We start from the raw sequence: 279255 nt of genomic DNA, 5'->3' as shown, positions 1-279255 counted from the left end.
GGAGGGGACCCCCAAAGGTCACCCAGTTCAACCTCACTGCAATCAGCAGGGACATCCCCAGCTAGATCAGGTTGCCATATCTCCAGGGAAGGAGTTTCCACCACCTCCCTGGGCAACCTGTTCCAGTGCTCCACCACCCTTGTAGTGAAGAACTTCTTCCTGATATCCAATCTAAATCTGCCCTTCTCTAGTTTGCAGCCATTGCCCCTTGTCCTGTCACTGCAGACCCTTGTAAACAGCCTCTCTCCATCCTTCCTGTAGGCCCCCTTCAGGTACTGAAAGGCTGCTATTAGGTCTCCCCAAAGCCTCCTCTTCTCCAGGCTGAAAAACTCCAGGTCTCCCAGCCTGTCCCCATAGCAGAGGTGTCTGACCCCCTGATCATTTTTGTGGCCCTCCTCTGGACCCCCTGCCTCAGTTCCATGTCCTTCATTTCACCATTTTGTTTTGCTAAAACCAGCCCATGCTTCCATCTGCAACTCCACAATTATTTTTGTTGTCATTAAACTCCACTTAGTCCTAAACTTGCTGACATCTAAAGATCTAATCCCCAGTTTTAGAATTAGAATTAACCAGGTTGGAAAAGACCATTGAGATCATCAGGTCTATCACCCTACACCACCTAATCAACTAAGCCATGGCACCAAGCACCCCATCCAGTCTCTTCCTAAAAACCTCCAGTGATGGTGACCCCACCACCTCCCTGGTGATTTGACTTCCTGTGCCATATATATGACCTTACTCTTGCTAGTATTTAATGTTACATCAGATGCAATTTTTCACAGTCATATACTTTCTAAGACTTCATATTTTTGCTGGGTTTGTACAGTAAATGTGCTGATCTCCTGCTCATTACCTCTGTTTTCTTTGTGATTAGTTCACTGTCCTAGAATAGTATGCTTTCTCACGTGTGCAGCACCCTCCACTGTGAAATTGCTTGCCTGTTGCATACTTATACAGGGGTGCCACAGGTCTCAGACCAGTCACTTGCTGTGGGGCATAGCATTACAAGAGATAAGGGCCTGAATCATAGCTATCCTCAACTCCTTTATTCCAACTTCACCCAACCCATTTTGACCACTTCCAGGCTTTGCTAGATGAATGTAAAACACTGCAAAGAGACAGTGGCTGGGCAAACACACTGATGGAAGAAAAGTAGTTTCATATATGATTATCTATCATGGATATCACAGGTCTAAAGAAGCATTTGAACACATGTATACTGCTAACAGTATGATTTCTGAGAGTTATTTTTCTGTCTTCTCTTTCCACCCTCCTTTAAAGCATAAATTCTGTACAGTAATTTCTATAGACATGAGCTGGTAACTAAATACCAACTGAGACAGTGCTTGTCATCGCAGCAGTCAGTGCTCCCCTCTGCCAGCATCCCAGCACCACAGCCCAAGCAGCTGCTCAGCTGGACACAGAGCAGGCCAGCTGGAGGATGCCTGCCTCTGGAATGTGGATCACCAGCATTGCACAGCTCTCGCTTGGGTTCAGTTGCTTTGCAGCACTGCCCAAGTGCAGCTTACACCAGGAGAATTCCATTTAGGACCAAACTAGCTTTGTCAGAGACTAGTAAACTGGCAGTCACCATCTTACCTGACGTAGGGAAGTTCTTCTTTTTTATACCAACTGTTCTTTTTTCCATCTTCTTACCAGTGTGGGGTTTTTCTGTGCTGTCTGTGAAATGACACAAACTTTCCAGAGTTTTCTTCTTCAAACATATGCAAATTTCTGCCACCTTCATCAGCATTTTCCTTGTGCATAGGTTATGGCTCACATTAAAACTGAACCAGAATACCTTAAAACATGCAAAGCACTGGGTGGCAAAAGGAAAATAAGTTTACCTTAACCCATCCTTTATCACTCTTGGCAGACTGTACCGGTTCAACTGACATTCTGGATTCTCTGACTGATTTCTTTCAACACCTGGGGGTTTTCATTGTTTCTTTGCAAATAGGTATGCCTGCTCTACACTAAAACACATTAGCTTGGGTTTAGAGCTTTCCCCCCATTTTTTTTTCCACAAACACTGTTCTGTTGAAAATGGAGTCCTAGGGCACTGGCTCTCCGCGTGTCTTTGTAAATTGACTCTGCTTTTTGTTGTTGATGTTGTTGTGTGCCCTTCCTCTTCCCTCTGTCTTCTTCATATTTCTATGGATAGAAGACAAAACTGAGCTGGTTATTGAGACAGTATCATTTATTTGTGTTCTTTAAGCAGGCTGCAGCAGAGCCAGAAGATAATGGGCACCTCATTTATTCAGGCTTTGAATGATCATATTTAATTCCCAGTGACAGCTGTCTTCACCACATTAGCATTGCAAATGAGCTCTGTTTTGTAATGGCCTTCTATTGAACATGATTCAATTATGTGTGGTCCGTAGCGAGGCAGGATACGGTCTTAGTATCTATAGCAATATTTCTGCAAGCTGCTGCTCTTTACACTGCTCACATTTAAGCTGTCTGTTTACCACAATGCTTTCCTTGAACTACACTGAACTCCCTTCATTTTTCAGCTAAATAAAGAAGAATGAATATCATTTGTAAAAAAACTGTTATCTGGTCAGACATATTACACACCCCACCTCCTTTACACGGGCCTGGAATCAGGAACCACTTGTTAAAATAAACGCTGCTATACTTAAAACATTTCTATTACAAAAGTCATTAAAGTGGATTTAAGTGACTATGCAGCATTTGGTGGTACTAAGTACTACAGCCCAATGTTCCCTTGAATTAAAATTGTAATAGCATCCCAACCAAGTGCATTTTCTCTAAGTGTCATAGTTTTCCAGGGAAAGGGCAACAAGGCCTAACATTTATAAAGCAAGCTAAAAATCACAAGATTCAAAAAAATCCAGTTTCAAAAGGTCTCAGGGGTCCTATTTAGTGTGAAATGGCTAAATCCTATGCACCATGTATTCCACTTTTTTCTCCATCTTGGGCTGGCACGTGCAGGTGACATTTCAAACTAAGCTAGATGACAAACCATAGCTTAATAAATGTGTGCATTTGTTATAATGCAAAACCCTTTCCAAATCTGATTCCACATGTAAGGAAAGTTCTCCTAATGTGCCTGGCAGCCTCAAAAAGAAAAGCTTCCTCTGCATAGATCCAGCAAATATATGCTTCAGTCTAGGAAAGGCAAAGCACAAACCTTACTCTTTTCTCCAGGATTTCCACCTCTGTGATAAATACATTAAGCTCTTGCTGCAATCTCATTATATACATACTAATTCTACGGCCCCAAGGCTTTCTTCACATCCTTCATCTTGATGTTGGAGAGGACCAGTAGCAGAAATACATTATCTACTCCACAAACTGAAGTGCTGGGCCGTCATTCTAAAGCACAGAATCATAGAATGGTTTGGGTTGAAGGGACCTCCAAAGGCCATCTAGTCCAACCCCTCTGCAGTAAGCAAGGACATCCTCCATTAGATCGGGTTGCCCAGAGCCCTTTTGAGCCTGAGTATGTCCATGGGTGGGTCCTCAACTGCCTTCCAGGGCAGCCTGTTGCAGTGTTCCACCACCCTCATGGTAAAGAACTTCCTCAAAACGCCCAACCTAAATCTACTCTTCTCTAATTTCAAACCACTGCCCCTCATTCTATCACTACAGGCCTTCATAAACAGTCCCTTTCCAGCCTTCTTGTAGGCTCTCTTCAGCTACCAGAAAGCCTCTATCAGGTCTACTCTCAGACTTATCTTCTCTATCTGAACAAAGGTTTTTTTAATTGTACACTTTCGCAGGCTTGGGGGAAAGGCCAGGCCCTTCCCCCCCAACTGTAAGTAGAGGGAAGAAAATTGAAGGGAAAGGAAAAAAAAAACTCACAGCTGAATTAGCAAAGCAGTGGGTGCTGTATATTTACAAAGCAGTTTAGGGAAATGCAGGGAAATATATACAGAATTTACAGTATTTACAATATATACAGAAATATACAACAAAGTAACACAGAAATGAGGGTTCCCTCCTCTGCTGAGGGGGGGGTTCCCCACCTCTGTTCCCCCTTCTCTCCCCCTTTCCCCAGAGAGGGTTAGAAAGAGAGAAAAGAGAAAATTAATTAAAGGCAGTTATGTGTTAATTGGAAAGCGGTTAATACAGGCCTTGCAGTTTATCAGTTTCAAGGTCAAGCCTGGCCAAAAGCCCAGAAAAGCTGCGAGCTGCAAAGGGAGAAAAGCAAGACTGAGGAAAAGTGCAGGAATGCCCAGGATTCTCTGCTGTACTCCCACTTCAAAAGGTGCTTCCCCCAAATCTACCAATGAAATTAGTTTAGATCCATCTTTCGTTTACAAACATCCAAGCACAATATTCCCTTTCTTAAGGGGACAGCCTCAAATGGTCACATACATTAACCATGAATTGTTTAAAGACAGTCTCTAGATAACGAAAAAAGAGAAGCTGCAGTGTCCCTTCTGCAGGATCCCCAGGTTGAGGCTGGTCCTGGGCTGAGGTCAAAGGCCACTGCAATCTGCTTCAGGGGGACTGCAAGTTCACAGACACTCATGATAGCAACATCTCTTCTGAGGCTGCTGCATTGGATACTGCTGCGCATTGTTGGGTTCTTTCTTTTCTTCTCTTTTCATTTTTCTTTTTTTTTTCATTTTTTAAGCCTTTATTCACACCTCTTCCCACCACTGTCTCGCCTGACAAGAGTCTGTTGTCATTGAGAATCTTGAACATGTCCAGAGAAGGGCAACGAGGCTGGTGAGAGGCCTTGAGCACAAGCCCTACAAGGAGAGGCTGAGGGAGCTGGGGTTCCTTAGCCTGGAGAAGAGGAGGCTCAGGGGAAACATTATTGCTCTCTACAACTACCTGAAGGGAGGTTGTAGACAGGTGGGGGTTGGTCTCTTCTGCCAGGCAGCCAGCACCAGAACAAGAGGACACAGTCTCAAACTGTGCCAGGGGAAGTTTAGACTCGAGGTGAGGAGAAAGTTCTTCACTGAGAGAGTTGTTAGCCATTGGAATGGGCTGCCCAGGGAGGTGGTAGAGTCACCAACCCTGGAGGTGTTCAAAAAGGGATTGGACGTGGCACTTGGTGCCATGGTTTAGTAGTCATGAGGTCTTGGGTGACAGGTTGGATTTGATGATCTTTGAGGTCTTTTCCAACCTGGTTGATTCTATGATTCTATGGTTCTTCACTTAGTTTATGAGATTTTACTACATTTTTGAAACCACAGAGATTGTGTGAAAATAATGACTGCTCCATCATTTCATTGCACTTTTAAGGCAAGACTCAATTGTTTTTAATGGCTTAATCAAACTGTACATTCACTTACTTTGGTAACAAACTGGAATTTGTGGAAGCAATGTTATGGGTTGTAATCATACAATGAGAGAGTGGGTTGGGTTGGGAGGGACCTTAAAGATTATCTGTTTCCAACCCTTCTGCCATGGGCAGGGACTGCTTCCAATACACCAAGTTGCTCAAGGCCCCATCCATCCTGGCTCTGAACACATCCAGAGAGAGGTCATCCACAGCTTCCCTGGGCAACCTGTTTCAGTATCTCACCACCCTCACTGTAAAGAAATTCTTTCTAATATCCAGTCTAAATCCAGTCTTCAAGCTTAAAGCCATTGTTCATCATTCTATTACAACAAGCCCTAGTAAAAGGTCCCTTCCCAGCTTTCCTGTAGACCCCCTTCAGGTACTGGAAGGCCTCTATAAGGTCTCTCCAAGCCTTCTCTTCTCTGGACTGAATAGCCCAAACTCTCACAGCCTGTCCTCACAGGTCAGGTACTCCAGCACTGTGATCATCACAGCCCTACTCTGACCCTGCTCCAACAGTTTGATGTCCTCCTTTTGTTAGGGCTCCCAGAATTTGACACAGTACTCCAGGTGGAGTCTCACAAAGGTAAAGAATTGCCTCAGTTGACTTGCTGGTCATGCTTATTTTGATGCAGCCCAGGACATGGTTGGCCACCTGGGATGGAAGCACACATTGCTGGCTCATGTTATCAGCCAACATCCCCAAGTCCTTCTCATGAATATCATGGAAAAAAGTGCATGTGTGCAAGCAAATACCTGCACATGTTATTCTTGCAGACGGTCCTTCATGAAGCTGCTCCATGAGGCTGAATTTCAACTCAACAGTCTTCTGAGGATCAGTTCATTTAGCAGAATCTCAGTCCTCAGACATATTTATGGATCTAGTGCTCATCAGTTCAAGTGCTACATGAAAAAATCAGGCTATGCCTTTTAAAGAAAAGCTGTGCTAATATTTTAAAAGTCAATGTATAAATCATATCCAAATTCAGTCTGTTCTGCTCAGATATCCAGAAAAGGAAGATCTCTCTATTTTTTTCTAAGGTACTTGAACCCTTTGGCTGAATAAAAACAGTCTACAAAGCAAATGGAATAATATGGATAATGGGGAAGAAAACAGTCTCTAAAATATGTTATTAGAGTCACATTCTCTGAACCTTTCACAGAAAATCAGAAGTTTTGTAGAAGTTTGTTCAAAGGGAGTCATTCAGTTCTTTTTTATATGATATTCTTACCATTTTTTGGTGATAATCCCTTGAAGGATTTAAACTGAAAGTATCTTTCTGAGGAGAAACCAACCTCAGAGGTCAAAGTTCAAGTATGAATAACAAAACAAGGGAAAAAGCAACAGGATAGCAATGCACCAAAAACTCTACAGGGAAGAACAAAGGGAAAGGCTTTAGAAAACAAAAGAGAGAAACAATATCTTATCTATGCCACTTAGCTTCTTTCTTGCATTGGAAAAAAAAAAATGAAGAAAAATTCATTTTTGGTAAAATATGAGTTTCTGACATGCTCAGTAAACAATTCAGCTATGAAAAGCATGAAGTAAAGTAGCACGTATTAGAATATGTCCCTTTTTCATCACAGTCTTTTACCTCAGGAAAATGGCACTGAGACTGAAAAAGAAAAGCAGGTATGATATCTACCCTGCAGTAGCAGCTGGTAGGGCTCTTGGTGGAGCATAATCACAGAGTTATTGAGGCTGGAATAGACCTCTGAGATCATCAAGTCCAGCCTACGGACCTAACACCACACATCAACTAGACCACGTCACTAAACTGCCACATCCAATCTTTCCTTAAACACCTCCAGGGACCACAACTCCACCACTTCCCTGGGCAGTCTTTTCCAGTGATGAATTACCCTTTCCATGAGGAAGTGCTTCCTAACATCCAACCTAAACCTCCCCTGGCACAGCTTCAGGCCATGTCCTCTCGTTTTGTCACAAGTTGCCTGAGAAGAGCCCAACTCCCATCTTACTCCAACTTCCCTTCAGGTAGTTACAGATTGTGATAAGGTGCCCCTCTTCTCCAGGCTAAACAACTCCAGCTCCCTCAGCCTCTCCTCATGAGACTTTCCCTCCAGTCCCTTCACCAGTCTCCTCACTCTCCTCTGTCATGCCATGGCAGTCTCTCACTCTGGTCACACTGCCTGGCCCTGCTAGATGGCTCTCAGGTCCATATTTCCAATGCTGCCCTTCATACATGAAATTCTTGACAGTTTTTTTACCCCTAGGGAAACAAGGTCTATGTTAATACAGCATCTCTCACCTGAATTCCCACACACATCCTTATTATTATTAACCCTATGAACAACTTCTATAGGTTTCCTGAAGACTAGCAGTCAGCATTAGAGAAGGAAAGATGGGGTAGTCCTTGCTGCTCCAGAGGAGGACAGATGGCCTCTGCAACTGCCCACACAGCTGGCACAAGTGCACTGGCAGGAGGTTGGCATACCTCACTTTAGGAACCCACATTACTGCTTCCTTTTGCCCACTCAATAACATGGGGTGGAGGGGTTGGGGTGGAGGGGTTGGGGTGGAAACAGTGCTGCAATAGTGAGCACAGGGAAAACTCTAACCAATAGTAAGCCAGGCTTCATTGATTTTTATCACTCAGGAACAACCTTTTTATTCTGAAATAAGTAAGCTCTTTTTCATATGAAAACTGCACAAACAAAACTAACATCACCTTCTGAGGATGCATTGCTGTTATGTAAGACTGGTCATGTTTACAGTCAATTATCACAGAAAACCAGGCAATTTCTTTCTATATTGCTGTATGTAATGGATACTAATGACAACTTCCTCCACCTGTCATGCAATTTGGTGTAATTAATGTAATTTGTTCTAGTAATTGTAAGAAGGTCAGAACCAGGGTTCATGAAATATGAATCACTTCCACATCCCATTTCAATATTTATCACCCATTCTGTGCTGTCCATAGATACAATTAATATACAAACAATTTAGCTGAGGAACAATAAAGATTTCTACCAAATAAGAGAAACCTTTCACAGAAGTAATGGAACGTAAATCCTGTAACATTTCCTCATTCACACATTGCAGGCCACCACTTCAAAGTCTCCTAGAGGTGAGTGCCTCCCAAAATCATTACTTGTCAACTGTTTTGCTGTAGCACTTTTAAGTTGTTTATGCTGCTTGTCTCTGCCCCAGATGACTTACGTTGCAAGTGCAGAGGAAATTAATGCAGATAGATCAGGGGGGGAAATAAAACAACCAGCATTGCTCAGCTCGATCTCAGGAGACTGTGCTCATGCTGTCTCATGTATTAGTCAGAGTTAAGAACATTAAGCAGGGATTTGGAGGATAATGAAATAGTTTGGGACTGCTTATAAGGACATTCCACTTTCTCAGCCTAGGGGGAGATACAAGAATACCACAGGGTAAAACCCACACATGTCTGCCTAGAACTTCATCAAGTAGACAAAGAAAGCTGGGCTTGTGGGCTAACTGAAAGTTCCCCTTTAGTTTTAGAATAGAATAGAATAGAATAGAATAGAATAGAATAGAATAGAATAGAATAGAATAGAATAGACCAGGTTGGAAGAGACCTTCAAGATCATCGCATCCAACCTATCATCCAACACCACCTAATCAACTAACCCATGTAACCAAGCACCCTGTCAAGTCTCCTCCTGAACACCTCCAATGATGGTGACTCCACCACATCCCCAGGCAGTCCATTCCAATGGGCAATCACACTCTCTGTGTAAAACTTCCTCCTGACCTCCAGCCTGAACTTCCCCTGGCGCAGCCTGAAACTGTGTCCTCTTGTTCTGGTGCTGGCTGCCTGGCAGAAGAGACCAACCTCTGCCTGTTTACAATCCCCCTTCAGGTAGTTGTAGAGAGCAATAAGGTCACCCCTGAGTCTCCTCCTCTCCAGGCTAAGCAGCCCCAGCTCCCTCAGCCTCTCCTCATAGGGCTTGTGTTCCAAGCCCCTCACTAACTTCGTTGCCCTTCTCTGGACTCGCTCCAGCAAGTCAACATCCTTCCTAAACTGAGGGGCCCAGAACTGGACACAGTACTCGAGGTGTGGCCTAACCAGTGCAGTGTACAGGGGCAGAATGACCTCCCTGCTCCTGCTGGACACACTGTTCTTAATGCAGGCCAGGATGCCATTGGCCCTCTTGGCTGCCTGGGCACACTGCAGGCTCATGTTCAGCCTACCATCAACCAGTACCCCCAGGTCCCTCTCTGCCTGGCTGCTCTCCAGCCACTCTGACCCCGGCCTGTAGCACTGCATGGGGTTGTTGTGGCCAGTGTGCAGAACCCAGCACTTGGATGTGTTAAATCTCATGCCGTTGGACTCTGCCCATCTGTCCAGCCTGTCAAGGTCTCTCTGCAAAGCCTCTCTACCCTCTAGCAGATCAACTCCTGTCCCCAGCTTGGTGTCATCAGCAAATTTACTGATGAATTTGTAGATAGGGAGGACATACCAGAAAGTCGTTCAAACTGTTCATTTTGGACAAAATAAGACAAGAGACAGGTTTATGAGGCAACAGCCTAGAAAAGGTCATCAAGCTCATGTTTTCACAGGTAGGTATACAGAGACGTGCAGTTAAGAACAAAGTCCACATGGAACCACTATTGAAAATGTTAAGAAAGGTGAATCAGACAAATTCTCCAAGGGAATCCTCTTCAGAGCAGTCAGAAGTAGGAAAGAAGAGTACAGAATGTGAGCAAAAAAAAGGATTGGAGGAAATAAACATGTCACAGACAACAAGTCCAAGGGATAAGGATGGAATATTTCTTCAGTAAATTTACCTAAAGAGAAGATGCAGTGACAGAATAAAATAGCAGTCAAGTGTAGATCCTAAAACTGGATGAAGGGGGTCAAGGGCAGAACTGGAAGACAGAAATGGAAGCAAATTTCAACCCAGAGAAGGGCCACGAGGACAATCAGAGGGCTGGAGCACCTCTCCTATGAGGACAGACTGAGGGAGTTGGGGCTGTTTAGTCTGGAGAAGAGAAGGCTCTATGGAGACCTTCCTGTGGCCTTTCAGTATCTGAAGGGGGCCTAAAAGAAAGCTGGGGAGGGACTTCTTAGGATGTCAGGTATTTATAGGACTAGGGGGAATGGAACAAAACTAGAAATAGGTAGATCCAGATTGGCTGTTAGGAAGAAATTCTTCCCCATGAGGGTGGTGAGACACTGGAACAGGTTGTCCATGGAGGTTGTAGAAGCCTCCTCCCTGGAGGTGTTTAAGGCCAGACTGGATGTGGCTCTGAGCAACCTGATCTAGCATGAGGTGTTCCTGCCTATGGCAGGGGGGTCAGAACTAACTGATCCTTGAGGTCCCTTCCAACCCTAACAATTCTATGATTCTATGAGGTCAGAGACATTAAATTAAAAGGAAGGAAGAAAGGTCTCATCATTTTAGAAGAGAAATCTAAAACATGTTTTTGTTGTGAGGAGAGACTGTGAAGCTATGGACAATGTTTGGGGAGGGTACAAATGTGGTCACCAGGTAGCGCACAAAGTAGGATGTAAGGCTCACTAGCACAGGCCAACAACTAGAAAAGGCAGAGAGGAGGAGGAAGAAAAAGTCACATCACATTTTGTAGAAGCCAAATATGGGAAGAATAGGGGATGAATCCACTGCGATGAAATAGCTGGAGCAGTCAGTGCGGGATTCAGGCAGCAGGCAGGGGTAGACTGCAGAGCTGCTTGGCCACAGCTACATTATATACTGAGGTAGTACATGCCCTCAGGTCTTCCTGGTACCTGAGAGACTTGCTGTTGTCTTGCATACTTATTTTCTCTTCATGTGAGTATGGCCTCTCCTGGTCTTCTAATTCTATATTCTTTATGCTTGAAACCTTTAACAGGGTATTCATAGAATCATCGAATTGTTTTGGTTCAAAAAGACTTCTAAGATCATAAAGTTCAACTGTCGACCTGACACCACCATGGCCATTAAGTTTTTCTCAGAGTGCCACATCTACACATTTTCTAACACCTCCAGGGTTGGTGATTCAACCACCTTTAAGTAAAGAAATTTTTCCTAATATCCAATCTAAACCTCCCCTAGCCCTATTTTAGGCCATTTCCTCTTGTCCTATCACCTGATACTGGGGAAAAAAGACCAAGCCCCATCTCACTACAACCTCCTTTTAGGCAGCTGTAGAGAGCAATAAGGTCTCCACACAGTCGTCCTCTCTTCTCCAGACTAAACAGTCCCAGCTCCTCATAAGACTTGCTCTCCAAGCCTTTCACCATCTTTGTTGCCCTTCTCTGGACGCACTCTAGCAACTCAATGTCCTTCTTGTAGTGAGGGACCCAAAAGTGAACACAGTACTCAACCTTTGGCCTCACTAGCACTGAGTACAGGGGCATGATCACTTTGTACTTCTGCTGGCCATACTATTCCTGATAGGTCAGTGGGCTGTTGGTCTTCTTGGACACCTGTGAACATTGCTGTGTGTTCAGCTGGGCATCAACAAACACCCTCAGGTCGTTTTCTGCCAGACAACTTTCCAGTCACTCTGCCCCTAGCCTGCAGCATTGCATGGGTTTGCTGTGACCCAAGTGCAGGACCCAGCACTTGGGATTGTTAAACCTCAGACAGCTGGTCTTGTCCCATTTTGTTAATATGCTTAAATATATAAAGGATATTGCAAGGAAGCATCAGCACTTCAAAAGGCTTAGCAATGCTAACTACTGAGAGCAACAGAGGCAGGATGGGTAAGGTGGAACTAAATGGCTAGTTTCTAAACTGACAAAAAGTGCTTGATTTCCTAGATATACAACTCCTAGAAGTTTTCTTTGCCAAGAGGTGCCACTGTTAGAAATACACTGTTGTAAAATATCAGAGCATGCCACCTCACTTTCAGACTACAAGTCTATCACATAATCAAACATTGAATTAAAATTTCCAGTAAAATTGTAAAATTCCATTAAAACATGGAATTAATTATTAACCTCCAGGGGATTTCACACCTTGAGTACTGTGTCCAGTTCTGGGCCCCTCAGTTACAGAAGGATATTGAGACACTTGAACATGTCCAGAGAAGGGAAAGGAGGCTGGGGAGAGGCCTCGAGCACAAGCCCTACAAGGAGAGGCTGAGGGAGATGGGCTTGCTTAGCCTGGAGAACAGAAGGCTCAGGGGAGACCTTATTGCTCTCTACAACTACCTGAAGGGAGGTTGTAGGCAGGAGGGGGTTGGTCTCTTCTGCCAGGCAACCAGCACCAGAACAAGAGGACACAGTCTCAAGCTGTGCCAGGGGAAGTTTAGGCTTGAGGTGAGGAGAAAGTTTTTCATGGAAAGAGTGACTGGCCTTTGGAATGTGCTGTCCAGGGAGGTGGTGGAGTCACCATCCCTGGAGGTGTTCACAAAAGGATTGGACACGGCACTTGAAGCTATGGCTTAGTTAGTCATGAGTTGTTGCATGATGGGTTGGACTGGATGATCTCTGAGGTCTTTTCCAACATTATTGATTCTATGATTCTATGTGTCACTGAGTCCCAGCAAGCCTTGTCCTGTACTGCTCTGCCCTTGTGGCAGCTCAGCTCCCTGCACTACCTGCTGGCCACTCTGCAGCTTCCTATAGAACTGTAGAATCAATAAGGTTGGAAAAGACCTCAGAGATCATCGAGTCCAACCTATCACCTGACACCTCCTGACAACTAAACCAAGGCTCCAAGTGCCACATCCAATCCCTTTTTGAACACCTCCAGGGACAGTGACTCCACCACCTCCTTGGGCAGCACATTCCAATATGTTAATTCCAAATGTTAATTCCTAAACTGTACAGAAGTATACTTTATAAAATTAGTTTCTAATGGCAAAATGCCAGTAAACCATAGAAGGTCACAGAGACTCGAAAAATAAGCAGTCAGACCACAATAGTTTCATAGTTTCATTCAGGGTTGGAAGGGACCACAAGGATCATCTAGTTCCAACCCCCCTGCCATGGGCAGGGACACCCCACACTAGATCAGGCTGGACAGAGCCTCATCCAGCCTGCTCTTAAACACCCCCAGGGACGGGGCCTCGACCACCTCCCTGGACAACCCATAAATCTTGCTAGGATAAGAGCAGTCAAGTGGTTGTTTATTGCTTACCAAGTTCCTTTAGTTGTTAAACAATTTCATATGGAAAATGTGCTATGTTAAATGGCAATATGCACTAATAAGCCCTTTAAAACCAGCCTGCAACCAGATATATGTTTAGTTAGAATGTAATTTTTCTTCATCCAAACTTTAAATAGTCATTCTCTGGGTAACAACTAGGAGCAGAGCCATGTAAAAAAAGATTATAAAACTCTGCTTCACAAGATGAGCAGAAAAGCAGATTTCCTGTTTCCCCATTCTGTTCTATAGTAGAGTTTTGCTGGAATACCATTTTATTTTCTCTTACATTCTTTTCCCTCGTACAAATCTTCTGTACTGGATGTATGGTAACTCACAATCACCATTTTTAATAGGCCTTTAAGGGTGCTATAGATAGAACAAAGAGAAGCTATTCTGAGAGCCAATTCCCTGACTTCTCTATGGACAAAGAAGTCAGATTAGCAACTTGCCATTAGAATAGAAGATCTCCAGGATTTTCTCTGTTTGGTTCAAATTAACAGTTGCCAACCACAGCAAGAAGATTGAAGCCGAGAAGTTAAATGGGAAAAAACACTTATCAAATTACTTGTGAAGAGAAAAAGGCCAATCAAATAGAACCACAGAATGGTCCAGGCCGGAAGGGACCTCCAAAGGTCATCTAGTCTGACCTCCCCACAGTCAGCAGGGACACCCTCAGCAAGACAAGGTTGCCCAGGCCCTCACTGAGCTTATCTGATTTCAGTACTGTTCATAGTATCATAGTATCAGTCAGGGTTGGAAGGGACCACAAGGATCATCTAGTTCCAGCCCCCCTGCCATAGGCAGGGACACCCCACACTAGATCAGGCTGGACAGAGCCTCATCCAGCCTGGTCTTAAAAAACCTCCAGGGATGAGGCCTCAACCACCTCCCTGGACAACCCATTCCAAGGCTTCACCACTCTCATGGTGAAGAACCTCCTCCTCACATCCAGTCTGAATCTCCCCACCTCCATCTTCATTCCATTCCATTCCATTCCAGAGCTGAGTAGAGGGGGAGGATCACCTCCCTCGACCTGCTGGCCACACTTCTCTTGATGCAGCCCAGGATCTGATTGGCTTTGCGGGCTGCAAGAGCACACTGAGAGCTCATGTTGAGCTTTTTGTCCACCAGCACCCCCAAGTCTCTCTCCTCAGGGCTGCTTTCCAGCCAGTCACTGCCCAGCCTGGATTTGTGCCTGGGATTGCCTCGACCCAGATGCAGGACCATGCACTTGCTCTTGTTGAACCTCATGAGGTTGGCTTGTGCCCACCTCTCCAGCCTGTCATGGTCCCTCTGGATGGCCTCCCTTCCCTCCAGCGTGTCTGCTGCACCACGCAGCTTGGTGTCATCAGTTAAATAAACAAAACATGCTATTATTAATACACCAAAGCAGTCCTCTCACTAAGACTTGCTGGTTGTCAGACTCATAAACACCATGGCCACTTAGGGCCCAGCAGCAGTGCTGGGGATAAAAATCAGAGGGGAGTGCTCTGAAACTGAAGCCTGTAGCTCTGCAGCTAAAGGAAACTCCATATCAATTCAGAGCCCAGCAGAACAGGTGAAACAAATAGGGACAACTTTTTAATGCATTTAAAGATATTCAAAGAAAGACAACCTATATTCCTTTTTAAATGCCAGGCAATACAGACACCAATACCTAACCTTTTCTGTTATAACTGGTCACCTCAAAGTTCCTGGTATTGCTAGAGTGTTTTTTATTCTTCCTACACCTCTTTTTACCACTTTCTCTGATGAGATAGCCCAACTCCAAGTGAACACATTAGAACAATGTTTCTCCAAGTGCTGGGTTCTGCACATCAGCCACAACAACCCTATGCAGTGCTACAGGCTGGGGTCAGAGTGGCTGGAGAGCAGCCAGGCAGAGAGGGACCTGGGGGTGCTGGTTGATGGTAGGCTGAACATGAGCCTGTAGTGTGCCCAGGCAGCCAAGAGGGCCAATGGCATCCTGGCCTGCATCAAGAACAGTGTGGCCAGCAGGAGCAGGGAGGTCATTCTGCCCCTGTACACTGCACTGGTTAGGCCACACCTTGAGTCCTGTGTCCAGTTCTGGGCCCCTCAGTTTAGGAAAGATATTGAGTTGCTGAAACGAGTCCAGAGAAGGGCAACAAAGTTGGTGAGGGGCTTGGAACACAAGCCCCATGAGGAGAGGCTGAGAGAGCTGGGGCTGCTTAGCCTGGAGAAGAGGAGACTGAGAGGTGACCTTATTGCTGTCTACAACTACCTGAAGGGAGGTTGTAGACAGACAGAGGTTGGTCTCTTCTCCCAGGCAGCCAGTACCAGAACAAGAGGACACAGTTTCAGGCTGTGCCAAGGGAGGTTCAGGCTGGAGGTCAGGAGGAAGTTTTACACAGAGAGAGTGATTGCCCACTGGAATGGGCTGCCCGGGGAGGTGGTGGAATCGCCATCACTGGAGGTGTTCAGGAGGAGACTTGACAGGGTGTTTGGTTGCATGGGTTAATTGATTAGGTGGTGTTGGATGATAGGTTGGACACAATGATCTTGAAGGTCTCTTCCAACCTGGTCTATTCTATTAATTCTATTAATTTGAACACATTAGAACAATGTTTCTTAATTTGATCTCCAAAGCTATTACAAAAACACTTTGCAGCAGACCACTGCATTTGCAATTTCCAGCTGCATACTTATGCACCACCCACAGGCAAGCAAGTAAATAAACCCTAAATAATTAGAGTTATTCTAATTATTTTTTTTCCATTAAAACTATTTTGGTAAAGCCATACACTAAACCACTCTGGAATAAATAAATAACCTTCAAGAGAGTTGTTAGCCATTGGAATGGGCTGCCCAGGGAGGTGGTGGAGTCACCGTCCCTAGAGGTGTTCGAGAGGGGATTGGACGTGGCACTTGGTGCCATGGTCTAGTAGTCATGAGGTCTTGGGTGACAGGTTGGACTTGATGATCTTTGAGGTCTTTTCCAACCTTGTTGACTCTATGATTCTATGATTTGAAAGGCTGACAATACAACTAGGTGGATTGCCACTGAGTAGTTTTAAACTTAATGACAGTCTGCAAGTGTCCAGCTTGGGGCAGTTCTGTACATCCTAACGTGGTGCTCTGCCACATGAATCCAAGAGTCGATTAAGGAATGCTCCTGATTTTATTTTCAGGGGAAATTTCCTCTTGCTTATAAAACAGTGCCTGAATGCTACATATTTATATTCATTGAACTTGTTAAAATAACTTCCAAATTGTTTTACCAACCTTAAATGCCAAACCACTTACAAACATGCCAAGGTTTACTAACCTGCAATTTAACAGTATGAGGAAATAGAGCCTGTAGGTCTTGGGTGGTTTATTCAAAATTGCAGAATAACAGCAGGAATTAAATCCTGCCCTTTTCACCCTTCCTTCTCTCTCCACTAGCCCACAGACATCAAAGCTGCACCTGTACTGGGTCATTTTCCAATTTGAGTATTCATACTTTAGCATAAAGGGAGATCCCAGTTCTGTTCTTGTTTCATCCAACTGTCATTCCAAGACTTGAAAAAGTGAGTTCAGACCATTTCTACAAATGACTACTTGGTTCTACCAGCTTCAAACATACATCAAATGTAATCAGAAGACAATTGGCAGTGACCATGATACATCAAGCATGTCAGTGCATGAGAACTTAAATGCAAAACTTCAAGGAGTACTGTGTCCAGTTCTGGAGCCCCTATTACAAGAGGGATATGGAGGTGCTGGAACGTGTCCAGAGAAGGGCCACAAGAATGATCAGAGGGCTGGAGCACCTCTCCTATGAGGGCAGACTGAAGGCTGTTCAGTCTGCAGAAGAGAAGGCTCCAAGGTGACCTAATTGTGGCCTTCCAGTATCTGAAGGGGGCCTACAGGAAGGCTGGGGAAGGACTTCTCAGGATCTCAGGTAGTGATAGGACTAGGGGGAATGGAATGAAGCTGGAGGTGGGGAGATTCAGGCTAGATGTGAGGAGGAGGTTCTTCACCATGAGAGTGGTGAAACCCTGGAATGTTTTGTCCAGGGAGGTGGTCGAGGCCCCATCCCTGGGGGTGTTTAAGACCAGGCTGGATGAGGCTCTGTCCAGCCTGATCTAGTGTGGTGTGTCCCTGCCTATGGCAGGGGGGTTGGAACTAGATGATCCTTGTGGTCCCTTCCAACCCTGAATGAAACTATGAAACTATGAAGGTAGTAACCCGGATATCTGTATTCAAATTATATCAATTTTTGACCAAAATTCCTTAAATTTGGGCACTGAAGAGCATTCTTTGACTATGACCAAGTCCCAAAGGTTGGGATGCTCAAAAAAATGCTCAAAATAGTGCTTCTTTTACACCACAGGCTTACAATCTGACAGGATCGTTCAGCCCACTGCCATTATACCGTATATCCAACACTGCATACATCCACCACCACACAGCACATTCAACTGGCCCAGCCTGACACACCAGGCATGCTACTCTTACAGCTGAAGCCCACCCAGACACCTCTGAAAGCTGAGCTCAGTGTATACATCATCACATGAAGCCAGCGCTGAGTTTAACGTCACCAGACCCCTTGTGCTGGAAACAACTGGCAGTACAAGCCCCAGCTCCATTAGGAAGCTGCTTGAGTACCTTGGCAGCTGTTCAGACAGGCTCCTGCATTCTTCAGTTCTCAGAAGTGAATATTCCTGGTAATACAACAGTACCAGCCTAAAAATTTTACATAAATAGGAGAACACTTGATTCTGGACAGTTCATCTCAGCATTGCAGTTGCTGATGGCAACATTAATAGTCAGCCTTTCCATTTTCTGTCATTACTCTCATCTCACAAACTCTAAGGGTTTGACTCTGCCTCAGATATTTAGGGCTTGTTTTGTTTTGGTTTGGTTTTTTGCACAGTACTCACAACAAGCAGAGCAAATGTAAAGCATACCTTGCTCAGCGTTGCAATCAGGAGCATCTCAATTTTTTTTCTCCGCAGAAACAGGGGGAGGAAAAGCCCACTGACATTTCACAGACCTTCCATGTGCTGATCCCAGAGCTGTGGTTTTATTCACATTGGGCCTTGACAGAAAAAGGATCATTGTAACATTACCTTTGCAGCCCATGAAGACACTGGCGTTCTCCGACCTGGCTGGTTTCTGTTCCCACAGAAACCACATATTTAGTAGGGGCCGCCCTTGAAATGAATGGAAGACTCTGCATTCATAGAGTAATAAAGGACCACAACCACCTGGATTACTGTTCTTCTGGTACTGTTTTATAAACACAAAGATATTGAAAATACTGAACCATTCCTTCCTTCCCTATTTTTCACTTCACCAAAGCCAGACAGCAGAGAAACTGAATTCACATCCCTGGCTAGATGGTGGAGATGTATCTCTCTCTCAGTTATCTTTTACCCACATTGTGCTTATTGTTTTGAGCTTCAAGCTGCCTATTCCATTCTATTCCTTATTCTCAACAACACTGAAAATGTTTGTATAACATTATACATATGATAAACACCTAAAAACAATCATCTGATGGAAGGTTTTGACTGGATTATTATTGAAAGATTAGCGATTCTGAAGTGCTCAGTTACACGACATTTGATCATGCAACCCCAACGAATCCTGGCTGGCTTTTATGCTGGGAATAGGCCAGCAGAGCTTAACATATTTAGCATTGAATAAATCATATTTCCCATGCTGCTTTCCATAAAAAAAAAAAAGACATACTAGATCAAACTAAAAGATTTTTCTCAGCCAGTGGCCAGCAGCTGATGTTTAGGGAAAAAAAAGAACATACAAGAGAGGGAAAGTAGAGCGGCAGTTGCCAGCTACTCCTGTTTAAATTCATCCATCTTGTGTTTAATAGCTCTACATAGTCTTTCCTTTATGAAATTGTTTAATCACTTTTTCAACTTTTTTTTTTTTGGTAATTTTGGCATCCCATGAAAATTAACCTCACAATGTAATATTTTTATGCAGGAAAGGCCTTTCTTTTGTTTGTTTTAAACCTCATTCCTAATAGTTTCCCTGGGTACCCTGCAGTGAGTAATCATTCCCTATTCAGTTTCTTCATGTCATTCATAATTTTATATTCCTTTATCACACTTGCCTTTTATTGTTTCTTTGCCAAGCTGAAGAGTACTGCTACAATTTTATCTCTCCCACAGAAGCTCTCCCACACATTTAACCTTTCCCTCTGTTCTTCTCCTTGCCATTCCTAGGTCTATTTGCTTCCACATTTTCATAAGCCCTTCACTACCTGCTTATCTCATCAATATAAGTGTAAACAAGCTTTCTGTGTGTCATTATTATTATCATTATCATTAGTACTACTATTATTATTACTACTACTATTATTATAGTAGTATAGTATATAGTATATACTATACTACAGAGTAGTATAGTATATATAGTATATATTATATCCTGAGCTGCATCAGGAGAAGTGTGGCCAGCAGGTCAAGGGAGGTGATTCTCGCCCTCTACTCAGCTCTGGTGAGACCCCACCTGGAGTACTGTGTCCAGTTCTGGAGCCCCTATTACAAGAGGGATGTGGAGGTGCTGGAACATGTCCAGAGAAGGGCCACGAGGATGATCAGAGGGCTGGAGCACCTCTCCTATGAGGACAGACTGAAGGAGTTGGGGCTGTACAGTCTGCAGAAGAGAAGGCTCCGAGGTGACCTAATTGTGGCCTTCCAGTATCTGTAGGGGGCCTACAGGAGGGCTGGGGAAGGACTTCTCAGGATCTCAGGTAGTGATAGGACTAGGGGGAATGGAATGAAGCTGGAGGTGGGGAGATTCAGACTGGATGTGAGGAGGAAGTTCTTCACCATGAGAGTGGTAAAGCACTGGAATGGATTGTCCAGGGAGGTGGCTGGGGCATCATCCCTGGAGGTGTTTAAGACCAGGCTGGATGAGGCTCTGCCCAGCCTGATCTAGTGTGGGGTGTCCCTGCCTATGGCAGGGGGGTTGGAACAAGATGATCCTTGTGGTCCCTTCCAACCCTGACTGATACTACTACTACTATGATTATATTATTATTATCATCATTTCCCCAATACTTCCTAATATTCTATTTGTCTTTTTATTGCTGCTGAGAACTGGGCTGATGTCTTTAAGGAATTAATCAGAAGAGTTTCAAGACCTTCTTTGCTAATTTAGAGTCCATCACTCTGAGCTTCATCATTAAAATTGGGGTTTTTTCCTCAGGAGGATTTCTTTGCATTAATTTGGTCTTTGTTCACCCAATTGCTCAACACAGTAAAATTCTTCCTTGACTCTTTATAGTAAGGTGTGGCTATCTTGAGCAATTTCATTTCAGGCAAAAATTGTCTACTTGTTTACTTTCTTTTCTAGATCAGTTAATCTGTCACATATCAGACAGCTCCATTTATTCCCCTACCAAATCTTTTGAGAAAGGATTAACTTTTTTTCTGCCCTTCCCCCCCTTTAATTTATTGTAAATTCAGGAAGAAACTTATTGAGACTGAGGGAGCTGGGGTTGCTTAGCCTGGAGAGGAGGAGACTCAGGGGTGACCTTACTGCTCTCTACAACTACCTGAAGGGAAGTTGTAGACAGGCAGATGTTGGTCTCTTCTCCCAGGCAGCCAGTACCAGAACAAGAGGACACAGTCTCAGGCTGTGCCAGGGGAGGTTTAGGTTGGATGTTAAGAAGAAGTTCTATACAGAGAGAGTGATTGCCCATTGGAACAGGCTGCCCGGGGAGGTGGTAGATTCACCATCATTGGAGGTGTTCAGGAGGAGACTTGATGGGGTGCTTGGTGCCATGGGTTAGTTGTTTAGGCGGGTTGGATTGATTGATGGGTTGGACACGATGATCTTGAAGGTCTCTTCCAACCTGGTTTATTCTATGTATTCTATTCTATGTATTCTATTGTGTTGAGCATATTGCATGGCATGGAGATTTTGATTAGCATGTAGATTTTGGCATGGAGATTTTGATTAGCATGTAGATTTTGGCATAGAGGTTTTGATTGGCATCAAAATTTAATATAATCTACATTTTGATTAACATCAAAATCTCATTTAAATCACTGCCATTAAGTAAAGAATTGGAACAAAACCTCTGCTGTCTTGGATTGGGTTTGAAATATGCTGTCTTGGATGGGGTTTGAAGTATTATACCACAATCATCTTAATCTATTGTGTTGGGCATACTGCATGGCATGGAGATTTTGATTAACATGGAGATTTTGATTAGGTGGGTTGGATTGGTGGATAGGTTGGACGCAATGATCTTGAAGGTCTCTTCCAACCTGGTTTATTCTGTTCTATTCTATTCTATTTTGGCACGGAGATTTTGATTAACAGCAAAATTTTTGTTAACATCAAAATCTAATTTAAATCACTGCCATTAAGTAAAGAAGTGGAACAAAACCTCTGCTGTCTTGGATTGGGTTTGAAGTATTATACCACAATCACCTTAATCTATTGTGTTGGGCATACTGCATGGCATGGAGATCTTGATTAACATAGAGATTTTGATTAGCATGCAGATTTTGGCATGGAGATTTTGACTAACATCACAATCTAATATAATCTAGTTTAAATATACTCTAATCCAAATCACTAATCTAGTTGTAATATAATCTAATTTAGACCACTGCCATTAAGTGAAGAAGTGGAACAAGAGCAAAGAGTTCATTGCTATTTGCATCACTAAAGATGAAAAAGCAAAAAAGGATAATTGCTGTTTTCTACTGAAGAGCTTAAAAGAAATTCTTCCTAAAAACAAGTAAGATTTCTGCATTCTCATTTTTAAACATATCATAGCGTGGCCAGCAGGAGCAGGGAGGTCATTCTGCCCCTCTACACAGAACTGGTTAGACCACAACTTGAGTACTGTGTCCAGTTTTGGACCCCTCAGTTTAGGAAAGACGTTGACTTGCTGGAACATGTCCAGAGAAGGGCAACAAAGCTGGAGAGGGATTTGGAGCACAAGCTCTATGAAGAGAGGCTGAGGGAGTTGGGGCTGCTTAGCCTGGAGAAGAGGAAGCTCAGGGCAGACCTTATTGCTCTCTACAACTGCCTGAACCTACTACAGATGTTGTAGCCAGGTGGGGGTTAGTCTCTTCTGCCAGGCAACCAGCACCAGAACAAGAGGACACAGTCTCAAGCTGCACCAGGGGAGGTTTAGGCTGGATGTTAGGAAGAAGTTCTTCACAGAAAGAGTGATTGGCCATTGGAATGGGCTGCCTGGGGAGGTGATGGAGTCACTATCATTGGAGGTGTTTAAGAAGAGACTGGGTGGGGTGCTTGGTGCCATGGTTTAGTTGATTAGATAGTGTTGGGTGATAGGTTGGACTTGATGATCTTGAAGGTCTCTTCCAACCTAGTCTATCCTATCCTATCCTATCCTATCCTATCCTATCCTATCCTATCCTATCCTATCCTATCCTATCCTATCCAAAGGGCAACACAAATGAAAATTAATTACTGAACCAACGTTTCCTCCTTGTGGCAGTAATTTCCAGGTTATCCTGGTCATAATCATCCTTAATGGAAGAGTATATTTGGTTGATCACACTAAATTTCTATTTACACAAAGTGCTAAACAACACCAATCTTCTCTGGACCTGTTTTAGTAATGACTGTGGCAGACCCTAAGTTGTTTGAACACACTGCCTCAAGCCTGAGCAGCACAAAAGCCACTTATCGCTAGATTAGCAGCAAAGCAAAGACCACAGAAGAAAACTAATTCAAAACTAGTGTTTTAACAAGAGGGCTAAAAGTTTCCAAAATCTCAGTTTTATAGAAACCTTGACAAGCATTTTTCAGACATTTTAAATCACTGGGAGTTGCTGCAACACGAGCGAATGCCAGCAAATGACTCAGCTGGCCATAAACAGAGTCTTCAAATCACCTGGATCACAATCAAATTGGTTCAGGGATACAGACAGCGCTTTACACATTTCTTTTCTCTACCCCTTTTGTCAACCACAACCTTTGTTTTTTTTCTCCCCAGCTTAGTGAACTCCCCCCAAAATAAGAAGGGAATGAAAATCAGCCTTGTTCACTTTACCCAGATATAAATTCACTAAGGCCACCTCGGCACAGTGAGAAATTGTTAGTGGGTGGGAGAAGAGATTCGTATAAGTAAACATGCATTGAGTGGTCTAAAAAAAAACACCAACCCTCTGCTGTGAGGCAAATTTTGAACAGAATTCAAGGATGAATAAAGGTGACTAAAGACTATGTTAGGGGTTCTTACTTTCTTAAGTGACTATGAAACTAACAACAATTTCCAAGACCGCCTGAAATTTAAATGATAGGAACTGAAGAATGGCAGCACCACTGCCAAGTGGAATTTTCCATCCTGTAATTACATGGATTGCAACCAAAGCCCCTTTCTGTGCACTTCATGCTGGAAAAGCAATATTTTTCTTTCAAATACACTTAAAATATAATAAAATACTGCACACAACCATCTTATCCAAGAGCTCTAGAGAAATCAAGTTTTGACAGTCTAAATTATAAGCAAGCATCCGCCAATCTATGCACACACAGCACTGGGGCTCATTTTAACCACATGTAAATGCATTTTTGCAACAAACTTTTAATAAAATGAAAACCAAAAAAAATATTTTCTCCTTTTTCCCCCCCTCTACTCTTCAGAACTGGTTTTTCCCCCTTTACCCTTTGTCCTGTTAAATTTTTTTCCCTATAATTTTTAGATTACTTGTCATCTGCTGGCATTTCCATGAGCACTCTTTCGTTCACCTCCCTGACTTTCCTCCTGTTTCTACCCTCCATTGATTTTATTTCTTTCCATTCAAACAACAGTGCTGCCTGGGACATAACCTCTGTCTAAACCAACCTCAGCTAGTTTACACCCATTGCTCTCATAAGAGGGTACTCAGGGTATAAATGCCTTTCCGCCTGGTGCCTCAGTGTCCATCGTACCCAAGCATTATCTAGACCACAGCATGGTCTGAAAACAGTAAGAGAAATTTTATCATCTTATGGATCTTTATGGCTTTTTACAGTTTCAACAGTAGATAGCTTACTGTGTTACCCTTTTCTAATTCCTGGGTTTACATATAGGACAGGACAGGACAGGACAGGACAGGACAGGACAGGACAGAACAGAACAGAATAGAATAGAATAGAATAGAGCAGAGCAGAACAGAATAGAATAGAACAGAACAGACTAGACTAGACTAGACTAGACCAGACCAGACCAGACCAGGTTGGAAGAGACCTTTGAGATCATAATTTGTTTTGTTCAATAGTATGTTGTCAAAATAATAAAATAAAGCTGGCTGTCTTTTTCCTTCAAGTGATGCTTCTTAGCTCCTCCTCCCATCTCTGCTACACTGGACTACTCACCTGTAACACAAGTACTTCTCAGGCACAGCAACCAGGAAAATGTGGGGCCAAGAAGGAAGTCAGGAAACTCTATTTATCTTGCAGACTCTATTTTGCAATTTCAGCACTGAACTTTCCTCGTAGTTTCATGGAATTTGTTGAGACATTAATAAAACCATGACCTCTGATGAGCATTAAGCCCTGTTAACATCAGTGAAATGCTTGAAAACACAATTCTCAGAGCACTTGGCACAAATACAGAGCCAGGTTCCAGTTGAGACAGAAGCCAGATAAGTTCTCCAGGTATCAGCCTGCAGGGTTTTTTCTTACCATCATCATGAGCCCTTCAAGGACAACACTCTGCCCTAGCACTCTGGCAAGTCTCACAGTATAATAAACAGGATGTGCAGATGAAAAGCCCTGAAGAGATCTTTTCTTGCTACAAAACATTAGAATGAAAGTTTTTGTTGCTGGATGTACATCTATTCACAGAAGCTAACAGGTGTTTGCTGTGTCTTCTGCAATTTATGCAATTCAATTATGGAAAAAAAAAGCCAAAACCTATTCATGAGGAAAGGAGGCTTCACAGAGGCTTAACAGAGTGCTAGCAAGGCATTCATGAAGCCTTCTCAATCATATTCTGCCAATTCTTTATCAAAAGCTTGGGTTGATACAAGTCCTGAATCTAAGAAGTAGAGGAGCTTGATGTGGTAGATTAAGGGAAATCAGGAGTTAATTGGTATAACCAATTATTCTTCTCAACATGAGGAGAAACTTCTTTACAGTGAGGGTGACTGAGCACTGGAACAGGCTGCTCAGAAAGGTTGTGGAGTCTCCTTCTCTGGATTCTTTCAAAACCCACCTGGATGCATTCCTCTGTGGACTACACTAAGTGATCCTGCTTTGGCAGGGGGGCAGGACTCAATGATCTCTTGAGGTCCCTTCCCACCTTTAATGTACTGTGGCATTGTGAACCACAAAGAAAGTCCTCCAAAGGCTAGAGAGAGTCCCAGGGGGGTGGCCAGTCCATTCCAGGATATTGTAATATGTTATTCTATTCCATTTTCTGGTATCTCACTATTTAAGGAGGGTGTGCAGCTGATATCTCTCTTCTCATCTGCTCTCCGTTTGGGACGTGCGTGTCTTATCGCTTGTAGGGTAGACGGCTTTGGTGGGCAGAGAAATTTGAGATGCATCACAAAGTAATTTGTCTGGTAGGCCCAGGTGAAGGACTGAGCCTAGTTCATGAATGTATTCCTTCTACCTTCTCCTTCAGCTTGGAGAAGAGGAGACTCAGAAGTGACCTCATCAATGTTTATAAATACTTAAAGTGAGAGTGACAAGAGAATGGAGTTAGGCTCTGCTTGGTGATGCCCCATGACAGAACAAGGGGCAGTGGGTAGAAGTTGAGGCATAGGAAGTTCCATGAAAACATGAGGAAAAAATTTTTCCCTGTGAGGGTGACAGAACACTGGAACAGGCTGCCCAGGGGGGCTGGGGAGTCTCCACCTCTGGAGATATTTAAGACCCACCTGGATGTGTTCCTGCGTGATCTGCTCTAGGTGCCCCTGCTCTGGCAGGGAGGTTGGACTGGTTGATCTCTCAAGGTCCCTTCCAGCCCCTGACATTCTGTGATTCTGTGATGCCTAAATACCTTTTGTATCTATTTGTAAATACAATTTCCATTTAAACATCCAATCAGTGCAGAGCACCTTATTTTTACTCCTTGAAAAAAGGGGGTAAAATAACAGAGAAGGGGGTAAAATAACAGAACAAGAGTACACATTCTCAAGCTGTGCATGGGGAGGTTTAAGCAGGATGTTAGGAAGAAATTCTTCACAGAAAGAGTGACTGACCATTGGAATGTACTGCCCAGGGAGGTGGTGGAGTCACCATCACTGGAAGTGTTTAAGAAGAGACTGGATGGGGCACTTAGTGCCATGGCTTAGTTGATTAGACTGTGTTGGATAATAGGTTGGACTTGATGATCTTGAAGTTCTTTTCCAACCTGGTTAATTCTATTCTAGTCTAGTCTACTCTAGTCTGGTCTGTACTCTCTCTCTTTGCCCTGGGTATCTCATAACTCAAAATTGGAACACTTGAGAAACTGGATTTGCATTTAAGTAAAAGTGTTTCTCTTGGCCATAAAGGAAGGGGGGGTGGAAATTGCTAGATCAAGAAACACATTAAAATATTGGGGGGGTTGGACTGAAATTAACAGAACAGTACAGTTGCCAGTTTATATAATATGTTAATATTATATAAATTATAATAATATATATGTTTTAATATTTTTTGTTTTAAAAGAATTAATGAAATTCCTGCAAGGCTGAATGAAATTCCTGTTAGAACTCTTTAGAAGTGTTTTATCTAATAACAAAAATAACAATGAATTCTGCTGGGACTCTCTTCATTGCTGTCATTTACTGTTAAGTTCTCCAAGGCATCCATAAAAACAGCACAACTCATTATTTTTTTACTGGAATTGCAACCTTCATAAACATCAAAGTTGCAACTAATTCCTTAAACAGCAAATGCCTGAACAAGGTTGGTTGTTAGACATTCGGGGGATAGGTATGGAGAGGCTCCTGGAACAAATTGCTTCCTTTTTTTCCTGACTGTTTCTTATTTAAATTATTAGATGGCCACTGACTCCCTTTTTGTGGCCAAGTATGTCCTCTCTTCATTCTTCTTCACATTTATCTAGCCTCTTTGGAGTAAAATCACCATTCTTGTACAAGTTAGGGCAACACTATGCACTGCATGGCCTTCCTTCATTACATTAAGGGCAACAAGGCTGGTGAGAGGCTTCGAGCACAAGCCCTACGAGGAGAGGCTGAGGGAGCTGGGGTTGTCACATAACAGTGTTGCTGAACACGGTTGGATGGGAGGTACCTGTCCTCATTTACAAAGACAGGTGAAGGCCACCACCTGTGATAGAAGACAGCGAGGTATTTCTTCTGAAACACACTCTTTTAGACGTTTTATGATAACAGAAAATGTTCTGAGATGCCCAAGCTGAAGCACAATTAGTGGCTGAATATTTCCAGACCTATTCAATACAGGGATACTCTTTTTTCCACTATCGTTTGCCTTACAGCAGGTCTTCTGCACCAAACCAGAATTTTGCAAGGAGACTGAGAAGTGAATTTTGCTCATGTCATCTGTTTCCCGCAGACACTGCAAAGTGAACCAAAAACCCAATCAGTGACCAGACTCAGCAAATGCCAAAACTACGAGAAAATGAAGTTAATGAGATTTCAGACAATGTGCCTGTTGCAGTGAAGAGGGCTGTGTAGGGGCAGTTGACTAATGCGTGATCTAAGCAGCACCACTCATCGCTCTGATTACATTACTAATCTGTCTGCTGAAGTCGGTAAGGAGAGCCCTGCTTCTCAAGACCTCAGCTGAAAAGCTTAACACCATTGCTCATCATTACTAAGCTACAAGTCTTCAATGACTTCAGCCTTCCTGTATCCACAGCTGTGAAAGAGTCACAAATCTTTCCAACAGAAGGCTCTCAGCACCAACATGTGTAACCTACTGCAGAACAACCAGGTGGAATAGAGGGGTTTGAGCAATGGAAATGGCCAGCAGCTGTGCAAAAGTGGACTTGTGTCACCAAAGTAACAAGCTCCCCTCAAAAGCCTTTTTTTTTTGCATTCCAAGGACAGTTCATATCACATTTAAAGGCTATAAAATTGCTCAAAGCATTTCTCAGGATTCTCTGGGATGAGATCTCACCTCCCTGCTGTACCTCAAAGTGCAGGAAACTTCTACAGTCTTTCTTCATACTTGTACAGCTCAGTGGAAACAAAGATGTAATTATAAGTATAGGGTATCCCCAAAGCAAATAAAACTTAGGATCTGAGTGAGTTTCCCAGTTTGAAGCCAAGATACGGGACTGACAGACCAGGGGTTTTTACTGCCACTAGTGATTCCCATTGCTTCCTATATCAAGAAGACACAGTCTCAAGCGGTGCCAGGGGAGGTTTAGGCTGGATGTTAGGAAGAAATTCTTCACAGAAAGAGTGATTTGCCATTGGAATGGGCTGCCCAGGGAGGTGGTGGAGTCACTGTTTAGGAAGAGACTGGATGGGGTGCTTGGTGCCATGGTTTAGTTGATTAGACAGTGTTGGATGATAGGTTGGACTCGATGACCTCAAAGGTCTTTTCCAACCTGGTTAATTCTATTCTATTCTATTCTATTCTATTCTATTCTATTCTATTCTATTCTATTCTATTCTATTCTATTCTATTCTATTCCATTCCATTCCATTCCATATTCCATTCCATTCCTATTCTATTCTATTCCATTCCACTCCATTCCATTCCACCATATTTACAACAACAGATTTGACAGCACAACCAATACTAATCTATCACAATGCTATCATTTCAAATAGAATAAACCCACGTGCAGATATTCAGAGCAAATTATTTCAAAGTGCTTTGAGTAATACTCTTTTTGTTTTTTTCCCCTAAAGCAGCATTATTTTTACCAACTTCTAGCAAACAAGACCACAGCCTGGAAACGGTGGTGTAGTCTTCTCTGGATTTAATCTGAATTCAAATGCAGGAATAAATAAGATGCATCTTTGAAAAGAACCTTTCAAACCATACTGCTGCTCTGACGTCTCACAGTTAATTCATTAATGAAGGCATTGCCACAAAAAAAACCACGAAACACCCAACTAAGGGCCAGAAAGTGGAGTAGGGCACAGAGGAAAATGAGATTGAGCTTGATTTTCATTATAATCTCTATACAGCTAAAAGCAAATAAGAATTTGTTGAGGCTGAGATTCTTTCTTTCTTCTTTTTTTTTTCTGAAGGACAATTTCCATCTCAATTAAAAAAAACACCAGCAAACATTAAAAATTCAAGGGTAGAGCAGCAAATGGGTGGTGTTTTTCCAACATGATGTTTTCATTACATTAATCCTCTGTTGTTGGTGGTTTTTTTTCAGGTCAGATGGATATTTGACTATTACTGCTATGCATATACACACATTTTAGGCAATTGCACACTGCTGGCTTCTGCTACCGATTTCTCTTCCCCTTCTTTAAGCTGATAAATGCAAAAGTGCGTATCTGCTCGGTGACATTCCCAATGTATAAATGCAGAATTTCACCAAAGGCATGCCCTTTCCCAATACTCCTTTATTTTTTTTTCCTCTCCTTTTGGTTTGCATTTAACAAAATAACTGCAAATGTCAGGTATTAGAAGGGTTGAAACAACCTTTTCTATTTTGTTGTCTTTAGAACCCCCATCTTTTATTCATGACTTCTCTCTTGGTGCTGGAAGGGAGGCTGTGTTGCTATAGCAATGCCCTGCATATCCTTGTGGATAGCTTACAGTTTCACTTTTTTGAAACAACAAAGAGCCATTGATACTACATGTTGCCAAAGGTTACAAAAGTTGAATTCTAAAATGGAAATATTTCTTCTGTAAGACTGCACAGGATGCATGCCATGCAAATTCAAAGCTTCAAGTAAACATATGGCTCTTTGTGAATGCAGATGAATCTGGTATCATATTGTTTGGCTTCAATATATTATTCAGAAGAAAAGTAGTTAAAATGTACTCATTATCTACTGTTTTCAAGAGATAAATGTTCAAATATGTGCAACCTACTCTTACACCTTTCTGACCTGTGGGAGAAATGAAACCTTTCCACACACTTTAACGGTTCTGGATAATAAAATGCAATCTTGTATTCCAATTATGATTTAATGGTAAATACGCTTCCAATGTCAGGGAACAGTCACCTTATAGAAGCTTCCCTGCCCACAATGGATATTAAATATAGTTGAGTGTCCTTCAAGACTTCTCAAGTATGGTTTTTTGTTCCTACCCTAATTGATTTCTCTTCTGTTAGATTTGAGTCCCACGGATAGATGTTTACGTAGTACAGACTCAATAATGGTTCAACAATTTAAATCAAATAAAGAGTTAGATGGAAAAAAATTAGGGTTACAGCCATCAAAAAGAAATTTCTCCTGGTGATTCAGCAGGCAGCACCGAGATCAAACAGATCTCAGAACAGATCAAAGAAGGTAAGGTGGGGAAAACACCTCCCATCACTACAACAGAACAAGAAACTGGAGAAGAAATTCAGACTTTTCCAACCTCAAAGTGCAACACAGGTGGGACAAGCATCTCCTGTGCTGGGTTCACAGGATCACAGGATGCTAGGGGTTGGAAGGGACCTCTGGAGATCATCTAGACCAGCCCCCCTGCCAGAGCAGGCCCATAGAATCTAGCACAGGTTGCACAGGAATGCATCCAGATGGGTCTTGAAAGTCTCCAGAGGTACTCACTGCCTCACTCCCACTGCATTGACAGGAGGACCAAAGTCATTTCAGGAGGTGTTTCAATAGAGTGAATTCTTTTGGCACTGCTGCCTGGCAGTCATGAGGGCCAGGTTCAAACTCTTGTTCACTAAAACATTTAGAGCCACCCTGCCTCTCTCCCCTTTCCACAGAAACCTGGCACATGAAGACCACTGCTCAATAGCAGCAGTGCCACATGAAGCCGTTCCTGTACCTTGAAGGTTTACTCCAGCCCATTCCTTCCTAACAGCTGCACTGATTCAAGGCTACTGGAGCCAGGTAGGAGGTGAGCTCAAGAAAATAGCTGTCCTCAGAAACTCTTCTTTGGTTTCACTGGATTTACAAACCCACAAGCAGTTGCTGAAAGGACTGCAGGGGCAGAGTGCAACCAGGGAAAGAAGGGAATATTCATCCTGACCTGGGCCATCTGGGCTCTGGACAATCAGTCTACTATCAAGACAAGAGTGGGACGCATGGGCTTAAACAGACCTTGCTTAACTGGAAAAGAAGGGGGGAGTGGCGGGGGAAAAGCACCACATACCAACCATTTACAACAGGCAACACCACCACCTCAACAGAGTACTTAGCACTTGACCTGATTCTGTCCTCTTCCACATGCTTCAGACCTTGTGCTCCTGCTGAGGATGTGGTCTGCTGGGGTTTCTCTGCCACACCACCTTTCCCAGCAGTCCTGAGCAGCAGTGACATGCAAAATCCACTCAAGGTCTTTGTTCCAAAGGAGCTGTGGCACTTTGGTTTTCATCCCCTCAAACCTGCAACCAGAGAATTTGAGCATGTTGGCTCCCTTGTCTCACAAAAGAGTTAGGCTGCTTGAGCTTTTCCCAATTTAATCACAACAGTTTGGTTCTCCACAGTCTTACAGCACTGTTTTACAGCTTGGAAACTCCTTGGAAACTTAAAGAAGCTGTCAAGGGACAAGTTGCATTTCCCTAGACTACCAATCTATTTCAGCCATCACTTTCAAAAAGAGGCCCTCAGAGGAACAGGAGAGAGCTCTGAACTTGGGGTTCCAGAGAATCATTGATCTTTGTCCTTTCCTTTACACCAACAGTTAGGCATATAGGCAATATTATCATAAACAAAAGACTAGAATGAACATACAGTGCACCACAACATCCACTCACATTCTCCAAACCACCACAGAAGAGCTTGTGAAAAAAAATCATCAGCTCTCTTTTCTTACATGATGAGAGAGCCACAAAACTTGCTAGAAGTTCCTTGCTGCAGCCCTGCAAGGGCACTTGGCGTGAACCCCTCCTCCCACCAGAAATGGTCTGCACAAAGGGTCTTTACACTGCCTGTAAGAAACCAGGAGAGATGGGAGAACAAACCCTGTTGCTCTCCCTCAGCTATCTCTGTACCACTGCCTACACATCCATGCAACACCAGTGAACATGGCAGGGACAGCCAGTATGGAGATAGCAGAACCCAGAGTCCATTCTGTCTGTAAATCCCATTTACCTCTGTGGCAGTTCTGTCAGTCTGTTTCTGAAGGATTTTGACATCATTATGTGTGTGATACCACCTGCTCAGGAGTGCTGTACACAGCCATGCTGCACACAGGCATCCTGTTGACCTAGAACCAAGGACACCCAAAGCAAATCCCCTTTTGGAAGACCATCCCAAGTCCATGTTGGAGCCTGGATATTGGCTGTATCTTGGTTGTGACTGGTGGGTAATTTGGAATTCAGGCATGGACATACCTGATGCAAAGACACTCTGAACTCTCCACTGCAACATGAAACTCCAGTTCCTTCTAGACTCCTTTGAATAGTTTGGCACGCTTTTCCCAAGCTCAAAGCTGTGAGCATCCTGGGCTGGCTTACATTGCATCAAAGTCTCCTCTATCAAACGTCCCTCACAGGAGTCTGGGTACCAGGGCTTTCAGCAAGGTCTGTCGCTTTGGCTTCTCAGTAGGAGACATCTCAGCATGGCACAGAAGGCAGCCAACCCTCTGCTGAAAATAAAGCTCTCTGTCTGGTACGAGGTGTGAAAAATTAAATACAACTAACAGACTGTGCATAGGCAACTGCCCCAAACTATCCTGTGTGGCTTTTAATGGCTTACACCTCCCAACCTGGGGCCGAGCTATGGCTGTGAGCTGGAGCCAAGATGACCCCAAACTAGCCAGGTTAGCAAATGCTCAGGTTGGAAAAACCTTCCAACTACCATGCTCGCATGCCTCAATATTTATGCTCACTTTCTGGAGCTGCCCTTACTGGCTGCCTGCTTACCAAAACCAGCATTTGTGGGTTACAAAAAGCAGCAGTTTGAGGGGATGGGGAAATTAAGTTTTGTGGATTTGTTTGCAAAAGTAGTTGTCTTTGACCACCAATTTCCACTGTGACTGAACCTGATGTCATGAACTTTTTTCAAGGAGAGACAAATGCCTACTGCCCACAAACTATCTGCAACACTGTCATCTGCCCCTCTTCCCAAACTCTCTCCAGCCCTATGTTCATGCTTCTCTCTCTGATAGTCTAGTTTTTGACCCCATACACATCCCTCTTCTCTGACATGTTCTACAAACATGTTCTTTACCATATATCTGTTTAAAGACAAAAGATAATCCTATTGAAAATTGAAGATTGGAGAATAAGTGTAGGGATCAGTAGTAGAAGGGCTAAGTATTATGCAGAAGCTATCTTAACTAGTGTTACTAATAGCGTTCCCTGGTTTACCTGTGAGGTTAACATGAGCTTTGTCTGGTCTCTTAGATTATGCATTTTAAATTAAGCACTTCATTGTTGATGGCCATGAAAACTAAGGCCATAGTCAACCATGTCACACTGTTCACCTAAATTAGATGTTGTTCTCTTGACCTCCAAAGGTTTAATAAAATGCTGTGCAAAGAATCACTGTCTTCCATTTGATCACAATGATGGAGTCTTATGTCCCTCTCTCATACTTCTGACAACAGCAATTAATAAGCAGTCTGTCCTTCACTAACTTAAGAAAACCATCTAAGGTTGGAGTAGATGATCCTTGAATAACCTTTATTTATTTAGAATAAACCAAACCAGGTTGGAAGAGACCTTCAAGATCATTGTGTCCAACCCATCAACCAATCCAACCCACCTAAACAGCTAACCCATGGCACCAAGCACCCCATCAAGTCTCCTCCTGAACACCTCCAATGACGGCGACTCCACCACCTCCTTGGGCAGCCCATTCCAATGGGCAATCACTCTCTCTGTATAGAACTTCTTCCTAACATCCAACCTGAACCTCCCCTGGCGCAGCCTGAGACTGTGTCCTCTTGTTCTGGTACTGAGTGCCTGGGAGAAGAGACCATCATCCGCCTGTCTACAACCTCCCTTCAGGTAGTTGTAGAGAGTGATAAGGTCACCCCTGAGTCTCCTCCTCTCCAGGCTGAGCAATCCCAGCTCCCTCAGTCTTTCCTCATAGGGCTTGTGTTCCAAACCCCTCACCAACTTTGTTGTCCTTCTCTGGACTCTTTCCAGCAAGTCAACCTCCTTCCTAAACTGAGGGGCCCAGAACTGGACACAGTACTCGAGGTGTAGCCTAACCAGTGCAGTGTACAGGGTCCCTTCCAAGCTGATATTCTATCACCCAAGACTTTCCAACACTCCAGGGAAGTCCACAGCAACACTCCAGGTCTAGAAATGATGAATCAGGTTTCAGCATTTTCATTTCCATTTTCTTTGGATATATACACACACACACACTTTAGACCTCACCATAGTCACTAGTAAGGCAAAGCAAACAGCTCATTCAGTATCAGTTTGGAAAATTAAGCCTCTATTTGTATACCTCTTACTTGATACTCACACACACTTTTAAACTGGTATGTAGGATTTGGGTTAAAGCCAACATTTCAGAGAGTTCCAGAAACCTGAAATAAAAGACTGTCATAGTGCTTCAGCACTGACAAGGATTCAGCTTTTCCCCATGCAATTCTGAGCACAACTTTAAAACTAAGACTTACCTTGTCACAAAAGCAGACCCTTAAAGAAGTCTCCAAAGAACCCATCTGATGCACAGAGCACCTGATGCTCTGGTCATTCCAGCTGGAGCAGCCTTACTTCATATCAAGAAACAAACAATTCAATACTCAGGAACAGAGACTGAAAGATAGGTCTCCCAGGAGTGCTAATCTCTCCTAAGCTCAATAAATATTTAAAATACTTTGTAAAACACACACAACATGCAACATTTATCAGGGCAAAAATGTCTATTCTAAAACTCACATTTTTGGCCTCCTTGTTAAAAGGTTTTTACTGGGGTGCAGGAGAGCTGGGTTGCAACCTCTTTCCTGAATCAAAACCTGAGGAGATCTGAATGTAGGTTTATACAGGAGGTCTGAATGCAGGTTTAAGGGCAACAAAGCTTGTGAGGGGGTTTGGAACACAAGCCCTATGAGGAGAGGCTGAGGGAGCTGGGGTTGCTTAGCCTGCAGAAGAGGAGGCTCAGGGCAGACCTTATTGCTCTCTACAACTATCTGAAGGGAGGTTGTAGACAGGTGGGGGTTGGTCTCTTCTCCCAGGAAACCAGCACCAGAACAAGAGGACACAGTCTCAAGCTGCACCAGGGGAGGTTTAAGTTGGATGTTAGGAAGAAGTTCTTCACAGAAAGTCTTATTGGCCATTGGAATGGGCTGCCCAGGGAGGTGGTGGAGTCACCACCACTAGAGGTGTTTAGGAAGAGACTGGATAAGGTGCTTGGTGCCATGGTTTAGTTGATTAGATGGTTTTGGATGATAGGTTGGACTCAATGATCTCAAAGGTCTCTTCCAACATGGTTAATTCTATTCCATTCTACATTCTTGGTGGGAGTCTTGGTTACCAATTACAAAATAGATTCAGCTTTCTCCTTGCTTGTCCTGTAAATGTTCCCTAGCACCTTAAAATCTGTTTTCTACCAAAACCAATTAATCAAATTCCACTTGAATTTACCTTATTTTTTTTCCCCTTTCTTTTAAAACTTTCTCTTGAAAAAGGCATCCTATTGGGCACATAGATGATCAAGGAAATTAAAGAGGGCTTTCACATCTGTTTATTTTCAGCTTTGAGAATCACAGTTAATAACTGAAGGAACATCTGTTAGCTACAAAGAGAGTGCTGTTTACTACTCTACAGCAGGATGTTTTACCAGAGAATCTATTGAAGGATGAAGGGAAATTCTCTTCCTTACTCCGTTGTCATTTCCAGTTATAGTACATGTTTGAAGACAGCTGATAACAAAACAGACAAAAATCATTCTGACTTAAATTAGCCCCTGGGTTCTTCCTTATTCCTTGCACAATTCTAGATTACTGATAACACCACAAGAACAAATATATGTTGTGAATGCCACAGACCCCTTTGATTAAAAGCCAAGAAGATGTGGTTTAGCACACCAGACTTGGTAGAGTAAGATAATGGTTGGACTTGATGATCTTCAAGGTCTTTTCCCACTGAAAGGATTCTATGGTTCTGACTAGGTTTATGAAGTGTCAAGCAGATAAGCTGCTCCTCTGAGATTCCAGTAATGTGTGCACAAGAGCTCCCATAACACCCAATACAGAAACCACTTGGCAAGAAAAAAAGGTGGGAAAAAAGAGGGTTCTTTCCAAAGGACTGCTTTTCCATGCCAGAATTATTGATGGCAACAAGTGGGCAGGAAGCAGGAGGGAAATTACCCAGAATCATTTTTGAACAACGGAATCTTATCAAATTTTATACCGGAGGGCAACCCCGGGAGAAAAGATCAGAACAGAAGAATTAAACCCTCTGAGCACACATAAAACATAACATAGTCTTATAATCAGGGGATAAAAATAACTATAAGGTACTTGTTGTAGGAAGCCTGATGAAATCAAACTTAAGTTTTCTGAAGACAGTGTAGAAGCAATTACTCTTCTCAGATGATGTGTGGAGTGGCTGTTACATCCAGACACAGGAGGTGGTAGTGTGCTGCCCCCCAGAGACTGCATTTATTGCTTCTCTCAACCCTCTAATACATTAGGCAAAAATCTTGTGTCCCAGCTTTACCCTAGGCCCAAACAGCTCAGATCCAGCTACCTTTGAGCTGTTGTAGGCTTCAGTAGCCATGAGAGAGAAACAAATACTTTCCTTTACTGCCACAGCTGAAACCTGATTCTAAAGGCACAGATAGTTGCAGTGCCTTCTGGTTTTTGTCCTGGTCTGCCTTAAGTTTCCAATTTACCAGTAGTCATAAAAATAAATCTGGATATTTACTGTTTGGTCATACAGAATCAGGTCCCTATGTACCACTTGCTTATGTTTGTGTTTCAAGAAAATCTCATTAGAGATTTTACTTCATTTCAGCTTGGCAACCATCAAATTGTACCAAGGTGAGGAAGACTTCCCACAAAGCCTCTCTACCTTCCTGAGGTCTTATACCACTATGAAAATACAGTTAAATATCACAATTGCAATGACACCAAAAGGTATATACAAAACCATGGAGGATTGTGTGATGTAGGAAGTCACACCTTGAGTACTGCATCCAGTTCTGGACCCCTCAGTTTAGGAAAGATGTTGACTTGCTGGAACGAGTCCAGAGAAGGGCAACAAGCTGAGGAGGGGGTTGGAGCACAAGCCCTATGAGGAGAGGCTGAGGGAGCTGGGGTTGCTTAGCCTGGAGAAGAGAAGGCTCAACAGAAACCTTATTGCTCTCTACAACTACCTGAAGGGAGGTTGTAGCCAGGTGAGGGTTGGTCTCTTCTCCTGGGCGGCCAGCACCAGAACAAGAGGACACAGTCTCAAGCTGCACCAGGGGAGGTTTAAGCTGGATGTGAGGAAGAAATTCTTCACAGAAAGAGTGATTTGCCATTGGAATGGGCTGCCCAGGGAGGTGGTGGAGTCACCATCACTGGAGGTGTTTAGGAAGAGACTGGATGGGGTGCTTAGTGCCATGGTTTAGTTGATTAGATGATGTTGGATGATAGGTTGGACTCAATGATCTCGAAGGTCTTTTCCAACCTGGTCGGGTCTATTCTATTCTGTTCTATTCTATTCTATTTGCATTAAAAAAAAAACAGGCCTAAGAAGTAAGACCTCTAGGCTCCAACAGTCACAGCTAACTTGCTAGCTCTCTCTTGCCAGCCACTCTACATATATTTGGGGGTTCATTAAATCGCTCCCTTCTTCTCTGAACAAATCAGTCTCAAGAATCTTCTCCCTCCTGCTCCTCTGTTTCCCATGGCTCCCCCTCTTTCTCTATTTTAGTCCCCTTTTTCCCCTCATCCATTTAACCAACTTGAGCATTCCCAAAGGATTTCTTTCTGCATCATGTGTTTTCTCCATAGAATTCTCTCATGATATTGTCAATTTCAACCGTATGTTTTGGAATCCTGAAGCCACAGACTATTCTAAATGAATCTGTGGAGTTGAGATGACCACAGGATTTTTCAACTAATTCTTACCTTTTTAACACCCTCTCTCCATCTTTACATCCACACACCTCCTGTTTTCTCCCTGAGGTATCCACTTCGTCTTCCTTTTGGTACACAAAACTGAACAGAAGCTTTGGTTGAGAGTATTTGCTGTGAGGTATTTTAATGCCAGGGAAAGGAAATCACTTATTTCTGATTTGTCTTTCATTTTCTATCAAAATATAAATTTGCTATTTACAAGAAGCTGAGAACTTGTCATATTGTCTTCTGCTACTGAAAACTCACATGTTTTTTTTGAGGACAGAAGTGATTAGAGAAGGCAGGGTTAGATCAGTGGGAGACAGATCACAAAGCAAATACATATCTTCTGGGTACCAGATAGCTCAGGCCAAAGGCAGCTTCCTGAAGCAAATGGGAAATGAGTTGCAGGAAATACAACAGCAAGTTGCATATACATCATTCTCATACAAAATTTTGAGGGATATTTTCACAATGTTGAAAGCAAAAATCCACAGAGATAAATAGCAGAGGCATATCCCCAGCAAATGAGCAAATGTAACAAGGGAGCTCACGACACCACCTTGGGGTTCAGGATGCTTCTCACAGCTCTTCTGTTGATCTTCCTGGAAAACCATAACCTCTTGCAAGAACAATTTCAGAGAGAGGGCACAAAGGTGGAAGGACAGAGGTAGCCTTGCATACCATCCCTATTCCAAGATAGCCAATGGCTTTCAAGCCACTGATCCAAATCAAGCCACCTTAGCTGTAGCCTAGTAAAACATTCAGAGATTACAACTACCTCTGGCCTCTCTTTTTTTTTTTCCCTTCTCAGCTGTGAGAAGAAAAGCTCTCACTACCCAGTGTCTGACTGCCTTAACAGAGTAGTTTTAATGATTGCAAACAGCAGCTGTTAGTTCCAGCAGCTGTAAGTTAGAAATAAAACGAAAAAATAGAAGCAAGTATTTTGTAATCATTGGCAAAATGCAATGAAAATCCCCTTTCAACCGAAGGAGATTTTAATAACGAACATACTTGTTATTTAGGAGAGTGACAGCAAAATATCTGCCATTTCCCATCTCGAATTCTCCAGTCTTTGGTCAATGTTGTAACCAGATTGTTAACTTTATCAAAACAATAGACACAAATAATCAGATGAGAGAGGTTTAATTCTACACTTAGTTCACTTGGCTGCTGCTGGCATTTCATGCCCTGTATAGGTGGACAACATACACGAGAGTCATGTGTACGTTTATAAGCAGTCTGCAGTGATATTATACTGACTGCAAGCTTAAAGGGAATGCAAATCCCACTGAGTATAGCAAGAGCTGGGCTGAGCCCTCAGAGCCGCAGCGCCAACGCAGCTCCAGCACCCAGGTGATGGGCGCAGGGTGCAGCCCTGGCGGGAGCAGCGCCCCCGTTGTGGTAGGCATCCCCTTTCCAGTGGAGTAATCAAACAGGTTTGACTGGTCACTGTCTGCTTTTGTCCAGCGCTGACCTACAGGTTGCGCTGAGGGACATCTTTGTCTCACTTTTCTTTGGTCACCGAGTTCATGGAGCTCAATGGGCCGCGGCTGGCAGTCCATTAACTGGGGTTCTCAGCCCAGCCCCGGGCCACCCAGGAGCCCTGCTGCATGTTCTCACTGAATGGCTTCACTGGTGGCCCATTCAAATGCGCTAATGTCAGAAAAAAGAGTTGAATGAAGGAGCCAATGTACACCATTGCTCAGGCAAGTGACTGCAGCCTCCAACAAAGCCTCCCCTGTGGCGATGTTAAGCAGAGTTATCAATAGTGCTAAGGCAGAGCAAGAACTAATGTTCCAATCATGTCATCAACAGGTGGCACAGATGCAGCCACTTCAATACAGAAATCAGGGGGCAACATTTCCTGGTAATTCTATCCTCTTTCCAGCGCTAACCTACAGAAAAAAATGTGCAGATGTCATGTGGCTTTCTTGTAGCGTGTCAGACCCCCTTGAACTGAGCTCCAAAGGACTTTTTTTGTCTCCTGTTTCTTTTACTGCTCACACCAACTATAGGCAACGTTAAAGTCTCATTTTGCAAGAAGCAGAAAACTTCGGTTTTTTACAGTACACAAAAATAATTTCCTTTAATTTTCTGGGCTGCATGAATGAACCTCGAGAGCAAGAAAGGAAGCTGGTTTGGTATTCACAAGAGTACAGGACACACTATTACACCAGTTCCTTAATTCTCAGAGAGCACATTAAGGTTATTTTGATTACTTCAACAAATGAAATGAACTCATATCCACTATGAGCATCTTTTCTCCTCACTGGAGTACAATGTCCCCCCTAATGTTTTGGATTAAAAACCCACAAAGCACAATAAAACCAGGGCTCAATTCTGAATGCAGCATCTATAGAGAGTGAATCTGCAAAGCACGTCTGAGGCAAAGAACTGCCACGGTTTCTGCTCTAATTACTGTCTCATAACCTTGGCAATGGATTTCCATCGCTGCTCTCACAGGAGGTGGGAAATGTGTGGCAGGAGGGAAGCAACCATCTTCACAAAAATGCGTTACTTCTGAACAAGACAGGCACCTTCCTCTGTCAGGCCTGGAGGCTTGCATTCATTTTCAAATGGTTCATATGATGCAGAAGGGGAGTAAACAAAAACCACCAAAGAAAATTCCACTTCTGGGGGAAATTCCAGCACTTAAGCAGGCTGAGATAGGACCCCTTCCAAAGGTGGTTCCCTCAATTACAGGCAATTACTCAGGACAGGCCACAGGTCGTGCCCACAGACCATTCACCGGAAAGCTTTCCTCAACTCCATAGCTAACCTGAAACCAAAATCCACAACTGCTGAGTGACACAAAGAAACAGAAGAAACCACACCAATGTCCCAGGACTTTATGCTACAGGGAATTTGTTAAATACAATTCCCACATTATTTTAGGAAGAGAATTGAGCACCACACCACAAAGGAAAGAGGAAAAATTCCCTAGCAGTCCAACCTGAGGGAAAAAAATACCCTCTCAGGCACTTGTTTGAATCCCCTGCTTCGCAGCAGGGAACACCTTCAGCTTTATATGGACAGGAGAGACACTGTGGGCCAGAAATATGAATGAAGCAATAGTCAGTCTTGCACAAGCAACAGATTTAACATTCCTCCACTTCAAAATCCACTCTAATGACAGAATTGATACAGAAAGCTAAGATTAATGAGTCACAGGTGGGTTTTTTTCCACTGGCACCACCTGGACTGGTACATATTTACAGTCAGAAGGTGGGGGGGGTTGGGGGTTCTTTTGCCCAGGTGCTGTAACTTGTTGTAAAATCCATTACTGTAACTATAGACTTCCTGATGTCAATACAAATCCTGAAGTAAGATTTTAGTTTACCTGTTTGCTTCATGGTCTGCATATGATTTGCATTATTTATCAAAGGGTTCTTTACTCAAGGATAATTAACCTAAAGCATAAAATATTGGGATATAGTATAACAGGTTCAAATAGTCATGTAAATTGTGGGACATATGATTACTTATTGAAAGTGATTCCTTCTTAAAAGCAATAGGACAGATCCACTGGGAAAGGAAAAAAAAGAGGGAAAGAAGAAAAAAAAAGAGGGAAAGAAGAAGAAAAATAAAGAGGGAAAGAAGAAAAATAAAGAGGGAAAGAAGAAAAAAAAAGAGGGAAAGAAGAAAAAATAGAGGGAAAGAAAAAAGAGGGAAAGAAAAAAAAAAAGAAAAGAAAAAAGAAGAAAAGAAAAAAGAAGAAAAGAAAAAAGAAGAAAAGAAAAAAGAAAAGAAAAAAGAAGAAGAAAAGGAAAAAAAAAAAAAGAAGAAAAGGAAGAAAAGGAGAAAGAAAAGGAGAAAAGGAGAAAGAAAAGGAGAAAAGGAAGAAAAGGAGAAAAGGAAGAAAAGGAGAAAAGGAAGAAAAGGAGAAAAGGAAGAAAAGGAGAAAAGGAAGAAAAGGAGAAAAGGAAGAAAAGGAGAAAAGGAAGAAAAGGAGAAAAGGAAGAAAAGGAGAAAAGGAAGAAAAGGAGAAAAGGAAGAAAAGGAGAAAAGGAAGAAAAGGAGAAAAGGAAGAAAAGGGAAAAAAGAAGAAAAGGGAAAAAAAGAAGAAAAGGGAAAAAAAAGAAGAAAAGGGAAAAACAAAGAAGCATTCTGCTTTAAATTCTACAAACATGTAGAGAAATTGCCATACAAGACAAATGAGCCCTTTATAGACACCTACCCATTTACATCAGGTTTTCCATGTCCCTTTCCATGAAACTTCATGTATGTTTTCTTTCCCCAGGCTTTTGAAAGACAGAAGAAAATGCAAAGGATACCCTGACAAAAGAAACCTTTTCCCTAGTACCTCATTTTCCACATCACATCCAGCAGATGAAAGTGCCAGAAATTTTAACCTAACCTGCAGACTTCAGGAACTCTTTTAGCTGTGTTCGTCTTGATTAAATGTGTAACAAGTTTCATTGTGGTTGGAACTTACCAGAGATGTGTTCTTCAGAATAAAGCAACATGCTTTTTTTTCCCTTCATGTTTGCACCTTTAAATGCTGCTCTACATTTTCAAAAGGACATCCTAAAACAAGAGAATTGTTTTTTTCCCCACATTAATTGGCCTCAAGGAAAACTGCTTTCACTTAACATAAAATCACCTGCTTTTCATTATTTCTTCTTTCTACTCTGTACGGCTATGACCATAAAAAGCTCAGCAGATCTCTGCGGAACTTTAAATTGCAGCATGGGAAAGAAATTCCTTCTGCTGAAGTTAACAGCTTAAATTTTTGATGCCTTTATAAATGTGCACAAACCCACCATCTGCCACGATCTCACACATGGCCTTCTCCTTCCATGTCTCCAGCTCTCCACTTCTAAGAGCTGCTCTTTCATGTGGCTGCCCAGCGTGGCTGGCAGACATCGGAACACGTGTCCTCCTGTGGGAAGAGGTTGTTTTCAGATAGCTTTGGAAGACCATAGGGAAGATTTGCCTTTTCTTGAATTAGAGAAAGCTACGTTTTGTCTTTGACTTTGAGGGTAGTGTAGACACCTTGTAACTGAAGGAGAGAAACTATGCAGAATTTGGTTGGATGTGTTAAAATAGTGTTTTAGAATAGAATAGAATAAACCAGGTTGGAAGAGACCTTCAAGATCATCGCGTCCAACCTATCACCCAACACCACCTAATCAACTAAACCATCTAACCAAGCACCCTGTCAAGTCTCCTCCTGAACACCTCCAGTGACTCCACCACCTCCCCGGGCAGCCCATTCCAATGAGCAATCACTATCTCTGTATAGAACTTCCTCCTGACCTCCAGCCTGAACTTCCCCTGGCGCAGCCTGAGACTGTGTCCTCTTGTTCTGGTGCTGGCTACCTGGGAGAAGAGACCAACCTCTGCCTGTTTACAACCCCCCTTCAGGTAGTTGAAGAGAGCAATAAGGTCACCCCTGAGTCTCCTCTTCTCCAGGCTAAGCAGCCCCAGCTCCCTCAGTCTCTCCTCATAGGGCTTGTGTTCCAAGCCCCTCACCAACTTTGTTGCCCTTCTCTGGACTCGTTCCAGCAAGTCAACATCCTTCCTAAACTGAGGGGCCCAGAACTGGACACAGTACTTGAGGTGTGGCCTAACCAGTGCAGTGTACAGGGGCAGAATGACCTCCCTGCTCCTGCTGGCCACACTGTTCCTGATGCAGACCAGGATGCCATTGGCCCTCCTGGCCACCTGGGCACACTGCAGGCTCATGTTCATCCTACCATCAACCAGCACCTCCAGGTCCCTCTCTGCCTGGCTGCTCTCCAGCCACTCTGACCCCAGCCTGTAGCACTGCATGGGGTTGTTGTGGCCAATGTGCAGAACCCGGCACTTGGATGTGTTCAATCTCATGCCGTTGGACTCTGCCCATCTGTCCAACCTGTCGAGGTCTCTCTGCAAAGCCTCTCTACCCTCTAGCAGATCAACTCCTGTCCCCAGCTTGGTGTCATCAGCAAATTTACTGATGATAGACTCAATGCCCTCATCCAGATCATCAATAAAGATGTTAAAGAGGATGGGGCCCAGCACTGATCCCTGGGGGACTCCACTACTGACTGGCCGCCAGCTGGATGTGACACCATTTTGTTATTTTGACCTCTGGTATGCCTTAATTACACGCATGCCAGTAGAAAATGACCAATTGAGATGTAACACATGTGCCTTCTGATAGACTGTATAACTTTGCTGCATAACAATAAATGTCTTTGCCTGCTTACATCTGGTCCTGAAAGCTATGGTCAAGGCAAATATAACATCTATATGAAATCCATATTATTACATCTTCTCCCAGAGGAATGAGCCATAGGCTTTGGTACCCACTTGGCACAACAGCTACTTACAGAACTTTTGGTCTTAAAGTACATGTGCAAAGTGGCTTCTAGTATAACATTTAGATGACGAATTCCTGCCTGCTTACACTCAGAGGATTAATTAATTTTACTAAAGCAGGCTTTGGCTAAACCTTTTTTCCCCCCCCCTCACTTCTTAATATATTTATAACATATGCAAATGCTGGTTGGTGTTGTGAAAGAGATGGTGAAAAAAAGATCAAGATTATTGTAATGAAAAAGCAAAGAATATCTGTCCTTAAAATATTACACCTGGCTTAAACATGGCTCCATTTCAAATGGGAAGTAGCAGCTTCAGTTCTCCATAGTGTGATGTTTATCACTGTGTAATAAAAGTTCTGTGCCTTACAAATTCTGTAATAGGTAGGTCAACCACTTAATTTCATGTCATTCCTATAATCATACACAGCACTTAAGCTTCACATAGATCACAGATGTTGTCACTTCAAAGCAGATCAGAACAAAAGCAGTAAGAGAAAAGGTTTCCTTTCTTTAAGGCAAATGGCTTCTTTTTAAAGAGGTGCTTTTAAGAGCCTTCATATCACATTAAGAAAGTTGCATTATGGCTACCTGAATTAATTGCCCTTACAATTGTCTAATCATTTAAAAATTAAACTCAAAGAGATTGCTCATACATTCCAAATGACAATGACTGTCTCCACTAAAACAAACACCATTAGAGCATTTGCAGGGAGATCTTCCATGTGGTTGTTTTCGCAGGCAGTCAGCAGCATGCTGTAAGGATTCGCAGTGACCCCACCTGCTATGGGTGCTGATGAGACAGTAACCCCTGCCCCAGAATCTGACAAGGCAATAATCCTGGTTTACTGCAATGTCTGCATTCGCTGGGAGGGGGAGGGGAATCTCAACAAGCAAACAGGAAAAATCAGCTGCAAATCATTTGTCTCCAACTTTACAGTGTCTGGAGCACAGAAGTTTTTGGCATTGTGAGATGTGGGCACGCTGCAGGCTGGGAAGGAGCTGCAGTTTTGTCATCAGCACAGACCGCGGCAGCTTCCCTGTCAAAACAGGGCTGAGCATATTCTTGACTGCTCTGTAATACAAAGACATGAGCAACAACAAACCAAAAAAGCCAACAAAACCAACCAACAACAACAATAAATAACAAAACCAAAACCAAACCAATCTGTTGTGAAAGAATGCCCATGGATGACTTGTAGGAAAAATGCATTTGGATTTCTATCATTCACAAACATTGCTTACACTCAACAATGGGACCTTATTGTGGCTTTCCAGTATCTTAAGGGGGCCTACAAGAAAGCAGGTGAGGGACTTTATAGGATGTCAGGTATTGATAAGATTAGAAGGAGTAGAGCAAAACTAGGAGTGAGTAGATTCAGATTAGAGGGTGATGAGATACTGGAACAGGTTGCCTGGGGAGGTGGTAGAAGCCCCATCCTAGGATGTTTTTAAGACCAGGCTGGATGTGGCTCTGATCAACCTGATCTAGTGTGAGATGTCCCTGCCCATGACAGGAGGGTTGGAACTGGGTCACTTCCAACTCAGATAATTCTGTGATTTTAAATGGCCATAAATATGAGAATGAGAATTAACCAGGTTGGAAGAGACCTTCGAGATCCTTGAGTCCAACCTATCATCCAACACTATCTAATCAACTAAACCGTGGCACCAAGCACCCCATCCAGTCTCTTCCTATGGGAAAGATGACCAGAGTGGGGTTTCCATGTATTTAGATAATTCTGAAGCTGTAGCCACCAAATACTAACTGTTTTCAGTTACTTCATGCCACCTACTCTGTTCTGCAAGAAATCAATCTGGGAGTGAATGTCAGTTCTTCCACCAGTGCTAGAAGAAAGCGAGCATTGCCAGTTTGCCTTAGTTTGGTAAACCACTGTCCTAGTTCCCAGCCACAGAAGGGGAGAGCCTTTCACTGCTGCTATAATCTACCAACTGTTCACTTAAAACCAGAGACTGGGAGAACCTCACAAGGATGAAAACTCAGACCAACACCTGGTAATAAAGGTCCTTGACTAAACCTGTAGAGAAGCCCTCCCCACCTCCTTTCTTCCACTCCCATGCAATGGTCTATAAAAGTACCCTTCACCAAGTGGGCAGGGAAACAACAAGGAAAGGAAACACTGTGGCTTTTTGTATACAGTATGATGCTCTTTTAACTGCCCTTCATCCTAAGGCATTCTTCGACTTCTATGCTATCCTGCCCTCCAGCATGTAAAATTTCATCCATCATTTCATCCTCTAGTGCTTGGCAGTGTCAGGTGTGGAGGTGTTGTTACCTTTTTTTCCCTTACTCGGTGAGGATCTCCTTTTCTGCCTCTTCACTCTCCAGGACAGGAACACAGAAATGCTCTCATCATCTCTCTTCTTGCAAAGTGCAGCAGTAGCCTCTGCTTTTAAGAGCAATGAATTTGAATCAAACCTCCTTTTTGTTGTTGTTGGTTTGGTTTTTCATGGGTTTAGTTGTTGTTGTTGTTTTGCCCTAACCACTTGATAGCACAGGATAGAGAAAGGAGAGAAAGCAGGACTTTGAGTACTAGCTAAAATGCTGAGATATTGTCATGGAATCATAAAAATGCTGGGCTGAAATACATTTCAAGAGATCTAGATCAGCAAGGTGCATTAAGGAAGAAATGTCTCTGCTGACAGTACTAACAGTGGGCTGTTAATACTACCATTCCAGCTCTGCAACTTTTTGTTAGATTATGTATCTCTCATTCACTCCTTTCTCCCCCCCCTCCTCCTTTAAATAACACACAGTTTGTGTCTGTCAGTCAAGCAAAGAATCAGACTAACTCTTATATTGTGAAAGAAGAAGAGAGAAGGGAGAAGGGAGAAGGGAGAAGGGAGAAGGGAGAAGGGAGAAGGGAGAAGGGAGAAGGGAGAAGGGAGAAGGGAGAAGGGAGAAGGGAGAAGGGAGAAGGGAGAAGGGAGAAGGGAGAAGGGAGAAGGGAGAAGGGAGAAGGGAGAAGGGAGAAGGGAGAAGGGAGAAGGGAGAAGGGAGAAGGGAGAAGGGAGAAGGGAGAAGGGAGAAGGGAGAAGAGAGGAGAAGAGAGGAGAAGAGAGGAGAAGAGAGGAGAAGAGAGGAGAAGAGAGGAGAAGAGAGGAGAAGAGAGGAGAAGAGAGGAGAAGAGAGGAGAAGAGAGGAGAAGAGAGGAGAAGAGAGGAGAAGAGAGGAGAAGAGAGGAGAAGAGAGGAGAAGAGAGGAGAAGAGAGGAGAAGAGAGGAGAAGAGAGGAGAAGAGAGGAGAAGAGAGGAGAAGAGAGGAGAAGAGAGGAGAAGAGAGGAGAAGAGAGGAGAAGAGAGGAGAAGAGAGGAGAAGAGAGGAGAAGAGAGGAGAAGAGAGGAGAAGAGAGGAGAAGAGAGGAGAAGAGAGGAGAAGAGAAGAGAAGAGAAGAGAAGAGAAGAGAAGAGAAGAGAAGAGAAGAGAAGAGAAGAGAAGAGAAGAGAAGAGAAGAGAAGAGAAGAGAAGAGAAGAGAAGAGAAGAGAAGAGAAGAGAAGAGAAGAGAAGAGAAGAGAAGAGAAGAGAAGAGAAGAGAAGAGAAGAGAAGAGAAGAGAAGAGAAGAGAAGAGAAGAGAAGAGAAGAGAAGAGAAGAGAAGAATTAACCAGGTTGGAAAAGACCTTTGAGATTATCTTGGGACAAGGCACCGGCTTCAGTGTCATGTCCCCCCTGTAACAGAGTCTGATGGGATTTGGAGACAACATTTCTCAAGGAATTTCTTCCCATAACTCACTTGCAGAAGAGAAAAAGTCAAGTTGACTACAAAAGTAGTTGCTCTTGCTAAGCCCATTGAATTGCATTTGTGGCTGGGCTGAAAAGAAAGCAGCTGCTTGGCAGCAAACCAGAGTGAAAATTAATAGGAGACTAAGGCAAAAGCAAGACATGGGTTCGCTCACCTCCATCAAATCGTTGAGATTTAGAAGGGCATCCTTTGATCTGTTCCAGGCTAATTACCATTCTGGGTTTGACTGTTTACTACATTAGTCGCCCTTCACAGAAAACAAAAAAAAAAAATGCAACTATTGTAATGAAAAAAAAAGTCTGTAATGAAAATTTAAATGAAAATGCAGCATCTGACAAGCAAAACATAACAAAAGTCAGCCAGCAGAATACCTGTGTCACATACCTGTGTTTTGTAGCTGAGCACAGCACGTGCGCTGGCTGTTAAGATGGAAGAGGTGTAAAAAAAGGAAACTCAGGTGTCTAAGAATAACAGAGATCAGTACACACAGAAATTTGTGATGAATATGTTTCTCTGGAATATTACCAAAGTTCTAGGAGTGGCTGATTTAAACATGGTCCCTAGATTTTGCTGGATTACAGTAAGCCCATTGCATTGCAAGAACATTGTCAGAACAGTACTGCCTTTCATTTCATAAGCTCATAGCAGCTTAAGATGAGGGACATGTTAACTGTAAATGGATGCATCAGCTCACATAACAATCATAGTATCATAGTATCAGTCAGGGTTGGAAGGGACCACAAGGATCATCTAGTTCCAACCCCCCTGCCATGGGCAGGGACACCCCACACTACATCAGGCTGGACAGAACCTCATCCAGCCTGCTCTTAAACACCTCCAGGGACAGGGCCTCGACCACCTCCCTGGACAACCCATTCCAGGGTCTCACCACTCTCATGGTGAAGAACCTCCTCCTCACATCTAGCCTGAATCTCCCCACCTCCAGCTTCATTCCATTCCCCCTAGTCCTATCACTACCTGAGATCCTCAAAGACTATTCTTCTGTGAGATAATTCTGTGACATAATTCTGCTCAGAGCTTGAAATAATATAGCTAGAATCATAGAATCAATAAGGTTGGAAAAGACCTCAGATATCATCAAGTCCAACCTGTCACCCAACACCTCGTGACTAACTAAACCATTGCTCCAAGTGCCAGGTCCAAACCCCTCTTGAGGCCAACAAAGTATCTTTTTGCAAAGAGAAAGCAAATAGAAAAGTTTCCCTGACACAGGTGGCAAAAAAACCCAAACCCAACAACAAAACAACCCAACCAAACAAAAGAGAAACCAAAACAAATCAAAAAACCAACCCAAAACATTCCTTCATGAAAAAGTCTCATTTCCTGTCCAGGCAGATTTCATGGTTTCTTAGCTGGCTCCTAGAGTCAGCTGGGTATTTGGGCTCCATATCAAATGGAGTTTCTCAGTACTCAAGCTCTGGCCGAGGGCATAGCCCAAAGATCATTTCCTGCCTGATGGAAAACAAGGAGAATATTCAGACACTGTCACCTGCAAGGTCCACCTTCTTCTTGCACTTTCAAAATGTGATGTTAACAAGGAGGATGAAACAGACATGATATTTATTGCTCAGTCTAACAGTTTACTTCAAAAAATAAATGTACACATAGGCACATTTGCAACATTTGTCTCCCTTTTTTTCAGTAAGAAGAATTCTTTGCCAACAAAAAGGAAACACTGCTGCTCTTCAGTAGCTCATTATATCTGCCATCATTCCATCTCTTTGCAGAGCTTCTTTAGGGAAAGAATGCTCTTTTCTAACCAAATACCTGTTGATATTGTCATAGTTATTAGTAAACTAATGAGGTTTTGTTTGTTTTTTCACTATGAGGGTCACAGAGCAGTGCAACAGGGTCCCCAGAGTGGTTGTGGAGTCTTCTCTGGAGACTTTCAAGACCCATCTGGATGCATTCCTGTGTGACCTGTGCCAGCTTCTATGGTCCTACTCTGGCAGTGGATTTGGACTCGATGATCTTCAGTGGTCCCTTCCAACCCCTAACATCCTGTGATCTTATGATCTTTTGCTGGAGAGCCCAGAGCCAGGCACAGATTGCAACAACCCTGTCTGGGTCAGGGTTACCTCTTTACCCATACTGCGATTTATGAACAGCGTAGTTACTGTGCCACAAGAAGCCTGGGGAAACAATAGGGATCCAGCTGAGAGCAGCATGGCACCAGCAGGCTCCTGTCACAGGCATCAACCAGGACAGAGCTCTGCTGCTCCATTGGAGCTGGGCACCATGCCATTCAACATCTGTCACAGCATCTACTAGTACATCTCTATCAAATTCAGATGGCAGGGTAAAACTCACTGTTACCCTGTTTGGGGAGGTTTAGGCTGGAGGTTAGGAAGAAGTTCTACACAGAGAGAGTGATTGCCCACTGGAATGGGCTGCCTGGGGAGGTGGTGGAGTCACCATCATTGGAGGTGTTCAGGAGGAGACTTGATAGGGTGCTTGGTTGCAAGGTTCAGTTGATTAGGTGGTGTTGGATGATAGGTTGGACATGATGATCTTGAAGGTCTCTTCCAACCTCTTCTATTCTATTCTATTCTATTCTATTCTATTCTATTCTATTCTATTCTATTCTATTCTATTCTATTCTATTCACAGTATCTCAAGGCAGGCTCATGTCTCAGCAGCATGAATGTTTGGGATTAAACTTTCAACTAACATATAGAGCATTATAAAAGTTATTAAAAAAGATCCCAAAGAAACAAAACCCTATCCCTGGCTTTGGTTTGCTTGCTCATTATTTTTTATATTGAATACACATAATCTAGCTTAGTTTCCTAAGGATTTAAGACTTATTGAACTGTATGACCTGCTTGTCCAACATTCCTGAGTAGAGGGGGAGGAGACACTCCCTCAATCTGCTGGACACACTCTTCCTAATACACCCCAGGATGCCACTGGCCTTCTTGGCCACCAGGGCACATTGCTGTCCCATGGATAACTTGTTATCCACCAGGACTCCCAGGTCCTTCTCCACAGGGCTGCTCTCTAGCAAATCACCTCCCAGCCTGTACTGGTGCAGTTTATTATTCCTCCCCAGATGCAGGACTCTGCACTTGTCCTTTTTGAACCTCATTTGGTTCCTCTGTGCCCAGCTCTCTCCAGACTGTCCAAGTCTCGCTGGATATTAGGTATCAGGAGATAATCCTTGCTGTGATGGCCTCCTTCACAAACTAAAATGCAAGTGGGAGATGGTTAGTTTTCTGTAACTTGAATGGATCAAGTGCAATAATAAAGCAACCCATATCCTGAGTCCTATATCCTGAGTCCTATATGGCCAAGAACACATTTTTAATCTATATCATTCCAAACAATACTGGGCTATTTATACCCCAGGAAAGGGGGGGGGGAAACGCAACAACAATCAAAACCATACCAAACAACAACAAAACAAAGCAAACAAAAGCCCACAGAGAGGGTTACTTCAAATGAGAAGCAGCTTTCTCCGAGTTGCATGTGAAATTTCAATGATGGAGCCCAATTCAGATGAAGCCAGATTAACAACAGTTCATTTGTAGGCAAGTTGGAATTGGCTGACTACTGCTTAATCATTAGGAATATTTATATGCATCTCAAACTATTTAAAAGAGAGACATTGGAAGAAAGAAATAAAAAAAAATAAAACCAACAAAAAAAAACAACAAAGCAACAGGAAAAATAAAAGGGGAGGAGGGAGGGAACCACCATGCAACAACTACCAACAAAATCCCAAACTGCATTTCAGCCCAAAAAGCTTTCCTTCGCTTTCTATTTAGAGATGTAATGAATATTCCAGTCACACAAGCAGCGAGCTCACACAATCAGAGAATAGAATAGAATAGAATAAAATAGAATAGAATAGAATAGACCAGGTTGAAAAATACCTTTGAGATAATCAAGTCCAACCTATCACCCAACACTATCTAATCAACTAAACCATGGCACCAAGCACCCCATCCAGTCTCTTCCTAAACACCTCCACTGACGGTGACTCCACCACCTCCCTGCGCAGCCCATTCCAATGGCAAATCACTTTTTCTGTGAAGAAGTATGTAGCAACCACTTGCTGGAGGACTGAAAGGCAGGGAGATCTGAAATGAATTCCTGTCCCAGAAAATTCCTGTCTCCTGGTGAGACACTGGAACAGGTTGCCCAGGTAGAAGCCCCATCCCTGGAGGTTTTTAAGATCAGCGACCTGATCTAATGTGAGGTGCCTCTGCCCATGGCAGGGGTTATGGAACTGGATGATCTTGGAGGTCCCTTCCAACCCTGAAAATTTCAGGATAAATTTTTTTAAAATTCAATATTTTTCTCTCTCCTTTCCCCCTCTGTTTTCACACATTTTACCTCTGCATCAGATCTGTCTCTCTGTGTCCCCTTCCAACATTACCTGCTGTTTGCTTCCACCTGGAGGTGCCGAACCCTGGGAATAAGTGTTCTAAATCAAGGCTGGCAATGAGCTCAGCAGGACTATAGAAAAGGAAAACCACATTCATTCCACAGAGAAGCCTAGCAAGCAAGTGTAGGTGTACTGCAGAACATACATCCAAGGTAAACATTGTCTGCATAGGGCTGACTCTGGTATTTTAGCAATGCTTTGTCATAATTATCTGAACCTGACATCATACGCTGAACTGAGTGCAGGATTTTGTCTTCCTTCCTTTCTTTCACTCTGGCCAATAGAGATAAGAAACATACCATCATGCTACATATAATCTTGTGTTTGGGGGAGGGGTGTGTATGGGATAAAATACAAAGCCAACCAATGAAGAGATCCTTCCAAGGAAATGTCAGTGTCAGTTTACAAATAGCAGAATCACAGAAACATTCAGGTTGGAAAAGACCCTCAGGATCACCAAGTCCAACCAATAACCCTGCTCTACAAGGTTCACCCCTAAACCATAGCCCCAAGCACCACATCCAAACCACCTTTAAACACATAGTTTCATAGTTTCGTAGTTTCATTCAGGGTTGGAAGGGACCACAAGGATCAGCTAGTTCCAACCCCCCTGCCATGGGCAGGGACACCCCACACTACATCAGGCTGGCCAGAGCCTCATCCAGCCTGCTCTTAAACACCTCCAGGGACGGGGCCTCGACCACCTCCCTGGACAACCCATTCCAGGGTCTCACCACTCTCATGGTGAAGAACCTCCTCCTCACATCCAGCCTGAATCTCCCCACCTCCAGCTTCATTCCATTCCCCCTAGTCCTATCACTACCTGAGATACTACATCCAGGGTTGGTGACTCAACCACTTCCCTGGGCAGCCCGTTCCAACCAGAACGTGGTCATCTTCCGAGGTAAGCTAACAAAGAGAAGTAGCAATCACTGCTACATTTAAGTGGTGAAATTTTATGACACAAGAAGGAAAAGGAAAATCAGGAGGACTCGAGTTAAACTTCAAACGGAAATAGCATTGCAAGAGAAACCTCTAAGTGCCCTCTTCTGGCAGCTCGCACTAAATGACAGCTCATTTGAAATGCCTCCTAACCCTGCAGCACTTACTCTCCAATTGAAGGAAAGTTCTGTTGACACACATTTTGTGTTATGAAATTGTCTCTAGTAGCTAGAGGGCAAGGGCGTGAAACTATTAATATACTTCTATAGAAAAGAAACACTGATCTAATCTGTTATTTTAAAGCATGTGCAATTAAACAGCTCAGAGTCAGAAAATAAGGTGGGTGTTTTCAGCTCAAAAGCATGTATTTAAGATTTATATCCATTTTAATCATATCATTAGTATCCCATTCGTAACAGTATTGATGCAAACCCTCCCTGCATTACTTACTGATTATTATTGTTGATATTCCTTTTTGTAGATGCACCTCAGGAAACAAAACGTTTTTTGCTTTAACTTAACCAAGCACACACACACACACAAAAATGCAGCAGGTGAAAACTGCATTAGAAAAATAAACCTGCAGCCTGTGTTTATTTCTTGGTTTGGAGTTGCAGTATAAAAACATTCATTCGTTGCCTGACCTTTCCCAAGTACTTTCATCAGTGTAAGAGTTGTAATGTATTTCATTTTGTTTAATTACATATTTTGTTTCTATAGCAACTAGAAAACATCTAATCCATTTCTGTCCCTTCCTAAGCCTTTACATAGCAATTTTCTTTCACCATACAGTAGCAAAAGATAATCCTTCTTTAGAACTCTGGGCACTATCTGCTCTTTCCAAATATCCCTTAATTATCATGCATTAGGATTAAACTCAGTTGTAGTACTGCTACAACTAAAAGAAATCGATTTGGAGAAAAAAAAACCAAACCACAAACAAAGCAAAAAAACACAACCAAAAAAAAAGCCCTAACAAGATCCAGAGAGAAAATTCTGTAACTCCGGTTAAGTATCTTCAGCATAAATTTACTGCCACCTGCAGGCTCTCAGCGACATGGGTCTGCAGAGCACAACACCAGGGTACTCCCACCACGTCCCAGATGTCCATGCCAGGAAAGCACTATTCATAGAATCAACAAGGTTGGAAAAGACCTCAAAGATCATCAAGTCCAACCTGTCACCCAAGACCTCATGACTACTAAACTATATCCTTACTTGTGCCAACCAATTCAGATTTTGCTTACAGGAATCACAGAATCACGGAATGTCAGGGGCCAGAAGGGACCTTGAAAGATCATCCCCTGCCAAAGCAGGATCACCTATACCAGATCACACAGGAATGCATCCAGGTGGGTATTAAGTATCCCCAGAGAAGATTAATAGAATAGAATTAACCAGGTTGGAAGAGACCTTTGAGATCATCGAGTCCAACCTAGCATCCAACACCATCTAATCAACTGAACGATGGTACCAAGCACCCCACCCAGTCTCTTCTTAAACACTTTCAATGATGGTGACTCCACCACCTCCCTGGGCAGCCCATTCCAATGGGCAATCACTCCCTCTATGAAGAACTTCGTCCTAGCGTCCAGCCTAAACCTCTCCTTGTGCAGCTTGAGACTGTATCCCCTTGTTCTGGTGATGGACGCCTGGGAGAAGAGACCAACCCACACCTGGCTACAACCACCCCTCAGGTGGTTGTGGAGATCAATAAGGTCTCCCCTGAGCCTCCTCTTCTCCAGGCTAAGCAACCCCAGCTCCCTCAGCCTCTCCTCATAGGGCTTGTGCTCCAAACCCCTCACCAGCTTTGTTACCATTCTCTGGACATGTTCCAGCAAGTCAACATCTTTCCTAAATGGAGGGGTCCAGAACTGGGCACAGGACTCAAGGTGTGGCCTAACCAGTGCTGAGTACAGGGGCACAATGACTTCCCTGCTCCTGTGGCCCACACTATTCCAGATATAGGCCAGGATGCCATCAGCCTCCTTGGCCACCTGGGCACACTGCTGGCTCATGTTCAGCCTACTGTCAACCAGTACCCCTAGGTCCCTTTCTGCCTGGCTGCTCTCCAGCCACCCTGACCCCAGCCTGTAGTACTGCATGGGGTTGTTGTGGCTAATGTATAGAACCTGGCACTTAGATATATTAAATCTCATGCTGTTGGACTCTGCCCATCAATAATCCAGTCTAGGGGTCCAGGAAAAGGAGAATCCACTAATTTTGCCCTGCTCAAAGAAATAATGCAGCTTGGTTTGATTTGTGTTGCCCTATTCTAGCGTGCTTCTGTCTATCAAGACAGTGGTGATGTCAGTGTGAACTGACATGCAAAAAAGCCCAACCCAATCCAACCCATCAAGGATACAAGTCCCACTGATGCTAGCCACCTCTTAAACACTGGATGCTCTCTGCATTTTCCTATTGTTCACACTACTATCTTCAAATAACATAACCTAGATCTTTAAACAATTTAACAAGTCAGATCTTGCAGCAAGTCATGCCTGTAGTTAAAACATCTGAAAACACCAGTTGAGAAGAATTTGGCGATTACTTCGTTAAAGGGACCTGAGTCCTAAAAGTTTATATTCTTTCATACACACAATCTGTACTGGAAGAGTAATATTGGCACTTTTACAGCTTGGAAGTGCCAAACAGTTTACCTACAAAGCCTTTTTCCAACTCATTGCCACATGAAACAATCCTCACTTCCAAAGCCATGCAATATATTTTCCCTGTCAGAAGTTGCTTCTGCCAGTGCCCAGGGTAACTACAGCTAAGTTACTCCTCTTGCCATTCTGGATTTTTTCAAATGCTGGTGTTTGGCATATACTTCATCACATAATTTATTCTGTTTACTCCCCTCCAAACTTTATTCTGGAAGTTCTTCAACATAGCATCCAGCACTGCATCTAACTTTGGGACCTCTGCCCACTCTCATCTCAGTTTCAACCTTCAGACTCTTCATACATCATCAGGGAAAACATTTCTAGCAATGAGGCCTACAGAAACCAGCACACTGAAGCAGACCACAGCTCAGCACATCACTTTCCACCTTTCCAGTCTGGCAGTTGCAGAAAAAAACAACCCAGAAAGGAGTCTTAAACACTGGAAGTCACAGCTGTTCCACCACGATGAGACTTTCCATACAGAGAAATAAGATCATACACAATGCCATGCAAGCACAATTAGGCTGGCATTTGCAGGAAATATCAGGTTACTGAATGCATGCTGTGCTCTTGATTAAATTGTAGACTGCAAATCCCATGGTGATTTACTGCAGATGTACCATGCAGCTGACCTACACATATGCTGCAGGAACACCAAAGTATTTCCAGACAGCAGGCAGTTGCTGTGCTACCTGGAAGAAGACATCACTGAGAGCATCCTGATCACAGGATCTCTCAAGTACCTCAGGTGTCTTGAGGGAAGATATTTGCTACTTGGTCTTAATTCCAATTTGTGATAGTTTTAGGCTGTACCTTTAAGACTTTCCACAGATCTTGAACAGAAAGCAGTTAACATGTAAATAAATCTGTTGGGTGTAAAAAGGAAAATAAAGATAAGTCTAAACAACCCCACTGGAAATATAATAGACTTCAACTCTCTCTTTCCAGCTTCCTTGCTCTAGCAGATACTAACTGAGCTTCTGCTGGCTGCTGCTGACCTTGAATGTGTTCTTGTTGTGTCTGAGTATCTAACAACAACTTCTCTGCTCTTTCTCTTGTCCCTTTTGTGTCCAAGGGAGGTAAGGAGGGGAGCAGGGTGGGGAGGAGCTGTGGCAGCTCCCCTGGCATTTGGCCAGAGAGGGTTCTTGTGCTGTTTATTAATTGTAAACCCCTGTAAATGTTCTATTTTGGCACATATGCATTGCATTTCATTGTAGATTGTAGTTTTGCTTGTAAATACAGCTTTCATTTGCTTCCAACTGGGCTGGGCTGGCAAATTTTAATGGTGGAGGGAATTTTCATCCCACCACACAATCATAACCCTGAACCAAGATGGGCCTTATAAAAAACAACAACCACCACCACCACCAAACAAAATGCCCTTAGATCAGAGCTTACTTGGCCATTGTAAAAGGGTATTTGGAGAGGGACAGCATCTGCAGAAGAAAGTATGTCCCATTTAGCTACCACAGGGAATAATGAAGGCTCCAAACAAACCTGATATGGATTTTGAACATTTTCTCCCTCGTCCTCAAAAGGAGCAGCTCTTCCCACAGCAAGAACTGAATTTCTCCAGGAGACTGCAAGCAGTATCAGTACTTCCCTCTTCTGGTAAAAGCCCAAACCTATTTTTGTTCGCTTGAAATAAAAAACCCAAACCAAACCAACCCCACCAAAGTAAACCCCCACCCAGAACGAAGTGCTCCTGTCGGTGAACGACAGCCTAGGTTTGCCCAATGAGTAAAAATGATAGTACTTAAAATTGTCACTTTCCACTTGATGGGGATAGTGAGCTAATTATGCTGCCCTTGGCTTACAAACATCAAGCAGGATGCTCCATGGACTAGGAACAGCCACTGTTTATACTTTTTAAAACAAGCACAGCAGGACAAAGTGTCAAAAATCCAAGTGTTCTTGTCGAGTTGCAGAGCTACTCATTACAAAATAACCTCAGCTAAACTCTGTATGGCACTTAAACATTAAGTGTTGTGTTGTCAGGCTCAATCAACTCTATGGCAATGAAATATACCTGATACTTCATTATGGGAAAGATGTGCAGAGCAGTGTGCTCTGTGTGACTGGCAAAAAACCAAGCTGCACTCCCCTGAAAGGTAACTACTGACACAGAAGCCTCTTCTATACACGTGTAGAAAGCTGTCCTTCTGCCACTCAGTGCCTGCAACTCTTCATTTACTTCCCTTTTCACATACTATATCTCAAGAAATAAATACTATGCCAAATACCAGCACTTTACAGATTTTGTAGGTTAAACCAAAGCTACTGAGGCTTGAAAAGCTTTATTGCAGCAGTGCAAAAGATAAAACAGATGGACAACAGGCTAACAACATCTGTATTTCAAAGGAATAAAATCTGTTGGAAGACTTCTCTTACATTTTATGATGGAGTAAGTAAATCATCAACTGTTCTGAGATCAATTATTATACAGCAACTACCAGATGTGATTTGTTTGGACATGAAATACTTAACCAATTATAAAAACAAGAGATCAACCTCTTACCTTTCCAATTGCATACACAGAAGCGATCACATGTAAAAAGGAAAACCATAGCTCAGTTTCTTGGAACAGGTAGACCGCATTTGGTTGATCACTGACCTGTCATGTTGATAAGACTTGTGCTATTCTGCAGCAAGCAGCCACTCTCACCAAGTGCTGGAGCATGTCCAGAGAAGGGCCACAAGGATGATTAGAGGGCCGGAGCATCTCTCCTATGAAGACAGACTGAAGGAGCTGGGGCTGTTCAGTCTGGAGAAGAGAAGGCTCTGAGGTGACCTAATTGTGGCCTTCCAGTATCTGAAGGGGGCCTACAAGAAAGCTGGGGAGGCACTTTTTAGGGTGTCAGGCAATGGTAGGACTAGGGGGAATGGAGCAAAACTAGCAATGGGTAGATTCAGATTGGATGTTAGGAAGAAGTTCTTCCCCATGAGGGTGGTGAGACACTGGAACAGGTTGCCCAGGGAGGTGGCAGAAGCCTCCTCCCTGAAGGTTTTTAAGGCCAGGCTGGATGTAGCTCTGAGCAACCCGATCTAGTGCGAGGTGTCCCTGCCCATGGCAGAAGGGTTGGAACTAGATGATCCTTGAGGTCCCTTCCAACTCTAACAATTCAATGATTCTAAGTGTCAGTCCAAATGACTGGACTGTACTAAGTAAATATTTGCACCCAATGAGGTTGAATTAGACACAGCTTTAGAAATAATCAGTTTCAGCTAGAGAAGTGCAGAATACTGGAGAGGAAAGGGGTGAACCATGGTAACAATTTAGGGTACCCAGCACACCCTAAATACAAATGATACTCATGCACATCAATAGTTGAGGATCTCGATAGTGCTTACATTTGATTTATAAACAGCACAGAAAACTGTTCCCATAAATATTAAAGAAAAAAAAATTGTAAGCCTAAGCAAAATTTATACATACAGGCTCTCAAAATTCCAGAGGAAAAATTAAAAAAGTGGAAGTCAAAGGTCTTTTACAAGATTTAGGCCTTCTGAAGACTTTAAATAGATTTCATAGAATCAACAAGGTTGGAAAAGACCTCAAAGATCATCAAGTCCAACCTGTCACCCCAGACATCATGACTACTAAACTATGGCACCAAATGCCACATCCAGTCCCCTCTTGAACACCTCCAGGGATGGCAACTCCACCACCTCCCTGGGCAGCACATTCCAATGGCTAACAACTCTCTCTGTAAAGAACTTTCTCCTCACCTCCAGCCTAAACTTCCCCTGGCGCAGCTTGAGACTGTGTCCTCTTGTTCTGGTGCTGGCTGCCTGGGAGAAGAGACCAACCCCCACCTGGCCACAACCTCCCTTCAGGTAGTTGTAGAGAGCAATAAGGTCTCCCCTGAGCCTCCTCTTTCTCCAGGCTAAACAATCCCAGCTCCCTCAGCTTCTCCTCATAGGGCTTGTGCTTGAGGCCTCTCCCCAGCCTCCTTGCCCTTCTCTGGACACATTCAAGAGTCTCAATGTCCTCCTTAAATTGAGGGGCCCAGAATGGGACACAGCACTCAATTTCCTTGGTTTATCAGCCTGACCATAAAACCCAAGAGTAAACTAACATTAATAAATTAAAAAAAAGCTGTCCACTACCACAGATCATTTATTTATAGACTAAGTTAAAAAATACAATATTTTATTACAAAATGTTTATCAAACAACTGTGTACATACAGTTCATCTTGTTAAAAGCCAACCTGTCAATTGATAGCTTATGTACATTTGATTAATCCTGTCATACAACCGTAGAAAAGCATCGCTCGGCAGAAACTGGTTTGGCATTTGGAAAGCAGTCACTGCCCTGCACTAGAAGTTAATATAGGCATAAAACAATTATATGTTACAATAAAAATACTCAGTTGCAAATGGATGCTTTCCTTCTCCAAGAAGAATCATTGCAGAGTGGAGATTAAAGTGCACATAACCCATCCATTACCACCTCTCCATGGATGCCATCTATCGTTCTCGATGCTCTGAGCACACCACAGGAACGTCAAAAGATTTAAGACTTTTTTTCTCCCTGGCTGAAACAGTAAGAGGAACTCAAGTTTTCTAAGCTGCATGAAATAATCCTGGTGTACCATAAGATGAAATGTGGAAAGCAGTGTTTGGTGAGGAAAAAAAAAGAAGTCAGTCTCAATTTTCTGTTATATGATTTCAGGGGAAATATTTTCTTTTCTTTGAAAGACAAACCAACAAAAGACTCAGAGTGTTTCATACAACTGTGGACCAAACAAGCAGAGCATGCAACAGTATTTACATAACCATCCCCATCATCTTTTGGGAGCTACATTTAACACAGCTTGGAGCAACACTCTACTGTATGCATACATTTTGCTGCCAATCTGAGGATGTTCACGTAGTAGAGGATCCTAAGCTACAAAAGTGCTCCTCAAAACATGTAGCTCAAAATAGTGGGTTAGCCTCATTACAAGCAATACAGTGAACCCTACAAAAATATAACACAGTCAGTACTAGCAGAGCTGTTGAGGGCAATAATTTTAATACATGGGTTCACTTTGGATAAAAGAATGCTTATGCATGTTACAATCTATTCAAAAGCAACAGCTGAACAGGCTAAATTTACATCTACAAGAGAAACGTGACATGTTCACTGAAAACAAAGTGAGTTGCTGGTAATTATGGTTTGCATTTTTATCACACCAACTGGTCACTAATGGGAAAAAAAAAATATATATAATTTCCTCCCATTTTATAAATATGAGAAGTTCTGAGCCATTATACTTGAAGAGTATACTTCATATCTTAGGCACTGGACCCAGTCTACAGGGGAAATGCCCGTCAACATGATTTTACATCCTCAGGTTTTCTGAAGGCCATCCATATGAAGTTTTACATACAGCACTACAAATACACATCAGATACTGTTGTAAATTTAAAAGGAATACAAAACACTTAAATACAACTTCCACCCCATGGCACATCAAGCATGGCAATACCACTTGCTTCACATCTGGTTAGCAACGGTCAGTTGTGGTTATGCTTTATTGAGTATTTTCCTTTCTGTAGCTGAGAAATGTACAGCTTGGACTTGCTTCCATCTGGTCTTTTAAACCAAACTTCATCATGGTTAATAGTTGTAATTATGGCACTACAGAAAACGAGAGAAGGGTCAGGGAAAGAAAAACAAGAAGGATTAAAAAACCTTATCAGCTCATAAATAACCTCAAAACTGTCAGCTGTATTTCCACAGAGTAAACGAAAACATGTCAAGAGACGCTGGCTCCATTGTAACAGAGTTCCTTGCTACCTGCAAGAGCCTTTAGTGAAAGCAGTTCATTTTTCAGCCATCTATTTTTTTTCTCCTATGAGGACACCCTCAACTTGTACAAATGTATTCATTGTTTAAAAGAACAGTAGTCCCTCAAAGAAAACTACAATAGACTACCCAGGGTGGAAAACACACTCTGAAATTACTCTGAATACAAAGTATCTGAAAAGAATTCAACAGATTGAAGCCCAAGATTTAAAAAGCAGGAAAAACCCACAATATTCAACTGTCAGTTGTTACAGTGAGACCATAAGAAATAAAGTCAAAGCCTGACCTACTAAATCGTTCTCACATGAACCCTGTTTTTATGTTCCTTGTGGTAAACTTGGATACAAGTAGTGACTGCAACACCCACCTTATACCCTCTAGGGGAAAAAATAAAGTAGAATTGAAGACAGAAAAAAAATACTCACAAGCAAAGATTACAATTAATGGAAGAAAGATTTATCACATGCTAAGTGTGACAAAACTCCCTCCAGGAAAAGCTGCTGAAATCTTGAAAGGCTGGGGACCTTCTACTGTATGCTTGCTCTGCTAAGCACCAGCTTTGGGCTTTTGTCAGACACTGGATACTAAGATCTTTCTATGGCCCACTACAATCACTATGTTCTGCTAAACTAAATCAGAACTCTTCAAAAGTCAGAAAGAATATAGTTTACTAAAATATCTTCCTGTTTCAGCCTTGGATAAACACCAAAAGCACCAAACCACATTCACCACACAAAGGGAAGGAAAGAAACAGCCAGTTTATAGTAAACTACTGCTTTATGAAGGTAAAGTCAATTTTCCTGGGTAGCTGTGCATATTTAATTAACACTGTGCTTAGACTGGTTTGCCCCACTCTGTAAAAGGTAAGATATACATTTCATTTTCAGTATTAAACATACACACCTTTTAAAATGTACAAGTATTATCCATGCAGACAAAATGCATTTAGATGTCTGAGACACTCAATCATATTTGCCCGATACTATTTGGGCTGTTCCCAGGTAGAGCCTTTGTTAAGAGAAGGAAATACTGTAAAAAGAGTTCAGGTTCTATTCTTTCAGAGGATTAATCAGCTGAAAACAAAGCTTATCTTCAATGGCATAGAGTATTTTTCCATAATTGTGTATTTTGCAGTGGGCCAACAGATCAAATTCTTAAAGTAACAAAATCCCAAGTTACTAAAAGAAAAACAACTCATTCAAAAGCTGTTCAGAAACTAGTAAGAGCTTAAATTGTTAGTGAGATCCTACCTTGACAAACACCTCGTTACCTTCAATGAAGTCTAGGCTTTACTGGCCTCTTTCACAAGTCCAGCATTCAACCAGATCTGACAATGGCTGTCTTCCAAAGTGAACTAACACATGTTACTGAGGTGGCAGTACTTCCAAGCAAACCTTATTCTTCAATGCCATCATCCTAACTGCTGCTTAACATGAACATATAGAGCTCCATAAAATGGATAATCTTTACCTTGTAGGACATTCATCTTTCTTATCAATGCATATTGTCTGTCCACGTCCATACCACTCTCCATCATAATAAAGTCTTCCTTCTTCAGATCTAGCACTGTGTAGATGCTTTTCTAGTTTGACAGGTGCTAAAATGATCAATCACAGTAATTTAATATTGTATTGGCATAAGTCTGTTAGATGCTTAAATACACTTTCATCAAGTTTTTTTTTTACATTGAATACACATCTTTCCATTATCTAAAGTAGCCTCTCTTAACAATTACAAGGATTACTGGAAAGCAAGAAAATTTGAAGCAAAATACATTTGCCAGTCATATAAATTAAGTTATATTTCCATTTTCATACAGGAGAGTTAATACTCCTTTCCCATAGCTCTGCTTTTCAGGGTTGCAGTGAATGTGAGCATCTTTTAGAATTACCCTATTTAGGGTAGACCCTAGGAAAGACCTTATTAGGAAAGACCCTAATTAGGTCCACATGCTCTCAGATTCCTGCCTCATCTTGCACAAACACTGTCACAGCTTGCTAGTATTAATTGGTGTAATCCACTTTTGGAATTCTAGATTTTTGTTGATCATTTTCTACAATCTGGGCATCAACACAATCATCAGCAATCGAGTTACAAGTACCAGCACTTGAGAGAGAGAGAGAGAGGAAAACAAAAGCTACAACTCGCACCTCACCTCACCCTCCATCACTACATCAAGGCTAAAATAAATATGATCTGCCTGGAAGCTGTTTGTGCCACTGTGCACAGCAAGTTCTGTGAGCAGAAGAGAGCAGAAGAGAGCAGAAGAGAGCAGAAGAGAGCAGAAGAGAGCAGAAGAGAGCAGAAGAGAGCAGAAGAGAGCAGAAGAGAGCAGAAGAGAGCAGAAGAGAGCAGAAGAGAGCAGAAGAGAGCAGAAGAGAGCAGAAGAGAGCAGAAGAGAGCAGAAGAGAGCAGAAGAGAGCAGAAGAGAGCAGAAGAGACCTTCAAGATCATCATGTCCAACCTATCATCCAACACCACCTACTCAGCTAAACCATGCAACCAAGCAGCCTATCAAGTCTCCTCCTGAACACCTCCAGTGATGGAGACTCCACCACCTCCACATAAAGTTTACTTACGTTCTGGCTTTACTCTGTGTGGCCCCAGCGTAGCCATTGCCTTGAAACACAAAAGAAAATTAAGTTAGTCATTGTCCTGTTTACTTAACTGCCAGCTTTAATTATGAAGTTATGTGCAGTGCGGCTCAGGACTTTTAATCTCTCCATGATTTGAGTGGAATCACAAAAAAAAAGCAGCAATAACAGCTTGTACTGGAATGATTAGCCGACTGCTGAACAAACAGAATCTGATTAGATCATGTAACAAATACATTTTTGAAGAGACAAAAGGACTAGACAAGAATCCAGGCAAAACCCAGAGCCTCCTTTCATCTTACCTTCCTTATTGTTGTCCAGTCTTCAAGTATATCCAGGTCTTGTAACATATAAACTATATAGGGACGTGGAAAAGTTAGGGAAAGCTCTTTAAACAGAAATAGTAACAATACTCTAATGTTTTAGAAATACATTAGCAGCTCTATTCTGCCAATCTTTTGCACAAACACCACCTATGTTTTTCATTTAAATTTCACTTCACATACCTACATGAAAAGAAAGCTCAGGAAAAATAAATACATCTTTGAATTATGCAACCTAGAAGCACACTTCATAAACTTCATTGAAGGAGATAATGGTGTGTAGTCACACTGTAGACCAACATGATGTGGTCACATTGTAGTACAACAGGATAAGATAAACACTTGTGAAAAGCATTCCAAAAATCCTTAGTTGCAATACCACAGATTACAATTAAAATCCAATGCAATTTCAATATACCACTGCAAATTAGAATAGAATTCACCCGGTTGGAAAAGACCTTTGAGATCATTGAGTCCAACCTATCATCCAACATCATCTAATCAACTAACTGCGGCACCGAGCACCCAATCCAGTCGCTTCCTAAACACCTCCAGTGATGGTGACTCCACCACCTCCCTGGGCAGCCCATTCCAATGGCCAATCACTTTCTCTGTGTAAAACTTCCTCCTAACCTCCAGCCTAAACCTCCCCTGGCACAGCCTGAGACTGTGTCCTCTTGTTCTGGTACTGGTTGCCTGGGAAAAGAGACCAACCTCTGCCTGTCTACAACCTCCCTTCAGGTAGTTGTAGAGAGCAATAAGGTCTGCCCTGAGTCTCCTCTTCTCCAGGCTGAGCAATCCCAGCTCCCTCAGTCTTTCCTCACAGGGCTTGTGTTCCAAGCCCCCCACCAACTTTGTAGCCCTTCTCTGGACACGCTCCATGATTGATTTCTCTAATCTGAATTAGAGTAACATCTGCCATGCAAAATTCAGTTTTGAGAATGCACTACCACTTCAGGGTTTCATTAATTAAATAGCTAGCTATATGAAACAGCAGACACTACTGGAAAGGACAATGATTTCAAGAAAAGGATATCTGATACAACAACAGGTTTCTTCTTATCTGGACTGAACGGATCCTTTCTTTTCTTCCTGGACTGTAGCTCATCATTCCATAATTCTGAAAAGGCATAAGAAGAACATGCTATGAACCAGCAGCATTTACATGTTCAGCTCCTTTTACAAAAAGAAATCATTGTCTGAAACTGAAAAAGAATGCATTTCCTAGTGAAAGGCTGTTTGGATCAGAATTAAGGTGTTACATGATTATGTAGTTGGATCAATACTCTCAAAACACACAAGGGATGCTAACAACTACTAGACCAAAGCTTGTCTTAAGCTCCAATTCAATGCCAGCCTGAAGTCTACAGCTGAGCAGCATTCTACTGGATAACCTGTCATTCACCAGATATTCTATGGGCACAATCAACTAATCAGTAGCTACCAGAAAAATTAAAAGCAAGGAAAACAAACAAAAAAAGGCAACACCAAACAAATTAACAATTAAAATCCCAACAACTTTGAACTTCCATGCACCTGAGGTAATGTCAATGCTATGCCTGTCTTCTTCAAGTCTTCTAATCTTCTCTTCTAGTTCACTTTGCACAGTATCATACAACAGAAGCTTTTCACTCTAAAAAAAGCAAGAAATTACAACTTAGTTGGGTAAAAATGTTTTATCATCTCAATATACAACAATTTAAAGTCTCAGCAGAAGGCAAGTAAGAGTAGCTTTAGGTGAAATTTCTTCAAAGACATAAAGCATGTGACACTTCCCTCTACCTTCTCTCACAGCATGAGATCCTAGCTCCTTAAAGACAGCATGCTCACTTGACCTAAGTATAAATATAGTTATCAGAGATCAGTAGCAAGAAGAAATAAGTATATAAAAGCATGCTGCTAGATCTTCAGCATAACTCTTTGTATTTTCACACCACCACAGAGCTTTCCTTTCAAATAACAAATATTTTATTCCCAATGAGCAACTGTGAAGCAGTGACCACTATGCCATCTTTCATTGCAAAGCAGAAAAGCTAAAGTTTTCATGGAAAGCTTTTTATTAAGCTGCCTCCATTATTAGCAAACCTGCAGCCATTCATAGGAAATTATCATCTATTACTATGGTATTTATAATTGTTTTCCTAGTTCTGAATAATACCGACATAAAAATCTGCTGAGCACATAAAATAGTCTAGAGTGTTGTGAAAACAAAACTTTCTACCTTAAAGCAGCGAGAAACACTTCTAAAGCAGTGCTTTAGAAAAGTTCACCCTTTTTAAAAGGCAATTTCTGACCCACGTTAACATAATGCTTTCAATGTTAGGTGTGTCATTAGCATTTTTGACACAAAAACACACTCTGATGCAAAATTTCTACAACATTTTGTGCAGTAGACACTCTCTTCCATCTCTGTTTGAGAAGGAGAATATCAACCTTGTAGTAAACTTCTCTGAAGTACAGTCCACACATAGGTCTGATACTAAAACCATCCAGCAGCTGTATGAATCAGTTATCCTTTTGAAGGCAGCATCAAATCCCACTAGATCTCTAAACTAGTAACCTAGAATTAAGCTAATTTCCAAGCTTCAAGGAATTAAGCTGATTTCCAAGGTTGTGGAGATCCTAAACACAAGTAGGAAATACAGCTAATTTTTACACTTGAAAGTTCATTGGACAACATCCTTAACAGCTCTGGAAGAGGACTTAGATCGACTCACTGACAAAACAACTTAAGCAGCATGAGTCACTGGGTTGAGTTATTTGCTACCATGTCCTCTGCCAGTAGCTGCAGTCCCTAGAGACAAGTCAGCAGATGTCTGCATCTCAATGGCTTCTGCCCACAGCACATAACTAACAGAAACTTACTTTTACCACTGTACAAGCCAGTGTGCTGGAGTGAAGCAAAACAGTTAAGGCCACAGATAAAGCACCCTGTTCTACTAAATGTTTACCATTCCCCTCAAGTTACAAAGTATTTAAATTCCAGGTATCTCTTTTCATATAATTGTGGGGGGGAGGTGATAAATATAAAAGTGGAACTGAAAATGCAGAATCTGAAATATCTGAAATGCCAAATGAGCATTGTCTATTCTGAGACCATATTTACATTCCATTTTAAAAGAAAATGGTGATTGTGTTTAGACATCTGTTTTACTTCAAGCACTTGGTGACAAATAAGCTGTGAAAAGCTGTTACAGGCATCAGAGGCAGTCTTACTGAATGGTTACATTGCATTAGCGAGTCCACAAGCAGCACTGTTGACTTTAAAGAGCCTTTTTCCCCCCATCCTTTACTGCATGGTGAATATTTGAACTCTGAAAGTGTCACAGTAGATACATAATAGCAAAATACAGAATGAGGACCACCTTAAAGAGCAGTAATATATAGACAAAGCAAATCATTCAACCATGGGTGAAAAATCCTGCAAGTTTCACAGGACCCTGTCCAACCTCAGCAGTATTCACAGGAGCAGACAGTCAGTAGCCCTTTGGTATACTTTGATCTTTCTCAAAGCATCAAGAAAATGGAACAATAATTTTTTTTAATGCACACTTGACATATTCTTGCTTACTGGTGTAGTTAGAGGCACAGACTTCAGGAGTGTGGTAAGCTGCTCAGAAGAAAACACCTCTGAGCAGCTGTAATGAGGGCGGAGGAGTACTATAATGCAAACCTCAGGATCTAAGCAGCTGTGCTACAGCACTAGACATATATGTACTTAAATACTTGTACTACAGCATCCAGTATTTACATGTATAAACCAGAAAGTTCATGTTCAAGGAGAGAAATTTACTTTTCCTGTAACTGCTTTTGAAATGGTAACTCTATCACTAATCATCCAAGGCATCTTAAAATTATTGTCATTATTATTGTTATTATTATACATGATATATAATTGCAGCAACAATAGCAATATAACAACAACAACAGTAAATCTTTGGCTAAAACTATGACAGATTTTATTTACTGCTCCTTGTAATCTTTTGAGAACAAAAGTTAAATAAAGTATGTGTGGTAACCTATTAATAAGAACCTGTTAATGAAAGACAAAGAAGCCTCATCTGTCCTTATATGGAAAGCTAAATTAGCATCAATTTTTATATGCTGTGAATAACCTCTTAGGTGGGCTTAAATATCACATGGCAATTGCATTCAAATAGCAACTAAGAGCAATAATGAAAACATGCACTGGACTTGGGAAGCATGACAGCCAGTAAAGCTGGAGCTTAGCTATCCATGTGAAACAGCTGGCACAACCTCACAGTGCTGTCGAGAGGCTTGAATTTCACATTCATACTTGTTCTTCACAGACTCCAGACAAAGCTCTCTGTAGATACCTGAAATCAGACAAATTGCAGCAGCATTACTATCATTATCTAATTTCAGAATTCACTGTTGAGATGGCTTGAAAGTCCCAAAGCGTGGACACACTGGAAAATACAGATATATTATACTAGGCATTTACAGTGACGGGCTGCTTTATGGAGTGAAAATGCAGACAAGTAATCCCTCAGTGCTGAAGGTCTGAGGAAAAATAAAAGCTATTTTAACTTTATTCCCTACCAATCAACAAACTACACCAGTGGACATACTAATTTTACCAAATAGATTTTGTATTTCTGAGAAAGCATCAGGAACATCCTCTAAAGGAATAATACAGTTGCTAGCAAATACCTCTGCAAAACAAACTCCAGGCACATTCTCAACCATCCTTCTGCTGTGAAATCACTTTTCAGAATGTTCTCTTCTTACATCTGTATGCTATGCTGTCCCTTTTTTTGTTGTTTTGTCTTTGTTACTTTTGTTTGTCTGTTTTTTTAGTATTTAAAGCTGACTGGCATATCTAAGTCTACCAATTTATAATCACTGCTTATTCGACTGAAATTAAGCAATATAGGTACAAACACTTCTAGCAGAAACAGTTGCATTCCTAACTTGCCAATAAAGATCAGCATTTGGTGTGAATAGTGCTCGGTGCCTTAAAGAGCAGAGAAGCAGCAGTTTCTTTTCTACTACAAATGCAATTAGATACACAGTATAGATGTTTTTTTCACCCCCTCCTTTTCTCTCAGGTAGAAGTAAAGTAGAAAGAAGTAGAAGTCCAGTTCTGGGCCCCTCAGTTTAGGAAGGATGTTGACTTGCTGGAGCGTGTCCAGACAAGGGCAACAAAGTTGGTGAGGGGCTTGGAACACAAGCCCTATGAGGAGAGACTGAGGGAGCTGGGGCTGCTTAGCCTGGAGAAGAGGAGACTCAGGGGTGACCTTATTGCTCTCTACAACTACCTGAAGGGGGGTTGTAGACAGGCAGAGGTTGGTCTCTTCTCCCAGGCAGCCAATACCAGAACAAGAGGACACAGTCACAGGCTGCACCAGGGGAGGTTTAGGCTGGAGGTTAGCAGGAAGTTTTACACAGAGACAGTGATTGGCCATTGGAATGGGCTGCCCAGGGAGGTGGTGGAGTCACCATCACTGGAGGTGTTCAGAAGGAGACTTGATAGGGTGATTGGTTGCATAGTTTAGTTGGTTGGGTGGTGTTGGATGATAGGTTGATGATCTTGATGGTCTCTTCCAACCTGGTTTATTCTATTCTATTCTAAGTAGACCCTTACTTGCTGGAGCTCAAGTCCTGCTACTACCCACTTCTATCAAACAGTTTAAAGCACATAATCCTGGTCTACATTTTCTTGCTCTCTCTGGAATACTTTTATCAATCATGTTGAGGACAAAAGGGAAAAGATTCAAACCAATCCTGAAGGCTCCGAGGTGACCTAATTGTGGCCTTCCAGTATCTGAAGGGGGCCTACAAGGAGGCTGGGGAGGGACTTCTCAGGATCTCAGGTAGTGATAGGACTAGGGGGAATGGAATGAAGCTGGAGGTGGGGAGATTCAGGCTGGATGTGAGGAGGAGGTTCTTCACCGAGAGTGGTGAAGCCCTGGAATGGGTTGTCCAGGGAGGTGGTTGGGGTGCCATTCCTGGAGGTGATTAAGAGCAGGCTGGATGAGGCTCTGGCCAGGCTGATCTAGTGTGGGGTGTCCCTGCCCATGGCAGAGGGGTTGGAACTAGATGATCCTTGTGGTCCCTTCCAACCCTGACTGATACTATGATTTCTAGTCTCAGCTTTAAAGAGAGTTAGTAGTTTTTACCCTGGGCTCATTTTACATTGCAACATGAACCTTCAGTGCTGCTGAAAACAAATGAGGCGAATCATTTTTCCTGTCCATGCCCAGCAACATAAAAGCACAGACAGGCAGTCACATTCAGAACTCAAAATCAAAAGCCTGGATTAAGGTTGCTTTTATAGCAAACCTTCTGCAAGTTCACCTGCAAACCTTCTGCAAAGCCCAAGTGGGCTACTTAGGACTAGCCAAGTAACCCAGAAATTCTAGGTCAACAGCTGAGAAATAAATGCTACGGAGACCAGGAGGGAGAGGAATGCAATAGGCCAGAAGATTTCAAATTCTCCTCATAGCTTGAAGTCAAAAGGACCAATGAAGACATACTGAGTAGCACTTGAAGCAGCACTGGTATTGAGAACTATAAGCAAGCTTGCCCTTTCCCCATTTGTTTGCACCATCCTTCTGCTGAACCTCCTAGAAAAGACAATAGCATAGCATCTCTGGCCAAGAGATCATAGCTGTCTGTCTTTTGGCTCTCTGACAGCCTGTGTTAGGTAATCCTTAGACAGCTGAACTACTCCTAAAGGAGTTGAGCTATAACATGAAAAGAATTGACAGTAGGGAGGTACAGAACTTTTATTTCCTTATGTTCCATATAACTAAGTCTGCATCTCAGAAGATAGAAGTTCTTGCCTGCTTTTTCTATGAGCATAAAAGCCTACCTAAAACATTAGATTCAGTCATTAAAATGCAGCTTAGATAAAAGCTGCTACAGATGAGGGTTTTCTTCTTTTCCAGATGAAACAGGAGGATGGAAGCAGAGGAGCAAAAGAGACACAGATTTAGAACAAGATGATCATCTAAGATGACCTGTCAAGCACTTCATGAGCAACCACCTACATACGTCTAAATTTCAACAGTGACCACTGTGTAGATTTGATCCCAAGTCTTCTGACTAATAAAAAATATTACTGGTTTTGAGTAATTCTGTTCTTACAACACAGCCAGCCATTAAGTAAAACATTAAAAAAAAACACCTGTATTTTTATTGTGATGTTATCAGGTAACCTGTGCCAAGAGGTAAGCAACTTATTCATTTTAACTTGAAAACTATTTTGCATTTAAAACTATGCCACAGTATGTGGACTAGAGCGTGGACTAGAGCTTTGAGATTATCATGTCCAATCCATCATCCAACATCATCTAATCAACTAAACTCTGGCACCAAGCACCCTATCAAGTCTCCTCCTAAACACCTCCAGTGATGGTGACTCCACCACCTCCCCGGGCAGCCCATTCCAATGGCTAACAACTCTCTCAGTGAAGAACTTCTTCCTAACATCCAGTCTAAACCTCCCCTGGTGCAGCTTGAGACTGTGTTCTCTTGTTCTGGTGCTGGTTGCCTGGAAGAAGAGACCAGCCCCCGCCTGTCTACAGCCTCCCTTCAGGTAGTAGTAGAGAGCAATAAGGTCTCTATTTCTAACTTTAAAATACTTTTTTCTTTAGTTTTGCTAAAGGAGTATAAGTTTGACCTTTAAATGCATAACAAGTTTACACTGTTGAGACAGCAATCTTCATTTTACCTGCCACCTTGGTTCGGATTTGCATATTTTCTTGTAAAGCTGCCAACGGCTCTAAATATTCAGGTGCTTTTCCAGCTATGACCTCCTGTAGCTTTGCATCCACTTGGCTTAACCTTTCTTTGTAAAGTCTTAAAAAAATAGAAAGTGACAAAAAAAAGAATTATTTTAAAGCAAAGACAAGTTAGAAGAAATGTGTTTAAAAGAAGCATTCTGCACCTCTTGCTTGATGTTACAGAACACCCACGAAAGCAAAGTTAGGATTTGTTACCATGTTGATTCTTCCAAGACATATTTTCTTTTGGAACAGTATTTCTTATGTCTGCTAAACCTCCTTGCTGGAAAACACATGCAAACAATCAGAACTGTAGAAAGTAAAGACAAACTGAAATGTATCTCCATCTCTAATGAAAAAGGGGAAAAAATGTGCATGGTTGTTAAGAGGATTAAGGCAGAGAAGGAGGTGAGTCAACATGGAAGAGGGCAGGAGAGGGTGCTAGAATCCATAAGAGCAATATGGCTTACATCATGGGAGGGAAAAACCTTTTGTGGTTAGAAACACCCATCCACTTTCATATTCCCATATCTGCTCCCACTCTACCACAAACCAAGGAAAAAGAGAGGTAGGCTCCCCCTGAGAACCCCCCATCTCATCCCCCATGAAAATCCACATATTGCATACAATCACAAATACTACAGGATAATTTCTAACAGACATCTTCCATTCCTGCCAAAAGGATGTGTCTTTTTACTTTTTCTAAAACTACTTGCTTTATAAACATTGAAATATTTGTAATTGATAGTACATTAAATTCTTCAGAATGCAAGCAGACTTCTTCATTGTCTACCAGTAAATCACATCAATCACAATAAACCTCCCTACAATCCTCCTTCCATCATTCTAATCTTTCCTAGTATTCCCACCAACACAGTTTTCCCAGCCCCTACAAATACCCCAGTGTCTACATGTCTTTCTCTTCATACACCATAGCCTTTCCACCTCCCAGGCACCATTCACATTTCCATAAACCCCTCAAAATAGGTTTCCCTTCTCCCAAGAACACCCTCCTTCACATTCACTCCTTAAAAGGGTTTTTTCCCCCCACAAACTGTTTTCAGTCATCCAAGCTGTCCAACAGACAGAAGAGTAGGACTGAACTCTAGAGTTGGTCGTCTTCCAAATGCCAAACCAATCATTATTGATTGGCTCCAACACTCATCAGTTGGCTCCACTTCCCAGGTTGCACCATGCTAAACACAAGCAACAACAGGATAGTATTCTCTAGACACTGCAACAAATAATTGCTTGTTGGGCAACTCTTTCCAGACCCTATCAGGGAGGCAGAGCTAGTTGTATGCCTCAGTTCTATAGCAGAAAGGACTATCTCACAACACAGACACACACCTGAAGTGTAATGACATATGAGGAGAATTTTCAGTTAAAATACATGCCCAAGAATAGACAAAGTCTCAAAGCTTCATTTGTCAGGGATCTGGTTAAGTTAGTTGCCAAATTACCACAAATTTAAATTAGAGCAGATGCAACTAGCTCATCTGGGAACATGTGCAAAAAGCCAACTTAAAAAATATACAAAAGACTGGCTCTAATACAAATTAAATTAATTTTCAAACAGCTGTGGCTACTCATTGTATTTGTTCTACCTCAGCAGGTCCTTACTACTGATGCAGATGCTGTGGGAAACTATAGACTCTTTTTAGTATTGGTATCTGGCTTGCAGTAACTAAGAAACATTACTTGGTACCAACCTTAAAAACTGCTGTGGTACTCTGAGAAAAACAAACAAAAAACCCTAGCTTCTCACTTGGCAAAGACAGTGCTTGGGTCTGTTCCACACACATAAAAGGATGAGAAAGATCTTGAGTAAAAAGCAATTCATAAAAATCACAATCCCTTGGTTCTGCTGATTTTGATGCAGCAGCAGCAGACCCACACTGGCCTTTCACAGCAACATCACATCAGAACCATTCTGAGAGCAAAACTGAAAATACATACACACATTAAAGTATTCTGGAACAATCATTCTTCTCCAAAAGCAGCATCCAGATATATGAAAGGCAAGAAACAATACATACACACATTAAAGTATTCTGGAACAATCATTCTTCTCCAAAAGCAGCATCCAGATATATGAAAGGCAAGAAACACCAGCTGCACACAAGTATTCTCATAGAAGGGATCCTCAAACGAAGCACTTACTGATCTTTCAGGTCTGTAAATTGCTTTTCAAGATTGGACATCTCATCTAAACACTCCATTCTTCTTCTTTCACAGTCCTCATCATCCATTTCTAGAGGGGGGGGGAAGAAAAAAAAGGCTTTGTTAAGCATATTTAGAAGTTAGACATGTTCTAAATCTGCTTTATAGAAGGAATTAGCTCTCTACAGTCATGGTTCAACTGCCCAATTATCAACCAGCTTCCTCCTACACCAGCTACAGAAAGCAGCATTCAAGTCTTCATCCTTACTGTTTCACAAATGAGTAAGGCAATTTGCAAAGGTGAAGTGGTGAAAGGAGTAGCTTCAGGGCCAGCACAGCTACTAGGATCAAATAGGATTTGATCAAGTCAGATCTTCCACTGAGGCCTCTCAATGTGTGAAGTTTTCTGCACACAGCTTCTTCCTGAAACTATCACAAGTTTTTTAGACTAAAAACTGCACTAGACCTCTCTGCCTGGATGTGAAAACCAGCAGGCAGTGCAGCAGTGCTAATCTGCATTACAGTTGTCCCTGTGATCCCAAATCAAAGATAGATTACAGTTAGTACAAGCAAAAAAAAAACCACCACAAAAACAACAGTGTGTATAAAGATTTAAAACATGATATAACCTAAAATATTGGAAAGTAGAGTGAGAAAACTTAAAGATAAAACCTCAAAAAAATTCTGCTGAATGCTTAGGACACTGGGGAGGGTGGGGGAAGAGAATATCAGACAGCTAAGAGATACTATTTTAAAGTTATTTTTCTCAAAGTAAAACAGACTGTGGATTATAGAATAAGGCTGAAAATCAGATTAAAGAGCAAAAGTTTTATCTGGCTGTCCGATGCAACACTCTAGTCAAAACTGATGGGGCAACTTTTAACTTGGCCAGATTTAAGGAATGTGGCAGTCATATTAGCCAAAGAGTTGTTTAAAGCATTTGTGTGCTATAACAATAAAGCTTCTTTAAGATTTCAAGGTGCCTTCCCAAAAAGCCAGACTGGGATACCAACAGTTCTTCCACTTTGTTCTCAAACTCAAATACATGTTTCAGATGTGTTCAGTTATGCTTGTGGTTAATACTACATTTTAGTAAGGAATTTGCTCAGAAGTGGCCAGAGAAGGGCCACAAGGATGATCAGAGGGCTGGAGCACCTCTCCTATGAGGAAAGACTGAAGAAGTTAGGGCTGTTCAGTCTGCAGAAGAGAAGGCTCCGAGGGGACCTAATTGTGGCCTTCCAGTATCTGAAAGGGACCTACAGGAAGGCTGGGGAGGGACTTCTCAGGATCTCAGGTAGTGATAGGACTAGGGGGAATGGAATGAAGCTGGAGGTGGGGAGATTCAGGCTGGATGTGAGGAGGAGGCTCTTCACCATGAGAGTGGTGAAACCCTGGAATGTATTGTCCAGGGAGGTGGTTGAGGCCCCGTCCCTGGGGGTGTTTAAGAGCAGGCTGGATGAGGCTCTGTCCAGCCTGATCTAGTGAGGGGTGTCCCTGCCCATGGCAGGGGGGTTGGAACTAGATGATCCTTGTGGTCCCTTCCAACCCTGAATGAATGAAACTATGAAAGTTTTTCTTCAAATTAACATGGATTATATTGTTTCTGCATGTTTTAGAATAGAATAGAATTAACCAGCTTGGAAGAGACCTTTGAGATCATCGAGTCCAACTTATCATCCAACACTATCTAATCAACTAAACCATGGCACCAAGTGCCCCATCCAATCGCTTCCTAAACACCTCCAGTGATGGTGACTCCACCACCTCCCTGGGCAGCCCATTCCAATGGCAAATCACTCTTTCTGTGAAGAGCTTCCTAACCTCCAGCCTAAACCTCCCCTGGCGCAGCTTGAGACTGTGTCCTCTTGTTGTGATGCTGGTTGCCTGAGAAAAGAGACCAGCTCCCACCTGTCTACAACTTCCCATCAGGTAGTTGTAGGGAACAATAAGGTCTGCCCTGAGCCTCCTCTTCTCCAGGCTAAGCAACCCCAGCTCCCTCAGCCTCTCTTCATAGGGCTTGTGCTCCAACCCCCTCCCCAGCTTTGTTGCCCTTCTCTGGACATGTTCCAGCAAGTCAACCTCTTTCCTAAACTGAGGGGCCCAGAACACAAATCAAGGAAAACAGATTAGAACTGTAACCCTGGCTCAAGATCAAGGCAGCACCCACTGTTGGAGGGGAAGGAGACTGTATCTTACATTTTAAACTTCTGTTGCAAGGAAACTGTAATGCTTTGGTATCCAAGGGCACAGCTGTAGATATTGAAATAAACAGCTCTCCGCAATCTCCCCCTCATCTACCTATACAGTCAAAAGCCTTTGACTTTCTGCCTAGAAGTCTGCATTCTACTATAATTTATACTGAATAGCAATTCACATGTCAAGTCACCCTTCAACTGTTCCCATCTTTATTCTGCCTCCAGTAAGATTCATAAACTGATTAAGATTTTCAGAGTCCTGACGTAGTTATAATTCCTCAGTTACAGAACTCAGAATCATAGAATCAGTCAGGGTTAGAAGGGAACACAAGGATCATCTAGTTCCAACCCCCCTGCTACGGGCAGGGACACCCCACACTAGAGCAGGCTGCCCAGAACCTCATCCAGCCTGGTCTTAAACACCTCCAGGGATGGGGCCTCAACCACCTCCCTGGACAACCCATTCCAGGGCTTCACCACTCTCACAGTGAAGAACTTCTTCCTCATATCCAGTCTGAATCTCCCCATCTCCAGCTTCATTCCATTCCCCCTAGTCCTATCACTACCTGAGATCCTAAGAAGTCCCTCCCCTGCTTTCTTGTAGGCCCCCTTCAGATACTGGAAAGCCACAACAGGGTCACCTTGGAGCCTTCTTTCTCCAGACTGAACAGCCCCAACTCCTTCAGTCTGTCCTCATAGGAGAGGTGCTCCAGCCCTCTGATCATCCTCATGGCCCTTCTCTGCACATGTTCCAGCATGTCCATATCCCTCTAGCCTTAAACAACATATAGATTGGGGAATATGCAGCACCCAAAGTAGGAGGTTTTATGACCAAATCTCATAGCCTTCCATCTGAAAATGTACACCAGTAGAGACAGAAGGTTTCTCATGTCATATCAAAACACTTGCTAATAGGCCCCTCCTGTCTCAACACTTCAGATTCCTCATAAAGTTTCATACTGCACAAAAGTATTAGGGATATTTTTAAACACTTTCAAAATCAGTGTCATTCTTTTCCTACTATATTCAAGCAGTCCAACTCAGTAACTAGGGCAGCCTGGTTTAAAGACAAAATACCCCATAGTATTTAAGATGTTAACAGCACCTAAAATAACTATATTTATTTTTTTTTTAGTAAGCTGTGGCCTATAAGAAGTGCTCTAAAAATATAGCCAAATTCTCTTTTGGGATGGTAAGCATAACTTGTGGCTTCTTTATTCATTCCTAACTCTATATCCTGGTCAATGAAAAAAACCCAACTCTATAGTAAACACACAGCATCAAAGGGAACAGGGTAGAGTGCCAGCTCTCAAGGCCAAGTTATGCTGCTTCTAACTGCACCTTCTGTATTCTCAGGCATCTACTGGGAAAAACAAACCAACCAACCAACAGAAGGCTGACTCCAAGTAAAGCAAATGACAAATCTAACCAAAAACAAAAAATCCCTTTCCAAAGTCCCTTTTTCCCCTCATTATTACTAATTTTAATGAAGACATTTCTTGTGGTTCTAATCATCTTATGTCTGTAGGAGCAATATGCTTCCATGGAGTATGTTCATATTTGTCAAGACACTGAGACAAGCATATAATTTCCTGTAATCATCACTTTAAGTGCTCTCTTAAAAGCATTTCTCTGTGGAATGCAATAGAAATTATCTGGAGAGGTTCTCATATTGTTTTAAAGAAACATTCACAGACTACATTAATTCAAACCACAATTCCTCCTTCCCCTCGCCCCCTAATCTCAGAGGAAACCAAGACATGGGCAAGACAACAGATGTATTTGCCTTCAATAAATATCAACCAAAGCATCTGTGAGGACACATATACTGCAAAGCCTTCTATACAAATATCAATTATCAGAACTACAAATGTGAGCAAAAAAGAGCAGACTTCAAAGCTGGAACTAACAGAGACAATTCTCTCTTCAACAGAGCCAGTGAGTGGGAGGAGAGAAAGAGTTAAGTTTATCTCTGTTACACCAAGCTCCCTTTCTCACACAGAAAATGATTATATATTTTTTTAGACATACAGATTAACTAGAATAATAGGTGAAGAAAGGGCATTCCCAGATGGCATCTAGCTACAATACTAACTGCAAGGCTAAGTAAAAATGGGCTAAGTAAGTTGTGGTTACTGTTGCAGTACTGCTCCTGGACCTCATCCAGGAGTCTCACAAGCCCATGCTTCGCCCACCTGCTGCCCAATAAGCTCTTCATTTCTCGTTCACTTTCTATGTTCCCCTGGTAGATGTAACAAATTTAGTGTATCAGAACTTCTTGAAAAGCCATCTCCATGGATTTCTTATCCAAAATATGGTATTTCCTGTTTAGTCTGTGGACAATCCTGATAACAAAAGAATTGAAGCGTGCTTCCATAAGGCACATCTGAAAGGAACAGCAGAGGTTGCTGTGCAAACAAGGACATAATCAGATAATACATTTCCAACTTAAAACATAATTACCTCCAGCTGCCTGCCCTGGTACCCTCACTCAAGTTCACCTTTGTCCCAGAATAACCATCAACATATATGAATGCTGTCAAAACAACCCAAGACAGTTTAAGCACATTTTTCTGGTCTTGTTTTTCAATGGAATCACTTTGAGATAATAGAGGCAAGGAAACACTGATGAGCCTTCCACAGTAGTAGGGCTTCAATGGGATCAATAAATTCTCCACTTACAATAATCCAGGTGTTTATAAAAGCTGTATGGACCTTCAAATTTCAGTACAGCACAACTCTGAAGTCAGTCACATGACTGGTCCAGCTTACCAGGCCCTGGATCAATTAGCACCAGTTTTGGTGAACACAAACCAAATTCCTTTCCTATGAAGTTAAACTCAAAGCTTCGTTCCTGGTACTCAACAAATGTGTTCCAACATCTATGAAGAACACAAGGGTTTGAAACAATCACTTGTCCTTCAGGCAGCTTCCAACCAAGCATATTCAGTTCAGGCCGTGGAATCTGAAAGAAACTGTACCTACTTTGGAGATGTAAGGGCCTCAGCATTGCCTACTCAGAACTACTTACTCTGGTTTTATTTTGCCAAATCAGTTGCTTATAGGGACACCAATAAAATCACTATGTTTACAATGATTTTGCTAACTGTTTCAACTGTGGGTCACAGCTCACTGGTTGGAGACTTCCTGTGCAGCACTGCATGAGACAAGAGAAGCAGTATCCTCCCTCACATGAGGGAACATTTCAGAAATGAAAAACCTCCCTGTTTCAGGAGGCCTCTTATCTAAACCCATACAAACCCTGAGTTTCAAATTCACAACATGCAGGTGTCCAATTAAGCAATTTAAGTTGGAGGTTTTTACGTACTCTTCAAAGGCACAAAGATTGAGGGAGAAAGGGGAAAAGAAATAAAGAAACATTCCAAACCACAGGAAGCTCTGTATAAATCTTGGGTAGATTACCTGAGTTTGTGTGTTAACCAAGCCCATCTTCTGTGGGAACCACTCTGTTGCAGAATATTAACTCAGACCAAGGTGTAAGGGAGAGACCCTCTCTCAGTATGGCAGCCCAACTTACCCAGCAGTAGTCTTCACTCAACTTCTACAAAGTCAGCTTGTCTGTTTCTGTACCACATCTGTGGGGCTCCAGCACTTTGCTAACTCATACACAGCCCAGACAAGGGCAAATTCCTTGAGTCCACATGGAACTACCATAGCAAGGCCTTCCCTTACCCACAACAATTTGAGTGTAAAAGCCATAGGATTTAATATTCAAGATCCCACAGACCTTTTAGCAACAAAGAGTAAACTGTATGTAGAGAATGCTAACACAGAGATAAATCAATCACAAGTCAATATATGTAAAAATATAATTTCACATGTGCCTAATTTGTCCAGTTCATGGCATCCCACTACTTCCACTGTGCCAAGGACAGAACTCATGCCACAAGTCAATATGCTGGTACAGGCATAGGGTAGAACCCCAGCAGACCACTCTAAGTCACTCAAGCTGCCAGAAACACACATTGGGACCACACCAGCAGAGATACTGCTTTTCAGGTATCCCTTCTAGTGACAAAGATGTTACTTATGGAGCTTATTTACTTATGGAGCTCAGGTGATTCCAGAGCAGCAGAGCATACATCTGAGGATCAGTATGTTTACCAGTAAGTGACCATTTTATAATTTCCCCCTGATAACTACAAGGGAAGTTTGAACAGATAGTAACTTTCTTCTAACACAGTGGAAACTGAGCACAGAAAAAGTAATGGTTTTCTAACAGGATTTCATCTATGGAATTCATTCAAAATCCATAGTCCAGAGGAAGATGTGGACAAAAGAAAGGGCCTTCCAAAGAGCTAAAGCTGAAATGCTTTGCAAGAGGCCAATGGTATTGAGAGAGTTTCCAATGCCCCCTCAAAGACAGGCCTCACGATTTTGCATACAGGGAGATACATACATATATGCATGTACACACATGTACACCTGAATGTTGTGTGAAGGGATGCACACGTATGCATGCATGCCAAGCCTGTAAGCGCAGACGTTATGAAGCAGACCCCCTGAGGGCCATGTACTCATGCCCAGCAGGGCACAACCCACAGCACCTACACGGGGCGGCCCGGCCCTCCGAGTCCGGGTGCCAACCGGCGCCGGAGCCGGCGGCCCGGGGAGAAGCAGGACATCCGTGCCCATGCGCCCCGCCAAGTCCCTGCCTCCCGCCCTGGCTGTCGGCCCACAGGGGAGCCGCGGGGCCGAAACAGGGGCTAGGCTGTGCTGGGCCGGGCCGGGCCGGGCCGGAACGGCGGGGGGGAGGCGGGGTTACGGAGGGGGTGGGCACCATCAGCCACGGGAGTCGGGGGGGCGGGACCGCTCTGTCCCCCGGGCCAGCACACCGGGCGCTAAGGAAACCGCCGCGGCGACCCCGTCAGAGGCGCTGCCCTGCGAAGGGCCGAGGTACCTGAGCTGTCCCCTTCTTCGGACACAGATGAGCTCTCGGTCTCCTCCTCCTCGGAGCTGCTGCCCTCATTCTCCCCATAGTCGACCTCCATCTCATCGTGGTTGTTCTCCTTTTTCTCCCTAGAATGGACCGGCATCGTCCCCGCCGCTGCCGCCGAGCCCGGGGACAGCCCTTCCCGCCGTCGCTCCGCCGCTGCCTCCGGCCCCTCCGCCCCACCCCTCCCCGCTGCGTAGCCTTCCCCGCCCGGCGCCCTACACGCCCTCCCATTGGCGGAGCCCCCCAATCGGGCTACGTGCGCGGGGTATGCTGGGAGTTGTCGTCCGCGGGGAGCGGCACGGGGAAGGTTGTGGCGCCGCTCCGCGGCTGTGGGGGACCGTGAGGGACCGGGCAGGGAGCAAGGGCTTCTAGCGCCCCCTTCCTCCTCGTCTGGTGTCACTCGCGGCATTGCTCGTCACTGAGAGGCTCCATGGCGGTCAGGAAGTGTCAGAATCGCTTTATACCTGCCCGCGTCTCCTTCAGGTGGCCCGGGCAAGGGAGTAGGCCTGCGGGGTTCGACTGTTGCCGTTTCCTGCTGGAGCAGCGGAGGGAGGATGCGGGGCTTCACGTCTGCCCGCGCCGGCCGCCTGGCAACCCCGCACCCACGCTGCTAGCCAGGACCTTTTTCAGCCTGGCAAGGCATCCTTTGCTGGTCGCCACCTCCCTTTCACCTTCCCCCTTAGGCTTCAGAAGGAAAGGGGCCCATGAATAGCGACCCCGGAACCTACTTTGTGCCCAGTTTCACATTCTGTGACATGCTTTAAATTAAACTTGGTCCCCTAAAGTTGTCAGCAACCACAGACTATGGCCACGAGAAGGGACTAAATGGACACACTGCAATTTGTGTAGAGTTGGGATAGGTTTATGGCTCTGAGGGCCAGATAGGTTTAGGCTGGACATTAGGAAGGAGTTCTTCACAGAAAGAGTGCCTGGCCATTGAAGTGGGCTGCCCAGCGAGGTTGTGGAGTCACCACCACTGGAAGTGTTTAAAAAGAGACTGGATAAGGCACTTAATGCCATGGTTTAATTGATTAGATGGTGTTGGGTGATAGGTTGGACTTGATAATCTTGAAGGTCTTTTCCAACCTGGTTAATTCTGTATTCTACTATTGGTTTGCCAAATGCCATTGATTGTGCTATGTGAGATGTACTTAATACAAATGATGTTGCTGGAGCAAGCTGTCCCAACTGTCCCCTTGCTATGAAAGGTTTGTTTTGGGACATACACACATCCAAGGAAGTCTGGCAGGGATCCCCAACGGTCATGAAATATGCAGTTGATTGTGCCCTGCAGGTACACATGGGCAGTACCTCTGGGGTAAAGATGAGCTCAGTTGTATAGCACAGGCTCACTTTTGAAGTCTGAGCCAGGTGAAGAAGAAACTGAGAACCATTGTGTCACCTCAGTGATGCAATGTGCTCCAGGGAAGTCAAGGTTGTATTTTCCTGCCAGTAGCAGTTCTTAATGTTGATGGAGCCAGATGTAAGCACTCTCTGCAGCCAGGAAGGATGTCATGCAGGTTGTATTGTGAAGCAGTAACTTCTAAACTTTACACATGGACTTCCATGGCAATAGCTGCCCACCTCACCCACATTCACTGTCACTGTAAGTCACTTCTAGTCTCCCACGTCTCTATATCCAAAACTGATTTCCATGTATCCTACCCAGAAGAGTGTATGTAGGTGTGCCACATCTTCTCCAAGAAATAAGTATTAGACAAACCACTCCTGTCCTTCACTGTGCAAACTGTGTTTCTATTGGCTCTTGCTTTGTAGCCAACTAGGGACTCGTCAGAAGCTGGCATGCTTTCTCCATACCTATCACAATTGTAGGAATGATTCCTAAAAGAACTGTAGAACTGTGATAGGTATGGTTCCTGAAAGAACTGTAGGCAGCTGCAGCTGCAGCTGCTGAAGACATGTTTCTTTATCCCGCCTCCACTTTCCCCTAGCGTGCTACCGAACCCCCTCTTCAGGTACCCTCTCACGTTCCCAGCAAAGCACGGAGATACTGGGGAAGGGGGCGACAGACTTTGCGCGAAAGGCGGCGCATGCTCCGCGAGGTGCAGCGGCGGCCCGGGGGCGCTCAGCCTGCAGCGGGCAGCGGTGGAGTGGAGGGCGGTGGCATAGGGTTTTACTAAAGTCTCCGGTTATTTAACAGAGCAATAACTGAGATGGTCCTCTAGTACTTCCCGGTATAGAAAAAACTTGCAGGACCTCAAAATCTGGCTACGTGCTGGCTCATGTAGTTTTAAAGTGGTTGCCGAGGAGCCTTTATTCCTGTATTCCTTGGAGCTAGCGTGACGAAGGTTACTATTGATGTCCAATACCCAGACGGCTGAAAAGATTTAGGAGAAGGCCTGGGAAAAAAGAGCTGGAGACAACCCCAAAGAAAACCAGTGAACTTCATAAACTGGGTTGGAAATTTTGCTTAAAAGAAAGATGAAAAGAAAGCAAAGAAATAAGATTCACACATTCAAGTGTTGCATTTTGGACTAGCAAGAGAAAAAGACTCAAATGCTCTGGACTAGAAAAAGCTAGTGAAAACACTTGAAGGGAAAGGAATGGAAGGAAACCAGAAAACCTTTGGCCTGCTTTTAATTTCCTATCTAAACAGTTGGAACTATGTCTAAGTGAGCTAAAAATAAGCTCTAGAAGGAAATCCAAGTTCCTATGCCACAGTGGAATTTAGCAACCAGGATGGGCAATTGAGCCAGAATTTTTTTGGTGGTGGTGGTGTTTTGAGGGGGGGTGGGGGGGTGGGTGTGGTTTTTTGTTTGTTTGTGTTTTTTTTAGTAATACACGATTTTGTGTGCTGCTCCTGTCTGTGGCCAGGAGAGGGAAGGATTACCCAGCTAAACCAATACAAACATCCACTGTCTTGAGGAGAAAAAAACAACCACAACAACAAAACAAACAAACAAACAAAGGTACTGCTTTAAGTTACCCTAACTCTTCAATATGAAGCGCTAGAAAAGCTAAGAGAAAAGGATATTTCCAGGAGCTATATATGGTGGTACAGTGCTAGTGCCAGTTTATAATTTGTTTTCTGAAATGTAAAGTTAATTACTCCTATCACCTATAAGCTCTTAACATAAACAGTAGCAACACTTCTACCTAGCTGTTTAGGGCCAGATGTGCACTCGAAGGAGAGGGGAAAGAAGAAATTCTGACTGACTTGTAGAGGACTAGTAAGGATTTGTGTCTTCCTGTGTGTACAAAACAGCTAGGAATCCAGTCAGGTACCAGAGAATCAGTTTGTCAGTTGACCAATCAAGATAAGTGAAAGGAAGCATTAGATGCCTACAAACCCACGATTTTTTTCTGGATCATCACTTATACCCTTTGCCAGAGTAAAACAGACATTAAGTAGGTGATTGTCATTGTCCTCATGGAAGCAGAGCTGTAATTTTACAGCTAATTCATTGAATGGAGATAGTGCATGGAACTTGGATCACTCTAGAATTTGAAAAGCAGTTACAAGATTTCTTATTATCAGCCTGATTGCCAGCTGCTGTTGTAGCAAATAACTGTACAGTAACTAAAATTTCTGAACAAGAAGATAGTAAAGAAAGGAGCCAAAGATCTACAATGTAAGTCAGTAAGATACAGGTATAGATGAAACCTTCAAGGAAAAGCAGGAATGAAAGACCTTTTACTGTGTTTGGTCCAATACAGTGCACTACATCTTAATGAGTTTGAAATACCTTCTCATTGTGAGTTTCTCCAGTTTCAAATCTGTAGCTGGTTTTTGACCACATCACAAGTTTGATTGTGGGGAGTGAGGTCCCACAAAGGGGGCAAGACATCAACATTTTAGCCAGGCCTATCAGGGTGTGTTATTAACAATGAAAGAAGAACCATGAGAGAAATCTATCTATAAAATGCATGCAAGATTTTAGTCAGTTCTCATGCCTCATGTGTAGTATGGGTTTAGAAAGAAGTGGTAGCATTGGAGTGTTGTGAACTCTGGCAAAGAAATTATGTCACTTAAAATAATTTTGATCCAGTATCCAGAGAAGTAATATACACTGGATGTTTCATCAAACTAAATTTGATTCTTTACCCTCTGTTTCCTCAGCCTGAGGACTAGAGAAAAGCCTATGTCACTCCAGTCTTCAAAAAGTGACAACAGATGACCCAGGAAACTACAGGCCACCTGGAAAGATAATGGAACAGCTCATTCTGAATATCACCTCTAAGCATGTGGAGGAAGAGAAGGTTATCAGGAGTGCTCAGCGTGGATTCTCCAAACAGAAATCATGCTTGATCAATCTGAGAGCCTATCATGGCATGACTGGCTGGGTAGATGAAGGGAGATGAGAGTGGATGTTGCCTCAATTTCAGCAAGGCTTTTAACACTTTTTTCCATAACAGCCTTGTAGGGAAGCTTAAGAAATGTGGGCTTGATGTGTGGACAGTGGGGTGGATTAAGAAGTGGCTGAACGACATTACTCAGAGGGTTGTGATCAGCTGCACAGAGTCTCGTTGGAGGCCTGTAGCTAGTGGTATTCCCCAGGGATCAATACTGGGTCCAATCTTGTTCAACATCTTCATCAATGACCTGGATGAAGAAAGTGTATCCTCAGCAAGTTTGCTGATGATACAAAACTGGGAGGAGAGGCTGACACACTGGAAGGCTGTGCTGCTATTCAGAGAGACCTAAACAGGCTGGAGAAATGGGAGGAGAGGAAGCTAATGAAGTTCAACAAAGGCAAGTGTAGAGTCCTGCACCTGGGGAGGAATAACCCTATGCACCAGTAAAGATTAGGGGTTGATCTGCTGGAAAGAAGCTCTGTGGAAAAGGACTTGAGAGTCCTGGTGAACAATAAGTTAACCATGAGCCAGGAATGTGCCCTTGTGGCAGAGAAGGCAAATGCTATCCTGGGGTGTGTTAAGAAGATTGTGGCCAGCAGGTCAAAGGGGCTTCTTCTCCCCCTCTACTCTGCCCTGTCAAAGACACATCTGGAATATTGTGTCCAGTTCTGACCTACCTAGTTCAAGAGAGACAAGGAACTACTGGAGAGAATGAAGCAAAAGGCTACAAAGAGGGGACTGGAGCATCTCATAAGAAGAGGCTGAGAGACCTGGGGCTTTTTAGCCTGGCGAAGACCAAGAGGGGATCTTATCAATGCATATAAATGGACTTGTTGAGCTTAGTGGTCTCTTCCAACTGAAACAAGTCTATGATTCTTTGATAAAGATCTAAAAAGTGAGCATTAAGAAGATAGGGACAGACTCTTTTCAGTGGTGTCAGGACAAGGGGCAACAGGCACAAACTGCAACACATGAAGTTCCATCTGAACATGAGGAAAAAAATTCTTTCCTGTTAGAGTGCCAGAGCTCTGGACCAGGCTGCCCAGAGGTGCTGTGGAGTCTCCTGTAGAGATACTAAAAACTTGCTTGGACATGATCTGGTGCAACCTGCTCCAGGTGAAAACTGCTTCAGCAGGAGGGTTGGACTATATGATCCCCAGAGGTCCTTTCCAATCCCTACCATTCTGTGCTTCAGAGTAATTTCGAAGTGCAGTATTAGGAGGTGGTTCACAGAAACACTGAAAAGATTGTTTTCCTTTAGGACAAGGTCAGCAGCAAGTTAAAGTAGCAGTTGTGGTGTGCAAACTACTAGCTTTGTTTGAAAACTATTTGGTCATGTTTCTCCCTCAGCTAGGCAAAATATTCTGGTATATGCTGCAAATGGTGTAAAGCTTAAACCTACTAATCAAAATAAACTTCAAGCCATATGACTTATTTCTTAAAGACCCTGCTGGAGATAAGGGGAGAGACTGGGGGCAAATTATTATCTTTTGATAGAAAGAAAATAATCTATGCAAAATTAGTTCTCCTCTAGAGGCTGGTAGACATGCAGTTTCTGCAGGGCTTTTCTCTTCTGGAAGTTCTTTTGTGGGTTTGTCAACATTGCAAAAGTGTTTCATAAGTTGGGGAAGAAAAAGAAACATCTCAGTGGCTGAGAGATGTTGTTTGAGAACTTTCAGTTCAAAAAGAAACTGTAACTGCCACTGTATCAGTAAAACCTCTTTCTTATCAGATATGGGAGCTAGTGCTTACATTTGAACTCAAACATTGTGGAGGTGATTCTGTGCAGCAGAAGTCTAAGCCCTCTTGCACCACTGGACAAGAATTAATAATGGGTACATAACCTGAAAATAACTTTCATGTGTTTGAAAGTTTCTCATCACAATGGGTCTTCTGTTCTTTGAGCATGGCTGACACAGTCATACAGTGTTAAGAAAACACAGCTTAGGTAATGATTGCTGAGTTGGTTTTGTTTTGTTTTCTTTTCTTTTTTTCACTTGTACCCTCTCTGCTACTTTTGAAGCCATTGTCTAATTTAGATCTACTTTTACATGAGAGTATTAAAGATACCAAGTTTCTATGTGTTTTGTGAAATGGTATCTGGAGCAAAGAACCCCTATGAATGTCCCACAGAGGGAATCACATAACAACTTTGACCCTTCCAAGGGACAGCAGTCAGCTCACCAAATTGCTTAAAATGCATTGTGAAGATTTAATTGTAGTCAGGCCTCTTGCTCATCTCAAATAGGACTAAGCAAAGGAAGGATTGTGGTTGTAGAAGATGGTGACTCATGGCATTCAGTGGCTGGAGTACAAATCAGCTTCGTTAATCCTGTAGCTCCTGGAAAAAAATGCTCAAGCTTGAGATCTTTGGTGGTTGGAAAGACTGTAGTGTTCTGACTTTGTACCAGATGCTCATGAAAAGGGATTAACACTGATACATTGCTTTAAAAAGAAAGCAATACAGCTAGAATTGGTTGGTCAGGAGAGTAGAAGCTTATGAAGAGCTCTTTCCCTTAATTACAGAAGCATGCAGATTCCAGATGTCACCTATGAGATATGGAATTGTGGAAATGAAATGGGAGTTTGTACCTTTTTGCACAGGAACGGGATTTTGTCAAAGGAACAGCTAGCTAGAAATATCTTAGAGTATTCTGAGAGTTGACTGCTTAGGTCAAAGTGGCCAACATTTCCAGTATCAGGAAATTACACTCGAGTACAGAATCCTGGTTTTGACTACTCAAACCTTAACTATCTAGGTTTGGGGATCTTTTTCTCAAATTAAACAACTACCAATTAAGTTAACTAAAGATTTGTAACTCAGGATGGTTCCCAAACAGGAATACTGTAGCCCAAGCAAAGCCATATACCCAGAGGATTACAACATGCCACCCTAATGCCCAGGGTGCAATTTAAAGAGGCTTCTTTCTCAAAAAGCAAGACAACGCCCTCACCTAGAAACTGTGGAAGGTTGTATAGAAAAGTAGAACGAGGAGTACACAAAGAAAAGCCTCAAAGCAAACCAACTGATGAGCTAAATGTGAAGAAGTAGCAGTGGAACACTTAAAAAAAAGCCTTTGAAATTTTCTCTTGAAGGACTATGCAGGCAAATAGCTCTTCAGTAGAATATAAGCATGCACCTCTGGGGGATCAGGTTTAAGCCTCATGCTAGCTACCTGAAAGAAGGGAAATGGTGAAATCCCGAGTAATTTTCACTCACTGTGAAGCATGTACCTTAGTGTGGTGTAAATATTTGTAAAGCAGGAGTTCCAGAAACTTACATTTCTGGAAGTGAATGCCAGAATCTAACATGTAGTCTAGCCATTTGAAATATAAACTGTTGAACCTAGACTAGAAATGAAGAGCTTGTGCTCACTCTTTTATATATATATATATACAATCTATATATAAAATATAAAGTATATAAATAATATAATAAATATATATATATATATAATATAGTATTTTTAAAAGTACTTGGCAACAGCTGAATTCTTTGGAAATCATAAATCCTAAAATGAGTTGTGGGAAGTTAATTGATGGTATGAATGTGACCCAGTTGTCCCCACTACTTTGAGTGCCCTATGGATCCCTGTAAGAAGAGTTAAAAGAAGTGAGGGTGTGGAAGTTCTGGAGCACTTGTTTACATGACTCCTTTAAAAGTTCAGTTCAACCTGCTGATGGGGGGGTCTCCTCACGGCTGGACAAAAGTATTTGAACAGTTCTTTCTTTAAACTGGATATGCAAAGAACTGGGTACAGTAATAGCTGCCTGGAATGCAGCAGAACCTAGCCCCTCCCTAACTAATCCTGCTACTTTCTAACCTTGTCCTCCACGCACAAAGGCATGGAAGTCACATGCCTCAAAGTCAGGCCTTTGCAAGATCAGGGCTCTCCCTGTGCATAGAACATGTCCCTCCTGACTGGTGTGCTCTACACAAGGAGATTCACCATAGAAGCCATTATTATCTTGGTCAACAACACTTCCTCCTGCCAGTTAGTATTTTGGTGATGTACTAACTCTGTTTGTTATTAACTGTTTTGAGTCAAAGACCTACAAATTATTAGAAAAGTAAGCAAATTATTCAAAGAAAAGATATTTTTAAAACATTGTCAACATACAAAAACATGCCTGGGATTAATGAAATTTAGAAAACAAAGTGAACCAATATATCACTGTCAGATCTTGGAGAGTTAAAATATACTGCATTATGATAAAGTAAAAAGATTGTAACACTAGCTGTTTCCTAACACTGCTCTCTTCAGATCTCATTTACAGAGATGGTGGAAATATGAGATGTTCTGGGACAGACCACATAGGTAGGCAGATGACACTGACTCCCTCAGTGATGCCCTGCTAAGTGAATCCCACTGGCCTTATGCTGATAACATGAACTGTTATTGGTCATGCACCTCAATACTCAGATTATGTCATTTATGTTACAGGTATGAAAATGCTGACAACCCTTAAAATTTTGTAACAAGTCTCAAATAGTTAAATATTGCCAATATTACAAACTCTAGCTATTGTAATCAGACTCTTACCTCAGGGGAATGGATTCTCTCAATGCAAAACTGAGCACCAGGGACTATTTAAAACCATCCAAGCAAACAGAAACTGGAAATAATGATCCTTAAATGATACAACAGCAGATGTTTAATGAAAAGTCCAAGAATTCTCTATGTCTTGACTGTAAAATAATGTCAGACTTTTAGGGGGAACTTTGGGCTTTTTCAGTATTACTAATTCATCCCTCAGCAGCAGAGTTTATATGGCATCTGGTGCATTTCTCCAGCTCTGTTCGCAGGCCTCACTAGCGAGGTGCGTGTGACTGGGACAAATGCAGGCTCCTGAGCCTTTTTCTGGCTTTGCTGTTGGAGCAGTGTGGTCGTGACCATTCCACCCATCACAGAAGAAACGAAGGGGCCCCAGACCGTCACACTGGACCCAGACATGCCTGATGGTCCAGTCTCGATGCCAGCGCTGCTGCCAAAAGCGTGGGCAGTGAAACTGGGAAGAAGTAACTCTGGCTAGGAGCTTGTGGCGAAGAGTTGCAGCACCGGTGTGGAAAGAGGAACTACAAGATGAGACACATCGTTGCCAGTTGCACAACTGAGGGCTGAGTGAAGGATTGGAGTCACTGTCTTGGTGAATACAGTCCCCGCCTGGATTTTAGTTTTTTATTCCACATGGGATTCATCCCTTACCTCACAACACCTCAGTGTTGCTGTATAAGCAGAAGTAGCAGTCTAAGAGGATAACTTTATATTTCACTTATAAAACAGCGGGGAAAAAAGTTTCCTGTACCAGTTGCTGTGACCCAGTTGCACGGAGGATCCTGCAGAGAGCTCCTGACTTGCCCAGCTCCGATGCCCGCTCTCTGTCCTCGGGCAAGGAGGCCCGTAGAAGGCCGGGACAGACGGGCATCCCCGCCGGCGCACTGCCCCTCCCAGGCATGAGGGAGGAGCCGCGGCCCGTCCGCACGCCGCGCCTCGGAGGTGCGCTCGGGAGGGCCGTCCGTGACGTCACGGCGCGGTTGCCATAGTGACGCCTGGGGTCGCACCTGACGGCTGTCGTGAAGCAGCGGGAGGAGAACGAGGGAAGGAGGAAGGGGGAGTCTAGGCCTGGCCCGGCCAGGCCCCCCCCAACCTCCGGGGAGTTAGCTGCGGGCCGCGCCCCTCCACCCGCGCCGAGTCGGAGTCAGGAGGAGGCGGCGGCGGCGCTGCCGCCCCTGGCTATGTAGGGGCCCCGGAGCGGGCGGAGCCGGAGGCCGCTGTCCGCCTCTGGAGCACGGCGCCAGGGCCAGGCCTGGCGGGATGTTCTCCAAGAAGCCGCACGGGGACGTGCGGAAGTCCACGCAGAAGGTGCTGGACACCCGCAAGGACCCGCTCACCCGCCTCAAGCACCTGCGCGTCCTCATCGGTGAGGCGGCCGGGAGGAAGGGAGGGAGGCGATCAGCGGGGGTCCACGGCCCGGGCGCCGTAGAGCCGCCGGCCCCGAGTTCCCGGCGTAGGGAACACCGGGAACTTAGAGGGACAGGCTGGGTGGGTGGTTGGGAGGTGGACTCGGGATACTGCACCGGCGAGAGACTCGTTCGGCCCAGCCTCACCTCAGCACGGCTGCCAGAGGGAGGGCCCCACGTCCAGCATCGCGGGGCCGGTGGTGGCGAGGTTTCAGCTGTACGGGGGCCCGCAGGATCTGGCGGACGCAGAGGCAGATGCTTTGCTCGCCGCGATAACACGGTGTCACGTACATTGCCGCCGCGTTTAAAGGCGGAATTCATTTGACAACTGTGAATGGAGGCGAAAAGGTGGTGTGCGCCCCTGTGAATTGTTCTCTAGAGCTACCTAAATGCTGCCAAGTCGGTAGATTTGTTTAGAGGTGGTTGGTGAACGTTAATGATGCCAGCGACTCCCTAGTCAATGTCCCCAAAACGCTTACAGCAGCAACTTCTGCTCGTATGCATTTTCAAGGTAAAAGCCTACAACATGTGCTTACTGGAGTAGATGCAGATGAGCATTCACACAGCTAGTCTGAAAACACTTTTGGTTTACCATTTGGTCAAGGAACAAACATAAACACTGAAGTACTGCTGTAGTTCCATGTGACCACTTGTTTAACCTAAACGCTAAACTAAGAATTATGATTATATGGAATAATTGCTGGGTGCAAAACAACGTTGGAAAAACTCTAGAGTTAACCATATAAATATCTGTTATATATATCTGTTAGTTCTGTGGTTTTGTAAAAATCTAAGTTGCTGTCATCAAGCTGTCCTTGAAAGAAGGGGTTTGTTTGCTCTGGAGCATCTTATGGGGCCTTCAGTGTTGTACATGCATGGGTTGCTTTCTAGCAGTTTATCAGCACGTGAGCAGGGCTCACATTGCTCAAGGGCAACTGCATTCCGTATTTAGCACAGAGTACCGAATGGATTATTTTGGGTTGTGCTCACAGTCTGTGAGCATTTAAGTACCTTGTCTTCTAAAGCTGGATTCTTTCTTTTCAAAGCAAAATGGTTATTGCTCCCCTTTTTTTTCCCCTTTCATATTGGTGTTTAAAGGCACAGGTGTTGTTCCCACATGGTAACATCTGCTGTTGCATGACTTACTTTCTGCAACATAATTATTTGGGGTTTTGAAATGGGGAATAGTTAAGTGGTTAGCTAGTCAAGACACTTCAGTAGTCAGATACATCCTCTTGCCTCGTTCAGCATGTTACCATTCTGCCCTAGTTTTGATGTTTCTGTTGCTTGTCTTTAATTTACAAGAATTTCCTTCAGCTCTGTTAATATTTGGATGCGTTTTGTGAGATGCAAGCCGTGACCTCTGTGTCAAGGAGACCTCTAATCTGAGGTTTTTGCTTACTGGCTGCAGGACAGACTAAATCTGCTGGGGCATGCTTTCCTGTGGTGGCTATTCTCCTTTTTCCCCTGCACATGCATGTACCTCAGCTGTTGAAGCAGAGGCCCCACATATCCTTTCTCCAAGACTGGGAGAATACAGCATGTGACTGTGTAAGTTGGGAAAGATGTAATAGTACTTCAAGTTGTCTGACTTGGATGCATCTACAAGATTTTGTCACTGTGTTTAGATACACGAGGTACAAAAGATATTCTTAGATAAGGAATGATAAAATGTCTGTCTTGGGTGGAGTGGGACGTTTTTCTACATGTTCTTGCTGTAACGCAAGAGAAGTATGTGGCAGATTATGTGAAGCCTGTCTTCTGCTGTGATGACCTCCTTGCCTTACTCCTTACACTGCTCCCTAAACTGGCTTTCAAAGCATAAGCTCTATGCCCTTTCTTCTCCAATTGTTTATTTGACTAGCCTGCAGATTTAAAAAATAATGTGCCCACATAAGATAAACTGCTGCCTGAGGTGGTTTCACATACAGGCACCGTCCTGCAGTTTAAGCGGCGTAGTGCTGCATTTTCCTGTTTACCCATTTTCTTCAGTGACACCTCCCCAGTGTAATAATGGGTGTATTTCCATGTGGTCAGGGGAGTCAGGCTAGCTATTGCTCACAGACCTGAGGGAAGAAGGGAGGAAATCTCAGTTATGATCTGTTCAGCATCTTTAGGAATGGAAAGTTGTCTTCTTTATTGCTCTTAATCCCTGCATACTGGAGACTGAATGACTCTCCAGAAGGGAGTTGTCTGATGTGTCACATCCAGGAGAAGGAAAGAATTTTCTCTTATTCTTAAACTTAAAATCCTTTCAGTAGGCCTGCAAGGTGCATTGGTCCAGAGTTGTTTTGGGTTTTGTTGGTGTACTTTTTAGTCATTAGTTCAGCAACTGTAGACTAAAGCGTGGCCTCAGATTCGTGGTTAAGAGTTGAGGGGAGGAAAGGAACTACTAGTTCATTTTCTCTCCCTTATATCAAGGCATTCAAAGCAGCAGTTCTCCCGTAAGCTAAAGTAGTAGAGTAGTCATGAAAAGAGGTGAGTGCTTATGAATTGTAGGCTGATTGTCATCTATTAGCCAAAGAAGAGAAATCTGAAGATGATAGGTGCTTGGATCCTGCAAGGCAGTGGTGCAAGTCAGGCACTATAGTGTAGTGGTTAATAAAGACTAGAAGAAACTCGACAATTTCAGGGAACCTAATGTAAAGCTAAGTGAATGAATAGCACAAAGACAACTGGCATTTATTTTTCACAAATTAAAAGTAGGGTGCATTAGATGGAATTATTTCAGTACCTTTTACAAAGTATCTTAGAATGCAGTGTCATGACATTGAGACTCTTGAACATGCCCAGAGAAGGGCAACGAGGCTGGTGAGAGGCCTCAAGCACAAGCCCTACGAGGAGAGGCTGAGGGAGCTGGGGTTGTTTAGCCTGGAGAAGAGGAGGCTCAGGGGGGACCTTATTGCTGTCTACAACTGCCTGAAGGGAGGTTGTAGCCAGGAGGGGGTTGGTCTCTTCTCCCAGGCAATCAGCGCCAGAACATGAGAACACAGTCTCAAGCTGCACCAGGGGAAGTTCAGGCTTGAGGTGAGGAGAAAGTTCTTCACAGAGAGAGTTGTTAGCTGTTGGAATGTGCTGCCCAGGGAGGTGGTGGAGTCACCATCCCTGGAGGTGTTCAAGAGGGAATTGGACGTGGCCCTTGGTGCTATGGTTTAGTAGTCATGAGGTGTTGGGTGATAGGTTGGACTTGATGATCTTTGCGGCCTTTTCCAACCTTATTGATTCTATGATTCAAGAGAAAGTATCATGTCATGGGTGACAACTTGGTTTAATGGAGTAAAAATGCATATTAGTCTGCATAAGGCATATAGAAACTTTTGTGTCTTCATTAAAACAGTGATATACTTCACACCAAGTGTCATTGCAGATTTAGTAGTATAGCATTTAGTACATAGAGGATATAGAGATGAAAATGACTCAGATGTGAGTAGAACTTCCATGTGAAAAGATGTAGAAAGCTTTGGAATACCTTTCAGCAGAGGGGCATAATGAAAAATATGCAAACATACGTGGAAAAAAAAACTAGGAAATAAACTCTGTTAAGGCTGACCAAATTTGAAACGTTACAGTGAAAGATTTTTGGCTTGGAAAGCTGCTTAGTGCTAGGCTATCGGTTAGGGGCATACTGGGGGAAATGTTGGTTTGTGCTTTTTGTGGGGGTTTTTTGTGGTCTTGTTGGTTTTTTTGGTTGTTTTGGTGTGGGTTTTGGTTTTTTTTTTGTTGGTTGGGTCTTTTGGGAGTTTGCTGGGTTTTGTTTGTTTAGTTTTCTTCTGAAACTCTTTTGTAGCTAACTGCTCTTTGCCACTTCGGTAGTCCTGCCTCTGTCTGATTCTCTGCAATTCTTCAGTATGCTTCTATTCAGCCTTGTTTGTGATTCAGGAACCAAGGAACATTCAGTGAAATTCTACTGAATAGATTAAATTATTTGTGAAAGTAAATATAATGCATGATCAATTTATGCATGTCACAGCATAAGTTTGTTTTTATTAAAGGTTAGAGCCTTTCGGAGAGCTCCAAGTAGTGATAAATATTATTGCTAAGAAATGCTAAAAAAACCCCAAAACAAAACATGGGAAGAGACTGAAGTCCATTTTCCTGGGACATAGCAATCTGTGACTGAATGTGACCTCCTTTTTGTTGTTTTCCTGCTGCACAGTTTTTCTTGAAGCAGCTGGAACTATCTGATTCTTTGAGGTACAATAGTTTCTTTCCCTAGGGAAGTATTCATCCTCCATGGTTGGTTTTTGTTTGTTTTGGTTTTGTTGGGGGTTTTGTTGGCTTGTGAAGGTTTTTTGTTTGGTTTTTTTTGATTGCTTGTGGTGTTTTTGTTGTTGCTTGGGTTTTTTGGTTGGCTTGTTTCTTTTGGGGGAGATGTTGTTTTTCTTTGCTTGCTTGCTCGCTTGTTTTTCTACTTAGTTCTGGCAAGTACCTTTTAAGTCTTACACAGTTCCCTCGTATTATCTTGGTCAGTACATGGCTTTTCATCAAACTGTTTCTGTACACTAGAAAGGCTGTAACAGTTTTGTTTACTGTGAGCTATGCTTGTATGCAGTGGTTGATGTGTATCAACCTTGAGTGGGACTGGAAAATGGGATTCCTTTAGGGCTTTTATGGCAGTGGCTTAGCATTGTCGGAAGGGAGGCCCTCCTCTAAGGAGAGCTGCCAGCTGCACTCAGTGCAAGTGTGATCATTGAGACTTTCCTTGCAGGTGCAAATGGAGGCACACAGTGTACCTTATGAAATTAGGCATTGCCTACAGCATGAGGCCTGTGACTTGACAGAAAATGGGTGGTTTTAGTAGCTCCAGTGAATTAGCAGCTAACTGCAATTTTTAGGATCATTAAGGGGAAATAACATGGAAATCGTGTTGCATCATTCTTATAATCAGTGTTGCACTGTTTAATCAGATTTCACTGTCAAAATGAAATTCCATGTTTTTAAAATGATGATTCTTAAAAAAAAAATAACCTAGTAATCCTTCAAGTATCAGATCATGCTTGATTTGTCCTTTTGTTAACACTGTTTTGAGAACTCTATAATTTAGGCAGCTAGATAGATGACCCTTTCATAATGTCACACCTTATCAGTATTGACTTTCTGCATTGTTCTGATAGCAGATGTTGCTACCTGTTGAATTTGTAGTTTCAGTTAGAATTTGTAAACATATGTGTGTGTTTGCATACAAAAAAACTACTACAGCCCATAAATAGTTAATGATTTCTGCAGGATCTTACTACGTGCAAGCAAGAGAATTGAATATACTTGGTTTAAGACTTATCCCCCCTTATGTTTCTATAGTGCAGAAGTTATGATGCAGAGTAAAGGAAAAAGGAGTATCTCATTTCTCATTAATTCATTTGCTTCAGATAACTTAAAAATAAACTGCATGTATCTCTGGAGAGAATGCCTGTAAAATGTAATGTGAAGAGAATGGTGTATTTGCAGTGTGGTGTGGGGGGTTTTATTATCGTTGTTTTTGGTGGCTGGTTAGTGCTCGAAACTCTCATGGAGGTGATCTCTGAAAGGGAGAAGTCAAGCTATACTGGAGAGAATGTAACAGGCTGCATGGGACATCCATTCTCTGTTGTTTAATACATCCATGCTCTATTGTTTAATACTAAACAATGTACTTAAACAGAGATTGCATTTGTTTAAAGGGATTTTAATTTAAGAAATCTCTTTGACTGGCAGCCAGCCCTAATGCTTCATCTGGATAGCATTCGCTGGTGTTGCACCTCGTCAACATCACTCATTATGCTATCACTTACATACCATACTATACGAAACGAAAAATGTTTAATGGTCATTGAAGTGAGAGGCAAGTGAGAAGCTGCAGCGTAACAATCTGTCTGGAATTTTCTTTGCAGATAACTGTTCCAGAATTTTTTATGGATGTGCAAAGCTGCATTATTTTTTGGCAAGAGTTTTAGATCAATTTTTTTGTTTTTCTTTCTTTCTTGGTAGCTCTGACTGCAGAGGACATGTCACTGCTGTAATTCATGGATTTCTCTGTGGGTTGCTTGAATGCAGTTTAAGAAAGTAAACTTGACTTAACCTCGAAGCTGTTCTGTTCTATTTTGGCCAGGAGAAAAGGCAGGGGGGAATTGCTTTGCTTTAGGATTCTCGTTAATGTTACGGTCGAGTTGCAGAGAGCAGCAGTGGCTTGTGCTGCTGGCTTGCAAGGGTAAGGGCTGGAGTCAGATCAAAGCCCCAGGCTAGACAAAGGGACGACTTTGACCGCTTGCATGTGAAGAAAAAGTCTATGCGAGTTTAGCTTGTGGCAGTTTCAGCATGAAAATAAGTACTTTACTAGGGAAGTGCTTCAGGTTGCTTAAATAAAAGTGTTAAGTTCTGGGACGTGCCTGAGTGGTGGGAGCAGTTCTGGGACGTGCCTGAGTGGTGGGAGCAGTTCTGGGACGTGCCTGAGTGGTGGGAGCAGTTCTGGGACGTGCCTGAGTGGTGGGAGCAGTTCTGGGACGTGCCTGAGTGGTGGGAGCAGTTCTGGAACATGCCTGAGTGGTGGGAGCAGTTCTGGAACATGCCTGAGTGGTGGAAGCATTCCTTTCAAGTTTACTAGTTTTAACTCTTCTGAAGTCTGCAAGCAACCTGAAAGAATGAGATTGGAGAGCTGCCAGCTGCTTCCGCTCATTCCTGTGGAGCACGGGTGTTGAAATTTGTGGTGGTCTGTATGTAGATGATATTCATTGGTGCTGTTAACCTGCTTATCAATTTGTGATTTTTTTGATTACTTAATTTTTCTTCTGTATTTGTATCTAAAAATGGTGGTGGTGAGTTCAGACTTTGTCTGATGCAAAATAGAAGCCATTAAAGGATTTATTGAAAAGTGTTCCTTTTTCAGTACCAAACCCCTCAAAAATACTTTGACAAAATTACCTTTTAAAAAATATTTGTTTGTTTATAGCTGTTAGTGTTCTGAAACAGTGAGGGCTAATATAAAGCACTTACTGAGTAGATTTACATTTGTAGCTCATTGTTTGAAACATGGTGGCTTGTGATCAGGTCTCTTTCACTTTGACAGTCTGGTAACGATGCCAGAGCCAGCACTTAGTTCCGGAGGTTTTCCACTTAACCTTCCTAAACGACATGCTCTTCTATTTGAGAGACTGTCCATATGTAACTCAGCCTCTGTACTGCTTTGCTGTAAACCAGCTGTTAATTTTTTCAGCTTGAACAATTAAGAATGGCTAAGTTCTACTGACCAGCTGCAATTGAGGGCACTCAGAAACTTCTTGCTTTCAAGTGGCACCAGTTTGTTATGAGAATTTATACTGAACACATCAGTCTATAGCAGGCCTCTGCTTTACAGAAATAGAACTGGAAGTCTGGCTGAATTCCAGGTCATTGTTTGCTGCAGTTGTCATTGTTAATTTATTTTTGGGTAAGGATGAGAGAAAGTGACTTAAAAGCCAGTAAACCTTGGAATCCAACAGGATAATGTTTTCATTATACTATATCCTGGTATAGATAGATAATACCATCCAGTTCTGAAAGGCTTAAAACTGAACAACAACTCAGTCTACAATGATGTAGACTATTAGAATAGAATAGAATTAACGAGGTTGGAAAAGAACTTTGAGATCATCAAATCCAACCTATTATCCGACACTATCTAATCAACTAAACCATGGCACCAAGCACCCCATCCAGTCTCTTCCTAAACACCTCCAGTGATGGTGACTCCACCACCTCCCTGGGCAGCCCATTCCAATGGCCAATCTCTCTTTCTATGAAGAACTTCTTCCTAACATCCAGCCTAAACCTCTCCTGGTGCAGCTTGAGACTGTGTCCTCTTGTTGTTGTGCTGGCCACCCAGAAGAGGAGACCAACACCCTCCTGGCTACAACCTCCCTTCAGGTAGTTGTAGAGAGCAATAAGGTCTGCCCTGAGCCTCCTCTTCTCCAGGCTAAACAACCCCAGCTCCTTCAGCCTCTCCTCATAGGGCTTGTGCTCCATCCCCCTTCCCAGCTTTGTTGCCCTTCTCTGGACACATTCCAACAACTCAACATCTTTCCTAAACTATTCTGTTAAATGCTGATGCTAAGTTTCTGCAACAATGTAAGTGACCCAGCAAATGTTAATGTTCACTTCAAAAAAGTTAATATATGTCTGAGATCTGTGTGGAGCTTTGTTTTGTGTTTGAGTTTTTTGATTGTTTACCTTTAAAGTTCTGTGCCATACCAAAAGTACAAATTTACTTGTTTGAATATTTTAATCATCTAAATAGTATAGATCTGTTTGCCTTTCTAACTCAACTAATGTATAAATACATAATAGTTGTTGTGGATTAATTTGTAGAGTAATATGTAGAGAAGAAAATAAAACAGAACAAATTTGTGTATAAGTTAAAGCCCAGAGACATCCTCTTCCTGTAGAGGATTGGGACATTGTGTGTGTAAACTTGGTAGCTTTGCAGAATCTTGCTCAGATAATCCCTTACAAGTTTAAATATATGGTAACAAAATTGTGTTGCTTTTTCTGCTTTGTCTTTTACATCTGCCAAAGTGATTATTTTTTTAAGCTCTCTGAGATGGTACTCTTTTAGTTTTGAGTATAGTATCCTCTTTCTGTGCCATGTAATATAAAGGACTTATATTTTAATGTAAACATTTTCATGGATGTGAATTATTCCTGGTTAAATAGGAATGAGCTGATAATTAAACCACAATAAAAGCATTGGGACAAATGAGTTTACTCTCAGAGCTGTGTGGCAGAGCAATTTCTTTCCAAGAAAAGGAGCATCTTCTCTTCCTAAAATGATCATTGAGTGCATCCTCAGCAAGTTTGCTGATGACACCAAGCTGTGTGGTGCAGCAGACAGGCTGGAGGGAAGGGATCCATCCAGAGGGACCTTGACAGGCTGGAGAGGTGGGCACAAGCCAACCTCATGAGGTTCAATAAGAGCAAGTGCAGGGTCCTGCATCTGGGTCGAGGGAATCCCAGGCACAAATCCAGGCTGGGCAGGGATTGGCAAGAAAGCAGCCCTGAGGAGAGAGACTTGGGGGTGCTGGTGGACAAGAAGCTCAACATGAGCTCTCAGTGTGCACTTGCAGCCCACAAAGCCAATCAGATCCTGGGCTGCATCAGGAGAAGTGTGGCCAGCAGGACAAGGGAGGTGATTCTCCCCCTCTGCTCAGCTCTGGTGAGACCCCACCTGGAGTACTGTGTCCAGTTCTGGAGCCCCTATTACAAGAGGGATATGGAGGTGCTGGAAGGTGTCCAAAGAAGGGCCACAAGGATGATCAGAGGGCTGGAGCACCTCTCCTATGAGGACAGACTGAAGGATTTGGGGCTGTTCAGTCTGGAGAAAAGAAGGCTCCAAGGGGACCTAATTGTGGCCTTCCAGTATCTGAAGGGGGCTTACAGGAAGGCTGGGGAGGACTTCTCAGAATCTCAGATAGTGATAGGACTAGGGGGAATGGAATGAAGCTGGAGGTGGGGAGATTCAGGCTGGATGTGAGGAGGAAGTTCTTCACCATGAGATTGGTGAAGCCCTGGAATGGATTGTCCAAGGAGGTTGTTGAGGCCCCATCCCTGGAGGTGTTTAAGCCCAGGCTAGATGAGGCTCTGGCCAGCCTGCTCTAGTGTGGGGTGTCCCTGCCTATGGCAGAGGGGTTGGAACTAGATGATCCTTGTGGTCCCTTCCAACCCTGACTGATACTATGATACTATGATCTCTGTGGACACTTAACATTTTTTTATCGTACTGAAAAGAGTGCTAACCTTTCAGAAAATCTTGAACAATTACTTGCAAAAGAGTTGACCGTTTAAAAATACATGAAAATAAGGAGAGTTGGCCACTTGAAAGTATAGGAAAGTAGGTTCCTAAAAATACAGCCACATGTAAGCACAGAATTTGGTAGGTGGAGGGGGCTTTTGTTTAATTGTTGGTTGGTGGTTTTGTTTGTGGGCTTTGTTGTGGTGGGGTTTTTTTTGTTGGGTGGATTGTTTGGGGTTTTTTTAGAATAGAATAGACCAGGTTGGAAGAGACCTTCAAGATCATCGTGTCCAACCTATCATCCAACACCACCTAATCAACTAAACCATGCAACCAAGCACCCTATCAAGTCTCCTCCTGAATACCTCCAGTGATGGTGACTCCACCACCTCCCCAGGCAGCCCATTCCAGTGGGCAATCACTCTCTCTGTGTAAAACTTCCTCCTAACCTCCAGCCTAAACCTCCCCTGGCACAGCCTGAGACTGCATCCTCTTCATAGTTTCATAGTTTCATAGTTTCATTCAGGGTTGGAAGGGACCACAAGGATCAGCTAGTTCCAACCCCCCTGCCATGGGCAGGGACACCCCACACTAGATCAGGCTGGACAGAGCCTCATCCAGCCTGCTCTTAAACACCCCCAGGGACGGGGCCTCGACCACCTCCCTGGACAACCCATTCCAGGGTTTCACCACTCTCATGGTGAAGAACCTCCTCCTCACATCCAGCCTGAATCTCCCCACCTCCAGCTTCATTCCATTCCCCCTAGTCCTATCACTACCTGATATCCTGAGAAGTCCTTCCCCAGCCTTCCTGTAGGCCCCCTTCAGATACTGGAAGGCGACAATTAGGTCACCTCGGAGCCTTCTCTTCTGCAGACTGTACAGCCCCAACTCCTTCAGTCTGTCCTCATAGGAGAGGTGCTCCAGCCCTCTGATCATCCTCGTGGCCCTTCTCTGGACACCTTCCAGCACCTCCACATCCCTCTTGTAATAGGGGCTCCAGAACTGGACACAGTACTCCAGGTGGGGTCTCACCAGGGCTGAGTAGAGGGGGAGGATCACCTCCCTCGACCTGCTAGCCACACTTCTCCTGATGCAGCCCAGGATCTGACTGGCTTTGCAGGCTGCAAGTGCACACTGAGAGCTCACGTTGAGCTTTTTGTCCACCAGCACCCCCAAGTCTCTCTCCTCAGGGCTATCCTCCAGCCAGTCACTGCCCAGCCTGTATTTGTGCCTGGGATTGCCTCGACCCAGATGCAGGACCCTGCACTTGCTCTTATTGAACTTCATGAGGTTGGCCTGTGCCCACCTCTCCAGCCTGTCAAGGTCCCTCTGGATGGCCTCCCTTCCCTCCAGCCTGTCTGTTGCACCACACAGCTTGGTGTCATCAGCAAACTTGCTGAGGGTGCACTCAATGCCACTGTCCATGTCCCCCACAAAGATGTTGAATAAGACAGGTCCCAGGACTGATCCCTGAGGGACTCCACTTGTCACTGGCCTCCACTGGGACATGGAGCCATTGACAGCCACTCTTTGGGTGCGGCCATCAAGCCAGTTCCTTATCCATCTAGTGGTCCACCCATCAAACCCATGTGTCACCAGTTTGGAGACCAGGATGTGGTGTGGGACAGTGTCGAAGGCTTTGCTCAGGTCCAGGTAAACGACATCAGTTGCTCGCCCCTCATCTATTAATTTTGTCACCTGCTCATAGAAGGCCACCAGGTTGGTCAGGCAGGATTTGCCCTTGGCAAAGCCATGCTGACTGTTCCCAATCACCTCTTCACTATTCTTTTGAGCGAGTAGTGACTCCAGGAGGATCTGTTCCATGATCTTTCCAGGCACAGAGGTGAGACTGACTGGCCTGTAGTTCCCTGGTTCCTCCTTCTTGCCCTTTTTGAAGATGGGGGCAATGTTTCCCCTTTTCCAGTCTGTGGGGACTTCACCAGACTGCCAGGACTTTTGAAATATAATAGAGAGGGGTTTAGCAACCTCATCTGCCAGTTCTCTCAGTACCCGTGGGTGTAACCCGTTGGGTCCCATGGACTTGAACACTTTCAGGTTCTTCAGATGATCACAAACCTGATCTGCACTTACAATGGGCAGTTCTTCCTCCCTGTCCCTGGCTTTGACTTCCATAACATCAGGAGTGTGGCTAGAGGCCCTTGCAGTGAAGACTGAGGTAAAGAAGTTATTAAGTACCTCAGCCTTTTCCTCATCACAGGTGACCATGTCACCATTTTCTTTTCTGAGGGGGCCCACACCTTCCCTAGTCTTCTTCTTCCCATTAATATACCTGTAAAAGTTCTTAGTATTCCCTTTAATCTCCCTGGCTAGATTCAACTCAAACTCTGCTTTGGCTTTCCTGACCAGGACTCTTGCTGCTCGGGCAGCTTCCTTGTATTCCCCCTGTTCTACCTGTCCTTCCCTCCACTTCCTGTAGAGTTTCCTTTTAAGTAATAGTGTGTCTTGTTCTGGTGCTGTTTGCCTGGGAGAAGAGACCAACCTCTGCCTGTCTACAACCTCCCTTAAGGCAGTTGTAGAGAGCAATAAGGTCTCTCTCTTTCCTCTCTTTTGGTGATTCTTTTTGTGTTTTGTTGTTTTGGGTTTTCATTTGATTTGGTTTTGGTGGTGTTTGTGTGTTTCGTTGTTGTGTGTGTGTTTGTTTTGGTTTGTGGTTGGTTGGTTTGTGTTTGTTGGTTGTGTTTGTTTTTTGTTTTTTGCTTCAGCTCCAGTCTATATATTGGAGAATAGTGGAACTTCCAAATTTCAGTGTATTTAATGGAAATATGAATTCCAGTTGATCTGGTACTTGAATGCTTTCATGGTGCAGCTCGTGCAAATAGATTAGATAACTAGTCTTCCACATCTAGTTCTGTTCTCTACTTCATGCATTAAAATAGAACAGAAATACATAAACTGAATACAGTGTTTGAAACTTAAACTGAAAAAAGGTAGCTTACCTGCTTAATGCTGAACCAAGACACAGCTGAATCTACCTTTAGAAAAGCTCTATCAGAGGAAGAAAATGACAGAGCAGCTGTATGATGTCGCTTTGTGCCTAAATGTAACTTTTTCCTCTAAAAAATATTCCAGAAAGCACCACTGGACACAATTAATGCAGAGATCAGATTTATACCAGTTTTTAAGTTACAGAAAATAAAGCAAAACCTGACAATTGAAGCTTGGTGTGCCTTGCTTCTGTGAATCATGAAGAGAACTGCATTTTCTTGACAAACAGCTTCCATAAATGATGCTGGAAACCTGGATTTTAGTGCACTGGAACTATGCTTTGTAGAGTAGAAGCTTTAGTGTTTACATTGTTGGACTACAGTAATATCCCATTTCCTCCTCTCCTATTCTGAGAAACTTTTCTAACTGTTTTATATGGTGCCAGGTCTATTTCTGAGTCCTTCCGTTCTCTCGGTGTGGGCATAAGCACCAGGAGCACAAGGAATACATTAATTTGTATTACATGACTCTGTGGTAAGAGAATACAAAGCTCTTTTGTTTAAGAGTAAATGTACTGTAAGTTAGGGAGGAAAGCCTGTTTCTGTGTAATCCCACTTCATGTAAAAAGAAGGCTGTGTCCCTTCTCTTCAAAAGGCAGTAAACTTTGAGTGGTCAAAGCAAATTCCTTCAAATTCCCAATCGAGTGCTCTGTGAAAAGGGCATACATATGCTCACAGTATCACAGTATAACTAAGGTTGGAAGAGACCTCGAGGATCATTGAGTCCAACCTATCAACACAAACCTCATGACACAGTATCTAGACGATGGCACCAAGTGCCACATCCAATCTGCTCTTGGACGCCTCCAGGGACGGTGACTCCACCACCTCCCTGGGCAGCACATTCCAATGATGAACAACTCGCTCGGAGAAGAACTTTCTCCTCACCTCGAGTCTAAACCTCCCCTGGTGCAGCTTGAGACTGTGTCCCCTTGTTCTGGTGCTGGTTGCCTGGGAGAAGTGACCAAACCCTTCCTGGCTACAACCACCTTTCAGGTAGTTGTAGAGGGCAATGAGGTCACCCCTGTGCCTCCTCTTCTCCAGGCTAAACAATCCCAGCTCCCTCAGCCTCTCCTCATAGGGCTGTGTTCAAGGCCTCTCCCCAGCCTTGTTGCCCTTCCCTAGACACACTCAAGTGTTTCGATGTCCTTCCTAAACTGAGGGGCCCAGAACTGGACACAGGACTCTAAGTGCAGCCTAACCAATGCAGAGTACAGGGGCACAATGACTTCCCTGCTCCTGCTAGCCACACTATTCCTAATGCAGGCCAGGATGCTATTCTCCTTGCAGAAAAAAATTATGTTGACCTCTATGCAGCATTCATGATACTTTGGGGTGGCAGAGAGAAGAGACAGTGTTGGGAAAAAGGGTTTAAGATGAGAGAATTGGATAGCTGTATCTTTAGTTGGTCACAAGGATAAAGGTGAACTGAATGTTACAGACAAAAAAAAAATCTTCTCCTTAATTAATGAAGAAAGCTATAATAGCAGCTTACAGCTGGAATTTTCGATGTTAATCAAGGAGGGCAATAGTCTCTCTGTGCATGTATTAGTCATATGGATTGTGCTCACAATAGATCTAGCTGTGAAAAGGGATGATGTATGCATGTGGTCAAACTACACAGTTTCCAGATCAGACTCTTCTAAGGTCTACATTATTATGCTCCAGGGTACAAAGGCACTGCAGAGATACCTGGGCTGATTAAGGTGATGGGCTGAGGTCAACATAATGAGGTTTAACAAGACCAAGTGGGTCTTGCACTTTGGTCACAACAAACCCGAGCAACACTAGAGGCTTGGGGATGTGTGGCTGGAAAGCAGCCTGGTGGAAAAGCATGTGGGGGTGCTGGTGGACAGTTGGCTGAACACAAGCCAGCAGTGTGCCCAGCTGGCCAAGAATGCCAATGGCATCCTGGCCTGTATCAGAAACAGTGTGGCCAGCAGGAGTAGTGAAGTGATTGTGCCCCTGTACTCAGCACTGGTGAGGTTGCAGCTTGAGTACTGTGTTTAGTTCTGGGCATCACAGTGTAGGAAAGGCATTGAGATCCTGGAGCATGTCTAAAGAAGAAGAACAAGGTCGTTGAGGGGTTTGCAGGGCACGTCATAGGAGGAGCAGCTGAGGGAGCTGAGGTGGTTTAGATTGGAGAAGAGAAGGCTAAGGGGACATCTCGCTGCTCTCTACAACTACCTGAAGGGAGGTTGCAGAGAGGCTGGTGTTGGTCTCTTCTCCCAACTAATTAGCAATAGCATGAGAGGAAATGGATTTAAGTTGTGCCAAGGGAGGTTTAGACTGGATATTAGGAAAAACCTCTTTACTGAGAGAACGGTGAGGCACTGGAACAGGCTGCCCAGGGAGCTGCCATCCCTGGAGGCGCTCAAGGAGCATGTAGATGTGGCTCTCCAGGATATGGTTTAGTGGTCATGGTAATTGGGTTGTGGTTGGACTAGGTGATTGTAAAGGTCTTTTCCAGCCTTAGTGATTCTAAGATTCCTATGCTCTATCTGCTTCCCCCCGCAACTTCCCTTGCAATAATTCTTTGTCAGCTTCAGTCTTCTTGACTAATGCAAGGTTCCAAATTTCTGAACCACCAGCTTACTGAATGACTACAGGTGTCATTCGATGGATGAGCAGGTGCTTTTGTGCTCTAGGTGGCAAACCCAGCATATACACAAGTGTGTTCTCCCTCCCTTGGAAGGAAAGCTGTTTTTCAGCATCAACAAATAGTTTGTGGGCTGTGGAAAAAATGTTGGTGTGGGTTTTTTTGGTTTTGGTTTTTATTTTTAGATAATGTAAAGACAAAATTCCATTAAGTATGAAAGTAAAGTAAAAGGTGTGATTTTAGTGTTAATTGGGTGTTAATGTTAGTAAGTTTGCCTACAGACTGTTGTGTTAAGATTGAATCTTTTGAGGATACATGTGATTAGTATTTTTTGTCTGCTTCAGAGTTGACCCATGTCTGGGGAAAGAATGAGGGCCTGTTTCAGGAAATGAAACATTTTATGTGCCTGCAAAAATGCAGTATTCCTGTGTGTTGATTGGCAGAGACTGTTTAACTGCTTCAGATCCCTTTAGGTTTGGAACTGGTGTTTTCTGCCCCGTGCATCAAGTGAACCATTGCAGTGCTTCCTATGTGGAATTACATTTGAACAGTTAAATATATAGATTAAAAGATTTCTCTTCTGCCACCCTCTCTTCTCCCAAAGCTTTCAGTCATTGTTTTATTTTTCCTTTTAATTCTCCTGAAACCCTTTAGATTTGCTTTCTACTTCTACTGTCTTGTTCACAGTCTAGAATTCGCAGTTCTGCCCCATGAGTGGAAGTGGTTGCAATAGCTGTGCCTGTGCTTTAGTCATTACTCTATTTCTTGTGCATTTTACCCTGTCCACCTGATTTTTGAAGTGGATTTTTTTCCCCACCCTTTGTCCTTACTTTACTGTTTCAGACTTTTAACATGTAACTGCTGATCTGTGGTACAGCAGTTTCTGCAGATCTGGAGGTTTCCTCATCCTATAGATGATCAGGCACGTGCTCGCTGTTCTGGACTGCTCAGTTTATTGCTAGCTAAGCCACCTTGCTGTAAGAGTTGCTCTTAACTGTTAATATAGTTGTGTCTTTTTTTAAGGGCACTCTGGCTCCCCTACAGTGTTTATGTAAGACTTTGGCAAAAAAATTAGACATGTATTGGAAACTTTTATAGCAAGATTTGTAATAAAATTGCACTGAGAGTCCTCTAGAGGCACATAATAAAATAGAATTGAAAATATACCATGCTTTTGGACATCCTTTCAATTGATTCTTTCTGTGCTTTATACTGCACCAGTTGTCTATCCAGTCATGTGAGATGATAGATATTGATGTCATTTTTAAAAGGGTTTAATAAAACCCTCACCAATAAAGAATTAGAAGGGCACTTACAAAAGATGCTTCTGTAGTGAGAGAGATGATGCCTCTACATATAGAGCTGGTGAACAGTATGAAGTTCTTTGGTTGGTTTTTTTTCATCCTTACCTTTCTTCATAGTTTTAGGATTATTTTTTGTTTGTTTGTTTGTTTTGGATTAATATTCTGAAAGGGAGGAGTTTCTCCTTTTAAAATCCTGTCTCTTTGTTCCTCTGCTTCCATAGTGTTCTGTCTGCTTAGTTTCTCTAGTCTCATGTAGTTAAATAAAAGGACAGGGAGTGTTTTTTGGTTCGGTGTATACTAAGGCTTGAAAGAATTGATTAAAAGAATCTATTTAAAGTGAATCTAGATAAATTATATATTTAACTGAGGATTTACACAAAAATAATGGGAAGAGAGTCTAGCAGCCTTCCAGAGTACACAAGAAAGGACATCTCTCTGTAGTCACAGTGATGTTTCCACCTCAAGGCATCCCTGCGATCTCAGTTCCTGATCTCCTGAGACCACATTGTGAGTGTGAGGGACTGGGCCTGACTGGAAAGGAAAATGCATGTTGGATCTTGGAGGGAGTAAGGAAGCAGTAGTGGGAATCCAGTTCTGCTGTTTACTTACTCTTAACCTTTTTTCTCTCTGGAGCAGAGGTGATCCTCACCATCCTTCTGCCACTTAAGTAAGCTTATTTATGTCTTATAATTACAGTTGGGGACAATGATCTTTCTGTTGTAGATGTCAGGCAGCATCATTAACTTTGCTTCTATTAAATTAACAATTAAAACAACTTTCATCTGTACAATGCCAGTCCTGAAGGAATTCTGGTTCCTGACTGAGGTTTGCAGGCATTCCTGTCAGGCAAGCAGTGAGTGTGCAAGACACTGCTTCCTGTTTTAAAATTGATTAGACACTTCTGGCATGCCATATTGAATTCCATAACCTTCACTTCAAAAACAATGAAAACTTCAAGAGCTACTTCTTTACTAGTTACTTTCTTCTCAATATCTTCATTTCTTATTCCTGGATAATGCTATGCTGTGGTTGACATTGAATGTTTCAAAGAAAGACAAACAATGTTCTGTTCTGTTTTTCAGAGAACGCAGAATCAATCGATCTCAAACAGTTTTTCGACCTCCATTTCTCACATATATATTATGTGTTCTTTGAAAATTTTGTGACTATTGAAGTAGGCCTTAAGCAAAAAGGTAAGCATTTAAAATAGAGCACTTTCTGCCTTGGTGCTTTTGGGTTTTGTTCTAAAGTGAAGCAGGATGTGATAAATAAGCCGTGTGTCTGTGGTCGCAAATGGCAACATTGGCTGCGCAGAAATATGCGTAAACATTGACTTTGCAAATAAAATCAGAGCAGTTAGAGGTGCATGCAGTGGAGGTAAGCAAGGAATGTTCATTCTCTGATGATTGGTTGTGCTATATTTGCCAAGTAAGGATTCTTAAGGTGTTACACTTCTGTGTTCTGCAGAATTATTCTGAGATTTGTCTTCAGAAAGATACTGCATAACTGTTGATGCCATAATAGGAAGTTACACAAACTGTTACAAACCATAACGATGAAAAGCCTTTTATTTGCAGGAGGAGTGCAAAATTATGGCTGTAGAAATGCATGGCTTTGTTCTGTACATAGTATCACAGTATCAGTCAGAGTTGGAAAGGACCACAACGATCATCTAGTTCCAACCCCCCTGCCATGGGCAGGGACACCCCACACTAGAGCAGGCTGGCCAGAGCCTCATCCAGCCTGGTCTTAAACACCTCCAGGGACGGCACCCCGACCACCTCCCTGGACAACCCATTCCAGGGCTTCACCACTCTCGTGGTGAAGAACCTCCTCCTCACATCCAGCCTGAATCTCTCCACCTCCAGCTTCATTCCATTCCCCCTAGTCCTATCACTATCTGAGATCCTGAGAAGTCCCTCCCCAGCCTTCTTGTAAGCCCCCTTCATCTAAGGATGTTTGTCTGTATTTACATTTTGTTTTGATAAAGTGCATCTTCTGTTTATTTGTAATTGCATCTAGGTCACAAGTCTCAGAGAGAAGAATTAGATTCCATTCTTTTTATTTTTGAGGTAAGATAATTTGACTATTCCTGTATGAATTTTTTTAACTTGAACTTAAGTCCTGTTAAATAAGAACAATACAGCTGTTACAGTTGCCTAGAAATACCTGTTACATTAAATGGCATTCCTTTTTCCTGTTGCTTAAGGTTGAACATATGTGCTTTGTGAGAGAAGAAAAATAATTTGCTTGCAGTTTTGCAGGGAGATGTCTTAACTGGAGATCCAAGCTATTTTCTGCAACTGCAGAGAGTTCATTGTTTTGCCATTATTCATGGCACTTCTTCCCCCACACTTCAAATGTACTATACACTTTGAAATTCTTGGAAAGGTGATCTCTGATTAGTCATGATATTTTTGAGCCTTTGATTGCATGTTATCTCCAGTTTTTCTCATAATAGATGACTGCTGCAGAATTAACTTTCATAGATCCCTTGTATTTGCAAAAAGATTTGTTATGGGAAAATAGCCTTTTACAACAGCACTACCAGAGGCACATCTTGACTTCATTAAGATGACTTAGAAACTAGTTTAATGAAATCAGAACATTTCTGAGCAGAGAATGTAGTTTGGAAATAGCTTAGAATGCCAAGCTTGTGTCGTTTGTTTTTCAGTGGAGGCTTCTAAGTATAGAACAAGGGTTGTGGTTTTTAAACATAGGTAAAATTTGAAAGCTGGTGAATGCTTGTCACATGGCTGAGTACAAATTCAGGGAGGCAGGTATTTTTGTTATCTGTTTTTAGGAAGGTACATTGGTGCTTTAAACTATAGGGTTAGTTGTTACAAGTACAGGGAATCTGAAAAGAGCTGATTAATTTGTTCTCTGGTTCCTGCATGAAGGGACAGTAGATGACCTGTTATTTGGAAGCAGGGCCACAGACAGGAACTCATTGGGGAAATGAATGCTAATGCCTCTAGTATAAACATCAGAGTGCAACATAATAGATTTTTGACTGTTTGTGTCACTATCTGTGCTCTGTTCCTTACCCTCCAAAGATGATCGTCCACTAATCTATCTGGACGGGTGTTACACTATTATTGTTGGAGCTCATGACCCCTCTGAGTAGGCTGAAGCAAATGTTTGCTTTGGCCACACAGGCAAGTTGACAGCTGGGCATCCTACCTGACATTGCTATGAAGGTGGAATAACCTAGTACAACCTGTTGTGAACCAGAGCAACTGAGACAGAGACTCATCCCATGCTGCTCCCTATGCTATGGGCAATATCCAGTGGAGAGAGGGGGAGCCAGATAAATTGTGGTAACATCTGAAGTCTCTAGTGAAGGACATGCCAGACAATGTGTTGGAGTCTTTGGGTTTCTTAGCATTAGGAATGGGGTTGTCTTGAAAAGAGTGTAGTGCTTCCAAGGAAAGCAGTGTGGAAATCTTCTATGTTAACTCTTCAGCTTCTGATCTGTTTCTTTTGTGAAAGTACTGTTTGGTCTTCTGAGGCTGCTGTTTGCAACACATCCCTGGGTTCTGTTTTTTTGTAGAAAATTTTGCAACTCCTTCCAGAAAGGATTCATCAGAGATGGCAATTTCATAGTATTGGTAAGATTATTTTCTTTCTTTTTCTTTTCTTTCCTTTCCCCCTTCTTTTTTTTTTAATCTTATTTTTTATTAGTAGCTATTGGTAGTTTGTGCTACTCATTTCCTTAACCTTTAAATGACATAACAGGGATATGTCTGGCATAACTTACCATAGTGTCAGTCAGGGTTGGAGGGGACCACAAGGATCATCTAGTTCCAACCCCCCTGCCATGGGCAGGGACACCCCACACTAGATCAGGCTGGACAGAGCCTCATCCAGCCTGGGCTTAAACACCTCCAGGGACGGGGCCTCAACCATCTCCCTGGACAATCCATTCCAGGGCCTCACCACTCTCATGGTGAAGAACTTCCTCCTCACATCCAGCCTGAATCTCCCCACCTCCAGCTTCATTCCATTCCCCCTAGTCCTATCACTACCTGAGATCCTGAGAAGTCCCTCCCCAGCCTTCCTGTAGGCCCCCTTCAGATACTGGAAGGCCACAGTTGGGTCACCTCGGAGCCTTCTCTTCTGCAGACTGAACAGCCCCAACTCCTTCAGTCTGTCCTCACAGGAGAGGTGCTCCAGCCCTCTGGTCATCCTTGTGGCCCTTCTCTGGACACGTTCCAGCACCTCCATATCCCTCTTGTAATAGGGGCTCCAGAACTGGACACAGTACTCCAGGTGGGGTCTCACCAGAGCTGAGTAGAGGGGGAGAATCACCTCCCTTGACCTGCTGGCCACCCTTCTCTTGATGCAGCCCAGGATCTGATTGGCTTTGCGGGCTGCAATTACACTTTGAGAGCTAATACAAGCTGTTGTGAACAAGAGCAACTGAGGCAGATACTCATTCCATTCTGTTTCCTATTACAAGGACTCTTGAAACTAAGCTAGGGAAAGGGGAAAAAAAAAAAACAGAAAGCAAAACAAATAACCCCAGCAATGTAATGAATGCTCTTCTAGATTGAATTAAGCCTGAGGATCTGGAAGTAGAACAGTGGCTGAGAAGGAGCAAGGGCAGGTGAAAAGTTGCTTTGTAATGTTTTAAACTTTTTTTTGTCTCTCAGTAATAAATTCCAAAGCTGTGGTGATACCTGTATTTGTAAATGGGGAAGGCTGATACTATGCACATTATTGACTTGAGAATCCTTTATTTTTCATGCACATATTCCAAAAAGTCCTGGGGGGGAAGATATTATGGGTTATGAGGAAGGTATGAAAGAAAGGTGATCTTTGGTTTCTTTTTTTCCTTCTGGCATTGAGAGAGTTGCCTGAGGGTATCAAGTTCACCAAGATTAAATTGGAGATTGCCAAGGACTTGTTTAAAAGCTACTATCAAGTCTGACCGAGAACTCTTGACATCTTAATAAAGAACAGAAGAAAACATACAACATGTATTTTGATATATATTATTGTGTATATATTAATGTCTCTGTATTTTTTTTCCTTCTCTTTTTAGGATTGATTTTAAAGAAGCTTCTTCACACTGGAAACTCATTAAAGGTATTGGAAAAAGTTGCATATTACTTTAGTGTAAAATGCAAATAAGGACATAAGGGTGAATTTTTGTGGGCTTGGGGTTCAGGCTGTCTTAGAAGTGGAAGGTTATCTATGCCAAGGAGTAACATAGTTTTGATACTGCAGCAGACAGCCATGCCACTCATCTGTAAACTATGTGCAGGCTTTACTGGTGCTGGACAAGGTTCTGGCCAGGCTGATCTAGTGTGGGGTGTCCCTGCCCATGGCAGGGGGGTTGGGACTAGATGATCCTTGTGGTCCCTTCCAACCCTGACTGATACTACTGAATTCTCCCATCACCTTTCTTGGAGAAAGAATTGAAGAGGGTAGAATGAGTCCTGATGCTGCAGAAAGGTCACTCTGTTATAATTCATGAACACATTTAGAAATTTTATTGTGGTCTTTGTATTTTGTGAAAATGTCAATGTGGCATCTTGCAGTGTGCTGTAGTGAGGCAAGTGACTAGACATATGTTGGTTTCCTTCCTTTCCTTTTCCAGAAAGCCCTGTGAAAAAGATTGTGAGGCAACCAGCAGTGAAGGTGCCAGGGCTGTCCTTGCATTTCAGCAGGAGCTAGCATGGCTCTGCTGGTGGTCATACTGTGCTCATATTTTCTTCCCTTCTCCCTCCAGAACAAGTTCATAGAATCAACAAGGTTGGAAAAGACCTTAGAGATCATCAGGTCCAACCTATTACCTAATACCTAACACCTCATGACTACTAAACCATAGCTTCAAGTGCCATGTCCAATCTTTTTTTTGAACACCTACAGGGATGGTGACTCCACCACTTCCCTGGGCACCACATTCCAATGGGCAATCACTCTTTCTGTGAAGAACTTTCTCCTCACCTCGAGCCTAAACTTCCCCTGGCACAGCTTGAGACTGTGTCCTCTCTTGTTCTGGTGCAAGTTGCTGGGAGAAGAGACCAACCCCCTCCTTGCTGCAATCTCCTTTCAGGTAGCGTAGAGAGCAATAAGGTCTCCCTGAGCCTCCTCTTCTCCAGGCTAAACAACCCCAGCTCCCTCAACCTCTCCTCATAGGGCTTGTGCTCGAGACCTGTCACCTGCCTCATTGCCCTTGTCTGGACTTGTTCAAGTATCTCAATGTCCTTAAACTGAGGAGCCCAGAACTGGCCACAGTGAGTTAACTGGTTCCATTTTTTTCCTCTCTCTTTTGTCCTTTAAGATACGGCGAGAGGGTGTACGTCTCTTTCTTTTGTGGCTGCAAGCACTTCAAAATAACTGTAGTAAAGAACAATTATGGATGTTTTCTTGCTTGATTCCTGGATTTTCATCACCACAGTCTGAGTACGGGCCCCGAACACTAGATAATCTCATTAACCCTCCACTTAATGTTCAAGAAAGTAAGTACCTTGGTAATACTCCTCAAATCTCTATATAATTTGATTTGTAGCACAGAAAAGGCAAGTAGAAGTAACAAAGAACTAATACACAGATGTACCCAGGGATATTATGGAGCCATGATTTGTTTCCTAGCTGTTTATCATGTCTTCCAGCAACAAATTTTGTCTTTCCTTTGTTTGTTTCTTTTTCTTTTCAGGGTGGATTTTTTTTGGTTTGCCTTTTTTTATGTTAAAGAAAAGTTTGAGTGTGGCTATTGTAGCTTAACACAGAGCAGATGAAAATAAGCTGCCCAATGTTTTGCAATTCTTCTTAATAATTACAGTCAGAAGCTGCATCTACTGCAAACTGGCACAGGCAGGTTCTACTTGTGTTGAACATTTGCTCTTTGCTTTGGCCATGCTTTAGAGAGTAATCTAAGCAAAGCAGTTTCTGGTATAGCCTTCAAGAGAATGAGTGGTTGTTAGGGCAATGTGTGGAGCCAAATAATTGAGCTTTCTGCTGTGTCTGTGTGTGACCAGGCAGTTAAAGCTGTTATATTCTCATGGCTCAGAATCTTTCAGAAGAACTGGACCTTGAAGATGGCAAAACCTGTGGTCAGAAGGGTTTTTTTTCCAGGGGAAAGGTTTGAGCATTCTGGAATCAGCTTTTTTATACTTTCTAGTGTTTTATTATTATCTTGACCTTAATCAATAGAGTGGGGATGATTTTTTTTTCTCTTAAGATGATTCTTATGACAGTTTTTTTCCTTTGACTGTTCACTCTAGCAGTAAGTATCAGGTACTGGTTGCTTTGTGGAGGGAGCCTCTTGCCTCCTAACTCAATTTATTCCTGTTAGCAGGATTTTAAGCTCATTAATTCCAGTTGGAAGGGGTCATTCATGTAACAGTGAGTAAGAAGCTAACTGGGTTTTCCTCTGAACATGGAGTGCTGGTGCCTTTTTTCTTTTTTCCATCTCCACCCAGTGTTTTAGAGCTGAAACAAGCACTGCTTGTAGAATTAAGCAGTGTCACCTTGAGCGGTAATGAAAATGTGCTGAAATGTGGCAGAGGGATTTCGCAGCGGAGTAGCTCTGCAGTTGAAAGTTTGCTACGTGCATTAATAATTCCAAAATAAATGGAATGCACCTTCTGGCAAAGCTTCTTCTTGGCAGGTAGATTCCCAAGATGCATAGGGAGAATTTAGTTATCATTTGCTGTGTTTTTATGTATGTAAGGAATCAGTTCCATCAGTTCCAAACTACTTTAATAGCTAAACTGTACAAATTTTAATTGATCTATGTTAGATTGTTTTGCCTGTAACTGACTCTGCTTAGTCCAGTACACCTCTCCTTTCCTAACTGGGTAAGTATTTATTTATACATGAAAAGAAATGGTCTAAATGTTGTTGATTCTTTTTTTTTTTAATAGCTCAAGTAACTATAGAGGAAATTACTCCACTTGTGCCTCCACAATCAGGAGATAAAGGACAAGAAGACTTAACAAGCTATTTCTTAGAAGCACTTTTGAAATACATAGTAATTCAGGTATGTTGTATGGTTTGCAGAGAAACAAAGCTGAAATAACTAATACCTGTTTACCTGTTGCAGGAAGACATTTCCAAGTAGCACTGCAGCTGTATATTGCAGTGTTTCAAACATTGCTTGTCCTCACCTCTCCCTCAAGTGTCCGTCATGATAAGAAAATTCTCCTAGAAAATCTTCATGTTTCTTTGTGAAGATTCATAGGCCTATTACCACAGGAACTTGCATCACATTGTAGCACAGAGGGAAAACAAGACCTGTCAGTCACTTCCAGCAATGTTAATTCCAGCTCCCTTCCCATTTTCACCTCCCCTTCTGCTCCCTGTTGCTTTCTCTTTCTTTTTCTGATCAACAAGGTATCCAGATCTTGCAGAGTTGGTGCCATGACTCCTATTGCTATTTTAACTGTACTTTCTAGGACTTCAGTTTTGGGAGACTTGTAGGATGAGGCATAATTCAGTACACTGTATCATGGTGATTTGAGATCGCTGCTACAGCTGAGCAAGTGAACCTCTTCAAAAGAGTGGAGTAGGAGCCAGTACATACTTGGGATACTTCAGATCTGACAAAGCTTTAGAGTTATGTTCTGATTGAAAGTAGCTGCACTGCTGAGTGCACACTGATTTAGTGGTATTGCTGTGTGGATGCTAGGTAATAAGATCTTGCAGATTCCAAACTAGCTAAAATGCAGGTTGTGGAGCTGAACTGCATAGAAAATAAAGACTTGAATGAGTATGTAGTATACAGTGTGCAGCTCTGGCACCTATTATGTCCTTCACTTGAAATAAATGCCTTGGACAAGGTCTCTGCCAAAAACTGTGGCCTAGCTATTACATTTCATGTAATCTATTTGCTGGCTAGTTAGCACATCCTGCTTCTGAGCCTGCTTTGCTGTCATGTGCCTAGAAAACTGCATGGCATGCTGTAGGTGTTCCAGGGTACTACCTTCCAGGTGAAACTTGTCCTGCAGAACCCAGTTCAGTGCGTATCCATAAGGCATTCTTCACACTTTTAGAGGTGGTTCTGGAGAAGATAGACAGTGCACAAATATGGCCCACCTTAAAATGAAACAGTTCCTTCCCTTTAGCTAGCTTGCTGTGAACTTGCAGTGCTGGAATAATTTGCAACCTCATTGTGTAGCTTCCAGCATCTCCCAGTTTGGATAGAGGTCATAATTCTTATGACTTGTAAAACTAAGCTTAATGATGGCTGTTTAGTTTGTATAAAACTATCCCCTACCTTCTTGAAGACAGCTGCCCTCTCAGTAATAAATTGGTAGCATTACAATTAAATGTAGGTAAGTGATGAAGGCAGGTGTCAGAGCACTCACATAGTGAGCAAATTCTAAATTCTTTTGCTGAAGACCTTTTAGAGGCACTGATAACTGCAAGTCAGATAGTTACTTCTTTGATACTAAGATTTGCTAAAGGACTTTGTGTCACTAATTTCTGTGTCTTTTGTCACCCATTCTGTTGAGTTATACTGGGGTTGCATATAGATGTGTGTATGTATATTCCATTCTGAAGGCCCTGAAAGTAGATCATAGTAGTACTGTCCTGAAAGTAGATCATAGTAGAACTGTGGATTTTGTGTGAGGAATAGAGAAGGGGAAAAAAACCTACTCCAATAAACAAACAAAAACCCCACCCCCAAACAAACCAACCCCAAAACACACACACAAACAACCCCCCCAAATAAACCTGAACCAACAAACAAACAAAAACCCCAAACAAAGCCAAAAGCAAAAAACCCTAAAACACCCAAAAACCCCAAAACCAACCCCCCTACCCTCTCCAAACACACAAAAAGCCAAACCAAACCAAAGATGCCCCTATAAACCCCAGCAAAGCTTCCTTTATTTTATTTATCACAGACTTGGCAGATTCCTCAGCTCTGCAGGCAGAGGGATTCTCCAGGACTGGAAACTGTGTGTTTGGTTTATTATTAAGGAGTACTTAGCTTGCTATTGTATCACAGTATCACAGTATAACTAAGGTTGGAAGAGACCTCTAGGATCATCGAGTCCAACCTATCAACACAGACCTCATGACTAAACCATGGCACCAAGTGCCACGTCCAGTCTCCTCTTGAACACCTCCAGGGACAGTGACTCTACCACCTCCCTGGGCAGCCCATTCCAATGATGAACAACTCGCTCGGTGAAGAACTTTCTCCTCACCTTGAGTCTAAACCTCCCCTTGTGTGGGAAAACATTTCATTATAAGAAAAGCTTAGCACTCATGAGCCATGAAAGTAGATTTGTGTACTTTAACACAAAGTTATATCATCTTCTGCTTGTGGTTGCCAGACTTGTTTCATATTGTCAGCTGCACAAACTAATCCACGTACCTACTCTGATAAATACAAGGACACTTGTTAGGTGAAATGTTTTGAAAGAAGCTGTCAGATATTCAGAGTGCCATGAGTAATTGCCCTTTCCTTTTAAAACTTTTTAAAATGCAAAAGGTTTTATTAAAAACAATTCATTTGAGTTTACTCCTCGACATGGCAAGGTGGCCATAAAAGCAGATGTATTTCTATTACTTCCAGTATCTGATGTGCTCAAGTTCATTTTGAAGCAGTGTTTTGGAAGAGAACAGACTTTGTTTCACTGACCTTTCCCAGCTAGTTTCTAGTCCATCTTTCTGAAAGTGTTTATTAAAATGCATATGATTTTGTTCCAAAGAAATAGCTTATAACAGAGACATTTCATCAGTTGTCTTTCTCTTCTGCTTCTGGACATTTAATTTACCCAACTTCTTTTTTTTTTTTTAAGGTTAAGAGTTTAGAATGGAGGAACAAGGAAAACCAGGAAAAGGGATTTTCATTTTTATTCTCAAATTTTAAGAAATACTACTTACCTTCTATTTTCCCAAACATCTGTAAGGAGACCAGCTTATATAACCCTATACTTGGTAAGTGTTAACACAGCAGATAAAATCATTACCTTTTCTCTAACAGAGAATACAGCAAAGCAGTTTTGCTTACATCATGTTGCCCATAGAAAAGTATTCCTTAGAAAAAGAATGTGCTATGGTTCCTGTTCATGGTTTTCAATTCTCTGTTCATGGAGACCCCTGACCCTTTCATTACAGTCAACCTTGCTACCTGCTTCAGGTAAATTAGTTCTTTACTATGACCTCTGTTGTTGATTTAGGTAGTGCTCTGACGAGAAACTACTGCTGCTGAGATAGGTGTTGTTAGTGTGCTGTTCTTTGGAGTGTGTTGGCTTTATCTCTAGAGATCCATAGTGTCTGGATACAGAATACAGAATTAACCAGGTTGGAAAAAGGCCTTTGAGATCATCGAGTCTGGCGTTATCATCCAAAACCTTCTAATCAACAAAACCACGTCACTGAGTGCCCCATCCAGTCTCTTCTTAAACACTTCCAGTGATGGTGACTCCACCACCTCCCTGGACAGCACATTCCAATGTACAGTCACTCTTTCTGTGAAGAATTTCTTCCTAACATCCAGCCTAAACCACCCCTGGTGCAGCTTGAGACTGTTCTCTTGTTCTGGTGCTGGCCGCCCAGCAGAAGAGACCAGCCCCCACCTGGCTACAACCTCCCTTCAGGTAGTGTAGAGAGCAATAAGGTTTCCCTTGAGCCTCCTCTTCTCCAGGCTAAGCAACCCCAGCTCCCTCAGCCTCTCCTCATAGGGCTTGTGCTCCAACCCCCTCCCCAGCTTTGTTGCCCTTCTCTGGACACATTCCAGCAACTCAACATCTTTCCTAAACTGAGGGCCTCAGAACTGGACACAGAACTCAAGGTGTGGCCTAACCAGTGCTGAGGACAGGCACAGAATGACTTCCCTGCTCCTGCTGGCCACACTATTCCTGATCCAGGCCAGAACGCCATTGGCCTTCTTGGCCACCTGGGCACACTGCTGGCTCATTTTCAGCCTACTGTCAACCAGTACCCCCAGCTGTCTTTCTGCCTGGCTGCTTTCCAGCCACCCTGACCCCAGCCTGTTGCTCTGCATGGGGTTGTTGTGGCCAACCTGGCACTTGGATGTATTAAATCTCGTGCCACTGGACTCCGCCCATCTGTCCAGCCTGGCAAGGTCCCTCTGTAGAGCTCTCTTACCCTCTAACAGATCAACACCTGCTGCCAGATTGGTGTCATCTGCAAATTTACTGATGATGGACTCAATCTCCTCATCCAGATTATCAATAAAGATATTGAACAGGCTGGGGCCCAGCACTGATCCCTGGGGGACACCACTAGTGACTGGCTGCCAGCTGGATGTGGCACCATTCACCACCACTCTCTGGACTTGGCACTCCAGCCAGTTCCTAACCCAGCTCAGAGTGCTGTTGTCCAAGCCACAAGCTGACAGCTTGGCCAGGAGTTTGCTATGGGGCACAGTGTCAAAGGCCTTGCTGAAGTCCAGGTACTTCATCCACAGCCTTCCCCACATCCACCAAGTGGGTCACCCGATCATCCAGTGCTTGCTAATAGGTCAGACAGGACAAAGCTAGTTGTGGTTTTGTGCCAACTGTATTTTGTCAAAAGCTTGCAGTAGGAAGAAGAAACCATGATTTTAACACAAGCTTTAAAGGTGGTGGTGCTAGAATATATTTTCCCATAGAGAAAGAAGAATTTGAGATGTTTGCTAAGCAAACCTAACTAGAGTTTTGCTCTGAAGTTTTTAGTCCATTCTAAACTGGAAGGTTATTTGCAAATCTTGATTATTTTTTTTTCCCCCCTCTGGCTCAGGTTTGAATGCCCTCATGCACATGTTGGTTGTAAGCCAATAGAGTTCAAGAATGTTCACAAAGCAATACCACATGCAGAGGCTTTAAGCTGCTATGTCATTACTTGAATAATATAGATTCCTCACTGCTCCTCTTCTTTGTTGATGCAGCATCTCAAAATAATCAGTAGTGGTCTCTAGGCACAATTTCATCTTCTGAAACCAAGCTGTCAGAGGAGTTTGTGGAAAAGGCCTTAGTATCTGCCAGTCCATGTATTTGGATTGTGGCTTTCTTCAGAGATGGGTATTTCAAAACCCTGTTCTCCTTGGGAAAGGCAAAGAGTGGACCTTCTCATCTAGGGCAGAAGAAACAGTATAAATCCATCTATAAACAACAACAGAACCAGAGTTGTTTGAAGATATTGAAGAGGTTCTGTGATAAAATAGCTACAAGAAGGATGGCAAGCAATGCTGAGAAAGAAAACCTACTGCTGCTTGACAACCTCAAACAAGAAATGTGGAAACTATTTTCTCTTTCTGTGAAGATCCTGACTGAGTTTCCCACAGAAGTATTGCTGTAGTTCTCTGGGAACCATAAACAAGAAACTTAATCAAGAAGAGGGTAATGGTGACCAAGAAGAAATGGGCACAGATCCTCAAAGCTGCTGTCAGAGACGTAAACTGTGCAAAGAATTTTGGGAAGGATGCAGTAATGAAAGCAACAGAAACACTGGTAAGTAGAACAGTCTTTTCTCTTCAGAGTTGTTCTTCTCTGGCATGCCTCTTCCCACCCAGTTTAAAAGCAGTCCTGTGCCTGGACAAGATAGACAGCATTTAGGCAGAAAACAGAGCAAACTTGGGCACTGAGTCTGCTACTAAAACCAGTTCTTTACTGATGTAATGTTTTTTACTTCAGGAGAAGTTGTGAGTTGTGAATCAAAACAGTAGTTTTAGTGAGCAAGCACTTATGCAGGGCTGTACTGGAGATAATATATTGCATTGAGGTATTGTAAAATAGTTTTTACTACTTCTTTCTGTTAAGGCAGAACTTCAGATATTGGTTACAGTAACACATACCAAGCATTTCACTTACCAGAACCTATTTTAAGTGAGGCTTACAAGAACCCATGAGACTGTTGGGGTATTTTTTGTTTTGTTTTGAATGTGTTTTAACATCTGTTAAGCTTCAGTAGTAGTGTCTTTAGAAACTGTTTAGTAGACTGCAGATAGGCAGTAAGATTCCATAGGCGTTGTTTCTTCTGTTAGAGTAATGTGCCTTTTGTGTGCCATTTCTGAGCCATTTAGATGAGCTCCTTCATTTGCAAGGAGATAATAAAGTGGGCTGTCCTACAGCTCTCTGCAGCTCTTCATTCCTTCTGAGCCCTTGATTGCCTTAAAAAGTAAGCATGGTCAAAACTAAAAGCATCCACCATCACTACTGTGCTTTTGTTAGCCTTTTCACTTTCTACCCTGTGTGTGTCTTCCACCTCTTACAGCTGGCTTCCTGCTGACTTTGGCACCAGCCCATGTAAAATTCCCAGAGGGAAAGGGTGGGGTGTGGGACAAGCCCAAAACAAAATAGAAAGGAAAAATGGGACTTTGAGGAAGGGGAATATTTCCACTTGTGCTATTTGAGCAAATCTAATAAGCTTCTGTTTTGCTTTGTTTTTGCATCAGTGTCCTCATCTGGAGCCTTGACATCTACTTCCAGTAAGGACAGAAGTGTGAGAATACAAGAAAAGAATGAAGGAGTAGAAGAAAGGCTGAGAAGTAGCTGCAGCATGTAATACAGTTGAGAGGGAATAGAGAGGATGCTCTGAGATGATATCAAGAACCTACAGAAGGAGACTGTGCTGCAAAGACATGTTTGGTGCACATCTACTGGATGTCTTGTTCTTTTGAGAATAATGTCAACACTGCAGCCTTCACATGCTGATGGATGCTAATAGATACCAGCAAGAACTGATTTTTGGTTTTTGATTACTGCACTACCAGCCACTTGCTTCCTTTTCTCACTGATTGTGCTGTTAGATGCTTCTACTTAGGATATATTCATTTTTACTTTTCATACCAGCCTGCTGCTTTTCACAGAACAAAACCAGTCTAGTGGTTTTATTTGTAGTAAATAAACTCTCTGTAAGCTTTCAAAAAGTATTCTGTGCATTTCTTACTTAGGTGAATGGTATGCAGGAGTCATGTAGCTTTGTTCCTCTAGAAATAATGCTTCCACTAGTAGTTGTGGATGTAACTTTAATGTCTGTTCTGGAGCCATTCTTCAGTTTAGCAGCATCACAGTGAGTTTATCACTACTTCTGTATATGGTTCTTGAAATGACACTGAGAGACAGCAGCTTGCTTATCCTCAGTGCTGGTGCTGCATGTTGGGTTTTGTATTTGTAGTGTTAACAAGGAAACCTTTACAGCAGTGTGGCAGGTAGCCTGTATTGACTTAAAAGCCATAAGTTATGATACCATGATCTGGCAGAAGTTATGCTGTATCTCTTGCAACAACTCTTGACCTTGCATTAGAAAGATATAGTGAGAATAGAATAGAATTAACCAAGTTGGAAAAGACCCTTGAGATCCCCACTTTGCATCTTCTTTGACTTCCTCCATTAGTATCTCTGAACTGCCTTCTGGCCTGTAAAACCACACAATTTACCTCTTACCCATGTACTGCAACCTATGGGAGAGGTGAGGCAGTGCTGAAATACCATCCAATCTATCACTCTTCATATCTGGATAGCACCATCACTTTCCATGTCTCCTTCTTTTATTTTATCTTTTTTTTTTCTCCTTTTTGTTTTGTTTTGCTTTGGGTTATTTGTTGGTGTTGTGTGTGTCTTGTCACCAGATGAAAATCAGGGTACTGAAATGCCAGCAGCAGGCTGTGTCCTGACAGCACATGTCATAATTAGTCCTATTGCTTTTATAATCAGAGCAGAGTTCACACATGTCTTTCTAGAGCTAGGAGCAGAGCTGGCATATAGCTCCCAGAGAAATGTCATTCACCCTTGGAAGTTTTGTAGCTGCTTCAGATTGATAAGGATTGCAGAACCGTTCAGCGCCCTGTCCTGGGTTGCGAAATGACATTTTGCAGCATTGGAGTTGAACTGGCCTGTTGATATTTGTCCCTGTAGAAATGTGCATTATGCACAATTTACAAACTGTCTCTGTATCTGTCCTGACCCCTGTCTTTGTAATGTTTTTACCATGGGTGTCAATGTCACCCCCATTTTGTTGTGAAGCATATTCAGGAATGCTGATGAGACTGTCGGCACCTTTTGTTGCTAACACAGTAGGGAAACAAGAGCTAAACAGTTCTGAAGTGTCATGTAGAACATGGGATGGAGAAAGTGGAGTTGTAGGTCATAGACTACAAATAACCACAGTTCTGCCAGCTGGCATGCTGCTGGGCATTTATTACATTCCCTGCAAGCCAGTAGAGAATCATCTTTCAGCTAAGTTACAGAAAGATGCATGTGCCCTGGCTCTGGCAGCCAGCTCCAGCAAAATTTGCTAGTGCAGATGAGACTGTGAAACTCACATGGCTTTGGAGCAGTATTTCTCCCTGATCTATTCATCTTTCACCTGTTTTCAGGGCCAGGAGGGGCTGTGTTTATTGCATCTACTGTTAAAATGCTGTTAGGAATCAAAGCTCTCCCATTGTAGCCATGATGACATGTTGGGATCTGTATCTGTAAAGAACTCTGCAGCCATATCACTACATTACACTGCTGTACAGTGGATTGCTGCAGACCAACACAGAGATACTTCTAGGGATGCATTAGGAAATATGGTGATCCCAAACATCTGAACTGCATCTGCTTTTCCCAGTAGGTTTGGTAGTAGGGGAAAAGTGACATGTAGGACTCCCAAAAGGCTGCAAAATGATTCAAGTTACTTAAATTATTGCTTAGTGACTTAAACAGCTATAAACACTTTGTCAAATTTCTTATTTTTTAAGCTATCTTAATTCTGTATGAAAGTACTTTTCTTGTATGGGCCATGTCCTAATCCAGTAAAGTTGTTTTGCTACTTGGAACTTCTTTGTAGTTTTCAATGGAAGTGTGAAGTAGTGAGTTTCCTGGAATTTTTCTTTAGCTATTAACTACAGCACATAGCTTTAAAAAAGGTGAGAAAGCCTGAAAAATGTGTTGACTTGTTTAGGAAACCAAAAGTCAAACAAGGCTGTAAGGCCATAGGAACCACTTTCAAGTTTAAAAAATAAAGAAGGTTTTACATAGCAAAACCAAGTTGCTGTCTGTTGCACCAAAAATACCACCTATTTCTAGGAGACAATTACAGCCTTTTGATATCTTATTCTCTAGTCTTGAAATTTTCTTTCTTGCATCCATTTTGGCACATACTGGGAGGAGCTGTGCCAACAGTGACTACAAAAAAACCCAGCACCTTTGAAATTTCACATGTGTTGGTTATGGTTTTAGGCTTTCTTTCTTATGGAGAGGTTTCTCTCTGCACATACTTTCAAGATGTTGTATTTCCTTACAGATATACCACAAATGAGACCAAAGCCACACTATGTAATAGTTAAGAAAGATGCTGAAACCAATGAGGCAATGTATTGCACAAAAGAACCTTTTATCAAGGCTCGTGTTATTGTCATTCGGTGGTTGGTGTCTTTCTGGCTTGAGCCAAAACCTCATACAGGACCTCATATTCCTGGGATGGAAGGTGAAAATGTGCCAAAGAATATTCAGGTAAAATCAAATATATATATATATATACATAAAAAGAAGTATGTTTTCCTTTTATTCCCCTTAATTGGTATGTCCATAGTGTGTAGTCCTCCAATAATTACAGCTAATGAAGAATTAAATGATTTATAAACAAATTTTCTGCCTGTGAGTTCATTTTAGAAGGACTCACTCTGATGCTGCTTTGGGTTTGGGGTGGTTTGGGTTTTGCTTTTTTAATTCTACTATTTTGGTTTTAATCAAATAGACCTAGATGTGAGGAGGAAGTTTTTCACCGTAACAGTGGTGAAGCCCTGGAATGGGTTGTCCAGGGAGGTGGTCGAGGCCCCCCGTCTGTGGAGATATTTAAGACCAGGCTGGATGAGGCTCTGGCCAGCCTGCTCTAGTGTGGGGTGTCCCTGCCCATGGCAGGGGGGTTGGAACTAGATGATCCTTGTGGTCCCTTCCAACCCTGACTGATACTATGATACCATGATAAGAAGCCTTGAAATGTGGTGATTTCTGCCCCCCCCCATTCCTGAATTCTTTGTACTGCTTTGAATTCTAGCGTTGTGTCACTTAGACTGTACTGTTTGGTGGTTGTGCTAAAGATGAGCTATGAATTCTTCATCAATTGTTGTTTCAGAGAGCAGCTGCCAGCATGGCTTCGAGGGAGGACAGCAAAAATGACAGTACTGATAAGCAGGATAAAAACGCAGAGCCAGAACAATCCCACTCTAACACGAGTACTCTAACAGAGAGAGAACCGAGTTCTTCCAGTCTCTGCAGTATTGATGAAGAGCATCTGACTGATATTGAGATTGTCCGAAAAGTGTTTTCTTCTAAAAGGAGCAATGTTAATTTTCTGACTGAGATCTTTCGACAGGTAAAGAACCCTCTTTAAAAAGCAGGAATAATGAATATTCTGTCATAAATGACCATTATGTCATGGGGTTTTTTTCAAGAGCATTTGGTAAGCAAAACATTATACAAAGAGAAATGTTCTGTCTATCCTTGGAGGTGTTTAGGAGGAGACTGGGTGGGGTGCTTGGTTGCATGGTTTAGTAGATTAGGTGGTGTTGGATGATAGGTTGGATGCAATGATCTTGAAGGTCTCTTCCAACCTGGTCTGGTCTGATCTGGTCTATCCTATTCTATCCTATCCTATTCTATCCTATTCTATTCTATCCTATCCTATCCTATCCTATCCTATCCTATCCTATCCTATCCTATCCTATCCTATCCTATCCTATCCTATCCTATCCTATCAAGAGGACACAGTCTCAGGCTGCGCCAGGGGAAGTTCATGTTGGAAGAAGTTCTATACAGAGAGAGTGATTGCCCATTGGAATGGGCTGCCCGGGGAAGTGGTGGAGTCACCATCATTGGAGGTGTTCAGGAGGAGACTTGATGGGGTGCTTGGTGCCATGGTTTAGTTGTTTAGGTGGGTTGGATTGGTTGATGGGTTGGACACAATGATCTTGAAGGTCTCTTCCAACCTGGTTTGGTTTATTCTAAATAGAAATAAAGGTTTATTCTATCCTTTCCTATCCTATTTTATTCTATCTCTTCCTATCCTATCCTATCCTATCCTATTTTATTCTATCCTATCCTTTCCTATCCTATCCTATCCTATCCTATCCTATCCTATCCTATCCTATCCTATCCTATCCTATCCTATCCTATCCTATCCTATCCAATCCTATCCTATCCTATCCATCTTGCCTTTAAGAATTAAAAAGTTAAAATCCTGAAACTTTTTCTGTGTGGAATACCTTCAGTCCTTGACTTTTCTAGTTTTATTTCTTTAATAACCAGTTCAATGACGTCTAATTTGGATTTTGCAGTTCCTCATAGCTAGGACTCTCTCATCTTTTCATACATCAGCCCTATAGCTGTTAGAGCTCCCAAGCAAACAAATGAAAATAGGCCTTCTGTGGGAGTCTGCAGCTGTTGAAGAGTAGTTTATTTAAAGAGGTAGTGTTCATGAGAGTGGGACAGATAGCTATAGAAGGTAACAGCTTCTGGTCTAAGCCTTACTGTAACTACCAAAATATTGGCTGAGCATAGTCAAAGTGGCATTCTGAAACTAGTAAACAAATTTCAGTGGAGCATATGCCAGAATATGGAATCTGTGTTTATGTTGTGAATGTGACACAATATGAAAAGATAGACTTTCTTTATGCCCTGTGCTGTAGATCAATAGATGCAGTGACTTTTCTGAATAGTAAGAAAAATTATACTTAGTTTACATGTGAGACATTAGTTGCTTTCAGCCACAGAAAAGTAAACATTTATATCTGGTATATTTGGATGGAGTGGATGTTTTTGAATGAGGCAAACATGTCAGAAGCTTTTTGATGTCCAATGTGTTGAAGAGCGTGGTCACATGAAGGAGAAGGCAGTTTCAAGGTCCAGCTTGACAGGGTACTGGGCAAGCTCATTTAAACTATGTTCTTACCCTGAAAGGTTGGACTAGATGATCCTTAAGGTCCTTTCCAACCTGGTGTTCTATGAATCATATGAATCTGTGAAGGAGATAAAGATGTTGCCTGAGTTCAGCTGCTGCTCAAGGGTTTACAGAGTCTGAGGCACTGAATGTAGAGCCTAAATTATTGATGGTCTATTTAGAAACTGTCTGTTTAGAAACTTCTTCATTCTTTTCACAAGGGACTCTGTGAGTCATTTAAATTATTTAGCTTTCATGTGCATTTACGAGATCTTTTTGTAAGTAATCATTTAGGCAGAAGCTTTCAGGGTAAGTTCATTTCTAATATGCCAGATATTTGTCATGTTCCTAAGACACTGCAGCCAAGTTACTCCAATCAGGAGGTTTCAGTTACAGTGAATGATGGGAAGATTGTAGGAAAAAAGTTTTGTGTATCACACTACAGGGTGCAAAAAAAGTTTCTGGGCTTGCAGAAGACTGTTAGACATGCTAAGTGATCGTGTGTGAATTATAAACTTGTCAGTTGAATTCTGTAGTACACACCACAGTTCATTTTAGTGTGATACTGGTATGAAATGTCTATTTCCTGAGAGAGAACATTCTTCTTGTGTCAACTGGGCACTCCTTAAAAACATGGACAGTGAGTTTTTGACATTCACACCACAGACTCCATAAAACTATGTGTTTGCCTCTTCTTTTTGTGATGCAATTAGGGCATACCTGGTAAAGTTATTTATAGTTTGTTAAAACCTGACAGGTTAAAAGTTTTGGCTCTCTGACTAGCTGTGAGTGTAGCAGACACAGAAAACCTCCTGAAGAGGGCAGTGATCAGCCATCACACTGACTTAAATGCAAGATTTTTAAACATTACCATTCTGTAGACTTTTAAAGACCTTTTTAAGGATAGTTTTTAATTAAATTTCATTTATGTAAAAGTAAGATACATGCCTACCCAGTAATGTGTCACTTGCCTTTTTCTTAGTCACTTAGGACTGATTTAACTCTACCGTTACCAAATCCTCTGAATGGGAGACCTAATAGAAACTTCTTCTCATTTGTTTTGCAGACATTTGAGAAGTGTTTGAGTCGTAATTTCAGTAGGCTAAACGTTGAGTTAGGTGTGTCCATATGGATTCACAGAGTCAGAGATTGGTTTGGGTTTTAAGAGGCCTCTAAAGGTCGTCTAGTCCAACCCCCTCAGCAGTAAGCGGGGACATCCTCAACTAGATCAGGTTGTCCAGAACCTTGTCAAGCCTCCCTTTGGATATCTCCAGGGATGGGGCCTCAGCCACCTCCCTGAGCAACCCTTTCCAATGTTCCACTGCCCTCATGGTAAAGAACTTGTTTCTAAGTCTAATTCCAATATCTTTCTTTGGCAGTGAAGTTTTCAAAGTGCTTTCTTGCCAAGTTTTCTTGGTTTTTCATGTTTTTAGTTTACAGATGAAAGTAAGCAAGGTTAGGAGGAGTTTATTTGTTAAGATCCTACAGTGGCTGTCTTTTTCCCCCCCTTAACCCTTAGAATGTGTGCATTATAGAACCCAACTTGATTTCAAGTATTGCAGCTGGTTTGATTTTGGTTTTTGTTTCTTTTTCTACTCATAGGCATTCCTGTTGCCAATATGTGAAGCAGCTGCCATGAGGAAAGTGGTAAAGGTGTATCAGGAATGGATTCAGCAAGAAGACAAGCCTTTATTTATGAAAGAACCTGAAGAAGTAATGCAGTGCACAACTATAGATTGTGATGAAAACGTTGTTGACCACAATTCATCAGAAAAAGCAAAAGAAAGAGAGGAGGTAAAATATCATTGGCTAATATTTGTACATCTTTTTGATATGCTAGTAGACAGATGAGTGTGCTCCTCAACAGGTTGTGTGTGGTTTAATTTGATGTCAAGAGTATCTGCTGGTGAAATACAGTGGTAATTAAGCAATGCATGAATGAGCTACCAATTTGATCCATTATCAGTAGATTTTTAGTATGGTTAGTTACAGTTAAATGAATGCTCAATAATAATACAGTTTTAAGGTATGGATTATAAATAATGCCAGACTTCAGCTGTGTAAAGATTATACTCACATGAAAGGATGAGGAAAATAGTAATTTCATCCAGCTACCTTAAAATCAATCCTACAAGCATCTTAAAATACAAATATATTTATCAATATAAAATATAGTTGTGTCAAGATGCATCTTAAACATTCTTTATTCTTTTAATATTCTTTTTCCCCCTTAAATGTAAACCCCAAATCTCTGGGATTTAAAACTACGTAAACATTTCCAGGAGAAAGGGATGAACTCCAGTCACGTTAGAAATTCAAAATGGGCAAGAAATGGCTGTTATGAAGACACTCTGTATAAAATGTCCAAAGCTGATACTGAAGAGCAAAATGTACGAGCTGGAGTGCAGTCAGTACTGCAGGTATGAAGTAAACTTGATATTTCACTTTGAAGCTAACAATTAAGCTCTTGTTACCAGTGCATAAAGCTCTCTTCTCCCAGCTGCATGTGGGTGGTTTTCTCTGGTTTGTGGGGGACATTTTGCATTCATTATATTAATTGTAGTGAGTCATTGATTGGACTCTGTAAATATGAGAGCAAAAAGATGCAAATATGCTTTGTAGGAAAAAAAAAGGGGGGTGGGGGTGGAAATCAGCCTTATTGTTGCTTTATCACAGAATGATAGGGGTTGGAAGGGACTTCAAAAGATCATTTAGCCCAACACCCCTGCCACAGCAAGAGCACCTAGAGTAGGTCACAGAGGAACGCATCCAAGCAGGTTTTGAATGCCTCAGGAGGAGATTCCACAACCTCTCTGGGCAGCCTGTTCCAGTGCTCTGTCACCCTCGCAGTGAAAAGGTTTCCCTTGTGTTTATCATCACATTGAGCTACCTTATGTTTAAATATGCAGCCTTTTCTGGTGGTGACATTTTCTGTTTCTGGTTGCTGTCAGTTGAACCTTATTGCTGTCTACAACTGCCTGAAGGGAGGTTGTAGCCAGGAACGGGTTGGTCTCTTCTCCCTGGCAGTCAGCACCAGAACAAGAGGACACAGTCTCAAACTGCACCAGGGGAAGTTTAGGCTTGAGGTGAGGAGAAAGTTCTTCACAGAGAGAGTTGTTAGCTGTTGGAATGTGCTGCCCAGAGAGGTGGTGGAGTCACCATCCCTGGAGGTGCCATGGTTTAGTAGTCATGAGGTGTTGGGTAATAGGTTGGACTTGATGATCTTCGCGGTCTTTTCCAACCTTATTGATTCTATGATTCAAGAGAATTGCTGAAAATACCAAAGTGCTTCTAGCCCCTAACATCCACTCTTTTCTACTTGCAGGTTTTTATAATAAATTCATCAAATATATTCTTTCTTGAACCTGCAAATGAAATCAAAGCTCTGCTGGATGAACACACTGATATGTGTAAACGCATCCTTAATATCTACCGGCACATGGTAGTCCAAGTGACTATGGACAAGAAGACATGGTAAAATGCTCATGCTTTTCTCTTAGATTACTTGTTCTAAAGAGAAGTGTGGAAATTTACTTGGGTAGTACACACAGTGGAGTGGTATTGACTGTGTGAACCAGTTTATCTAAACCAGTCAATACAGCAACTTAGTGCAGGGAAAGAGGTTGTCTGCTCTGTTAAAGCTGGTAGTAGGCACCTAGCTAGTTTCAGCCAGCTTAGCCCATAGTGAAAGAATGTATGTCCTAGGCTATACAGCCTATTGTTAAGGAGCTCCTAATTACTTTTTTTTTCCAGGGCATTTTCCTCATCTGTTGAAGTGCTAAAATATAAAAACACATATGAAGCTTCAAGGCCTCATTCAAAAATAAACATAAGTCATCAGACAAGCATGGGGAACTGTGACAATCAGATGTGGGTTGCCCTTTAGCTGGAATTGTGTACAGGAGTCTGTGTACTGTTTAACTCTTTTGTTCCTTTCCATCACTTAAGGTGCCTAGCCAGGTACAAGAGACTGCACTTCCATATTAATTCCTATTATTTCCCCCTCTCCTTTAAAAAGCTCTCTCTGATGAGGTAGTGTATTGTAAGGAAGCAGTGGTAAGGGGATTTCAAATGGCTGCTTTACTCCATTTTAACTTAACTTGCATTCTCTCAGAATGAGAGTACCTTGAGTACTGTGTCCAGTTCTGGGCCCCTCAGTTTGGGAAAGATGTTGATTTGCTAGAACGTATCCAGAGAAGGGCAACAAAGCTGGGGAGGGGTTTGGAACACAAGCCCTGTGAGGAGAGGCTGAGGGAGCTGGGATAGTTTAGCCTGGAGAAGAGGAGGCTCAGGGGTGACCTTATTGCCCTCTACAACTACCTGAAAGGTGGTTGTAGCCGGGAAGGGGTTGGTCTGTTTTCCCAGGCAACCAGCACCAGAACAAGGGGACACAGTTTCAAGCTGCACCAGGGGAGGTTTAGACTCGAGGTGAGGAGAAAGTTCTTCACCAAGCGAGTCATTCATCATTGGAATGTGCTGCCCAGGGAGGTGGTGGAGTCACCATCCCTTGAGGTGTTCAAGAGGAGATTGGACGTGGCACTTGGTGCCATGGTCTAGTCATGAGGTCTGTGTTGATAGGTTGGACTCGATGATCCTCGAGGTCTCTTCCAACCTTAGTTATACTGTGATACTGTGATAGCACTTGAATGACCTGGTGGAAGATGTTAGAGGGCAACAGGGATTTCTCACTCTCAGGTGTGAAAAGAAGATTGGAGTAATTTCTTTTGCAGCAACCAAGATAAACAGTTTGGTAATCACTGTCCTGTTTGGAGTGTGCTTGAGCAAGTCAAGCTCTGTTATTACCTTTAAAAGTATATACAGAAGTATAACAACATAGTGACTCTAAGTTTAATATTTTGCAGGGAACAGATGCTACTTGTGCTACTCAGGGTTACTGAATCTGTGCTGAAAATACCACCCCAAACTTTCTTGCAGTATCAAGGAAGGAAAAACTCCACGTTAGCTGGAAGACTTGCAGGACCTCTTTTCCAGGCAATTAAACATAAATTCACTTTAATTCAGCTTAATTTTTAGATTAGATGCAGCAACTGCTGTTGGCTGTATTGTCATCTTAAACCATTGATCATATTACCCAGATAATGTGAATGGTATGGTTTAAAGAACTGGCTACATTTATTACTTTGTCTGATATTTAAGGACACCATGACAATGGCTTTTGGGGTACTGTGAAATTAAAAATTAGCTATCCTTTAGTTGATTTGGAGTAACTGTCAGTCTGTGCAGTCTTAGCCTGCTTCCATTGCTAAAGGAGCTCAAGTCAGCACAAAATCTGTGCTGTCCATGCCTAACCAACTGAATTTTCACTCCTTACAGTAAGCTGTAGCAGATCCTTTCAAAGTTTCAGAGTGCTGTTGTGGTGGCTTATCTGTGAATAGGATCTCTTTAGCAGGGGAAAGGAAAGGATACACAGGATATAAATGTGATGAGAACTAATTGAGAAACAGTATTACAAAACTGTCAAAACTTGTGGGATCACTGAAAGGTCTTTCATGCGTCAAACCTGATGCTTCTGTCTCTTCAGGCAGAAGCACATGTTAACGTAACATTTGATAATTCATGAGAAGTCTGTGTGTACTGGTGACAAAAAGAGTGTCAGGACTGCACAGAAAGTTCAGTGGCAGTTAGAAGTTTCCTCTTAAGAAGCAACATTTAAATGTTATCTTATGTTCAGAACCCAACTTTTCTCACTTTATTCTTTTAGACTCTTATAGTAGCTTGGATCAAGGCAAATCTAAATGTGTACATCTCTCGAGAACTTTGGGATGACTTGCTGTCTGTCATGTCATCACTGACGTACTGGGAAGAGCTGGCCACTGAGTGGTCCCTGACAATGGAGACACTAACTAAAGTATTAGCTAGAAACTTGTATAGCCTGGACCTCAGTGATCTGCCATTGGATAAACTAAGTGAGCAGAAGCAGAAAAAACACAAAGGCAAAGGTAAGTCAACACTGTGTATGCATCAGTTGAATCTTAATTAGGTAATGAGATGTTGAGCATAGCATAATTTTGGTCTAGCCTTTTTAGTGTGTGTATATATATATATATATATATATATATATATATATTTGGTATATATAACTAGCTAGCAAGTGCCTTTTGCAAGCACAGTTGGAATATTGATCCTGCAATCCAATGAATGTTGTTTAAAGATGGAAAATCAGAGAATCACAGAATGTTAGGGGCTGGAAGGGACCTTGAAAGATCATCTAGACCAACCCCATTGCCAGAGCAGGATCACCTATACCAGGGCACACAGGAATGCATCCAGGTGGGTTTTGAACATCTCCAGAGAGGGAGACTCCACCACCCCCCTGGGCTGCCTCTTCCAGTGTTCTGTCACCCTCACCCTCATGTTTCCATGGAACTTCCTATACCTCAGCTTCCACCCATTGCCCCTCATCCTGTCATTGGGCATCACTGATAAGATCCTGCGTCCATGCTCTTGGCACTCACCCTTTACATATTTATAAACATTAATGAGGTCACCCCTCAGTCTCCTCCAAGCTAGAGAGCCCCAGCTCCCTCAGTCTCTCCTCCTTAGGGAGATGTTCCACTCCCTTAAACATCTTTGTGGCTCTGTGCTGGACTCTTTCAAGCAGTTCCCTGAGGTCCTTCCTCAACTGAGTGACCCAGAACTGGACATAATACTCCAGATGCAGCCTCACCAGGGCAGAGTAGAGTGGGAGGAAAACCTCTCTCAACATACTAGCCACACCCCTTCTAATACAACCCAGAATGGCATTGGCCTTCTTGGCCCCAAGAGCACACTGCCAGCTCATGGTCAACCTCCCATCCACTAGGACCTCCAGGTCCTTTTCACCTTCACTGCTCTCCAAGATGAACATAGTTTTGTTAGGGTACTAATTCATCACTAAGCCATAGTGAAGACAGGTTTTTTTGAAGTGACCTTGAGGCTATTTAAGAGGATGGTGCTGTTCATACTGTTAAAAGTATCCTGCTTTTAAACTGGTTCCTAAGCAATGCAAGAAATACTCTGTAGGACATAATATGGAGAGAAGTGCCTGCTTATAATGGTACAGTTCTGAAATTGAGAAGGACCAAGAAGTCTGTCCTTCTGGACAGAGGGCTGAATTGAGAGTTGCAAAGCCTGCATTCTCTTCCCAGATCAGAGACTTTCTTCATGTAACAATAAGCAATCGTGTGAGTGGCAATACTGCTCTCCTTGAAAAAGTACTTTGAGATCTGACAGTAAGAGGCAGGATTATACTTAGAATGAGTAATAAAAATGGCAGAAAAAGTTCTTACCAGTGAGAAGTAATCTGTGTGGATTTCCTCTCTTAGAGGATATTCCTGTTGTCTGGTTTTGCTTGTTTCTTATGCTTTCAAATCTCTCATCTTGGGAAGAGCCATTATTAACATTTCCATTTTGTCCTTCTAGTGTGTGACAACTGGACAAAAATACTGTAGCTGATCATGAGAGGTTGTTAAAGACCATGCATTTTTGTTTTCCTGTACTTTACAGCTTTTTTTCTTGCAAAAGACACTGTTTAATAAAAAGAAAGAAGAACTCTTATGTGGAACAAAAACTTACCTAGTTCTTGAAATACAGGCTTGAAAAGCTTTGAATCATCTCTATTACACATACTGAGCCACATGAAAAAAGCTTAGAATAGCCTTCATAATGGACTTTCAGAGAAAGCCTCCATTATTAGATGTGCATTGCAGAGTTAATAAAGCACTAAATATAATTCAATTTATGCCAGATTTCTTTGGTCTTGACCATTTGCTAATGCTAATGAACATGTGCTAGGGCTCACCTCCTCACACGGTGCCCTTTTACTGATTGTAATAGTTTATCAAGTATAATTTTGGATTATATGAATCATAGAATCAATAAGGTTGGAAAAGACCGCAAAGATCATCAAGTCCAACCTGTCATCTGAGACCTCATGACTACTAAACCATGGCACCAAGTGCCACATCCGGTCCCCTCTGGAGCATCTCCAGGGCCGGTGACTCCACCACTTCCCTGGGCAGCACATTCCAATGGCTAACAACTCTCTCTGTGAAGAACTTTCTCCTCACCATGAGCCTAAACCTCCCCTGGCACAGCTTGAGACTGTGTCCTCTTGTTCTGGTGCTAGTTGCCTGGGAGAAGAGACTAATTCCCTCCTGGCCACAACCTCCCTTCAGTAGTTGCAGACAGCAATAAAATCTCCCCTGAGCCTCCTCTTCTCCAGGATATGAATTTAGTGTGGGTAAGAAAATACATTGCAAATATTCTTTAGCTCATTTTGGGTTTACATACAGTTATTTTGATAGTTCCAGAGGTGGTGGAGTCACTGGATGAGGCACTTGGTGCCATGGTTGATTTGATTAGATGATGTTGGGTAATAGGTTGGACTTGATGATCTCAAAGGTCTTTTTCAACCTGGTTTAGCCTATCCCATCCTATCCCATCCCATCCCATCCCATCCCATCCCATCCCATCCCATCCCATCCCATCCCATCCCATCCCATCCCATCCCCATCCCCATCCCATCCCATCCCATCCCTCATGTGAGCTTTACCTACTTCAATATAAATGTCAAATCTGAATTTGTTCTATCTGTCTTTCATCTTAGTGTAGTATTTCTTTGTCAGTGTCCACTCAGCCCATCATCCCTTTCTTTTTCTTTTTGCTTTTGCATTTTAGGTTAAAATATTTTACTATCTTTATTTCCTGGTCCTCAAATGTCACAAAATTATTTGGGAAAAATCCAGCAATATTAATGATTTGTAATGTATGATTTTGTGTGCCTTATCTAATAGGAACAGGAAACAAAACCTTTTCTCTAGTTACACATTTTATTAGGCTACAACTCCTTTAAACCCCGTTTTCTTGTGATTTTGCACTTGATTGGTCAGGAAAGAAACTCACAGTTGCTTAATAGCATAACATTTCTGAAGAAGTTGAGTATCCTGCAGAGTTAATGCTGACTGACTAGTTTCATATTCTCAAATCCCAGTACTGAGCTGTTTAGCTTTGATAACTTACTCTGTCTAGCTTCAAAACCCTTTGAGAGAACACAACTGCAAATACGTGGTGATGATACCAGAATAGAAGTGAACAGATTTGCAATTCTGGTTTTGCAGGAGTTGGGCATGAATTCCCCAAATCTTCTGTTGATAAGTCCTTTTCTAGAGGCTGGAGTCGTGATCAGCCTGGGCAAGCACCAATGAGACAGCGCAGTGCTACCACCACCGGCTCTCCAGGAACAGAGAAAGCGAGAAGCATAGTCCGGCAGAAAACAGTTGGTACGTATCTGTAACAGCTGATGCAGCTGACATTTGGGAGAGGAAAGGGAATTCCTAACTGACTTCTGTAGCAGCTTGGAAGGCTTCTTTCCACAACAGTATCCTGTCTGTAATGATTAGTTAAATGTGTAAATGATGAAGCTTTAATAGCTTATGGTTACTAGAATTATAGTTACTGCAAATGAAAGCAGTGCAGTCGAGCACTAATGAGTTTGATTACATGCTGAAGCTGGATGGCAGAAGTAATACTGTTGTATGTACATGGAAAATAATAAAGCAATGGCGTGGATGGATGGGTAATAGAAGTCTTTTTAAGTGTGTGTTTTTCTAAAGTTTGTATCAACTAGGTTGAGTATTTTCCAGCTGTGCAAAGAGAAGTGTGAGCAATATGCATAGTTTATAAAATGTGTTCTTCTACTGTGCCCTGAACCTTCCATTAATGAAGGATTGGCATTGAGTGTGCAATTCTCCGCTTCTGAAGCTGTCTATATTTCAACCAACTTACTTGGAGATACTGCAGATTCTAACACAGACTTCCTGTGTTAGAAATGAGTGATGCTGAGCAGTGGTTTAGCTGGATTGCTCAAAAGAAGACTCATGCTGGTATGATTTGCTCAGAGTATCATAACATAAACTGGACTACAAATTTCTCTACTCTTTTGTCTCTTCTTGATGATCTTGGCTGTCCCTTATGTGAAGGAGTATTAGCTGATTTCACTTTTTATTTGAAAGAAGAACCTTTTAAGGAATACTCTCTCTGTAGTAGTAGTGATGGCTTCAGTCATTGTGCGTGTCATTGCTTCGCTGATACTTCTTGGAAGCAAGTATATTCTGACATAGTTTTATAGACTACTCTTGCATATTGGCAGTTGAATATATAACTGTGTTAGCTTTTCAGAAACTGACATTTTCTTTCTTCTCCCAAAACTATTTGCAGGTTTGTTTCAAGGCACAGTTTAGCCAAATGATTTGATATGAATAGTCTTCAAAATTCTCCATTAAAAAAATAATGTTTTCTCCTAAGGCTTCTGTTAGTGTGGGAGAGTTAATTGTTCTATTAGCAGTACAGACATGTGAGAAAATGAAGTCACTACTCTAAAATGAATTTTTTTTTAATGCATTCAGATGCTGCATGAGTTTTCCCTGTATTTCTTGCTGACAGCACCTTATTTGACTAAAGTTTTCCTTAGGGATCACAGATAGTTTAAATGTCATTTCTGCCTCGCTGGAGGTAGTCTGTGATTAGCCGTTGCATTGGTCTTGTTTTAAATCTTAATTGTCTTAACAAGGTAAAGCTCATGTTAAAATTTCTCCTTCCCAGATTGTTACCATGTCAGATATTCTGTCAGAGGGTTATGTTGTTTGCTCAGTTTATTAATGGTTTTGTTTTGCTGCTGTTTGAAAGATGACTATTTATATGTTGTTAGCCCTAAACTGATTGAAATTTATCCTAATCAAGCTACACGTTGACCTGGTTAGCGGCAAACTAATCTGATTTTAGTTTTGCTGTACTTTAGCTTCCATGGTTTTGTTCCTTTCCTCTAATTGCCTTATGTATATGATTATTAATAAGCCCTTTGTATTACTGAACCAGTTAAAATTTCAGCATTGTTCGTATCGTAGAATACCATCTGTGGACAAGCATCACAGCATTAGTAGGGTAATGTTGAAAGATAAAAAGCCTAAAAAGAGTTGGCAAAGCCAGAATTCTAAACTGTTCAGTTTTGTTAATGAAGAATATGTTGGAAAAGCATATGTTTTAACTGTCTGCAAACAGTTGCTTGTTTTTGTCTGTCAGGTCTGCTAAGAGAGAGCTATTTGGATGCTTCTTTATTTGTTTCAGTTTATAGTTACAATAATTAAAGTTTTCTGTAGGCTATTTCACTGGTCAGGTCTTCTCCTTTAGTTTAATTGTAGTTCCACAAGCTAAGTCTGGAACTAAGACTTCAGATAATCTGCATGGTACCTGAAATGTGGTATATTTTGTGATTGCAAGTGATATGCTCTGTATCTGAGTTAGGGGGGGAATGTGCATGTTGGATATTTTATAGGAAGAAAAAGCTGGGGTTTCTTTTTCATCCCTTTTGTGTTGTACACATTTTGTGTACCTCTGTGCACCACTCTTTTTTGAGCCATCCTCATGCCAGCACATATTTATTGCTGCACCAAATTTGTGTGTGTGTGTGTGTGTTACTCAGATAAAAATCACAGCTTTTCCTATATGCAGTGTGAACATTTTTAGCCTGAACTTATGTAAAGTATTTTTTTTTGGAAAGGGCCTTTAAACATGATATGCATATGGGTTGAAAAATCTTCTGTAGGGCTAGATAAAGAATTTATGGCTTAGGCAGCAGATTCTAGTCCTATTAAAATAACAGATTGGAAAGGATTTACTAATCTGTTGTTCTACTTTTGTCTATAGACAACAGTGGAAGGTTATAAACTGTTAAATATGTAGCCCACATTGTTTCTACTTAACTACTTAATCAAATGTGACACATCTTATTAAAAAGATAAATAATTCACTGAGATCACATTTTCCTTGTACGACATCTCATTGCTTTCAATACACTGCCCCTGTCTTTCAGAAGTTTTTCTTGCATTTCCACCTTCCAAACTTTAAGTATCAATGCTAGCAACAGTCTGTTATGGTGGAAAAGGTCCAGTGGAATTACAAGGCACCCTTTAGGTCAAGATTTGTAATCAACACATTAACCAGTCTCAAAAACTTGGTTCACTTAGAATCATTTAGGTTAGAAAAGCCCTTTAAGATTTATTCTGTGGCTTGTTTTTTATTTTCCTTCTCTTGCCTACATTCATTTTAAGATGCACAGTGATGAATGTAATGCATCTGTCACTGTATCCTGAATTTTATTACTCTCAAACCAAGAGATGTTACAAGCCTTTCAAATAATAGCCTTTAAAAAAAATTGATTTCTGTCTTATAAACTAAATTTAATAGAGAATGGCACCAGTCTTAAAATGTCTGTCTTTTAAATTGGTTTTTTTTGGGTTGGTTTTTTTTTATTTCCAAACTGATGTTGACTCCACTTAAGTTGTGCTGCATTTGTCAAATGTGTTTTCTGCTCTGTGTACATTGACCTACCCAAGTTACCTGCATGCTGCTGGTAGGGACAATTCTTTAAGCTGATTTAGAAGCATGATGCGCTCAGCCTTCACTGCACCCCATTTGTGTACTTCTGATTCCCATGCAGATCAGGAGCAGGAAGATTCTAAGCTGTATTCCATATTGTTTTGAAAACATACAGAGAAAAGTTCAGAGAGTGGTTAAATATTGCGCTGACAATATTTCAGTTAAGACACACTGAAGTTTCCTTAAAATAAGTTTATCAGGAGCCATTTTAAAAGAAGTTGTCAAATTTGCAACAGTTTGGAAAGGCAGCTGCTCAGTACAGTAGATGCTACTTGTTGAAGAAATTCACGTGTACTTTGAGAGTGAGTGCAGTGTGAATTCTTGCTGTGTCTTGCTGTGACGAAGGAAAAAAGCATCATGAAAACTCACTTCAAGTCTGTTTAAAAAGCTGCAGATGCAACCTTGATCCTGATGCCACAATTCTTATGTAAGTTTACCATTCTCTAGGGCTGTTGGCACGATGTGAGAGAGGCTGAATTAGGGTCAGGTTAGCAAGATTTATCCAGTATTTATTAAAAGCTAGACCCTATGAATAAGAAACAATTCAATGCTTACTGTTGTCAAACCATTTCACTTCAGTCGTTTCATTTCTAATGTGGAACTATAACAAGTTGTGTCACAAATTTTTCCACACAGAACTGGTCATTTTCTCCACATGCATTTGAATCTCTTTTGGAGAGTCATGAATTCCAGAGTATGGGTATGTGTAAAATTCAGAGATGCTTTCTCAGGAGTAAACCAAAGGAAAGTAGCAAAATGCACATGTAGTGTAAGTTGCTTTTTATGTTAAAAGATTTTTTGAGTTCCGAGTGCCTGCGGAGTAACTTGAACTTTTGATTTTTCAACCCTGATGCAGTGGGAGCAAAAGTGTTAATTAGTTTCTTGATTTTTTTTGAATGCAAAAATCTTGGTAATCATCATAATAAAGGCATGGTTGGTGCTTTACATAAAAGTTAAAAACTCAGAATGTCTTATGTGTCCACTGATTTTTGTTTTTTTTCTTTCTTACAGCTCTGCCAATATCTGCCGTGCTGAAATGTTTTAATTTTTGAATTTTCTTCCTTTTTATCTTTGTTTTCTCTGTTGCTGCTTTCTCTGTGACACAAGCCTTTCATTATAGTCACTCTTCTTTTTTCCTTCCCCACTTCTTTCTTTTCCTTTTTAAAGCCATGAGAAGCCGATCCATTGGTGAATGTGCTCTGCCATCGGCCTATATACGCAGTGCTAAAAGTGCTCCTGTTCTGATCCATACTTCCAAACCCTTCTTGCCTGATATTGTTCTCACTCCCCTTTCTGATGAGCTTTCAGGTAGTGCCACCTCTGCTAATTTCTGCACCCCCTTTATCACTTTTTAAAACCTTCTGCTTTCAAATTCTGCTAAACCATTAAACTTTTCAAAGTAAAAATAAATACTTGGGGGATGGGGGGGAGAGGGGAAGAGATTAAGAATGGATATTTTGAGTTATATAAAATACCATGCTATTTTGCAATTCACTCTGGAACTGTTAGAAGTTAGTGCTGTGCCAATGTTTACTACCATAAAAGTGAAAATTAGAGAATTTTATTATTTTTTTACCCCCCCCAATTTACTGGTAAGCAGTAATATGGCATCTGTCTACCAGAGAGTACAACTAATCTAAAGGTTTTTATCTGTGATGAGGGGAGGGAGGGAAAGAAAGAGCATTTGTCATGTGCATCTTTATGCGCATTTAATTTGGTGTCACAGGTGTTGTGTGGACAGCCACCATAATTGACATGCTTTAGCTCCCATGAAAAAAAGGATGTCTCAAGTATATGATATCATATTAAACACTTTACAGCCTGCCTGGGTTGGCATAATACATAGAAACATTATGCAGTTTGGAATTCTGAAGTGCTACATTCTGGCGGTGTTTTCTAAATGGTCTATTGGGTTTTTACAGAGTTGTAGTTTTCCTCAATATTATTTGGTCCAGCAAGAGTGGTTGGCTGTAAGTTAGACAGTAGGTTGCTTTGGATCATTTTCTTTGAACAAATAGGTTCAACAGTTAGATTAGCACATAGGTGTTTAAGACCAGGCTGGACGAGGCTCTGTCCAGCCTGATCTAGTGTGGGGTGTCCCTGCCCATGGCAGGGGGGTTGGAACTAGATGATCCTTGTGGTCCCTTCCAACCCTGACTGATACTATGATACTATCTTAAGGCTACATACATATGACTTTGCAGGTAATGTTTTTTGGGGTTTGGGTTTTGTTGGTTGGTTGGTTGTTTTTTTCCCCTCCACTTATTACTCAGGTGTAAATTGGTAGTGTATGGAATTAAAAGGCCTACAGTTACATTATGCCTTTGTTTCAGTGAGTGGAAAAAAGATGACACAGTGGCAGGACTCTATATAGAGTCAAAACTGTGTACAAATTTAAGCATTTAGTGGCAGTAATTATTTATTAGCAGGTGTTTTTCCCCTCTGTCTCTCCAGCCTGGCTTTGTTACCCAAGAAATATCATGAACTGTGTTTTCATAATGGTTTTTTTATGTGTTCAAAAATTAAGTCGTCTTTTGTGAAACAGAAGCTTGGTACCTTAGTATTCAGTCCCAAAATGTAAATGGAGAATTAGGGAAGTTCAGGGAACCACTCTAAAGAGACCAGACTTTCACAATAAAAAAAAATCATAAAATACATGAATGCAAAAAAATCTTTACACCACAAAGGATAATCAAGTGCAAATTGTATGTAGCAAATTAATGAATGTATGACTGCAAAGGATATCTCCTCTGAAATATAAATGATTAGAACTTAGAAAAGATTTTTTGGATAAGAATGATACATGAACAACCTTTTAGTAAAAAGATCTTACCAGACCATGATGTTGTTGGAAACAGTTCTTAATGAAGATCTTGAGCTGCAGAAGGAAGTGAGCTTTCACAGTGAACTATTATTTTGTCATATAGTCACTGTTACTTAATTATCCTGTCTTAATGAAGGCCAAAGTGCTTTTACAGTCTACTTTATCATCTGTGATTCTGAAGAGTCCTGACTTGTATCTTCTGCTGTGTCCTAAACCTGGTGGCTTTCTTGCTGTCATCCTTTCTGTTGATGCTCATCCAATACCAAAACTGTGTGAGCAGTGGAATTCTTAAAAGTGAAATGATTTTCCCGACCCTTACACTTCTAATGTCGAAGTGTAGTCCTAGATGCTCTCTCCTCAAACAAATGGGTGTCCAAAGAGCCTCATGATGTGTCCAAGGGTCTTGAATAGTGCCAGACTAAATAGCTGTAGTGAGGAAAAGCAAGCCATTAGGATGTGGATGGGAAGGTAGCACAGTAAAGGAGAAACTTTCCACCGGATCAGAGTGTGCTTTGCTCTTTTAATTTTCTGTGGGTTTTTTATTGCACTCTCTCTCTTTCTTTCCTTTTTATTGTTTAACCACAAAGCTTTATCATTTTCCCTGGCTTTTCTTCTTAACAGTAAATATATTCTTCTCCTAAAACCTTCTGTGTCTAGAAGCACAAGATGTAATTTGAGAAATAATAGTGTGTCATAAGTGGACTTTTAAGTAATTAATTGTGTTTAGGTAGCTGTCAAAGGCCTTCCTCTTATTTTGTGATTATATAAATATCCCTCTTATCCAAACTGACTTTCAGATCCATGTTAGTAAAAAAAAAAAAAATAAAAATAGGATGCCCTGATCTCCTATAGTGTAGAATAGAATAGAATAAACCAGGTTGGAAGAGACCTTCAAGATCATCATGTCCAACCTATCATCCAACACCACCTAATCAACTAAACCATGGCACCGAGCACCCTATTTAGTCTCCTTCTGAACACCTCCAGTGATGGTGACTCCACCACCTCCTCAGGCAGCCCATTACCAATGGGCAATCACTCTCTCTGTGTAAAACTTCCTCCTAACCTCCAGCCTAAACCTCCCCTGGTGCAGCCTGAGACTGTGTCTTCTTGCTCTGGTGCTGGTTGCCTGGGAGAAGAGACCAACCTCTGCCTGTCTACAACCCCCCTTCAGGTAGTTGTAGAGAGCAATAAGGTCACCCCTGAGCCTTCTCTTCTCCAGGCTAAGCAGCCCCAACTCCCTCAGTCTCTCCTCTTAGGGCTTCTGTTCCCAGCCCCTCTCCAACTTTGTTGCCCTTTTTAGCTGTGAAACTCCTGGCTGAACACTGAACACTCCTGTATCTTGACAGATAGTCTGAAAGAAAGCATTCATGACAAAATCTTTGCCTTATGTACATGACGGTATAATAGTTTTCAAGAATAAAGCAGAACACTCCACTGTAATTTGCTATTTCCATAATGTTTCTGCCTGAAGATCAGGGAGCCAGTTGAAATTTATTGCAAGATCTGAGGCATGTAGCATCTTACAGGATCCTTTTCCTAGGACTGCAATTCCTTCATATGGTTTCTTAGTTACACCGTATTTCCACGTACAGAATATTTGCAACTTTTTAAATAGGATCCAAGAAGTGGGCATCTATGCTTTTTGTGTTTTGTTGAAATGATTTGGTACAGTGCAATTGTTGCAAATATGCTGTATAGCTGAAAGGCACTATTAACCTGCCAGAATCATAGCAAATGCAGTCTGACACATTTCATAGAATCGTGGAATGGTTTGGGTTGGAAGGGACCTCTATGGATCATCTAGTCCAACCCCATCCTGCAGTCAGCAGGAACATCCTCAACTAAGTCAGTTGCCCAGAGCCCTGTCAAGCCTTGCCTTGAGTATCTCCAGGGATAGTGCCTCAACTACCTCCCTGGCAACCTCTTTCAGTGCTCCACCACCCATTTAGAGGGTATCTATCAATCCAACCCTTCATTCCTGTAACTGTTGAGGATTTTCAGGTACAAGACTGCCTATAAATAAAAGTTTCAGTAAGATGTAGGCAAGATTGCTGGAAGCAATGGGCCACAACAGCAGACTAATTAGTTGCAGGTGAAAGATCTTTCCTTATTCCCTGGGACTGTAAGAATCAAAGGAAGTATTAACATGAAAGGGAGATCTCTATTAGGCCTTTATAACCTTGCTCCCTAATCAGTAAGTAATTGTTAAAATTAAATATAGTGTCAGTATGGTTGTAATTAATCCCAGAAACTCACAGAATGATTGCTCTCTTCTAAAATTCAAATTAAAAGATGAGAAGTAAAATAGCTTATTTTTTCCTCTGCTTTTCTAACTGACTTCCTATCACTGAGTGCAGTCCTGTCCCACTGCTGTACGATGACCTTGCCAGAATGTCTGTCAGTTTGTATTTTAGCGTGTTTGTCTCCCACTTGATGCTGAGAAACTACCTTTTCTTTCTGCCTTCCCACAGAAAAAAGAGAAGTGAGGGTGATTTAAGTGAAGTTGAGATGGAAATTGGTAGTTCCAGCCAGTCTCACCCAATCTCTTCCTCACTGTAGCATATGAGGAACCAGGCCAGCGTTTATCTTAAGCGTGTGTCAGGCACGCAGCCTTTGGGAGCACAGTGGCAATGTAGTTAGGGAAAATTCCTGTAGAGTTAGCTGATGGTGTCCCAGTTTGACTGTATACCTGTGAGCAAGGGTGAGCCCTGGTTGTGAAGGAACTGTTCTGTGGTTTTAGACATTGTATTTTCAGTGCTGTCCTTTACTGTCCTTAATTTCTTCCTCTGGTCTAGAAAAGAGAAATCCCTATTGGCAGAAGCACTACACATTGTTGGAAAATGTTTTTTCTGTACTTGTATGTGCTAGTCATGTTTATCTGAGCACCTAAAATTGATTCTGGATCAACATTGAAAGAAATCTAGCTGAATTTGTTTCAATGTGTGGAGCTGCTTGGCGTGCTTTTGGAGTTGTACATCCAGTAATGTTTAATGTCCTGTAAAGTCATAACAGCTGCATGCATGCACAGTATGCAATCCTCAGGCTGCTGCTTTAGATAAGCTTGAGTTTATAAGAGGTATGAAAGATGCACATTGAGGGCTCAAGATGAGATCGATGTAGTTACATGTATTATTCTCATATATGACATCACCATACACGTTTCCTATGCTTCTTTCTTTGTGGCTGTAAGGAATACCTTTGAGACTGTATAAGCATAACCTGTGTTAGTCTCTGCCTAATTCAATAGAATGTTTCATAGAATGACTTAGGTTGGAAGGGACCTTAGAGATCATCTACCCCAACCTCCCTGCTGTGGGCAGGGATGCCTCTCAACTAGATTTGGCTTCTCAAGGCCTCATCCAACCTGGTCTTGAACACCCTCAGGGAGGAGGCACAACCTCTCTGAGCAGCCTATTTCAGAGTCCCACCACCCTTGTATTGAAGAACTTCTTCCTAAAATCCAGTCTAAATCTACTCTCCCTCAGCTTAAGACCATTCCCCCTTGTCCTATTGCTTTATACCCTGATGAAAAGTCCCTCTCCAGCCTTCCTGGAGGATCCCTTCGGTTATTGGAAGGCAGCTATTAAGTGGAGTCTTCTCTACACTGAACAACCCCAGCTCTCTCAACCTGTCCTTCTGTCCTTATGGCAGAGGGGATCCAGCCCTTGGATCGCTTTTGTGGCTCCACCAGCTCTGTGTCCTTGTGCTGGGGACACTAGAACTGCAGTATTTGAGGTGGGGCCTCACAAGTAAAAGGGCACAATCCCCTCTGTTGACCTGCTGGTCACAGTAGAGAAAGGCACCATTCAATTCAAAGGGTATTAATTCATAGAGTTCAGTTGAGCAAGAGCAATAATGAGAATTTAGTTGCTGATTAAAGCTGAAGAGAGAAGAAAGTGATAACGATTTGGGTTGTATCTGATGATTTTCAGCTCATCTGTACTTTCTGAAATAGCTTGGATGTCTATTCTCTTTTTCCAGTACAAACCTCTTTGTTTCCTGTCTAATAGCTTTACAGCTCAGTAAATTTTGTGTCAGGACAAACTTTCTTTTTAATTCTAACTTCTGAAAAATCAAGCATGCAGATACCACTGCTCATCCTCTTCTGACATACATATTTAATTAAGTAGAGCTGCATCTCATTCCTCCAGTTTATATGCTTTGCTCAGGAGGAAAATAGGAAGAAATTCAGTTCAAACTCTTAATGTTCTCAGAAAAAATTTACAGACTTCTATGATGACTGCAGACTATTAAATATTACTGAAATAGGTATAGAGATCCAGGAAGTAATGATTTTAAATGCTTTTAAATTAATTCAAGGTAGTTTCTTTATTTGGGCAGTAGCACATCAGATTTCAGGGAGGGAGAGGGGCTTAAATTTTGTGCTGATTTTGATTCAGTTCCCTATTGCACTCCTGAGGATAAACTCTCTAGAAAATGCAATAAGGTGAGTCTGTTTATTGTGGCAAGGAGCACTTGCTGGTGTTCATTTGAGCTCTTTGTTGTTATTCCTGACTTTAAAAACACATCCACAAGTTCTTAAGTGGTAAGTAGTTAAAAATAAATCTGGGGAATAAAGATTATATCAAAAAGAAAATTGAGAAAGCTCTTTTTACCTTACTGTTTAAGTGCCTATCCCATAAAAAGACTGCAAAGGATAGCAAAACTTCTTGCAGTTAGTGGAGCTGTCTGTAAGAGGCAGTTAGTCTTGCCTACAATGATGGTTTGACAGTGTAAGGTCTTCCTAAAACAGAACAGGAAATCTGAAGAGAGTCATGAAAATTCTTTGTTTTGGTGGATGATGTGGACTGAAGATACTTCTGTACCGTTCCTAAACGATCCATGTTGGAACTGCAGCTTTCATTGCAGTTCACTATGTTGTGTACTAACGTGAACGTAGTAGCAGTCTCAGCAGAGACAAGGAAGCGCTGACTTTAACGGTCATAACAGATGTTCTGATCTTTCAGAACAAAAGTGGGTTTACTCTAACTGTTGTGAAGCTCTTTCAGGATGTTTTTCAGTAGCAGAGTCCTTTAATGTGGTAATTCTCATAAATGTCACATTTGCTTGAGGAAATCTGGAAGAAGTGGGGGTGGTAAGCCTCCATTAAGTATTTAGCTTTGCATTTTGAAGATGAGAGACGAAACATCTTTCTAGGGTAAAAGGCTTTCTCTCTATCCATGATGTATAGTCATCTTTTCTGTATAGGGCCTGTTCTTCCCTCTCATTTAGGCACACACTCTCTTCCTTATGCCATAATATCCATAACCGTATGATAATGTTCTTTCTGATATTTCAGTAGTTTATATATACTCATACAAATAATAGTTTGCCGATTCAATAAGTGATTCCAACTTCCCAGAAAACCTGTTCTTTGTGGAGTTGTGCATTTCTCTGAAGATGAAAATTTCATGAAGGGTGTTACTGTTAAGCTAATCTGTATTCCAGGTAACCATTTGCTGAACAGGCTAGCTGGAATAATACTGAATTATTGAATTTATTGGCACAGCCCTAGCTTTAACTGTATTTCCAAATGTTCCATGGTCTCACTGTTTGTTCTCATGCATGTTAACATTTAAAACCGTGTTCTGATGGTCTAACTCATTTATACTACATTCTGTACTGGATATTATGTGCGTGTGTTTTTAACATTCTAGTACTGGAAAAAGTGCTTTTTGTTGTACTTAAGAAAATAAGGCTCTGGACTTTCCTGGCTTTTAAAGTCGTGTAATTAGGATATAACAGTAAATAAATACTGCTTCTGTATAAATTCTAGTGCATGTTACATATACTTTTTTCCTACAGACATTGACGATGCTCAAATTCTTCCACGTCCACCTCGAGTCAGACATTTTTCACAGAGTGAGGATGCTCCAAGTGAAGTTTTTGGTGCATTAAATGAGGAGCAACCACTGCCAAGAAGCAGCAGCACCTCTGACATCCTGGAACCATTCGCAGTTGAACGAGCCAAAGGTGCAGTTCCTGTCATTGACAGTTCATCCCATCACGCTCCGAGCTTACAGAGTTCCACTGAGACCTCTTCAATGCATAGATCCACTGAAAGCCATATCACTGATACAAATAGCAGAGAATCCTCCTTGGAAGTTGGGGATAGTATTTATGACCATCTTTGTCATTTAATAGGGCCGGTAGAATTTGCAAACACAGCCTTTGAACAAAGCCAATATGTTGACCTTGAAGGTGAAGATGATCTCCTTTCCTCTCTGAGAGAATATCTTAAAGAAAAAGAAGAACTTTGCGGTAACTTTGAGATAGATAAATGTGAGGCTTCTGCTCACGAAGTTGATACATCAGTAAATAGGAATGATAGATTTCCACTGGATGGATTAGAAAATAGAGATCAGACTGGTCAATGCACAAATAGCACCACTGTTACAGAAAGAGCTGATAACACAGAGCTGTACCTAGAACAAAACCAAAGCGGCTTTATAACTAACATTGCACCTACTCAAGTAGACGTTTTTACAAGAAATGAAGTGCTTGATAAAGCCAGCCTCTTAAATATTGATAAACAGTATGAAAGCCTGCCTAATCATGGGTCAAGTAGTCCTAGCAGCAAAGAAGGGAAGAGACACCTGTACAGGCAAGCAGCTACTGAAGCTGATGTAGATTTAGTTGTGGAAGCAGCAGTAGCTGAACAGCCTAAAAGTGCCCAGTTTAACGAAAAAGTCAGCAACTCACGTGTTACACAGGCAAAGAAAATTCTTCCTAAAGCACAAACTAATCCTCAGATGCCTCACATCACAGGCATAAGCAAACTGTCACCAACTAAAAGGAGTATATCTGAAACTGTAACTCATAGGGCTAAAATCATGAAAATAACAACTAAGAAAAGAAATAGTGTTCATGTTACTTTTAGGCCATCTACAGAATCGGTTCAATTTTACAATCCTCTTGAGAGCAAAGAGGCCGCTTGGAAAGCAAGACTTCGTAAACTTGGTGGCTTCAGTAGTAGTGGGAGTGGTGGCAACAACAGCAGTACCAGTGCAAGCACCAATCCACCACCTGTCGCAGAGCTGGTTAGACCTGGAATGTATAGACCTCTAGAGGCAATCAGTGCTGCTTCAGCTGGCAGCAAGCAAATTAAGGAATCTACAGAAACTCCAGCAGCCATGTTGCAAAAAGACGGTATCGCAGTTAATCAGTTCCATAACCGTAGTGCCTTTAGAGCGTCAGGTCAGGAGTCAGCACAACAGCAGGGCTCCCTGGGTGGTGTTTATAAAACTGTTGTACATGCTCTTTCGAAGCCGAAGGCAAATGTTTCCCCACAGAGGCAGAACAGAATGCCAGCAGAGGCTCCACTGAGGGATCTGTACAGTCATGTAATGGGCTATTTTGGAAGGAAAGCTGCAGGTGAGCACTAACAGTGTGCAGAGCGCAAAAGGAGAAAAGCAGCACCAGTTTGGCTTAATGCAACTGAAGCAAGCTCTGATAAGCAATCAAAAGGCTTTGGGATGATCACTGCTTTCCCTATTCGGTTATGCATGCGCCTACAGCCAGCTGATTTTTCTCCCAGCATAAGTTACTTTTTACATACTTTAAATTACTAATTCCCCTTTTCAAGATATTTAGTTGAACCTCTTTGCTGCTGAAGACCATCAGGTTAGGGAAGAGGAAGAGACAATAAATGACCTAATAAAGGATTAAGCCTTGAGAGTTTTGAATTTTTGTCTGCCATGCAAAGCCTTAAAATTCATCTTGCTGAATGATTGGCATCTGCATATTTTATCAGAATATGCTATTTCCCTTTGAGTTTAGTTTGTCAAAAGGACCTGGCTCTTGACCAGCTATGTTGAACTAATTTTAGTTCTGGTTCATTTAGTGTGTTTTCTTCTTCCTCCTCTTCCTCCTTCTCCAAAACAAACAAAAAAAACAGCCCTTAAATTTACCTTTGGAGGTCAGTTTAGATGACTTTACAAAGACAGTCTGAAACAAATCTATTGCTGGAGTGATGCCATTACAGCAGTTCTCCGTGAGTCTAATCGTAAGGTTTTGTTTGAGTCTTTTTCAAAACATGCTGTAGAGGTTGTTCTGTATTCATTCATTGACATGGATGCAGTTACATCTTGGCAACATCTTTCATTGCTTTCTTTTTTTTCTTGGACTCACGGATGTTCACAAAGGTCTCATGATAGTCTTTCTCCTGCTACCTATGAGACCTCTGTGGACTGATCCAAAAAGAAGACTGTCTCATTCTAATGTCTATTGTCTTAGTTCACGTCACCTTAAAAGAACAATAAATTAACTTTCAGCAGTAATGTAGGTTTTCTTTTTCCCCATTGTTATGCTGGCATGATTAACAGAGGATTCTGTACTGCATCCTGCATCAAGATGTTAATGCCACCTGAGGGCACTCTTTGTAAGCATAGTACCACAAAAGCGTGACTGTCACGGGTCTCAAAAGCAATTTGCATCCCTGCAGACTCTAGACCTCTGATAAAGAGATCTCTAGAAAGCACTGATTTTAAAAGTACCATTTATTTTAAATCTGTGACACTTAACAGAGCCTCATTATTAGAATAAGCAACATTGTGGAAAAATCATTGTAGAGAACTGAAATAACTTGGAAGATTTTAAAGGTAAAGATTATGAAGTGAGGTCTAACAGCGACAGTTAAATATAACACTGATAAATGAGCGAACTGAATTAATTGTTCATAACCGTTGACCATCCAGACTTTGAATTTTCATTCCATGTGCTAGCATGTAATTTAATTACATAACATTCTCCTTGCACTATTTATACTAACTGTATACAGTGCCACATTGACATTTGTCATCAGTACAATTTACAGCTTGGTTTCCTTTCTCCACTACATTGCTTCTCATTAGGAATGCAATGAAGAAGGAGCCTGTAGGAACTGTATAAAACTTGTAGGATTTATGACTTATTTGTCATGAAGTTGGAAGAATATATACTTTATTCTTAAAAGCAAGCATTAACAACTTTGAGTAGTGCTTACCTATAAGCTTCTTGCTCGGAAAGGTGGTACTGGAAATCAACTAACCCCTGCTTAGTGGGAGGAAGAAGCCGTACTAATTCTTAAAGTAGAGTCTGCTTTAAAGGAGGGAAAAATCTTAAAGTGCATGTTTAGCAATTTTGACCTTATTTTTTTTCAAATTTGTGTTGATTAGCAGGTTTTTTCATTTGTTACTTTTTGTTTTGAGACTGTCTCGATGTGTTCTTTACTATATGCAGTTGTTCGTTTGCTTTTAGCTAATAGAGAGGACATGAGTCAAAAGCTGCACTCTATTGATACTGATATTGGCAGTAGCAATACAAATGTCCCTGACCTCATGGATGAATTTATAGCTGAGAGACTCCGCAGTGGTAGTGCACTGGTAAGCCTCAAACTTCCTACTTTTCAATATGTAAGTCTCTGTTATGAATCAGTTCACTAAAATGTATCCATCTGGATTTTATGAAGCAGAAAGAATTGGCAATACCACTCAATTTTGCTTTGCCTTTGCTATTTCATGCCATTTGTGTTTTCTTACCTATTAAACCTTTACTGAGAAAGCAATGCAGAAGTTGCTGTCAGTTGACTATCTCACGGAATTTAAAGAGCCTTAATTGCACTTGTAAAGATCTTTGTACACAGACACTTTCAGAATGATGGTTTATATGTAAATTTGCAGTCCTCAGTGTGGTGTGTAGTTAGGTACCACGCTGTGATATGGTACTACTCTCTGCAGGTACAGTCAGCACAGCAGGCTACAAAACCACACCAAGTACACATTTTTCCTTCCTTTCTTCATTTCACTTGCAAGTGTTTGAATAAGTTTTTTGTAAATAGTCCTTTGCTAATTGAATCAACGTTTCATATACTTTTTTTTTCCCTTACACATTTCCAGAAGTGTCTTGTTGTTTGGAATGTGGTTCATGGTGAGACATGTTAAATCAGTGTTAAATCAAGAATTTCTGGTTGCTGTTGAATGCGTACAGCACGAGATGAGTGATTTGAAGATATGCATGGTTTACTAACTAGCAGCAAAAGGAGAGATATTAAAAAAGCCAACCAACAGTTTCAAATGAAGAACAAAATGTAGTGTTTCAAACTTGTTATTTATTTTGCTTAGAATTTGGTAGGATTTTAAAGAAGCTCCTCTGAAGACGTGCTTCTGCAGAAGGGTTCCCAGCAAGCAGTTTGGTTGTTGCTAATGAGGGGGAGAAGAAGATTCTTTAAAGCAATTGGAAACGTTTGTTTCTTTATCATGATCTTTTATAAATGAGAGTGGTGAAGCCCTGGAATGGGTTGTCCAGGGAGGTGATTGGGGCCCTGTCCCTGGAGGTGTTTAAGCCCAGGCTGGATGAGGCTCTGGCCAGCCTGCTCTAGTTTGGGGTGTCCCTGCCCATGGCAGGGGGGTTGGAACTAGCTGATCCTTGTGGTCCCTTCCAACCCTGACTGATACTATGATACTATGATAAATGGCAAGAGAGGACCTATAGAGTTTGTCCAAATATATGGTTTCTTTTGGTTTTAGTATTGAACTCATGTCTGTGAAACTGGATTGTTGCTGCAAAGTGTTCTTTTTAGTAAGTCCCAAGTTAGAAGACAAAAATGCTTCATTGAAGACTAGGAAAAAAGTTTACTTAGCCTGCAAATTAATAAACAGCTGGCCAAAGAAGAAGAGAGAAAGAGGTCAAATACTATTTGTTTTCACATAGCTGGGCAAGAATATTGATTATTAGTAGCTCAGACAAGAGAATGGATCTTTTCCTTAGGTAGCAATAAAACAGCCAAAGTAAGTTTGGATATTTGGAAATTGCCATTGGTTTTGTAGCCTAGCACATGACATTAGATAGGCCTCCTTAAAACAGAGTGTCAATCTACTGATTTTAGGTTGTTAAATCTATTGAATGCCTTGGATCATTACAAGCTTGTCAGTCCAAGTAAATCTCAGATCTTACCTGGTGCCTGTGTGGCACATGCTAGCCTGAATCCTTGCCCTTTAAGGTATATGCCCAGAAACTAATCATGTGACTAAAATGTGTATTTACAAATTCTGTTACTCTGTGGGTTTTTGACTTGCTGCTACCTGTCTAGGGTTTTGGAAAGTCTTGGCTCCATGCAGGGTATGATGACAATTTCTGGTTTAGGTACCTAAGAGTTATTTTTGATATTCTGACATTTGCAAATGGGAGGTTGCTTCTTCTCTTTTACGCAAACAAGCCATTCGAGATTGTAAGATAACGTAAGTCTCTTCAATATTTAGAATGTGACAAGAAGAGGAAGCAGCCCTGGCAGCCTGGAAGTTCCTAAAGATCTTCCTGATATCTTGAACAAACAGAACCAAATGCGTCCTATAGATGACCCAGGGGTGCCTTCTGAGTGGACGTCACCTGCCAGCGCAGGCAGCAGCGACCTCATCAGTTCCGACAGCCACTCCGACTCGTTCAGCGCCTTCCAGTATGACAGCCGCAAATTTGAAAGCAAGTACATTTTTCCACAACTAAAAACATTTCTCCTTGCTTGCTTGCAAATTGCCTTTTTTAATCTTTTTATCCTTGGTAAACTTCTGTGCCAGCAGTTTTCTGTAAAGAGCCCTTATATCAGTTTCCCAATGAAGTCATTACCACGTTAGGAGCAAGCAGAGTTCTTGAGAGAAGCCATTGTGTTTACAGTGTACTAAACAAAACAGCACTGCAGTATTACTGTGCAAAAAGCAGAACAACAGTGAACAGGAGTTAGAAAGCAATATTTGGCTTGTGCCTGGAGAGTGTCCATCTGTTTTGCACAGAATATGAAAATGAGAGGTTACTTATTTTGGAAGTTACATTCATTCTTTTGAAAACACTTAGGTAAAACTTTAAAAAGGGCTCCTGCTGTTTTTACAGCTATAGATTAATCAAGATACTTACTGTCATGTGGGAACATTATTTGCTTTGTGAACATCACTGTGCTTTCTCTAATAATATAATTAATGCTTTTCATTCATTCTATTTCTCCATTTCCATTCTGGCTCAATAGGAAGGGGTCATTGTGGTTATTAGAGATTATGACTTCATGTATTATGTAAGGGAGAGATAATGTTTATATGGGAGAATTAATTGAATAACTTACAATTTTTTTAAGGATATGTAGATGTTGTGCAACTAAATGATGATTTTCAAATCTACAGTTCAGCATGACATTTTTTCTGTAGCTCTGAATAAGCCATTTGTTAGAATACCATGTAATAAAGCTAATAGAATAGAATAGAATAGAATAGAATAGAATAGAATAGAATAGAATAGAATAGAATAGAATAGAATAGACCAGACCAGACCAGATCAGGTTGGAAGAGACCATCAAGATCATCACGTCCAACCTATCAACCGACCCAACCCACCTAATTAACTAAACCATGGGACCAAGCACCCCATCAAGTCTCCTCCTGAACACCTCCAATGACAGTGACTCCACCACCTCCCTGAGCAGCCCATTCCAATGGGCAATCACTCTCTCTGTATAGAACTTCTTCCTAACATCCAACCTAAACCTCCCCTGGCACAGCCTGAGACTGTGTCCTCTTGTTCTGGTGCTGGCTGCCTGGGAGAAGAGACCAACATCCACCTGTCTACAACCTCCCTTCAGGTAGTTGTAGAGAGCAATAAGGTCACCCCTTAGCCTCCCCTTCTCCAGGCTGAGCAGGCCCAGCTCCCTCAGGCTCTCCTCATAGGGCTTGTGTTCCAAACCCCTCACCGACTTCGTTGCCCTTCTCTGGACACTTTACAAACAAATTTCTTAATGTCTGTTTCCATTATTTTTACTGTACTGTCATGCAGGTGCACTTACAGCAGATAAGCAGAAGGCAGGACGTGCAATAGGAATATCTTCTCCAGCAGTAGTGACAGTTTTGTGATAGAAATGAGAATATTTGTAATAGTGAATTGCTTTCTGTACATTTTTTAACAGTGTGTTAGTACCATGGGAGGTGCACATGCAAATGTTCCATAAAGGATTTTGGAGCTCCTTGGCTTTTGTTTCTGATACTAGTGGTATTTTTAGGTTGTATGTTAATACAATGCTTTCCTTGTACAGATTTCAGCTTTGGCACTGAGGCAGGAACCCCAGCTTCTACTGACGTTGATGCAATTTCAGCACAGCAACAGAGTGCTGAGGAGCAAGAAGTGGCCAGTCTCACTACTCTCCACATAGATTCCGAAACAAGTAGTCTCAATCAGCAACCATTGTCTGCTGAAGCTGCAACTATTACTGGTAAAGTAGTTTAAAAAAGCCCCCAAAAAACCAAGCCTAAAAAAACCCAACATATATTTCAGAAGAATGCAAGTTCCAGTTTCTGCAGTGAATCTATAATCTATATAAGATGATTCTTGGATTTCAGTGGGGTTTTTTGATTGCTATTGAAAAGTAATGAGTGAAATAGCAGAAGTGGAAAACCTTTGTCTGATTTAGTTACCCATATGATCGTTGGCTTGCTGCTAAATGTGTTTTAAAGCCTTCATGGTGAAATCTGTATGATTACCAGGGAGAAAATTCTTACCACATAATGTATACTAGATCTCTTACAATTGTCTGTCATCAAATGGGTAGTTTTCAGGAAGAGGTTTTTTTTTCTTGGAAGGCCTTGACAGTGCTCTGTCAAACCAGTGTATCATGGGATGCTTTTATGTGCATCACCCTGATCCCTCTTTGTGTTGTCTGTTGTGTAACTGGGAACTTGTAATATGCAAAATGTTCATTGTGCCATGTAAGATCAGTTTCTGTTTCTGTAACTTAGGAATTCTTTTTTTTCTTACAACTTTGCCTGTTGTTTCCATTAAAAAGTAAGCCTGTTAGGAAGCAGTGTTTGATAGCCTCAATTGATGAGCTGGAGGCTTCACTAGTTTACTTTGTAACTGTTCCTTCAGGGGGCAGCAGTTAGGTTAGCAACCACCAAGTCATGCAGTTAACTCAAACTGAATGGTCTCCTTTCTGAAAGAGAGAATCTTCCTCTGTGAGGAATATTTGGAAGAAGTCTTCTGCCAGATTTTGTAAAAGAAGTAAAGATGTCCATACTCATTTTCATACTTCTTGTTCCATCATTGTTACCTGCTACCATTTCTGTTACAGCCTTTGGAACAAGTACCTATCTGTGAAAGCTTGTACCTACATACAGCATCTTATTTTCTGTGAGAAACCAGAGTCTGCATTTTCTGAGATACCGAAAGACATCTTTACTTCCCCTGCCTCAGTGTTCATTCTCTAAAAGAGCCTTTCTGCTGAAGGAAGCGTGGTATCAGCTTTCTTGGACATTGTTGTTCAGCTTGTTCAACAATGTTCAGCTTGACCTTCATTTTCTTAATTTTTTCCTTTGCTGTGTGCTTGTTTAAAGCCCATGCAGTGAATCTGTTCCTTTTATGTTTGCTTTTATATGTTAACAATTTCATTACTGTTTGGTCTTTTCATCCAAGTTTGCCCTGTAATTGAACTGATAAGACTGCAATTAATGACTGAGTTGTCCATTGTGAGATTCTGTGGCTGTCTCTTCTTGTTGTTTGGACCACTGTTTTAGAGAGGCAGCTTTTGTGCATCACCTGCATTTGGCTGTGTTTCCTGAGGGAGCAGGACTTTGTGCAATTACACCACCTCTGTTCCACACCGCAGCAATGTCTGGAGCTCAGTGTCTAATTTCTGCTCAGTTGGCATAACAGAAAATAGGAGGAAAATCTTTTCTTCAGAGTTTTATGAAACGTAGGCAGCTGTCTAGTGAAAATTGTATGTATGCAGAATCTACAACAAGGAGGCTGCAGTGGGAATTCACTATGTTAGATATCAGCAAAGCCATGCAGAAACTCAGCCTCAGAATGCACTCTCAAGAAATGAGTTTTGATAGAATGGCTTAGGTCAGAAGGAATCCTAGAGACCATCTACTCCGACCTCCCCACCACGGGCAGGGATGCTGTTCAACTAGACTTGGCTTCTCAAGGCCTCATGCAACCTGTCCTTGAATACCCAACGCCCAGGAGTTTTCAGTGGTTCTGCCACTTAGAAAGCTACTTCTTTCTAAATAGTTCTGCTTTGAAGGTATTTTGAAGGAAGATTTTTACTTTTTGTGTCATATAGGCATGATTTCATATTCTAAGCAAATGGTTGAGTTTACTGATTTGCTGTTTACTAGTCCTAGAACAAGTTGAAGCCATAGTAGTATCAGTCAAATTTGGCTTCACATATGTGAAGGCATCTTTCAGTGTTTCTTAGAAGACTCCATAAGTTCAGCAAATTTTCCATATTATTTCTGTCCATTCTCTTCTATCATGTGAAGGTTTCCTGTTTATTTTCTGGGTTTAGAGGAAATACTACTCTTAACACTACAGAACTTTCCTCAGCCCAGTTGATAGGATAAATACCAAACACTGTCAGTTACTGGTTTGAAGTTTTATTTACCAAAAAGCCATTGTTCCAAGAAAATGTCTACTTGAATGCTTTGCTGAAGAGAAATTTTGGTAAGGGACTGTGAAGGGAAATTTGGTTAGTTTCACAACACTGAAAATGTTGCAGAACAAACACATTAAAAATCACCTGGACCTAAAACAAAGCTCCATGTACCTATCTGATGTCGATGTTCATCTCAGCTTTCCTGCATGTAATGTGTTTTCTTTCAGAGCACCATTCAGAGGCAGATCTTCTTACAGTTCTTAAATCTCTTCTTGCCCAGATCTGATATGTAGAAGTAGTTCAGTTTTGGGGGTTTGTTAATGCTGTGTTTAGACAACATTTCAGTAGCTCAAGAAAACAGAAAAGGCTTGCTTTTAAGGTAACTGTTAAAAATTGCATTTACAGGCTCTGAAAGTGCTTCTCCAATCCAATCTGCTCTTGGATCCCGATCACAGACACCCTCTCCTGCTACTCTTCATGCAGATCATATTGAGCAGAAGGATCTGCAGCTGGATGAGAAGCTCCACCACTCTGTTTTACAGACGCCAGATGACCTAGGCAATATCTGGAATAGAAAATACAAACCTGTTCTTTCTTTCTTTCCAGTGCCATGTAGTGAAGTAGCTAGTGTCACAGTAGCTGTAGAGAATCCTGTACAGGGCTATTGCCTCTGCACTTCAAAAAGCATTTTGTTGCGGTGATTTAAAAGCAAGCAGAAAACTTTGGCATTTTATCTTGCATTTCACTGGAACTGTTGGCAATGGGTTAATAGTTCACACATTTATAACTGTTCTTTTTAATGCTTAGAGTCATGGCAGCTTAATCTAGTCTGTTTTATCATTGCTGTACAAGCAGTAAGACATAATTTTAAAGTAATGTTCTAGTTTCTCCTTGGAGGTTTGTTTCATTTCCCTTTCATATTTGAACAAATCTCTAATTACTTCAACTGCCTTAGCTATTGGTGTGTTTACCTAGTAAATACCAAGTTCTCATTTCTCCCACACTTGGTCTTATGGAAACAGAAGTTCCTGATGTGCATTTGAAGCCCTCTAAGTAGCATACCGATGGTCAGGAATGTAATTGTTTTGCTTTGTAGGTTGTAATCCGCAGCCTAGAAACCATTAGTGTCTCTACCACAGTGGTCCAGATCTTCAAAACAAGAGGCAATGTAGTCAGGCTGAATTCAGATTTAATTTGATTTTGTATGCCTGTGGGAGCTGCAAGATTTTCAGATCTCAGCAAATTCTCATGCTGAGGTGTTTTGAAAATCTGTCTGAGAGGGACAGAAAGGAGATTCTGAATGCCTGCTGCTTTAAAGCTCATTAGCTGGTTTAGTGTGTCTGTTGAGATTTAGTGTGTCTGCTTAGCTAGGTAAGGGTGAACTAAGTGGACTTTAGCCATTATAATCTATTGAAGTTTTCTTTATATGGAGAAACAAGATTAATCATCTTCCACCTAAAAAACCCAGTTCATTTACACGGCACTGATGTATAGAGAGAACTAGTTGAGAGACTGTGGTGTTGGCTACTGAATGTTGCCTCATCACTTGTGCAGATTTACTCCTGAAAGAGCAGTAGCCAGATACAAGTTTTCTCTCCCCTCTCTTCAGTTTGCAAAATCATCTTTTGGTTTTATTGGGAAAAAAATGTAAAGCAGAAATGTCATTTTACTTGCAAGCAGGCAAGCGGAGCTCTGGAGATTCATTGCCTCCAAAGAATGTAAGACAGCAAAAGCAGTGACCTCACTAGGTCGGATCAGATCTTTATTTGGGCTTCAGTAGTGGCCTTAAATGTTATTTAGAGAATGAATATGAGAAATGGGACAATTCTTCCTCTACAGAGTTTGTTAATAGGCACATAGTTAGCTATATCCAGTGCTGAGGCGGCTCAGTGAGTAAGCAGTATCTTGCTCTGAAAGCCTGATCTTTTTTCCTTTTGGTTTTAAGAAAACTGTGTATGTAATAGTTATATCACAACTTTATTTTCTTGGAGAGGTAGGTCTCACTGTACTATTTCCTTTCATTACAGAAACTGCTGAATTCCCCTCAGAGTGTTGCAGTGTGATGGCTGGGGGAACACTGACAGGATGGCATGCAGATGTTGCTACTGTGATGTGGAGGCGAATGCTAGGAATTTTAGGAGATGTGAACAGCATCATGGATCCAGAGATTCATGCACAGGTTTTTGATTACCTGTGTGAACTGTGGCAGAATCTGGCCAAGGTAAAAGAACAGGACCTCTTCACCAACCTGACCTGAGCAAGTGCAGGGTCCTGCATCTGGGTCGAGGCAATCCCAGGCACAAATACAGGTTGGGCAGTGGCTGGCTGGAAAGTAGCCCTGAGGAGAGAGACTTGGGGGTGCTGGTGGACAAAAAGCTCAACATGAGCTCTCAATGTGCACTTGCAGCCCGCAAAGCCAATCAGATCCTGAGCTGCATCAGGAGAAGTGTGGCCAGCAGGTCGAGGGAGGTGATCCTCCCCCTCTACTCAGCCCTGGTGAGACCCCACCTGGAGTACTGTGTCCAGTTCTGGAGCCCCTATGACAAGAGGGATGTGGAGGTGCTGGAACGTGTCCAGAGACGGGCCACAAGGATGATCAGAGGGCTGGAGCACCTCTCCTGTGAGGACAGACTGAAGGTGTTGGGGCTGTTCAGTCTGGAGAAGAGAAGGCTCCGAGGTGACCTAATTGTGGCCTTCCAGTATCTGAAGGGGGCCTACAGGAAGGCTGGGGAAGGACTTCTCAGGATCTCAGGTAGTGATAGGACTAGGGGGAATGGAATGAAGCTGGAGGTGGGGAGATTCAGGCTAGATGTGAGGAGGAGGTTCTTCACCATGAGAGTGGTGAGACCCTGGAATGGGTTGTCCAGAGAGGTGGTCGAGGCCCCATCCCTGGGGGTGTTTAAGCCCAGGCTGGATGAGGCTCTGTCCAGCCTGATCTAGTGTGGGGTGTCCCTGCCCATGGCAGGGGGGTTGGAACTAGATGATCCTTGTAGTCCCTTCCAACCCTGAGTGAAACTATGAAACTATGATAGGGCAGAATTTCCAAAGGAAAAAAACCAACAACCACCACCGTGTATATTTGCACCACCCTTAAATATGTATCTTTTTGTTTTTAATAATTGCAGATAAGAGATAATCTTGGTATTTCAACAGATAACCTAACTTCACCATCTCCACCAGTTTTAATTCCACCACTGAGAATTCTAACACCATGGCTGTTCAAGGTAAATTTGAGCACTCAGCAGTGACACAGTAATGAAGTGCACGTGGGTCAGGGCAATCCCAAGGACCGCTATAGGCTGGGCGCTGACTGGCTGGACATCAGCCCTGAAGAAATGACTTGGGAATGCTGGTGAATGAGAAGCTTCAGTGTGCACCTGCAGGCCCAGAAAGCAAATCATATCCTGGCCTGCATCAAGAGGAGCATAGCCAGCAGGTCGAGGGAGGTGATTCTCCCCCTCTACTTTGCTCTGGTGAGACCCTACCTAGAATATGGTGTCCAGTTCTGGAGCCCCTGTTACAGGAAGGATCTGGACGTGCTGGAGTATGTCCAGAGAAGGGCCACAAGGATGATTAGAAGGTTGGAGCTCCTCTCCTATGAGGACAGAGTGGGGGAGATGGGGCTGTTGAGTCTGGAGAAGAGAAGGCTCCGAGGAGACCTAATTGTGGCCTTCCAGTATCTGAAAGGGGCCTACAAGAAAGCTGGGGTGGGACGTTTTAGGATGTCAGGTAATGGGTAGAAATGGGTAGATTCAGATTGGATGTTAGGAAGAAGCTCTTCATCATGAGGGTGGGTGAGACACTGAAACAGGTTGCCCAGGGTAGAAGCCTCATGCCTGGAGGATTTTAGGGCCAACCTGCTCTAGTGTGAGGTGTCCCTGCCCATGGCAGGATGTTGGAACTAGATGATCCTTGTGGTCCCTTCCAACCTTAACAATTCTATGATTCTATGTAGCTGCAGGAGTGTTTTAATGTGACTTTTTGATTTATTAACAATAAATACTGTTCTAAAACTGTAGGCAACAATGCTGACTGATAAATACAAACAAGGAAAGCTGCATGCCTATAAACTCATTTGTAAGACAATGAAGCGAAGACAAGATGTTTCTCCAAACAGGGATTTTTTAACTCATTTCTACAATATAATGCACTGTGGACTTCTTCATGTTGATCAAGTAAGTTTAATTATGACATTCAGGTTAATATAAATAGAGTAAGTAACAATGAAATTGTTTTCTCAAAACTACTGAATGGGTTTTCAGCTGAGTAACTTTGAACTTTGTCTTTGAAAATACCTGACTGATCTTATTCCTAAACTTTGATAAATATCCCTCATGGTCTTGGTTGTAATCAGAAATGCCTTTTTTTTTTTAATCTATGGACATCTCCACTTTTTGTCAACTAACAACCAGATTGCACTGCTTTTCTTGCTGTATTGTAAGTCTCCCTGGAACATGCTGTGTGTGGCCAGCAGGATTAGGGAAGTGATTGTGCTCCTGGACTAGGCACTGGTGAGGCTGCGTGTTGAATGCTGTTGTTCAGTTTTGGGCCCCTCACTATAAGCTGCAGCATGGAAGGAAGGGCAGTGAAGCTGGTGAAGGGTCTAGAGAGCAAGTCTTCTGAGGAGCAGCTGAAGGAACTGGGGCTGTTTAGACTGGAGAAAAGGAGGCTGAGGGGAGAACTCAGGCTGTGCCAGGGGAGGTTCAGGTTGGATGTTAGGAAGAAGTTCTATACAGAAAGAGTGATTGCCCATTGAAATGGGTTGCCTGGGGAGGTGGTGGAGTTGCCGTCATTGGAGGTGTTCAGAAGGAGACTTGATGGGGTGCTTGGTGCCATGAGTTAGCTGTTTGGGTGGGTTGGATTGGTTGATGGGTTGGACACGATGATCTTGAAGGTCTCTTCCAACCTGGTTTGGTTTATTCTAATAAAGGTTTATTCTAATAAACTTACTGCTCCCTACAGCTACCTGAAAAGAGGTTGTAGCAAGGTGGGGATTGGTCTCTTCTTCCTAGTAACGAATCACAGAATGGTGGGGGTTGGAAGGGATCTCTAGAGATCATCCAGTCCAACCCCTGTTCAAAAGCAGAATCACCACCCAGGAACACATCCAGGCTTTCTCCAGAGATGGAGACTCATTTACAGAACACATAAAAGCTAAACTGAATGAGTATAAGATGTGGCCTGGTATCAGTCTCATACAATAACATTCAAGGTGATGCTGATCTATAAAGTATACCACAGTTTATTTATACTCATATGAGTATATTTAACAAATTTATCTTCTTGTGCTACTCTTTGTTCAGTTATTGTTCAGTTATTCAGGAATCTGCTTTCTTGCTTTTTTCTTTCTGCCTTTGATAAATACTTGGCTCTTTTTTCATTTCCTTGTTCATCTTGTTGATATTCTTAACTTCCCCCCCCCTCCCCTTTTCTTCCTGCAAGGATATCGTCAATACAATCATCAAACACTGCTCTCCTCAGTTCTTTTCACTTGGCTTACCTGGTGCCACCATGCTTATTATGGATTTCATTGTGGCAGCGGGAAGAGTGGCTGCTTCTTCTTTCCTCAATGTAAGTATTCATCAGTTCATTCATGTTTATGTGAGCGTGGAATGGGTTTGAGAGAAAAGTGAGCAGTATTTTGTCTTGATTAGGGTGCTGACTTGTCCCCATAAGTCAGCGTAATGGTTGGCAAATACAGTGTCTCAGTGATTTGTTCTGGAACACTACACATGCCAGTCCTCTATAGGAAAGTGAAGGATGCAAAAGTGACTGTTGAAGCAGGGACTCTTGTTTTACTTCAGAGTTCTTGGATTTGTGGCTGTCATTTATCTGTGACTGAAAATGTTTTATAATAGATGTCCGTTTTGACAGTACCTTCATTTGAAAAGTACACTTATTCCTTCCTATCTCTGCTGTGCAATGACTTGATTCAGGCTTGAGAACTCAAATCTGCTAGTGTTTGCACTATTTGGATGTATTTCTCATATTGTTACCCAGGCAACTTCAGCCTTATATAGTAATACTGATATGATTACCTAGGTGCTGTTGGCCTTGCATGACTGTACTCTCTCAAAGTTTCCCAATACTCCCTTCCAATTGTCTGCGAGTTTTGACTGTTTCTCACATCATTCCCCCTCTAACCAACTATGAAATCCAGCCTCCCTCAAGGTACTCTTTGAAGCCTCTGTCAGCTTCTTACACTGTTACCTGTCATGTCCAGCAATGCCTCATGTCATGTCCAGTAGTTTTCCACATCCTGTTCAATTAGCTGATCCTAAGACCCGAGCCTAGTTAGCAGCTCAGTCATTTGTCTGTAATCCTAACAATTCCTCTGCTTACTTTTGACCATCTTGGAAAATGGGAGCATGGGGTGTGCATGAGTAGCAATCCATGGGGTTGTGGTCTCAGTTTGTTCAGCTCTGCAGAGTTTGCAGGAGAAAGGAGATGACTGTGTAGAGTTTCAACCATTGTTCTCTCTTAAGGCAGCTATACATGTCAGCTTCCTGACTGCTGTGAGAATATATATTTCCCCCCACCTTTTTTTTTTTTTCTTCTCATTTTAGGCACCAAGAGTTGAAGCACAAGTTCTTTTAGGATCTCTAGTTTGTTTTCCCAATTTATATCATGAACTGCCAGCTCTTCACCCAAACATTCCTGACATCGCTGTGTCTCAGTTTACGGATGTTAAGGTAGACATTTGTAAGAATATTTGGATGGTATTCAGCAACCAAATACATGTTTAATATGATGTTGTTTGCAGGATATACTAACTAAAAGTTAATGATTCTAATTTTCAGAAATCATTTCAAATAGATTATCAGTCTCAAGATCAAACTTTATACTTGTCAAACTTTAGACTACTAAATGGATTTTATAATTGCTATTAATAATAAAGTGGGTTTGTATGTTTGTGAAAGGAAATGATGTAGGCCTTTTGAAACCTACTCTCTTTAGAGCTGATTGCAGGGCTCACATATTTAATGAGCTGAGACAAGGAGATTCAAGATACAACACAGAATCACAGAATGGTAGGGGTTGGAAAGGATCTCCAGAAACTGACCATCTCTAGCCCAACTCCCCTGCTAAGCAGGTTTGGCTTAGATCAGGTTGCACAGGAATATGTCCAGACATATTACTGAATTTACTGGGAATTCACAAGTGGTGAAATCTACCTGTGTTTCTAGAGGCTGTAGAAAACCTCTCTACATCAGTATGTTCTTTTAGACAAAAAGCAAAGATGAAGGGTGACCTTACCCTCTCTATCATAACATGGAGTTGGGTAGTGTGCCAGCACTCTGAAAACAGGCAGGGCTCATTTTGTGTGTTTAATTGCTGTATATGTGTCAGGTATGATTGCTATGCCTAAGAAAGGCTCCCTGTAACTTTCCAAAGTGTTTCAATTTAGAAAGAGATGGTGGCTTTGAAGCTACTTCATACTTTACTCCCTTTCAGGGACTGATTTTGAATTTCTTCTTTTGTATTTCTACTGTATAATGGCTGTTTACCTGAGTTTTAATGAGAGGAATCTGCATCAGTTGAGTCAAAATTCTTCCTGAGATCATGCTTAAGGCTCTCTAGTGACTTGTTCTGTAGCTACTTGCAAAGACTTCTAATCAGTGTAACTGTGAAAAAAAATCTTTTTTAAACCTCGAAGTAATAGATTCTTTCTCTAATACCCTTTGCACTATTCACAGAAGCTGTCTTCAGAGAGTCTTTTGTTGTGTTTCTTTTGGCAAGAATTAGATAAATGGCTAATGAGCAGAAATTAGGCCAGTAACCTGTAGAATGTTCTTGGGTTAGCACAAGAACAAGCATCTGGGGCAGACTAGAAGCTCAGAGTAGTAGTAAGCTGGCAGTTCATCTGACCACAAGCACAGAGACTCAACAAAGCAACATGCCTCTGTGTGTGTGCTGGAATAAGATCCCATTTTTCTGAATGCTTTATGTGATGGAGTTATTGGTAAACCAGTGAATATTTTCTTCCTTTTTGGTTTTTTTTTTTAGGAACTCATAATTAAAACTGTGCTAAGTTCAGCAAGGGAGGAGCCATCTGGTCCTGCACGGTAGGTCATCAGAAAAAGAGCTAAATGAATAGATACTTTTATTGTACTGTTCTGAGGTGGAAATATTGGAGACCTTAGAGCAAAAGTTCATGTGTATATTTTCCATGGTTTCCTTTAACACTGTCACAACAGGTGAATTTGAAATTGTATCTAAATAGACATGTTGAAAGAACAGACAACTTCTGTCAGATCAAATGCTGACCTAGTCCAGTATCCTTTCTCTGATAGTGGATGATAGGAAAGGGGGTGTGTGTGTGTGTGTGTATATATAAATACCTGGGTAAGAATATAAGCTGTATGCTTTTCCAGCCTACCCTGGTGTTCAGCTCAGGGATTTTCTGTACTAGAGAGGCTTGCTTTTTTGTTTGTTTTTTTTTGGCTTTGGTTAAAGACAAGATTAATTATGAGGAAGGTATGGTTATTTTCTATTAGGCCACAGAAATAATGCAAGGTACATGAGCCCTTCATTATGGTGTGGAAAGGAAGCAGAAAATACTGAGCTAAGCATTAAACAAGGAATGATTGCTCTGATGCTTAAACCTAGGAATCTTCATCAAGTGGAGAACTTCAGAGAGAACATTCAACCAGTTTTCTGTTTCTTAATTTGCTTAGGATTTTGTTCCTCCTTATCTGTCCCCAGAGGCTTTCAGTTAGAGAGTCCTGCATGTGGTATTGGAACCGGAACCTGTAATGTATGCCAAGGAAGAGCACACTTGTGTGCTTTATGTATTTGAAGTGTTTATATATGCTCAACTAATACACTGTCAATTAACAAATACAAAATGTTAGGACTACATACCTGGAAAATGCTGCTGGAAAGATCATCTCATTGAAACTTAAAATCTGCTGGAAAAGCAAGAAGAGTTTTTCATCCATCCCATTTCCCTGATCTTTCCTTGAGCTGGTAATATCTTTCAACACAGGGGAAGGAAGGAATATTGAGAGTTTCTAATTTCATTTTTCACATTCTTTGGCAAAACAGAATTCTAAACAGCATAATGTAAATCCATTTGGTTCATAGCACTATTACTGATCCTGTGACACTGAAGCACAAAGTATATTTTAATCCTCAGTTCTGGCAATGTGGCTGGGAGAGAGGAGGGGAACATCCTGCATGTCCCCATAGCCTGTCTGGCTGTGAGGAAGTGTGTGTGTAGGAGCATGCCTAGCATTTCAGAAGGAAGAGTTATGGTGCCCCCAAAATGCAAAGTTTGATCCTATGTGTAGTAATGTTAAATGAAGATTAAAAAGGAATAGATTCCCATTGTCTCTTATGCCTTTTTTCTTCTGGGGTCAGAAGCATGTGTCTTCATTGTGGAGATGATGATGTCCCCACAGCTCCTGAAGCTTGACTGCCTTGTTCCTCAGTGTCAGTTTTTCCACAGTCTTTTGGTAATAACCTTCTCTGATGCTTCTTGCTTGACAGCAGTACAGAGTTCTCCTGGATTAGTATCAGAGGTCATATTTAGGATCAACATTATAGTTTTGCTGCATTGACTCAGCCACTAGTAGATGCTTAATTGCCTGCAATTTCCTGGGAGAGAACTGAGATTTCTTGGAACTTAGGTACACAGCTTTGTGTATCTCTAGCAAGTCTGAGTGCTGCAGTTGTTACCCAAGCTATAAATCTCTATTCCTTATCTCTTCCACAAAAGCAGTGTTTTGTGTGAGCTTCAGGGAAGTCAATTATCTGAAATGTGTTCTAGTCTCAGATCTCCATCTGTAAAGATTAATAACTGTATTAATAAAATACATTTTCTGCCACTGACAGTCTGAAAAGGGAAGTGATAGGGTGATAAACTCAGGGTTCACCTCTTCTTTGGCTTATGCTGTTACAGCAGTGATTTTTCAATAACAATATTATGGCCACATAACTACGCTGGGATTCCAGGATTCTTAGGAGAAACCTTATAGACTCCTGGATAATTAGCATGTCAGTGTGTCATCAGACGTGGAATGGTTCTCTTGAGAACAGACTGAAGGAGTTGGGGCTGTTCAGTCTGGAGAAAAGGCTCCAAGGTGACCTTATTGTGGCCTTCCAGTATCTGAAGGGGGCCTACAAGAAGGCTGGGGAGGGACTTCGTAGGATATCAGTGATAGGATTAGGGGGAATGGAATGAAGCTGGAGGTGGGGAGATTCAGGGTGGATGTGAGGAAGAAGTTCTTCACCATGAGAGTGGTGAAGCCCTGGAATGGGTTGTCCAGTGAGGTGGTTGAGGCCCCATCCCTGGAGGTGTTTAAGCCCAGGCTGGATGAGGCTCTGGCCAGCCTGATGTAGTGTGGGGTGTCCCTGCCCATGGCAGGGGGTTGGAACTAGATGATCCTTGTGGTCCCTTCCAACCCTGAATGAAACTATGAAACTATGTGAGGAAGAAGTTCTTCACTGTGAGAGTGGTGAAGCCCTGGAATGGGTTGTCCAGGGAGGTGGTTGAGGCCCCATCCCTGGAGGTGTTTAAGCCCAGGCTGCATGAGGCTCTGGCCAGCCTGATCTAGAGTGGGGTGTCCCTGCCCATGGCAAGGGGGTTGGAACTAGATGATCGTTGTGGTCCCTTCCAACCCTGACTGATGCTATGATTCTGTAGCAGGAAGAAAATTTCTGTAGTAACCCAGACATAGAGTTGCCTACTCTTCTGTGCACTAAAGATCTATTTTCAGAGTCAGATTACACAAATAGTCTACATTTGTTATTAAATCCATGCTATATACTTACTTAATTTTGTTCAAAAGGATTGAGAGGCATACTATGGGAATACCAGCAGTGTAGATTGCTATTCCTCCTCCAAGACTGGAGTGCATTTAAAACATTCCTGGCAGTAGCTTGCCTGAATTATCCTGAATTTTCTCAAAGAAGAAATTTTAGATAGAGTGTTTCAATACTCATCTTAATTTTTACAGCCAGGTTGGCTTTATGACTAATAGTATATAGGACAAATATCTTCTACTGGAAAACAAACTCTTCAGTGCCTTACAACATGTCAGAAGATTTCTTCTAATTTACTTCCTTTATTGTGACCTAGACTTAGAATGCCTTTCAACTTTTACTCCATGTGCAGTATTTGCCAAAGCTGTATATTATTTTTGTCACTTGTTTGTTAGACTTCTTCAAGCTTATCTTTATTCTTTAAATTGTATTAAGCAAAGTATTTTGGAGGCAGTCTGAGATTTCAGTGAGATTTCAGTCAATTGAGATTTCAGTGACAAAGGTGGTTTGACATCTTATTTACACTATCACACACAATTAAATCCAAGATGTCTTTTTGCTACTTGTTAGCGGTTTCCCAATTCTGTGTACCCTTGAAATCCTTTTTCTGCAGCACAGGGTTCATACCCTCTTCTTTTTCTGTTTCTACTCTAGCATACATTTTCCCCTTCCCAGATACACTGCTTTGTGGTTCCCATGGCCAGCTTTCATCTTCTCACTCTTGGATTACTCTCCAATTTTATCCAGAGGACTTTGAATTCTAAAGTTGTTTCCAGAGTATTTGTTGCCTATGTTCTTGAAGATAATTAGTACTGCTTCAGAGAGTCCTTAGGCTAGCTCCTTAAAATTTCTGAACAAACTTCATCCATCTCTGCTGATTTGGATACTTACATCTAAATACTCTTTTACCTTTACATTTCTTTTCTATTTCCTGATTTAAAATGAAGAAACAACAGAAGCTGAAGTATCTAATCACAATGTGTATACTGTCTGGAGCAGTCATTTACCCCTCCTCTATTCATTCTTGTTTATTGTCAAGCTAAAAGAAAATGTGTAAATATCAATGAACAAATAGCATTCCCCTCTCTTCTTTTCGTGACCCAGAAGTGCTCAACAAATATGAACAAACTCTCATGTTGGGAAGGAGGAGCTTTCCACCACAGTTTTTACTTTGTCTGAAGAAAATGCATATGAATTTCCTGTATGGGGTGCCCAAGTCTGCCTTCACCAGGGTACTTGGGATTTCTTCCTTATTTTCAGGTGTTACAGCATTAGACATTTTTTGTGTCATTCTTTTCAAACTATTAAAGCCACCTTGTTGGACTTCAGCAGGACATACCATGAATCATAAAAATTGCACATTCTTATAGCAGGTTTTCCAACAACTTGTCCTCCCATGTTGTTTTGCAGATGTGTTGCTCTTTGCAGCCTTGGTATTTGGATCTGTGAGGAGCTAGTTCATGAATCACATCATCCTCAGATCAAGGAAGCACTGAATGTGATTTGCGTTTCTTTAAAGGTGAGAGACTAATGCTTTTAAAATGCACGTTGCCTGTATGTGTAGAGATACCTTCCTTTGCAAAGTCATGGTCACCTTTTAGCATCCTTACTTCACAGTCTCATTTTCAGTATTAACAGTATGGGGCTGCATCAAGAGAAGCATAGCCAGCAGGTCAAGGGAGGTGATTCCCCCCTTCTATTCTGCTCTGCTGAGACCCCACCTGGAGTACTGTGTTCCATTCTGGAGCCCCTATTACAGGAAGGATCTGGACCTGCTGGAACATGTCCAGAGAAGGGTCACAAGGATGATTACAGGGCTGGAGCTCCTCTCCTATGAGGACAAACTGAGAGAGATGGGGCTGTTCAATCTGCAGAAGAGAAGGCTCCGAGGACACCTAATTGTGGCCTTCCAGAATCTCAAGGGGGCCTACAAGAAAGCTGGGGAGGGACTTTTTAGAGGGTCAGGTAATGATAGGACTAGGAGGAATGGAACAAAACTACAAGTGGGTAGATTCTGACTGGATGTTAGGAAGAAGTTCTTCCCCATGAGGATGGTAAGAACAGGTTGGAACAGGTTGCCCAGGGAGGTGGTAGAAGCCCCATTCCTGGAGGCTTTCCAGGCCAGGCTGGATGTGGCTCTGAGCAGCCTGTTCTAGCGTGAGGGATTCCTGCCCATGGCAGGGGGGTTGGAACTAGCTGATCCTTGAGTTGCCTTCCAACCTTAACAATTCTATGATTCTGTTCATTTAATAATCTCTGCTAAATAGCTGCACTTTTTTAAGTTCTGCTTCCCCCTTGATGAGTGTTTTTGTTTCCTACTTTTTTACAAACCTTTTTCATATTCTCATAAGTAGAATATTAAGAGTACCTCATTTACCATCATTTTGCAGACTTGCATGCTTGTGAAAAATCTGGGGGTTTGATATTTCCCACTTTATTTTCAGAACCTTTCCATATTTCTATAGAATAGCCTAGTCTTTCTGTATGGCAGAAAATTGGGCTGTACACCAGTTGTACACAGCTTGCATCAGATGTTGGGGACTAACTCCTTTTCAGCAATGGGAATCTGAAATGTATCTTAGCAAATCAGTTGATCACATCCTTTGAAGCAGGATTTGAGTCTGTGTCTAAAATGGGTAGCTGCAGGGCTTTTAGTATTAGACTCTAAAGTGCAATTTCCTGCTTTGCAAAATCACATTCATCCTCTGCAGCCTCATTAATACTCTCTTCCAGGGTTTCCCCCTCGCTTTGTAATATTCCCTAACTAGTACATTTTATCAAGTTCCTGTGCAAGTTTGGTGTTGAGCAAATGATGGTGGTGTTATTTTACTTCTGCAATTTGTCAAAGTTTGAACTATTTTTAATCCTGACATTGACTATGATTTCTCATATTTTCCTTTGACATACTGATTAAACAAATCATGAGTATCTCATTTACATTAAGCATAAATTACTTCTTGAATGAGAAGACAAATACCTTTCTATTTCTAATTTGTTTTGCTTTGTGTTGGCAAAAGCATCCAGAGCACACTGGTTTTTCTCCTCTTCCTAGCAGTGGTATACATTCACAATCGAGTTTAATCATGAAATGAAAAGCTCATAAATACATCATGAGAGAGAGAGATGAGCCTTGATTTGTTTGCCTAAGCAATCTCCTGGTTTCCTAGTAGTCAGAGATTTGTACTCTCTTGTTTTTCAGGAGAAATGAATGGATAGGGAGCTATTGTTCTAGTCCAACTTACTGATAAGTGCAATTGAGCAAACAGCATTGAGGAGAAATGTTACCAACAACTGTATGCCCATTTCTGAATTACAGAAGCATATTCAGAACTATAGCCCAGCAGCTTACTCTGAACATAGCTAGCAATTCTCCCAGCAGTGTGGTGATAGTGCTGTATCTGTGTTAACCTCTGCTGAAGTCTGACACAAAGGATCTTAACTAGCAGTCCACTCTTACACCTCATGATTGTATTATGCTCCTCTCAACAATGCTGCAGATAGTCACCAAATTGCAGAAGAGAAGGCTCCGAGGTGACCTAATTGTGGCCTTCCAGTATCTGAAGGGGGCCTACAGGAAGGCTGGGGAGGGACTTCTCAGGATCTCAGGTAGTGATAGGACTAGGGGGAATGGAATGAAGCTGGAGGTGGGGAGATTCAGGCTAGATGTGAGGAGGAGGTTCTTCACCATGAGAGTGGTGAGACCCTGGAATGGGTTGTCCAGGGAGGTGGTCAAGGCCCCGTCCCTGGAGGTGTTTAAGCCCAGGCTGGATGAGGCTCTGGCCAGCCTGCTCTAGTGTGGGGTGTCCCTGCCCATGGCAGGGGGGTTGGAACTAGCTGATCCTTGTAGTCCCTTCCAACCCTGAATGATACTATGATACTATGATTATACAGGCTTAGTTGAATGTGTGCTAAACAGGTTATTTGCAAGCAGGGAAAGATTAAACTACTGTGGTAACATACAGAAAGCGATGGATCCTTGCAAGAATGAAAGTATGGCAAGGCTACCCTTTTGAGAAGAACCCCAGAGTTAGGTACCAGGCAAAATGTCAGTTCATTGAGAGGTTGTTTCTTCTCAGTTGAGTAACTTGTAAAAAAATTATATCCACAGTTGTACTGCTAAATACAAAGAAAAGTACAAATAAAAGTAGTGAGTTATTTTGCTTATTAACAGAGTGTATTTTGCAGAGATAAGGAGCAGTGAGTGAAATGTTTGTAGGATCACTCAGCTGCCTTCACACCACCTCTGAAGACTTTGGGAAATTAGATCAGGGCAAAACAGCTGCCTTGGAAAAGGTGAATTTGTTTGCTGTCCAGCATAAGCTCAGTGTTGCTGCCTGAGTTCTTCAAAGAAAGAGTGATTTGCCATTGGAATGGGCTGCCCAGGGAGGTGGTGGAGTCACCATCACTGGGGTTGTTTAGGAAGAGACTGGATGGGGTGCTTGGTGCCAAGGTTTAGTTGATTAGATGGTGTTGGATGATAGGTTGGACTTGATGATCTCAAAGGTCTCTTCCAACCTGGTCTGTTCTATTCTACTCTCTGAATTAAGGCTTGAAAATTTGAGTGTACAAGATTTGAACTTATTTTGTATTCATTGCTGTATACCCTTCAGCCTTTCTGTTAAATTTATGTCTCCACTGATTACTGTACCCTTTTGTAAATTTTAAAAAATCTTCAAGGAGAGAACAGTTAAATAATTTGCATAAATCATTTTAGAGCTTCGTGATCTTCTTTTGTGTCTGCTTTTTGGCTTGGTTTTTTGTGGGTGTGGTGGGGTTTTTTTCATTGGTTGGTTGTGGGTTTTTTTAAATTAGACAAAGAAAAAGTATGCTCCCTGTGTTTTTAGGTAGTGAACAGCTGATTATTCAAAGACTCTGAAAAGTCCCCAGGCTTTTTTCTCAGGTATTTTTTCCTTAAGGGATCTCCAGATTGCTGAATTTCTTAAACTGCTCTTGTTTTTCCACTCCTTTTGTCCTCTCCAGTGACTTTGGGGTTTTCCTTCAAGCTTGTAAGGATGTTTCTAGCAATCTGGATTTGATCTCAAGTTCCATAATCATACTGCTAAGCTTTCAATTTTCCTTAATTTTATTTTTTTTTATTGTCAGTCAAGCTTGAACATTAGAATTTATGCCCTCCCTCCTTAATAGAATTGGATTAAGAAAACAGTTTAAGAAGCCAAGAAATTAAATCTAAGTATTTGTGAAATGTAGTTAACCTATTCTGAGTTCAGAGGTAGATGCTCACCTTGCATCACACGCCTATGACAGCTTCACTGCTCAGTAAAATGAGGTTAAAACAGGTAAAATGTTTTGGTTTATTCTTTTAACAATGCAGAAATTCTGATGTCCATCATCTTTCCTGCACAAATAGAACAGTTTTTTCGTGATTAAAGCATGAACTCCCTGGTTGTTTTCTGAGCGATTTGAGATTCCTCAGTACTGTGTTTTGGAACACTTGCTTTCAGGAAAGACAGAGTGTTTTCTTAAATAAGAATGTATTTGAAGTCTTCCCTTGGGCCCATTGCATGCTATTTTTAATTCTGTGTGATTTATGCTGTCTTCTGAAGTCTGTAGTTTTGCTGTCCTAATAACCATTCTGCTCTGATTTGTCTTTAGCTCAGCTTTGTAGGACTTTCATGTCCTAGACGAATAAAATGCACTTGTAAAATCCACTTTGTGCTCATTGCTTGGTACACAACTTAATGTTTTCAGGCAAGTGCAGTGAGGGAAGAATCCTCAATTACAGGTCCTGTGAATTAATAATTTATGGAAATGTCTCCATGTCTCTTCATTTCTTTGTTTTTCCACTTCAGAGCATAGGGCAGCATGTGCATCCAGTCCCAAGCCTGGGGACTAAATGTGCAAATGCAATCACTTTTGCCTTGACTAGCACAGTGACTTAAACATTTTAGTAACTGTTAAAGGCAGGCTCCAGTGCAGCAGTGTTTTCCTGCCTTTAAATGAAAACAGAGAAAGGAAGAATTAGGTACAGAAGCTGAAGTGCATTAATTTCCATTCACACAAGTGCTGTACACAGCAGTCACTAACAACTACGGACAGCTAGTCTCACTGTTAGCACTGTGGCTCCCGTTTTGGGAACACAGCTGTTCACTTGCCCTGGTTCTCAAGAAAGACCTTGTGTTTTTTTGCAGTGAGGCAGCAACATTAATAAACATTAAGGCAGAAATTAATTTCCTCTTTGCAGCTTCATGATACTGTACCAAGTGATCTGAAATGAGTTAGGAAACTCCTTTCTCCTTTCCCTCGTCATGTGCAACTGCCTAATTGTCTATCCCAAACCTTTGATGTTAGCTGCTAGCATTTGGTTGTGACTATCATTTGGTTATGACCACCAACTAAGCTGGATGTTAGGAAGAAGTTCTTCATAGAAAGAGTGATTGGCCAGTGGAATGGGCTGCCCAGGGAGGTGGTGGAGTCACCATCATTGGAAGTGTTTAGGAAGAGACTGGGTGGGGTGCTCAGTGCCATTGTTTAGTTGATTAGATAGTGTTGGATGATAGGTTGGACACGATGATCTCAAAGGTTTTTTCCAACCTGGTTTGGTTTGGTTCTATCCTACCCTATCCTATCCTATCCTATCCTATCCTATCCTATCCTATCCTATCCTATCCTATCCTATCCTATCCTATCCTATCCTATCCTATCCTATCCCATCCCATCCCATCCCATCCTATTTCCTTTAATTTTTGTAAAATTTAACTCTGTTCCTCCAATAAATAGGTACATAAGGGACTGCATGTACAGAGCTGCCACTGAAATGTCAGCCCAGCTTACCATCTAACATACTGCTATATGAAATGTCATCATCATTGTGCTGTGTTCTCCTTTCTAGTTTCCAAACAAAACAGTAGCCCAAGTTGCCTGCAGTATGCTGAGCATGCTGATACATTATGTACATAGACTTCAAGTGTATCAAGCTGATTCACCTTTAAGAATTATTCAAGTGAGTAATTGTTTTTATGTGACAAATGAATGTATGTTTTTGATATAACAGTAAAATGTACTTCACTGAAGTTAAAATACTAGAATATTGACAGCTATGTTTCACTAAACGTTCAGTTAGTAGAAACATCATCTTACTGATAATTAGCTGGACTTGATGATCCTAGAGGTCTTTTCCAACCTTAGTAATTTTGTTTCATGGATTCACACTGCATTTACTTGCCAAGTCCAAAGTTTAGGCTGGATGTTAGGAAGAAGTTCTTCATAGAAAGAGTGATTGGCCATTGGAATGTGCTGCCCAGGGAGGTGGTGGAGTCACCATCACTGGAGGTGTTTAGGAAGAGAGTGGATGGGGTGCCCAGTGCCATGGTTTAGTTGATTAGATAGTGCTGGGTGATAGGTTGGACTTGATCTCAAAGGTCTCTTCCAATCTGGTTAATTCTACAATTCAAAATTGTAAAATGGCTATGTCATGCTTATTTTTTCACAAATACTACTATGCACGTGAGAATATGATCTTGAAAGTCTCTTCCAACCTGGTTTATTCTAAATTCTAAATAATTCTAAATATTGTCAACAAAATGCCCTTAAAAATATTGAATACCTTCAAATGTGTGTATTTAAGTTTAGTGTGAAAGTGATCACTTAAAATATGGATCTACAATTGTATTTTCCATATTTGTGTGCAGAAGTTTGCATTGAAGTGTTTCAGTATACAGCAAAATATTTCCTTTGAATACACTTTAAATCAAAGAGAAAAGACAGAATGGCTTAGGTTGGAAGGAACCTCAGAGATCATCTACTCCAACCTCTTCACCATGGGCAGGGGCACCTTTCAAGCAGACTCAGCTACTCAAGGCCTCCACCAACCTAGCCTTGTAAATCTGAAGCACAGAGAAAAGATAAGAGGTCTCCCAGATAACCATAAAGGGAAATCCTATGGAAGCTTCACAAGAGTTTTAGCAAGGATTTTTCTGCTCCTCTGCAGTCATGTTGCTCATTAAGTAGAGGCAGGGTGTTTACAAATGTGGTAATTCTAAGAAAAAATGGAGCTTAGATAACCCCATCCACAAATGCATCTCAGGCTCCTTTCTGCACCCTACATCTTTCTGCCTGAAAATGTGGAGTAGCAGTGTAATTTCCTTGTCCATAATGCACCTACATCATCAAGCAGAATACAGTCCTTTGACACCTTCTGCAAAATCAATTTAAAAGGATTTTGTTTGAAAAAATAAATAATAAATAAAGGGTAAGGAATAATCTAATTTGTCTCAAAATAACTTCAGTAGAATTTCACCAAGAATCTAGTATTGTCACATTTACCTACTTAAACACTTGTTTTAAGCATTTAAATGGTCTCTTAAAAAGCAACTATGATGTCTTTTCTCCAGATTCTGATAGCAACTATTACCCATCTGCTACCCAGCACAGAAGCTTCTTCTTATGAACAGGACAAGAGGGTAAGCATTTTGTTTGTTTGTTTGTTTAAATTTTGTTATCTGATGTGGCAATTTAATTCCAAAGGCTTGTGACCTGCCGTTGTTGCAAAATTGAAGCTGTGCCTTCAAGTAGGGATTCAGCTCTTCCAAGGGTCATACAGTATAGTCTCAGAATCCCAGCAATGAAGGTGGATTTTGGAAGTTTTTGAAGGAAAATATGTGTTTACAGTTAATTGAGGTTGATTGTTTTCAGTAATTAGAACATCTTCTTTTTCCTTATCTTCAGTAAGCTTAAAAGCAAATAATGTAGACCTTTCTGACTTGTCTTGTAGTGAAAATATATTCTCAACTTGTGGAGAACACCTGTCAAAATCTTTATAAGATAATAATTTTTCTTCCCCCACTTTTTATTGTAAGTACATTCTTGAACAAAACAGGCTGTAGTCTCTAGATTCATGTGATTGTTGTCTTCCTTCAAAACAATTACTATCTTTTCGTGTTTTCAGTGGGCCTGAGTCTCCTAGATCAAAAGGGCTCCTTTTTTCACCTGATATTCACAGATTTTCTGCCCTCTGGAAACTGTCTCTCATCTGAATTATTTGGCTTAGCTCTAGGACAGTGGGGTTCAATGGTCATCCAAAGTTTGGCACGTTGGTGTAGTTTATCACTGGCAGCTCTGTTGTTCTGAGCCACCTGTTCCCACAGGAGCTGGCAGTCATATGTTACTTATTTTGGCCTCCATTATTTTGCCTCTCCTCTCTGCTTGCAAGTAGGAAAGGGCTGCTGTAGACTACCACAGTGTGCTGAGCGAGCCTCCTTTCCACTTGAGATGCTTCCCATTCATCAACAAGTTTCCCCATGCATTAATGCAGTCAGTCTACAGCAGTGTGCTGAGCTAGCCTCCTTTCCACTTGAGATGCTTCCCATACATCAAGAAGTTTCCCCGTGCACTAATGCAATCATTCAATGTCAAGTATCATCGGTTACCTAGTTTGACAAGCACACCTAATGGATTTCTGAAAAATTAGTTTAATACACAAATACTTAGAGCTGCTCATCATCAGATTTATTACAGCAGTGCCTCTGAGAGACAAAGGTGTAATGTGTGATGTGAAATAAGTGTGATATTTATGGTGCTGCTTAGTAAATCAGTTAAGTGGATTATCTTTAAAAGACTGATTTTGCTTGGGAAATATTTTAGAGAAACTTTGCAGCTGTTTCTCTGAATTGTTCTATCTTCCACAGCTAAGTTTCTGACATAAATTAAAAAAAAACCTCAAACAAACATTTGAAGCCAGTAAGTTATTAATAATTTGGTGTGTATGTGGGTCTGAACCTAATATCATTCTACAGTCTTTCAAAACGTCCCCTAGAGGGAGTCAGTTCTTTAGCTGACTGAGTGGCCTACAATGCAGAGAGCAGGTGGATTTGTTTCAGATGATAACCTGGTGCTGCACAGCGTTATTGACATGGGATGAAGGAAATGCTTTGTTATTTCTAAAGCACTAAATGCAGCTGAAATTGTTCACTTTTGTGCGACCTTTGATTCACTTTACAGTGAGATTTATGTGCAAAATGGCGCATCAGCCTTAATTCGTACCGCTGTAACCTGACAATAACAGCACTCTGCAAATCAATTTGGAAAATCATGGAGATACTCTTAAGGGCAGTATCTGCTCAAGACCTGCCATGATGATGAACTAGTGTTATTATTAAAGATCTCACTAGCCAAAGCTTTTACTGAAATGCCATAGGCTTTTGAGATACAGTGGCTTTTAAACCTGCTGTTACTGTAGAAGGTTGACTCTACTGAACTGAAAAAATAAAGTAAACCAGGGAAGTAAAATACAGCGATAAAGGGGAAGTAACAAGTGCTGGTTTAATTGATTTGTAATTCAAAATGTTTGTTCCAGTTGGTGGTTTCTTTACTTCTGTGCTTGTTGGACTGGATAATGGCCATGCCATTAAAGACCTTGCTGCAGCCTCTTCACACTACAGGAGCAGAAAATGATAAGACTGAAAGATCGGTTCTTAATTGTATATATAAGGTATGTGTTTCTTTACTTGGTAAATAAAAAATTCTGTGCATGGAGGAAGTTCTTCACCATGAGAGTGGTGAAGCCCTGGAATGGGTTGTTCAGGGAGGTGGTTGAGGCCCCATCCCTGGAGGTGTTTAAGCCCAGGCTGGATGAGGCTCTGGCCAGCCTGATGTAGTGTGGGGTGTCCCTGCCCATGGCAGGGGGTTGGAACTAGCTGATCCTTGTGGTCCCTTCCAACCCTGACTGATACTATGATACTATTTTCTGTAAGCTGACCTCCCCACTGTTGAAATGTAGAGTGCTGGCTTAGTTCTTCTACATTTTACTGTACCTGCTATATATTTGGAGTTGTTTGGTTTTGGTTCTCATTTTGTCATGTTTAACCAAGTTCCCTTTTGTGTGTCATATCAGTACTGGATGCTTGTGTTGTGGAAGACCAGCTATATATTTAAGAAAGGAGAATGTAGTTTTTATGTACCAAGCAATTTCACATAGCAATAAGTCAGCTCAAAAGTGCTAAGTTATAATTACTGTCTTTAGGGACACAGAACAAAGATGGGATTTTTTTCTTTTTGCAAAGGAAGGGGATTAAAACCTCCAGGAGCTTAGACCTAGTATATGTAATTAAAGAAGACAGGATATCTAAAAATAAAGGCAGATTAGTGATTTGGCAAAAAAATGCCCAAGGAAGTTAAAGAGAACAAGAAGGGCTTCTTCAAATATATCAGTAGGAAAAGGAAGAATAGGGAAAGTGTGGGCCCAGTGCTGAACGAGGAGGCAGCCCTGAGAACTGAGGATGCAGAGAGGGCAGAATTGCTGAGTGCCTTCTTTTCTCCAGTTTTTACTCCTAAGACTGAGCTTCCCTATGAAGTCCAAACCCTGGATGAAGAAGTCTGGAGGAGGGAAGATTCTCCACTAGTTAGTGGAGACTGGGTTAGGCATCAGTTACATAAAGTGAATATTCACAAGTCCATGGGCCCTGTAGAGATGTACCCAAGAGAGCTGGCTAATGATGTTGCTCTGTCACTGTCCATCATTTTGGCAAAATTGTGGCAGACAGGAGAGGTGCCTGAGGACTGGAGGAAAGCCAGTGTCACTCCAGTCTTCAAAAAGGGCAAGGAGGAGTTTCCAGGAAACTACAGACCAGTGAGCCTCACCTCCATCCCTGGAAAAATGGAGTAGCTCATTCTGGAGGTCATCTCTAGGCACTTGGAAGAGAAGGTGATCAGGAGTAGTCAGCAGGGATTTACCAAGGGGAAATCATGCTCCACTGATCTGATAGCCTTCTGTGATGGCGTAATAGAATGGGTAGATGCAGGGAGACCAGTGGATGTAGTCTACCTTGACCTTAGTAAGGCTGTTGACACTGTCTCCCGTAACATCCTTGTGAGCAAGTTCAGGAAGTGTGGGATAGAAGAACAGACAGTGAGATGGATTAGGAACTGGTTACAACATAGAATCCAAAGTGTGGTGGTGAATGGTGCCAAGTCCAGCTGGAGAGCTGTAACTAGTAGAGTCCCCCAGAGATCAGTGTTGAGTCTGGTCCTGTTCAACATCCTCATCAATGACAGTGTCTGCTCAGCAAGTTTGCTGACGGTACCAAACTGGGAGGCTTGGCTGATACGCCTGAAGGCTGTGCAGCCATTCAGCAAGACTTGGACAGACTGGAGAGCTGGGCAGAGAGGAACCTAATGAGGTTCAACAAGGATAAGTGCAGAGTCCTGCATCTGGGGAGGAATAATAAACTGCACCAGTACAGGTTAGGAGGCAGTCTGCTAGAGAGCAGACCTGTGGAGAAGGACCTGGGAGTCCTGGTGGATACCAAGTTACCATGGGCCAGCAATGTGCCCTTGTGGTCAAGAGGGCAAATGATATCCTAAGGTGCATTAAGAGGAGTGTGTCCAGCAGACACAGGTTCTCCTCCCCCTCTACTCTGCCCTGGTGAGACCTCACCTGGAATATTGTGTCCAGTTTTGGGCTCCCCAGTTCAAGCGGGACAGAGATCTACTGGAGAGAGTCCAGCGGAGAGCTGCCAGGATGCTTAAGGGACTGGAGCACTGCCCTGTGAGGAGAGGCTGAGAGCCCTGGGGCTTTTTATTCTGGAGAGGGGAAGACTGAGGGGGGATTTAACAAATGTTTATAAATATCTGAGGGCTGGGGGTCAAGAAAGAGGGGAGCAGACAGGCCCTTCTCCATTGTACCCTGTGGCAGGACAAGGGGTGATGGATATAAACTACAGCACAGAAGATTCCACCTCAACGTGAGGAGGAACTTCTTCACTGTGAGGCTCACAGAGCACTGGAACAGGCTGCCCAGAGAGGTTGTGGACCCATCTGGATGCCTTCCTGTGCAATCTGTGCTAACTTCTGTGGCCCTGCTCTGGCAGGGGTAAGGACTCAATGAGCTTCGGAGGTCCCTTCCATCCCCTAACATCCTGTGATCCTGTCATGTGCTGGAAATTTTGTTAAATTCCACTTCAGCATAGATATTATTTTAATAATTTCTTTGCAAGACCAGGTTTTGTTTCTGTAAACTTTAAGCATCTAAAGTTTTCCAACATTTTGTCCTGCCTCCCTGGTTCTAACAAATCAATTGAAAAATGTAAATGGAAGTAAACTTCGTTTCTTACAGAACTATCAAGTAGAAACTTCAGTAGTTAATGTCATGAAATTCTGCTTTTGTTCTAGGTTCTGCATGGATGTGTCTACGGTTCTCAGTGTTTTAGCAACCCTAAATATTTTCCTCTAAGCCTTTCTGATTTGGCGTGTGTGGATTATGATCCTTTTATGCATTTAGAAAGCTTGAAGGAACCAGAACCCCTGCATTCACCAGACTCTGAGAGATCTTCTAAACTTCAGCCAGTCACTGAAGGTTTGTCAAACTGCCTAAATACATGCTCTTTCAAAAGGTTTTATCTTGGTTTCCAGAATTGAAGTGCTGGTCTCAAGCAAAAGGTTTAAGGTATACCTAGACACTAGACAGGAACTGTTAGTATGGAGTGAGCTAACATAATTTTGAGCAATTACTGTTTGATTAACTGAAATAACTATCTTCTGAACAACATGAAGATCAATTTGATATGGATTCCTCTGTTCTCTTCGTAGCAGGAAGAACTGTTAAGTACTGCAGCATGAATAAATGTTGCTTTTCATTTTGCTTTCAGTAAATTCTGGGTCGAGGCAATCCCAGGCACAAATCCAGGCTGGGCAGTGACTGGTTGGAAAGCAGCCCTGAGGAGAGAGACTTGGGGGTGCTGGTGGACAAAAAGCTCAACATGAGCTCTCAGTGTGCACTTGCAGCCCGCAAAGCCAATCAGATCCTGGGCTGCATCAGGAGAAGTGTGGCCAGCAGGTCGAGGGAGGTGATCCTCCCCCTCTACTCAGCCCTGGTGAGACCCCACCTGGAGTACTGTGTCCAGTTCTGGAGCCCCTATTACAAGAGGGATGTGGAGGTGCTGGAAGGTGTCCAGAGAAGGGCCACGAGGATGATCAGAGGGCTGGAGCACCTCTCCTGTGAGGACAGACTGAAGGAGTTGGGGCTGTTGAGTCTGGAGAAGAGAAGGCTCCGAAGTGACCTCATTGTGGCCTTCCAGTATCTGAAGGGGGCCTATAGGAAGGCTGGGGAAGGGCTTCTCAGGATCTCAGGTAGTGATAGGACTAGGGGGAATGGAACGAAGCTGGAGGTGGGGAGATTCAGGCTGGAGGTGAGGAGGAAGTTCTTCACCATGAGAGTGGTGAGACCCTGGAATGGGTTGTCCAGGGAGGTGGTTGGGGCCCCGTCCCTGGAGGTATTTAAGAGCAGGCTGGATGAGGCTCTGGCCAGCCTGCTCTAGTGTGGGGTGTCCCTGCCCATGGCAGGGGGCTTGGAACTAGATGATCCTTGTGGTCCCTTCCAACCCTGACTGATACTATGATACTATGAAATTACTTGATTTTTTTCCTTAATTTTCCTTCTTTTTCTAAGAATGTCTTCCCTATCTGAGCTGAAAGATTCCTGTGAATTTTTGTAGCCTCTAATAATTTGCTGTCCATCTGTTTACACTGTTTAAAACCAGAGCTACCTAAAAAAAAGGATAAATTTCTTCTCACCTGCTTAGAACCTGGAATTACAATGTTTTTTTTTCAGAACCTGAAGATAAAAACAAAGTATCCAGAAACTAAGCTACAGAGGAGTAGCATATATTACACAGTGTATCTGGTAAATGCCAAAGAGCTGCATTGGGAAGAAAATTGAAAAAGATGAGATTAATACTGATACCAGAAACTCTGTGTAGTGCTATTCTCCCTCCATATTAAGTTGTTCCATTTAGGCTTCCTTAAAGGTACTAAGAACCAGATAAATGCAGCAGCTCTTTGTAGCAGCTGTGTGCTAACAGCAGGTGATTTTGTGGTCTGTAGTGTCTACGTGCTGTTTTTTATGTAGAGAAAATGGCTAATCATTGTGCCCTTGTCTAAGGCATGCTTCATCATCCTCAAGTACTTTTTTGGCCAAAGAATTCTTAACATAGAGCTGTTCCCTAATAAGCTCAGTATTGGATTGAACAAGTCTGATTTGAGAACTGTTGGCAGGAGGAGCTGTAATTATTAAATTTACTGAAGAATGAAGCAAGGTACTATAGTTGGCTTTTTGTCAAATGGCTGTGGTCTTATTAGTCAAAAGTAATCATCTGCTGGGTCAGAATGAAAGAGGCTTCGAAGGATTCATTCTGTCCTAATTACAGTCTCACCTATACATATTATGTAAAGCTAATATTTAAAGCATTTGCCAAAATTAACTTTCACTGCATGTTCTATTACAGTGTAGTGAATTGTAGCAGCTTTTTCATGCCTGGCATCTTTTGTGTTCTGTAATAATCTGTAATTATGGTTTAGCAGCAAATGCCGTGCAGCTTGTTTAATCTGACGATCTGAAAAGGCAACCCTGAATAGATTTATCTTTAAATGAGTGCAGTTGCACAAAGCCTCAGCATCGATATCTTGGGTTTGCATTTCCTTACCTGATCTCCTCTGCTCTAATTTCTTGTTAAATTTCTTTGAAAAAGTCATTTCAGCTGTTCCTTAATTAAGGAAGCTGCTTATTAAAGTTTCAGGGCTCTGGAATCGTCAGTCAGATGGTGAAATTTAATTGGCAAACTACAGCATTATATTACAACCCCTGTCTTGCAACCTTGGCACTTCCAGTCCACGTTGCCAAGAAGAGAATAAAATTGGCAGTGCTTAGCTGACTGCACGGCATCTGTTCTCCCTGGCATTGTCGGAGGAGTGAGAGGAGTAAAGTTGGTGGATAAGAACCAGTCTGGGACTTGATTAAGAGAGGGTCAATTAGTGCAAGCTAGCAGCAGAGCTAAATGCCGGTGGTCAGTGTCGTTTTTAGAGGAGTAAAAGTGATGTCATAGCTTGTTTTGGGTTTTGTTTTTGAAGGAATGGAAATGGACAAGATGACAGTTGTAGGAAAATCAGGAAGGTTCTACAACAACCAGGGTGGGGATGGCTGGACTCTCTTCCCTTACATCACAATCAAAGCTTAAAGTACTGATGTCAGATTTCTTGAGGGGATGCTTTTGATGAGTTCAATGGCTGTGACTGGCATACTCTGTTACATCTCACATTGTTCAAGGTCAGATCCATCACAAGTTTTATGGACACTTAGCCACAGTATGATGGGTATGAGGCTTTTCAGTGATACAGCTTTGTATCAGTGTGTAGTGGGGACAGGGTCTATTGAGAGGCTGGAGCAAGCCCTGCAGTAAATGGCGCAGTGAAGATTTAGTAAATCCTTTCAAAACAGGCAATGTGGGGGGAGAAGAGGACTGTTCCCCTCTCTGTTTCAGTAGCTTTCCAAGTCATAAGGAATTGGTTATCCCTAGGATTATAAGGGAAATTGCCCTCCTTTCTGTACATTTCAGGTAGAGTGATAGATTGCAGTATAAGATAAACATAGAATAATGTTGAAATTAACTCTTAAGTATATTACAAGTTGTATTTAAACCTGAATCAACTTTCAGCAGCTGACAATAAAGAGATCAGCAGAAAGCTTTTCTTGCATCATCAGGACTTGCAGACATCATTTCATACGCTTAGGGAATCACAAGGCTTGTCTACATGAAGGCTTCTGAACTCCAGCTAGTATTGACAACTTCCCCTGCCTGCAGTACTATAGGACAGACATACAAGTGCTGTCTGTGCAGTTAACTGCACCTAATTAGTCTGGATTCAGTGTCACACTGACGGGGGTGATTTCTCCAAGGATGGTATAGCATCATAACCATTCACTGTACAGTATAGATGTGCAAAAGCTAACTTGGACGCTCTTGTGCCATGATCTGCTTACCTGCTTCTGCTTTTCTACATGTCATTACAGAACCATAAATATATATGAGGAAGAATTAAAATGGGACCTCTCCTTCAGAGCTTTTTTGTTGTTTGTATTAAGTGGGAAAAGTGAAATTGAGGGGATTTGGTGACCCTTGTATTAAGAAGGAAGGTAGTTATGTGAAAATACATAGCATTAAACAAAGTCCCATACACTTTCTAATGCTAATAGGTAATAAAATCAGACTATTTGATAGAGTCTAGTTGCAAGGAAATAATATTCTAGAAGTTTTTTTTGCCATGACAGGCAAAACATTTTGAAACTTGTTCTTCACAGATCATGAATCTGTTAGAGTTGTGATTGGAAAGCTGTATTTACTTTGCACACAGTGAGCTATCATTTATTGATGTAATTAAATTTATTATATATATGTTACATATAAATATATTTATTTCTCCAAACACATTTCAAACTCTTCTGCATAGATCAATAATTTTTTTCCCTAATATAGTACAATTTATGCAGAAAAAATAAAATTCCCCATCTGATATAAAGTCTTTACTTTTTATTTACAAAGTACTTTTTATTTACAAAGTACTTTATTTACAAAGTACTGCTGCAGTGTGCCCAGGCGGCCAGGAGGGCCAATGGCATCCTGGCCTGCATCAAGAACAGTGTGGCCAGCAGGAACAGGGAGGTCATTCTGCCCCTGTACTCTGCACTGGTTAGGCCACACCTCGAGTACTGTGTCCAGTTCTGGGCCCCTCAGTTTAGGAAGGAGGTTGACTTGCTGGAACGTGTCCAGAGAAGGGCAGCAAAGTTGGTGAGGGGCTTGGAACACAAGCCCTATGAGGAGAGGCTGAGGGAGCTGGGGCTGCTTAGCCTGGAGAAGAGGAGACTCAGGGGTGACCTTATTGCTGTCTACAACTACCTGAAGGGAGGTTGTAGACAGGCAGAGGTTGTTCTCTTCTCCCAGGCAGCCAGTACCAGAACAAGAGGACACAGTCTCAGGCTGCACCAGGGGAGGTTCAGGCTGGAGGTCAGGAGGAAGTTTTACACAGAGAGAGTGATTGCCCACTGGAATGGGCTGCCTGGGGAGGTGGTGGAATTACCATCACTGGAGGTGTCCAGGTGGAGACTTGATGGGGTGCTTGGTTGCATGGTTTAGTTGATTAGGTGGTGTTGGATGATAGATTGGACGCGATGATCTTGAAGGTCTCTTCCAACCTGGTTTATTCTATTCTATTCTATTTTTAAGGATTTGCTGTTTGCCTTTTACTGAAAGGAGACAAAAAGTACACATTGAAAAAAACCCACTTTATACATGGTGCATCCAGCATAGTACAGATGGTGTTATGTCAGAGTTATTTTGAAGGTGGGTTTCTCTATACCTGAAGCCTGAAACTGGAAAAGGGTGAGACTTCCTTCAGCTAATGTAAAATACAAGTAATTAGGCTAAACTGAGCTGTCTTAAGCTCCCTCTTAATGTGATGGAGAAAGAGAAGAGTTTCCAGAAAGTGATTCATCCCATTTCTCCAATTCAGGCTTCTAACTGAGATGAATCAATCTGTACAGCTGCATCACCCTTTAGATAGCTAAAAGGGTGAAGAGAGTTAAATCTAGCACTTGATCATTACTTTTTCCTACATAACTATAGTTGTTTAGAAACTGTTCAGTCAAAGCTGAATTACAGAGTTAACAACACATATTCAGGAAATTCAGGTATCTTCCATGTGTGCCACTGATACAAATGGGTGGTGACAGACCTTCAGCCTTTTCACAAAAGAGGTAATTTTAGGGGCTGATAAGAATAGCCACCATGACGTGCCGCTAGTAAATCACTAAGTGATCATGTACACACATAAATTATACTACCCAAGCAGAAGATTGTAGCATTGTAAAGAAAGCAGAGGTGTTTTGACTCAAGAAGACAGGCTTGCAAAGCAGCCAGCTAGACTGCTCTAAAGTGTAATGAATTTAAACTAGAGAAGGGTACATTTAGATTGGGCATTGGAAGGAACCTCTTTACTATGAGCGTGATGAAACACTGGAACAGGTTGCCCAGGGAGGTTGTGGAGGCCCCATCCCTGGAGATGTTCAAGGTCCTCATTGCCCTCTACAACTACCTGAAGGGTGGTTGTAGCCGGAAAGGGGTTGGTCTCTTCTCCCAGGCAACCAGCACCAGAACAAGAGGACACAGTCTCAAGCTGTGCCAGGGGAGGTTTAGACTCAAGGTGAGGACAAAGTTCTTCACCGAGCGAGTCATTCATCATTGGAATGGGCTGCCCAGGGAGGTGGTGGAGTCACCGTCCCTGGAGGCGTTCAGGAGGGGATTGGACGTGGCACTTGGTGCCATGGTCTAGTCATGAGGTCTGTGGTGACAGGCTGGACTCAATGATCCTCGAGGTCTCTTCCAACCTTAGTTATACTGTGATACTGTGAAGGTCAGACTTGATGGGGCTTTGAGCAACCTAATGTAGTTGGGGATGTCCCTGCTTCCTGCAGGAGGATTTGACTAGATGATCTCTAGGGGTCCATTCCAATGCAGTACATTCTGTCATTCTATGATATGACTCAGTTTGTAGAATTTGTGTCAAATTTGAGGTGGCTTGCATTGGTGAATATTTTGATCTGCCCTCCAGAAGCAAGGAGCATGGTTTAGAAACTCACTTGAAGAGTTTCAATGTCCAGTTGTTCCTCATTAAGGAGATGCACTTCTAGAAAGAATATATTAGCATGTATCCTTTAAGTTGAAAATTTAATGATAAATCCTCATATTTTTTCAAAAACATTACTGGATTTGGGTTTGGTTTTTTTAGCTAAGGGAAACTGTCACCAAAAACTGATTTGCAGTGTGGCAAAGAAAGTTTCAAGATTGCTTTATTTTCTTTCAGCATAACAGTTTACATTTCAACAGGCTTCTCTTAATACTTCTGATTGAAGTTTTCTGTGTCACTCTTAGATCAGCAATGCTGTGTTCTGAGAGAAGACTCAGTGAGAAGGACTGCACTTTTATAAAAGAGGCAATGGCAGATTCATATCACAATTCCTTTAATTTTAATCCAAGAGCAGAATTTCCCAAGGAAGGCTGTGGTGGGACTGGGAACATACCTTCCAGATTTTAATTTGACGTGCCACTCGGTTTCACCATATCACCTTTCTTTTCCATCTGTCCCTTAGGCTCCTAAGGGAGTAAATTCATACACACAGGCACAATAAAACCATGGTGAGGTTTGAGGTCTCTGAGGGTTTGCCACCAAACAGTGCTAGTAATAACTTGTGCTGACAGGTCACTCTCATTTTTTCAGATTTTTTTGGCAGAACTTAACCAAAGACATTTAATGTACACGGTGTCAGGCTGTGAACTGTGAAACTCACATGTTTTTGATCCTGGGAACCTAAGAGGTGTATTACTTTATTTAGAATAGAATAAACCAGATTGGAAGAGACCTGCAAGATCATCATGTCCAACCTATCATCCAACACCACCTAATCAACTAAACCGTGGCACCAAGCACCCCATCAAGTCTCCTCCTGAGCACCTCCAATGATGGTGACTCCATCACCTCCCCAGGCAGCCCATTCCAATGGGCAATCACTCTCTTTGTGTAGAATTTCTTCCTAACATCCAGTCTGAACCTCCCCTGGTGCAGCCTGAGACTGTGTCCTCTTGTTGTGGTGCTGGTTGCCTGGGAGAAGAGACCAACCTCCGCCTGTCTACAACCTCCCTTAAGGTAGTTGTAGAGAGCCAAGTGCTAAATACTTGGTATAAACCTTCCTGACAAAGATGGCCCAGCCTCTGCCCATTAGCAACCAGGTGCTGGTTAGTACTGCACTGATGAGTTATTCTCCAAGCATCCAACTTATTTTGCCTTTGTTTTGTATAAACTTGCTTACAGTTCCTTCTTATATTTCAGCAGATGGCACTGTAACTTAATTTCCATGTATGCTCTCAGTATCTGAACATTTAATTCAACTTGTATGAATGTTTTTGTGTTTGTCAATCTTAAACCTCAAGCAGGTTATTGATAGTAAAAATACAGTATCAAATTTGTTTATATTGGTTTTCAAGGCCTCAATTCATTAAAATACTTGAGTTTGTCTGAGGTTTGAAATAGTGTAAAAATTAGGTTGATGTTGCCAACTATTAAAAGGACTAAATATTTCCCTTTTTTGCAGTTCAGATATAGTGCTCTCTAAAGATGGAGGAGAGCTAGAATCCCAAACATCTCTTACATTCTTTAGCCAAACCTTGTGCAGGGAGGTAGGGAAGAAAATGAAAAGCCATATATTTACTAATAGTTTACTTCTACAGATGCAGAATGCATCCAGTGCTTCAGAAACTAAAGCTTTGTCATGACAATATGCATTCCAAATGTGCCTTTCTTTTTCCAGTTAAGCCACTTATGACACCTTAAACTGCAATAAGAAATTTGTTTATTAAACATTCATTTCCATTGTGTATTAATACACAACAGAGAGGGAGGTGAGTTCATTTATACCATACTCACACATCCAAGAGGTTGCATTTTATCAGTAAATGCTAAATGGAAAAGCAAGGCCTTTGACACTGTCCCCCACAGCAAACTCCTGGCCAAGGTGTCAGCCTATGGCTTGGATGGGAGCACACTGCGATGGGTTAGGAACTGGCTGGATGGCTGAGCCCAGAGAGTGGTGGTGAATGGTGCCACATCCAGCTGGCGGCCAGTCAGTAGTGGAGTCCCCCAGGGATCAGTGCTGGGCCCCATCCTCTTTAACATCTTTATTGATGATCTGGATGAGGGCATTGAGTCAATCATCAGTAAATTTGCTGACGACACCAACCTTGGGGCAGGAGTTGATCTGCTAGAGGGTAGAGAGGCTCTGCAGAGGGACCTCGACAGGCTGGACAGATGGGCAGAGTCCAACGGCATGAGATTTAACACATCCAAGTGCTGGGTGCTGCACTTTGGTCACGGCAACCCCATGCAGAGCTACAGGCTGGGGTCAGAGTGGCTAGAGAGCAGCCAGGCAGAGAGGGATCTGGGGGTGCTGGTTGATGGTAGGCTGAACATGAGCCTGCAGTGTGCCCAGGCAGCCAAGAGGGCCAATGGCATCCTGGCCTGCATCAGGAACAGTGTGGCCAGCAGGAGCAGGGAGGTCATTCTGCCCCTGTACACTGCACTGGTTAGGCCACACCTCGAGTACTGTGTCCAGTTCTGGGCCATTCAGTTTAGGAAAGATGTTGACTTGCTGGAGCATGTCCAGAGAAGGGCAACGAAGTTGGTGAGGGGCTTGGAACAGAAACCCTATGAGGAGAGAGTGAGGGAGCTGGGGTTGCTTAGCCTGAAGGAGAGGAGACTCAGGGGTGACCTTATTGCTGTCTACAACTACCTTAAGGGAGGATGTAGACAGGTGGATGATGGTCTCTTCTCCCAGGCAACCAGCACCAGAACAAGAGGACACAGTCTCAGGCTGTGCCGGGGGAGGTTTAGGCTGGAGGTTAGGAGGAAGTTTTACACAGAGAGAGTGATTGCCCTTTGGAATGGGCTGCCCAAGGAGGTGGTGGAGTCACCGTCATTTGAGGTGTTCAGGAGGAGACTTGACAGGGTGCTTGGTTGCATGGTTTAGTTGGTTGGGTGGTGTTGGATGATAGGTTGGACACAATGATCTTGAAGGTCTCTTCCAACCTGGTCTGGTCTATTCTATTCTATTCTATTCTATTCTATTCTATTCTATTCTATTCTATAAATAACATGGTTCAGAACATTCTGGTTTGGTGCATTTTTGATGATAAAAAGAGTGGGAAGCGTTTGTAGTAGTTTTCAATATTCAGTTTTCAATATTTCATGTGTTTAAAAATATATGGTGTAACCCTGAGGAATGGTCTTGATTTATCTTCCCCTTATAAATCTCAAATTGAGGGCAGCCAGGTCCTGTTTTGAGAGGCTGTCTGCAGAAATACATCCTTTGCCATATTGAGCTGATTTCGTCTTCTACAGAGCAATAGTTCCTCAGTAGGGTTACCCTGAGCGACTTGAGTTTTGTCTGCCTGACAGAGTCACTTTGAGCAGCTAGTTCTGAACTTCTTAGGTAACAGAGTGGATTTGGTAGAAGAATCCAGTAACAATAAAGTACTGGAGTAGCAAGGTGGGGCTATAAACAATAAGAAACTCCTTTTGTGTATTTAGATAACGTGGTCTGCAAGTGGAAGGTATACAACAAAGGAGGAGGTGTCAAAACTGTATTGAAATACCAGTGCATCTCACAAGACAGATATAACTTAAGATAGACACTTCTCTTCTTCCCTCTTAAGTTTTTCCAGCCTGAAACTTCCTAAAATGCAGCTGGAGCCTGGGATTTGCTTGTTTTTCAAATGTTGCTGCTGTTAGATTGTGTTCAGCATAGATAGCCTTGTCTTTGGTTTAATACTTTAAAATGATCCAGTATTATTCTCAGCCTAATTTACAGCTATATGCTCCCCTGGGAAATTAAGATGGATTAGAGGTTTTGTGCATCTATGTTCCTTTGTTTTTCACAATGTAATGAAGTGGGGAAATACAAAAATCCATTTTGGTTGGAAATGGACTTCTTACAACGCAATTATGAGCTCTACCTCATGAGCAACTTAAGGTTTATTTTCACTAAATTGAGACATGTTGCATTTTAGAAGACCTATGCTGATTACAAAGGTATGGTAAAGGAGGTATGATAATCTGTAAAATGAAGATTCTTCTTTGACTGCCTTATGATTTTTCAGGCTGTTTATCTATGAGACCAGCATTCAGCAAAATGCATATTTTTCCTAACCTTGTAGGTTCATAATCTGTTCAAAACTCAGAAAGAAAAGACCAAAAGAAATGCATAAACCTCAGTGTTGTTTTCTGAATGCTTATTTTAAAGCCTCTGTTCTTTCTCTTGCAGTGAAAACTCACATGCAACAAGGATTAATTTCTGTCGCTGCTCGGACTGTGATAACACACCTAGTCAACCACTTAGGCCACTATCCTATGAGTGGGGGTCCTGCTATGCTAACCAGTCAAGTGTGTGAAAACAATGACAATCCATACAGTGAAAGTCCTGAACTTTCTCCTGAACTGTTTGAGAACCCAAACCTTCAGTTCTTTGTGTTAAACAATACTTCCCTGGTGTCTTGCATACAAATCCAGGCAGAAGATGATATGCCTGGGGGAGGACTGTCTGCTGGACTTGCATCTGCTAATTCAAATGTAAGAATCATAGTGCGTGATCTGTCTGGCAAATACTCATGGGACTCAGCCATTTTGTATGGACCATCATCTTTATGTGGATCTTCACAACAAACCTCTTTTGCACTTTCATTACCTCAGCAAGATAAACCAGAAGATACTCTTTCTTCTTTTGAGCATGTGCCTGAGGATGTATCTGCAAGGGATGGAATTACACTCCAAGTAAAAAGGAAATTTAGAGACACTGTACCGACATGGGATACAATCAGGGATGAAGAAGATGCCCTTGACGAGCTCCTGCAGTATTTAGGTGTTACAAGCCCTGAATGCTTGCAGAGAACTGGTGTCTCCCTCAACATCCCTGCTCCTCAGCCAGTCTGCATTTCTGAGAAGCAGGAGAACGATGTCATCAATGCAATTCTGAAACAGCACACAGAAGAGAGGGAGTTTGTTGAAAAGCATTTCAATGATTTAAATATGAGGGCTATGGAACAGGATGAGCCAACCTCACAAAAGCCCCAGTCAGCATTTTACTACTGCAGATTACTCCTCAGTATACTGGGAATGAATTCTTGGGATAAAAGGTAAAAAGAAAAGACTCACAATTTAAGAGCTCACTTTTAAAGAATCATGCTGGTCGTAGTGTGAGTTATGCCAAAAATAATCCAGGCTGGCCAACAAAAGATGAGAGAAAATGTGCAGCTAGGGAGAAACGTCAGTTTTCTTCTGCATTTCAACCTGCCATTTAGAGAGACAGAGAGGAGGAAACCTGCCACCTTTATTGCTGCTTGTATTCATTCTTTAGAAAAGTGTTGAAGAAGGCAGATTTTCTCGTAATCCTTTCAACAGCTGTACTAAGGGCTACTACCATGGGTAAAGAAGGCATCTTTTCTGCTTTCTTTGCTTCTGATGTATGTTCCTGCAAAAATCATTACTTCTCTGTGCCAGAATATGACTCTGAAAGTGTCATACTCTCAACTATTGTGTTGCTGAACAGCGTCCTGCTGCTTTGCTGGCTAAGAGCATGCTTGCATGCAGCCTCAAAGCATTGCATCTGTGTTAGCTAATGAGAAAGATGTGTCCCCTACTATATATTTCAACATTGGCAGTGTTTGGTTATTGTTTAGAACAGGAGACAAGCAGTGTTCAGTTACAAAAGTAATGCCTCTGTTTCCATTATCATTTTTGTGGAGGTGTAGTTAGGTGTCTGTCTGCATATACATGTGGGTATGTACAAGTATTAGCACTCTAGAATTTAAGGATCTTGCTGAAGTTATCTTTTGCCATAGCTGTCAAGTTCCATATTGGAGACATTGAAATATTTTCTCAGCTCTGAGGAGAAATGGATATCCTGCAAAACAAAAAAAAACCTGTCACTAAGATATCACTGGAAGCAGACAAAATGTTGGTGTTATAACCCTTCCTATTTTGGTCTTTAATTCCTCAAGGCAGTGTAACTTTGAGCAGCACTGTTCTTAAATTTCCACAGTGTTTTGTGGGAAACATCTTAAGACCAGTTTAAAAGAAATGAAAAGTGACTTTCTTGCTCTAGCATATTGTTTTGTTTTTTTCTTTAAGTTGTTGCAGCTGGCTGGGTGACTAGTGGGTGATGTTCTGCTCTCCTCTCCAATTCAGAACAGCAAAAGCTCTGTGTTTAATGCACAAACTCCCTAGGACAGCAGTTTATGGGCATATATTTTGTCACGAAGCATATATATATATTGTGGCCTAGTCAAGTGTGCAGCTCATACATGTGTCAAAGTTCTGTCTGTTCTTCCCAGGGAGTGATAGGACTAGGGGGAATGGAACAAAACTAGAAGTGGGTAGATTCAGATTGGATATTGGGAAGAAGTTCTTCCCCATGAGGGTGGTGAGACACTGGAACAGGTTGCCCAGGGAGGTGGTGGAAGCCTCATCCCTGAAGGTTTTTAAGGCCCGGCTGGATGTGGCTGTGAGCAACCTGCTGTAGTGTGAGGTGTCCCTGCCCATGGCAGGGGGCTTGGAACTTAGATGATCCTTGAGGTCCCTTCCAACCCTAACAATTCTATGATTGTATGATCCATAGAGGAAAGATTTATTGCAGTTGGATCCCAGTAGGCTGGCAAAAAGCAGTGGAAAGAAGTAAAAGTTGTACACCTCAGGGCTAAAGAAAAAGGTGGTTATATGTTAGAAAGGTCTCTTAATATTTTAGATAAGAAAGGACTGTTGAAAAGATGAAAACATTTGTTGACTGTTCATGTGTGGACCTGAAAATATTCTTGTACCATTCTTGGACTGTTTTGTATCCCTCAGTGAAGAGGTGATAAAAAGCTACAAATTTCTTTTGTAGAAGGAGCTTTCATCTCCTGAAGAAAAACGAGAAGTTACTTCGAGAACTCAGAAATTTGGACTCAAGACAATGGTAAACTTTTTTAATGGCTGCCTGCTCACTTCCTTTAAGTGTGCTTTGTGCTTAAATGGCTCTAATTGCATAGACGTGGGAGTCAAACTAATTTTTGCAGTAGTTTTGTAAATTATTCATGTATTTTGCACTGTACAGTAATTATTGGTGTTATTGAAGTTACATTGGTGTTATTTGCAGAGTGAAACTCTACAAGTGGAATACAAGGAGATGAATGGAACAAACCCTGGAATGGGTTGGCCAGGGAAGTGGTTGGGGCCCCGTCCCTGGAGGTGTTTAAGCCCAGGCTGGATGAGGCTCTGGCCAGCCTGCTCTAATGTGGGGTGTCCCTGCCCATGGCAGGGGGGTTGGAACTAGATGATCCTTGTGGTCCCTTCCAACCGTGACAGATACTATGATACTATGAATAGTTTTATAACTTGGATGTATTAAAGAGTTTCCCTTTTAAGCTTCAGCCAATTGTTTAGCTGTTCTCCAGTGCTGTTCATATTTGAAAACATGGAATTCTAGTTGGGAGTTACAGCACAGAGGAGGTTTTAGAAGTGTGAGAAACCATCTTCAGTTGTTCCGGGGTCTAACAGCAAGCTGTGAACAGAAGATGTTGCTGTAATATTTAGATTCTTGATACAGTTGCAGAAGCTACATTTGCCACAGCAGTGACAAGGCACTGTTGGTAATGGGCAGTGCAGTGTTGATAATGCCTGTGTTACAGGTTTTGCTCATTTCAGCTGCTCCATTAGCAACTGGTGCTGTCAGTACCATCCTGCATCTCAGAAGCGCTGAAAGGGCTAAATGCTGTCCCTGTGTAATAAAACTTTAGAGAAGACCAGACTAGAAAGGAACAGAATGGGAATGTGGAAGCATAAAAGGTATTGAAAAAGAAGTCATACAGCTGTTCTTTGTTTCCACTGTCTTTTTTGATGTTTTAAAGCTGTGCTCTGCAGGTACTGCTTGCATAGTTTTGTTTGGTTTTAGTAAGGAGCATGTCATGCAGTGACTGTCCTCTGTTTTACAGCCGAGAGACACACAAGATTGCGGTGTTTTATGTTGCTGAAGGGCAGGAAGATAAACACTCCATCCTTACAAATACTGGAGGAAGCCAAGCCTATGAGGATTTTGTAGCTGGTCTTGGCTGGGAGGTATTTATTAAAACAGTTTTATCTGAAGTTTGTTTACAAAGAAAATTACAGATCGCTTTCGGTACTATAAGTAGTTGGCTCTTTAGCATTACTCAAAAGCACTGAAGTACTGTACTTTTGAAAGCAGGGTGTAGAACATCTCCCTTATAAGGAAAGGCTAGGGTGTTTTCAAATAGCTTTCTTTAGGTAGCTTCCTAACTTTTTATTTCATATTCACAGAATATGAAAATTACTCAAGAAGGTAATAAGACAATTTGAAATTGAAATTGTCTGCCTTTCACTCAGGGTTTCTTCAGAGCTCAGGTCAAGGCTGATGTAGCATCATCAGAGAATTTATAACAATTTTAGAAGGTCCATGTAAGTGGCTCAGTCAACTGATCAGGAAATAATGCAGTCAATAACTCATTTACATAACCTTTCCTTTTCTATAACCTTGTCTTCCCAGCAGCATCCGTGCTGGCTGTGGAATATAGAATGCCACTGCAGCTGATTTTTCAGTCTTGTCAGTGAGTCTGAGCTCTTAAAAGAGCTGAAAAGGGCCTTGACTTGTAAAATTCAATAGCAAGTGTACTACAAAATGTAAAGAATGTATTTATCATCTGATTTACTGTTTTTCTCTAAATCCTTACCTGTTTTTTTTACTTCTAGGTAAATCTCACAAACCATTGTGGCTTTATGGGAGGACTGCAGAAAAACAAAAGCACTGGGCTAACCACTCCATATTTTGCTACCTCGACAGTAGAAGTAATGTTCCATGTGTCAACAAGAATGCCTTCTGATTCAGATGACTCTCTAACAAAAAAGGTAGGTGTTTTCTGAATACCTTTTTCCTAAGAAAACCCAAATATTTTAACACCTTTGCCTACTAATAGTTGGGATTTTACTGAAGTAGGTTAAGGCACAGAAATTACTCTCCACCAATTTCTTACTTTGCCATACCGGTGATTTTTGCTGTCATTGCAAATGGATAGAGAGGTCAGAGTTTGTGTAGGAGAAAAGTATTCTGAGTGATGTTTTAGCACTTTGAGACTTTAAATGCCAATTAATAAATGTGTTGAGTAGTTACCTAAGGTGACTTTTTATTCACTTAAGGGTCGCACGCTACCTATTAACTTAATTTTCCCTTAACGAAGATTTCAACGATGTTTATTATATGTAGGGTTTTTTGTCTTTCTGCAGGCCCAAATACTCAACAGTGATATGACCAAAGCCACATGAAAAAAAAAAAAAAACAAAAAAGAAGCCAAAATAAAAGTTTTTCTGTATTGGTATTTTTTCCTTGCAATTTAATAAATTCCATATTAGTGATAACAAGTTAGGGTCTCAAACGTGTGTCCTATTATGAGTGAGCAATTGGCTATCATTAGACCGTCCCCTGTCCTGCCTACATACATCTTCAGATCTGCTAATCCATTCAGCAGACACGTTAATGAGACGTGGTTGAAGTGTAATATTGGAGGAACTGAAGCTGGTTGACCTCAGCATGGAGTTTAATACTTGTAATTAAATTAGATGGTAGACAGTTAGTAAAGAGAGAAATAGCCATGCCTCTGGCGAGCTTCAATTATTAATGACTTTTTTGTTCTTTGTGTTCAACTTGAGGAAAAAAATGTTATTGTTATTGTTATACACTGGCTATGACTTCTCACTGCTCCCTGTTGCATCTTACATTGGTTTATTTGGGGGTTTTGTATATGGAAAAAACCCAAGTTTTTTTCCTGTATGTCAATGATGCTGGGTCCTTTCTGTTCTTTATTTCCTGAAATAGAGCCAGGGTAATACTTAAGTTGTTAAATGATTTCTAAAAGTAGCTTAATAGCAAACAAGAACTAATTTTAAAATCAGGTTGTTGTTGCTGTTCTAGTGTAGAACAGGTTTGTACAGATCTTTGTCTAAGCTGACTGGCTTCTGTGTTTTTAAAACAGAAGCTTGGGTATTTAAAAACACAGTTTGTAATTACCTGTACAACATGAGTTTGTAGTGTTTGAATTAGAGCAATAAAAAGTGTTGAGAAGGGGGAAGAGGTGTTACAGTGAGAATTAATTAAATAATAAATAATGGAATAGTATAAACCAGGTTGGAAGAGACCTTCAAGATCATCATGTCCAACCTATCAACCAACACCACCTAATCAACTAACCCACGGCACCAAGCACCCTGTCAAGTCTCCTCCTGAGCACCTCCAGTGATGGTGACTCCATCACCTCCCCGGGCAGCCCGTTCCAATGGGCAATCACTCTTTCTGTGTAGAATTTCATCCTAACATCCAACCTAAACCTCCCCTGGTGCAGCCTGAGACTGTGTCCTCTTGTTCTGGTGCTGGTTGCCTGGGAGAAGAGACCAGCCCCCGCCTGTCTACAACCTCCCTTTAGGTAGTTGTAGAGAGCAATAAAGTCTGCCCTGAGCCTCCCTTTCTCCAGGCTAAGCAACCCCAGCTCCCTCAGCCTCTCCTCATAGGGCTTCTGTTCCAAACCCCTCACCAACTTTGTTGCCTTTCTTTGGACATGTTCCAGCAAGTCAACATCCTTCCTAAACTGAGGGGCCCAGAACTGGACACAGTACTAGAGGTGTAGCCTAATTTCCAAATGCTGTGGAATTAAGCAGAACACAGAGGCAAGATCTCATGTCCCTTTCCAGGATCACCCTCAACCTATGTATAGGACTTCTTGCCGGGCAAGGTTCAGTGCTGGTCCAGGCCTCCTGTGATTTAGCTTGTGACAATGGTGTCAATTGGACTTTTTAAAACTGCAGCTTGCCCCAGGCCTGTTTCTCGCCTCCTTTATCAACAGTCTCACTCTTCAGAAATTTAGAATAGTTGAAGTCTCTATGGATATGTAGAATGTATCAAAAGATTTGGATTATATTTGTAGCTTTGCTACTGGTGGGCTGTTTAATCAGGCAACTTTATTTTATGTGACTTTCTTTCCTGTTCTTCTTTGGTGTATAGTTTTTGTTCTTCCTTTCAAGACCAGTTTTCCCATGAATGGAGACTTGTGAGCCTCCCTTTTTCTCTTCTCCCTTTCCTAACACCTTTTGGCCTATTTCAATCAAATTTAACAGAGATGTGTTTCAAAGATGTTCATTTCATGGATGTTTCATGAAGACAAATTAAAGGAGACAGAGTGAGAGAGACTCTTAGTGCTCCTACTCAGAAGATAAAGACTGCATAGGAAGAAGCATTAGACATCAAAGAACCAGCATCAGATGTGTGCTGTGAAAGTCATCTCACCTCGACTACTGTGTCCAGTTCTGAGCCCTTCAGTTTAGGAAGGAGGTTGACTTGCTGGAACGAGTCCAGAGAAGGGCAATGAAGTTGGTGAGGGGTTTGGAACACAAGCCCTATGAGGAGAGGCTGAGGGAGCTGGGGTTGCTTAGCCTGGAGAAAAGGAGACTCAGGGGTGACCTTATCACTCTCTACAACTACCTGAAGGGAGGTTGTAGACAGGCAGATGATGGTCTCTTCTCCCAGGCACCCAGTACCAGAACAAGAGGACACAGTCTCAGGCTGCGCCAGGGGAGGTTTAGGTGGGAGGTTTAGGCAGGAGGTTAGGAAAAAGTTCTATACAGAGAGAGTGATTGCCCATTGGAATGGGCTGCCCAAGGAGGTGGTGGAGTTGCCATCATTGGAGGTTTTCAGGAGGAGACTTGATAGGGTGCTTGGTGCCATGGGTTAGTTGTTTAGGTGGGTTGGATTGGTTGATGGGTTGGATGTGATGATCTTGAAGGTCTCTTCCAACCTGGTTTGGTTTATTCTAAAAATATATTCACAAGTGAAGTTTGCATCTTGGGGAGAGACCAGCTACTGGTATCAGGGGACATGAGTAGGGAAACAGGCTTAATTCTTTTACTAGTTCTGCAACTGCAAGTGAACAGATCAGCAAAAGGAGCATGTTTTATGAGATGCCATCCAGCTCATACGCTATAGGGGACCTTGAAATCATTTGAGAGCCCTGCCTGTGCTGACAATTGTAATTGTTCTGAGTGCATGTGCAGTTCATGACCTCCAGAGAAACCTGGATTTTTCTCTCTCTTTATCTTCTCTACAGGTCTTTCACATGCTTTCTTTGTCTGTTTCATTCAAAGGGAGAAAAAAAAAACCAAGCAAACTTGGAGTAGTTGGTGTAGAACTGCTGCTGCTTTTTATATTGTAAATATGCCTAGAGGTGCATGATAGGTCCATCTTATAAATGGAATTTAAATTGAATCAAAACAAAACTTCTTCCTGCCAGTCGAGCCACTGTAAAACCAAGATTCTGCTGTTTCAGAGGCTAAGCCAATTTTAAACTTATTTTCCATCAGCCTTAAAGAGTAGTAAATAAGGCTTTCAAGTGTCCTGGATACCTCTGAAGCATTTGTTTCTGAAGGCTTGAACAGGATCAAGAAAACACATACATTCAAGAAAAACAGATTGAAATCTTCTGAATGTGTAAAGGAACTTAACCTTGAAATGAATGTGCAAAATAGGCATTTAATCTGCAAAGAGCAGTTTAAAGATTTATCACTGATGTGGCAATCCATTTTGTTTTGCTTAGAAGTTAGAGCAGGAAGTATTTACACTACCCTTACAAGAACAGTCTTGCAAAGAAAAGTGTCAGTCAGCATTAAATGAAACTGTGAAGACTCTCAGTTCAGAGTGAGGAAGCTTGTCACCTGTCTAGCTCCTCCTTCCTCAGCCTGATAAAGGAGTGAAAGCACTATAGGTGAGAATATTATGCACAAGATATATAAATCCAAAGTAGTAATTTTGTTAATGGTTGGAACAGTAATTCATCTTGGGCTTCGGGTGTATTACATGATTTGAGGTTATGTGTGGCATCATCCTAAGCACATAAAAAGATTTATAGCTCCCAGAATTTATAGCTAGGGTGTTTTTTATGGTGATGCTAACATCAGTTGAGAACTTGAAGGTATACAGATGTAAATTTCCTGTACTCTGTGCTGATGTTACCACACCTCGAGTATCCTGTCCAGTTTTGGGCACCTCAACACAGGAGAGATGTGCAGCTGCTGGAGCCAGTGCAGAGGAGGGCAATAAAGCTGTGAAGGGCCTGGAGAATAAATCTGATGAAAAGCAACTGAAGGAGCTGGGGCTGTTCAGTTTGAAGGAGAACAGGCTAAAGGGAGACCTCATCACTCCCTACAACTACCTGAAAGAATATTGTAGAGAATTTAGTGCTGGTCTCTTCTCACAGGTAATTAGTGATAGAACAAGAGGGAATGGCCTCAAACTGCAACAGGGAGGGTTTGGACTGCACATTAGGACATTTTTTTTCACAGAAAGAGTGGTTAGGTATTGGAATTGGCTGCCCAGGGAGCTGGTTGAGTCACCAACCCTGGATGTGTTTTAAAGGTTGTTCAGATGTGCTTGGGGATATGGCTTAGGGATGAACTTTGTAGAGTGGGGTCAGCGGTTGGACTTGATGATCCTGAGGTATAACCTAAATGGTTGTATGATTATTAGTACAATTTTTTTTTTGAGTTACAATTACATAGACACTTTTTTTAAAATCCACTGAAGACACCATAGTTGTTGAAACAAAGTTTTGTGAACAATCCTGCTAGAGGGTGCATATGCTGTAGAAAGCAGCACTGCTTACACTTAATGGGCAGAAGTAGCTGCAGTAAGCCATTACATCAGATGTTTCTGCTCCTTCTCTTCTTTTATAATGACTGAGGGAGCTGGGGTTGCTCAGCCTGGAGAAGAGGAGACTCAGGGTTGACCTTATCACTCCCTACAACTACCTGAAGGGAGGTTGTAGACAGGCGGGTGATGGTCTCTTCTCCCAGGCAGCCAGTACCAGAACAAGAGGACACAGTCTCAGGCTGCGCCAGGGGAGGTTCAAGTTGGATGTTAGGAAGAAGTTTTATACAGAAAGAGTGACTGCCCATTGGAATGGGCTGCCCAGGGAGGTGGTGGAGTCACCATCATTGGAGGTGTTCAGGAAGAGACTTGATGGGGTGCTTGGTGCCATGGGTTAGTTGTTTAGGTGGGTTGGATTGGTTGATGGATTGGACGCGATGATCTTGAAGGTCTCTTCCAACCTGGTTTGGTTTATTCTAAATTTTATTCTAAATAAAGGGTGGTTTATTCTAAATGAACACTTTCATTTTTGAAGAAGGAAAAAGTTGGGGCTAGCCTTTATAAGAAAAATATCATGGCCTTTCTCCTCCCCCCCCCCTTTAGGTAAGTGAGTATTAGAAATTACAGTAATTTTGGCAAGAGTTCAAGGGTTAATGCAACAGATAAATAAAAGGAATTTTCTGTAAATTGAGCCCTGCATTATTTCACTTGTCTTGCCTTTCCAAACCTAACTCATTTAATTTTAAAAAGTAAATACTTAAATTCTTCCTGACAGTGTGCTTTGCTTTTACTATCGTTTATTACTTCAATTATACTTGGTATCACTTAGAACAATCTGCCATTTGGAAATTTCACTATAGCCTGCAGCTTAGTATTAAGTCTGGCTGCTATTGTAACATGTACAGCATATGACACTAATGTATCAAAATTAGATTTGATTGTCCCTCCTGGTTATATTTGTTTCACGTTTCTTTTGTATTCAGTTAACATAAATGTATTAGGAGAGCTGACACATGATGATGGCTATAGAGTAAGAATATTTTAAAGTATTTTGAGTTAAATTTGAAATTTCAGGTAACCTAACGGTCAGTCATTTTTATATATTTGTTTTAATGGAGTAGAGTTTCAAAGCAAGCCTTAAAAAAAAAACCCAAAAAAAAATCTGTTTGTCTCTGCCATCTCCTCAGGGCTGTCATCCCAACAGCTAGGGCTTAAAGTGGCTAAAGCAGAGCTCTCAATCTCTTTTCTCGTTGCCACCTTTCTGGATCACCACGGATAACGTGGCCGTTGTGCTTAGTATCATAGTGTCAGTCAGGGTTGGAAGGGACCACAAGGATCATCTAGTTCCAACCCCCCTGCCATGGGCAGGGACACCCCACACTAGAGCAGGCTGGCCAGAGCCTCATCCAGCCTGGGCTTAAAGACCTCCAGGGACAGGGCCTCAACCACCTCCCTGGACAACCCATTCCAGGGCTTCACCACTCTCATGGTGAAGAACTTCCTCCTCACATCCAGCCTGAATCTCCCCACCTCCAGCTTCATTCCATTCCCCCTAGTCCTATCACTACCTGAGATCCCAAGAAGTCCCTCCCCAGCCTTCCTGTAGGCCCCCTTCAGATACTGGAAGGCCACAATTAGGTCCCCTCGGAGCCTTCTCTTCTGCAGACTGAACAGCCCCAACTCCTTCAGTCTGTCCTCATAGGAGAGGTGCTCCAGCCCTCTGATCATCCTCGTGGCCCTTCTCTGGACACGTTCCAGCATGTCCATATCCCTCTTGTAATAGGGGCTCCAGAACTGAACACAAAGATGTTGAACAAGACAGGTCCCAGGACTGATCCCTGAGGAACTCCACTTGTCCCTGGCCTCCACTGGGACATGGAGCCATTGACAGCCACTCTTTGGGTGCGGCCATCAAGCCAGTTCCTTATCTATCTAGTGGTCCACCCATCAAACCCATCTGTCACCAGCTTGTCACATAGGCCCACAGCCTGAAATCATCTTTAATTTGGTCTGCTTTCAGGATTCTTACATTCATTCTGTGAATTGTAAATTTAGGATGGCAAGGTCAGGAAATTAGTGTGAATATGTAGTAGCTTGCACAGCTGGTGGTGAGTTTTGAGTAATCACTGACACAGATTTCAGTCTTGGCACCTCTACATTCCATGTGCACCAAATCTGATTCTGTTAGATAACACTGGGACCACACTTCCTTCTTGGGAACCCATTCTGTTGTCTGTCCTTTAGATTTCAATGAGCAGAGCTGGTTCAGAATCTCTGTCCTATTTGTGTCCAGGACACTGAATTCTGTGATGCTTCCAATTCCAAGGACATAAAGAATCCAGATTAAAGTTGAAAGAGGTCACACTCTGGCTCTCTTGGGCTGTAATAATGGCAGTGAATGATGGATTCTCCAAATGTCTGTTGTGCTTGCAGGAAGGCTTTGATGTGAAGCACTGCTCAATTTCAGGGTCCCTTGGTAGGGAACTGAAAAGTCAAGAAAACCTGCAATTCTTTCTAAAAGGTTTATTCAAGACCTAGCAGACCTTGGAAAGCTGTTCAAGACAGTTTTGGGTATTGGATCTCTTCCATGATTTATGTGTTGTTGATAAACCAAGTTACCACCATTCAAGCTTTCTTGTAAGCTTTACTTGCTGACCAAGGTGAGGGCATCCAAAAGATGCAATGAGGAGTGCTTTTGTTAGTGTCAGAGCTTCTTCTGATCAACTGTTGAAAAGGGAAGAGAATGATTTACTCTCCAAACATAAAGATGAAATCAGCAACATCCGTTCTTGGTTTACTTGTCTGTTATTTTTGTCAGTCTTCTACTTTCTATAATGGAAGCAAGGCATTGATCACAGTTACCATCTTGAGTACTTTACATCTTTTTATAAACCACCATTGGTGGTTTATACCATCATCCACCCACTTGCATCACCTGATTTTGACTGTCAATCCATTATACGCCACAGAGATGTTATTCTACACTTTACTCATTCTTGGTAGTAATCACGAGGTGAAATACACCTGACAGGACTTGGAACTCCTTGGAATATTCAGATTCTTTTTCCTTTTCCTCTGAAGAAGTTGGTGCTTTTAGCCTGGATTATATCCTCACACATCTAGGAGAGTATAAAACAAACTTTAAAATTGAGGAGAAAATCACTGGTGGCTTCAGTTCACTTGGCATCTGAAAATATATGTACTTCATCAGTAGTCTTCCTCCTGAAATAACCACTTTACACTTTTACCACACCAAGATCCATGTCTGTCTGATGTGAAAGCATGTGTCAGTGGTGATGCTTCATCTGGGGAGCTTTCACTGAAGTGAAAGACCTGATGTCCTGTCTGATTAGCAGCAGTAACAGGTACACAGGAGTGACCTTTGATAAATGAAATCCAGAGGGAGTGACACCCTCAAGAAGCTGAACTGTCTTAAGTTCTTAAGTGCCTTGGATTTTAAAGCCATTTGTTTGGCATGTGCACTGTCACTGTCCCTTGTTTCTAACTGTGTAGGAGTTTGTTATCTTTGAACCCAAACCCGAGTAAAGGAGGGCTAATTCTCCTAGAAGATAGTTCAGTATTGCTGAACTAGCAGTTGTGCAGTGTGATGATGGGTGCAATGGTCCTGGTTTTGGGTTTGGGGCAGTCAGTTCACAGAATCACAGAATTGTTGAGGCTGGAAAGCACCTCTGAGATCATCAAGTCCAGCCTATGACCTGACACCACAAAATCAGCTAAACCATGCCTCCAAGTGCCACATCCAATCTTTTCTTAAAGACCTCCAGGGATGATGACTCCACCACCTCCCTGGGCAGTCCATTCCAGTGCTTAATCAGCCTTTCTGTGAGGAATTTCTTCCTAATATCCAACCTAAACCTCCCCTGGCACAGCTTCATGCCATGCCCTCTTGTCCTGTCACAAGTTGCCTGGGACAAGAGCACGACCCCCACCTGATTACAACTTCCTTTTAGGGAGTTGTAGAGAGTGATAAGGTCCCCTCTAAATACTCTCTAGGGTGAACAACCCCAGCTCCCTCAGCCTCACCTCATAAGACTTTCCCTCCATCCCCCTCACCAGTCTCATTGCTCTCCTCTGGACCTGCTCCAGTACCTCAATATCCTTCCTGAACTGAGTTCAATGAGGTTAGTTCAGTCAGTGCACCAGGTGACCATCCTTCAATCTAGGATCGTGTTGTTTTCTCATGTTTCACAAAATTTCATGTCTCAACTGATTTGCCTCTTGCTTTCTCTTTAGTTAGGCAGCCTGATCCTTCCTGAGCACTTACATGTAAGTGCAGACACAGCAGTCCCTCATACCCTCCTGTCATTGTCATAGTTCAACAGACCAGCACGTCACTGAGGAAAGTAGTAGAGGTTCAGCCCTTCAGAGCAATCCCACAGTTAGCTGTCTTCTATGACATTCATCACTGTTAAGTGTCATCCAAGGTTTCTGCAGCTGGTGTTTGCGTTTTGCACATCAGTCATGGAGGCTGCTATTTGATTTTGTTCTTATCTAGTCAAACAAAACTCAGTACAGTGAATATTGTTAGAAGCAATTCTTCTGCTGAGCTGGGTTTACAGTTGGCACAAGAGCATCCCTGACACAGTGTTGTTCAGAATAATTCAGCTGTCTACAGAAGAGGCAAGAACAGCTCACTTCAAAGGAGCTGCAGTCGTCGTTAGATTAGATGTTTATCTGAGCCATGCAAAACAAATGGCTGTGTGGAACATCAGACAAGATGTAGGGTTTGGATGCCATCTGCGCTCTGCCCAGTCCCACACTGAAGAAAATCCTTTTCTTCTTGAAATGCAGCCCTGTTTTTCAGACTGATACAATTTAAATCTAGCAGAGCAAAGCAGAGGCAGCTTCTTTTTTTTGTTTGGGTGGTTTGGTTTGGTTTTGAAGTCTGCTGCTGACAACCAGTAGAAATCTTCAGATAAAACAAAGACAATTCCAGGAGGTTTTGCTGTATAAACAAGTGAATATTTGCAAGGAAATCTCTCTGATGGCTGTGTGCATGTTCTGCTTTAGTTAAAAGTGCAGTTATGGTCTGAAAATGAGTACAGAAAATGATACAGTAACTTCTTGGAAGTGCTCAGATTAGTATCTGCATATAACCTGTTAACAGCAGTTCACAATGCTGTCCTTTGAATAACATCAAGGTGATTCTATCTACTTAAAAATGTGCAAGCAAACTGAAAACTGGGGCTGAAGACAATTGGTGATGCACAAGGAGGGAAAAAATGACATTCCAGAATCTTGAATTTTCAGAAATAGCCCTTACTGGAAAGAAACTCACATTTAATGATCTGAATGTATTTGGTTGACACATGTAAAGCCTTTCTCCATGATGTTAACATTTGGTTTTTAGATGGTAATGTTTAGCAGAAGGACCATTTTTCGGCTTTGGTGCAGGGAATTTCAAAGAATTTATGATATTCCTTAATCTGATCACACTGTTACAACTGAGTATATACAGCATGGGCTTTTGAGAAACCTCCTTGGCCATCCTGAGCCAAACCAGGAGTCATTTTGTGGCTTTGAGGGGCAGGGTATTCTTCTTACAAAGGTATACAGGTTCCTTGGGAAACAAACATGTCATTAATCTAGGAGCTGCAGAAAATTCTCCTTTTAAAGCTTTATGTTTTGTAGCAACCAGTTTGAAAATTGGCCAGAATGATGAGGTTAAAGCCTGCTCAAACACATAACTTTGAAACAGACATTAATTCATATACTGTAAAAGTTCATTTAGAATTGAGGTGTTTAGGAGGAGACTTGATGGGGTGCTTGGTGTCATGGTTTAGTTGATTAGATGGTGTTGGATGGTAGGTTGGACTCGATGATCTTGGAGGTCTCTTCTAACCTGGTTAATTCTTCTCTTCTCTTCTCTTCTCTTCTCTTCTCTTCTCTTCTCTTCTCTTCTCTTCTCTTCTCTTCTCTTCTCTTCTCTTCTCTTCTCTTCTCTTCTCTTCTCTTCTCTTCTCTTCTCTTCTCTTCTCTTCTCTTCTCTTCTCTTCTCTTCTCTTCTCTTCTCTTCTCTTCTCTTCTCTTCTCTTCTCTTCTCTTCTCTTCTCTTCTCTTCTCTTCTCTTCTCTTCTCTTCTCTTCTCTTCTCTTCTCTTCTCTTCTCTTCTCTTCTCTTCTCTTCTCTTCTCTTCTCTTCTCTTCTCTTCTCTTCTCTTCTCTTCTCATTAGCTGCCTGTGCCAACATGTTATGAAATCAAAGCATTTTAGTAAAACAGATTGAATCACACTGCATTCTTGAGAGAATAAAATTTGAGCTTTCAGTAGAAAACAGATATTTACACAGCTTTTAATTTAGATAGCCACTGGCACCAATGTATAAAAAATCTCTAGCACAAACCAATGCTGTGAACTGCTACTGTCACTGGAGAACTGTAGTGTAATTTGGTTCTTTTATTAATTTCTTATTCATTTTATTAATTTCTTATTCATTTCTTTTGTCCTTTTGAAGTATGAGCATTTAGTATAGCTATATGGCTGCATAATATATTTAAACTGAGTTTCAATCCCTGCTTTTCCAGCTAAGACATTTAGGAAACGATGAAGTACACATTGTCTGGTCAGAGCATACTCGAGATTACAGAAGAGGAATAATTCCAACAGAATTTGGTGATGTTCTTATAGTTATCTATCCTATGAAAAACCATATGTTCAGTATCCAGATCATGAAAAAGCCTGAGGTAAGGTTGGGTTTGTTTGTTTGTTTGTTGTGTTTCCTTCATATGTTTAATATGAACCGAATTTTGTTTGTAATCCGAGGTGTTGGTATGCTGGATCCATCCAACAAGGTGATGTGTCTTTTAGCATTGACAGTTGCATTGTTGGTGGGAGGAATTGCTCAGTCAGTGCAGTGCACAGTAAAATCAATAACTTGAAATTGCAGGTATATCTGCTAGCATCATAAAATGGAAACCAAGCTAAAATATTCTGTGTAATCAGTTAAATCTTAAAATGAACTTGGCAAAGGCTTTTTTTAATCTAATTTGATATGTAACTGTGAGTTGAATAATAAGCCTATCCCAACTTTCTCTACCCATGTCATACTCCTCTTTGTTCTTCTCCTCAAAGATAGTTTTTTACTTTCTCCTTGACTTGATTTGGAAATCAATTCAGCAAAACAAGACCTTTTAGTTCTTGGGCATACGAACTCACATTCTTTCTAGTGACTATTCCTCAAACGTCTGTGCTGGCCCTGTACTTAAAACAGCAGTTTAGGGCAGAAAATACTGAATGAGTAAAAGTAGCTATGAATGTTTGTACTGAATAACTTCTGTGTGATGTCACTTGCCATGCATTTCCATACTTCATTATTTAAAGTTCTTTCTAGAAACACAAATATTAATATAGCAGGTATGACAGAAATAGGATTCCTTCTGTATGACTGCCTCTGTCTGATCATAGGTATTAAATGATAACCCAGTACACAGTCTTGTTAGTCCTGGGTCACTTCAGGTTGAATTTCTTTTAATTTTTCTATTCAGGTTCCATTTTTTAGTCCACTCTTTGATGTTTTTAATTAATAAGTATATCTTTTTTTTCTTTCAATATTTCAAATACAATGAGTTGTGTTATTTGGAGTGTGTAGGAAGAAAAAAGAGAACAGCTGGGAGTGGGGATCGTTGTTAGACCAACAAGAGGTCCTTACATGTGAAAAAAGCAGTGCCTTCCATCAGACTTCAGTGTCCTCAAAACTCCATTAAATGACTGATGACAAAAATAATACAGAGATCCAAAATCCTCTTGCAGCTTTGGTTTCATCCTAGCAGGATGAATATTTAGTGTACACTTTACTCTTCACATGCTTTATGCTAGCAGCTTCAGAACTTTCTTCACACCTACAGGAAATGAAGACACTTAGCAGATTTTTAATGTGTTTGGTTTATTGTTTTTTTGGGGAGTTTTTAAATGCAAAATGATGATAAATTAGGTGTTATGCTTTGGCCTGATATTTTTCTCTATCTGTTGTGTAGACCTTTTGAGTACTACCTATACTAAACATCAAAGCTTTCTATTGATCTCACAAATAAGGCTTTGCACAAAAAGGTCAAACTATTACCACAGATTTCTCCTGTAAAAGGCTTACAATCCACTTGTATAGATACCATAAAAAGGCAGGAAAAAAAGGAAGAAGGGAAAAAAATGGAAGGTGAGGGTTGGTGCACCAGCAATTTTGTGAGAGCTGTGTGCTGAGTTGGTCCTTATGGACATGTTATAACTAAACCCATGAAAAATACTATTTTAAAAATTGAATAATTATTCCTTTTGCTCACTGCCACCTACAATATTGTCACCTAGCCTTTCGACCTCCTAAACATCATCTGCATGGCTCTTGCCAGGATTTTGGCAGCAAATGCTGGCAATAAGCTTTGATTAGACATAGTATTCAAATAGTTTCTTAATTTTCTTCAAATGCTGTGTTATCTGTTGCCAAGGATATCAAGCAGTTACATGGCTGTATATTTCCACAAGAGAAAAGATCCATCATGGAGCACAATAACTGGCCTGATTATCTAGCAATGAGGAGGGGGGCGGGGGGAGAGAAATATTTGAGTGCTCTATTGTTAATGTTGATTGCTAATTGTTGCAGCTAACATCTTACTTTGTGTTGAATTTCTTTAACTTTTTGTTCAGGTCCCATTTTTCGGTCCACTCTTTGATGGTGCTATTGTGAATGGAAAAATTCTTCCTATTATGGTTCGTGCAACAGCTATAAATGCAAGCCGTGCACTGAAATCATTAATCCCATTGTACCAAAACTTGTATCCTTTCATTCAAATGGTCTCCAGGGCATATACATTCCCTTGCAGTTCTATAGATATGTTCTTCATGTTTTCTGTCATATGATAGATTTGTTGGATTAATATAGGGAAAACACATTCTCTTTTGTTCCCCCCCCCCCCCTTTTTTTTTGTGGTGATGATGCCTTTAGGAACCTTAAACCCACAGAAGAGTAGTCAGATGAAGATCAGCTTCATTTAATGAAGTAAAGAATAGATTCAGTGCTGCAAAAATTGCCTTTCTGATGTTTTGTGATAGGTACTTAGCACTTTTTTGCTACCAAAATTATTTTAATGACCATTTTGTGAGCAGACTCTCTAAAATAGTGATGTCATGGTGTTAGTGATCTTTCTTTCCTTAAAGATATGAAGTATTTATCCAATATTCATGTGACCTAGTTTTGTTTTCTAGTTCTAAGAAGGATATGGATGCTACTGTCCTTGAAGGTGAGAAATTTGTTACATTTTTGTCATACACATTTTGTTGCTCAGAGTACCAAGTTGTTGTCTAAATGATGTTGGCACCTTTGTGAGGATGTCAGAAAAAGTTAGCTCTTTGTTGTGGATTTTTGAATGGACTGTTCTTGGAAGAACAGGTTTACCACCCAGAAATCAAAAAGCATAAGGTAAGTCAGTCACTTATACTTCTCCCTTTCTTAAGATTGAATTCTGTGGCATACCTGCTAGCTAAACCTACAAGAACAGTATTTTTCTCCTTTTTATTTCCTAAGTTGAAAGATAAGTTAAAATTTTGATCCTAAAGGAAATCTTTGCTTAATTTCCACCCAAGATACAGTTACTCGTATTTGTCAAGTGATAAGGCTGTAAATGAATGGAATATGGAATGAAGCTGGAGGTGGGGAGATTCAGGCTGGATGTGAGGAGGAGGTTCTTCACCATGAGAGTGGTGAAACCCTGGAATGGGTTGTCCAGGGAGGTGGTTGAAGCCCTGTCCCTGGAGGTGTTTAAGCCCAGGCTGGATGAGGCTCTGGCCAGCCTGCTCTAGTGTGGGGTGTCCCTGCCCATGGCAGGAGGGTTGGAACTAGATGATCCTTGTGGTCCCTTCCAACCCTGACTGATACTATGATACATACAGGGCTTTGGCTTATATTTGATGAAGTTGGTTTACAGATAAGGATGTTTACAGTGAGGGTTGTGAAACACTGACCCAAGGCTGCCCAGAGAGGTGGAAGAAGCTCCATCCTTGGAAACATTTCTGATTAGATTGGACAGGGCTCTCAGCAACCTTATTTAATGGAGTATGTTCCTGCACACTGCCAGGGTGTTTGCACTGGATGACCCTTAGAGGTCCCTTCCAACCCAAACTATTCCATGCTTCTGTGAATGATGGATGATGTTTGATGTGATCACGCGAGTGACGCTTGTGCCATTTCTGTAGATGACTGATGTTGATTCATTGCATTTTTATGTTTGAAAAGGTCCAATCTTCTTGTCATTACTCAAGTGGATTAATCGAAGAATTCAAAATGTATTATCATCATTATACCATGAAAAGTGATGGCTGTACAGCATTATATTGATGTATAGTGGTGTGAGCAATTGGAAAACAATTTACTTTGAGATAGCAAACTTTCAGTACCAAAAAAAAACCCTCACAAACTTGTGTGTTGAGACTTTTTAACAGAATATGGAAGTTGTAATAAATTCCCTAGGCACAGCTTGCCAGCTCAATGTCTAGGAAATGGCAAATTCCTAAGGGCAGTGGGGTTGGTCTCTTCTCCCCTGCAACCAGTGGCAGAACAAGAGGACACAGTCTCAAGCTGCTCCAGGGGAAGTTTAGGCTCGAGGTGAGGGGAAAGTTTTTCACAGAAAGAGTAATTGGCCACTGGAATGTGCTGCCCAGGGAGGTGGTGGAGTCACTGTCCATGAAGGTGTTCAAAAAAGGATTGGATGTGGCACTTGGAGCCATGGTTTAGTTGTCACGACGTGTTAGGTATTAGGTAATAGGTTGGACTTGATGATCTCTGAGGTCTTTTCCAACCGGGTTGATTCTGTGATTCTGTTCTTGCACATTCACTTTGAACTTGGTTCTTCAAACTGTACTTTTTACATGCATGAATGCACTGCCTGTCACTTATGACATAATGTGACCACCATTAGAATCTTGATATTTGTCTCCTAATATGGTTAACATGATAAGTGGAAAGCATTACATATATTAAGTAGTGTGGCTTGGTGTGTTTAGTCTTGTTACATGATAAGACTATGAAGCACCGGTTGATTGGGCAGTGATGCTAATGGGCAGCTTTGTTAAGTAGGTGAAATTAATTTTCCACCTGGCTTTAGTATATCTTATCTGTAGTGTTTTATATGATACTTTAAACACTAAAATGATGAGGCACTTGGTGCCATGGTTTAGTTGATTAAATGGTGTTGGGTGATAGGTTGGACACGATGATCTCAAAGGTCTCTTCCAAGCCGGTCTATTCCATTCTACTCTATTCTATTCTATTCTATTCTATTCTATTCTATTCTATTCTATTCTATTCTATTCTATTCTATTCTATTCTATTCTATTCTATATATGTTGTACATAGTTATGTAAAGTTATATGCATATATATAAAGTATATAGTTATATAAACTATACTATAGTTATTTAACTAGATTTTGATGGACCTGTTTACTATTGTGGGCAATGGAGATGATCTCAAAGGTCTTTTCCAACCTGGTTAATTCTGTATTCTCTGTATAAGAAAGTCAGTGAACACTACTTTTAAAATGGGGATGCGAGCAGTTATTTAGAAGCTGTTTGCTTGGCATGAAATTAGAAAAACTGTACAAAGTTCCCTGGCTTGAATTAGGCTATGGTCAAGCCAGTTGTGTCAGTGGAGAACAGCAAAAAAAATGTTGAACTTCAAAGTTTGGCCTGGCTGTCAGTGGTTTAAAAACGTCATGGACGTGCTCTTGGTGTTCAACCTCTGGCCAAATTTGAGGTCAAGCAGGAATTTCTCTCATAGAACAATGCTAGCCTGTTGGATGTTTCCTGTAACATGGACATGGTCTGTTAACTAGGATTTTGAAAGTTGAATCTAATTGTGTTCCTGCAATAGCAGGGGATTGAAGACATCAAGGATTGGGTTTAGTGTCTCCTGATTTCTTTTTATTTTATTTTTTTTTTCCTGCAGCTTATTTTAGCTATGGCTGTAGCAGTTCTCCACAGGCTTTTAAGATTGTTGTGGACTGCAGGGCATGCAGGCAAGGGTATTTTATGGTCTGCGGTTAAATAGCTTTTCTGGAGAACCCTGCCTGACTTAATCTCTTTTGCAGAAGACAGGACTCATTGATCAAAGTGGCCTTTCGTTGTGTTGGGGTGTTGCTGGAGCAAAGAAAAAGAGGGCTTAGAGTAGTGAAAACAATATGCTTGAAGTGGGAAGGAAAAAGGGAGCAGAAAAACTGTATTTCAGAAGGTACAGCAAAGCAGAGACCCAGCTAGAAAAGTGAAGCTGATAATCAAGGCTTTTCATGTGTGCTCAGCTCTAACAGGGTCAATGAAAGAGAATTCTGAAGTGATCTGCTCAAAGTTACTTTGTGTTTACTTAGGAGTGTCTAATGCACTGGATCACTGTTAGTTTATTTGGAACTTTGATGATGGATAGTGAAAGGTAAGTTAAATGTGGATCTCAAGGGAACAGAAGTACTTGAGGCTTCTGTCAAACAGAAGACATTTCAAGCTCTACACTTTTGTATTCACTCTCCTTTTACCACAGTAGACAGTAGAAATTGTTAATTTCAAAGCCAGCATCAGTGTGTGGATATATCCATGCCTGCAGTGGTTTCAAATTAGAGAAGAGTAGACTTAGATTGAATAAACCTTTATTTAGAATAAACCAAACCAGATTGGAAGAGACCTTCAAGATCATCGTGTCCAACCCATCAACCAATCCAACCCACCTAAACAACTAACCCATGGCACCAAGTACCCCATCAAGTCTCCTCCTGAACACCTCCAATGACGGCGACTCCACCACCTCCTTGGGCAGCCCATTCCAATGGGCAATCACTCTTTCTGTATAGAACTTCTTCCTAACATCCAACCTGAACCTCCCCTGGCACAGCCTGAGACTGTGTCCTCTTGTTCTGGTACTGGCTGCCTGGGAGAAGAGACCATCATCCGCCTGTCTACAACCTCCCTTGGATGTTGGGAACAAGTTCTTAACCATGAGGATGGTGGAACAGTGGAACAGGTTGCTCAGGGAGGTGGTTGGGGCCCCATCCCTGGAGATAATTCAGAGTGAGGCTTGACAGGGCTGTGGGCAACCTGATCTAGTTGAGAATGCCCTTGCCTACTGCAGAGGGGATTGGACTAGATGACCTTTAGAGGTTCCTTCCAACCCAAACTATTCTGTGATTCTATGATTAAGCATGTGGTTTCTTTCACTGTGCTGTGCAACTCTGGGTGGGCACCTTTTGACTCAGAGTAGAGTTCGTCTTAATCTGTGCTTCCCTAACTACCTGAAAGGTGGTTGTAGCCAGGAAGGGGTTGGTCTTTTCTCCCAGGCAACCAGCACCAGAACAAGGGGACACAGTCTCAAGCTGCGCCAGGGGAGGTTTAGACTCGAGGTGAGGAGAAAGTTCTTCACCGAGCGAGTAATTCGTCATTGGAATGTGCTGCCCAGGGAGGTGGTGGAGTCACCATCCCTGGAGGCGTTCAAGAGGAGATTGGACGTGGCACTTGGTGCCATGGTCTAGTCATGGGGTCTGTGTTGATAGGTTGGACTCAATGATCCTCGAGGTCTCTTCCAACCTTAGTTATACTGTGATACTGTGATTTTTGAGGAGTATTGACATGTGACATTGTAGATCTTTGCGGTGATGAACAACAATGAACTCTTAGTTAAGCTGGGACTATATTGATTTACTCACATATGGGTTGTGAAGGAACTGGCAGTGAGTTTGGCCCTTCTGTTTCCAAGGAGGACTTATCCATCCTCCAAGTTTCTAGGTACAGATGCAACTGAAAAAGAATCAGCTGTCATTTGCAATCAGCAGGGACATTCAGGTCTCTTCATGCAACCTGATTGCAACTTTTTTCTTCATTGCACTAGCCTGTTAATCGTGATGTGGCAATGGGTAGTACCTGTGAATAGTATAATAATGGTTGCATGGATACAGGAAATTCTGCTCATCTCCCTTTTATACTCTGTCCTGACTTTGGGTACGTATTGTGCAAGCTGAAGTTAACTTTCTGAGGCTGACGTATTCTGACATACTCCTCTTTCTGATGCTATTTTGATGCTTCTGTTAGCAAACTTAGATAATAAAATGCTTTGAAGGTTTGATTTTGTTAATGATTTGTAAAGGTTTCATCTGCTCTGTTTTCTCTTTGCTTGGAATACCATTATGATATGTTTCTATATTGTAGTATATTAAATTAATAATCCACTAAATGTATCAGCACACATCAGTTGTGTGCAGCAAATGGCCTGCTCTAACTTGATGCTTGCCATATTCATTGCTGCAGCTGTGTGAAGAAAATATTGCCAGCTTGCTTGGAGTTTCTCTGTTGATTTGTGGAATTTGCTTTAATTTCCCCTGTGAGGATTGTGCTGCCCCTCACTATCTTTTGGTGGTCTGGCTTTCTTGTCACAGTACCTCCTCACCAACAGGCAGCATATATGCACACAGTAGCAAGGGACACACATGAAACCCTTGTATTGTCATGCTAATGAAGCAGCAGTACCCCTTTCTCCACGTCATAGCTGATGTGTTTCTTCTTATTGCATTTGTTGATGGCTTAAGAAGTACATGCCTATCTCCTGAATGTGCTCCAGCTGCACATTTACTAGGAAGACTTCTGAAACTCGTAACTAATAATGGAATAGTCATATCACAGGATGGTAGGGATTGGAAGGGATCTCTGAAGATCATCGAGTCCAACCCCCCCTGCCAGAGCAGGACCACAGAACCTAGCACAGGTCACACAGGAGCACATCCAGACGGGTCTTGAAAGTCTCTAGAGAAGGGGACTCCACAACCTCTCTGGGCAGCCTGTTCCAGGGCTCTGTGACCCTCACAGTGAAGAAGTTCCTCCCCATGTTGCGGTGGAACCTTCTGTGCTGTAGTTTGTATCCATTACCCCTTGTCCTATCCCAGGGTGCAAGTGAGCAGAGCCTGTCCCCTCCCTCTTGACACCCAGCCCTCAGATATTTATAAACATGTATTAAATTCCCTCTCAGTCTTCTCATCTCCAGATTAAAAAGCCCCAGGTCTCTCAGCCTCTCCTCATAGAAATAGATTAATTTAGATAGCAGATTAATTTAGATAGCAGAAATATAATGCTGTTTTAACTATTCAGTTTACAAAATACTGTAGAATAAATCCTAATCTAAATTATGGGATAAATCAATTTATTTTTAATCAAAACTGGGAAATGTACATCCCTTTATCTTCTTTTGGTGTCATATTCCTAAGCAGTTGATTCTCGCTGTATTGTAGCTGACCTTTTTAGGCAGTTGTATTCCAGAGAAAGAGAAGATATTAACCCTGTATGATATGTGACAAGACAGAAACTTCTTTTGGTATAAAATAATGTGCTTGTTGGAAGTTCCTTCTGTATTAAAAAGTCATAGCTCAGGGAAAAAAAAAGGAAGTCAAAGCTGAAAAGCACAGATTCTGACTTCCTTAAAGTCAAATAGGTTTTCTAGAAGTCTCATGGGTGCATGAGCATCTATAGGCAAAAGAATTGAGGATGGCAACGATGATAACTGTGTATCAAATGGAAAAGGCATAAGGGGTGCTCTGTCTCCTGATATGTGTATCATTAATGCATTTTGCACAGTGCCACTAATGAATTTTGGTGTAGTGAAAGGAATAATGAATGCCACTACAATTGCTCTTCTAACATGCTCTGGTATAGGAGTCTATTTAAATAGACATATGCCAAGATTCTCAGCAAACTTTGCAGTGTTTCTGGCAGTACAATTTTTATACAGGGCATCATCATCATCATTTATTTATTAAGGTTTTAATGTAGCCTGCTACTGATATTTGTCATCACAGGTGAGAAGAAATAGCCATTATTACTTTAAATACTTGACACCCTTTTTTTTCATAGGTATTACTCTATATGCTTTACAATAATTGAAAATTTCAGTATTTCTGTGAATGTTTATCCTTTCCCTGACTCATCCCATCACAACTTCATCTGATAACAAGTTCAATTAAGAGCCATAGATGAGTTAATCATAGGAGCCCTGCTGGGTTTTTTTCCAGAAGCAAGCAATCATTTCTACAATGTATTTTGCTGTTTAACGGTGAAAAGTGTTTTCCAAGTTCAAGCAAGAATCACAATGTAGAGAATAGGAGAGTGGTGAAGCCCTGGAATGTCCAGGGAGGTGGTTGAGGCCCCATCCCTGGAGGTGTTTAAGACCAGGCTGGATGAATTACATAGAATTACATAGAATAAACCAGGTTGGAAGAGACCTTCAAGATCATTGAGTCCAACCTATCAACCAATCCAACCCACCTAAACAACTAACCCATGGCACCAAGCACCCCATCAAGTCTCCTCCTGAAAACCTCCAATGATGGTGACTCCACCACCTCCCCAGGCAGCCCATTCCAATGGGCAATCACTCTCTCTGTATAGAACTTCTTCCTAACATCTAGCCTAAACCTCCCCTGGCACAGCCTGGGACTGTGTCCTCTTGTTCTGGTGCTAGTTGCCTGGGAGAAGAGACCAACATCCACCTGTCTACAACCTCCCTTCAGGTAGTTGTAGAGAGCAATAAGGTCACCCCTGAGTCTCCTCCTCTCCAGGCTAAGCAGCCCCAGCTCCCTCAGTCTCTCCTCATAGGGTTTCTGTTCCAAACCCCTCACAACTTCGTTGCCCTTCTCTGGACTCGTTCCAGCAAGTCAACCTCCTTCCTAAACTGAGGGGCCCAGAACTGGACACAGTACTCGAGGTGTGGCCTAACCAGTGCAGTGTACAGGGACAGAATGACCTCCCTGCTCCTGCTGGCCACACTGTTCCTGATGCAGGCCAGGATGCTATTGGCCCTCTTGGCTGACTGGGCACACTGCAGGCTCATGTTCAGCCTGCCATCGACCAGTACTCCCAGGTCCCTCTCTGCCTGGCTGCTCTCCAGCCACTCTGACCCCAGCCTGTAGCACTGCATGGGGTTGTTGTGGCCAATGTGCAGAACCCGGCACTTGAATGTGTTAAATCTCATGCCATTGGACTCTGCCCATCTGTCCAGCCTGTCGAGGTCCCTCTGGCTCTGGCCAGCCTGCTCTAGTGTGAGGTGTCCCTGCCCATGGCAGGGGGATTGGAACTAGATGATCCTTGTGGTCCCTTCCAACCCTGACTGATACTATGATTCTATGATATGATGTTCAGTCTTTCCTGTACTTTGACTTGCTCAGGTCTACTCCTCTCCCAAGTCTTGGTTCTCCTGACAACTCACTTGATCTTCCAATAATCCAAAATGTGATTAGGTAAATGTCTGCATGCAGTGGTATAGCATGAAGAACTGAAGGTTTCCAAGGCATTTGTAAGTAGATGATTGTTTTAATGGACTGTTCAGATATATCAGTTTCAAGGAGTCTTATCTAACAGTTTCTCTGTGCATTACAATAAGATTTAAATAGAAGAAAGTTTTCTGTCTCAGTCATGCACGTGCATGAGCACACATTTGTGCATGCATCTACTTGTAGGCTTGCAATGAAAGTAATAGCTATTTATATAGAAATTTTCCCCTGAGCCAATACAGCCAATTAATGTGTTTTCTTCTGATGTCACAAGTATATTTGAACAATAAGAGGCAGTTGTAAGGAAAATTCCAGAGGAAATATGAGGAAAATTTAGTTTCTTGTAAACCACAGATAGCTTAAGTGCTTAGAATAGCAAAGCAGTAATGCAAAAAACCAACATAAGCTCTACCTAAATAACTGCTCCACCACCTCCCTGGGCAGCCCGTTCCGATGGCCAATCACTCTTTCTGTGAAGAATTTCTTCCTAACATCCAGCCTACAAAAATTGTTTTAGAATCATAGAATTGTTGGGGTTGGAGGGGACCTCAAGGGTCATCCAGTTACAACCACTCTGCCATGGGCAGGGACACCTCACACTAGATCAGGTTGCATAAAGGCACATCCAGCCTGGCTTGAAAAACCTCCAGGGATGGGGCTTCTACCACCTCCCTGGGCAATCTCTTCCAGTGTCTCACCATCCTCATGGTGAAGAACTTCTTCCTAACATCCAATCTGAATCTACCCATTTCTTCTTTTTTTTTCATTGCCCCTAGTCCTATCATTACCTGACACTCTAAAAAGTCCCTCACCTGCCCCATTTCCCCTCCCCCCCCCCTTTTCCCCCTCAAATCCCAGAGCACCTGGGCTCTGTTGTGAGTCTCCTCCCACCCCAGGTGTGACCACTTGGTCCTCTTCTCCTTCCCCACCCACTCCCCTTTTTAATCCCCCCCTGGAAAAGCAGAAGCTCCAAGCTGAGCCCATCTGGGCTGAGGGATCCTCCTCTCATCACTGGTGAGTGCCCATGGTGCACACTGGGTGATGGTGGTGGTGACTACAAAGGCCGGGGGGCCTGGTGGCCCCCCGGTTAGGTAGGAAGACTGTTGATGGCTGCTCCAATATCATCCATGGGTGCTGGCTGGGCCTTCTTACTGGGGCTGAGCTCCTCTGTTAGGTACCTTGGCTGGTGAGGGTCTTGCTTCGGGCTCTGGGATGGCCACAAAAATGGTGGTGATGGAGCAGGAGCTGTTTAGTCATATGATATTATGCTAATTACACTTTTTTTACCTGGAGGCCCCTTGAGTCTGCTCTCATCATTCAATAAATCTCTGCTTTTGTGCCTCATTTACAGACCATTTCTTCCCCCTCACTGCTTCTTTTCAGAAATAAGGAAGGAAAGGAGGCAAAAAAAGCAGTAAAGCATATCTGGAAAATGCATTCACTTATCAATCAACTCTGAACAGGAAGCCTTCAGGAAGAGGGGCAGGTTGGAAAGTGAGAATCACTTCTTATGAATCACAAGACAAATTTCACAAAGAACAGACAGAAAAAGACTGCATCTTCTCCATTGTGGTTATGTTTCATAGTGGTAAATGCAGAGGAAAGAAAAAGTTCAAGCTGGCTTGGAAATCTCAGTCACACTTCTTTACAGAAAGAATCATTGAGAAAGGGACATTGTGACAAGTGAATGCCCACCCTTCATACAGAAATACACAATTAACCAGGTTGAAAAAGACCTTTGAAATCAAGTCCAACCTATTGCCCAACACCATCTAATCAACTAAACCATAGCACCATGTGCCCCATCCAGTCTCTTCTTAAACACTTCCAGTGAGTGTAACTCCACCACCTCTCTGGGCAGCCCATTCCAATGGCCAGTCACTCTTTCTGTGAACAATTTCTTCCTAACATCCAGCCTAAACCTCCCCTGGCGCAGCTTGAGACTGTGTCCTCTTGTTCTGTCACAGGTTGCCTGGGAGAAGAGACCAACCCACCACCTGGCTACAACCACCCTTCAGGTAGTTGTAGATGTCAATAAGGTCTCCCCTGAACCTCCTCTTCTCCAGGCTAAACAACCCTAGCTCCCTCAGCCTCTCCTCATAGGGCTGTGCTTCAAACCCTTCACCAGCTTTGTTGCCCTTCTCTGAACACATTCCAACAACTCAACATATTTCTTAAACTGAAGCACCCAATGGATAACATCACACTAAAGTTCACCCTGTAAAGAGAGGGGGAGGCCAAAATTAAACCCAACTAAGATTCCAAAGCATAAATTGTGCTATTTATGTTTATTAAGTACAGTTTGAAATCTTGTCTGAGGGACATCTTACCTAACAGTTCAGTAAATGAGGAGAGTATTGATTGGCATATGCTGCTTAAATCGATCACCTTGACAGCCAGAATTACAGTAATCTGTCAGTATTAATGACTGTCTTTCAAGCCTTGATACCTCTCCTTCGCTTGCCTCGTCTTGCCTCACTTCTGTTTGAAGTGCATTTTCTTGCAGCCTCTGTTTTTGTCAGGGTAGGTACTTTTGTAGGGGGTTTTTGTCCCCCGAGTCCAATTTATCGGCTTGATCATGCAATTAGAGTTAAAATGCAGCACCAGGGAGCAAAAGTAGGCAGTGTTCTGAGTAACAATTGGACCTCAGAGGTAGAGCAAGCCTGTGCTCAGCCATCGTTTATTAGTTACCTGTCGAAAGAATAGGATTGCTTTGCAATGAGTAATTCCAAAGCATCACTTTAAATGCCTTTGATTTTAGCCACTAGAGACAAGTGATTGAGCCAACACTTGTGATAGGTTTTTAAACTCTTGCCTTACTGTTTATCATATAGACACTTCAAACAGCTGCTGGAGAAATACTTGCAGATGTATGTACCAAGGTGCTGCTGTTACTGCGTTTTCGTGTAGGCACACACATCATTTCGAGTGGACTGCATGCATTTTTAATGTGAGGGGGAAACTGAAGTGGGAAGCTTGAAAGCTGTGTTTTAAAGTAGTGTAATTTCATGTTTATAGTCTGTGAGGTTTTTGGCAAAACACACATAATGTACCTGCAGTTCTGGATTTGTACACGTTCAGGTCACCATATTGTCTTCAGTAACTGCCCTGCTTCTAATCCCACAGAACCTGCCTTCCCTATCCCAATTAGCTCTTCTCTCTGTACCTCTTCTTGCGCTGTCTGCAGATAGGAACTGGGGTGCTGGAGGCACCTGTTAAAGAGGTATAGTGTAAGCACATGAGCTTAAGTGCAATAATATGACCACAAGAGATCTATCTTGTTTGTATCTGTCCAACTTGGGGTTTAATTAGTAGTGTAGCTTTATTTATTAGTTGCTATTCCCTAATGAAATGCATGAGATTCTCTTGAAAGTGGTAAAAAAGGATTGTCTCTAGTAATACAATTTTCTACTAAGAGCTGACTGCTCTGTTAATGTTCAATGCAGTTATAGGGGAGACTCAAATCTAGGTTCTTCTGTATGCTTCCATGAATTGAATTTACTCATTTGGAGGGGAAGGATTCATTCCACTGATTTGTCTAAAATGTGTAGGATTTTACCAACAGCATTCTGGTTTAGAATAAAAGGATGTCAGTGGGCTACCCTAAAAAAAGCAGTGAGGTGCTTTACCAGTTTCCTGGAACTTCTGAATTTGGATCTCTTAATACAAATAGCTTGAAGGAGGACAGTTCTTTTTTTTATTGCACCTCTTTAAGGTAGGAAATCTTTGGGTTTGTATATTGTAAGCGTGAAGTTAGCAGAGCAATCACTCTTGCATTATAAAATGTGTTTTAAATACCCTTAAGAGTCCTTAAACTGCAATGAAAAAAAAAATAAACTAGTTCAGTCTTATGCAGAGTTGATTGCCTTGTACATAACACAAAATGACAGGGGTTTTGTTAATACCTACTTAACCTTATTAATTAACTAAACATTTTGGGTAACAAAAGCCCTTTGTTAAAATGTTAAGACTCTTGCCCCCTAGAGGTGTTAAAATTCATGTGGATTTCTTTGATAGCTCTCAGATGTCTGCAAATAAAAGCAGGGAAGAGCATGCAATTTTTCCTGATGCTTCTGAGATTTGAATAAAGAAATGGTTTTTAAAACCATTTAATCCCTACCCTTAAATCAATGAAAAAATGCTGTGTTTTGCAACGTTAGTACTTGCCCTAGTCATAAATTCACCCCTAATCACACGTCTTGCAAACAAGTCAAAAGCTGTGTATGTGTAAAGAATAAATATATACCATTGTGCATGGCTGGCTCTGATATTTAAATTGGTGAGAAATGTGGGAGATTATTGTAACAAGCAAAACTGACAAACAGAATGGCTGTGAGACAGAGTAGTGTTTGTGAGGGAGCCGAGTAAGATATTGGCAAACTGTATCTGCGGCATTCTGCGTATGGTAATCAAGACAATTGGAGGTTGTTTTCCACTGCCAGCAGAGGGATTAGAAGATGATAGGTACCAGGAAAAAAAAACCCAAGGAGATTAATAGAAACTAGCACATTGGTTGTCTTTGTTCTCTTAAAGGTCCATATTTCAGTTACTGAAGAAGGGGGTTATTTTCAGTACCCCTCAGTATATAGAAATACTTAGCTAGAGATGGAAGGTACTTTGTCTAACAATATTCACTAATTAAACAGGTCAAAATTAGAACAGAAAAGGCTGGATGTATATAGTTTCATGCTGTATGTGCCACATACTTCAGAGGAAAAAAAATAATGAGTAAACTAACATAAAGCAAGGATTAAAAGTTAGCATTACATTTGGTAATTCTGGTTACCATATGGTAGTCCAAAGGACATGAGTCTCCTCACAGCCCAGCCAATCAAATTAATCTCTATGTACTTTCTAGACATTGAGAAAATAATTTAATTACTGATTAACTGCACCTGAATAGATCTGTGGGTCACAAATATATCTATCTCCTTCTGAATGCTTCTCCTCCCAGACAGAAGAATGCAGGCTATTAGAAAATCTTTTGATTTCTGCTTGCCAAACTGTAGTTACCCTCCATCTGTTCTTGCCAATTGTGGAAAAAGGTCAGTTTTCAGCAAAGCCATGCATTTCACAGAAGGTATGTGAAGTGAAATTTCACAGGGGACATGATGGATCCTGATTCTTAGTGATAAACCTTTGGGGCCAGCAGGGTTGGCATATGGTTCAGCATGATATGAAGGCTTGGGTTCCCTGGCTTCACTTCTTTGGCGTGGAACTGATAAAACCTGTCTCTTAAGTATTGTTTTGCTGGACACCAATCATGGGCAGCAGGAACTGCCCATTTAACTCTCTGTGGGAAGGAAGCCCAGGCTGTGTTCACAATAGTGCCATTGTAGTGCTGCAAACTGCTCTCAACAGCTTGACCGCACTAGGGAGGAGGGTGAAGGGGCTGCTTTACTAATTGCCCTTCAAAATAAAGAGAGGGGGAAGTAACTGAAAATTAATCTTTGTTGTCTTCATATAAATAGAAAAGGACTGTCTTTGAGTTTTTTTAAAATCAACTTCACTGCCCTCTGAAGAGATTTTTAAGTAGATTATTTCATGCAGGTATTGCAGCAACCCAGAGAAAAAAATTTTTTCAACTATAAAAGGGGAAAAAAAAATAGTTCTATTCTAACTACATTGGTGTAGATTGGAATCAGTGACAAAATTTCTCATGTGAGAAGTTTTCTGTGTTGCTGTGTAGTGAGGAATTCCAAATTAATACATGTCTTTATGTGCAGTCTTTTAGCTGAACAATATCACTGCTAGTATAATTTCATGTTTATGTAATTGTACAGTTAGTCATGATGGCTTTATGAAAGGCATTTTCCTTAATATTTCAATTAGTATGCCTGTATGTGCAGAGAAAATGTTTAAGATAGAAATTTAAATATTTGAATGCATGAACAGTGGCCTTAAGTATTCATGCTAGTAGCAGAGAGCAAAGAGCCAGTCTTGATTCTGTAATTTTATACTTGTCAGTTTTGATGACTGGAGTTAAAACTGATGTAATGCTGAGTGCTGGAGTGGGGGAAAAAAATCCCTCTCCCAAAACTTGGGGTTGGTATGTGGGGCTGCAGATCCCCCTGGCCTGTACTGTTTCACATTATTCATTGGCTGAAGGGATGATTGCAGCATCTCTCATGGGTGTATTTTTGGTTCGGTATCCTTAGTAAACCATAGTCCCTTGGCCTGTTGGCCCTGTGCCTCCTCTGCTGTCTTCTACAAACCTGCTGCTAAAGAGGGGCCTGAAGCAGTGGCATCAGTAATGGGCATCAGTTAGCACAACACACACCATGTAGGTTCCTCCATTCCTGTCTTGGATACGTTAGGAAGACAAATCCTCCCTGGAAGTTGGAGTAGGAATTCTAACTGTATAAGGATTTTAGCACTCTGCTTCACTGTTTTGTTTTCACCTCCATACCCTGTTACCAAAACATGGGCAAGCATGGTATTTATAAATACTGTCATTAGTCCTCTAGCCACACAGCCAGTAAAGTTAATGAGTAATCTGTTAGTGCTGAGGTGTTCATCCTTCTGATGCTGCTAGCCATCTGATCTTACCATCTTTCTAGTTTCATGCCTAAAATGCAGTTTAGGATTTGTAAAACCAACATTACACAATAAATAGTACCAAACCAGAGACTTTCTACTATATGTTTGTCTTCATCTGCTCCTGCTATATTTCAAGCAGATAATTCATTGGATGCCCATTCTTCCTCTTACTGCAGAGTAGATTATATTTAAGTCAAGATTAATGGATAGATTCTGATGTTAAAACCCAGTCTCTGAGCCTGTCATTCCCTAGAGGCATATAGTGCATTAGTTTAAGCCAATATGCTGCTTATCGTAGATACTATGACACTGTCTTAAATGACAGTTTACTGTACTTTGTTGCTGCTTACTCCGCTAATAAAATCACTATATTGTGTTCTTGATAATTACAATATTAAATAGAAACTTAATTGGATTACTGCACATTTAGATACAGATAGTTCCTAAGTAATTGTCCACTGTAAAATTCCTGATACTCATTTTTTTTTCACTCTCATGAGGTGTGTTGTGTCAGTGTCTAAACTTCATACTTAGTTCAGACGCCTTAGCTGAAGGAGTGCTGAAAAGTGATCTGCAGTGGGATTTTTTTTTCCGTGTGAAGGAGTACCTTCTATCATGTAGTTTTTCACTTGATTCTTGTTGGGTTTAAAATCCTTCCATAAGATGCTTTCATTTGCCAAAGTCCTTGAAATAAAATAACTTCTGGGTCTTACAGAGAATTCAGTTGAGTATTGTAATCTGGATATTTTTTTGTCCTTAACTTGGGAATTGTTAGAAGGCTTTGAGCATCAGTTTGTCATATTTGCTGCATAAGCAGATGATCAGAATTACATTTCATTTAATTGAGTGAGTATATGTAATTTTACATGGTTCTCTTGAAAAAAAAACCACCAACTTTATCCCTCAGAATTAAGCTGCATAAAAATCACAGCAAGATTAACATTTGTTTAACCCCTTACACTTGCACTTTAATTCCATATATCTTTATGAGTGCCTTTTGTAGAGGAGTTTGGTGCCGAGTGGTTACATTTTTCATTTCATAATTGAGTGTTTTAAGTGGTTAAGCATAGTCCAAATTTTATCCAATTCCAGCTTGTGTTAATGGTGCTACACTCACACTGCCTTAGCACCTGTTATGGATTTTGAGTCATCTGGCAGCCCGTGGGACTTAGATAAAGAAGTACCAGGTGTCCTGCCTGTCTCTTAATTGAGACGCAATGTAAACAATATAGACTTGGCAATATGGTTATAGGAATGGATTAAAGCCCAGCTTTGTCTGTGCTGATGAATCACAGCTTTTTTTTTTTTTCCTTCCTAGATGATGTTATAAACCACTGAAGAATTTAGGTAGCTGTAAGATGTGATGGAACAACATAAAAATAAACAATATATCAAGGATTTTCCTAGAAGGACAATGTTGCAGAATGTTAAATGTTTTGAGATTTCTCGTGGAAAAAGTAAGCATCACTGAGAATTTCTTGCAGAAGTGTGGCCGTTTTTAGAATGCTCACACTAAAAATGAAGATTCTTACACAAATGCAGATAAAGTCAATGCCTCTCACTATAGAATGTGTTAGTAAACTAGGCAGAAAGCAATAGGATTGATTTGGAAACACTCAGTGGCTGCATGTTTATGTAGCTTATCCTTACCTTGCAGGACTTTTAACCATTTAACCAAAGGGTAGATATACTGGAAGTAATCTCCTTTAGCTGTAAGGTTAGTACTTTTAAAGAAAAGAAAAAGCCAAAACACCTCTAAATGGCAAAAGTACACTTTGATATCATTTGCCCAATAACTTTTAATTTATCACAGACTTCTTAAACTGAAAAATGAAAAGTCATTTTCATTACATTAATTTAAAGAATGATGCAACTGTGTGCATGGGAAATAAATTGCAAGATCTGGAAGGATGTGATTAATTTGTGTTAGTTGATCTATTATATATTCCCTTATTTTCTCTATGAAGAAATATACCTCAGAGATTGCCTCAGCCCTTTTGCAGTTACAACTTAGAATAGAACAGAATAAACCAGGTTGGAAGAGACTTTCAAGATCATTGTGTCCAACCTATCATCCAACACCACCTAATCAACTTGTGTTGCAAAGGGGTTTTATTAAAGGTGATTAGGTACTACATTGTATATTTGCTTAAATTCTACAGTCTTAATATGTTATTTGTTTTGTACATTTGCTTTCATTTCTTCAATGAGATATCTACATGAATTGGTAGATTGGTGTCTGTGCATTACTTAAAATCAGTGATTTTGGACAATGAACACTGAGTACCTTACACACTTTTAAAATGTTTTCATGAAATGAAAACTAGAAGTTTACTTCTAAAATGTGATTTTTGATTCCCTTGAGCTTTATGTTCCATTTTTATGAGTATTGAAATACATTGTTACATTTTATTGCTTTCACTGGTATTGAAAATATTTTCATTAGAGGGGAAAAAAAATCTCACCTGTTTAGAAGTGTCAAGCACAGTACACTTTTTTTTCTTCTCTTTTACCTAAATCAATTGCATCATGAGGAGAATGGACTGGGTTCTGCCTTACGAATCATCAGTGTTGCGGCTAAGTTCCAATTGTATATGCAGAAGGTGCTTTCATTTACAGCATAGCTGTGTAAACAGATGCACAGAGCTAAATATTTATATGCCATTTTCAATTTTGTCAGTGTTTAAGAAACAAGAAAGAACCCAGGCTGACTTTAGAATATCAAGTTGACTTAAGTAAACAGAAAATGTAACTGGGGGGGGGGGGGGGGAGGAAAAAAAATCTATTTGTATACTGTTCAAACTAGATGTGGAAATCACTGAAATACAATAAACAGGGAACACCATGATGCCACTTCTACAGAGTCACTTTTCAGAATATAAGAGAACTTTAACTATTCCTCTCAGTGTGGCCAGTTGATACTGATCACCCACCTACATACAAACCACTGCTAGTTGCGGGGCTTCTAGCACTGGATCAATAGCAGCCCAACTCACATCCTTCATTCTAAGAGCCAACAAAGACTACAAATTGCTGTGACTCAGTATGAGTTCAGCTGGTTTGACAGCCACTGCACAATCTCTTCTTTTGGAGTGAGATTTCCCAGAAAAAACTTCAATTTCTCTGATGTGTGGGTTTTGTCCTGTCGTCCTTTACACACTGGATTTTGCTATGGCTAACTTTTCCTTTCAGCTGCAATAAAAACTTGGTCCTAACCCGTACTTGTTATCTTTTTAAGGGAGGCAATCCTCCTTTCACATTTTGATGTCAGGAATTGTGTTTTGCTGGGAAAAATCCACCCATTGGAGTGGATGTTTTCATCATTTTGAGTAGCTCAAACTGTAGCAATTAATTACATGGGGTTTGCACACCTTTTCAGACCAGGGAGAGAGAAACTTAAAATCTCTTACCAGCATATGCCATTTACTGTGCCTCACTGTTTCTTTGTTTCCTTTGGCCTTTAAAATCCTTGGAGCACTTTTGTATGCTGACAATACTACAGATTTGGGTGTTTTTTTTTTCCTAGAGCAGAAGAGGTGTACTTCTAAATTTGCTGTTGGGGGCAAAGGTAGTAAACAAGAGGGTGTCATTTTATATAGCTTTTCTTAAAATACTATTAATCTCTTTTCTAAAAAAACCCTCTTGCAACTGTCCATTGATCCTACAAGCAAGTATCTCTGGGTGGAGGATTTTCACTTTCCATTAAGGATAGAGTGGTGCTTTGGTTTCTGCTTGTCTAAATTACTTTCCAAACGTCTGGCTCACAAAGTCATACTTTCTACAATCATATCAATATGTATTGACTTCTTAGATGACTTGGCTAACAGTTGGACGTGCCAGGGATGCAGCTGTACATGTATTTCTGACAGTCATTTGTAATTAGACATGAAAAAGTCCATCTTGCTATTGAGAAATTCATTCTCTGGCTTTTCTTTTTCTCAGAGATATTTTTAGGCAAACATCAAAACCTCTTTTTCCTAGCACTAGAATCAAAGATTCTCGCTGCATACTGTCTGTGTTGGGATCATATATCCCAATATACAGTTATGTTGTGACATACTGCACCAGTGTGCCAATCTATATAAATACAGAGCATCAGGAGAGAAAATTTATTCATAAAACTTCCACAGAGTGTCTGATTTTGCTTTTTCCTTACTTTTTTCTGAAGGAGAGAGACAGTGCTGGGAAAATAAATCACTGAAGAGCCCACATTTTTACTCCCTTTCACAAAGGGAATCCTTTTGTTCATAATCCTTTTTTTGCTGGGTTTGTTCTTGTTTGGTTTTTGTTGGGGTGTTTTAAGGAAAGAAAAATATTAACCAAAACCAACTTATATTATCAATACTGGACATGACTAGCCCCTCACTGTGGGTGTAGGAATGCTTGCAGCATTGTTGAGCTTGCAGCATTGTTGAGCTTGCAACTTGGAGCTTCATCATTCTGGAGTGTTGCCTTAGCTATAATGATCTTGATGGGTGACCTTATTGCTCTCTACAACTACCTGAAGGGAGGTTGTAGACAGGCAGATGTTGGTCTCTTCTCCCAGGCAGCCAGTACCAGAACAAGAGGACACAGTCTCAGGCTGCACCAGGGGAGGTTTAGGTTGGACGTTAGGAAGAAGCTCTATACAGAGAGAGTGATTACCCATTGGAATGGGCTGCCTGGGGAGGTGGTGGAGTCACCATCATTGGAGGTGTTCAGGAGGAGACTTGATGGGGTGCTTGGTGCCATGGGTTAGTTGTTTAGGTGGGTTGGATTGGTTGATGGGTTGGACAGAACGATCTTGAAGGTCTCTTCCAACCTGGTCTATTCTAATCTAATTCATCCAGATAACATCTTCAAGTTGTCTACTAAAATGGAAGCTGAGGCATAACTTTGTATTGTGGTATCTGAAGTGCTAAATACTTCCTTTTGGCTTTTTGAAAAATACAGAGTCTCTGCCCTTGGTATCTGTAGTGACTTCACAAAAGCATTGCCTTCAAATTCTGTTGAAGAAAAGAAATTGATCTGACATTACAAATATGACACCATTTTAGTGTATTAATGAGCTGTGCATCACTTCATCCCTTTTTTAAGTTTCTTCATTGTGTAGGTCCTTGTCATTCATCCTTCCCTCCAGAAGCTGCTGGGGAAGTCTCCTGATGAAACATTTTCTTTATCTTCTTATTCCATAAGTCTTGAGACTTTAGACAGAACTGCTCTGTTGATCTGACCCATGTTCCTCATGAGTCTAAAATACAGGTCAGAAAAGTCTCTGCACAGCAAACACTTTGTTCTTGGATGCCAGTGATGTTCACAGGTGTCTAAAGCTTTCACTGCTCTGCTTCTCTAGAGATCTGCTCACTTGAGCACACACTAGAGCTGCCTAAGGCATTGCTATATCTGAGTAGACAAATGCCCAGTTTGTGCCTCTCTTTATCCAATGAGTAGATAAATATTTGCTCATTTGACCTGCAAGGCACCAATGCTGAGAGTTTTGAAGGTATACTCGCTGGATTAGAGCCCACTCAGGTGCAACAGGAGGTAACTCCCTGGTTACATCAGGCAGCCAGGAAACAATAGCAGTTTCCAATTTTGAGGCCACATCTCCTGCCTCTTACAAAACTGTTCTAACCGTTGGGACTGAGGACGTTTTGTAATCAGGCACACTCTGTTCAGTGCTGAAATTGCTCCTCCTTTCATAAAGTAAGATCTCCCCTGAATCATAGGGAAAGTACATGCTGATCTCTATAGCCTTATGGTTATGGTACTTCCCTGGGAGAGGAGAGTCCCTGGATTCCAGTTCCTGATCATGAACTGTTTGTTACCAGATGGTTTTTGGAGTGGACTCTAGGATTTTTTTTCTCCAGCCCTTTTCCAAATCTAGCACTTAGGTGCCCTGGTAACAGCTAGATCACAGATTTGTGAAGTGCCATATCCTTAAAGTCTTGGAAATTTTACTTCATATTAAAACTGCTTTTTCTGTGTTTTTCTTCAGCCTCAGGTTGATGAAATTGAGTATTGGTATTCCCTGGATTATTGTAACGTAGTAATCATGCATCCACTCTTCTGCAAAAGACTAGATAGATTTATTGTCATTTTATTCAGTTCTAAAACTGAGAAGTGTGAATAAGAAGAAGGGAAAGAAAACATGTAGTCACAATGACAATAAATCTGTGGAAATGACTAAGAGGAGACTAATTCAACAGAAGGACTTGAAAGAGGGAGACAGTAGAAGAGGCTGAACAGCGGGAAGTATGGATGCTGGGGGGATTTCATGGTTAAAATTACAGGGAATGAAAAGTACTGAGGAATATGAGATGTGGGGAAATGTAGCAGAAGCATTTCCTTACCAAATTGAAGGATGACAATGCTATGGATAAAAGGGAGGGAATTGTTTGGGATATAAAGGGAAAAGATTTGGATGGTGGATGAAGATGCAAGGGGGAGAGCTGTTTTTTTCTTTCTTGTGAAACATCTCTGTCCTTGGCATCAGGCCTCATTATACTGAGTTAGATTACAGCACAAGGCAGGTGTTGTTTGTCCTCCAGAAATAAAAAAAGCCAAGTGTAAAACTGAAGACACAAAAATGAAGGCAGATGCAAAATTCTGGGAAATGGGAAACAATAGTAGACAGCATGAATAGTTATGTGATCTGCACAGCAATAGACTTCCAAGGTGTTTTCCTTCTCTTTTTTTATCTTTTTTGATAAATATCACAACAAAATGGAGAGTTTGAGAGGGGATTGTTTTGTGGACACTTACAGAGAGCTAGTGCTAGGCATAAGGAGCCCCATGAAGGAAAAAAAGAATACTTGTCAAAAAAAGTCAAGGTGAGTGAGAGTTGCTGCCTGCATTAACTGACTGGAGGCAAGTGTGGGTTGGATAAAATTATCAAATAGCTGTGGACTGTAAGGTTAAAATAAGTAGCCTGCATTCATTGTAGGGAGTGGTAGAGTGATGGCAATACCTGAGGATGCCCCATCTAGGCAGTGTGTTCACAAAGTGGTCTTGCAGTGCTCAGGTTAGATGTAAGGAGGAAGAAAAATTTGTTGAGGCCAGAAAAAAGAGTATGGCAATAACTGAGATTTTAAGTAAGAGCTAATGGCTGGGAAAAGTTGTGTCTTTGATTATACAACAGGAACGTGCAAGATGTGGATGTATTCTGCCACAGGAATCTAAACAGAGCTTCAATTAATGAAGTGATGCAGTCAACAGTGATGGAGAGCTATTAGGTGAAAACATAAGATGGTCATTTTCAGAGAGAGTAGGCATAAGTAGGTGATCGAGCAGGCAGACTTTCAGTGCTTGTTCCCCAGTGCAAATCAAGAGGTCTCAGAGAATGTTTACAGTAATAATAGCCAGTGCAGTAATTCCAGCATTAATAGGAATAACTGGAGATTTAGAGAACAAGTAAAATGGATTGTAATACAAATGAAATTTCAGCTGGAGTGACTACAACCTGAGTGACCTATAAAGGTATGGTTTCCAGATTTATTTATTTTTTCCTTGCACTGATTGCATTTTTCAGAGCAATATCTTCTGAAAAAGTACAATGAAGTAAGTGGAGATTTTGTTACACTCTTTGCAGATGATATGTCTGCGAGCTTTTAGCTGACAGGTTTGGGTGAGTGCCTGTATAATTAATGTATCTCTTTCTATCTCTTACCTTTTTTATCCTTTCTCATTTGTTCCAGTTAGCACCTTCTTCAGAAGCAGAAAACTCCCTCTCTGTGCCAGAGTCTTTCTCCATTGGTTTGTCTGCACATCCTTCCCATTCCATCTTAATTGCTAATGCCAGTGGCAACATCCACTGGCAGTAAGAATACAGCTTGCATTGCCCTGTTATTAGTAGCCATTGACTTTGTGTGCACCACTCAATTTCTAGGTGCTAATAACTCTTCCCTAGAGAGCAGCATTTTAAAGAAATAAATGTCTAGCCTATTAGAAGTAATGTAGAAATTAACTACCATGGGTTTATGGTTACTCTTGCAGATAGTTACATTGAAATACAGAACAGAATTAGGTTATCTCAGCCACAAAAAAACATACAAATTTGGTGTGTTAAAATACTAGAATGTTCTGAAAGTGTGAATAGAAGATCAAAGTACCTCAGTCTCAGCTGCTCAATTTCTTATATGTAAAAGGAGCTTTTCTGAGGAGAGTGTGTAATTTTTTAGTGCAGAGTGCAGCAAGCTTTGGACTGAGTATTTGCATCAGATTTTTTGTTTTGTTGTTAAGTGTTCCATTTTTAATAGATGGTGCTGTGGACTCCCATGATGAGCAGCGACCTGACTATCTGAATTTCTTCTCTCTGGGTATACTAAGTATGCATTTGAATTAGACTTTCAGAACTGATATAAGCGTGTCCTTTCCACTGTGTAATGAAAACATCCTCTCAGTCAGCATCTGTGTTGAGACTTCATTATTGGGTTAGGAGATAGAGAATGGGAATGTCCTTGTCACAATCAAAGCAGTAACTTTCCTTCATTTTTGTCTTATTTGTGTATAAGCTTTGGATATAATAGGATAAACTAAAAGGTTTCCTTTAGAGACCTCTGAAAGTAGAGCATTTTAAAAGCAGGTAGGTGTCTCCACCCTACTTTTTCAAGAAACATTTTACCCATTCAAGCAGACTTTTAAAAACAGCTTGTTTTGATAGGAGCCTTTTCTCCTGTGGGCCTTCAGCCTTTGCTTCCTGGCAGCACCTTCAGTGCGAAAAGAGAGTGATCAATTGGGAGACTATCAGTGCCAGCATGCATAGAGTGATAAGTTAACACACCACTGGGAATTTCTAGGGCCCACCAAGATACTTCACTTCTAATGTGCTAACAAGCTCATTTTTCTACCTCTTGCCTCTTCAGTTATTTTTTTTTCTCAGAAGAGCTTAGAAGTTGAGTGCATCAGGCATAATGAAAAGCTCTGTAGGAGGCAGAAGCAATAACCCCATTTTTCCCTTTTCAGCCAAATAGAAAATTAGTTTCTGGTAATACACAAAGGCCAGTATTTTTTGTGCAAGGGGCACTGCTGTGAATCAAAGGACTCTATTAACTGCAGAAAATTCAGCAGCTGTGAATCTCCCCCAATGAAAAAAGTGCTTTTCAACAAGTTGAGATACGTAGTATTATTTAGACTTCAACCATCAGATTCATCCTCTACCACTTACACATAGCCTCCTAAAACTGCTGTATTACTTTCCTCTGTTAAGGCTCAACACTGTGTTTATCCCCTAACCTAAGAACCATTACAATGGGAGACTTTCATGTTTTCTCTTGTCACAGTGCTTCTGATATGACTTCTCCAGGCAGATTTCTGCTGAGGTTCAGGTGTCTCAGGATCCAGAAAGAATTCAGTGTGTGAATTTTGAAGGAAAAAAATTCTTTCCCAGTCTCACTACGTAGCCAAGGTGTGGTCTAAGGAAATACAGTGAAGATAATATTATTCACTAGAAGTTGTTTTCAGTCAATATACTCTCTATATTTATGTGTTTTCATATTTAGGGATATTGCAAAAATCTACTGTAAATCTGCTCTACAGAACACTGCAAAAAGGTCTGATGGAGGAAAGTTCTGTACCTGCTGAAGTATAATTTTCTAAGCTAAGATGAAGGATATTGTGTCCAGCTTTAATTTGAGGCTGGGAATTTTATTGCTTATCTTAACTGAAAATAGTGTTGTTATGTATTTTAAACGTTCTGACTTGCTTCTAGAAACACTGACCCCTTGTAATGCAGTTTTTATGTTTGGATTGCTAAAAGGTGTATGCAAAGTCCACATTACCCCTGTTTCACAAGAGGTGACGTTAAGTCAGAAAGGTTGTTTGCTCACCGTCCCCCACAAAAGAGCTGCGAACCTGAAATCAGAACCCTGAGCTTTAAAGAAACTGATTCTTAGTGCATTCCTCCACAGCATGAAGATTTGTTTGGGGTCTTTTATTTTAGGAAAATGGAGCTGTGTAAGGAGAAAAATCATCTCACTATCTACTGATAGAATGTTAAGAGGAAAGGGAGAAGTGTGCACAAGTGTAGATGCCAGTGAAAATTTCTGATGGGTTTCTGGTTCTGTGAGATAACTGGAGAAGGGCTCCCTCATTCAATGTATTGAGTCCAGCTGAAAGACTTTAGAAGTTGTGAGAGAAAAGGTTAACTGATTTCCCAGTTCAGGAACTATACAACGTGAAGTCAGCATGGTATTTTTTCTTGATAATTGTATGTTGCTGCCTGCTGCTCTACATTTTGACAGCCATTTCCATAGTTGCTTTCACGAACAGCAGAAATAGTCTCTCTTTTTCTCGCTCTCTCTGTGCTAACAGCACAATCAGGCCTGCTGGAACAAGAAGCCTGGAGAGGGTTCTTCAAAAGCAACAACACTTCAAGATACCAGTCTCTTGTCAATAATATCAGAGAGGGAGAGCACAGGGGAAAAGGAAGAAGTACGGTATTTTGCTGTCAGTGCCCTGCCGACACTCTGTTAGCCTGCACTTAAGGGTCCTGCAGATTCCTTACAAATATTCTTGCTTGTTCTAACAGCACAGTTCATGAGGGGTTTTTTCCCAATACTCAAATTTCACCCTGTGTGTATCTTAACTATGTGTGAGTGGGTTGGTGAGGGGTTTTTTTTTAGGGATTATGGAAGCGGTTTGTTATGGAAAAGTGCAGAATCATTTACCTTGTTAATGCTAAGGTTATCTTTCAGACTACAGTAATGCTTTTCTATTTGATTGTGACCACAGTTCAGGCAAATCAGTTGCTTCAAAGAGTATTAGTGGCTGCTGTTTCATGGGGGAGAAAAAAAATTGCAGAGGATTTTGCATCAGACATGAAGAAAAGATAGTTGAATGATGAGGTTTACAGTAAGCATCTTTTATCTTTGGTACTATTACTTCAGTGCGTCAGCTATCAGAGTTATGTAAAGAATTAACACTAAATGTGCACAGTCACTGAAATACAGGAGATACATGTTTAATAAAAACCAGAGTTCTGAATACCTAGGCACTGGTAGTTAGCAGTTACAGTACATGTTACAAATTCATCCTTAATTCTTGGCTAAACCAGTTATGAGGAGAGAGCACGATACCTGCAAACGATTGTTCAACATCATCTAGAGCCTACAACATTTGAGGATTTTGCTGCTCAGGTTTTCTGTCCAGCGCCTTACCACCATTTGCCCTCGGAGACAGGTAAGAAGTACAGTAAAGAACTGATTTTATCCAATCTTACTCGAAATGCAGTATCCTTACTTATAAAGACTCAAAATTCAGGCCTTTGCACATCATTAAGAGTTAATTGGAAAGAAAAGAAAAAGATATATATATGTACATACACCTATTTGAGAACCTGGGCAAAGTTGCCTTTAAATCTTTATTCTGTTGCCTGGCATCATGAGCCAATGCCTGACATTAAGATTTGGCAAATTGCTTTAATGCAGCAACCAGACCCTGTATTTTTACCGTGAATTTTATCACATTCTCATGAGTAAAATCTCCATGGAAGCACTGGTACTCCTTCATCTGGGCTTGTTCAGGGAAATACATTATTTAATCTAAACACACCCCCCTCGTAAGAATGTCTTAAGGCTCACTAGAGAGCCTTGAAATCTTCTGTGAGCCTTGCAATCATCCATTTATTTCTGGGTTGTTAGCTGCAAAGTTGGTTTAAGGTCAGTTTTGCTTTTCAGTGTATTCTACCTGTTTTATAAGAGGATACTGCATTTTCAGTTACTAATGAGAAAATCGGTAAAAGAAAATTAGTAACTCAAGGCCTTCCTGTTCTGCCATTTCTTGAACTCCTTATGATTATTTCATTATTTTATTTCCCCTCTTTTTAGATCATTAAATATCAGTTCTGTTTATCTGAAGGTAAGACAAAGTGTCCAAAAAACCCCTTTGTTCCTCTTACTTTTACTAGAGCACTAAGCTTGTAACCAAATTGTATGCAAACTTTCCTTGTTTCCCTTGTTCACACTAAAAAGAATTTCACACTGATTGAGAAATGACCACTACATCTTCTTGAAGTTTTAGTCTTTTACTAACCTCAGGTCTGCATGAAGCACTAACACTGGTTCTGGGATTAAGGTAACTAATGATAGAGACAGTTGTCGAATGAGTAACACTTTATTGTGTTGACCTTTGTTTCTCAGCATGAACAAGTAGTACTGGATGGCAGTGGTGTGTTTTGTACCCTTGTACTGTCTTTCATTGATGTTGTAAGACATTCTGCAGTGATAACATAGGAGAGAAGGAGAAGACGACTGTGTAACACTTGAAATTCCTTGTTTGGGAAACTTTATTTCGTGACAAATCAAAATGCTTCTGTGGGAAAGCTGTAAATCTAAATAAAATTCCTTTTGTGAGAGTAATCTGGCAAGCTACCTTAAAATCAGTCTCTCAACTGCAAAGCTATGAAGAAAGAAAGTCTAAAATGATAGAAGTGTTGTCATAGGATTACAGAAAGTATGACTGAGAGATATTAAAACATTGATTGAGACTTCTTTGCTTGAGGGTATAAACCATAAGTAGAAAGGAAGTGTGGTTTCGAAGTAGGCTGAGTGGTGTAGTTATGCTACCTCAAATAGTCAAGACCAAAGGGAAACAAAATTAAAAGTAATTTAAAATTAGTGTAAAAATTAATACATGCATAATTTAATGTATAAAAACATATCATTAGGAAGAAATATGTAACTAAAAACACTTAAAACAAGAGCCAGGGATACCAGTCCTTGCCACATTTCCTACCTAATACTCTTAATAAACATTCAACAGCAGACACTTTTTATGGCTACTATGTTTTAGGGCATTTATATCAGTGCTGCCTAGTCACTTCTCCTCTAGTTGACTCTATCAGAGTGAAAGATATTTTTCTGTACCAGTTTGGTGTGTTGGGAGAACACTGCTCTACAGTGGCAATTCCTGCATTCTGTTAAAAATTGTCCTGCTCATACTTGGTTCTCTTACATGATTTGGAAAAAGATTAGGGTTTTTAGAGGCCTGATTTTAGACTTGGCCTTTGTATCAAACATAAGAATTTTTGGCAGGAAACTCATTAGTAGGAGCTTGTGATGTATTTCACATCTGCCTGTATACATGTGTGGTTTTATGTACAACAAAACATGATGTCTTGTCCTGAAGACCATATTCCTCTGAGCCTTGTGCAGCACAGTAGAACTGACCGGTGCATCAGTGTCAGGAGCTGCCAGGAGCTTCCCAGGGCAGACAATGCAGCACAGTGTTGACCTAGTGTCAGTATCCAATGATGTGTCCCCAGATATGCCTGCCTCTGAGATTCCATTTCAGCCCAGGGAAGCTGGAAATCTTTTGACAGTCCTGCTTGCAGCCTGAGGGCTGACCCATCTTCCATCTGGAGCTCCTCAGGCTGTTACTCAGCTGTAGGACAAAGTGTCTGGAGTAGCACCACATCATCTGCCTCCACGCTGACTCTGATGGGTGCAAATTCTAAGGCCTAAGGCAGGTGTAAATTAGCACTGCAGTCATCTGCTAAAAGGGTTACCCCAGGTCATGGGCTTAGCTTCCAGTTCTAGTGAGGGCAGACCTGTAAGTGAGGTGTCTGCAGATGACTCAGACCTATGACAGACCACAATCCCAAGAAAGAGTCCAACAGATGTGCTATTAAAGAAACAGATACTCCTAAGTTTCCAGGATCCCTAGAGCAGAAGGATTTCTTAAAACATATGTATAGAGCTCTGAGCTGTGCCAGGATTACATGTAGGATTGGCACTGGAGTCCTACCTGGGAATAAATCCACACACATTCATTACCCCCTAGATGACTCTGACAAAATGTCATCTTGACAATTTCTGACCTGCTGCTAAAGATATATCCCAATTAATTTTTTTAAATGCAGTTTCACTTATGTCTGGGGCTGGTTTTTTCTTCTGTTTTGATGTGGTTTTCAAAATAATTGACCAGAGACTACAAAAATTTTCCCCATTTTAGATATTACAAACTTGATTCTTAATCATAGACTCATAGAATGGCTTAGGTTCAAAGGGGCCTTAGAGATCATCTACTCCAACCTCCCTGCCATAGGCAGGGACACATTTCAACTAGATTTGGCTGCTCAAGGCCTCATCCAACCTGGCCTTGAGCACTCCCAGGGAGGAGGCATCCACAGCCTCCCTGGGCAGCCTATTCCATCTCCAAGATTACAGTTGGTGAAAGTTTAATGTTAATAAAATATTATATACACTTTCTTTTTCTAAGAAAACCTTTCTTCACAACCTATGAAGGTGCTACAGCCCATCACCAAGTGTTGCAATGTTGTTGTGATCCCTTTGGCCAATTTCAGCATGCCTTTTTGTTTTTCCATTTGAGCTGTGAGAATTGGAGCAAATAGAGAACATTGCCTTCAGTAACAAACTCTCAGATTTTTCTCAGTCTGACATCTTTTATCCAAGGCTCAGCCTTCAGCAAAAGTTTTCCTCCTTACAGTGGTTGCTCTTCCATACATGGGATTGTGGCTGCTGTTGTTTCATCTAGGTACTTGGTTTGCCCTGTCAAAATAGCTCATATGTCAACCTTCCTGTAGTTAGTAACATAACTACAGTAGTCTGTGTGTACATTGAAAAAAAATAGAGATTCACCTGCACTTAATCACAGAATATAATTCAGTTGCCTCTGTATTTTTCACCTTGTCTCTGTTAAATTGAGTAACTGCAAATACTCTGTTAAACAGTCCAGCCCCTCCCATGCAGCTATTGAGTAAAGCAGATTTCTGTGACACCAGAGTAGGCTGAGGGCACTGTCAATGGTAAACTCATTGATATTGAAGGGTTTATTGACCCTATGATGCTAAGATTCTGAGCTGTAAAACCTACAGATGTCTCGGGTTTGTTTTTTTCCTCTATCTTCTTCTATTTTCTTTCTCCCCTCTCTTCCTACTGAAAATAGTACCTGATTACATCGAATCTGATACAGAAGGGCCCTCTCTACATTAGTCACAGTATTTTCCTTGTGATAAAAGCATCAGACTTTTTGATCCCAACAATCATGCCTGTGTTTTCAAGCCTGTGTTTGGAACAATTCTACTGCCCCACTCTCAGAGTAAGTGGGGATGCCATCACACAGGCAGTGAAGCAGGGAATGTAGAGATTCAACAGCCTGTATCTTAATCTCTTATGCTGCTTGCTTGCTGTATAGCTTTGACCTGAGAATCTCTTTGGCCCTGTAGTACCTCTTCCCAAATGAAAATGATGGTGCTTTTCTCATCACAGCACTGAAAAGATTGGGAACTTTGCCAGAAGGTTTCACAGATCCTGGCTGACAGAGAGGAGTTGTTTTACCCAGCATTTAAATTTCCAGGCAGGTTCTGAAGAGCATTCTTCAATGAACTTGGACTCTGCCTCTCTTTTGCCATAAACTTACTCTTTTTTGCTGTGTTGTATCTCATGTCTGGCTCTTAGTTCTTTCATTCATACCTACTTCCAGTCCTCCCAGGTGTTTAGACCCTCTCTTCCTCACCTTCTCATCTTGCTTTGCAGCAGCTTTTGCAGTCCTTCTGCATCTGTTTCTCGCTTCCTTTCCTCATTTCCCAAAATTAGTGAGACGCTTAATTGACTTGACTGTAGCAAGGCTCCACTGAGCATGACGGACAAGCTGGCCAGATTTGGACTGCAATGTTAAGAGCAACAAGGGAAATAAGCTGTACAAAAAATATTTCCCTCGTCCCTGGAGGTCAGTTGAGGTGTGCTGAAGTAGCAGCATGCACAAATTACATTTTCCTCTGTGGTCATTCTCAGAAATGACACTCAGGAAAATGTTGATCCAGACAAGAAGATATGACAAAGCCACAAGCACTGAGAGTAATCTTACCCTGCAGCACCCTGTCTTAATGTGAGCACCCTGTCAGGCTTCTGCTCAGTGAATTTTTCACCTCTTTCAAAGTCAGAACTAATGAATGAGGTGAATCATGGCAGTGTGGATGTTATGATTCCTCCTCTTCACCCCACTTCTAACTGTGTAGGGAGGATTCGATCGTACATTTAAATAGCTAATTTCTGACCAACCTACTATTATTAGAAGATCCTAAGATTTTCAAGTCAAGTGTGAAAATGTCATGTTTCAACTTTGCTGGTCCACATCCTCATTGAGAAACAATTGAGATGGCTTTACATTATGGCCCCAAAATATCATAGCTCATCAGGCTATGACATTTGCTGCTTCTCAAGCCTAAAAGCTGAAAAATATGGATTACCTCCTGACATGTCTCAACATCTTAAGAATCCTAACACCTATTTGGGTTATTTTATAGAACTTTATAGTTGTAGGTCAGTTATCAATAAAGCTTTCTTATTTAACCCTATTTTTTCATCTTTGGGGTAACTAAATGTTACATTATGTAGAGAGACAAAGATGATAACTTTTCACACTGAAGAATTTTAAAACTGTGAAGGGGAAAGAAACTCTGCAAAATTTCTGTGTACCACATCTGTGTATGTGCCTGTGTATGTATGGATAGATGTATATTGCTTACCTAAAAACCCAAAGACATTTGCAGTTGTTAATCAGTTAGTTGATTCCTGTCAGACTTTAAGTATATTTTAAGTGCCATTATTCTTCACTCTTTTGGTGTGATACGTTCAGATGTGAAAATCACTCTACATGACTTCTGTTCTTCAATAGCTCTGTTAGTTCCTTTTTGGGGGGAGAAAAAAGAAGGGGGGAGGGGGGGATTCCATGTGAATCTGCAAGAATTGGAAAGAGTCTTAAGATACGACCAGAGTGATATCTGGGGAAATAATGGGGAGTTCTTAATATTTTCTTTATCCAAGCCATGATAAAATTTCACACGAGGGTTTGACCCTTCAGTGCAGACTAACTTGCTGAAATGCTCTGGGGTTTCTTCTTTACATGATTTCAGGAGTCCCACGTTGAGACTGGCCATAATTTTAGCATACTTAACGCTGTGAAACAGCTGGGGAGCAGAAGCCATATATCAAGCTGCCATTTGGTTTTTCTTCTCGGTTGCGTGTATGTGTGTATTTTAACTGTTTTCACAGACTTTAAGCAAGCATTTCAGACAATGTTTAAGATGTGTCTCAGTTGCTATGAATGAGGTTGCTGGATCTGGATAATGTTATAGAATTCTTTTCTTTCTCTCTCTCTTCCTTTTTTTTTTTCGTTGTTTTTTGGTTGTTGTTTTTATTTTTTCTTGTAATGCTTAGTTGGTAAGTATGACGCCCGATTTCAGAGCTGTTGCTTCATTGCACATAACTAACTCATCACTCTCTTTAACCTATAGCATGAGCAGCAATTGCATAATGAAATTCGAGACTCCTGTGTTCTGTGCTCATCTGTTAATGCCCTTCAATCCCTGCGGTTCGTGTCTCATGTCTCACGCCTGTTATCTTTTATCTTTTCTCCTCCCCCTTCCTCACTTCTTTCCACTCCTCCTTCCTCATCACTTCTTCATTCTCAACAAAGAAAGAAATGCTGTGATATTTCTTCTCCTTCCAAAACCTCCACTAGAAAGCATTGGCCACATCAAGGTAAAGGGCAAAGGCTTGAAACGGAAGGTCTTTCACGCTAGCTGTGAATGGTATGCTGTGCAAAACAACAATGGTTATTTTCTGTTCTCTCTAACTTCCACCATTTGAAATGCTTTAATTCCTTGTAAAATTAGAACAAGATAGAATTTCAGAAAATGAGAGTGCATGTTTCCCTGCCTGCCTTTTTTTTCTGTAAGGCACAGTGAGTCAGGCATTATCATGCTTTTCCAGATTGTTTGGCAATGAAGTACCTAGTTCATGAACAGAATTACTGTCACCAGCTGGGGAACAAATAACAGCCCTTTCTCCTCCCTGTCACTTCCATGGGTCATGTCAGTTTGAAAAAGGAAGTACTGTGCTGTCCCCCTGGAGCAGGCAGGTGATGGACCAGGTGAGGAGGACAGACAGGTCATTCAATCAGAGGTTTATGACAGTATATTTTAAATGTCCTTTTAGACTTCTTACCTGATGACCTCATTTGATTTTAGAGAAGTCTTTCTAGCTAAATAATCGATTTTGAATAGGTTTTGTACCCCTTATAGATGAAATGGATACAGAGGGAGAGAAATCTTTGGTTCTGATTCTTGCATTATTAGTATTTTAAAGAATTACCAGTAATAGCATGATCTGGAAGAAATAGCAAGTGATTTCTGGCTTACTGAAGTCAGCAGGGGTTTCCCCATTGACTTCTGCAGGACTAAGCTTCTGCCCGTAATTTGTACAGGTCAGAGGCGATCAGTGGCAACTGAGGTAGCAGAGTTCAATCAGGCTGTCAGTCTCTATAAACAGCTCATTAAAATGCAGTCTGGTTTTGTGGGTCTGAATTCATACTGCTGGTTTTCTGTACGTGGGAAGGAGATTTTGATTTCATATTCTCTCCTTTTCCTTACGTATCTCTATGGAAGAAGATTTGGAGATGGGCTGTTAGTAAGGAAGAGCCTCATCCTCTTGCAGTGAGGACTCAGGGCCCAGTGGAGGGTAGCTCTGGGGGCTGGGCTAATGAACTACAAACCATTAGCTCAAATTCATCTTGTTCCTTTTACAAAGAAATGTTAACATATAATGCATCATTAGTATGATCTGTTCAAGCTTCTGCCTTGTGGGCCCTATAGGAGTTTGCATTTTGAAGCACCGACTTAAGTCGGGATGGGAGGAGATGTTTTCTCTCCCATTTGGCCCCTTACTCACTCCACCTCTTCAGCTGCATTCCTAGAGCTCCCTTCATGTGCAATGAGCTGTTAACCTTCATCTTTTCATTAAAGACTGGATTGTTTTGGGTTGTGGTTCAAATAACTCCCCATCCCTGTGAGGGACTTGGGGGGGTGTGTTCTCCCAGTTAGAGAATATGGCCCACTTCAGTGCTGCCTCAGGTGCTGAGAGCATGGAGGTACTGCAGTCCCATAGCTCAGTTGTTTCTGCCGTCCTCTTTTCTCTAGAGGTGAATCTGTGACAGGGGCTAGCTCCATGTTGTACTGCTATCACCCACAGCTGGTAAAGGGCTAGGAGATGCTGTGGGAATAAGAGCAGCACTGAAATTCCTCCCTGCCCCTTGTGAGTAGATCCCACACTGCGAATGTGGAAGGGGGGCACTGACCCATCTGGTTCTTGCTGTCCTCTGCAGGCTTCTGCCCAGAGACTCAGCCGGGAGAAACTCCAGCAGCAGCAACAGCACAGGGGGATGGAACAGACTTAGCCTCTCCAATGTCTCCTCGGACTAGCAAGAGCCGCATGTCCATGAAACTGCGCCGCTCCTCTGGCTCTGCCAACAAGTCCTAGGAGGCAAGATGCCTGCAGCTTTCTAGTGCACAGCGATCAGCAGCCACCCTTCCCGTAGCCACTCAACGCTTTCTGTTACAGGATAATGTCTCTGATGTGTGTGTGCCCATCCCCTGCATACCCCCTTTCTGTATGTTTATTTTAAACAGCGACACTGGAATTTTACTTTAATATTTTAGCTGTTGGATTTTTATCAATCTCCAAGTGGCCATTTTCTTTTTCCTTTTTTTTTTTTTCCTTCCTTTTTTTTTATTGTTTTATTTTTTCCAGTGCAGTTTGTCCCTATGCACCTTTTACCTTCCTGGATGATTACAATATCTTAACAGTAATAAGTTTTAAGTCCGGTTGATCTCGAGCCACGAATGGAATGGGAGACTGCGGTTTGATTACACTCTTATTTATTGTGCCCCACCGCAATTTTTCTCTGTAACAAAGGAAGAAGTATGTACAATTTGAAAATGAATGTACAATTTTAGATTGAAACTGCATTTGTAAAGTCTTTGTGGGATGTCACACTGTTAATGCACAGGATGTGTACAGATTATTTATGTGAAGAATAAAATAGTTCAACGGCCTTTCAAGCAGTGCGGAGTCCAAACGAAGTAACTTGCTCATAGCACCAATTCTTTTCTTTTCCCCACAAAGCAACCTCTCACTTCATAACTGTGCCAGTGATGCCATAATCTATGCCAGTGAAAAAAAGAAAAGAGCAAAACAAAAAAATCACCCTGCAGAAACACTACTTATGCTTGGCTTCCAAATGTTTATATGACGTTTGCTTTTCCAAGTGGTAACGACAGTAAATGCCACCGCGTTTCATCGGTTTTTAGCCTCCGTCACCAAGGCTGCTGGGTCTAGCTGTATGTTCTTATTTCTCACACTAAAACCAAACACAACAAAAATAAAAGAATAGTTTAAAAAAAAAAAAAAAAAAAAATAAAGCCACACCAAACTTTAAGAAGCAAACAGCCAAAAAATAAAAAACCACCACCACCACCCCACTTTTCCTGGTAGAAAAATTCATCGCTCCGATAGGGAAGAAAAGGGAACGTGCTCCGGGAGCCTGGCCTGAAACGCTGACAATTCCAACCCTGTGAGTGTGCATCAGTGCACCCATTTCCACCCACCCAGAGATATTTTCCTACTGAAGATGAAATGCTCACATTTTGCGTCCGAGACGAGCAACAGGAACATGCTGTTAACAAAATGGAGCATGGCATCGGTACTAACTGCATGTGTAAATATACGGGCAACAATAACAAGGTAAATTATGTATTGTCATTCATGTAGTATCTACAAATTTGTAATGGTTGAAGAGAAGACATGATATTTAATAATACAATAAAATTATTCTTATCACCTTTCGTATATTAGTCATTCACCTCAGTGATTAGCTTCTGGCTCCATTTCATAGGACAGTTCATGACACATAGAGCAGTTCAGTGCGCTGTGCGGCTTCATTTAGTAGTAAAAAGTACACACGAGTCCTCAGGAGCCCTTTCCCAACCCATGGCAAGAATGCTGTACTGAGAACTTCCCCTCAGCCATCATAAATACAGTACCCAGAGCTCCGCAGTTAGCGCAAAGCGCAGGACTTTCCCTCCTGCAGGCTGGGTGTTCAAGTGCTAATCGTAGGAGCAGTTAATACCAGGTTTGTGTGGTCCGGAGCCCTTCATCTTTGACTCCCAAGTGGAGAAAGCAGCAACCTTCTCCAGAGGAGAAGAGAACTTATTGAATTGCCTCAGCTGGCATTTTTACCACAGCCTCCCTTACCGACACACGATGGGAACATGCACAACTTAAAACTCTGGCATTTGAAAAGAGCAAGCTGCGAGTTTAGCCTTCTTCACCAGACAGCAAATTTGGCTGCTTTAGGTTACGTCAATTCATTTGTCCAGGTCCTGGAAGTAAACTGAGAGAGCCCATGAAGCACATTCAAAATAAAGCAGTTATTGCTTGCTTTCAGCCTTTTGGTGCGACACACGCGAATCGTTTGTTGCACGCAACGAAACTACAGAAATAATTGCTTTGCCAGCATCAAATTGAAATGTATCAGATTGAAACATTTTGCATGCTCATTTCAGAGAGAGTCTTGGAACAAAGACTGTGGCTGAGATCACTTTTGCTCTTCGGAAATCATTGGCTGACCCACTTTGTCCTGTTTGAATTTGAGAAAGGCATGAGCTTGGTTTTAAATCCTTTATTGAATTTACTTGCCCTTATTTTTGGCCTCACCTGCTATCACATGTAGAAACAAAAACTGGTGTGGAAAAATTAGGTAGATTAAATAAATAAATAGTGGCTGAAATGAGGGTGGCTGGTAAGTTTAACAGCATTTCAAAACATTTAGCCAGACCACAGTTAAAGGCAGGGAATACAGACTGTGGCTCGCTTTGCTAAGGTAGGTCTCGTTAAGGAGAAGGAAAGCAGCAACGTATCAAGACTGTTTCATGTTCAAATTTCAGCTGTTCACAAGACTTGGATGAGCTCATATCAACAGCACAACTCACAAGGCAGAGGGGTCAGAGGCTGCCTAAAAAGGCCAGGTGCGGACAGGGACCTCCTGCTTGCCCACAGCGTGGGGGCTGGCAGAGCTGCATGCTGCCCGTCCTGGCGAGGCCAAGCTGCCCTTCCTGCTATTGTCCATGTCATATGAACGAGTGCTAATGGAACAGGCTTTAAACCAGGCAGCTGCCAGAGGCATGCGTTGTGCCTAATACACAGTCGCTGGAGTACAGAAACACAGAGCGAGCAGGGGAGGCGTCCTTAGCTACAGAAGATAAACACCTCCTATCTTAATTTAGCAGACAGCACAATTAATTTTACATACACTTTGCTAGCTATTATATGACTTGACACTTAATTTGAACATTTACTTTCTCGACTATCTTAAGTACAGAGTACGGCAAACAAAGCACAATAACTTAAATGTTGAAGCTCGGGGGCTAAGGCTATTAAAACAAGGTCACTAGAGCTGGATCCTTTTCTAACGAAAAATAATTCCTCTCTTTAAATATCGTATATACAGCTCTATTTCTATCCGAGAGTCGCTATGGAAGATGTACTTCCAGTGGGATGGCACCCGCCTCCCCGACATCACCCGCATCCCAGCGGATGCCAGCCAGGACCCAGCTCCTTTTCCGCTGCCGCCAGCCAGGGCCGTATCCCTTCTTCCAGCCGCCCACCGGCTCCCGCTGCTCCCACGACGCCTCCCGCCCTTGCAGGGCTCGGCACGAATGCTGCCAGCCGGGACCGGCAGAGGCGGCGGCGGCGGCACCGGCACCGTCCGTCGGCTAAACCTGCTGCTGTGTTGGTACAGGGCAGTCTCGCTACCCACCGGCAGGACAGGCGGGGTCCCAGGAGTCCACCTCTAGCCGTGAGTACCGCGAGTTTCCGTAGGATTACAGCATGGACAGGACTCGCTCGGCTCGCCCGGGCTCCCGAAGTAGTTCTATCGGGGGCGGCCGCGGCCCTAGCAGCCCGGCCGGACGGGCACCTGGAGCAGCAGGACCTGCCTACTCTCCGGCGGGTGGCACTTGCTGGCGTGCCGCGCCAGCCCGGGCGCGCTGAAGAAGGTAGCGGGGCAGTGCTTGCAGGGGAAGCCCTGCCGCTCGCCGCCCGCCGCGCCGCCCTCGGGGGGCCCGGCCGGAGGCGGCAGTAGCAGCTCCTCCCGCACAGAATGCCACAGCCGATGCTTGTCCCTGATGTCCGCCGAGGGGAAGCGAGCGCCGCAGAGATGGCAAGCGAAGGCGAGGTGCCCGCGCTCCGGCGGGCCGTAGGCGGCAGGCCGAGTCGGCCCGTGGGTGCCCAGGTGCTTGCGAAGGTAGGCCTGCCGCCGGAACCGCTTCTGGCAGCAGGGGCAAGCGAACGCCTCCCCGCCGGGGCTGGCAGCTGGGGCGCCTCCGGGAACCGGACCGGAGGCAGGAGGCGCCGGGACGCTGCCGGCGCTGTCCGCGCTGTCCCGGTGCTGACGGGGCGGCGGGGGCGGCTGGGTTTGGGGCGCGATGGGGCCGCGAGGCCTCCGCTCGGGGCTGTTCTCTTTGCCCGGTGGAGCGGCGGCGGTGCCGTCGGCGCTGGGGACAGGCCGCGGCTTGTGCCAGCGGCGGTGCGAGGCCAGGTTGGCGGGGCAGCTGAAGATCTTGTGGCACTCGGGGCAGCGATACTCGACGCGCACGATGCGGGAGCAGCGGTGCTGAGCCAGCGCCAGCGGGTCCGCGTACTGCTCCTTGCACAGCTGGCAGATGAACTCGCCCAGCGGCGTGCGACCCGTCGGCGGCCCCGACCGGCCCTCGGGCCCCTCCTCCTTGATGCGCAGCCCCAGCACGGGCGAAGTGGTCACTTCGTCGGCGAAGCTCAGCTTCCGCGTGGCCTTGGCCTTCTTGGCAGTCGCCTTGGACCGCGACGGCCGCTTCAGCACGGGCGGCGGCGGCGGAGGGCCTGGCAGTGGCGTGTGGGGCTGCAGCAGCAGCTTCTCGGCGGGCGGGAAAGAGGCGGCCAGGGGGAAGGACTCGGCGGAGGCGGGGGAACTGAGGCACCGCTCGAAGAGAGCCGCTCGCGGCCCCGCGACGCTGCAGGGCCCCGCGGCCCCCCAGACGGCTGGTCCTTCTAGCGGGGCAAGACCAGGGCCGCCGCAGCCGCCGCCGGGGGGCCACGTCGCGGGGCAAGCGGCGGCGGCACCCTCCTCCTCCTCGCCCTCCTCTTCCTCCTCCACCCCCAGCCTGGCGACAGGGCTGTCCCCGGCAGCGGGCGGCGAGGGCGGCGGCGGGGCGCGTGGCAGGTCCCGCTCTGGGTCCCGCGGGCGCGCCCGGTAGGAGCCGCCGAGGCGCCGGCTGCGCTTGACGAGGAAACCGCGCGGCATGACAGGCGGTGGTAGCACAGCGGAACCGGCCCGCCCGGCCTTTATACCCCCGGCGCCCGCTCCGGCCCGGGCGTCATCCTCCCTCCGGCAGCGGCGGCCAATGAGAAGTTGGGGCTGGCGCTGGCAGCGGCGGGGGGCGGTGGCGGCGGCCGGGCGAGGGCTCCCCACTGCCCGGGCGGGAGCGCTGGGGCTGCGAGGACGGGCAGGGTGGCAGCGGGAGCACAGCCCGCAGCGCAGAGACAGGGAGAACAGCGCCGGCGGAGACTGAGTGAGGTGTGGGACCCGGAGCGTGTGTCCCAGCTGAGAGGCACCACGGGCGGGAGAACGGCCGCAGCCCTCCACCGAGGGTTTCCGACAGGAGCATCTGTCGTGGGTGTTTCTGCCTGGCGCGTTCATCCCTCGCTGGGTCTGCGCCGGGCCGCCCTGCGTGTCTTCCCTCTGAAGGGAGAGAGCTGAGAGCCAGTTCCGTCCTTCAGCATCGCTACATCAAGGGGTTTTCCGCAGGTAGCCAGAAAGATCTTGCGCTGAGGTGAGGTCCCAAGGCAAGAGCAGAACTGCCACGGCTGCTCAGAATGTTAAATCCCTGGTCTGTGCAGTGACTGTGGCTGCGTTCCGTTGGCAGCTTCACCCACGGGCAGCCTCCCGAGCCCCGGGGGGCAAGACTGAGTTGTAGTGCAACAAGCTGCGAAAGCTCCGAAACCTACCCCCTACAGCGCCCCGACGTAAGCCCGGGCCTGCCCGTGGGTGCCGTGAGCCCTTCGACTGGGGGTGCATCCCGAAAAGAGGCAGTGGCTGCGCCTACAGAGCGCTCACCGCCCTTTCGGAAGTGCCTGCGTTTCGGTGGGAAACGAAGCGCACTCGCGGCGGGTTACCGGCAGCTTCTCCGGTCCCGCCGCGCGTTACCCGCACCCCCTGTTTGGTCACTTGTTTATCCGAGACCAGTTCTGGAGGCAGGACAGTGCGGTCCCGCCCGGAGACCTGCTGCTGGCGGTATACACAAGATGGCTTGCCATGGAAAATGAACACTCTAAAGCCTTTCTCCATCCTTTGCTCAGGGACAGACATCCCCTTGCCACGGTAGGACGGTCGGACTCACCGTCTCGGGAGCATCCCCTAGCAGGAGACATTAGAGAGCACCAGGAGAAAGAGAGATCGGGGTGGGGGCTTTCCAGAAGTGGCAAGAAAGATGTGAAGCCTTCGTGCAAGAACAGGACTCGCCCCACCTGCTCCAAATGCCCAGCCACTTGTCTGTGTAAGTGCTCTGATTCTATTTGCTTAGCAAAGTCTTAATCATGTTTTACATTACTCTCCTCTCCCATTTTCCTCCATTTTCATGGTCGCACTGAATTTTAGATTAGATTACAGACTCTGCAAGCTAGAGATCACTCTTTGTTAGTACAAACCACTGTAATTGGGACTGATAAGCCACGCCGCAGCGCAGTTGGGTCGCTCCACTGACAGGCTGCATGATTTTTGCCTAATATTTGGGTTGGCCTTTGTAACTAGGATACCCCAGCTACACCCCTCGCTGAATAACTGGATGTGCGGTTCAGAGCCACTGTTTTATGCTGTTCCTCCAAGCCATACCTAAATAGTTCTTCCCGTTTCTCCTTGTAAACAATGTTCCCATTAATGTTTCACTTGCTTTGTCAGGTTGCAAAAGCAGTCAGTGATAGAAAAGTCCAGCTCAGCTTCTGGCCCAAGGAGTGAGGAACACAACAATGCCTTTTCCTGCACAGGAGCAGCAGGAGGTGAAGTGCTAGTTTGAAGCAGGTACCCTGACTGCATTTACCGAGACTTCAGACGTTTTTTCTGGTAAAAGCTGTAGGCTGGAGTTGCATCAGGGAGTTTCCCCAAGCCCTCAGTGTCGTGGTCTGAGATGGCCCACAGGTCATGGGAGGCCTGAGGGGTCTAGCTTATTGTCTTCCCTCTCAAACTCACACAGGTGGGATCCCTGCTCCACTTCCCACCCACTGCTCCTGCTGCCCATCTCAGCTGTCCCCCGTGGTTTGGTGAGTGTCTGCCCCACGCTCCACAGCACACCTGTGCTGCACAATCTTGCTGTAGCCTTCTCTGTCTGCCTCCATTTTATTATCAGTTTCTGAGGTGGGCCCCAAAACTGCAGATCCCATCATCCCACTAGTGGCCTTGCTGCAGCTCATGCCAGTGCCCACGGATCTTTAACAAAAACATGGGCAAAATTATCTTGGGATTGAAACTGTTGCAATCACCTTGTGATTCATTTGTCTCAATAACCATATTATCTTCTCTAGGATACCCCTGCTAGTTCTGGCTCCCAGTGCTCTGGCTCACACTTGCAGGGTTGTTGTGGATTATTTCCCCTCCCTGCCCATGTTCACAAACAAAGTCAGCCCTGGTGACTGGCATTACACCTGACTCTCACAGCTTCTGAGCTTTCTGAACAGCTACATGGATGGGTTTGTTTTCTTGCTCTCAGCTTTTATTCCTTGCTCAAATTTTGTAACTGGAAAATTCAGGTAACTTGTGAGCATATTTAACAGTTTTGTGCACACACACTCCCAAATCCTGTGGAAATCTGCTGGATTTTTTCCCATGGACTTATTAAATTCCATTAGTTCCATCATGTAGTTGAGGGCACATCACTTAACCCATCTGCACATCATACAACAGGGCAACTTTATTTAAGGTCAGCGCTTTCCTAAGCATGAAACTGATGTCATTGCTCCAGACCATACCCCAGGTTCCCTCCAGGTTGATAAAATCAGGTTAGACTTGATCAAACATGTTGGCCACTTGTGTATGAGAGTCATCCTTAGATGACCTTAGATTAACCAAAGAGTTAATCCCACATTAGATAGGAAATACATTCTAATGGAAAAAATGCAGTGGCTGATGAGCAGAAAGGACATGGGCACCACTGGGGAACTGGCAGGAGTGAGAACAAGAGGACACTGTTCCTCTCCTTGTGCCTTCAGACCATTCCTTCCTTTCTGTTTGGAGTTGATTGTTAATGTGTGTAGGGAATGGAACCAAGAGTGGTGTGATGCTTCTTGGTTGCAAACGTGTGTAGGAAATGGGAACAAGAGTGGTGTGACGGTTCTTTGGCTCCCTTTGGCAGAAGCTTCCTGCTTTGTGTGAAGGAACATTTTCACCCTTGTACCTATCTCTGCTGCTAAAATGAACCTGTGAGACCCATTCAAGCCTTGTCAAGATTTAGCAATCAGACTCCATGATGGCTGGATCAACCAAAGTGAAGACAGGCTTCAAGTTCCACTAGACAACTTCTCCTGTTGGAGCAGAGAGCTCCTGGTACCTTCTGGAGGATGCTCCATCTGATTGCCCGGGGGCTCTGGAGCATGGCACCAGCAGCTCGTCATCCAGGTCCTTCACAGTATCACAGTATCACAGTATCACTTAGGTTGGAAAGGACCTCGAGGATCATCGAGTCCAACCTATCAACACAGACCCCATGACTAGACCATGGCACCAAGTGCCACGTCCAATCTCCTCTTGAACGCCTCCAGGGTCGATGACTCCACCACCTCCCTGGGCAACCCGTTCCAATGACAAATGACTCGCTCGGTGAAGAACTTCCTCCTCACCTCGAGTCTAAACCTCCCCTGGCGCAGCTTGAGACTGTGTCCCCTTGTTCTGGTGCTGGTTGCCTGGGAGAAGAGGCCAACCCCTTCCTGGCTACAACCACCTTTCCTTCTCTGTCCCAGTGCCCGCACATCACCCAGCGACCATGATCTCTGGTTGTGAGTTAGGAATCCCATTTCTTCCAGACCCAGCTGTGTCTCCAGTACACCCTGGAGGCTGACTCCTTGCCTGAAACCTGGGAGTCTGCATGGCTCCTGGAGAAGAGGTGTAACATGGTCCCCAAACAAAATGGGTTTAAGCAAGCGGGTGGCTGCATTTGATGTTTTGAACAGTCTTGGGGCATAAACAGTTAGAGGAATGTACGAGAGCAATCCTGGCTGGAGGCAGAAGGTCTTGGGTGAGGTCTAGTTCTCAGAGAAAAGCCTAAAAAACTCTTCTGGGGGCTGAGGGGACAGAAAGAAAAAGAGAAATGTTTTTGGCTACTTAATAAAAGAGAAAGAAAAAAAAAAAAATGACCACAACTTTAAAAAAGGAAATCAGAGTTAAAAATAAATCAGAGAAGAACTATAAGAAAAGGATTAAAGAACATTTCTCTCCTTCATGTTTCCCTTCCCTACCACAAAAACAACAAAACAAAACAAAAAGGTTGTGGTTGAGGGTGGGTTTTTTTATATATTTCAGAATTTCAAATAAAAGTTGACTTCTAAATCTTCCCCTGACATCTGGGTTGTAATTAAAGGAGCAGTAAATAGGAGGGAGACAGAAGCCGCCTCAGAAGCCTGCCCTTGATACATGACTCCCCGGCAATATAGCTAGATGAGCGATACCACCCCCAGGCTCCAGCACTTACACAAACAAAATCCAGGCTGGTTTTGGTGGCAGCAGAAGCTATTTTGTCTTCCCCCTAGAAGGAGGCTGCCAATTATCTTGCTGCGGTTGGGGATTTGATGGTGGTGACAGACGTGGAAGGAAATATCTGCATTATGAGGATATGGATCGTCTAATATTACTGACCTTGCTGGTACCTTAATTGTGATTTGTTTTACCTGAGGACAGTCTGCCTTAAGGGGAAAACAATGTTAACAGCTGCTGTTTTCTTCATTGCTCAAACATTAACCAAGAGCTCTCCATAGGATAAGGTAGGGAGACACTATTCTCTGAAGGTACTCAGGCTAGAGGGATTTAAAGGGAGTTTAAGACACCACAAAAAGATTCAGCCTTCCTCTTCTTCAGAAATGAAGTGGTACTGTTGGTGTTGCCACACTGCCATTGCTGAGCTGATAGGATGGCAGTGACACTGCGTCTCCCATTCCTACTCCATAAGTGAACATCGGGCCAAAGCAGCACTCCTGGGATCCTGGTGGATAACAAGTTGTCCATGGGTCACCAATGTGCCCTTGTGGCCAAGAAGGCCAATGGGAGCCTGGGGTGCATTGAGACGAGTGTGTCCAGCAGATCGAGGGAGGTTTTCCTCCCCTTCTACTCTGCCCTGGTGAGACCTCTCTTGGAATATTGTGTCTGGTTTTGGGCTCCCCAGTTCAGGAGGGACAAGGATCTACTGGAGAGAGTCCAACGGAGAGCTACCAGGATGATTGAGAGACTGGAGCAGTGCTCTACAAGGAGGCTGAGAGACCTGGGGCTTTGTAGTCTGGAGAAGAGAAGACTGAGATGGGATTTAATAAGTGTTTATAAATATCTGAGGGCTGGGTATCAAGAGGGAGGGGACAGGCTCTGCTCACTTGCACCCTGGGATAGGACAAGGGGCAATGGATATAAACTACAGCACAGGAGGTTCCATCTCAACATGAGGAGGAACTTCTTCACTGCAGGGCCACAGAGCCCTGGAACAGGCTGCCCAGAGAGGTTGTGGAGTCTCCTCTGGAAACTTCTAAGACTCATCTGAATGCATTCCTGTGTGACCTGTGCTAGATTCTATGGTCCTGCTCTGGCAGAGGGGTTGGACTTGATGATCTTCAGAGGTCCCTTCCAACCCTTAACATCCTGTGACCCTGTGATCCTATGATCCTGCATGGTGGCTCTTCCTCACCTCCATCTGCATTAGCCCTTCATGGGAACACCAGGTCCTCTCTAGGGGATATTCCTGATATTCCCAAACTTGTACAAGTCATCTAAGAGCCTTGATGAGACCATTATGACTTTTGTGATTTCATTATGGATTTCAGCTTTTACCTCACAGGCTGAAGCCATTTGCCATGACAAATTTGCCTGTGATGGAGCTAATTATTGATCTTGCCATGTCATAAATAGGAAGCTTTGGCTTCCTTTGGCATGAGCTACTCAACAATCTGTTCCCTGCAAACGTAGTTATATGTTGTAATTCACTGGAAAAGGTACTCCTGATACAGAGAGGTTGTGGGTTTTAGTTATATGACCAGCAATAGTGGCTTCCAGCAAGGCCAAGTCCCAGCTGCACTGCATGCAGATGTACAGGCAGGTAGGTGGACGAGAAAGCAAGAGGATGGGAGAATTAAAGCAGGCAAATCCCCAGGGCTATTGCCTACAACCTTTCTCACATCCCCACTCCCGGGTATGCTATCTACTTCTCACTCCTTTTTCTTCAGTTCCCCATGAATTCCTGGTTCCTGTCTGAGCTCTCTCCAGAAGAATATAATTGCAGTTTTGCTTGTCTATGCAATGGAATGTCAGTAGTTGCTGAGGAATGAGATACAGCTATGTCCTGGCCACTGAAAAGCACTCCTACACTGCTGTGTAGGAGCCACCATTGCCAACACAATTGCAAGGGGGCAGATGGAGCAGGGGAGACAGTGCTAAGGGAAAACAGTGGCAAGGAATGGGAGGAGGAGAGTGAACCAACACACAAATCTGACTAGAAACAAGTGGGCAGAGCAGCACCTTAAAGAAACAAGCAGAAAACTCTATTACAAGGAAATAAAGCAGATCTGAGCTGGGTGTCTGTATCTCACAAAAGCAGCGAGAAGGGTGACAGCTCCCAAAAGGACATGGTGATTCACCTCTTCACTGCTGTGCAGGCAATGGGAAGGAGAAGGGCAAAGGAAGGGCAGCACTGAGCCAGAGACTTGCTGCTCTTTTCCAAAGTTCACCTCCAGCTTCTGAGGTTGATCACCCTTCTCATCCTCAAATGAGACCTGACACACGCCCGTCATGCACAAAGCTTCAGAGGGATGAGGCTGCATCACTGCATCTTGGCAGGTGTGTCAGGCTGGAAGCCCTGCCTGTCCTTGGTGGGTCAACACCCCTGGGCAACCTAGGGGGGCAAATACAAAAACACTATGCTGGCTAATGTGGTCAGAAAGGGAAAATGCAGCAGTGCCTAAGGATGATCAACAGCCAAAGGTTCTCTTTGGATGCACAGCACCGGGGAAGGCAGTGGTGGCTGGAGGGTGTTTCCAGCAGAGCCTGAGGGGAAGAGCAGAGCCAAGCTGCAGTCCTTTTACAGACCAAACAAAAAAATATCAAGCATGAATCTCATTGTTTAGAAAACATTTTTCTTTGGTTTTTTTCTGGTTACTCCAGAACCAGAGTTTACTGGTTCTCCAGAGTAAACTCTGTTTACTCCACAGTCAGACAAAACACAGGGGAATCAAACCCAGCATCAGGCTCTAAGCAGTGCAAACATAAGTGATCCCTCGCAGTCACCACAGAGGATTCTCCAAATACATCTGCTTTGCTGCTTTCGTGCCGTTTGATTCAAGCCTCGCTATCCTGGCTATTAATTAAAGTGCTTGGAGGCAAGGTCCAAATTTCACTTCCCCTCCCAAGTTCACCAAGCTCCATCCTCCTCCTCCTCCTCCTCCTCCAAATATGTTATGCTATAAATTACTGGCGCCGTTTCTGTGGATAGTCAACATAATCAAACATTTGTAAGCATGCTGCCTCTTCAATCTGTTCAGTTGATGCACTTTACCTGATCTTTCATTAAAGTAATCAAAACACTTGCTGTGCCGCGCCTAATGAATGTTGCATGTATGATTAAGTACTTTCATTCATATTGCAAGTTTGATTTAATGTAATCTGCCTTTCAGACAGCCATTAGCCTCGCTCCTGCGCGAATTCGATTAATTGGCTGAATTCTTCCAGATGTCCATTAAGTATTACAGGAATTTCTATGTAGAAAACAGCAGGGACTATCTAGCGGAGGAGCAAACAATGATAGGTTAGATTGCTGCCATGACTTACAAAAAGCTGGATTCATTTTCATTAATAAAACATCTGTACTCCTGCACAGCTATGCATCAAGATGCATTTATTTCATATGTTTATTTCTCTTCTGGCTATAAATAGGCAGTTAAACAGAAGCACAGTATGTTCAGTTGGAAGATAACACGAGCAGAACTGTATCAGAGATGAAAACAGCAATAAAGAGCAGTGGGGTTTGGGCTTTAAGCATTGGGCATTGGAGCAGGCAAAGTGATGGCTTCGGGGCCCCTCAGTTTAGGAAGGATGTTGACTTGCTGGAACGAGTCCAGAGAAGGGCAATGAAGTTGGTGAGGAGTTTGGAACACATGCCCTATGAGGAGAGACTGAAGGAGCTGGGGTTGCTTAGCCTGGAGAGGAGGAGACTCAGGGGTGACCTTATCACTCTCTACAACTACCTGAAGGGAGGTTGTAGACAGGTGGATGTTGGTCTCTTCTCCCAGGCAGCCAGTACCAGAACAAGAGGACACAGTGTCAGGCTGCACCAGGGGAGGTTTAGGTTGGATGTTAGGAAGAAGTTCTATACAGAGAGAGTGATTGCCCATTGGAATGGGCTGCCTGGGGAGGTGGTGGAGTCACCATCACTGGAGGTGTTCAGGAGGAGACTTGATGGGGTGCTTGGTGCCATGGGTTAGTTGTTTAGGTGGGTTGGATTGGTTGATGGGTTGGACACAATGATCTTGAAGGTCTCTTCCAACCTGATTTATTATTCTATTATTCTATTATTCTGTTATTCTGTTATTCTATTAGTCTATTAGTCTATTATTCTGTTCCATTATTCTATTTCTTGGCATAAAAGCATTTTTCTTTAGCATTATGAATCCACAAAACAGTTGCCTCTAGGGCTGGTGAGGAAAGATGACCCTGCTCTAGCAGAGAGGGTTGGCCTGGCTGATCGGAGCACTGGAACAGGCTGCCCAGGGAGGTTGTGGAGTCTCCTTCTCTGGAGACTTTCAAAACCGACCTGGATGCATTCCTGTGCAGACTACCCTAAGTGATCCTGCTTTGGCAAGGGGGGTTGGACCCAATGCTCTCTAGAGGTCCCTTCCAACCTCGGATATACTGTGATAATGTGATTTTCAGAGGTGCCTTCCAACCCCTTCTGTGATTCTGTGTGAAATGTACTGTGCCTAGTTTATGTCTGCAAGGCTCATCACAGCTTTAAGTGGGAGCGAAAATGCAGTTTGGTGTCTTTCGGCTGTAAGGGGTGCAGAGAAAAATTGCCATTACAATAAACAAGTCTGTCAAACTTTCTTCTTAATCCTGAAAAAGGGCATTTTCTTCTCTTTTTTTTTCCATGAAGTTGCACTTGTGAAAGGAATCACTTCTTCCTAAAAAGCAAAGTACCCAGAAGCCAGTTTGCATTTCAGTGCCTGCTGCACCCAGCCTGTGCAGGGGATGGTGATGTCTCAGGGGATGGGGAGGACACCTACTCACACAGATGTAAATCCCTTCATTTTCCACTGACCTTCTGAGATCTGAGAACAGCTGTCAAAGGACCATTAAGATCTAAGGGCCTCCTTGCTCCTTTCAATCCCTCTCCCCTCCCTAGCACCTCAAATACCTTTCTCATCCCTGGGCAATGAGCATGGGATAAGAACCCCAGTGAGAAAGACAGTAATAGCCTGGCTGGAGTTTGATGCTGACCCTGTGGCCTTGAATTCAACGCAGCTTCTTTTTCCTGCACACACTGCACACCTCCAAGCCAGCAAGCTGTAGGGCTGTAGCTGACACTCCATCCACAGCACTGTGCTGTGCTGAGTCAGAGGCTGAGGAAGGGAGTTTGCCGCAGCAGTTCCACGGTGCTGCAGCTCTTCCTGGTGATGCTCGTGGGGCAGTCTGCTCTGACTCCCCAGGGCACTGCTCTCCCAGGGGAACTGCCAAATCAAGCTCTTCCTTCTCCTCCCCAGCTAGTTCCCTACTGCTGTTTAGCCTTAGAAGTGTGTCTGGACCTTGATGTGCCATTCCCACATTGGGGAAATTATTGCCACTTGCTGCCACACCAAGATTTTACTGACTCCCTTGTCCAAATTAGAAGCTGGTACACACCTGTTCATCTTTCAAAGAGGCTCAACTTATAGGAGATATCTAGAAGAATATTGTTCAGCAAAGCTGGGGCTATACAACAAAAGGAATCAGGATTTGCTAAACCTCAACTCCTGTTTCCTTCCAGCATCTCACACAGTCACAACACTGGGTAGCAGCTTGATTGTTTATTTATACCTTCTCTTTTGGTTTCACTCCTTTAGCTGTTTCTTGCTTCTGTTGCTGTGTTCTCCATTACACACTCTAGTAAACATGCCCATCAAAATCTAGCTAAATAACTATAGTATAGTGTATATAACTATATATATATATATACTTTATGTATACAATTTTATATAACTATATACAGTAAGAATAGAATAGAATAGAATAGAATAGAATAGAATAGAATAGAATAGAATAGAATAGAATAGAATAGACCAGGTTGGAAGAGACCTTCAAGATCATCGTGTCCAACCCATCAACCCACCCAAACAGCTAACCCATGGCACCAAGCACCCCATCAAGTCTCCTTCTGAACACCTTCAATGACGGCGACTCCACCACCTCCCCGGGCAACCCATTCCAATGGGCAATCACTCTTTCTGTATAGAACGTCTTCCTAACATCCAACCTGAACCTCCCCTGGCGCAGCCTGAGACTGTGTCCTCTTGTTCTGGTGCAGGCTGCCTGGGAGAAGAGACCATCATCAGCCTGTCTACAACCTCCCTTCAGGTAGTTGTAGAGAGTGATAAGGTCACCCCTGAGTCTCCTCTTCTCCAGGCTAAGCAGCCCCAGCTCCCTCAGCCTCTCCTCATAGGGCTTGTGTTCCAAGCCCCTCACCAACCTTGTTGCTCTTCTCTGGACACGCTCCAGTAAGTCAACATCCTTCCTAAACTGAGGGGCCCAGAACTGGACACAGTACTCGAGGTGCAGCCTAACCAGTGCAGTGTACAGGGGCAGAATGACCTCCCTGCTCCTGCTGGCCACACTGTTCTTGATGCAGGCCAGGATGCCATTGGCCCTCTTGGCTGCCTGGGCACACTGCAGGCTCATGTTCATCCTACCATCAACCAGCACCCCCAGGTCCCTCTCTACCTGGCTGCTCTCTAGCCACTCTGACCCCAGCCTGTAGCACTGCATGGGGTTGTTGTGGCCAATGTGCAGAACCCAGCATTTGGATGTGTTCAATCTCATGCCGTTGGATTCTGCCCATCTGTCCAGCCTGTCGAGGTCTCTCTGCAGAGCCTCTCTACTCTCCAGCAAATCAACTCTTGCCCCCAGCTTGGTGTCGTCAGCAAATTTACTGATGATGGACTCAATGCCCTCATCCAGATCATCAATAAAGATGTTAAAGAGCACAGGGCCCAGCACTGATCCTTACTGATCTTCACACTAACACATTGCAATGGCATTGTACCATTGTTCAAGAGGGGATTGGATGTGGCACTTGGTGCCATGGTCTAGTCATGAGGTCTGTGGTGACGGGTTGGACTTGATGATCTTTGAGGTCTCTTCCAACGTTGGTGATACTCCCTCAGGTGGCTCAGTTGGTAGAGCATCAGATCCTTAATGGGAAGGTCTTGAGTTCAAGCCTGCAGTGGGCAGTAGTGTCCTCCCTACTCTAGTCATGAGGTCTGTGGTGACAGATTGGACTCGATGATCTTTGAGGTCCCTTCCAACCTTAGGAATACTGAATACTATGATACCAATGACAGGGGAAAGCAAAACACAAACAGCTGATTGACTAACTTGGTCTCTATTACAGAGGAATTCTCTTAGCAGGGAGAGCGGTGGGTGGACTGGAGAAGGGGAGCAGACTCAGGATTGAGGAGCAAGCAAGTAGGTAAGAGGGGCTTTGCTCACAGCAGCTTCAGCAGGAGCAGCAGCAAGATAAGAAGCAACACTTCTCCCCTTTCAAACAAATTCTCCCAGGCAGCCAGCACCAGAACAAGAGGACACAGTCTCAGGCTGCGCCAGGGGAAGTTCAGGCTGGAGGTCAGGAGGAAGTTTTACACAGAGAGAGTGATTGCCCATTGGAATGGGCTGCCCAGGGAGGTGGTGGAGTCACCATCACTGGAGGTGTTCAGGAGGAGACTTGATGGGGTGCTTGGTTACATGGGTTAGTTGATTAGGTGGTGTTGGATGATAGGTTGGACGTGATGATCTTGAAGGTCTCTTCCAACCTGGTCTATTCTATTCTATTCTATTCTATTCTATTCTATTCTATTCTATTCTATTCTATTCTATTCTAAATCAGAAATCCAACTCCCAATGCAACCAAAAGAGTTCCTATATTGTAGCACAGAAGACAATGCTGCGAGTACCATGTAGAGGTGAGCAATCTGAGAAGGAAATGCAGCAAAGCAAATCCAGCCTTTGCTTTTTGGTTTTGTTTTGGGTTGTTGGTTTTTCCCTCCCCCCCGCCGGTGTTGTGTGTTTTTCAAGGCAAATGTGGAAAAGCCACATCTTCTTTTGAAGCCCCAGAGACTGGGGGAAAAAAAAAAAGAAAAAGAAGAATCAAGAGGCTTTGTTATTGATGTTTTTCTAATACAAATGTTTTGAAATCCCTTGCCTTTCATGTGTCTCTTAGAAATAAGCAGAAGTGTGGTGATGAATCATTTTCGCTTTTAATTCCTTTAATAGATTCTTATCTCACCCACTAGCGCCTAAACAATTTTTGTTTCTGTAACAATCTGCTCCTCGCTGGTAAATATTGCTCTCAGACAGCATCTCTCTTCCTTCCTTTTTTCTTTTTTTTTTTTTTTTTTTCTTTCTTTCTTTCTTTCTGGAGGTTCATTATGTTCATTCTGTGGCTGAGACTCATTATGCTCTGTTGCTTATTTAAAATAACAAAATGACAGCCAATGCCTGCGTTTATCAGGTCTGCTTTTACACACTTAGAGAATACATTTCAGCAACAAGGCCCAGCCACTCGCAGAGTTTGGAGGGGGGGGTGGTGGGAAACCAAGCCATAAACCAACCAAACCAAAGCAAACAGCCAGCTGCCTTTCCTGCCCAGCCATCAGTCCCTGAGAAGGGAATATTTAAAGGTGATGGCGGAGCCTAACCTCGCTCGCTAAATGAGACTCCACCGATGCTAATGGGAGATTTGGCAAAGGCAGGCAAATAATTTGTGAATGGTTTAGGAAAGATGTTGAGTTGCTGGAATGTGTCCAGAGATGGGCAACAAAGCTGGGGAGGGGTTTGGGAGCACAAGCCCTGTGAAGAGAGGCTGAGTGAGCTGGGGTTGTTTAGCCTGGAGAAGAGGAGGCTCAGGGGAGACCTTATTGCTGTCTACAACTACCTGAAGGGAGGTTGTAGCCAGGTGGGTGTTGGTCTCTTCTCCCAGGCAGCCTGTGACAGAACAAGAGGACACAGCCTCAAGCTGTGCCAGGGGAGGTTTAGGCTGGATGTTAGGAAGAAATTCTTCACATAAAGACTGTTTTGCCATTGGAATGGGCTGCCCAGGGAGGTGGTGGAGTCACCATCACTGGAAGTGTTTAGGAAGAGACTTGATGGGGTGCTTGGTGCCATGGGTTAGTTGATTAGGTGGTGTTGGATGATAGGTTGGATGTGATGATCTTGAAGGTCTCTTCCAACCTGGTCTGGTCTGGTCTGGTCTGGTCTATTCTATTCTATTCTATTCTATTCTATTCTATTCTATTCTACTCTATTCTATTCTATTCTGTTCTGTTCTGTTCTGTTCCATTCCGTTCCGTTCCATTCCATTCCATTCCATTCCATTCTATGGTTTAGTTGATTAGATGGTATTGGATGATGGGTTGGACACAATGATCTCGAAGGTCTCTTCCAACCTGGTCTGGTCTGGTCTGGTCTGGTCTATTCTATTCTATTCTATTCTACTCTACTCTACTCTACTCTATTCTATTCTAATTTTTTTTTTTAATTTCAATTGCAAAATTAAAAGCAAACCAAAACTGAAACCAACTCTGGTATGAAGAATGCAGCAAATGAAAATGCCATATTAAGGCGTGGTGAAATGATACCCATGGGACAAGCCCAAGAAATAATTTGGATGTGTAAGGAACAGGTTTTGGATCTTCCTGAATTACCAAGGTGTCACCCACCTGCTGCTGAAGAACTTGTACAAAAAAAAATCACAGTTTTTCCCCAGGGAAAATAACCTAAAATCCTCATCTCTTCAAACTAGCATTTAACCCATCCAAGGCTTGTGGAGTGGCTCCTGTTCACATTATACCCATTTTAAGGGGGTGGGGGAACTTTGTAGAGTAGGATTATCAGTTGGACTTGGTGATCCTGAGTCTCTTTTCCAACCTGAATGTTTCTGTGATTTCCTAAACCAAACCCCAAGTCTTCACAGTCTGTTCGCACCCAACCACATCAGGCCCTCAGAAAAGAGGTGCTAACTGGCCCTGCAGCCATAGCAAAAGGTTACTGAGATACCAATATAGATTATAATCAGCATAATTATTGGAGAGCAGCTTGTCCTCAAAGAGCTGCAAAATACATTTTTAAGTAGGCCATTGATATAATAGAGACGAGATGAAAAACAAGAGAGGGGGGCAAAGGTTCAGCTGTGTGGCCATTCTGGGAACCGACTGAAAAAGAAGAACAAAGCTATTAAGAGCAGGTCGTTAAAGAAGGGGAGGGGAGGGGGGGGAGGAATTCTAAACCGACTCTAAAAGATAGGAAATAGAAATATGGCACAGTAGCTTACAAAGCAGAGGTCAAAAAGACATTGGTAATTAATGATGAAAAGATAAAGAACCAAGCACTTAATTTCAAAGGAACAGTCAGCATAATGGTCCTGTAAGCAGGGGAAAAAGACTTTTGCAGAAGTAAATGAAAATGAATAAGATCTCAATAGAGCAAAAATGGATAATTGGAAGAGGGGGGAAAAAAAGTAGAACTGCTGTAAATCGCTGTAGAAATTCACCTGGAACATAAATCAGTCAGTTAGGACTGAGAGTGAAGTACAGTTTTGAATGGATCTGTTTTTCAAAGGGACTTCTAGGTGCACGCTGCCAACTTTGCTCTGCTGTCGTTCCACACCCAGTTTTTTGTGCATGGAGAGTGCAGGTGAAAATGTCTACTGTGTTTGGAAGTTTAAATGCTACTTTCTGAAACGCAGACCAATGGGGTTTACTTCTGTTTCATCCAGAGATGCATGCTGGAAGGAAAGGGGTAAGGAAGCACAAGCCCAGAGAAACAGTAGCAGATGCTATGGAATGGAATGGAATGGAATGGAATGGAATGGAATGGAATGGAATGGAATGGAATGGAATGGAATGGAATAGAGAATAGACTAGACTAGACTAGACTAGACTAGACTAGACTAGACTAGAATAGGAGTAAACCATGTTGGAAGAGACCTTAGAGATCACCATGTCCAACATGTCATCCAACACCACCTAATCAACTAAACCATGGCACCAAGCACCCTATCAAGTCTCCTAAACACCTCCAATGATGGTGACTCCACCACCTCCCCAGGCAGCCCATTCCAATGGGCAATCACTCTCTCTGTGTAGAATTTCTTCCTAACCTCCAGCTTAAACTTCCCCTGGTGCAGCTTGAGATTGTGTCCTCTACTTGGTCAGTTTGGTTTGGGTTTGGTTTTTGTTTTTGTTGGGGGTTTTGCTTGTTTTGGTTTGGGGTTTTTTGTTTGGTTTTGTTTTCTGAGCTTTGACTTCATGCAAGCAAAGCTAGATCATGTAGAGTGTAAAACAGCAGTGGACAGTCCAAGGCTGTACAGCCTCAGTTATTCTCCAGAGTTGTAACAAAAAGAGTACCTCTCAAGGAAGGAAAGAAAAATAAAAGGAAAAGACAAAGTGAAGGTTTAGCTTTCCCACAGCTGCTGGTGTAGGAGTCTGTCCCATCACCTCCCCCAGAAAAACAAATAGATGAGCAAGAGTGAATAATTTCTATTGCAGAATTGTTTCAGTTTATTTCTCAGTTAAGCCTCATCTACTTCTTTTCCAAGTAGTGTGTGAGAAGACTGCTGTGCAAAACACCACAGTTGTGGGGGCTTGTGTTCAAGATGGCATAGTTGTGCCATCATAAGATGTGCTCTTTAACATCTTTATTGATGATCTGGATGAGGGCATTGAGTCCATCATCAGTAAATTTGCTGACGACACCAAGCTGGGGGCAGGAGTTGATCTGCTGGAGGGTAGAGAGGCTCTGCAGAGAGACCTCGACAGGCTGGACAGATGGGCAGAGTCTAACGGCATGAGATTGAACACATCCAAGTACTGGGTTCTGCACACTGGCCACAACAACCCCATGCAGAGCTACAGGCTGGGGTCAGAGTGGCTGGAGAGCAGCCAGGCAGAGAGGGACCTGGGGGTACTGGTTGATGGTAGGCTGAACATGAGCCTGCAGTGTGCCCAGGCAGCCAAGAGGGCCAATGGCATCCTGGCCTGCATCAGGAACAGTGTGGCCAGCAGGAGCAGGGAGGTCATTCTGCCCCTGTACACTGCACTGGTTAGGCCACACCTCGAGTACTGTGTCCAGTTCTGGGCCCCTCAGTTTAGGAAGGATGTTGACTTGCTGGAACGAGTCCAGAGAAGAGCAACAAAGTTGGTGAGGGGTTTGGAACACAAGCCCTATGAGGAGAGGCTGAGGGAGCTGGGGTTGCTCAACCTGGAGTAGTGGAGACTCAGGGGTGACCTCATCACTGTCTACAACTACCTGAAGGGAGGTTGTAGACAGGCGGATGTTGGTCTCTTCTCCCAGGCAGCCAGTACCAGAACAAGAGGACACAGTCTGAGGCTGCGCCAGGGGAGGTTCAGGTTGGATGTTAGGAAGAAGTTTTATACAGAAAGAGTGATTGCCCATTGGAATGGGCTGCCCGGGGAGGTGGTGGAGTCGCTGTCATTGAAGGTGTTCAGAAGGAGACTTGATGGGGTGCTTGGTGCCATGGGTTAGCTATTTGGGTGGGTTGGATTGGTTGATGGGTTGGACACGATGATCTTGAAGGTCTCTTCCAACCTGGTTTGGTTTATTCTAATAAAGGTTTATTCTAATAAAGAAGGTCACATTTTTCAGCATAATCAAGCTTAACCTCCCTTGCTTGAGTCCCCTGTTGCTGCTAAGCAGATCCATGACACACAGGATGGCAGAAGCACCCAGGGTGTGGAAAATTTTATCTACCCTTTGGAAGATGCCACACTGGAGGTTTGATGTATTACGTAGTAATGCACAAGCCCTTCCACCAGACAGTGACTGATCCAGCCCTATCTGAAGGATTAATAACCACATCACCCTGGTACTGCAGAGCCAGCTCAGACACTGTAATTCCCAGGGGCTGGACCTCAGCACTGAACTTTCACATGAAGAAATAATCCGAAGTGTCGTGGACTGTAAAATATATTGAGGCTCTTGTGGGAGAAGGCTGGGGGCAGACCCACCTGGTGTAGCTTTGGGTCTTAGGCAGCAAAGGAGGGCATCCATGGTAGCTGCTCTGTGTGAAGGTGACCTGCCTTAGCAGAAAAGACACTCCTTTTCAGTAGCACATCTCTGTGTGGATCCAGCAAAAGAAATAGGGCCATGACATTCTGGTTTTCAGCGAGACCTGGCAAAAGGAAGAGTGTACGTCCTTGTCATCTCCAGAAACCAAGGAAAAGAAATCTTAACAGCTGTAGGTGTTGAGTGAAGGCACAAAGCCCTTAAACACTGTAAATCACTGCAGTTATATCCCCCTGTATGGACACTGAGCCATAATCCCTGAGCACCCACTGCTCACAGGGGCTTAATCCCTTTCAACAACAGGATGAGCCAGGAGCTGTATCCTTTCAGGATTTCCATAACACTCCAATGCACTTGTCTTTCAGGAGGCTAAGAGCTTCTCAGTATGTCCTGAGTTCGTTTGATTTGTATTCATGTCTTCCTCCCCCGTGGCAGAAAACAAGTTGCCAACATTGCCCTCAGCCCACCAGCATACCAGGTTATGAGTTTCACACCTGGCTCAGCTCAGCAGAAAGCACTTCTGCACCCCATGTCCTGAATACGACCCTTGCCCTGACACACACTGCATCTCCTCATAGTATCATAGTATCATAGTATTATTCAGGGTTGGAAGGGACCACATCTAGTTCCAAACCCCCTGCCATGGGCAGGCACACCCCACACTAGATCAGGCTGGCCAGAGCTTCATCCAGCCTGGTCTTAAACACCTCCAGGGACGGGGCCTCAACCACCTCCCTGGACAACCCATTCCAGGGTCTCACCACTCTCATGGTGAAGAACTTCCTCCTCACATCCAGCCTGAATCTCCCCACCTCCGGCTTCATTCCATTCCCCCTAGTCCTGTCACTAATAGTATCATAGTATCATGGCCACCTCCCTGTGACCCCCACCAAGCATGTGGATTTTGTGTCCTCTAAAGGTACCACAGAAGGAACATGTGAAAGGATGCTTCAGTTGGAGGCAGCTGTGTAGGGCAGGGCAATGGCTAACTGGTATCTCTTGTGAAAAGTGAGCCAAGGGATGCTGATGTGAGACAGGGACACAACCTTGTTTAAGCTTACCTCATCCTTCAGTGGGCTTTTTATGTGCAGTTCTTCTGTTGTACTCTTACCATAAGGGTTATCTCCACCACAGCACTCCACAGGTGTGCTGCATCCACTGGAATGAAGTTTGCTTTGAAACAAAAGGGATTTAATTCTTAGTTCCTTTGAAAGGGAGAAGGAAGCCTGACATCATCTTCCTCACTTTAATTACTGAAAGTGTTTTCTTCATGCCAGCAATCTCCCATGGATGTAACAATCAATTCTCCAGACAAGAAGAGGTGAACAACTAACACATCTGAACTGCAGAGAGACAAGAAAAGAGGTAGGAAATAGGAGGGGGGCGGGAAGAGAGAGTGAGGAAAAAAAAACCCTACAATGAAAATTCGCCCAACCTTTTGTTATCAGTTAATATCCTTTTCCCATCAACTCTGTTTCCTCATTCTCTTCTTACAAGCCCAATAGCTGCTTCATCTGCAAGCCAGCAGATTCACAAAGCTCCCTTGGCTCTTCTTCAAGAGCACGAGGCACTTGTCCCTAGATGCAAAGTCTTCCTTACATTTTGCCAGGGACACATTCCAGCATCACTAGCTGTGGGGTTTCCAACATCAGTTTGAAACTGGTGACACTTTCCCAAATCTGTGACAGCAGCACTGAAAAGTCCACACACATGCAGATCATCTCCCAACTCTCTACTTGGGAGAGCAGAGCTCTAACAAGAACATAAGCAAGAAACTTGGGAATGCAACAGCATACAAACCAGATTGGACATTACTAAAGTCTGTCCCAAGAATTGGACTATTTTGCCTGGCCCATTTGTTTTCACAATGTGCATTATAATCCTGTTCCTAACATCACAGCATACAAGAACCAATTCAGCTAGCAGAGGAAGGGGCCTGGGTACATCCTTAGAAGCTAGACCTGGACACTTCCTGATTTGATGCAAACGTGGTAAATGAGGTAGAGTCAGAATCAGCATTGTTGTAATCTCACAGGAAAACATAAAATGTCCTCATCTCAGCTGAGCTGCAGTCTGTGCTTTGGGATGTGCCTGTGCTAGAAATGTGGGGTTGTTTCTCCAGCCCCTGTCTAGTTCCAAGTTTCACCACAGAGTCCTGCAAACAGCTGGAGTACCGAAACCATGCACTGGCCAAGTATCTGCTGCTGGACAGTGCTTCAGAATGAGCAACACCTGACAAAGTTAAAAGGCCTAGGATCTTGAAGTCCTTCTTCTGACCAGAGAGTGGGTATGAGCTCAGTCAGACAGAGAACAAGTGCCTTCCAACCCTCTTCCACCTTCAGTTTCACTGTTCAAAGTCAATGGGCCCAAGGGAGCATTTACCTCAGCAGCTCAAATACCTGTCGAGTTCTACACCCAAGGACTTTGGTGCACATGAACAGGAGTGGAAATCCCCTGTGCATATTTTTGTGGAGGAAAACAGGGCAGAGAATTAGCTTGCTCAAGATAACCAGAGCAAGAGCCAGAGCCAGACTACAAGTTTATTCAGCACCAGAACTGCACAGCACCCTTGGTGTCACAGGTGGCAGCCTGTGCATGGTGCCCAAGGAGGTATTGCTGGCTTCCACCTCAGCTTCCTGGCTCTTCAGGACAACCAGCCACCCATGAAGCAGAGAGGGAGATAAAAAGGGAAACAATTAATCAGTATTCATATCTTAGCTTCAGGAGGGTTGAGGGTGTATTTAGACCCCACAAAAATACTGTGTCTAGAACCTGCTTAGAGTATATAGACACTGGGGCACACCCAGGAGGACAGAGATATGCAGATCTCAGGGCAGAAACACAGGCAGTAAATGAAAACAAAGATGAGCATACCATGAGTCTATTTATCATTTCAAAGCACTATCATAGACAAAGAAAGCCAAAAGAGGGTGGATATTTTTTGTCCCCACTAGCCCCTCCTCAAACAAAAAACCCCCCAACCAAACATGAAAATGTTGTCTGTCACTCAAGTATCTCTCCGATTTATATGGTTTTGGAGCAGAGGGGTTAGCAAACCAAAACACAAACAAACACAAATTGTCATTTGGTTGGCAGTCCAGTTTCATGTCCCACAATGCTTCAAAGCCAAAGATTCCCAATAAAACAAGAGCTGCTGGGACTGCTAGGAAGAATTTTTTGACAGGTGGCTTCAGGCTAACAGCCCCTAACACACAATGTCGTAGAAAAGACAGAGGTGAGGAAAAGACTGCTGTAAGCACTATATGGCTGTTTAATCCTTAACATGGGAATGCATTTCTGCTCTTTTTCCCTCCCTAGATTCATTTTATGTTCCCATCAGAAGGTTAATTGTGTTAACAGGAGTTAGGGCCACAGGGGAAAGATGTGATTGAATGCTGAGTGCAGTTTTAGCTGATAACCTCCGAGTGAGTGAAAGGGCACCAACAGGGGCTGATCTCCTCTAAAGGGGTTGTCAGTCATTCAGGGAAAAAATGCAGCTGAGGGAGAAGCAACCTCATCTCCCAGGACACGAAGAAGAGAAGCTATCAAGATAATCTTGAAGCTACACTCATCCCAGGCTCTGTGTCTGTGCCTGTGGCTCTGACAGCAGAGTTAAATTGGATGACTGGCTTTTTTGTGTGCATGAACAAGCAGGCCTTGCCTTGCTGCACATTCTTGCAGGCCAATTAGATTGCATGAAAGTGTGCAATTAACAACAATAGCCTCCCCAAACACTGATATCTCTACAGAGCCAGTGTGAAATCTTGACATCTTTTAGCTTGGCAGCACAGCTTGTTTGCTGAACTGGGGACATGATCACATGCCAAGGTTTTTTAGCTAAGACTAGCAGTGAAACCTTTCCCATACATTTAAACTTAACCAAAAATGCCTGTGGAGCATGTGCATGTAAAACAAGGGCTTCCCTCTCCATTGATCCTTTGGGCCCACAGCCAAACTCATCCTGAAAAATTCCATAGGATTTGTGGTAAGTAACTTGGAGGGAAAAAAGGTTGGATTATTTTAAAGATTAAATATTTCCTCAGGCTGCAGTTGATGAGAGTGGGTGTTTGTGGAAATGTTTGTACCCACAGAGCCAGGACAAAGGACCAAGGTACATTTCAGGGCTAGAATATGAGCACCAAAGTTTGCATCTGGTTTGTCATAGTATCATAGTATCATAGTATCATAGTATCAGTCAGGGTTGGAAGGGACCACAAGGATCATCTAGTTCCAACCTCCTTGCCATGGGCAGGGACACCCCACACTAGAGCAGGCTGGCCAGAGCCTCATCCAGCCTGCTCTTAAACACCTCCAGGGATGGGGCCTCAACCACCTCCCTGGACAACCCATTCCATGGCTTCACCACTCTCATGGTGAAGAACTTCCTCCTCACATCCAGCCTGAATCTCCCCACCTCCAGCTTCATTCCATTCCCCCTAGTCCTATCACTACCTGAGATCCTGAGAAGTCCTTCCCCAGCCTTCCTGTAGGCCTCCTTCAGATACTGGAAGGCCACAATTAGGTCTCTTCCCTTGCACTGCAGGTCTACCTTAGAAATGCCTTGGGAGAGGCCCAGAAATTGCTTTAAGTGTTGCTACCTGCTGCATCACAGTTATTCTCCTTTCTCTTGCCAATAGAAGGGATGCTAAACTTCCAGAAACTGGCAGATTCTTCCCTTTCAGACTCTGGTTCTGCTACCTCTACAATGAATATCCTTTTCTCACATGCAGGGAATACATATTCTTGTCACAAAAATGCACATTCTTGTCTTAGCTACAGCCATAAACCAACAATGCAGTCTTGCAAGAGAAAAACAAGTAGATGCAAAATCAAATGTTTAGGCTTCTGTCTGCTTGAAAATGCCCAGGTAGAAACCTGGATATCTTTTCCCCAAAGCTTCTAAGTGCAAAAAAGTTCTGTAATATTAACACCAACAGCACAACTCGAACAAAACAACTGAAATGCTTATTGACTCAGTAGCAGGGAAAGCCAGTTTGAAGTATTTGATCCTAACACCAGCTAAGCAAGTATGTGTAAAGTGTAAAGCCTGCACTTGTTGATTTCTGAGATGAAAATCAATAAAGCTGTCCATAACCTATAACTCTTTGGTTTACCTCTCCATAGAGATCAAAAGAGAGTAATTAGATTTCTGCCTGACTAGCAGGGGTAAAAAACTGTTTCATTTTTGATCAAAACCTTCCCAGTGGATTACACCTTCCATCCACTGCCTATCAACACTTAACAATTGCTTCTCTATTTGACTTTGACAGAACTACCAGAATGTTACTATCTAATTTTCAGGGTAGTTGATGCAGGATTTTGAAGCTTTATTTCTAGTGTTAGATTTCAGAATTAATTCTTCCCATTTTGGATTTCACATTTTTTACTCTGCCTGGTGGTTTGTAACAGCCAGCCTTGCTAACACCATAAATAATTGAAACCCAAAACAACAATACCCATCCAACCTCTAATTTACAACAAGCAAAAAAAAAAAACCACCCAACAAAACCCAAACCCTTAATCTATTATTGATGATCCAGCCTTTGAATTCAGATATCACTCTAAACAAGCAGGTTCCTGCTTTGGATTGTCTTTGCATTTCATATTCAAATGAGGCTGAGGCTGTTGCATACATTTTCATCTGATGACATTTTAATATCACCAGATGCAATTGCCAGCCTAGGAGATAACTGCTTCAAACACAACCTTCCTCCGCTCTCTAAGCACAGCAATATTAAGGGACAGACAGAAAGCAGGTCATGTTTTAAACCAACATTTTCATAACACTCACTACTATCACTCTGTTCTCACGTCTTAGCAAGCCCAGAGTCTTTCTGTCATAATGGCTTTTTAAGGAGAAATGTCACCCTGCGTTTTGATCTCCCTTAACTCAGCAGCTTTAGGAATAGGCTGAGAGCATGAAATATCAAATAACAAATAGCACTCACAGCAACTTCACATGCTAGATAGAGATTAATCTATTGGAAAATATGTGACAGCTTAAGTTCAAGTTCCATGTAATGAGCTGGGTTGATGGACAGATGCAATAAATTCACGGCCTGATGCAGAGGACTTTGTCAGATGAAGTCCAGATCACAGGCAGCCCCCCGCAGCCTCCCAGCACCTCCTGCTCTACTCAGGAAGAGCATCTGGGGGCATTTTGCTTACAGGGTTAATAAACCTTACCATTCTCACAGCTCTGAGCCTTTTAAAACTAAAAACTAACCTTGCTGTTTAAAAAAATTAGTTCAAACTTGCAGTATGTGAACCTGGTAATTTTGTATATTGGTGCCAAAGTATTGCAGCAGAGCTTACCCCAAGTGTGTACATTTAATCTCAGACCCCCTGTGAGTGGAAGTACCCTAGTCTCTAAAAAGAGAGTATGACTGTTTGGTACTGGTTTGGCTACCCTTGATTCCCCTGCTCTTGCATAATGCCTGCATGGAGACAGATGTGTGCAACTAAAGCTCTCTGGTGCTACATCCCGACACCACAAACACCTTCAAATGGTGGCAGAAGGCTGGAGTTAAGGGGAGTGTGTTCAGCCCCTCTTCTCCCAGTGACCACAACAGGGAAATCTATGAAAACCTCTGTGTAAACAATCTGGTTAATTACAGTCAAGCCAGGCTGCAGGACCTCTCTCTTCTCAAGGGAAATTGAAGAAGGTAGTGGAGCCAGCCAGATGGTCCACAGGATACCCTGCAATTTTCCAAGGCTGCCATACCCTGGTCCTGGGCACGCCCCACCCTGGTCCTGGGCATGCCCCAAGATTTTCTAGTTTCAGATAATGAAATCCTCCTTTGTTTGATCACAGTAGTACAGAAGAACAAGTGCCCCCACTACAGTTTGTTGTCAGACCAGAGCAGAAGCTTCTGATCACAAATCTACATTGCACGATAGCCTGGCACTCTGTTCAGAAGCAAGATGGACATTTTCCTCTCTCTGAAAGCCATGCAAGTTAAAGCAGAGAGACATGACAACATGTATGTCCTACTACAATTCAACTCATTCATATGACCCCAGCACAGGCACAGCTTTTGGTATTGCACTCCCTCAGTGTGGAAATAATAGATCTAGGACAGCTCCAGCATCTTGACTTAGGGAGCTCTTTCCACTGGGAAAGTTTTGGGTGTTTCCACAGGAACAGTTTGGATGTGTTCTCTCTGCCACGCTTGAAATGGCGATAGATGTCAGTACTTCACCCCAAAGGCAAAGAAAAAAGCTACACTGTGCTTGGCAGTAATTGTGTTCAGTGTGCCCACAAGTAACATCCCCAAGCAGCAGGGAAATGCTTTGGCTTTGCAAATTCCTATACAAGGTGGTCACTTCACCCCACTTTCCCACTTGCTTTGTCCCTGCCCAGACTCACACCTGCCCTCCAAACCCTCTCAGTGTTTTCACTGCAGAGTCCAACCATCTCAGTAGCTGCTGTACATGCTGAAGCACTGGTTCATACAGCTGAGCAAGGCATTCTGGTGGCTTTGAATAGGGATGTGATTGTGAATTGCAGCAGTAAATGCTGTAAACTTCAAGTGCACACTGCTGGAAGCCATTTCTCAAACCTCAGGACTGTCAAGTCCTTTCCCTACACTCTTCTCCAGTTTTACATCAGATTCAGTTCCGTCTGTGGTTTTATTCTTCCTCTAGTGCAGCATCTCTTTATCTTTCATCATTTTCCATTAAATCAGCCTCACATGCATTAGCATTAAAACAGAGGCACTGAAGATTTTCTGTGTTATATCCACCGAAGAGTTATATAGGTAGAGACAACTTTATGCTCAGGTCCACAGCACAGTTTCCAAGTGGTAAAGTGCCTTCTTTGAGGCAATCGACTGGTCCCACCTATTGGATTAATAGAACTACTTAGACAACTGTGCCCTGTGTTGCAGCAGTTAAAAAGAAAAAAAAAAAAACAAAACCCCTGACATAGATCCTAAAAAAATAATACAATATATCTTTTCAGAGAGTTACTGCATTGCCTTAAGTAGCTGCATTGTCAGACTGGCTTAGGTGATTAAAATGAACGAGGAACTTTGCAGCTACGTTCACCTCTCAAGAAATCATTAAATGAAACAAGCCTGCATATTGCTGAGATGTAGTTGTGCCAGGAATGAGATCCATTCCTCAGCTGCACCCAAAAAGCAAGCCTTGATTTTGACATTTTGGAGGACATAAGACAGACACCCAGGGGTGGGGGAAAGGCAAAGCACTCGTCCTCGCACCCAGCTTTAAGCAGCAGCTTGCATGCCTCGTTGAATTTGGGCCAGGGACTCAATTGTAAAAGTATTTATGTTTTGTTCTTTGGGAGAGACAGTCATTTTGTTAGGTAACCTTAGCACCTAAGGAGGAGAGTTAAATTAGAAGTGGCACCACCTCAGTACAGGGCCATTGTTCACCTGACATCTCTGGAGAAGCATTTGGGCACTTTATGTTCCCTCCATTGATTTTGATTCTCTCAGTAAGAGGACAGTTCCGGTCTCCATCACCACCCCTCGTTCCTCTCTTGCCTCATTCTTCTCTCTGCTCTGGGAAGGAGGAGGCTCTCTGTCTTTATTAAAGTCACACCAGTCAAGAAGTACTCCCTTGACATGTAACAGGCTGAAACATAACAAACTGTGAAGAGTTAGCAATTGCACCTTGTTCTGTGGGGCACCTTGCTCCCCAGCCTCCCTTTGGACAGGCAGTTGGGTGATAGATACAGGCAGGCCTTTTTCCACGGGCACCCCAGGGTTGTGCAACTGTCTGCCTGCCACAGCCTCACAGCCATAGGAATTGCACACAAGCTACTGCCAGGCAGGCAGTGTGCTTAGACCTTTCTCTATAGATGCCAATTAGAAGATTAGCGTCTTTGCTCTCCCCCTCTTTGCTATTAAATAGTCACACAAAAGCTGAGCTGACAAATTGCTCTCTCTATGGTGTGGGACAAAGACAGACAATAGATCAACATCATTTACTATACTCAAATCCTATTAATCACTGATTAATGAGAACATGTCTGGGGGGGGGAGGAAGGGGGGGGGAGAAATTACCAGAATGTGGGCATATTGGCTTGTTACTCATGTAACATCTGCTGTAGCTTTACCTTTAGTGTCATGTCATCTTTTATCACATTGAAATAATGTTTGCTCCAGAAATATAATTAAGATAATGGGTTCTTCCTTTAACAATTACTGAGGTACAGTAGGATTATATTTCTTAGCCGTTTGGGTTTAGAAAAATCTCTCTTAACTGCTCTCTGAATGTTTCTATTAGTCATTATGTGATTAATGAAGATGCTTTTATAGGCATTAATGGAAACTTATTATTATATTTGTTGTTACCAATTATGTTTTTATTCATTAGCTCCCCTCTCTGACAAATTGCATGCGCAGAACTAAACCCAGAGTTTGGCTTTTAAGCTTAAAGACTTATTTCTCTTTGGGGAGTACCTATCACCAATTTTTCATCAGTTCACGTTACGGCGGTGTTAGAGCATGGTGCTTGGTTGTGATGAACGTTTTCAAACTGTCTCTTTACAGCAATTCCACAGCTCCACTGCTTATGGGTTTGTTCCCCCCATTTGTGCTTGTCTTGGTGAACGTTTTCAAGCTGTCTGTTTACAACAGCTCCATAGCTTAACTGCTTGTGAGCTTGTTCCGCCGTTCGCTGTTCTGCCATTGCCATCGGTAAGGGATACTGCCCAGGTCAGCAGCCCAGCACGTGCGCTGTCACAGTGCATTTAACCACCTACCCTGGCTCAAATCTCCTATTTTAATTAATTCCCCCATTTGCCTTTAAAAGCTGAAATTTAAAGTTACAGGTTTAAGTGATTAGTATTCTTCATGAAGCCTCCCGACGCCGTTATCCTCGATATGTGGGAAGCTGCTCCACGGATAAATAACGAAGCAATTACAGCCCTAATCAGCAGACAAATAAAGAGGGACTGCAGGCTACGTGTGGGACCGTCTATTTAAAAATTAAGGAAAAAAAAAAAGAAAAGGTAAAAAAAAAAAATTAATTGGCCCTTGCTCCTCACGTCCCGAGTACTTAACTCGTCTCTGCGGGAGAGCAGCAGTGATTAGTGCGGGGGCCGGGCCGGGATTAGCCTCCCCTGCGGCGCCGGCATTATGAAGCGTTTCAGCACCACGGGGAAGGACAGCTCCGCCGCGGCCGGGCCGCGCCGGGAAGCGGCAGGGGCAAGGGAAGGGGCAGGGGCCAGGCAAGGGGCAGGGGCCAGGACAGGGGCCGGGGCAGGGACAGGACCAGGACCAGGGACAGACTCCTGAGGGAGACCACTTGTCACCTGTCTCATTTTGGACATTAGAGTAGAGGAGAAGAGAAGAGAAGAGAAGAGAAGAGAAGAGAAGAGAAGAGAAGAGAAGAGAAGAGAAGAGAAGAGAAGAGAAGAGAAGAGAAGAGAAGAGAAGAGAAGAGAAGAGAAGAGAAGAGAAGAGAAGAGAAGAGAAGAGAAGAGAAGAGAAGAGAAGAGAAGAGAAGAGAAGAGAAGAGAAGAGAAAAATAGAAGAGAAAAATAGAAGAGAAAAATAGAAGAGAAAAATAGAAGAGAAAAATAGAAGA

At 42.5% G+C, this 279255-nt stretch overlaps 3 protein-coding genes across 13 annotated transcripts; 1 reads left to right on the top strand and 2 right to left on the bottom strand.

The window, feature by feature from the left end:
* Window positions 1-58767: 58767 nt before the first annotated feature.
* Window positions 58768-82462, bottom strand: BRMS1L (BRMS1 like transcriptional repressor). Its single transcript, XM_068160386.1, has 10 exons — window positions 82230-82462; window positions 75114-75204; window positions 72899-73026; window positions 69457-69536; window positions 66736-66832; window positions 66236-66319; window positions 65179-65243; window positions 64862-64901; window positions 63753-63879; window positions 58768-62114 (listed from the first exon to the last, which is right to left on the bottom strand). The coding sequence occupies exons 1-10, from the start codon at window positions 82363-82365 to the stop codon at window positions 61991-61993; spliced, it is 972 nt and encodes a 323-aa protein (XP_068016487.1). The 5' UTR covers window positions 82366-82462; the 3' UTR covers window positions 58768-61990.
* Window positions 82463-92136: 9674 nt separating this feature from the next.
* Window positions 92137-247945, top strand: RALGAPA1 (Ral GTPase activating protein catalytic subunit alpha 1). 11 transcript variants are annotated; one of them, XM_068160380.1, is made up of 42 exons: window positions 92137-92504; window positions 110274-110384; window positions 111214-111263; window positions 112745-112802; window positions 114239-114282; window positions 115484-115661; window positions 117069-117184; window positions 119958-120096; window positions 126391-126599; window positions 127222-127461; window positions 130627-130818; window positions 131307-131444; window positions 132350-132498; window positions 133887-134016; window positions 134747-134984; window positions 138144-138305; window positions 142627-142767; window positions 150092-150259; window positions 153524-153648; window positions 155524-155740; window positions 157332-157508; window positions 160074-160226; window positions 161696-161889; window positions 162794-162892; window positions 163688-163843; window positions 165111-165239; window positions 166235-166360; window positions 167676-167734; window positions 171846-171954; window positions 177286-177396; window positions 178787-178855; window positions 180748-180882; window positions 183561-183744; window positions 194089-194956; window positions 196702-196773; window positions 197789-197912; window positions 198561-198716; window positions 210038-210196; window positions 212148-212275; window positions 238358-238482; window positions 244741-244855; window positions 246427-247945. In XM_068160380.1, exons 1-42 carry the CDS (start codon window positions 92399-92401, stop codon window positions 246521-246523), a joined length of 6456 nt encoding a protein of 2151 aa, XP_068016481.1. In that variant the 5' UTR covers window positions 92137-92398; the 3' UTR covers window positions 246524-247945. The 11 variants fall into 11 exon arrangements, with proteins under 11 accessions (XP_068016481.1, XP_068016477.1, XP_068016475.1 ...); XM_068160376.1 differs by having other exon boundaries at window positions 150092-151660; window positions 244741-244805; XM_068160374.1 differs by having other exon boundaries at window positions 150092-151660.
* A 1953-nt stretch (window positions 247946-249898) lies between these two features.
* Window positions 249899-251439, bottom strand: INSM2 (INSM transcriptional repressor 2). The gene has a single exon (XM_068160297.1). It carries the CDS (start codon window positions 251437-251439, stop codon window positions 250054-250056), a length of 1386 nt encoding a protein of 461 aa, XP_068016398.1. The 3' UTR covers window positions 249899-250053.
* Window positions 251440-279255: the final 27816 nt, after the last annotated feature.

The sequence above is a fragment of the Melanerpes formicivorus genome, unplaced genomic scaffold (assembly GCF_026170545.1).
Source record: "Melanerpes formicivorus ecotype bairdi unplaced genomic scaffold, bMelFor1.0.p_v2 SCAF_49, whole genome shotgun sequence".
Taxonomy (NCBI): Eukaryota; Metazoa; Chordata; class Aves; order Piciformes; family Picidae; genus Melanerpes; species Melanerpes formicivorus.
Note: the sequence above shows the minus strand (reverse complement) of the source record. Positions and strands in the feature narration are given on the sequence as shown.

What these genes read in the sequence shown, in the direction of transcription:
- RALGAPA1 (XM_068160374.1), top strand. Translation starts at nt 92,399, where the DNA reads ATGTTCTCCAAGAAGCCGCACGGGGACGTGCGGAAGTCCACGCAGAAG. An exon ending in TCCACTTAATGTTCAAGAAA is followed by an intron (nt 115,662 to 117,068) that starts GTAAGTACCTTG and finishes TTTTTTTAATAG; the next exon opens with CTCAAGTAACTATAGAGGAA. An exon ending in CCATTTGCCCTCGGAGACAG is followed by an intron (nt 238,483 to 244,740) that starts GTAAGAAGTACA and finishes TTCTCAACAAAG; the next exon opens with AAAGAAATGCTGTGATATTT.
- BRMS1L (XM_068160386.1), bottom strand. Translation starts at nt 82,365, where the DNA reads ATGCCGGTCCATTCTAGGGAGAAAAAGGAGAACAACCACGATGAGATG. An exon ending in TTTACAGACCTGAAAGATCA is followed by an intron (nt 73,027 to 75,113) that starts GTAAGTGCTTCG and finishes TATTTTTTTAAG; the next exon opens with ACTTTACAAAGAAAGGTTAA. An exon ending in AAAGATGAATGTCCTACAAG is followed by an intron (nt 62,115 to 63,752) that starts GTAAAGATTATC and finishes CGTTTTCTGTAG; the next exon opens with TGCCATAATTACAACTATTA.
- INSM2 (XM_068160297.1), bottom strand. Translation starts at nt 251,439, where the DNA reads ATGCCGCGCGGTTTCCTCGTCAAGCGCAGCCGGCGCCTCGGCGGCTCC.